This window comes from Perognathus longimembris, chromosome 18 (assembly GCF_023159225.1).
Source record: "Perognathus longimembris pacificus isolate PPM17 chromosome 18, ASM2315922v1, whole genome shotgun sequence".
Lineage (NCBI taxonomy): Eukaryota > Metazoa > Chordata > Mammalia > Rodentia > Heteromyidae > Perognathus > Perognathus longimembris.
Genome location: NC_063178.1, coordinates 25,994,644 through 26,242,467, shown reverse-complemented (window position 1 = coordinate 26,242,467; position 247,824 = coordinate 25,994,644). Strand labels below are relative to the sequence as shown.

At 42.4% G+C, this 247,824-nt stretch overlaps 1 protein-coding gene across 1 annotated transcript; it reads right to left on the bottom strand.

The window, feature by feature from the left end:
* Window positions 1-83,079: 83,079 nt before the first annotated feature.
* Pip4k2a (phosphatidylinositol-5-phosphate 4-kinase type 2 alpha) lies at window positions 83,080-236,774 on the bottom strand. Its single transcript, XM_048367985.1, has 11 exons — window positions 236,497-236,774; window positions 144,519-144,616; window positions 142,819-142,915; window positions 128,722-128,874; window positions 115,303-115,449; window positions 108,829-108,867; window positions 95,861-95,974; window positions 89,631-89,874; window positions 87,770-87,873; window positions 84,971-85,384; window positions 83,080-84,920 (listed from the first exon to the last, which is right to left on the bottom strand). Exons 1-10 carry the CDS (start codon window positions 236,635-236,637, stop codon window positions 85,304-85,306), a joined length of 1,218 nt encoding a protein of 405 aa, XP_048223942.1. The 5' UTR covers window positions 236,638-236,774; the 3' UTR covers window positions 83,080-84,920; window positions 84,971-85,303.
* Window positions 236,775-247,824: the final 11,050 nt, after the last annotated feature.

Genomic DNA, 247,824 nt, shown 5'->3' with positions numbered 1-247,824 from the left:
TTTAAAATTTTCATCATAAAACCTTTTTGTTTAAATCTCTAGTACCGGGGCTTAAAAGCCCTGACTGGCACTCTACCACTCGAGCCATGCCCCGGTTTTAGTTTTTTGCTGGTTATAAGAGTTGGATATAAGAGTTTCTCACATTTGTCTACCTAGGCTGGCTTTGAACTTTAATCCTAAATTTCAGCCTTCTAAGTAGCTAAGTGTGAGCCGTTAGTGCACTATAACCTTGGCCTCCTGCTTTCATTTAAAAATACTTCCTTGGGCCTATTTTGTTGCCTTGCAGAAATTTCTTTGACTGTTTACACAGGAAAATGATTTTTATTCTCAATTTTAAAGCTTCTCTTTCCTTCCTGCCTACTCAGTGTAAGCCTTTTTAGCGACCTAAGAAAATGCAAGAGTTTTTCTTCCTTCTTTATTAAGACTGGTAGATGACTGTTGTTCATGACAGACTCTAGTTTCTCTAAGTTAAAACTTATTCAGATATTGGAAGGGTAAATTTCCTAGTATATGTTTCTTGCTACTATACTTTTAAAGGTACTTTTCGCTTTGTATATCATTCCATACTTCCTAAATAGTACTAACCTAAGGAAGTAATATTTAACACTGTATAGTTGGGTATAATTTGGTCATTTATGTGATGACTATATCTGCTACAAATGTTTCTTTTCCTTTTTTATTTTATGGGGTTGAACACAGGCCTTTGTGCTTGCTAGGCTGGTGAGCTATTACTTGAACCATACCCCAGCCCTTTTGGCTTTAGATGATTTTCAAATAGAATCTCAAAGTTTTGTTCAGATTTGGGCATGTGGTACTCTTTTTTACACCTCCCGTGCATCTGGGATGACAGGCATATACCACCATGCCCAGCATTTTATTAATTGGGATTGGGAGTCTCACTAACTTTTTCGCTTGAGCTGGTCTCGAACCTTCATCCTCCCAGTTTTAACCTCCTGAGTCACTGAGATAAGTGTGAGCCACTGGGCCCAGTTACTGTAGAATGTTTCTTGATATGAAACACTTTAAGTGACAAGAAGCTTTCTTTTCTCTCTGAAAGGCCTATGTGAGATTCTTTTAAGGAAAAAAAATGGTTCAGAGAGCAAGATAGGGTCATTGGTGATATTCCGCTGATATTTTCACTCCTGGTTTGAATTTTGTCGACTCCATTTCTCTGTGCAAACAAAATGTTTTCCCCTGCACCTGACCCATACCATTTATTTAAACTCTTCTAAGGATCCCTGACTTATGTGAACAACTGCTATTAGGCTTCATTTCAAGGATAGAATTGGTTGCACCTTTTATAACAGATGCCATCAGTATACGTGTGGTGGGGAGAGGTGAAATGAACGCGTCTTTCAGAATGGGATGATGAAACCTGGGTCCAGTCACTATCCTGTTAAGTAGTTAGGGTGATAAAGCTTGCTTTTACACTCGTAAAATGCTAAGGAAGATGGCCTGCACTGCACGTGTGCCAGGGAACTCCGTTCTACACAAACCTGGTATGACTTACAGGAAATAGGATCAAGGACAACTTACGCATTCTGGACAGCAATTGTGTAGTAACTTCCAGGCCTCCCCCTCTTAGATGAGTGGAGTTTAGATGATTTGTGGTAAAGCAAAACTATTTTCTGCTTTCTAATACACATTTTCTCAGACATGGAGTAGAATGGCCCCAAGACTGAACACAAAGCGAGCATATATAATTTAGCCTGTAAACAACCTCACAGTTATAGGACGTTGAGCTGTCTTCCTAACCCTTTCAAAGGAAACCCTTTTCTTCAAAGAAAGAATGAAGCCAACCTGGGCAGAAAAGCCCGTGAGACTTTCTATCTCCAATAAACTGCTTAGAAAAGGCTGGAAGTGGCACTGTAGTTCAAGTGGTAGAGCACTAGCCTTGAGCAAAAAGAGGCTCAGGGATAGTGCCTAGGCCCTGAGTTCAAGCCCCAGCACTGGAAAGAAGAGAAGAGAAAAGAAAAAAGGTTTGCTTGTTTCTAAACATGATTTGAGGTCCTGTTTAATGCAAACCCTGACCTTCAATTCCTGGGTGAGGCCATTTCTACAATGTCAAGTTTAGAAACCTTGGAAGGATGGAGAATTTTTATTTTCAAATATACAACAAATGCTGAGGCCTATTTTGCCATTTAGGATATACTGATTTGTAGTTATTCTGCTTCAGATACTAAAAGGATCGAGTGGCATTCTTGTCCAAAACTACTGCATTTACCTGTGATCAAAAGTTTGTTTTTGTTTTTGCCCCTAGTGGAGCTTGAACTCAGGGTCTGGCCACAGCTCTACTTCTGGATTTTTGGTGGTTGACTGGAGTCCAGCGTCTCACAAACTGTCAGGGCTGGCTTTGAATTGCTATCTCAGATCTCCGTCTCAAGTAGTTAGGATTGTAGGTGTGAGTTACTGGTACTAAGCTCAAATATCTCAAAAAGGTCCAAAGGAATGCCATCATTTTCCCAGGTGTTTTTCTTTTCTTACTCAAAAGTCACTTTTTTCTTAGATGAGTAAAATGTGCCCTGTTCTCTTTTGTCATCAGTGTCACCCAGCATGACAGCAGAATGTAGTATATATGGTAAAAATAGTGCAGGCTGGCCTTAGGCAGGCTCTCGGATGCCTGGCTCAGGCTGGCGGATTTCTCTCCATGGTCAAGTCACTTCAAGTTCCTACACCTTAGTTCTCTGAAACATCATGGTGGAATGCAGAAGGAAGGAAGCTAGTGTTAAAAGAGACAGACCACTTCGGAATCCCCAAACTCCTATAGCCAGTGTCAGTTGCCTTGGCCAAGTTCCTAGTAGCACCCTACTTCCAAGGGTCCTAAAGATTCAACGGCAATGAGTGACACCCAGAAGCAGTGTCACCGTTAGTCCAGATGATACCTTTGAGTGATTCAAAAATGGTGCCCAGTCTTAAGACCCATTATTTTTATTTGGCAAATAATTGTTGTAATAGTCTTGTTTTGATAAAGGAAGACACTTTACTGCCATCTGCTGGAAAACTTCCTTTGTAGATATGCAAATCCACGATGCTTAACATGTACACCATGGTACTTAAGAGCTGGTGCCCTTGTGGAAGACATTCCACCCACGCTGGGCATACCACGCTGTGCACGTTACCTTCACTACCCTCCTCCTCACTTTGGTAAGTAGCAATTGGAGAAGAAGCTCAGGTTTTTATATAAAGAAATTCACTTCGAAAAATAGGAAAAAACAATCGCAACAGAAAACCATCATGGTTTTGTTATGGAGACTAGAAACATTTGTGCTCCTCTCTCCTCCTGCCTCCCGCGCAGAACGTTTCACAATCCAACCACAGTTTAAGTTAGCACAAGTAACTAGCCATCAAACTTGCATTTCTAAACACTAAATGCAAGACTAAGTTAGGAGACATATTTGATATATTGAAAACAAAGCATGTTTTGAAAAAAATACTTATCGTTCTCATCTTGATCTTAAAAATTAGACCAAAATCAATATAATAAGTCATTGTAAGATAGGTTTCTGGAAAGTCATGGTATTGCCATTCACCGTGACCTCAGAACCTGGCTTGGGGTATAACAGGTGACCCTGCATTCTAGCCAGGTAATCCGTTATTGAAGGGAGGAGGATGATTACAGTAAGCTTTTGCACACACAAAGAAAAATATTGGCTTATTATCACACCTAGCACTACAATCATGGAGAAGACTAGCTAACACAGAATAGGAGAGTTTATTGATGATGGGAATATTCACTCCCAGAATACAAGATTTACTAGCCTGACAGGGACCTAGGTGCAAGGATGGCTCCTGGAACCCTGGTGGAAGTGAGGTGGAAATGTTGCAGCTTCCATCGCAGATGTATCAGCCTGCCCAGAGAGAGGGGCATGCCGCTATATGCACACTATACAGAGATGGAAAGCCCACCAGCCAGCTGGGGTCTGGAGATTGCTTGAGAGGACCCACCATTATGGTAAGAGGGTAACCACGCTGAGGAGCTTAGTGGGCCTTCTCTTCCTTATGCAGGTTGACTGGAGGAAAGCAGAACTGGGCCTGTCATAAATGAGATGATAGGGTCCTGAAAATACAGAGTAACACTCAATTATCAGCAAGGAGAACATAATGATCACAATGAGGAACAGGTTATTGTGATATTCAGGGACCAAATCCACAGAAATCTCTGAAGGTAATATCTAATATAACAATGTTCCTAGAGGCAAGATAAAGGCAGTCTTCAATTTGATAACACAAGGTATAATGTATAACAATTTTACAATATAATAAGGAATCAAGGATGGATAATTTGGAGACGAGGGTAATTGCTCTAGTAGAAAACCATTCCACTGGACATGGTGGGTCAATCATAATCCCAGCCATTTAGGAGGGACAGACAGGAGGATCTTGAGTTCTAGGACAGACTAGGCAAAGTTAATGAGATCCTATTTTTTAAAAAAAAAAACCTAATAGGGCTAGAGGCATGGCTCAAGGGGTAGAGGATTTGCCTAAAAAATACAAGACTCTGCTCTCAAGTTCCAGTACTGCAAAAGGAAAACAGTCAATTACAACTCCAGTTTCCAGACCTGGATCCCACTGTCTGAAGGAGAGGGGGTTGTCTTAGGATGGAGCCTGAAACACCTCAGCAAATGTATTCAGTAGTTGCTTCCTCAGCACTTTGGATGCTTATTCCACCCTTTTGCCAGATGACAGAGCTCTGTCTCAGGTTTACATCTTGGTGCAAGGAGTCCTGCTGTATTGCTCAGCATACCGGATGGCAACAGAAGGGTATTCAGGGGAAAGGAGGCCAGGAAGAGTTACCGAGAATCTCTGTAGAAGAGTCTCAGCATCAATTCCTAAGATTCTGGGGCAAGACCCCTGCCACTGATAGTAATCAACTGTAAGAAGTTCTTGTATTTTACTGTTCCTTGATGGAAATGGAATATATGCTAATAGGCATATGGAATAACCGTGTAGCCAGAGATATCCATCACGAGCTGATCTGTCAAAGCCACCAAGTCAGAAAGTTAGGGAAGGTCTAGCAATAACCCATCAGAAAGTTCAAGTGGCAGCCACAGGACCAACTCCCAGCTTGGTACAGCATCTGTGTCCACAGGAACAAAGCACACAAGTAATCAGAACTAGTTTGTGGTATAGATCTGAAGGTTGTATTCCTAACTCAACAATGGCCATGGGAGTGAATCTTCTAGAGCCATTTGATGGAGGAGGGAAAAGACTACCATTTTTCCCCCCATAAACCACTTGACTTGGCAGGAGTCCAAGCCCAAAATGGATGCTGCTATAGTGTATGCCTCTTAGGGGGACATTTAAAGAAAGGGGTGAGAGTCAGGCTTGGTGGACTCATAATGAGAGACTGGGATGGTCACCATTTGAGGCTAGCCCAAGCAAAATTTCTCAAGACCCCATCTCAACTAATGAGCTTGGTGTGGTAGTGTATGCCTGTCTTGTTAGCTATGTGAAAACCATAAATAGGACTGCAAGCCAGAGTGGCATGGGAAAAAGGCAAGACCTTCTTGCAAAATGACAAAATGACAAAATGACAAAAGGGCTGGGGCACTCAAGTGTTAGGCCCTGAGTTCAAACCCACAAAAATAAATTAAAAAGAGGTGAAGAGAAATCTTCCAAATTGGCAAAGTTCCTCGCAATCTACCTGGTCATCTGCCTTCTGTGGAAAGAAGAATGACCCATGGGCAGTGATAAACAGGGTAGCACTTTTGTCAGGCTCTAGAAGGAAAAAGGTATACATACAATGTGAGAGAACTTTCTGTGTCACGTTAATCCCCTTGAAGCACCCACTACCAAAATAGTACAGAACACATCAAGGACTTAGCCACGAATGGCAGCTGGCCTCTCTCATGGGTTATGATAGTGCCGGCACAATGGGCATGTGTGCAGCCAGGGTAGCAGAGATGGTGGATACGTAAAAGCTCAACAGCAGCATGGACTGCCACCCACCAAGGATGACCCAGCTACCGGCTCCATCAAATGTCTAACCTGTCAGTAACATACACTAGAAATGACTCCTCCATAGAGGGCCATCCCTCAAAGAGCCCAGGCAATCGTTGGAAGTAAGTGCATTCCGGCAGACCAGGAATTCATCTTGCATGAGATTGCTGTATTCTGCAATATGGATTGGTCTTTCCTAACCACAAATCTTCAGCCAAGAACACTACCTTAAGGATGCTTGTCCATTGCCATGAGACCCCATAAAACACTGACTTGAACCAGAGCACACTGATCTTACCATTCATTCATTTACTCATCTGAGACTCCAGCTTGGTGGTACTCCACAGGTTGAAAAGCTACCCTAAGCCAGGGACAACTATATGGCAAATAGAATACACAAGTCTAGACAACATGGGCTGGGGATGGGCCCTGCTTACTGTTATTTCCAGTGGTACATTAGGAAAAAGCTGTGTTTCTGGGTCAAGAAGCCTTGGTTCCCAGGAAGTAATATCTCATCAGTAAACACTGTCCAGTGGGACACCGGGAAAGTACGATGATACAATGGTACTTTACACTGCAGCTTCCATTCAGCCATAGGTCTTCTCAGGCCAAGAGACCAGCAGGAAAGCAGTGACTATTACCAGCAGAGACACTGGTCAGTAGTAGTTGGTGGTGCTGTTACAGAAAGCAGTAGGGAGAGCCAGTCTCACATGATTCAATGAGGGTATCTCCTAATGCTTATGCTCAGTTTTAATAGTAAACAGACAGGAACAGAAGCCATGCCTGGAGTAGCCATGGTAACCAGAGACTATGAGCGTCTGAGTCACTCCATTAGGCAATTCTCCTAGACAAACATGGTGCTGGAGAAGAACCAGTTACTTCAGGCTGGTGATCCACTGCAGCTGCAACAACTAGTTCCTCCTCTAACTCGTTTCCTCAAGTAGTAAAACCAACGGAAATCCTGGAATTGCAGGGTACTGAGTCAACTTACTGTAAAGGTAGCAAGTTGGTCTGAACATCACAAGGGGGTGGTGAACTATAACAAATACTAGTGTTCCGCTCTCATCTCCCAGTAAGGCCCAAGGGCCAACTAATCTAGCTGCTATAAGTTTTGAGCCATGTATTTTCCTTTCCTTTCCCCCTTCCTTTTCTTTCTGTCTTTGAAACAGGAGTGTTTCCCAGCTTGGACTCAAACATCGAATCCTTCTGCCTTAGCCTCCTGAGTATATTATAACATGGGCCACTATGCCTAGCAAAATCATATTTTTATATCCTTACCACAGTCACGAATTGAGGTAAATCCTGAACTCGCAGCCAGACTAAGTCTTATTATTTGCTAAATCTTAACATGGACATCTTAATTTGAATAAAAAATAATTTAAAAATACTTGGTCCACATTGGAACCCAACCAGACCAAAACATCAAATGTCCTCAGATCTAAGCCCAAACCAAAGCCCCAGGTACTTTACACGTGGCCCTGAGCAGTCGCTAACTGGGAGCTCCTCTGCCTAACGTGCAAGCTTCGCTGTGGGATCCAATGTGTTTTCTCACCTGAGATAAGGGGAAAGGGCTAGAATTTTTTAAAAACCTTATACTCAGTTATCCGTTTGGTTCAGAAGAAAAAGACTATCAGTTACTTTTCAAAGCTGAATTCTACATCAGGTTCTTAATCATACCTTGCTTTACCTCATAAAAATAATTAACACTGGACTGTGCACCAGGGTGAAGTCATCTCAGTTCTGATACATCCTAAAAAATACATAGAGAAATATTAACCTCCCAAGTAAGGCAAAATCTTTAAGTTTCTTATATAAGAAAGGGCAGCTAAAAATCCAGTATTCATATGAAAAGTTATTCTTTGAAGCCCTTAGACTGCTGCTTATACAAAAAAAAAATACTGGTTTAAGTTCATATAGCACGAGGACAAGACATCATTCTCCATTCATCTACACAGCACAGTGTTAGCAGGGTGCTAGGTAGGCAGGCGGGAAGTGAAGAGTCCCAGGAACCAGGAACTTGTTAAGTGACTCTCAAGGGAACTGGGCAAGACATTTTTTTTGGGGGGGGGGCGGGGTACTCTGAGGATGCAACCCAGGGCCTCACACATGTTAGGCAAGTGCTCTACCACAAAGCCACATGCCCAGGCCCAGGCAACAAGCAGATTTGTAAAATGTAGTTTTCCCCAGCAAGAATAGGCTCTTTTCAAGCTCGACTGTTGGTGCAGGCTGCCACTTTGTCTGTTTACACTGGGCATTAGAGCTGGCTATCCATTCCACCACATCTACTGTGCTGAGGTTAGCAGTTCCTGAAGCAGTTCTTAGGATTTTTAAACGACAGCAAAAAGGACCAGTCTATAAGGAATGAATTACTGTCTAGGATGATTTTCAGAGTGCACGCAACAGCTCTAGCTTGGATACTTTGTGTGCATATTACCAATTATATTCCTCCATGAATTTTAGATATGCACAAGACAGTGGTAGGTGAGTGAGTCCTTGGTGGGAGGAGCTGTGTTGTTAATGGTGAAGCTTTGATGAGATCATTAAGTTTCATCCCGAGGGCTGGTTCTTAGCGTGGCTCTCCTGAGGAGCAGGGCTTGGGTGTTCATTTCCCTTGGAGTCTATGAGATGGTGGGGGCATCCTTCTGGTTAATTTACATAGAAACTTGGGCTCTCTTCCAGCTCATTTCTATTATTTGAAAATAGAAGACACACACAGTTTGGAGGCTTTGATTGGGCTCTGGAAGAATAGGAAGTGTGGGTAAAGGAGAGCTGAGTGCAGAGTTGGAACAAAGGCAAAGGTTGGGAAGGCATTTCACCCTTCTGCCTGAGTCAGCTAGTCACTAGAGGCTGCTCAGCTGAGCTGAAGACTACGGGAGCCTACTGAGCGAGGCTGGATTTTCAATATCCATTTCAGAAGCAATCGATGCTCTGCTTTCTTCTCTTCTCACTGAGGCAAATTCCCTAGTTTTTGTTCCAACCCTTAGCCAGCCACGATGTCAACAAACTACCAGTAAGATAGCTTCTGTGTCTTTTTATTTCCAAGATATTTCTGTTATTTATTGTTCCTAGGCAAGGAACACAAATGGCAACTTAATCCTTGCCACTTTCCTCCCCCCCCCCTATTTTATTCTATTGCAAAAAATTTAGAGATAATTCCTGCTCTGGTTCAAGCTATATACAAGAGTTTATTGAATGCTATTGGGAAGGAAAGCTTAAATTAGGAAAGGGAAGAAAAACCACAGCCAACCTATGTGGGAGGAGAAAAAGAAAAGAGGAAGAATTTGGATCATTTATTTGTGGCATGTCTTACTGACAGTTAAATACAGTGGTTTGTTCTGTTTTCTGCCACTGGAGGGTTATTTAATTAAATTCATGACCTAGGATGCTAACCAGCCCCACATCTAAAATAATTGCTTCTCTGTTGGTGAGATGTAAAGCCGGGATTGATTTTCCCCTGGCCCACTGCTCTTTCTAACTCATGAATGTCATCTCTACTCCCCTCCCCACGTAATTTGATCTCTGTATTTGATCCCTATTTAGTAGTACACTTCGCTAAACAGATGTCTAAGTAATTAAAATCCCACGTGGGTACACTAGTCACTGAGTTACATCTATTTAATAGTCAGCTTAGAAACTTTTTACCCTCTGCTTTTTTTTTTTAAATCCCCTAACCTAGTGTCACTGGCCTCTAGCAGGCTTTAAATATTATAGTTCAAACCTGCTTTGTTTTCCTCTGTCCACTGAGCCTCTCTTTTCAGTTTCGGACAGCTTTTTCCTCACAAGTTTCAGATCTTTCTCCTTCAGCTCACCTGGATTTTCTACCAGCATTCAAATTCTCACTGGATGAATCATCAGCCTGCATTTTATTCATGCCAGCACCAGCAATAAAAAAGAAAAAAATCTGAACAATGTTGTTATAAACCATGGATTACGAGTGCCTTTTATTTTCCCCCCCTGAAGCATAGCCAAAGTATTTTACTCTGAACAGTCTTCTGAATTTTTTTTTTGAACTATTTGAAATCAAATACTAGAAGCCTGTTTGGTTGCTACAGGTCACTGAAGGATTTTGATGGCAGAGAATTAGAAACAATGTGTTTGCAGCAGACAGAAAGTTAGTAAGGGTGTATTAAGTAGAATTTACTCCGCTGAGAAAAGATTAAGAGCCTCTATTTTATTAAGCCTATTTATGAATGTGTTCACAATAAAGAATATGCTTATATAACATTGTATAAAACTTGATACCGATTTGTAGTTGGTAAATAAATTTCCCATGCAGCTAATGTGTATTTATTTTAAACTCCAAAAAAAATTTAAATGCATAAGAATATACGTATCTACCTTTGTACAACTACTTAATAAGAAATGAAAAAAATCTGTCCTGATGCCTCTCAAATTAGTTAAACGAGTGACAATCTTAATAGTTAAAGGACTGTTTTCTACGTGTAAGGAGATTGAGTCTTCATGAGTTTTAATGAACAATTTTTAAAATATTCTCAGGTCTTGCATGTTTCTTGTGAAATACTTTGGAATAATAAAACTGATGTGATATATATATATATATACATATATATATCAACATAGCAATATATATATATGTTTATATATTAACCAAGGTCAGACTTTAGCTAGTACTGCTTCAATCCTATGTAAGCAAATTCTAAATGTTTTCTATAAACTTTATTACCATGATTGTATTTTAAAACTAGTGAAAGTCCTTTTGCTCAATGAAAAACTAACTCTGATGGCTTAGATGCAATTTCTAGCCTTGTTATTAAATAAAGGCCATGTTAAAAAAAGCAGACATATAAGTCGTACTTAGATGAACACTGACAAAAATAGGAGCTGACATTTTCCCAGAGATCCCCAAATAATGGGACTTCCCTGGGTGTGATTTCTTTCACTATTCTCTTTTTTTTTTTTGGCCAGTCCTGGGCCTTGGACTCAGGGCCTGAGCACTGTCCCTGGCTTCTTCCCGCTCAAGGCTAGCACTCTGCCACTTGAGCCACAGGGCCTGAGCACTGTCCCTGGCTTCTTCCCGCTCAAGGCTAGCACTCTGCCACTTGAGCCACAGCGCCACTTCTGGCCGTTTTCTGTATATGTGGTGCTGGGGAATCGAACCTAGGACCTCGTGTATCCGAGGCAGGCACTCTTGCCACTAGGCTATATCCCCAGCCCTCTTTCACTATTCTCTAACATCATTATGAATCCTAATGGCTCAAAAACTGGTGCAATTTTCACTCTTGCTGTGCTTGTGATAACTGCCCCTTGTCTGTTCCTCATCTCCCTTCCCCTCCATAAAGTTTGTGTTTGATCTGTCTTAAGTTCATAGAAATTATCTGACCCAAGCTTTTTAAACTTTGTTTTCCCTGTAGCCATTCCTTACCCATGCTCCATGGTTTCTCTCAGAGAATTTACATTTTTATTTATTTCAATAACCTACTTCTGGCTTCCTACTTCCTCAATGTAAATTGGAAAGGATATTTTCCTCCGAGGGTCACAGGAATTCTTGTGCTTGAAAAAGCTGTGTATATGACCACAGGCCTCTCAAATACAGCTTGTACCATTTTCCAATTCTGTGAATTTTAGCAAGAGACTTTTCTGGTACTTCAGTTCTAGAATGTGGAATATTAGAATAAAAAAAATATAAAAGTATCGAAATCTGATCACATGAGAACATGGCTTGCAGTAGTCCCAGTCCCTTGTAGGTGCCAACAGGATCATAGGGTTCAGACAGTTTCCCACTGAGGTCTGTGTACTTCCTCACAGACTTCCACCTCTGCATCTTGAGGCCTTTGGAACTCTGCTGGAAGCTAATCTGTAACCATGGAGTGTGGTCTGTGACAGGAATGGGGTGGTTGTGGAGATTCTCACCAAGCACACAGCTTTTGAGTGTCAGACTTGCCTCTCTGGGGCTGGGAATATCGCCTACTGGTAGAGTGCTTGCCTCATAGGCATGAAGCCCTGGGTTCGATTCCTCAGCACCACATAAACAGAAAAAGCTGGAAGTGGTGCTGTGGCTCAAGTGGTAGAGTGCTAGCCTTGAGCAAAAAAAGAAGCCAGGGACAGTGCTCAGGCCCTGAGTTCAATCCCCAGGACTGGCAAAACAAAACAAAACAAAAAAACCCAGCAACAAGAACAACAAAAAACAAACTAAAGAAATGCCTCTCTATCTAAACCATGTTCCTCTGGGTTGGCTTCTTTAGTGACTTTTTTTTTTCAGTTTGGTCCTTCTGTATTTACACACACACATATCCATCCTTCAAAAGCCTGGGAAAATGGGTCTACGAAGAGTATCCACTGCTGGAGGAGTCAATGGATTCTCTTCTAGAGGATATAGGGAGTACAAAGTATTTGGGATGCTTTTGAAAAGGAAACTGGTTTTTTTTTTATTATTTTGTCATTACCTCCTTCCTCTCAAAAAATCAAATACTATATTTCCTTTTAGTTCTTTTACATTTCTTTTTTTTTTTACATGCACCTCTTTAAGATGTATTTCAGTATGAAGTGGGTAATCTGATTTTATCTTTCTCCCAAATGATTGGCCCATGTTCTTAGTTCTGGTTCTTGATAATCCATGTCCTCCCATTAGTGATGCTTCATTTACTGGCATATTAAATTCAAGCTATCTGTTCTGAAATGTTAATCTATTTGTCAATCTTTTTCAGTAGTTCAGTATCATTTTAATTATTATGGCTTTATAATATGTATTGATATCTAGTTGAGTGAATCCCCTGTTTTTCTTCCTTTTCAGAAGTATTCTGGTTACTCTGTTTTAAGCTCTAGAAATTAAATTTTCAACTTCAAAATAATTAACTGGGATTTTACTTAAAACTGCACATAGACATTTTCTAGGAACATAACAGTATTTAACCTATTTAAATGTTTGTGCTTTCAAATCTCTCTCCTCATCCCTCTGTTCTTCTCTTTTTTTGTTAAGGCTTTTATTCAGTTCTTGCCAATATTAATTTGTTGTAAATAGGATTTAGAAAGAAATTATATTGGTGGATAACGAAAAAAATCTCTCAACTTTCAATGGATATTTTTATAATAGCTTTTCAATCAAGTCTCAAGGCAAAAAGTGTTGTCTGCAAATAAACATTTTTCCATTGACTTGCAATATGTACCCATTTTTTCCATTTTGTCTCATTACAGAATTATTTTGCATAATTTTCAATAACAGTGGTGGTAACATGCACCTTTATACTTGATTTTAATAAGAATTCCTCTACAATCCTATCATTAGGTACAGAGAGTTTAAAGTAGAATTAAAAACAAAGTGTTATTCAATTCTTTCATTTTATTCTTCCTAGTTCAATTTCCCCTATTCCTCACCATTAGACATAATGCAAACTTATAGTGTGGTCTTAAATGACTTTGGGGTATTTTTAAAAATTAGATCTGCTTTCAGAGGAGGAAGATTTGCTATCATTGATGTCACTTAAGAGAATGTGACTAAGACTCTTGTGGCAAATTTCTTAAGAATTCAAGAAACGAATGACAATACAACCACAGCAATCTATTGCCTATTCTGAAAAGGCCAAGACCTATTAGTAAATATAAAACCTCATTATCTGCTTTTCTAAATTTGGAAAGAACAACTAAGTATCAAAGGGAAGCTTTTGTGTTCATTTACTGGAATGTTCTGATACTGTATGTCTGCAATTGAAAGTATTCCTGAATGTCTTTCTATTTGTAAAAAAAATATATTTTTTAATTTGACTTCATGGGGCTGGGAATGTGGCTCAGTGGTGGAGTGCTTGCCTAGCATGCATGAAGCTCTGGGTTCGATCCCTCCCCACCATATAAACAGAAAAAGCTGGAAGTGGCGCTGTGGCTCAAGTGGTAGAATGCTAGCCTTGAGCAAAAAGAAGCCAGGGACAGTGCTCAGGCCCTGAGTGCAAGCCCCAGGACTGGCAAAAAAAAAAAAAAAAATCTGGCTTCACTTGAGCTTGCAGCTGATATGAGCCTCAGCTGAAAAAATGTTAAATGCAAACTTTAAAAATGATCTTGTTCTGTGAAACATTTTTCCTAACAATTTACTGTGATGTTGTAAAGTCAGAACATATTTGTAAGGACAGAACATATTTATAAAAAGTTTTAAGTGTTTTGATATGTGAAGATTACAAACAATAAATATAAGTATTTAATAAAAAATGTTGTGCCAATCAATAGGAAGGTAGATCTGCAGGTGTGACCTTTGCTAAGCTACGTAGCAGAAGTCATTAGATCCATGTGTCTGTAGATTATGTAACAGTTTTTAAGTGGTTAGGAAAGGGAGGATTTTGTGGTCAGCTAAGTGGAAATGTCTTATTTAATATATAGCCCTTGCCATCTCAAATTACTGTTGATCAAGTTACAGATGAACCAGGTGGGAGAGAAAGCCCAGTGCAAGGCCTGACAAACTTGCCATAATACAAAATAACCTGGACACAATGCCAGTGGCTCTTAGCACTAAAATCATAAAATTCTTAACAAATTTTCTAATGATTAAAATTACTTTTTTTTTTTTTGGAAAACATTGTGAACCAGAAGTCACTAACCAAAGACTTTATTCCCTTTCCCAAGGATTTTAGGATAGAGCATGGTTTTGTAAATAAACCAAAAGCTCCTTAGACTCCTAGACTAACAGTTTTATGATCATAATGGAGTGTTTTCCTTTGCATAAACATGCATCGCAACTTTTTCAAGCTTCCAAATATTTACAACACATAAATAAATGCCTATGCTCTAGGATTTTCCTGAGAGGAAACACCATAAGAAGACAGACAAAAGCCCCAACATTTATCTCTACCAAGTTCAAATAGGAGAATGCCTATATATATATATGTGCGTATGTGTGTATGCATATGTATGTTCATACTCAGCATTTGGCCTCAACTGTTTTGTGTTTTAAAGTACTACTTTAATAGAACAGTTAAGCCAGAACCAAAACAGCTTTTTAAGAAAGTGTAAGCCTTATCCCCAAAAGCTGGGAAAGAAAAGCTGAGCCTGAGGCCAAGTTTAAGAAGTGAAATGAAACTAGAAAGTGCAATCCAGCACAGTGAGAGCCATGGGAAATGTAAAGGAAAGCCAAAACAAAGTGATGCATTAGGATCTGAAAGCAACTTCACAAGAAATTACTGCTGATTGCTCACTCCCAAAAGACAGCTTCGGATGCAAACCCACCATGCAGAAGGTAGCAAAGGGAGAGCAGTTCATCCGCTGGTAGCTGCTTGTTTTCTGCTGCTTCTCATGAAGCTTGTCTTTGTGGTGCGCTAATTTCCCCCTCCTCCAGGTGCAACTCATTTCTATAAGCACTTGCCAGGGAAGCAATAGAATTCTAGAGGTGTTTCTCACCGAGACTGGTGCAGGTGGGAGCAGTCAGAAATCCCACCATCGGAACCTGCGTGTTAAGGAGATGGCGTTGAAGGCACAGCAGGGGAGGCCAGGCTAGAAGCACAAAGCAGGAGGTCCACAGGTGGGCGGGTGACCCCACTGGTCTGGCGCGGAATGTCCCCTCTGGACTTAAGCCATTTCTAAAGCTAGTGCTCATTGCACACGTTTAACACTCAGATCTTGTGGTTCCCCCCTCCAGCCAAATTGTACTTTCTCCTCCACTACCCCTACCTAGATCTCGAACTATTTTTTTTTTTGGGGGGGGGAGGAAATTATCTGGTTTATAATTTGGATATGATCAACTCTACCCGTCTGAAGACCGTGCAGTTGGACGAGTTTCTGGCAACGGTGAATCATGTTAACTAACCCAATTACATTCCCTACTAAGAAATGTGATTACTCATCTCGCAGCCCCTCAAAGTTCTCTTCCCGCTGCTTTCACCTTCCATTCCGTCCCCCTGCGATCGATCGCAGAGGCGGACTGTGGTCCGGCCCGCCTCGCCCCCTCGCAGCGCCCAGGGCTTGGCGGATCCACCCCGGGGGCCGCCGGCGTTAGCACTGGGTTGATGCTGGCTAGGTTCTGGAGGATTCTATGCCGTCAGGCCATTTTCCTTCTGTCTCCGGCTTGGCTGCCGCGCGCTTCCCGGTCCGGTGCCTGCGGGCACCTGCCGAGCAGCCGGAGGGGAAAGACAGGGCCTGGCTGCGCCGCGAGGCACGTTCGGAGCCGCAGCCCGACCCAGTTGGCTGCCTTCCCTGAGGCCGGCGGCTCCCGCTGAGCCGCCTCCCCAGCGACCACTCCAGGCACGGCACGCAGCCCAGCCCAGCCCGACCCGCAGGGCCAACTGGAACCAGGGCGGGCGCCTCGCCACGCTCTTATAAAGGCGTGCGAGACCGCACTACCCCGCGAGTCTCCCTCCGCGCCACCGCTCGCGTTTCCCTCCGCGTGCGGACGGGGCTACTTCCCGCCAAGCCTGGACGTCGTTGTCGTCGCAGGCGGCCGCTTCCCGCTTCTTCTGGGCTCGGGGCTCCGGGAGAGGGCGGGGCGCGCCGCGCCAGACGGGAACGGCCCCCCGAAGACCTGTGCGGAGCGTCCTCGCCCCTGGGTCGGTTGCAGACTTCATAGGCTGGGTGCGAGGGAAACAAAGCTGACGGCGCCGGGGGTCCGCCCTCCTCTTCCCTGTGCCGGGGCCCGCGCGGTGGTGGGCGCCCCGTGGGCCGCCGAGGCCGGCCTTGTCGCGGGGACCGAGCGGCTCCGCCGCGGCCTCTGCCTAGGCCGCTGGCCGCGGGCGCGCGCAGGAGCCCTGGCTCCAGGACACATCTTGGTCTTAGGGGTTTTTTGTTTGTTTGATGATTTGTTTTTGTCACTACGTTGTCATTGAAATTGGAGCCATAGGGTCGGCCATAGTTGACACCCATCTGCTGTATTGTAGTTCCAAGCTGCTTCAACCTTCCTCCTAACTACCCCCCATAGCCCAGCCCATTCTCTCGGGTCTAAACTGGGGGTGCAAGCCAGGCTCCTCCCCCCATGACCGGTCAAGAGGCCAGATGGGTTAGCCAACATGCTAGGTTCTCAATGCAGGTTGCAGGTCTAGAATCACTTGGGAGGTGGTTTTTTTTTTTTTTTTTTTTTGTTGTTTTTTTTTTAAAAGAAAATACCGGATTCCTGGCCAATTAAATTTATAGGTTTGAGTCCCAGTTAGAGCAGTTTTACAAAGCTTCTCAGAATTTAATAAATAGCTAATTTGAAAAGCAGTATACTAGACGGCTCAAGTAACCATTTAAGACAATGGTTCTCAAATTTTAGTATTTCAGAATCACCTGAGAGGCTTATTGAAAGACCACTGGTAGAGTCTACCTGGAGTTCCTGGTTTGAGCAGATTTAACGTGGTCTTAATAATATCTCTTAGCAAGTTCACAGGTAATGCCGATTCTCCTGGTTTATCAAATATATTTTAAGAACCAGTGTTACAGAACACTAATAAAAATACAGACATAAAAAAATGAAGAGAAAGGAGCTGGGAATATGGCCTACTGGTTAAAGTGCTCACCTCATATACATGAAGCCCTGGGTTTGATTCCTCAGCACCACATATATACAAAAAAGCTGGAAGTGGCACTGTGGCCTCAAGTGGCACAGTGCTAGCCTTAAGCAAAAAAAAAATTCAGGGACAGTGCTCAGGCCCTGAGTGTAAGCCCCAGGACTGGCAAAAAAAAAAAAAAGCCATTGGAAAGACTTACTATTTCAAAAGGAAGTAATAATGCTGCAAATCAGAAATTTATTGGTCTTCCTTACTTGATATGTATAGTGATTAATTTTTTATTTTATATAATTGTACACATTTATGTGGAACTATAATTGGATACATGTGTGGTGCTTGCGGATCAAATCAAGGTAATTAACATTTCTATCTCAAACTTGTTTCTTGCTAGGAACTTTTGTACTTTCCTAGTTATCTTGAAATATAAACTATTGTAGTCTATACTTAACCTACTAGGCTGTAGAACACAAGAAGTAATTCTTCCTTTCTATGTTTTGGGGCCTCTTTGCTCTCTTCATCCTTCCTTTCCTTTCTCCTTTCCAGTCTCTGGTTGTCACTAGCCCACTGTTTTCTATGAAATCAGTTTTTTAGTGAAATCAACTAGAAACAGAGTGCAAGTACTACCTATTCTCACCCATTCTAGAACATGCAGTATTTGCTCTCTCTCTCTGTCTAGCTTATTTCACCATGTGTGATGTCCTCTAGGGTACAATTTTGAGACCACCACAGTTCTTCAGTTGTTAGAAGTAGCTTCTAAAAGTCATAAACCCGATGGTAAGCTCCCATAATCCAAATGCATGTCTTTATGTAAACCCTAGCTTGCATTCTTCTGTGACAATGTTCCCTTCACCCCTAGCTTCTTGAACATAATTCTCACAGTAGCCCACAACAAAACAAAATGACAAGACATACATATGCGAGGGCTGCACGCATGCGCATGCATCTCTTGCTTCTCCCAACAAAACCATGAGGACAACTAGTGCCTCTGACTTCCAGATGATGGGAAAATGCATATTGCATGTGCAGGCCTGCAAAAGAGAACGTGACACTCGTGGAGGGCATGCAGATATCATTGCAGGGTAATGGGAGTGAAAAGCACTTTGTTTTTGTTTAACTTTCCCATCTGTTTATTCACTTTATGCTCTGTCACCCCAGGAAATATTTCTATTTTATATGGAGGAAGTCAGTGTCTGAAAGGTTTCAAGCTTGCCTAGAACCATAAATCCATTAAGTATAAAGTATGGATGCTAGGCTCCAGAGTCTATATTTTTAAGAACATGCTCTAATTCAAATGTTAGAACATTTGATCTGAAGAGAGGAGTGAAAGGATTCGATACTTAAAAAAAAAAGTGTTGCCAGCACTAGTGGCTCATGCCTGTAGTCCTACCTACTCAAGAGGAAGTTTTGAGGATTGAGGTTCAGAATAAGCCAGTGCAGACAAATCCTGTAGACTTTCCACTTAAGTAGCAAAGAGCTGGGAGTGGAGGCAATATTCAAGTGGTAGAGTACCAGTTGTGATTGGAAAAAGCCAATTGGAAAAAGCCAAATGAGAGTTCAAGGTCCTGAACTCAAACCCCACTACTGGCACATGAAACTTGTAATATAAAAGACACTCCACAATTTTCAAGCCAATGAAACAGTTATTTAGAAAGAACTAGATATATTTTATGACAGCTGAAGGAAGAATAATATGGAAAGAGAATAAAGAGAAGTAGAAAGTATTTCAGATAAGGGGCTGAGAATATGGCTTAGTGGTAAAGTGTTTGCCTTGCATATACGAAGCCCTGGGTTTGATTCCTCAGTACCACATAAACAGAAAAAGCCAGAAGTGGTGCTATGGCTCAAGTGGTAGAGTGCTAGCCTTGAGCAAAAAGAAGCCAGGGACAGTGCTCAGCCCCTGAGTCCAAGCCCCAGGACTGGCAAAAAAAGTATTTCAGGTAAAACATCTGAGTAGATAAATAGTTTTAAAGTCACAAGTTCTGTTGGGTGTTAAAGATGGAACAGATTGAGCAACTTGATCCTTCTTGTATTCTAGTTTGTTCTCCTCTCTCCATGGTCTTGAGTAATTCAGGAGTCCAATTCAAACATTCTTATGTGGCAACTTTGTTCATACCGAGCCAGAGAGCCAGAAAACCAGCCTGGATTCGAATATTGAAAAATAGATTCCAGCCGTGATGTGGAAGAATGGTACAGGCACATTGTATGAGGAATGTGATCAGGCCAAGTGAAGGAAGCCAGACACAGAGTACATTATATATGATTCTATTTACATGGAATAAAATGTAAATGGATCAGTGTGCACTTTTGCTAAAATGTTCATTTATAGTAATTCTAACATACCTTTATTTATTTATTTATTTATTTATTTATTTATTTATTTATTTATTTATTTATTTTTGCCAGTATGGGCCTTGGACTCAGGGCCTGAGCACTGTCCCTGGCTTCTGTTTGCTCAAGGCTAGCTCTCTGCCACTTGAGCCATAGCGCCACCTCTGGCCATTTTCTGTATATGTGGTGCTGGGGAATTGAACCCAGGGCTTCATGTATGCGAGGCAAGCACTCTTGCCACTAGGCCATATCCCCAGTCCAAATACCTTTATAAACAAGTAGGAATTAGGAGGAGGAAGGATTGTTGAGAGCATCTTCAGAAATGATCATACATAAAAACATAGATCTGAAGGGACCTAGAAGGTTCTATGGTTCATTTTACCGATAAGAAAAATGACTTTCAGTTTACTGTTGTAGCCAGTGACAAAATGAGGACTTCAAGGGCTTCTGCATGTTTAGTCAAGAATTATACTGATGAACTATATTTCCAGCCCCTAACCATTGAAACTCAGACCGACTGCAGTCTTCCTCTCACTTTTGTGTAGGATCAGGATGAAGGATGCCCGGCTGTGTGTCAGCCAGAACTCATTCGGATGTAAGCATGACTGGAAATCAGGGCTGGACTAGGTGAGCTGTCCCTCTATACTTTATAGAAGTCCCCAGGGCTCTCCACTGGTCATGATGCAGATTGCTCTGTATGTGCGTGTGATATGCTAGAGACTGAAGAGATTAAACCCAGGCCTGGTGCATACTAGGCAGGTGCTCTGACACTAAGCTCCATTCCAGCCTTGGGTCAGTATGGAGAGCAGAGATTTTGGTGCTCAGTTTCTTGTTCTGCAAAAAATTGTGGACTAGTTCCTGTAACTATTCTGAGCTGATATCTATAACAAGAGTGAATGGAGCAATGTTTATAAATAGAACATTATGGGGGAGGGGGAAATAAAAGAGCAGCTCTGTCAAATGGTGCTCTTTTTGAGTTTTTTAGGAGGTGGGAAATGGCAAGTGTTGCAATAGAACTATGGAAGCATTATTATTTATTCAGGTCTTACTAAATGAACATGTAAGAGTTATTGCTAGCTTTAGTAAAGTGTTCATCAAGTGGATAAAGTTGAAGTAATTAGATGTTGTATTGATGCCTACAATAATGTGCAAATGTTAGCATGTAGAGGATTAAAAAATAAATGAAATCTCTTTTTTGTAATGTAGTTTATTTGCTCAAGAAAAAAAGTTTTGATCAGAGTGTCTCATTCATCAGATTATTCAACTCCTTTTGATGCCAAAAACCATTTAAAAATACATCTAAGAGAGGTAGCAGAATGTCGTCAGCTGAAATGATTTGTTGCTGGTACATCGGAGACTAATACCCTGCTGAAGCAAGGTGGTTATTCACAGAACAATGAACTTGAACTGAGAAGGGAATTTGAAGTTTTTGCTACACAAAGTCACATTTGAAGATGAATGACTTAGAAGGGGAAGTTTTTCTTCAAGAAAATATCCCTCTTACAGATTTCTGAAGCGTAGACTTTTCTTCATTCTAGTTTTCAGTTGTGTAATTTCCCCATTCTTCTAATACCTGTACCTTAACACTTATTATGTAATAAGCATTTTATTAAATGAGGATTTGCATCTCAGCGTTGTGGCTTCAGTCTTACCACTAATGCTGAAGAGCCAGCAATTACATGAATGTGAAATGCAGTTGCAAAATAACTACCAGACTAACGTGGAACCAGGTGGAAAGTGATGCAGGAATGGAAATAACTCAAGCCAAAGACATCAGCTCTTATTTGGATTAGCTCAGCTGGTTAGGTCTTTGGTACTGAACTCAACTTACAGTTGAGTTAAAGGGGGGAAAGTAATACAGAATGTAAAAGAATCAGCTCACAAGAGCTCTCTCAGAGTTTAACGATTCTACAAATTTAGGCCAAAAGGTCCCAGTCAAACTTTTTGTAAAGGTACATTTCCACTTCCAGGGTTTCCATGTTCAGAAATATCTGGACTACCCAACATATATTTTTTTTCATAATACCATTTTATTCATAGTCCCAACAACCTTATGAGTAATTAATTGCACATGTTAGGCCTTATTCCACATTGAGATTCATGTACAGATTACTAGTGCCACTTTCGAGACTTGGGAGCCTGGTGTGACAGATTCGTGAGGAAGATTAGCCCTACAACCCTGCCTGTCCGTCTGCTTCCTACTTTCACCAACACTTCCATTCCTCTGTGGTCATTGCTTTCTTTTCTCACCCTTTCTCTACTGAGCAGATCATTTATTTTTAAATTTTCTTTATTATTATAAAGTACAGAGGGATTACTGTTACATAAACCAGGTAATGAGCATATTCCTTTTGTTCAGTGTCATCCCTTCCCTTACTCTCTACCAGTCTACCCTTCCCCCCCCCCCCAGTCGCTACCCATAAGTCCATCAACAATTTTGAGTCACTGAATTTTATTTTGTCTTTTCTTTTTTGTACTGGGGATCGAACCCAAGACATTGCACTTGCTAGGCAAGTGCTTTGCCACTGAGCTACATCCCAGCCCTACTCACTGTATTGGTAAGGAATAGATTCCTCTTTGGGTTATATGTTGGCCAGACACACAGCCCTGACACTGGACAGATAAAGTTGGCCAAAGCTTATTAGTCACATATACTTATAGCCAGGAGGGAAAGATAGACTAGACAAGACCAAATGGTGGTTGGACTTCAGAACGAATGAGCAAATGGGGGCCATGGAAGTCAGGCTTTGTAGAATGAAGGCGAAGTACCACCATGAAAGCAAGTGATTGGCTTGTTTGAATTCTAGTGGCTGGCAGGAAGCTAAAACCGGCCTCTGAGAGGTCAGTAGGAAAAAGCCTGGTCCATCTGAGGGATAATTGTTTAGTTAGGGGTCCATTTTTCTGGTGAAGCAGAAGGGAAAGAGAACCTTCTACCAAGGTCATTTGAGACCCTTCTTGTTTTTCCTAGGTGCCAGGCCATACATGATACTTTACCTTAATCTTAGGCCTTTTTCACAATTGCAAAGCCATGCCATTGTTTTTAGACCATCATCTATTACATCTTTTAATTGGGAGAGGAGAAAAGATAGAGTGAGGTAAAGAATGTCTTCAATATCTCTATACTTTCGATCAGCCCCCAAGCAAATGTCTACTTGCTTCATATACCTGCACAAGAACATTGAGGCTTGAGGAGTGGACTACATTTCCACCAAGAAGATTTCAAACCCTCTGTACATAACTTTGACAATAAGTAAGTAATTATTTTTTTTAAAGGGGCTGGGAATATGGCCTAGTGGTAAAATGCTTGCCTTGTATACATGAAGCCCTGGTTTCGATTCCTTAGCACCACATATATAGAAAAGGCCAGAAATGGTGCTGTGACTCAAGTGGCAGAGGACTAGCCTTGAGCCAAAAGAAGCCAGGGACAGTGCTCAGGCCCTGAGTTCAAGCCCCAGGCCTGGCAAAAAATAAAAATAAATAAATAAAAGACGTCAAAGAGGAGATCTCTGTTCCACATGGATATAGTACAAAGCAGTGGACCATGTGCTGTGAGAACAAAGTAGGCTTCACAGGAATGAAGGCTAGGGCTCTGAACTGGCGTTGAAGAATGAACAGGAGTCTGTCAGTCAGAGGAGAGGGATGGGAGCACTAGCTGAGAGGCCACCTGGGTGCATTTGGGGGTGTTAGCCCAAGAAGTCTGCCCCAAGAGGAGCTTGCTTCTCTCCCCCGCTTCCCTTGTGTACATGCTCAGGGGCATCTTCTCACATTTGCTCAATCAGTGTCCGCCTTTATTGTTGGGCTCTTGGAGCTGTGAATGAGGTGGGTGGGGGGAGAAGAGAGAAATTAGCACACATCCAGGAGAGCTGAAGAAAAATGAGTAAACTTTTACTGAACAATCTCATGCGAGGCTGCATCTGAATATGTATGTGTGTGTGAGTGCTGGTACCAGAACTTCAACTCCCGGCCTCATGTTCTTGCTAGGCTTTTCTTGCTTGTGGCTTGGCATGCTCCTATTTGAGACATGCCACAAGCCATACTTTTCCTGGTTAATTGGGGGTGGAATCTTGTGTCGTGTGTGTGTGTGTGTGTGTGTCCATGTGCACGCGCATGCACACACCTTAGAGGGCCTCAAACCTCAGTCCTCTAGATCTTAGCCTCCTAAATGGCTAGGATGACAGGCGTGAGCCACTGACACCAGATCTGAATATGTTTTAAATATGCCAAACATTGGCTGGTAATTTGGAACAAAGTCCAAATTGTGAGCAGGCCAGTGAAGACTGCCCAAACCTTTGCTATAGAGCCCCTCACCTCCTGTTGTCTTGACTGTTGCTCTGCGACCAATCTCCTCACACTCCTACGTTTGGCTGAGATAACCAGTGATGACCATTGCTAAAAGCCATGGACCTCTCGAGACCAAGGAGGCAGGAACTAAGCAGGGAGTTTTCCAGGAGTGGAAATAGAAGAGAAGGAATGGGAGATCATTTTATTTAGCTCAGTGGCATTATCATCAATATCTCCCTTAGATGGGAAGATTTTTCAGCCCTATTTATTTTCTTATAGGACTTTATTCCTTCTCGTGCTGATCCCTTTGGATGAAAATTACTTCTTCCTCTTTCTCTCTCCCTCTTCCCCTGTCTCACTTATTTATCAAAGCCTACTTCAAAAAATCACCTCCAAACTGAGGCCTCCCCGACTTCCACAGGTAAGCTAGTTTCCACCCCCTCTGGGGGCTTCTGAATCACCAAACACACTAGTTATAGTTGTATACATTTTCTCATGTCGTGTGCAGGTTTCTGATTCAATTTTTGTTTCCCCAGCAACCAATAGCAAATGACACATAGTAGGTACTTGGTAGAAGTTGAGTGAAGGAAAGGTGAAAGCCAAAAAAAAATACTTAAATGTGGATCAAGTTCTCAACTACTAATTTCCAGAAAATGAGACAGGATTGAAGCCTGTCTAAGCTGGCTTCGAACTGAGATTCTTGATCAGAACTCAGCCTCCTGAGTAGTTGGGATTACAGGCATTTGTGATTTATTTTTAATGATGTTTTTTCATTATGATAGAAATTTGACAAACTGTCAGTTGGTAATGGCATGCTTATTTTATAAGACACTAGTTATTGTATGTAAGAGATAAGTAGAGAAATGTTTAGAAGAGAAATTAATGTCTGACATTAGCTTCAATAGAACATGAAAGGGAGGATGTGGGAAAGAATATGAGTGGGATGGGTGGGCTCTGAGGCTCGTGGTGGCTGTAGCTCGGTGCTGACCACAGAATCACTATATAGGCTAAATGCCAGTGGTTCACGCCTGTAATCCCAGCTACTGAGAAAGCAAAGATCTGCAGATTGCAGTTTGAAGCCAGCCAAGGCAGGAAAGCTGTGAGACTCTTATTTCCAGTCAACCACCCAAAAGCCAGAAGTCTAGTTATGGCTCAAATAGTCAAGCACCAGCCTTGAACAAAAATGCTAAGAGACAGGACCTCAATACCAGCTCTTGTACTCTCTCAAACACACACATACACACACACAGCAATAAATAAAAAATATAAAATGTTTACATAGAGATATTTTTATTGTATTTTTAAAAAAAGAAGCTACAATATTTTTCTTGGTATAATAACTATTTTAATAAAATTAAAATGACTGTAAAAATCTACAAAAACACTAAATTGTACCTTTGAAGAGGTGAATTTTATGTTATGTAAATGATACCTTAATGCCAATTAGTGAAAACAGGAAGGTAATTATGTGTTTGAATTGTTTACTGGCATGGAAACAGAAATGTCCAACGTTGGCTTCAGAATCTGCATTTACTTTTTATTTTCTTTTGCCAGTCCCAGGGCTTGAACTCAGGGCTTGGGCATTGTTCTTGTTTCTTTTTGCTCAGGGCTAGCACTCTATCACTTGAGCCACAGTGCCACTTCTGGCTTTTTCTATATATTTGGTGCTGAGGAATCGAACCCAGGGCTTCATGTATTATGAGGCAAACACTCTACCACTAGGCCATATTCCCAGTCGATGAATCTGCATTCTTATCTGTCAAAAGTGGCATCAGTGGCTCACGCCTATAATCCTACCTACTTAGGAGGCTAAAATCTGAGGATCATGGTTCAAAGTCAGCCTGGGCAGAAAAGTCTGTGAGACTCATCTCTCCAATTAACCACCAAAGAAAGATGGAAGTGGAGTTGTGGCTCAAGTGATAAGTGCTTACCTTGAGCAAAAAGCTCAGAGACAGTGCCCAGGCCCTGAGTTCAAGGTTTGGGACCAGCACACACACACACACACACACACACACACACACAAAATTGATTGCCTGCCTCTCAATGTAAAAAATACTTTTATTATATGGGTATGTATGATTTTACTATATGTGCTAAAAATAGTTCTCAAATTCACATCTTAATTTTTTAATCAGTAAAGCCAATTCAGAGCACATTTGTTATCAAAGTAATATACTATATAACCTATCAGCTAAGAAACTGAAATGTTTTAATATTCTTTCAGCAGGCAGCTCTTAGGTGCAGAGCAAATTTAGAAAAAAAAGGTTTCTAGACATAATCACTAACAGTATGAGCAAAAAGTAATCTTGAAGTTTGCTTATTTGCACAAAGTCCAAAGTTCTAGGAGTTAAACAGTGAGTTTCCCAGGGTGCTTATCAGTGTGGTTAAACAAGACATGTCAATAACCTACCTGGGTAGCACTTATAGGGGGGAAAAGCCACAGCTTTGTTGAATTGTTTTGCACTATATTGATACTTAGAACTTTTATTATCTGTATGTTCCACTTAATATTACTTCTGATTTTTCAAAAGATAAATGTATTACAGGCCTAAGATTGTATGTATATGTGAAAATGTGTACTTTCTCTTTTAAAACTTCTACTCTTTTTCTTTACTATCTTTAGCTGTGCAAAGGAGTTGCCATTTTAACAAAGCAGTTTACAAATCTCAATCCATGTCAGCCTTTTCAACATTCTCACCCATCCCTCCCTTACTCACTTTTCTTAATTTTGTAAGATATACACTGGATTCTTATTTGCATTTTCCTTCACTTCTCTTCATTCATAAAATTTGTAGTTTTTTGTCAGACTTTCTCAACGGACTGTGAAAATAAGGACTCTTTATACTGTCTTTCTTCCTTCACCCAAGACAAGAGGTTTTTTGTTTGTTTGTTTGTTTTCGCTGTTGTTGTTATTTTGCTTTTGGCTTTTTTCAGTTTGTTTTTCTCCTTTGTCACTGTTTTTTATTTCTGTTCCTTTTGTCTTGTATGTACATTTCTCTGTTTGGGGAAGAGCGGGTAGCACAGAAATGGTGGGTCAAAGGGTGAATAAATGCAGCAGTGATACTCACTAGGCACTATATTGAAAATGATCTGTACAACTGGTCAGAAAGGAAAATTGGGTGGGAAAAACTGGGAAAACAAAGAGGGAAGAGGTGACAATATTGAAAAAGAAATTACTCATTACCTGACTTATGTAGCTGTAACCCCTCTGTACATCACCTTTACACTAACAATTTTTAAAAAAAGAAGGGATTATAGACTCGCTGAACCAGTCTATGGAACTGATGGTGGCCACTAGAGATGTGCATTAACAAACGAATATTATATTAACTACAAGTTGCATCTTTAAGCTAATTAAAATGCTCTCTCTCTCTCTCTCTCTCTCTCTCTCTCTCTCTCTCTCTCTCTCTCTCTCTGTCAGTCTTGGGGGTTTGAACTCAGCCTGGGTTCTGTCTTTGAGCTCTTCAGCTCAAAGCTAGCACTCTACCACTTGAGATATAGTGCCACTTTCAGTTTTCTAGTAGTTAATTGGAGATAAGAGTCTCATGGACTTTCCTACCCGGGCTGGCTTTGAACTGCAACCCTCAGATCTCAGCCTCCTGAGTAGCTAGGATTACAGGTATGAGCCACTAGCACCCAGCCTGTTTTTCATTTTTAACCATCTAAGATTTATGATTGGATTTGTCTATGTATGGTGCTTTATAACTGAGAAGCTGGGGTACATGGTAAAAAATAGACTTTATTAAATATCTACCTTGCCAGGTAATGTGTTAAGTGCTTTGCAGGATTTTTAACCTTCCCAATATACAGTCATTAAGAGTTGTACTATTTTCTTTTTATAGAGGAGGAAAGTAAGGCTCAGAGAAGATAAGAAACTTACCCAAAGGCATATACAGCTTGTACATGGTAGATTGGGCAGTCAAATGTTAGAATCCTTTGTTTATAGTCTTTAACCATTCTACTCTATCTTACTAATAATCTTCTCTTTGAGATTGTGGGCCCCTTAGGAGCAGTCTTAATCTCAATTGTTTAACACAAGTGGATGCATCATAAATATGATAGGTAATCTTATCAAAGCTTTCAACTGCCAGTACCATAGAGCTGCAGCTACCCTAGGCCAGGAATAGAAAGGTATGTGCGAACCTTTATCAGGCTCACCTTTGGGGCTGATCATATGCGATTATCCGGTAAGCTTTTCTTTTCTTTTTTTTTTTTTTTTTTTGGCCAGTATCAGGAGCTGGCACTCAAGGCCTCTTGTTTGCTTATAGCTGGCACTCTACCACTTGAGCTATAACCCCAGTCCAGCTTTTTTATTAGTTATTTTGGAGATGGACTCTCGTGGACTTCTTTTTAAAGCCTAGGCTGGCTGTAAACTGTGATTCTCTGTGTTTCAGACTTATAAGTAGCTAAGATTATAGATGTGAGCCATGGGCACCTGGATTCCAGTAATTATTTAAGAAAAAATATTTGAGAACACATCTGAAGGCTTCAACAACCTAAAGAAAAGTGGAGAAAGGAATGATAACAAAGATTACAGATAGAATTGAGGAAAAACTGATACTGAAACTTAGGAAATAAAGAAAAACAACCAGGAAGGTTGACGTGCTTTGAGTTTCCTGTGTGGTCACATAGAGAAAATAGAAAAAAAACAAAACAAACAAAAAACAATTCATAGGAGAAAATGCCTACAATATTGGTATCAAACCAAGATACCTGATGGTTCTAGAAAGCAGATAATTTTTCAGATATAAAATGCAACTAGACCACTCCCTGACCTTCTTTCTCAGCCTGAATATGGCTGCCTGCCTTCCTGTTGCTCTGGGATAGTTTTTTCCCTGGATAGCCTTATCCATAGTGATATCTGATAAGGCCCTATTTGACAAGTGAAACATTAAATAAAAGCAAATAATATTATCTTCCATTATTGCATGCTCAATGTGTATTTTGTACACATTGGAACCAAATGGAGAAACTGAGGCTTAGAGAAGTTGAGATTTTGTAGGATAAGCTCTACTTGTTGAATTCTAAAGCCCACGCATGTTCTTGAAGGGGTTATACTCGGTGAGACTGGCCAGTAGTATGAGGAAACATGAAAGTTGATTGGTACTTAATGACTCAGCAGCCATGTTCTAGATATATCTAGAGAAAACTGTAGGCAACTCTCAAGAGGTGAGGATTACTGGTTCAAGGACCTCTTTGGCAGAAAGTCAGCATTCACCAGTTAGAATAAAAAGACAACTCACTAAGCTGAATGTCAATTTTCAATAATGCAAACTTACTTGTGGGGAGGTACAAACTGGAGAGGTCAAATGATCAAGAATTCATTCTGCTATATCCAGCACCTGCTTCTTTGTGTCTGGACTGGGTAATATCTCCAGGCCTTGGTTGCTCCCAATGTATGTACCCATCTTGGCTGCCAGAGATGATTTTCCAAGCTGTTGAGGTCAGTGTAAAATTCCTTAGCGCAAAGACTGGGTTCCTGGCAAGATTCTAACATGGGACCTGTGAGATTTGATAATGAGCGTTCACAGCAGCTCTATTCATAATCTCAAACTGGAAAGAGTCAAAATGTCCATGTACTGTAGAATGGATAAGCAAAGAATGGCTAATTTCTATAGTGCGATACTACACCATAAGGATAAAAAGAAACAACAACTACATGTAACAGTAAGCACAAATCTCATGATGCTGGGCAAAAGAAACCAGACAAAAGAGGGGCTCAAACTGAATGCTTCTATTTTTATTAAGTTAAAATATTTATGTTAAAATATGAAAAATTTTAGAGGCAAACTCGTCTTCGATGTTAGCAACCAGGATTGTAGTGATGTTGGGGTTAGTTAGTGGACTGACCATGAGGAAATTTTACTTTTTGCCTTATTTTTTGTCTTTCGGTGTTGAGATCAAACTCAAGGCTTTTTGCTTGCTAAAGTGAGTCACACTTGAAAGCCATGTACTGTTTGATAAAGTTACTTATTATATGAGTGTTCACTTTGTGAAAATTTGGCAATCTATATGTGGATGATTGATCTACTTTTTGGTGTTTATGTTACTTCCATACAATTTACAAAGAAAGTACAATGGTCTTTTAAACTTCTCTATTTAAGAAAGTCTTTATACTGGGTGTACACATATACACACTTATTCATAGCACTAGGGAAGTTGAAACAGGAAGATTGTGACATTCAAGCCCAACTTGTCTACACAGTGAAAGCCTATCTCAAGAAAAAGTGGAAGAAGAGGAAGAAGATGAGGATGAGGGGGAGAGAGTGGAAGATAGGAAGGAGAAGGTAGCTTGAAGGGATGGTTCAACTAGAAGAGCACTAGCTGTGAGCAAAAAAGCCAAATGAGATTACAAGGCCCTGAGTTCAAGTCCCAGTCCCAGTCCAAAAATTAAACAAATAAAAGAAGACAAAAGAAAAGGCTTAAAACAAGTTAGCAGCACTGCTTTAGTAGCAGAGATGAGCTGAATTGTAAAGCATTGTAGCATTTATAATTTACAAGTATTACGATGCTTTATGTGTTATTAGAAATAGTTAACACCAAAATTTTCCTGTAAAATAGTAATTGTCTATTTAGAAAGAAACCCTCTTGATAGCATTTTTGTAAGAAGCATTTAATGAGAGGTTTGTACATTTCATTTAGTCTGAAACTGCTTCTGCAGTGTGTCTGCTTGCTTGGAACAACAACAAAAAAAAAGTGGCTTCCTGGCCACTTTGTTGAGGAACAGTAAGGAGACAGTTCTTGAGGGCCTGTCACCAGTCATCTGTAATCCTGCAATTTGCTAGTAAAATGTGAGTGTCTTAATTTGGACTGCTGTAATAAAATCAAACAGGCCGGGTGACTTAGTTTTCTTACTTCTGGGGGTTGGGAGATCTAAGATCCAAGCAGCAGGTAAGCCCACATAGCAGAAAGCAGAGAGAACTGTCTTGTGGCTCTTTTTATTTTTTAAATAATTTATTTATTAATTAAACAAAAAATTTTTGACAAGGTGTTGTGCAAAAGGGGTACAGTTACATAGTAGGGCAGTGTGTACATTTCTTGTGATATCTTACACCCTGTTTTTCTTTCCCTTCCCTAGGTCAGGTAGACATATATACAATACACAGTGTACCAAGAACATATACAGTAGCCACGTGGCCAAAGAAAATTCGCCTAGGGCTTTAAATGTGATGTCGACAGTAGACAATATGTTGACAGTAGTCTTATATGAACGTATGTACATAGCTTTTGAGCTATTGTGATCCACTGAGAGGTCAATTTTTGACCTTTATATGTTGAGTAGTTGTTTGGTTTTAGTTACATTATGTAGGGTCGCTGACCCAAACCTGTGGGAAATACCATTTGACAAGCAGTTTTTGGTTTCACAGACCTAGTCTCTACTGTCTCCCCCTCCCCCCTCCTTAACAGTCATATATCAAGGAGATCATGCCCCTTTGTTTTCTGTGTTCTAGGCTTGTCTCGCTCAACATTATTTGTTCGAGTTCTGACCATTTCCCTGCGAATAACAATATTTCACCATTTCTAATCGCTATGTAGTATTTCATTGTGTATAGGTCCCATATTTTTTGGATCCATTCATCTGTGGAGGGGCATCTGGGTTGTTTCCATATTTTGGCTATTGTGAATTGTGCAGCGATAAACATGGAAGTGCAAATGTCTTTTTGATATCTTGGGACCTGTTGTTTAGGATAGATGCCTAGGAGTGGTATGACTGGGTCGTAGGGTAGGTCTATGTTGAGCTTTTTGAGAAACCTCCATATTGTTCTCCAAAGTGGTTGTACTAATTTGCACTCCCACCAACAATGGAGAAGGGTTCTTCTTTCCCCGCACCCCCTCCAGCATTTGTTGTTGCCTGAGTTCAGGGTATAGACCATTCTAACTGGAGTGAGGTGGTACCTCAGGGTTGTTTTTATTTGCATTTCCTTTACTACCAGGGATGTTGAACATTTCTGCATATGTTTCTTTTCCATTTTTATCTCTTCTCTTGTGAAGTCTCTCTTTAGCTCTTTTGCCCATTTCCTAATTGGTTTACTGGGCTTGGAGGGGCTTAGTTTTTTGAGTTCTCTGTAGGTGACAGATATTAGGCCTTTGTCTGTTGCTGTGCTGGTGAAGATCCTTTCCCATATGGTTGGCTGTCTTTCTAGTTTGGTGGCTATGTCCTTAGCTGTGCAGAAACTTTTTATTTTGTAGTAGTCCCATTTGTTGAGTCTCTCCCCTAACTGTTATGCCCCTGGGTTGTGTCTCTTTTTAAAGACACTTAGGAATCTCATTAAAGAAGGCTCTCTATCTTCATGATCTAATTACCTTTCAAGCACTCTACCTGCTAAAACCTCTACATTGGGGATTAGAATTTTAGCATATGAAGTTTGAGGAAACACATTCAGTCCAAAACAATGAAAAGTAAAAGAAAAAATTCCTGACATCACAGTGAAACTACTGCACAAAATTTCTTGAAACCAGAAGTCATGGATCAAATGTTCCTTCCCACTCTGGGCGTAGGGAGGCATATGCGCACGAAGACATCCAGCCCATGGAAGGTATGCCAGGGTTGCTCAAAGACATCTGTGACTCTCGTGTCCGAGTGGAATCAGTAATGGCTTACATTCAAACTCAGTCAAGAGCTGGTGATTATAACCAGTATGGCAAGTGTTAATGGAACAATGGCCAAATGCTATGGTAAGTTAAAAACAAGATTATCACTCAAACTGTTCTCTAACAAGCTGAGTAATGAATCCCTTTAGTGATTATTTTTCTAGGTTTCTACTCTTATATCCACTCCTTAGATAATTCATTGAGTAGAAAAAATCATCTTAAATCTCAATGTCCTAAGACATTTCACAAAGGGTCTCTATTTAGTGCAGTGTTTCTAGATGTACCTATAGCATGTTGGTTTTTATTTTTGGTTTGTATAGCCACATGTGGTAATAATAGTAGTTGGGGTGATAGTCATAATAACATTTATACAAGGAATGCTTTGGGCATTTTCTATGTATTAAATCATTAAATCCTCTCAGCAACCCAGCAAGGCAAGTATTAAATTGCATTTTTTTTCCATCCTGTTTTGTAGAGGAAAGTGATTCACAGGTTGGGGAGTGGGTTTGTCTGAGGCTATGTAGCTAATAGGATTCTGAGTAGTGATTCTTTTTTTTTTTTTTTGGCCAGTCCTGGGGCTTGGACTCAGGGCCTGAGCACTGTCCCTGGCTTCTTTTTGCTCAAGGCTAGCACTCTGCCACTTGAGCCACAGCGCCACTTCTGGCCGTTTTCTGTATATGTGGTGCTGGGGAATCGAACCCAGGGCATCATGTATACGAGGCAGGCACTCTTGCCACTAGGCCATATCCCCAGCTCCCGAGTAGTGATTCTTGACTTTAATGACCTTGAATTTACCTGGAGGTGTGTGTGTGTGTGTGTGTGTGTGTGTGTGTGTGTGTGTGTGTGTGTGTGTACTGGGGCTTAACCTCGGGGTCTGGTGGCTATGTCTTAGTGCTTAAGGCTGGCACTCTACCACTTCCTCCATACCTCCACTTCCTGGAGTTTCTTAAGCCGTGATAGCTAAGAGTTACCCACAATGTTCCCATTCTCATTCTAAATTCAAATTTAATTAAGAGAGGATGCTTTGAATTTTCTTTAGACAATTCTTGTGAGCTACCCGGGCTGGGGCCAACGTCCTGGGGCTTGCTATCCTAGCTTCGCCACACAGTTCATGAGAAGCACTGAGCGTATTCTCTATGAGCTCGTGTCCACGTGATTTCTCCCTCACCAGGAACAAACTGGTTAAAGGAACAGTCAATGGAGGGAGAATTCTTAGGAATGAACTAACAACGGCTAGATGGACACTTAACCCTCATAGAGCTGTTAGCCAAATGACTCAGTTTCTCCCTCTGCAAGGCAAAGGGATTAAAAATGAATGCTCCTTGGGTTCCTTCCAGTGCTATGTGTCTATGAAATCAAATGTATTAAGCTGTTGGTTATCCACCTGTGGGCAATCCACAGGAGGTATTTAATCCAAGGATGAGTTTCCTTCAACCAGCCTTTCTTATCACTTGGTTTATGCTCAAGGAATACACATCAGTTTCATTTTTAGTCTAAGCAGAACCTAATGAGAGAGGAAGAAATGGTGTGTCTACACGCAAAAATCATTCAAAGATAAATGAACTGATTTGGAGGGGTTATCTGCTGTTTTGGATTACCCACATCACTGCCCCCTCCAATAGCGTTGATAATTGAAAGCGGCCTGTGCGCTGACTGCTGACAGCTGAAGAAGGCTCCATGTTGCCAAGGAACCTCTGGCCACCGGCCAAGTAACGACCTGATTAATTATCCCTCCCTTTGTGCCCGTCGCTCTCCATCATCTTCCCTCTGCAGAGTGGTGGCCGGCTTCGCAAGTGCAGATGGACAGTCAGGCCCCCGCACGAACAATCCCTATCTTCAAGCAGAAAATACACCAGAGAGATTTCATCTTGCCTCAAGTCTTCTGCCAGCTGCTCTACTTGTGCACTGTACTTAACAGAATCACAAGATCTAGAAAGATCTGTTTAGAAACAGTTCGCTTTCCCTGTGGAAGGTCTCAGCAAAATGTTCTTGTTTCTCCAATCTGATGCATACAGAGATTGCCCCAAACAGTATGCCAGCTGCCATGCCCCCCCCCCCCACTAAACATTACCCCTCGGTGGTTTTATACTAACTTAATGATTATACCCAGTGTTTTAGTTCAACACGGAACTTTAACAGTCTTGTATAAAATCAGTTTTTAAATAATTAGCTCTTACGAGGGAATTAAATAGTCACTATGCTGGCGGCACTAGACCCTTCTGACTGCAAAAGCGGAGGTCTTGATGGTCTGGGGTGTGCTCACCTGGACCGCACCACCTGAACAAATGGTCTCTAAGCAGGGGGGAAGTGACCACACAGACTCAAGGGGAGATTTGAACAGTAGTTGTCCCTGTCTACAGCTCAGTGAGCTCTGCACACACAATCTCTCAGTCCCCGAGCCGATGTCCTTGGTTTTATGTGCCTTCCATGAGCCAGCTCTGCGCACCATCTGCAGGGCTTCTCTGGGCTGGCTTTCCATCGAGGCCTCTGGAAACAGCCCCCAGGAAGAGGGCTGGTTTGCCTCTCCACCGCAATCTTCCTCTGCCTTAAGGGCTTATCTTCTAGCTAGTCCCACTCCTCAGGTGTCTGCTGCAGCGGAGACCCCACTTTGACTCACTGATGGTGATTATTTCCCCATGAAGTAGTCAGATGTGACCTAAGTTTCAAACACCGTCTTGTGAGGGTAGGGTGCTGTCCTAGAGGCAGCTGGAGGGAGCAAAATCCTCTCTTAAGAACTTGGCCTTTGAAGTGGATTTCCGACAGCAAGCTTGCTCAGAGCTTTTCATGAATACAGTTGTACATTGATTTGGGGGGCTTGTCCTAATGGCCTGGAAAAACACAGGTTTCCTGTGCAGAGTGGCTTTAGTGGAGTCAGTTTTAAACCCCTGACACTTCTGCCTGGACCACCCACCAGTGATAAATTACAGGCCTTCCTGAGTCAATAAGAAGAATTTGCATCTGTGTTTCTCGTAGTAGGATAGGTGGCCTAAGCTACGCTGTTTGGACATGGATTTGTGGCTAAAGCAAACCAACAGATTACTCCACCATCTAAATCACATAGCAACTTGATTTTACTATCTGTATGTGTCTATAAAGTTTATTACCTTGTCTATACACCTTCCCTCTAAAGAACAATTTATTTAGCCCTTAGAAAACACATTGATTTAAAAAAATAATAACATAGCTTTAAAATAGAACCTCAACCTAGTCTGTAATTGTTTCACTGGTCTCCACAGGCCACAGATTTACTGTGGCATAAAACACCAAATTGATATTCTCTTTATGTGCTTGCTAAATTACTTTATAACGTTATCTTTTGCCCTATGAATGCTTCTTGAAAAATATAGAGACCTATTAAAGATAATGATGCTGCATCTATCAAATCAAGGAAACCAACATTGGCCCAGGTGGCTAGTGTGACATCTCTGTGCATGTCTTGACACGGAGGGTGACTTGTAAATACAAGGAGTGGTTTTATGTATAATCTAAAGCTTCTCTGACTTATAATAATGAAAGCATTAAAAATGGAAATGCCTGATTACAAGGAATGGTTGCATGACTCACCATTTTGCAATTTAAAATCGCTCTAGTGAAGAACACTGATGTTTATGACACTGCTGAGGGAAAAGCAGGAGGTGACACGGGCATCAATTATATCAGGATTACAGGTTTAAAATGTCTGCATTGGACTAAGACACAGTCCTGAAGTTGCAATTCTTGGATGAACTCAGCTCCTCCTCTATTTTTTATCTGCTATGATTAGACAATCTCCTGTCTTGTGCATCCTGCCTCCTAAGTCTTCCAACATGCTCTTTCTCTAACCCAGACCCTCCTTCCCTTCTTCCTATCTCTGTGCATCTCCCACACCTTTTGGACAAGTGGCTTGCATTCTTCTCTCATTTCTCTCGTACTTTCATTGTTTCCATAGTCATCCAGGAGTATTTTTCTTGTATTTAATAAGATGCCGGCTCCCAAGGATCCTATGGTTATTCTATTATCTTTACAAAATGTACTTCATAAGCAAACAAAAGAGTTTCAGGTACCAAGAGAAGAAGGAACCTTGCAATCAGGACTTTATGGTTTAGCCATGAACTTGTGTTTGACAAATGCTAATTCCTGTTGCATGACAAATTAACATTTGTGACTTAGAGGAGTATGTGCTGGCTCCTGTATTAACATAGCTAACAATCTTGTGAGCAAAATAAATTGGGAGTGATGGAACTGCCTCCCTTGCCTGCATTTGGCTCATTCCCAATCTTGCCTAAGCTTTGCCCAGCTGTGGTACTCAGTGTTTGTCTCCCAACTGGCCCTTGCCTTATATTAAACACTGGTGGGAAGCGACAGATAGCACGTGCCTATCAGGAGAGCATATAATGAAAGTAAGAATGCAACACAATGCTTCCCTAATTAGAAACATATGAGAAAGGAGCCATGCCAGGGTCATGATGGGACTAAAGACTGTCTTCCAATATCATTTCTGACAGTACACAATTTACATTGAATGCATTTTAAAATACTCACCCACCCGTATTATTTTATATTCTGAAGGAGAGTGAAAAACTGAATCTTAATGTGGTTCATGAGCATAGTCAACAGAGCTTTATTCTTTCTCAAAATGCTTTGTGTAATCACAGCACTTTATCACTGAATTTGCCAGGTTTTGTGACACACGTCTATTAGATTCATAATTAAAATTCCATTGTCTACTTTGCTACCACAGCGTTTTCCCTGAGGCAGACACCTAAACAAAAATACTAGACACTTTCAAGGATGAGTGAGTTCCTCTTTTAGGAGCAAATCCTCCCTCACATGCTTTATTTATTAGCATGTTCAGTCCAGGGAAGAAAGCAGTATCCGAACAGGCACTAATTGAAGCCTATGAGCTAGAATCGGAAATAGTCACCACCTTGGACAAATGATGGGCAGACACTCCAGATGTTAGACCCATTCCTCCGTGCAGCTCATATGAGTGCATTCCAGAGCTTCCTCAGGTAATGTTGGAAGAGTAATCACAAAAATATAAAGATATAATAAAGTCAAAACAGTGCCCAGATGCTGAGTTCAAGCCCCAGGACTGGCACACATACACACAAAAATTCATATTGGTAAAATGGAATTGACTAGAACCAGAGACCTTTGTGCCACCTAGAGCTTTTTATTATTCCAAGTCTCCATTGTGGAAAAGGAAGTGTCATAATGAATTGGTTTCCCACTTTTTCTAGAAGCTCAGCGCATCTGACAAGTAACAGTCTCAAGATTTGACATGCTTCTTGCCTGATGCAAAGGTTCGTGGAGTTTTAGTTTACAAGCAATGCTTGCAGTAGGCCAGTCCTTAATGAGCATTTGACTTTTTGAAATACTTCAAACTATCTGGGAACTCCTTTTGCTGTCCTGAAGTCTGTTGACAAGCTGCAGCTTGCTCTGTTAGGCAGATAGAATGGAGGGAGGAAGAAAGCTGAAGCAGGCCCACATTATGGATGCTAGGGCCTACACAGCAGCTCGGGGCCTGGGTTTTCCGAGCTGTGCCATAAATAAAAGGGGTGGGAATCCCACATGGGGAACAGATCAAGCTTCAATGGGCCTGGAAGTTCTTCAAGAGGTAGGGAAAGAAACAGTTAATCAACTAGGCAGTACTAGAGACACAAAGGTTAAAACAAAATGTATACACACACACACACACACACACACACACACACATACACACATCCCAAGCAAAAACAAACCCATAGTGTTATTTATTTAAACATTAAACATGTTTACAGAGCCAGGTGGTGGTAGCTGATGCCTGTAATCCTAGCTATAAGGAAGCTGAGATCTGAGGATTGCAATTTGAAGTCAACTGAAGCAAGAAACTCTGTGAGACTCTTATCTCCAAGTAACTTCCCAAATCTGGAAAGTGGAGCTGTGGCTCAAGTGGCCAGCTTTGAATAAAAATGCTCAGGAACAGCACCCCAGGTCCAGAGTCCAAGCTTCAGTACTGGCATACATACACAAAAAAAGCTTAAAGTAATAAAACCTTAAGAAGAGGGTATAGGTGCTCACACCTATAATCCTAGCTACTTAGGAGGCTCAGCTCTGAGGAGGATCATCATTTGAAGCCAGCTGGGGCAGGAAAGTCCCTGGGCCTCTTATCTGCAATTAATCAGCAAAAGCTAGAAATAGAGGTGTGTCTCAAGTGGTAGAATGCCAGCCTTGAGTAAAAAAGCTAAGGGACAGTGGAGCCCAGGTCCTGTGTTCAAGCCTCTGGACTAGTAAGCAAGAGGGGTAGGCAGTATAATCAAGTGTAGCTTTCAGATCACTGACATGTGATTAAGAAAAGCAAAATCACATCAGAAGGGAAGTACTAAGCAGGTGTTACATGCTAGTTATTGTGTTAGGTGCTTTGTCTGATTTGGGCTTTTAATCAAAGTGTTACCTGCATAATCATATCCACTGCAGTACTAGTCACAGTAATCAGGTTATGGAATCAGCTCAGGTGCCCATCAACATGAATGGATAAAGAAAATGTGATACATAGACACCACGGAGTGTTACTCAGCCATAAAGAAGAAGGAAATTATGTCGTTTGCAGGAAAACTAGAGATTATCCTGTTAAGTGAAATAGACCAGGCTCAGAAAGCCCAATACCACATAATTTCTCTCATATGCAGAATCTAGAACTAGAAAAAAGAGAGGCTATGAACATAAAGGCGAGCTATTTGCAGAGGGTGGGAGGAAATCAGCAGAGGACATGAAGGGAGAGGCGAGGGCATAGGATGGAGGTACATTGCATATATGAAAAGGTCTTAACGAAACCCATATAAAATTTACAAGAAACTTAGAAAGGTTTAAGAGGGGTAAGAAAATGTGGTAGAGGGGGGAAATACAATCAAAGTACATATATGTATGCATGGAAATACCAGAAAGTACAATATTACAATTAACATATGCTTAAAAAAAAAGCCTAATGTGACCCACTTTCATTGTTCTCTTGCTTTATCCCCATGGACTCTTGGCTAACTCCCAGTAAAGCAGGGCCAACATCTGTAACTGTAACTGTCAACGTGTTCTGAGGGCTAAGATCAGGCCCTGTGACAGCATCACACAGGGGCCAATTCGTTTAGTCCTAGCAAAATCCCTGCTCCTGAGGGTTTCCACTTTATAGCTGTGAAATCTGAGGCTCAGTAACTGCCCACAGGTCATATAGCTAAAAAAAAGAAAAAAGAATCTCTGAGACTCAAATCTCAGGTATGTCTGGCTTTAGAACCTATGCTTTTAGTCATTACTGCCTGCCCTCTATTAAGTAATCAGGAGTAATCAGGACTTGGTGTCTTCTAGCTACTCAGAAGGCCGAGATGTGAGGATCCTGGTTCAAAATCAAGCCCGGGCAGGAAAGTTGTAAGACTCTTACATCCAATTAACCACCAAAAACCCAGAAGTGGAGCTGTGGCTCAAAGTGGTAGAGCACTAACCTGCACAAAAGAGCTCAGGGACAGCAACCCAGGCCCTGAGTTTGAGTCCCACAACTGACAAAAGAATAGGTGTAAAAACTAAATTGTTTTACTAAAATGCCCATGGAATGTGGAGACAGATACAGGCAAACTCAGGGGTCGTCGGGTAGAGGATATACCCTTAACCGTGGAATCCCGGCTGCTGGAGTTGATCAAGACAGGCCCCATAGCCTGATGCCAAACAAGATGTTGGGGCCCTTATAGTCTAGCACTAATGTCAGGAAAACATAAAAAACCAACAGCTCTGTACGGGGATTCAGTCAAAATGAACATTTCATGACTCCCATGTTAAAGACAACCTCTTTTTCAAAAATTAATCTCTTCAAATAGTTACATAAGGGATTTCAGTATGACCATCTATGTGTACAATGCATACTGGACACTGTTATCCCCCCAACCCCCTCCTCCACCTGCATCATTCTCCCTTCTAAAGACAATTGAGTAGAAAACTTCCAGGAACTATAGAATTTGATTGCTTGCCAGAGGGACATGAATGGGAAAAGGTACTTTAGTGTAGTCAGTGCTATTAGGGAATTGGGGGAATGATGGAACTCATATACTAGTATACATGTGGTAGGTGCTTACTCACCAGGACCAGAAACTTGAAAGTGAACTAATTGTTGAAAACATGATGGCACTGGGCATACTGATGGCTCATGCTGTATTCCTAGCTACTCAGGTGGCTGAGATATGAGAATCGGAGTTCAAAGACAGCCAGGGCAGGAAAGTCTATGAGTCTCTTATTTCCAATTAAGCACCAACATACATACATACATACATACATACATAAAATAAAGCTGGAAGTGGCGCTGTGGCTCAAGTGGTAGAGTGCTAGCCTTGAGCAAAAAAGCCCAGGGACAATACCCAGGCCCTAAGTTCAAGTGCTGGTGTTTACAAAACCACAACACAAAAACATAATAGAGAGATAATCCCCATGGGGCATATCTAGAAAGGATTTTCAATCTGGTTTGTGGCATTCCTAAAAAAAAAAAAAATAAGAGGGAAGGGTGGAAGGAAAGGAAGAAAGGAAGAAGCGATAACTGAGGTAGCTTTGTAATCTCTTGCTGTTCACATAAGTAAATCATCCATTCATTCTTCAAGGTATTTCCTCATATTTTATCTTGCTACATTCTCACCAAATCTCAAGGGAATCATTTCTTAATTAAGGAGAACATTCACACAGAAGTTAAACCAGCTAGCGGCCTGGGATCATGCAGCACTCGGGGCAGAGAATGAGTGGGAAATGAACCCTGCGGATGCTTGCTCTTTTTGTTGCTGCTCAAGTCACCATATGGAATGGTTTAGAGAAAGTCTCTCTGAAGGCAGAGGATGGACTTAATGATGCCCAGAGATTCCCTGCCACAGGATGGTTTTCTTGTGTTGCTAAAAAACGCATCGTGGGCCTCTAGGGAAGCAGAGTCCCACGTGCAGGAAGTGGGGCTCGGGCCCCATTCCTTGTCATTGATCAGTTGCACATGTTGGAAAAGGGCATAAAAGGGAAGAAACAGATGTTCACTCATGGTCTGTCTTCCTGATAACAGGAATTTGTTGCTTGGACACCAGCTGCCTACCTAGACTTGTGAGGGCCAGGAGAGAGACAGAGACAGAGACAGACAGACAGACAGACAGACAGATACACACACACACACACACACACAGAGCACCCTGAATGTACGTGGCTGACTAATCTCCTTAATCCCTTATCCTCCAGCTGGCTACTCAGGAAGCTGAGATGTGAGGATCTAGCAAAGCCTGCCCAAGTGGGAAAGTTCATGAGACCCTTATCTCCAATTAACCAACTACAAAAAAAGACAGAAGTCTAGCTGTAGTTCAAGAGGTAGACTGCTAGCCTTGGGTGAAAAAGCTAAGGGACAGTGCCCAGGCCCTGAGTTCAAGCCCTAGGCGCCTGTACTAGTCCATGCAAAGCAAAGCAAACTCTGGAGAAGACTATAGCTTGATTCCATAGCAGGATGGGGGGTGGGGGGAGGAGGGGTGAAGAGGCTCTTTTAGGGGGTCTTTGGGTGAATTTCCTCTCAGAGATGCAGATCAACTCCTGGATAAAATAACAACAGCAACAAAAAACAAAACAACAACAAAACAAAAAACCCTCTTACCATTTTGACTCAACAACCATTGAATGTGGTAAGTTGCCGTAGCAACGTGATTCTGCATCAAGTTGACAGAAATTGATTCTTGCCTGGCTTGAAAAGAAAATTGGACATTCAATCTCCATCAGAGAATTTACACAATGTAGCCGATAACAGCTATGCATTCTGACTATTATTATTATTATTTTAATCTTTCTACATGACTTGGAACATATAAACAGTAGAAGTGTATAAGGATACTTCCTTTTCCTGTGCACCAGTTTTCAACAATGACCAGTTTATTGCCTGTCTTCTTTTGTTTATGCACATCTGTCTTCTCTAACCCTCACTGATATCACTTGTTATTATGATTATTTTGCCACTGTTGTTGTTATTATGATTATTTTGGTGCTGGGGATTGAACCCAAGGGTTTTTAAAAAAACTGTTTCTTTTAATTTTTTATTCATGTTGTACTGAGGAATCAAACCCAGGACCTCATGTATGCTAGGCAAGCACTCTCTCCCACTATGCTACAGTCCAAGCTCTGAACTCAAGGTTTTGTACATACTAAGTACACACCTTCCTACTGAGCCATGTTACATTATTCTAAACAAATCTAGCATATCATATTATTTCACCCACAAATTCTTCAGTAGGAATGTCCAAAAGAAAAAGTAAGAAGAAAGATTTCAGAATACAGATTCTTCCTTTCCAGACAGATTATTTAAACTGCATGTACTTGGGCTGGGAATATGGCCTGGTGGCAAGAGTACTTGCCTCATATACACGAAGCCCGGGGTTCGATTCCCCAGCACCACATATATAGAAAACGGCCAGAAGTGGTGCTGTGGCTCAAGTGGCAGAGTGCTAGCCTTGAGCAAAGAGAAGCCAGGGACAGTGCTCAGGCTCTGAGTCCAAGGCCCAGGACTGGGGGGGAAAAAAAGAATGGTAAACTGCATGTACTCATTGTTTGGCTACACATCTCAGTGCTAATATTTTGGCTTAAAGAGTATGATAAGGAAGGCAAGCTCTACAGTTACTTAGATTATCTCACTCATCCTGACAACAACTCTAATATTAGCCCATATTCTAGATAAGGAAAAGTAGGTAACAAGGAAGCTAGTAGCTTGTCTGACGTCAAGTAGGCAAGAGTATGTTCATGGGAGCCGAGAGCTAACCTAGAGTGCACAGGTTCCTGGGCTGAAACCCCAGTATCACAAACACAAAAGCAAACAGGCAAACACATTGTTTGGATCCCTAATTAAATCTAACCTCACCCTCAAAGGGGCTGCTTCTTTCTCTTCCAATGGACATTCTGTGAAGTACTACCTGCTTTCCTATCCTTTGCCTTCTTGTGTCTGGTCTTCAGACTTGCCACTGTGTTTTACTGGGCAAAAACATACCTGTATAAGAAACATTAAAGCAGATGAAAGCCTTATCCTCAAAGCATCCCTCGGTGCTTATTTACTTCTTTTACATATATCCTATTAATCCAGAGAAGTATCCTTCACTGGAAATTTCTGGAAGGTCTGATCCCTGAGAGTGAGGTAGATGTCAGGTTGGATCATGTTGCTTAAAACATTTCATTTAATCACCCACCATGAATTGGCTGTGTGACAAGGTGAGCAGCTGCCTGTCACCATGCAAACTTTGCTGTGTTGTAGTGCAATTATCTGTTTCCTTCGAGGTCCTGGGAGACCAGGACACAATTCCCCATTTTCTGGTTTGCCTTTCCCTTTATTTATTTTTTCTGATTCTGAGCACAGTGACCAGGGCTTAGTAAATGTTCAGTAAATAGGTTTCCCTCCAACTTCCTTTTTTTTTCTTTCAGATCAAAAAATAAGGGTGCATGCAACAGTGACAGAATGGATAGAAGAAACTACACAATACAGGGAAAGTAGAGTATTTTATTTATTTATTTTTTTTGCCAGTCCTGGGCCTTGGACTTAGGGCCTGAGCACTGTCCCTGGCTTCTTTTTGCTCAAGGCTAGCACTCTACCACTTGAGCCACAGCACCACTTCTGGCCATTTTCTGTATATGTGGTGCTTGGGAATAGAACCCAGGGCTTCATGTATACGAGGCAAGCACTCTTTCCACTAGGCCATATTCCCAGCCCTGAAAGTAGAGATTTTTAAATGAAGTGAAAATGTGTCTGCTCACACAGGTATTCTGAGATGTGCAATTTTCCAAAGAACTTACAGACTTCGTTTGATTTTAAAGTTTATCTTGGAAAAATTAGAGCTTTATTAGTTGAAGTTTAATGTTTAATATTTGAATACTTCTCAGGTTGAATTGCCAGTATTTTTAATAATTTTAGGTTGGTAAGACGAATAAAAGGAAAGCAGTGTGGCGGTTCCTCAAAAGGCTAAACATGGAGTTCCCCTATGACCTAGCAACCCTGCTTTTGGGCATTTACCCAAAAGATTACAAGCAAGACCAAACTAAAGCTACCAGCACAACTACGTTCATCGCAGCACAGTTTACCATTGCTAAAATATGGAACCAACCCAGATGCCTCTCAGTAGATAAATGGATCAAGAAAATCTAGTACATATCCACAGTGGAATTCTGTACTTCCATCAGAAAGAATGACATTGCCCCATTCGTAAAGAAATGGAAAGACTTGGAAAAACATACTGAGTGAGCAGACCCAAAGAAGCATAGATTCTATGGTTTTCCGCACTGGTAACAATTAATACCCATCTAGGGTAGTCCTAGCAGATGATCATAATAGCTCAATAGCTAGTACATATGAACACATAAGATGATGCTAAGTGAAATGAACCCCAAGTTATAGAAATAAGTGGTTTATCATTGTTGTTATTTTCAATGTACCATGTGAAATTATGCCTTTTTCTTTTGTCTTTCTTCCCCATGTTTTTACCTCTGATGTCACTGTAACTGATTTTGGTACCCTGGATATTATATCTACATTTACTGGGACTAGGGAAGGGAAGGGGAACATCAAAATGGAGAGACAATGGGTAAAAAGGGAACCAATGCAACAGCAATACTTACAAAACAATATGATGTAAGCCAACTGTATGACGGAGGGGAAGCTGGGGAGGGGGGAATATGAGAGAAAAATGAGGGAGGAGGTAACAAGTATGATAAGAACTGTACTCACTGTCTTATTATGAAACTGTAACCCCTCTGTACATCACTTTGACAACAAATAAATTAATTTTTAAAAACCTAAGAAAAGGGATATGAATTTAAAAAGTAAGCTGGACACTGGTGGCTCATGCCTATAATGCTAGCTACACAAGAAACTGAGAGCTTAGGCTAGCCAGAAGGTCCTTGACATTCTTAGCTCCCATTTACCACCAAAATGCTGGAAGCAGAGCTGTGGCTCAAATGGTAGAGCACCAGCCTGGAGCACAAAAGCTAAAGGATAGTGTCTAGGCTTTGAGTTCAAGCCCATAACAGCACATATGCATGCTTGTGTACACACACACACACACACACACACACACACAGAGAGAAAACAAAATATATAAATTAAAATCAATATAAATGGAGTGTTCAAATATTCTTAAGCCATGCCAAAATACTTTCTTCACACTTGATAAAACAATAAATTCATATAAATTTGTATTTCTCAATCAAAAATAAAACAAAATTGTCCTATTTTCCCTAATGTATTTACCATATCATATGCTATTTTTTAAAAAATATAATCACTGGAAGTGGCGCTGTGGCTCAAGTGGTAGAGTGCAAGCCTTGAGCTGAAGAGAACAGGGACAGTGCCCAGGCACAGAGTTCAAACCCCACAACCAACCAAAAAAATGTATAATCACTATATGTGATAAATTAATAACAAAACTATGCTTACAGCTGAGCGCTGGTGGCTCATGCCTGTAATCCTAGGTACTCAGGAGGCTGAGATCTGAGGATCACGATTCAAAGCCAGCACAGGCAGGAAAGTCTGTAAGACTTTTATCTCCACTTAACCACCAGAAAGCCAGAAATGGAGCTGTTGCACAAAGTGGTAGAGCAGTAGAGCCTTGGCCTTGAGCAAAAGAGCTCAGGGACAGTAGCACCCAGTAGCCCTGACAGACACACAAAAGACCCACACAGACAAAACAAAACAAAGCTGTATCTTCACTTAGCAATTATTGTTTTTATTTTTAGTTTTTGTTTTGTCAATTGTGGGGCTTGAACTCAGGGCCTGCTCACTATCTGAGCTTCTTTGTGCTCCAGGCTAGAACTCTGCCACTTGAGCGGAGCACCACTTCTGGTTTTTGAGTGGTTAATTGGAGATAAGGGCCTCATGAGGACTTTTCTGCCAGGGCTGGCGTTGAACTGTGATCCTCAGATTTCAACCTGCTAAGTAGCTAGGATTACAAGCCTGAGCCACTGGTGCCCAGCTCAATTGCTGGTATTTAAACCAGCTTACCCATCTTTGTATATTTTACACAATAAATACCAAAAGTATCTTATATTATGCATGGCTAGATTATTTTGCAAATATAACCATGCAGTCTGTACAGTTCAAAATATGCTTACTGAGAAGTAAAAAGAATTTTAGGCAGGAAACATGTAAAAAATAAGATCTCTGGTTATTTGCTCTGCCATTTTTGAGTAATTAATAGAAGATAATAGCCAATACTGGGTATATTTTGGTTATCCATTACCTATTTCGGGCCATTATAACATGAAAGATTCTAAAATAAGGGTTTTGGATACTGAAAACTATATGCATTGAGTACCATTCATGATAAGGTATTTGCATTTCCCATTTGCGGTCTTCCTTACCCCTATTGAGAAACTGCTTCATTTAACTTGTCCAAAATGGTATCATTCCCATGAGTTGTTAAAGCCACAGTGTTAATATACCCAATGTGTCTATAATATAGACACAGGTCTATGCATTAGTTGAATATTCATTCAACAAATATTGAACACATATTTACTCTTTTGCTAAAAGAATTAGTCATAGGTGTTATTCCATGTTCACAAGTCCTTCACTTCCCCATCCACAACTAAAGTGAATCAGAGGAATGGCATTCATCCTGATGTTCTGTCTCCCCTCAAGGAAAACATCTTAAAACTGCTTGTGAAATTTTACAATAGTTAGACACTAAGCTAAATGAAGGAACCAACTATACTTCCATGCTTACCTTTTTTTAGGATTGAAATCAATGTTAAATTTCACTCTAAAGTGTCTTTCTGCTGGGTGAATACTATTTTACCCTTGGCCTTTATGACTGAAGTTAAGAGCTTGTTTTCACAGGAAATTATTCAGACCTAAAAGGATTAAATGATCACACAGGATACCCTAGAAAAACCCTATGGCAGGCTTTAATCATCCTTTAAAATCAGATAACTCCCAACTAACCACATTTTCCTTTTATGGATTTTCCTTGACTATGGAAATCTCTCTTGCAATAGGTTTGTTTCACACAAAATTCTTGGTCCTATTCTTTGGTTGGAATGTATATTGATTGTATCTTAAGCTTGTAATCACATACAACCGGTCTGTTCCCACTTTTTGTTGTCTTGGGGCTTGAACTCAGGGCACTGTCCCTAAGCTCATTTATTTGCTCAAGGCTTAGCACTCTACCACCTTGCACCACAGGGCCACTTCCAGCTTGCGGGGGTTAATTGGAGATAAGAACCTCAAGGACTTATGCCCAGACTGGCTTCTAATTGTGGTTTGCAAATCTCAGTCTCCTGAGCAGCTCAGATTGCAGGCCTGAGCCACAGGCACTGGGCTATTCCAGCTTTTCTTTGGGTACATTTCCCCATTTTCCTAAGCCACAGAGGTGATTTCCTAGTAGTTGGCACATAAATGTTCTGGTCACTCTCATTTGTGTTCTCATCCTTAGAGCCTTGTGTTCACCTGTCTGCCAAGTGGACGGCTTCAACACTTAATATTTAATATGCAGAAATTTCTACCTATTTCTGCATTATTATTATTATTATTTTTTTTTTGCCAGTCCTGGGGCTTGGATTCAGGGCCTGAGCACCATCCCTGGCTTCTTTTTGCTCAAGGCTAGCACTCTGCCACTTGAGCCACAGCACCACTTCTGGCCATTTTCTGTACATGTGGTGCTGGGGAATTGAACCCAGGGCCTCATGTATATGAGGCAGGCACTCTTGCCACTAGGCCATATCCCCAGCCCTATTTCTGCATTTTTGACAAAAATATTCTAAAATAGACATGTTTGAAACAGAGCACAGTTTTCTTCTCTTTCCTCTCTAAACATCCATGTGTGGGACACTGAGGCTAGGTATACACAGGTACATTAAACTGCTTCCTTCCCAACCCTGCTTTCTCTTCAGGATTTTCCCCTGCACCATTCATCCAGTTCTCCAACCAGGAATACTAGCAGTCTTTCACCCTTTCTTCTCTCTTATTTCTCTCATTCAGTTGGTGACCGAGATCTGCTCTTCTATACTCTGGAATGGAATTCCTTCCTTCCATCCACAGTGGACTTGTTCCTTTTCACCTGCATCGGTGCTATTCTTCCTCCACACCTACATTAGGCATGGTCTCCTGGAGACCCCAGTGTGGGGTAGATGCCCTTTGTGATGCAGGCATCTTGCCCATACACTTCTTGTACATTATCTTCCCCACTGTACTGCAAGCTTCATTAGGGTGGGAGGCTGTATTTTGTCTCTGAATGGTTAGCTCTGAACAGTATCTGATATGCGGTCATTACTCATTAATATCTACCAAGGAATTCAAAGATAGTTCAGCGTATTCTGTGCTGTGTGTTTTGGTCAAGGCCCGAATGAGATTCTCAGCTGAGGCCTTGAGTAGGCTTGCCTGCAGTCACACTCCCTTCTCACTTGTATCTCTTGCACCGATAAATGAGAACACAGGAAAGTCAACAGCACTTAGCATAATGCTATAGAATGTCGCAGGCCAGATATCAGAACTTGTTGAACCGACAGGTGAAATGGACTCAAATGTAGAGATTGTTTTTAGGTTCTCTGTCACTTTTCTGATTTACTAGAAAAACCTAGCATAAAATACACCATCTGCTATAATATTTAAGGCAATTAGTAAAACAGTAAGTTATTGTCCAAGTGCTTCCAAATCTGAGTGTTGGGTGAATATCTTTTATCCTCACAACTGCATTAAAATGTATAGTTTGTATCACCTCTCTTTTACAATTGAAGGTACCAGAGCCCAGAGGAATTACATGTTTAAGATCATGCACAAGTCAGTAGTGGTACTAGAGGTAGAACTGGCTGTTTGACTTCAGAGACTACATTTATCCTGACTGTGGAACAATCTGTGATATGACTATGACAAAAATCTGTGTCATGTTGAGCTCAGCTAGTGAGTGATGGTCACTGAAATATGACTCCTTAGCCTGAAGAGAAAAACCCAGGATCTTCTTTCTGACATCTTTTCTCATAGAACTAGCTAGGCAAATTCAGGCCAGAGTTAAATTATCACACACACTAGGGTGTTTATGACTTTTTACAACTGCAATTAAAGGTAGATGTCATTAAAAAATTACTCCTTCAATTTTTTTCTTAACTTCATCCAAATTCTGGAAGGTATTTAGTCATGTTACTTGGTTGTACAGGAACTAAAGTTTTTTTTTTCTTTAATGGATGGAAAATGTATTTAATGATAAACTGCACAGATTTTTGAGCTCTTGTCATATGCAAAGAATGAAAATCATTTGTTGCTACCTTTGTCTTCTGAAGTCTCTGTTGTTTTTTTAATTTGTGGGATGTAAAAGGTTAGTGTAATATAGGTCAAAATTGTGTTGGCATAAATACAGTCTGATGTTAAAAGAGATGGGCAAAAACTTACAAAGGGTAGAAACATCCTCAGATCTGACCAGCTTCAACTCAACATGGGCAGTCTGCACCCCACTGAGCAACTTTACCAGTTTCTTAAAAACAGTTCTGCATGAATGGTGGAAAAAATATCCAGCTTTACTTTTACCTTTTCTTTTTGATGCCCACTCTCCATACTTTCCAAACAGAAAAATGAGATCCATTGAATTTGCTGGTATGAAACGCCACAGAAAGAGGGAAATTAGATTCAATTAATGTACCACTTTATTGACCTGTTTAAAGTTCTGGGTCACTGTGTCAATGTTCCCATTGATGCTAAGACCTCTGTTTCCTTTTTTTTTTCTCTCTTATAATTAAACATCTCTTCTAAATTCATTAACATCACATAACATCTTTGGGGGTTATACCATGTGCCAATTTCTCAAGGATTTAAGGAACTATGGAACATGTTTTTACAATTAGGCAAACCAGTGATAAAATTACTGTGGTACTTCAAAATGATTCCCCTAAGAGCTGTGCGCAAATGGGTACATTAATTATTACTAATACTTTTATTAATACTTAATGACTATTTAAAGATTTAATTTAAAACTATGGGCACTTCTCTTACAATTTCCCAGTCATCCTAGTAAGATCTTTAGGCCAACTCATCCTCTAATTTGTTTTCGTAAGGGACAAGTCTGGATTGTCTTCTCTACAGAGGAGAAATGGTCCAGAAAATTAGAAAATGGTCCATAGCTTATATTGTGTTCAAAAGATGATCAAATGTATATTATCAACAACTCTAACATCCGGTTAACATCCTTTGGAATTGAGCAATTTTAAATATTAGAAGGTCATATGAAAATGTGTATCTATGTCAGAGGAGCTGTATAAACACAACTTAAGTATCTGTGACATGATGTTGATATCATAGTTGATACTGCTGTACAAAAGTGGATTCTATCAAATGTATGCAACTCTTACAACAATCATGAGATAGTTGTATTTCGTAATATATTATAATTTAACTAAGGTAAACCTGACTCTCAAGATTCTTTTTTTAAAAAGAGAGAAGTCAGAGAAACTGTCATAGCCTGCCTATTAACTGTTATATGATAAATGGGGTCTGAGAATAGAAAAAAGGAAAGTTAAGGTGAATATAATCCAAATGAAATATGAAGTATAGTCAGTATTAATGTGTTACATTAGCTCATTATTTGTAAAAAAAATGGACCATACAATTATAATGTACTTACTCATATTAATGACTTAATGACAGGTAAAACTGGAAGTAGGGACTTTGCAACGTGTCTGTACCTCTGAAACTCTTCTAAAAATTTCAATGCTACCTTTTAAAATAGAAATATGTACCATCAGTGCGATGGTGCTAGACCATTACCCAAGATGGCAAAAAGGTCTAGAAAATGAAAATTCCCGTGTACATTATTTCAAGCCCCGTGAAGGGACTATGTGGCTTTTTTCTTTTTGAATCTACTGAGCAGAATACCCGTCTATCACCGCATTGTCATTACTGTCATTACTGTCTCATAATATATTTTTAAATCTGAGTTTAAAAGGGTCGAGCAGGTGCGACCGGCGATGATCTGAGTAGGGACCGTTCCCGTTCAGTGCCAGCAGCCAGGTCGTTGTAAATCAGCCCAGGCCACCGTTCCCTCTGGCTCCTGAACTCCACCACCCCGACCTCCACCTTCCAGCTGCCCCCTGAGCTCCTCTCCGGGCGCGTGGACAGCGGGGCAGAGAGCACGCGCGCACGAAGCCACCCCCGTCTCTTTGTTAAATATGCCTTTATGTGAAATAACATCATCGCAGGGAAGCGGCGCGGGCCCGGCCGGCCCTCGGGGCTCGGGGAGTCTTCCTCATTGGCTGGGCTCGGTGCTCATCAGCTCTCGGCGCGGCTCGGAGGCGCGGGGCGACCCGGCGGAGCGGTGCGTGGCCACCTCGGGCCCGGGCGCGCGAGGCGCGGCCCCGGGGCCCACGGGAGGCGGCAGCGTCCTTCCTCGGTGGCGCGAGACGCCATCGGTCACGCTTCCCGGCGACCACGACAAATTCCTTCCGATGGGGAGGACGATTTACCGAAAACAACGACCCCCTCCCCTCTCCACCCCAGCTAACAGTTCTGGGAGAGAGGCTGGTGGAGAGGCTTCGAACCCACGTAGACCGAGATGAAGAAGAGGAAAACCAGCAGCAGGAAGAGGCTGGCGGCCGCGGCGGCCACAGCGAAGAGCTCCATGCGCAGCGCGGCCTCGGGCGACCCGCACACGAGCAGGGGCAGCGGCCAAGCGCCGCGTTGCCGTGGGAACGGCGCCGGCGCCCGCGCCCACCCCCGCCCCCCGGAGGAACCCCGCGATTATGACCGCGGAACCGATCGGCGCCGGGGCGCGGGGAGCCGGGGAGCCCCACCCCCCACCCCCCCACCCCGCCCACGCGCCCTCCCCGCCCCCACCCGGCTGCGCGGCCCGCGCACACCGCCCACCTGTTCCCTCGCTGTCCCCGGGGCCGATCGCGCGCGCCCCCGGGCCGGGGGGAGCCCGGCAGCCCAGAACCAGGGTGCGACGCCCCCTGAATCGGGTCCTTCACACGACTGGGGCACCAAGAGAGCCCCTCTCTCGGGGCCTGGGGCCTTCCCTAGGGGGACGATCCGGAGCCGGGTCAGGGTTTTTCTTGTTTTATTTCTTTCTCCCAGAGCTGCCCGGGCTGCGTTTAATCCCTGACACCCCCCCGCCCCCCCCCCAGCCCAGCCCGCCCTCCGAGGAGAGAGGCAAAGACGGGGATCCCACGCCCAATTCCTGAGTCGTCTCCGCGACGCGCGGTCCGTCTCGGGAGCCGGACAGGTTTCCTGACAGCATGGGGGGGGGGGGGTCGGATCCACCCGGCCACCGCCTCGGGGCTTCGGGGGCGCTCGCCACCCCGGGGGTCGGCCCGGCGCCCGGCCCCGCTTTCGGGGGGTCGCACGCACCGTCGTCCCCGCCGCTGGTCTCCACGCCTTGGCCGACCTCTACTCGAGTCATTAGGACCACACCGAGGGCGGGCACCCTCGTCTCCCTCCCGCCACGCCTCCTCCTCCCCAGTCATCGCGGAGCCCCTGGCCGAGGCCCCGGCCCCCAGCCTGGGCCTGAGGATCCGCCCGCGAACGCGCGCGCGCTCCGGGCTAGCGATGGGAACCGCACGCGCGGCTCCGGCTTAATCATCCACCCGGAATGCTAGCCCAAGAAACAAAACAAAACACAGAAACAACCCAGCCTCCCGTCGCCCGGGCTCCCCACGCCGGAGCCTTGAGCTTCGGTGTCAGGAGATCCCCGTCTCAAAATGGCCCTTTGTGCTCCGCGGCCCAACCTGGGCTCCACACGCTGCGCCTCCGCGCCGGCTGCCAGCGCCCCCGGCCCGGGGCCCGGGCTGCGGCTTCGCCTGGCTTGCTGCTCCGGCCCTCTGCCCCCCACCCCCCTTTTCCCTCCATCCCCGCTCCCACGGGGAGGGAACCCCACCTCTGTCACTCCACCCCACGGTCCCTATTCTACCCAAAGCAATAGTCTAAATAGACATGGCCCCGGGAGAGGGTAGAATTTGCCCAGGGTGTGCCCCAAAGTCACCCACAGTGGCCCGAGCGAGGCCTAGGGGTCACCGAAGGGCCTCCCCAGAAAGCTGCCCTAATGGCTCCCTGATAGCCGAGTGGATCGCTTGCACAGGCCCGGCCAGCTCTGTGTAATGGGGAGCCCCTGCCCAACCACCCAATTCGGCCTTTCCCTCCCGGATGGCTCCTCCCGGTGTCCCCTAAGTCCATCTAACGAGGGGCGCCCAGCTGCGAGGTGTAGGGGTGTCGTTGGAGACACAGCGTGCAGAGTTGGGGGGCGGGGGCGGAGGCCCCTGCTGCTGAGGTTCCAGCAGCCACTGTTCTCTCAGTGGACACAGTGCCAAAGCTGAAAGTGGGGTCTCCCTGCGATGCGGGGTCGCAGGGCGCTGGTGGTGCCCCGTTGCCCGGGGTTTTCCCCGTGGAGTGGCCCGGAGCTGTGTGTATGGGGGAGACCGCCAGCAAAGGCGTGGGGCTCAGGTTGTCCCCTGCAGGCTTGGGGCACCTTGGCTTAGTGTCTCCTAGCCTTGGGGGTTCTCCTCCTCAGGAGCTGTAAGAAGAAGCCTTAGGGGACCAGAGGTCTTAGGTTCCCCAGATGTTGGAGGGGGAGGGTCCAGGATGGTTCGGTGACAGCTGCACTGGCCAGGCAATGTCTCAGTCACAGAAGGCCGGCCTTCTGCCCCCACAGACCTTCACCTCAGGTTTCTAGGGGACCAGCAGAGGTGATAAGGAACCTGTTAATTATTCTTTGCCTTCTTATTTAGGCTCGGGGCCTCTTGTACCCACAGCTAGGTGCCCAAGGTAGAGATTATGATTATTAGCTTAAAAATCATAAATCAACCAGAAGTGGTGATAGCTTCCTCTAATTCGAGCAGAAGCAAGAGGGTAGTGAGTGCAAGGTCAGCCTGGGCTACACAGAGACCCCAGCGCTAAACCATCACACAAATAAAACATTTAAAACTGCCCATTTCCCTGTTACATACCCATTTACATCTCATCAAGGGAAGTTCAAAATTATGTCAAATAAAGATTTAGGTTAAAAAAGAACATATTAGTTCAATTAGCACTCTTTATATGTCTCTGTAAAATGCAGACCTATCACTCAGCTAAAAGAAATTATGTTCCAGTATTGAAAATTAAGAGATTCTCACTTGTGAGCAGACTTCCCAACTGAAAACAGGGTTCTGCCATTGGGTAATTGAGGTCTTAATCAATCCAAAAGATTTCAACCCCACTCAAAGACTATGTAAAGGCTTTTGGTTAAGACCTCGCTTCTGAAACTGCCTGAAGTATAAATAATAATTTTTGAAATGTTTTTACTTCATCATGAGCAGCCTACTATTTTCTGTTCTTGTTGCTTTTGGCTTATGTTTTTATTGTTTTAGTGGTGCTGGGGATAGATCTCATGGCCTCAATCTGTGTTTACACTCTATCAATCCACTACACTTTGCCGCCCCTGAGCTACTTACTCTTCAAATTGCTTTTCTCCATCTCCTTTTGCTAAAGTTTTATACCATTGTTTGCCTTGTTCTCAGAAAAGGTTTCTAAGAAGCAAGGAAGGAAGGAAAGAGGGAAGGAAAGAAGGGGAGGGAGGGAGGACATTCTACAACCAGAAATGTTTACCCATCCAGTGAAATAACAAAAAGAAATCCACCCCGGGATACTTGAAGATGGCAAAATAGACGGTAGTTTCTGGTGAAGGCTTCAGAAGCAAGGTCAGCAAAGTTAAATTGTCCATCGAGTGAACAGCAAATAGTGAACTGAGGCCCAAGCTGGGTGCACCAGAGAACAGCTCTGCTGTCCCATCTTAACCACCATGGCGGCAAGCTTCTAGCCCTCAGGTCACTGTGGTGGGAAGTAGAGCCCAGGATGAACTGTAGTCAGGTGTCCAGAAGAGGTGAGAGATGCCAGCTAGCATGAGCTGTAAGGCAGAGTGGCAGCAACACGCAGAACCCCGCACCCAACAGGTGTTCAATAATGTTAAAGGCCCCGAGCTACAGTAAAATAATAGCCTTCTTTAAAGGAACACTTAGTTTCAGCTGCCTGGTTTAGAATTAGGCCTACAGCTTGCACGGAGTAATTCCTGTTCTGTCTTCCTTTTCTGCTGCACGGGGTGGAGGCAGGGAGCAGTGGAGACTGGACAGCCACAAAGAAATTGTTCCTTAAAAGTACAAGATGACAGGCACACATCTGGTGGGACTGTTCTCAGAGTGCCTTAGAAACTGTCTCAACCAAGAGGATTATACATGGCTGAGGTGTTTAGAAATGGTTCTTTGCTAATAGTCTTGGGATCGCTCTCTTTCTCTCCCCCCACCCCTCTTTCCTTTTTTCCTCTTATACTTACTCGTGCATACACACTCATACATCTACCTATTTTAAATTACATATTACTATTGATAAAGATCAAAGTCACGTACCAACGTGTCTCTCTAAAAGCCTATATACAAACAGCTCTGAAAGCTGTTTATGAATTCTGAGAGCTCGGTCATAGCTCCGCCCTCCCAGAATGATGCAATTCCAGGGCAGAGCCCAGAACACTGCTGTGCTGCCACGGATTGGCTGAGTCTGGCCTGCAGGTGCCAAGGAGAACTGGAGCAGACAAGAGCTCTGCTGAGTGATCATCCCTCAGCCACTGGCTTTGCCGCAGGAATCACAACATAACAGCCCCAGTGCTGTAGGACCAGATCAGACCACCTCTTGCTTTGCAACCACTCCTTACCCACACTTAGACAATGCAGAAGCTGAAGCCCACCGAGATACAGTGATGGGATTTAGGCCCCATGCAGAGAAATGGGGTTTTGAGGATGTGAAGTGATGATTTTGCCTTGGTCATTGCATTTCATCTCTGGAAGTGTGTGCAACAGAGCCCTTGGCAACAGAAGGCCTCTGAGTCCCTAGCAAGACGCTGCGCAGTCCACGCAGCAGGTCAGACAGAGGAGGAATGGGGTCTTCAATATGGCAGAGGCTTCCAGCCGGACGATGTTTCATGAGCAAGCAGGAAGCTTCTGACTGGATTTTGTGTGCTTGTTTTTGGTGCTGGGGATTGAAGCCAGGGCCTTGCATGTGATAAGCATGTCACCCACCACCGAACTACTCCGTGGCCCTGAAGCCTCTCAACAGATTAGCAACCTAGTTCTTAGAATGACAAAGCCGTTCTCACCTCCACCTGTTAGCCCTGGATGGTGATATTACACGGACAAATGTAAAATTGCATCATGGGGTTCTGAATGCCTTTTTTTGGTTAAACTTTTTTGTCATTTTAAAAAAAGATGTTTACTAATGTTTGCAACTGTGGTTAAGAGACTTTGTTCATTTGTCTATTGGTGTCCATTTTTTTTTCTCCTGGATTTGAATGCTTTCTTTATTGCACATAGGTAACAATCCTTGTCTTTGCTACCTGATTGTATTCTAGTCTGTGGTTGGCCTAGTAATAATTTTGCAGAATCCATTAAAAAATAGTTGCAGCATTTAAATGATTAATCTTGTAGCACTCAGTGGTAATTTGAATATATAACACCAAATAGTCATCAGGGAGTAAACAATCTGTTCTAAGAAGTCAAATTTACATGTGATTGGAGCAGGGCACTTGTTCGTGTGTGTGTGTACATGTGTGTATGTGTGTGTGTGTGCCATATTCTACCATTGAAAAGTATTTCAATAGAACCATTCAACTAAAGCTTATATAATCTTTCTGTTTTTCTATTAAAATAATAACTTTATTTTAACAAGCAAGTATAAACATCTCTATTTTATTATACTTTTAGGTGTAAAAACATTTTAAAGCAAGGCATTGATCTAATATACCATACAGGTCACATTTGTTATCATTTCAGATTTATTCTTTATTCTTGTACTTCCCCAAATGAAAAATAAAAAAGATTCTATAATCCTGTACTTACACCTATATTGATTTTTTTAAATTGAGACAAGACCTCATTCATATAAACCAGGTTGACTTCTAACTCACGATCCTCTTATTTCAGCTTCCCAGCTGCTGGGATTACAGGCATACACTATCATACCTGGGCTTATTAAGAGTGTGTGTGTGTGTGTGTGTGTGTGTGTGTGTGTATGTGTGTTTTACTATGGATTAAATTTAAGACTTTGTACTTGTTAGGCAAGCATTCTACCCCTGAGTCAGGTCCCCAGTCCTTTTTTTTTCCTTTGCTCTTCAGATAGAATTCCCCTGTTTGTCTAATTTCTTCCTGTGGCTGGGTAGCTTGGATTATAGGCATGTATTACCATGCCCATGCCTCTTCTTTTCTTTCTTTCTTTCTTTTTTTTTTTTTGGTCTCTCATGGGGCTTGAACTCAGGCCTGGGCACTGAGCTGTCTTTCCCTGAGCTTCTCTTTTTCCCCTCAAGGCGAGCATTCTACCACTTTGAGACACAACTCCACTTCTGGTTTTCTGGTGATTAATTGGAGATAAAAGTCTCATGGACTTTCTTGCCCGGGCCGGCTTTGACTCACGATCCTCGGATCTCAGCCTCCTGAGTAGCTAGGATTACAGGCACGAGGCATCCAGTTGTCTGGACCCTTTTTGAATCTTGTAAAACATGTTCACAAATGGGGTTTAAAACTTTTTTTTTTTAATAGTTGCTATATACCCCAGGGTGGCCTCAAACTCACTTCAATGTCGTTTAGTGCTGAGATTACAGGTGTGTTCCATCATGCCTGGCAAGTATGTTTTTGTTTCAATCTACCTGTGAGTAGCCCCAGGCCCCGGAACACACTCATTAGTTGGGGAAAGTAGAGTGATTGCAAGAGTTTCATTTATGCAGTTTAAACCTTTCCTCCTACACACCTACTCTCTGCTTTGTAAACAGTGAAACCCAAATTCTTCTCATTTTTCCAGGACTTCTAATAGCAATGTCAGCAACTAGGTTGGGGTTGAGGGGAGGGGTGACACCTCAAAACTATGCCTTGTGCAGAGCCAGATAGGCCCTAACTTTTCCTTTCTAACTCAGGAAAATCTGTGTCTTTGGCCATCTTGAAAATTCTTCTGTTGCAAATATGAATGAGCTAAGTATAAGTGTAAAAAGAAGTCGGAAGCCGGGCATTGGTGGCTCACACCTGTAATCCTAGCTGCTCATGAAGCTGAGATCTGAGGATCGTAATTCTGACAGGAAAGTTTGTGAGACTCCTATCTCTATGAAAATTACCAAAAAAGGCTGAAAGTGGAGCTGTGATTCAAGTTGGTAGATCACTAGCCTTGATCAAAAAAGCCCAAGGATGGCACCTAGGCCCTGAGTTTAAGCCCCAGGACTCTCTCTCTACACACACACACACACACACACACACACACACACACACACACACACGGGAAATTAAACATTTACAGAGCAGCTAGGAAGGAGGCCTAGCAATGATGGCCTCCTTGTCTTATTGGCCACAGTTTGCTTCTGTCTTCCCACTCTTTCTGCCCCAGGAAGAAGACTGCAAACACAGGCCCCTCAACTCTTTTGGAGACTATCAACTTTCCCAAAGCTTTGCCACCCCAAATGGATTACATCCGCCTGAACATCTGAGGAACTTCCCGAGTTCCTGAGGACTTTAGAGGCAAAGTGCCAAAGCCGTAATGAAATGGAGCAGGTTATATTTTATTTCCAATGGAACCACAAAGTTGTTCAAAGTACAGTAGCCTTAGAAAACAGGATATCCTTGTACTATGGAGTTAATTGAATCCATGTGGTTCTGAGAATCTTGAGAATCATTTCTGAGGCAGGTTCACTGCCCATGTCTCTCTCTTTTTCTCTCTCAGAGATTATGATGTGTTGTGCTACAGAATCTGTTTATTCTCTGGCCCTTCTCTAATGCTGACATCTTTCCAGTTCTTTCCTGAAATGTGCCAACAAGCTGACATTATGTTCTGGGCTTAAAATTCCTCTTTTAAACCTCAACATTCATATATTAACCTAGCTTGCAAATCCCTTTTTTGGGGGGGGGGGGAAGAACAGTTAGGGAGCTGTGTTTTCTGCTTGGTGGTGGGTAGATCTCCCTTTCTAAGAAAGCAGATTTATTTCGGACAAAAGCATTGTTTCTATTTTTAAAACTTTTGAAGGGAGGGTATCACTGATTGTAAAGGCCCAGAAAAACCCTTCTTTAGGGATGGGAGGGGAAACAAGGACAATTCTCAGCTTTCAAGTTCGAATTCAGCAGCCATTGTTTGCTGTATTAAAAATAGTTCTTGTGCTTTCTTGATTCTAATTGAGGCTCTCACACTGATGTAAGTGCTCTGTCAGAAATTCGTTTTTCTTTTCTTTTTTTTTTTTTTTTTGTAAAACAGCAGAGCTATTTGCTCATCTTCTCTGAGGGCAAGTAGATAAGAGCTCTTTTTCTGTCACAGATTTCCCTCAAAATAATAAAGCTCAAGTGTCACTGGACTATAAAATGAATGCCATATTGATTTCATAGATGGTAGCTTTTAAATGAAGTGAAAAGACCTGGTTTAATTAATTCAGCCATTCATTCAGTAAACATTTATTACGTGCCTGTCTCGTGCCCCCACTGGAAGGAACATCTGCCTGTCACTCTGTGTTCACTAAATCAGAGGAATCAAACCATATGATAATCACTGCCACTTATGGGAGCGCATCCCCCATGCCAAGCGCTCTGGGAAGAAGTCTACACACATCGCCCTTCTCCATCAGCCCAACAGCTAGGATGTCACCTCCAGCTTAAGCCTGAGGAAGCCCAGCCAGCCGTGGCCCATCTCTCCAGTCACTGGTGACAATGGTACCAGGGCTGGTCGTAGCTGGCCTAACTCCAGATTTGGGCCTAGACTCCTATATATATATAGGTTCTTGAAAATTTCTGCTTTGATATAACAGAATTAAAAAAAACGATATTCAGAATGCATTCAAGGCTAGGACATTGGATCTTGGGAAATCATAAAAGGTGGGAGCTAACGTCACTGCATGGCATTTACTCTTGTCAGTTTCACTGTGACTGCTGATTTATTGTAAACCTTTTATTTATTCTGGATACCTTGTTTTTGACCCATTAATTTACAAACCATCTCTTTTTGTTTTTAAAGTTATACTCTTTGTTGTTGTTGTTGTTGTTCCAGGTCTCCAATCCCCAGTCCTTACTGGTCAATATTACCTCATGCTTGCCCAGGGCACCGTTATGTGGGGTCCTCCTCCTCCAGGCAGGCTCTGGTGACCACACAGGTCATGCTGTCCCCTTCCATGTGGCCCTCCCACCACTCCCTCCCACTGCCTGTTTCCCCTGTTTTTTTCCCAGATGATAAGGACACAGGCTCTTTGGCACACATCTTTTGCACTGTGTCCAGTGCCAAGCATAGGGTATATTTCTAATAAATCCTTTGCTAGCTATAGGAACACCACTTACTGTTTAGAGCAGCTGAAGAGGTGAAAATGGCCCAGCACTTTGGGATGTCTGTAGTTCTCTCAGAAGGCTCTACCAAAAGTCACTGTGGGTTTATCTCCCAGTGGGGCCAGCCTCAAAGAAACAAGGGCAATGGTTCTTAAGAACTAGATATGAGTTTTATATGGGAAATAAATGAGCAAACTCACTGACAAGTGCCACATGTCAAGGAAGCATGAATAGTCACAGCTTAACTTCCCTAACAAACCTGTCGTGGACAGTGCATGGCAGAGCCTGTCAGGGGAACCATGAGTCACGTTGGAAACACTGGTGCTCTCACAGAATCCAGGCCTAGGCCCATAAGAGAAATCACCATGAAATCTCAGAGTACCAGGTGTCATTTGACTGTACAAAAGTTTATTTTCAGCCAAGTGGCTTATGCCTGTAATCCTGGTGACTCAGGAAGGTGAGATCTGAGGATTGTGGTTCAAAGCCAGCCCTGGCAAGGAAGTTGATGAGACCCTTATCTCCAATTAACCACCAGAAAACCGGAAGTGGAGCTGTGGCTCAAAGTGGTAGTGCACTAGCCTTGAGCAGAAAAGCTCAGGGACAGCACCCAGGCCCTGAATTCAACCCCATGGCTGACAAAAAGAAAAGTTTATTTTTCATTTTGAGGGAGTATTGAAGCTCTATAGATTTCTACCTGTGAAAAAGGGCTTCCGTGGAAAGTTCTCATGGGAGGCAAATTGCACTTAAAATTGACTCCAATTACTTCATTTCATGTAATGTGGGTTTTGCTCATGGCAGATACTTATGAGTCAGGGCAGATTCAAGTCCTTTGTCATAAAAACTTCCTAAACTGGGTGTGGTGTCACATGCTTATAATTCCAGTGCTGAGCAAACAGACAGGGCCATGATGAGTTCCAGGCCTGACTGGACTACACACTGAGATTCTATCGCAAAAAGGCAAGCGGAACCAAACCAAACCACTGAACCAAAGCAAACGCCAAAATCCACCTACCAACCACCCAACCCAAACACAAAAACGAACTTTCTACATCTGGATCTAGTGACTAGGCATGCTGCTATTTGATAAAGGCAACGAGGAAGCAAGAATTCAATGCTAAGTATATGCAAAAAATATGCTTTGAGACTCAGAGAATGATCAGGATAGAGGAGAGCAGCACACTTGTGGAAAAAGAGGAATGGAATAAAGGGACTCACATGGCAAGACAGAGCAAGTATGCAGATAGATTCTCTCTTCTTATAAAGCTACTCATGCCTTGCTGGAGGTCCTGCCCATGACCAGGTGAAGGCTCCACTTTTAAATACCATTAAGACAAGCCTGAGGCTCATGCCTGTAAATCCTAAACTACACAGGAGGCTGAGATCTGAGGATTACAGTTAGAAGCCAGCTCAGGCACGAAAGCCCATGAAACTCTTCCTTCCAAGTAGCCACCAAAATGACAGAAGTGGAGGTACAGTTTAAGTTGCAGAGCCCTGGAGCAGACAAAGCTAAGGGACAGCACCCAGGTCCTGAGTCCAAGCCCTAAGACTGCCATAATGGACTAATTAACTAGCTAAATGAAAAGAGAAAATACAAAGACATGAATTTGGGAAGTAAGTTTCAGCACATAAACACTTGGGAGAAACATTCAAACTGATGAAGAAATTTAATGCAAATGAGTTCCTGGGGAAACAAATAGAAATATACCAACCTTCAAGTAGTATTGGGAATGCCAGGGCTAGGCTGGGGGTGTGGCATGGTGGTAGAACAAAGCTTTGGGTTTGAGTCCTAGCACAAATGAAAGGAAGGAAGGAAGGAAGGAAGGAAGGGAGGGAGGGAGGGAGGGAGGGAGGGAGGGAGGGAAGGAAAAGAGAAAGAAAAGAGAATAGAATGCTAGAGTTAATAAGACCTACAAAAGTCATTGACAGAGCTAATGACCATTTATAAGTCCAACCCCCAGAAGAATTGTGGCACATGCCTCTGCCTGTAATCCTAGCTACTCAGGAGGCTGAGATCTGAAGATCCCAGTTCGAAGGCAGCCTGTGCAGAAATATCAGTGAGACAATTACCTCCAATTAACTAACAAAAAGCTGAAAATGGAACTATGGCTAAAGGCGTAGAGTGCAAGTCTTGAGCAGGACAAGCTAAGGGAAAGTGTCCAAGCTCCGAGTTCAAGGTCCTGTACCAGCACACAACAAAAACAAAAAAAACCACCTGTGGCTTGTTGGTGGTGCCATGTTTGCAGTGTAGCTGGAGGAAGTGCCTGCCCGTTCTCTGCTTAGATTCTCACCAGCAGAGAGACCTCGGTCCACTGTCACTACCACAAACGCCTCCAACGTTTCATCCAGTAACACAATCATTATCCTGGAAAGTGAATTTGCCATATATGCATTTAGTTGATACATATCACCCATATATATGTATACTATACACCAGCTATATATACACATGTGTACATATACACAGATATGTACTCTACCACTGAGCTACATCTCTAGAGGCCTTGCTGCTGTTGATACTGAATATTTAGTTGAAATTACCCAGGAACACATGGGCAGGGGCAGTGTTGGTGTCTCCTCCCCGGGTGAGGGGAAGCCTGAGTTTCCGTCGAATCCTAGTACCAAGCTTGGAAAGCGCTTGTGAAGCCGCGTGGCCCATGCCCCAGTGGGTGTGTGCAGCCCGGGGCGCTGGTCTTTACTGGAGTCCAGGAGACCATGGAGCAGGCCCCGCAGGCCCAGGCCTTGCTTGCGTGTGTGCCACTGCTGTCCACTGGCTTTCGGAGCTGCTATCTGAGCAGACCAGGCCTCAGGCTTAGTCGTGTGTGTCTTTCTCTGGCAGTGAGTGGGGAGCTGGAATCTACAGGAGTGTGTCTCCAGGAGTGTCAGCCAGTGGATGTTCCAGGCTGGGAGATATCTTGGGCAGGGAGTAGAGGAACATTAGACACGCAGCCTCAATTTAAGGAGGCCCTGCATGCAAACCATTCCTCTGTCCTCCTGGAGGTCAGGTTGCCCCAGTCAGAGGCAAGGGCAGCTCTACTGTAACTGTCTCTATTGTTGCCCCTGCTATGTCTACCCAGCTGTTGCTATCACCCCATCTTTCTTTCCTCCGTCCCTCTCTATCTTTCTCCCGGTGCTGGAAATAGACCCAGGGCCTTTGTACCATTGAACCACTGAGCCACATCTCCATATCTTTTTTTCCTCCCCCTACAATTCAGGGGCTTGCTGGGAAGCTCAGATTGGACTTCAGCTCTCAATCCTTTTGCCTTCCCTCCTAAATGCTGGGATTACAGGCATGCACTACTATGCCTGGTGTGTCAGCTTATCTTTCTACAGCACAAGTCTCTTGTCACACGCTTGCTCTCACTGCTCTACGTGCCTCTGGGATGATGGACGTCCTTTTGGTAGGCACACATCCTTCCTTTTCCCAATCAGCTTTAATGGAGTCTAATTTAATGCAAAAATGCACTGAAATGCTATACGTAGTTCAATACATTTTGGCAAATGCAATCATCCATGTAGCTTCTATCCTCAGAAACAGGATATAGAATAATTTGCTCATGCCCCTTTATTTCTCCTCCTTCTCTTTGTTTCCAGAGTTGGCAGTTATTGATCTACTTTGTCTTCTTCTCCTGCTCTTCCTCCTCTTCCTTTTCTTTGAGAATTCCATAGCAATGTAAACATAGCATATATGGTCATGTTTCTTTACACTTATTACAGATTAAAAAATAGTTATCCATGATATGGCAATCAGAAATTTCTTCTCTTTCTGATTGCATAGTATTCCATTGTAGAGACATATCTCAATTAATTGTAGCCATTCTCCTGATGGTAGATGTTGGATTATGTCCTCTGAATTTGTTATTAAAAAAAAAGTTATTAGGAACATTCTTGTGTGGGCTTTTTTTTTTTTTTTTTTTTTGTACTTGCCTTTATTTTCCATGGATGTAATTGAGTGCCTGCGACCAGGTAATGTATAAGGAAAAGAGATTTTTTTTTTTTTTTTGGCCAGTCCTGGGCCTTGGACTCAGGGCCTGAGCACTGTCCCTGGCTTCTTCCCGCTCAAGGCTAGCACTCTGCCACTTGAGCCACAGCGCCGCTTCTGGCCGTTTTCTGTATATGTGGTGCTGGGGAATCGAACCTAGGGCCTCGTGTATCCGAGGCAGGCACTCTTGCCACTAGGCTATATCCCCAGCCCAGGAAAAGAGATTTAGTCCTTATGGTTTTGGAGGCTGGGGCCGAGGAGGGTCTTTGTGCTGTCAATCATGGCGGAGGGCATCCCAGGGAACGAGGGGAAGGCAAGGGGACCAGAGAGGGGATCATGACAACAAAGCCCCTCTTGTGGTAATATGCCCAGTCGGTGAGAGGGACATTAATCCCATTCATGAGGCCAGAGCTCTCATGAATGCATGAATCTGTGTGGAGGGCAGAAGGGTTGAGTTCCCCACCCATGCACTCTCTGAGGAACACGTTTAAACCAGAGCAGCAGCAGCAACAGCAGAAGGGACTGAATTTTGCCTCCTCAAAGAACAAGAACTAGAGGAAAGAAGATTTCGTTATGTTGAACAGCATAGCGAAAGTGCCAAAGTTGTTATTCTAAAATATTTCTATAAGCAGGGGGGAAAAGGGTAGGGAGCCGAACCAACTCAGAAGCCACCGGAGATGCTTTCTCTGATTAGTGTCAGTGTCCTGTGTGACCAGAGTTCCAGAAAGTTCTCAGACTCGTAGCAATTGACTGATATCTACCTGACCCCTAGAATGTTTCCTTGGGATGTTCAGCGACACCATAGATCTATAAATCTCTCTCTCTCTCTCTCTCTCTCTCTCTCTCTCTCTCTCTCTCTTCCTCCCTTCCACCACTCCTCAGGCTTGAACTCAGAGCCTAGACACTGTCCCTGATCTTTAGTGCTCAAGGCTAGTGCTCCATCACTTGAACCGCAGCTCCACTTCTGGCATTTTTGGTGATTATTGGAGATAAAAGTCTCATGAACTTTTCTGCCCAGGTTGGCTTTGAACTGTGATCCTCATATCTCAGCCTCCTGAATAGCCAGGACTACAGGTGTGAGCCACTGGCACCTGGTGATTTCTAGTGATATGTGTCTTTCAGATCACATGGTTTTCCTTCTGTCCTGGCCCATTCCCAATCCTGCAAAGCTCTGGCTCAAGTCTAGTTTTATACAATCACATTGCTTATCTATCAGCTAAGAGAAAAAGACTACAGTGATCTAGAATTCACCAGATATTAGGGAAGTTTCTAGATCTCTAGCCATGATAACGTTCAGTGTGCATCTTGCAATATTCTGGCTCTGCCCACTCTAAACCCCCTCTGTCTGTGAGGTTGCACTCAGTGACTCCTAGATTTCTGGGAAGAAGTGGTGTAAATGGCAACCATAAAGACAAGGCTGACTTATTGCTTTGACACAGCACACAGCTGCCATGACAGGACATGCAGGTGTGGGCTGGGCAGACCGGCATCTCTTCTGTCTTCTGTCCTGGACTCACAGCTGTGAGAACAACAGTTAACGCAGTGTAAGGTGAAACCATTCAAGTACACTTGCAAGGCGCCATAGTCGGTGAAGGGATCCAGAAGCGTATAGAGTATAGGAGCCTCATTTGGGTCTCCCAGGGGTCCCCCGCCAGGGGTCCCCGCCTCAGCCCCCGAGGACTGACTGCAGTCTTGTTTCTTTCTGAATGTCACTGCTTTGCTCTATGTTTTTCTCTCCTGGCTTCACTCCGAATGGAAAACAGCTGCTCGAGCTCTTTCTCGCGGGAAGGTGGTTATTGACTTCTGCCTGTTTTCATTTTCCCTCGGAACGTCTAGCCCTTCGTCACTTACTGGACATCTGAGGCACACGTCAGCATGAAAACTCATTACCGCCGCCGCCGCCCTGTCCTGCTGCCTCAGCGCCTTCTTTGAGACAGGAGGCCCCTGGGTTAGAGGTGATGAATAGATTTAAAGAGGGAGATGGGGGTGGGGAGGGGGGGGTGGGGGAGATAGAATGAAGAGAGAAGTGGAAGGGAGGAAGAAGGAAGGGAGGAAGGAGACAAGGACAGATGGGAGGAAGGAGAGAAGGAAAAAAGGAAGGGAAGAAGGAAAAAAGGAAGGAAGGGGAGGGGAGGGAGGGAAAGAGAAAGACTGGGAGGGAGGGAAAGAGAAAGACTGGTTTTTTGAACCACATGAAGAAGCTTCATGAATGGGAAAAATATTTCTTTATGAAAAATGGTAAGTTGCTGGTTAATGAATCACCCAACACAGGGAATGGTGACCATGGCTTTCTATCCATACGCAGAGGTGTTTCCTCTGCCCAGCATGGTAGAAGCAAGCCCGGGATGTTGAGACCTGGCTCTGAGGAGGGGGAACCGGCTGCGGCCTGAGGTGGGCTGACCAGGGAGTAAAATGATGACAGCTCCCTCGCCCTGGCAGGAGTAATCAGTGACAAATGTCAGGCCTGGCAGAGCGGCCTGGGGAAAATCTCAGAATGAGGAAATATGGCTCAATGTGTTCCTTAAGCTGGGCACTGATATTTATGCTTGCAGGCTTAGCTACTTAGGAGGCTGAGATCTAAGCACCACAGTTTGAAGCCACTCCGAGCTTTTATCTCCAATGGTAAAGTACCAGCCTTGAGCAAAAAGAGCCAAGCAAGAGCATGAGGTCCTGGGTTCAAGCCTCAGTAGCAGCATAAAAAAAAAGTATTTCCCCAAATTAATACAAAATTAATTTCAAATGACTTTGGAGTAACTACCCTTTACTCAAGTTTTGGACAGAAAGAATATTGAGTGTGAAAGGAGGAGGAGACAGGAGGGGTAAGGAGAGAGAGATCACAGGACGCAGACACCATAAAATAAAATAAACACAAAATAAAAATTACCTGGTGAAATGAGAGCAGGCTGATCTTTGAATGCCAGGAAAGGCCAATTTATACCAGGCCATTTAAGCTGTTAAAACCCACTGTCACTGGATAGTAAAGAAAGAGTTGTTTAAAATTTGGCAGTCTAATAAACTTTTTTTTAAAATCTCTTTGCAAGGTTGATTTTTAACATAAATCTTGAGCAAGCAAAACATGTAAAACACCACTCAGGGCTGTTACAGTTATGTTAAGGTTTCATTTTTCTCTCACCAGTCGGCTTTCAATCCCTCTCTCTTTCTCTCTCTCCTGGTATTCTACGTGCTTGCTAAAACCATAAAAAAAAAAAAAAAAAGGTGAGCAGGGAGAAAAGTTTCCAGTGTTAGCAGCCAATTCAGTTCTTTCTGAACGCAAGGGCGTGGAGGCTGGTAGGAAATAGATGTCAGAAGCGATGCCTAGTGAAGACAGCTTGAAGGGAAGACAAATGCCCGGGTGTCCCAAGGTTGTGGATGTTTCCATTCATTACAGTCACCACTGGAAAGAGGCAAGACTTTTGTGCACTTTTCCAATGACATCTATTTTCTTATCTGCCTGGAATTGTTTCCTGCCAGTAATGATACCTGCTAAAAAGCAAAACAAACAACTAACAAAGAAACAAAAAAACCAAGCCAGTAGCTCGCACCTGTAATCCTAGCTACTCAAGAGGCTGAGATCTGAGGATCAAGGTAACAAGCCAGCCAGAGCAGGAACATCTGTCAAAATACTACTCAGAAAAAGCCAGACATGGTGCTGTTGCTCAAGTGATAGAGCACTAGCCTTGAGCAAAAGAAGCTCCAGGACAGAGGCCAGGCCCAGAGTTCAAGCCCCAGGACCGGCAAACAAACAAACACATCCCACACCAACAATCAATGCATTTGTACTTTTATTCTCACATTTATGCCAACAGAAGTCATCCTGTCTCTCTTTCCCTTTTTAAAATTAGAACTGACAGGGCCACAGAGGGTAGAAATATCTGTAGTAAATAACAGCTTTGATTTTACACACACACACACACACACACACACACACCTTCCTGTGGCATTTGAAGTAACACAAATCTGTACTGCGTCGATAGTCATTTTTCTGTCCTGTGACACGGGCCATATATTCAGGACCATGGAGATAGATAAGAATTCTGATGTCCCCAGTGACCACACTGCCCAATGAAGCCTTTGTTTAGCTTGTGGCACTGTCTGCAGGACAATGGACTCCAAGTGATTTATGCAAATGTGTCCTTTTCCCATTACTGCAAGTGACCTTTATGACTAACCTGGAAGAGCAACACCCATTGCAGGTTAATGTGACTTGTTGGCCTAAGGAGAGGGAGTGTGTTCTCCTAGCAAGAGGTAAAAACTGGCACTAGACAGAGCAAGTCGAACCATCTAAGCAGCTAGGCAGAGGATTCTCAGGAGAAGCTGAAGAGATTGTTTACCTTGTGTGTCTCTCTGCCTGGAAATCAGGGCAGCCCCTTCTCCCAGGTATGTTATAATGAAGCCAGGTGCCGGTGGCTCATACCTGTAATCCTAGATACTCCAGAGGATGAGATCTGAGGATCAGAGTTCAAAGCCAGCATAGGAGGAGAGACTGTGAATCTCTTATCTCTAATTAACCAACAAAAAGCCAAAAGTGAAGTTCTGACTCAAGGGGTGGAGTGCTAGCCTTGAGTGAAAAAGCTGAGAGACAATAGACAATGCCTAGGCCCTGAGTTCAAGCCCAAGTATCAGCACAACACACACACACACACACACACACACACACACACACACACACAGAATTTACCACAGAAGAGATACTTAAAGCAACAGTACAACATATCAGATTTCCAGACATAACGCTGATTAGTGTAAGTCTCGCAGGGCACATTCAGAGACATGCTTATTAATAAAAATCATTATTGTGCAGGGTCAATAATTATTACTTATTGGCAAAACAATTCCATTGCAGCTTATGCAGAAAAGATGAGAACATTATCTTCCTGGAGACTTACCACTCAAACTGCTCACCCCAGCACCACGAAGTCAGGTGTGGTGAGTCTAATGACAATTCTCTTGCTCTGTCCAAAGCATCTGGTTATTTATTTTGACCCATGATACTACTCTGAATTTCCAAAATGCTTTACAGTAACTTGATCAGCTTTTCCAAGTCGATGTGCATTATAAAACCAGGAGGGACAGGCTAACTTAGAAGATGCTAAGGAAAGATAGCATGTAATGACAAGTTGCTCAGTCACTGGCAAAGAGAGCAGCCTCACACGGACATGCATCGTAAGGAGAGTGGGATTTTCAAGGGGGAGGGGGCAAGGGAAAAATAAGAAGTAATGATGTCATTTAAAGGGAGAAAGCACCAGCTGCGGTCACACAAAAGAGATTAGTTCAAAACAAAAATAAAAATGCCAGACAAGGTTTGCAGCTGTGTGAACATTGACAGAGGTTACACTTCATGTTTGTGAATAAAGACTTGTCTTAAAGCTCACCCCAAGTGTCCCCATCCAAAGAAGTGAAGAGCACATCTTGTTAAAATATTATTCTATGTGAAAGTGGCATTTGGCCGAGTTCACCAGCTAGGGTTAAAATGATTAAGTGTTCTAATTGTTCAGGAAGTAATCCTATTATTACAGATTTCATGCATCATGAATTCTTTTTCCTAATTTGAGGAATTATGAAATGAGATTTTTTGGGGGGGGAGGAAGTAAGTATCATTTTTAAAGAGTATTTGGTAGGTGTTATAACATTAAACAGGCCCGGGCAGGACAAGGTTTTAAGTAGCCATTGAGGCTCATGAAGGAGAGGTGAACACGTGAAACTGAAGTGACAGTCAAATGAGGTGATGTCTGCCTTTGGCTCTGAGCATGAAATCATTATCAAAACACATTTTAGAAGTAGAGCATAAAAGGAACGCTTTGTTTCATTAAGCCTTCAATATTTTTTTCCCTAGAACATTGTACATTGAGCAAATGTCTCAGCCCTAAGCATTTAACAGTAAATTTGTGTACTAATGAGAGGTGATTAGGAAGGGTGGGGAAGGAAAAGATACTCAGGTCCGGGAAGGGATTGGATGAGTAGAAAGAGGGGTTACAGGTAAGTCAGGGCTCCTAGTACCTACAGAGTCAAAGATTCTGTGATCACCAAGAAAGATCGCTCATTGCTTTACCTTGAAGGACACTCTTCAAAATGATTGCGGAATGAAGACTTCTGATTAAAATCGACTAATGTGCCCTAAAAGAACCAGTTAATTTTAAAAAAGCACTCAAAGGACTTAATAACATTCACACCACACGAATCAAGCCAACCATGATTTATGAGATTCTTTGATGAATCATAAAACCCTTTAGGACATGACAAGTTCTTAACATCATTTATCAGCATACAGAAGAAGCCTGTCAACCTTTCCTTTTCACACAACCTAGGTTCTTGATGAATAGGCATTCTTTTTATTTACATTTAAGTTCTAATTTTTTAGATTATGAAACATGCTTTCATCTAATCTCCACTTGAAGGGTTTTTTGGTTTTTTGGTCAGTTGTTGGTCTTGAACTCAGGGGCTGGGCGCTCTTCCAGAATTTTGTGCTTAAGGCTAGAGCTCAACCACTTTGAGCCACAGTGCCACTTCTCATTTTCCGGTGGTTGATTGGAGATAAGAGTCTCATAGACTTTTTTTTTTTTTTTTTTGGCCTGGGCTGGCTTTGAACCCTGATTCTCAGATCTCAGCCTTCCAAACTGTGAGGATTGCAGGGGTGAAGCACTGGCGCCCAGCTTCCACTTGAAGTTGGACAGAAGAAATCTTCAGTGGGGGGTGGGATGGGGTAGGGAGATATCAGCACTGACCTTGATGGATGGATGTGACCTTTTCTAAGTGGGAGTGTCCTCAGTGGCCTGCTGGGACTGTAGGAACTGGCATCCTGATTTAAGACACACACACACACACACACACACACACACACACACACACACACAACCAAAGTTCTGAAATCTCTGTTATTGTTTCTTTGTGATCTCAACCCTAATTATAATTCAAAGTATCAATTAACACTTCTTTGTTTCTTACATTTTGCTCTCTTTTATTTGGTTAGGAGGTCCCACTAGGAAGCCCAGCCTGGCCTCAAACTTCTGATCCTCCTGCTCCAGTCTCCCAAGTGGTGGGATTACCGATAGGTGTGCATTGGGTTCTGAAGCCTTTAAACTTCATTGCTCTTTCAAAAATACTTTAGAAAGTGTTTCTTTTTCAACTTAGCACTTTTACTTTAGTTAAACATCTAAGGAACACTTAATCACAACACCCAAGAAGCTGAGAATGGTTCCATTCCCTCCCTTCCACTCCTGGCTCTCTGTCTCCCTCCTCAAGACTAAGCCAGCAGTTGATATGTCTTGAGTTCCCAAATAAATATATCTTATTTTAATTAACTAGCTAGACAGGGTCTGCATATTTTTTATCTTTATAGAAAAATGAAGGTGAAGGTCATTTTAGACAGAAAAGTTTTCCAAGAAAATTTTGAACAAGGGTGGTTAGATGTTAGATCAAAGAGGCAATGTAAAGATGAGGAGAAATTTGACTAAGGTGTTATTGACAAACTTCTAAATCAAGTTCTCATCCCATCGAAGCTATGCATATGTTGGGTCGTGCAAAGGTGATTTTTAGCCACTGGAGGTGACAGTTTCTGGGTTGTCTACCTGGAAGGCTTGTGAGAGTCGAACATGAATTTAATCACCTCTCTCCTGTCCCCTCAGAGCCTTAGCCTTTTGAGGTTATTCCATTGGATTTAAGATATTATAATGTATCGGTGTGTTTGCTACAACTGTCTGGAAAGACATCTTAAATATGTAGGACACAATCTGAATGTGTTTGGTGACTCACTTTGGGTCCTGTCTTAACTACAATCCTATCACTGCCTTCATGCATTGATGTCAAGTTGACATAGTAAAGTGAGCATGGCTGATCTTGCTCTGGGCCTCCTAAGAGGTATAAGAAAGTGTGAAAGGGAAGATGAATAGGGAAATGGGTGCTTTCTGATCATGTGGCTCCTAAGGAGGAAGGAACAAAAACTAAGCAGAGCGATAGCACATTGGCATATCCATTCCAACTACACAGAATTTGTGTCCCCACTTTCCATGTCAGAAAATAGTATGAAAACACTCAGCGATTCTTTCTAACCACCAATGAGGTGAAAACCATAGTCCTGAACGTCCTGGGGACCATTAGGGCCTACTACGTGCTAAATCCTAAACTGAGTGTAGAATGTACATTGCCAGTCCTGGGGCTTGAACTCAGGGCCTGGGTGCTGTTCCTAGCTTTTCTCAAGGCTAGTGCTCTACCCCTTGAGCCACAGCGCCACTGGAGATAAGAGTTTCACCGACTTTCCTGCCTGGGCTGGCTTCCAACTGTGATCCTCAGATCTCAGCCTCCTGAGTAGCTAGGCTTACAGGCCTGAGCCATGGGCGCCTGGCCCTATCTTGCTTCTTTACTACCACTGTTCAGCTGCATTACCCTCCCCCCCCCCCCCCCCCCCATGTAGAAGCTGAAGCTGTGAGGCTGCAGAGTCACTGGACAGAGCTGGGATCCAGTGGCAGATGGAGATGAATTAAAGTCTGTCCTTGTATGGGATATGAGACTTTCCAGACAGGCACGCGCTAGGAAGACACGTAGCTAGCCCCAGGCCGCAGGCAGAAGGCAGGCACCGTGGAACTTCCCCGGCCATGCCCACCGCCCTGCAGCGGTGGCGGGCTTGCCTGTGCGCCTTTCACATGCTCGCTGGCCCTCCCGGGGTTCAACACATAACAGAAACCCAAGACAAGTTTGTTAAATGAGAGGTTATGATGTATATTCTATATAATCAAGTCCTGGAGGGCTGCCTTTTCTGTCTGTCTAGAGATCTCATTCCCTGGTGGTTTTTCCTGAGTGAGCCCTGGTTTTATGGGTGTCTAGGACTCCCCCGTCCCCCGCATCCAGCCTCCCAGGTCGCCAGCTCCTTCCTCTGCCTGGCGTTAAAGGCGCCGCCTGTAGGCACAAGGCTGTTTGTTGACATCTGATTCACACGTCTCGCTTGCTTTTGCCTCTGTGAGAATTACAGTTGAGGAATAATAAATAAATAAATAAAAAGTGAGAAATAAAAATGAGAAAGGAGAGGAGGGGAGAAAGCTTCAATATTCTATTTTTCACAAGTTGGAAGTGCCGAACGGACCGCCACTCTAAGAATAATGAGGCAGCGCGGACCTAGCCTGGCGTCGTGTGATTCAATCCAGCTAGGAGAATGGCCGCCCCATCAAGCAGTCATCACCTGCCTGTGACCAGGCTTATGAAACCTGCCAGGGGCTGCTGAGAAGGTAGAAGCGAGGATTTTAACTCATGACTTTATTGCCTCCTTTAGAAGTCCAAGGGCTTGAAAAGTCCTCCTGCCTTCTTCTCTCTGCTGCACCCATCAGAGTGCAGCTAGGCAGAGAGTAGCTAGGCAGTCAGTACTGGGAGAAAGGGAAGTGAATTTTTGTTCTTGGACTCTGTATGGATATGTGCACATGGCCCATGTCCTTCAAATGACCTTTGAATTGTCAGCACAGAGCCACTTTCTATTCCAGAGTGAAGCTCTGAGAGAATTTAGTCTGCAAACAATTTTGTCTATTCCCTCCTGAATTTTATTTTAAATTTAGCTCAAGCTGACCTGCAATTTCACATCATCTTGCCTCCGCTGGGAGTGCTGGAATTACACCTGTGCATCATGATGCTTTATTTTTTTCTTTCCCTCCTGTGGGAGTATGAACGCAGAGCCTTGATGAGCTTGCTCGCTTGGCTGGTGCTCTACCACTTCAGCCATGCCGCTAGATGAGATTTTTGTTGGTTAATTGTAGATAGTCTCACACACTTTTCTAACTGGGCTGGTTATGAATCTCAGTCCTCCAGATCTCAGCCTCCTGAGTAGATAGCGTTACAGATGTGAGCCCCTAGTGCCTAGCTAGCATCATGCCACTTTGATGTTGGCTGAGTGGGCAGTGCAGGCCATTTCCCAGCTACCCTGACCTTTGAACCTCACTCTGGCTTCTTTGTCAGTCATAGGGCTTTGACTCAGGGCATGGCCATTGTCCCTGGCCTCTTTTGCTCAAGGCTAGAGCTCTACCACTTTGAGTCACAGTGCCACTTCCAGTTTCCTGGTGGTTAATTGGAGTAAGAATCTCACAGACTTACCTGCCCATGCTGGCTTTGAATCATGATCCTCAGATCTCAGCCTCCTGAGTAGCTAGGATTACAGGTGTGAGCCACTAGTGCCCAGCCTCTGGGTTAATAAACAGTTAATAACAGTTAATAGTTAATAAACAGTTAATAAACAGTCACAATGAGAGGAATTGAGTGTGTTCTGGGTGATGACAAAAGGACACTCTGGAAGACACAATCTCAGTCCTCAACCTAAGTACTACCACTGTTAAAAACATATAGAATCCTGTCTGGTGCTTGTGGCTCATGCCTGTAATCCTAGCTACTCAGGAAGCTGAGATCTGAGAGTTGCAGTTCCAAGGCAAACCAAGCAGGAAAGTCTGTGAGATTCTTATCTCCAATCAGCCACCTAAAACGATGCAAAGTGGTAGCGCACTAGCCTTGAGCAGATAAGCTCAGGGATAGCTCCTAGACCTTGAGTTCAAGCCTTATGACTGACAATAAACAAAAAACACTGTCCTGACTTAAGTTCTCTTTGGATAGATAAGTACATGGAAAAGCTACAAAAGGAAGCCTACAGTATAGAAAGTCTCCTTCCCCTTTCCTTCCCTCCACACTCAATCCCACATCCCTTGCTCATGGCAATCGTGGCACCTGGTACCTTGTGCTTGCTGCATGTCACGGATGGAAACACAAATGGAACGGTCCTCCCTACACCATTTGATGCCATGTTTTTGTTGTTATTGTTGGTTCATTTGTCAGTTTGTCCTGGACAGGTCATTCCAACATCAGCATTTCAATATCGCCACTAAGGGTGGCATGGTATTCCCTTTGGGGGGACAAAACTCTCATCTACTAGTCCCTTTACTCCAGATACTGAAAGGAATTTTGCCAATACAAACGGTGCTTTCATGAATGTGCAGGTATAATTTCACCCATGTATGATTTTATACATGGGACAAAGTCCTATCAGAGGAATTGCTGGGCCAAAGAAAAGGGCCCACATCCCATCCTTTGCAGTAGAGGGTGTGGTATATGTCACCTGGTCTTGTCCAGTCACTAATCTTCTTTGCCTCTGCCTTATATCTGAGGCTTAGGAAGCTACTATGAAAGTGCTCTGCTGTTCTCAAACCTCTTAATCTAGGAGAGTTTGTCAAGACAGTTCTTTCTTAGTAGCCACCGCAGCCCACTTTGGCACACGATCCTTTGCATCTCCAGCTAGATGACATTACTTCCTTTTGACTATGCGACATCTGGAGAGATCCACCAGAGAGGCAGAAGTAGGGGGCGTATGTTAGTTTGTGAACATTTATGATTTGGAAGCTGATTAGGCCAATTCTGAATCCACAGGGCAGGCTCAACCCTACTTGTGCAGGGTGAAGCTTCTGCCCACAAGTGGGATTTCTTCTAGAAGCTTCAGTTTTGCTTGGAAGGCCTTTCAACTGATTGGATCAGACCTACCAGATTACTGATAGTAATCTCCCCTGGTTAAATGGATTAGAAGACAACTGCAACATACCTTCAGAGCAATACCTAGTATTTGGTAGGATAATTTCATCTGTGATCTGGAGAGGCCATTGGAATGAGGGGTAGAAGCTCACTGGTTTCTACCTAAGCTAGAAACAAGGAAAAGAAAATAGGAAGATCCAAATCAAGTGAAGTTCAGACTTAAGGTAGGTAGTTTGAATCTACGAGTGTTCGATGGGAGGGGGGTGTGGGAACGTGCAGCAGCGGGGATTGAAAGTAGAGATGGCGTGGTAGGATTATCCAAGAACATGGCGCCAAGAGGGCTGGCTGAAGACATGGTTGGGACTTACCTTCAACTGTGAGAAGGAAATAGTTAAAAGCACGAGGCTGTGATTTCAGTAGGAGAATGTGAAGGGCTTTGTAAAATATGAAGCCCAAGCCAGGCATTGGTGGCTCACACCTGTAATGCTAGCTACTCAGGAGGTTGAGATCTGAGGATCATGGTTTGAAGCCGTCCTGGGCAGGAAAGTCCATGAGACTCATTTCCAATTAACGCTCAGAAAACTGAAAGTGGTGCTGTGGCTCAAGTGGTGGAGGAGTGTCAGCTTTGAGCAAAAAAAGCTCAGGGACAGCTCCTAGGCCTGGAATTCAAGCCCCAGGGATGGCGCGCCTGTGCGTGCGCATGCGCACACACACGCGTAAAATGCGACGCACGATCTACATGTGTGAATACAAAAACCTTTAGTAAATTGTATGATATGGGGGATGGTCTTAAAAAAACCAACAATAACACCCTATTTGGGATAACCCAAAGATTAAAAGAAGCCAGGAGCATGTACACATCTTCTCTACATCCGTGACACACACACATAGCCTCTATCTGCATAGCAAGGGTGGAATTGAGTCTGCAGCAAATCCCAAATACCTTGCATCAGCTGAGGGTGGCCCATTGTGTCTAATCAATAAATCATTTGTCCAGGTACTTTGGTATGTGGTCAAAATAGCCAATGCTGTTGATGGCACTTTGTTCAATCAGAAACTAACTCCAAGTGATCAATGCTCATATTAAAAACGAGTGGCTTCACAGTTGAATGTCTGGTATTTGGTTGGAGCCATCTTCTTTTTGTTTGCCAGTCCTGGCCTTAAACTCAGGGCTTGAGCACTGTCCCTGGTTTCTTCTTGCTCAAGGCTAGCACTCTACTACTTGAATCACAGTGCTACTTCTGGCCATTTTCTGTATATGTGGTGCTGAGGAATGGAACCCAGGGCTTCAGGTATACAAGGCAAGAAATCTTGCCACTAGACCATATTCCCAGCCCTGGTGCCTTCTTCTTGACAGTGGAAAAATACTTCTCCATTCACTAACTTATTCTACTGAGTGTGTGGCTATGTATTTATTCATAGAAACTTAGAAAACTTGCTGATTTTTTACTAAAATCAACTCCACAATCTGGAATTAAAAAAAAAAATGGAATGGGAGAAGAATGGGTTCCGTGCTTGGAAAACTCTCTCCTATTGTTTGGTCAAACCCTAGTTTTGAGATGTAAAAGTACAGCCAAAGCAGGAAGAAGTTGCCTTCTGGAATTATTTTTGGGGGAACCAAAACAAAATGAAACAAAACCTCAGACCATCTGGGTCTGAAAGGCATGAATGGACTAGTTAGCCATTGACTCCCAAATTACTAGGAAGCTCCAGAGGGGAAATGCTAAGTAAACACAGTTCATAAAAATTCTTACATCTTTAGAATAATCATCTTAGTAAAATTAAGTCAAAATGGCATATATACAAGTTGCTACAAAAGCCTTAACCAGAACTCCATGAGGCCAGTTTTTCAAACTGTGCAAGGGTGTAATTCAGTGCTACAGCAGTTGCCTGGCAAGCATGCACAAGACCTCAGGACAAAAGAAAAAAGGGGGGGAAAAAAAGAAAAAGAAAAGCATGTATGGAGATATTAAAGTTTTTTTTTTAATGCAAAACAACGAGATGTCACATATGTTGAAGAGCTCAACCATCTGTTTTTGTAGGCCTTTTAACAAAGGAACTGAATGACAAATTTATTACCCCCTTCTAAAGGATTTCTGTGGATAGACAACTCTGCCCAGAACTGTTATGTTAATTTACAACAACCCTAGCAAAGTTCCTAAAACCCAATTCCAAAACTGAGGCATAACTTCCAGTAAAAAACAATCATGGAGTTGCAATGGATAGTTTTCGTGACAGAATGAGAGAGATCTTGTCTCCAGATAGAAGGCCCACGTTCCCTGTGGGTAATAGGTCTGTAAAGACAGATGTGACACTGCGGCGACAGAACAGGAATCTAGTGCCTGATGAGAACATCCTGGAACTTGACAGGAAGATGAGACAAACACTCAACATGAAGTTTTATTATCCATACTCTGAATATTCTGAAGACAGGGAATCTAATTAGAGTAGACATAGGCTGGAATTAATGTGAGGGATAGGAGTGGCAAAGAAAGGGGACCTGGCCTCGAAGCTTTCCAAACTTCAGGGGTTCTTTTTTTTTTTCCTAACCCCCCCCCCCCCGCGCCAACCTCCAAAATCTATCAGCCTGATTTAAAAACCAGAGGCCCTCAAAACTAGTGGTTCATCAAAGTCAATTGCATATTTATGACCTGAGTTTTAATATACATTACTCAATCCTAAAACATGCCAAACTTTTATTATAAAATTTTGCTGCCAAGTTTTGATATCATGTTCCTTTATAGCATATCACAGACGAGTAAAAATATGAAGGAGGTATAGGCAAAGCTGTTTCACAGAAACAACTTTGCAATATTAAAAGGAGCTGTACTTTAGAGGTCAACAAACTTTCCTATGAAGGAAAGGTAGTCAATGTTTTAGGCTTGGTAGGACATAAAAGTCTCTGTCACAACTACTAACCGCCCTTGTAGCCTGAAAGTAGCCATAGAAAACACTAAATGCTTTCTTTTTATTGGAACACAAGTAACACACGTGACTTTTTTCACAGACAAGAATGCAGTGGCCTGGATTTGGCTCTCAGGGAGGAAGGGACACACACACACACACACACACACACACACACACACACACACACACACAAAGAGAGAGAGCGAGTGCACCAGAGGGACAGAGACAGAGGGACAGAGAGACAGAGATTTAAAAAAATATTTAAGCCTTGTGCCAGTGGCTCATGCCTGTAATCTTAGCTACTCAGGAGATTCAAATCTGAGGATTGTGGTTCAAAGCCAGTTGGGCAGGACAGTCTGTGAGCCTCTTATCTCCAATTAACCACCAGAAAACTGGAAGTGGCGCTGTGGCTCAAAGTGGTAGAGTGCTAGTCTTGAGTGAAAAAGCTCAGGAACAGCACCCAGGCATTGAGTTCAAGCCCCACGACTGACAAAAACAATATTTAGAATTAGTTACCAGTGGGAAAGATTAACCATTGAAGACAATAGCTAGCCATTTGTGAGAAGCACTTAGGAAGTATATTTTAAGAATAAGATTTCCAAATTCCACATTCAGAGATTACCATTCACTAGGTTTATGAATATTTTTATTTTCCTCAGGGAGACTCCCCAATTAAACAACAAAACTGCTGGGATGTTAGAAAGAGACAGGTAAATGAGATACTAAGGATTAACTCTCATTAGGGTGATGGAGAGGTTCTGGAATCCCAGGGGAATCCTGGGTTCACTGGTCATGCATGCAATTTTTACTTTTGCAGGGATATCTGCTCAAACTGTCTGTTCAGTTACAGAACAGTAGAAACTTTGCTATTGATCCTTGTAGTCCAGGATCATTTTTTTCAACAGTTTGTAAAACCTTCCTCATTTTAGCTTTAAAAGTCTTGTCTTTCTTTGCTTCCTTGAATATAGCATGGGTATGCCACTCAGAAATCTGCTCATTTCTAAACGAAATAATTTGTAAATCTTTGAGAATCAGTCTTGGTGGTTATTTTGCTCCACAGTTTCCTTATCTATAACACCTCTTTCAGCAAAAAATCTGGGATTTTATAAAACACAACCTACTGCAGCTCATTCTGGGAAGCTATAATCTTTTGTCCCCTCTCTATGGAAAGTGTTCAAGAGTGAGAGGAAATTACCGACTATGGGTGTTTAACTGCCCTTTGGCAGGATTTTCACAAAACTACAAAAACAGAACCAGAATAAACTTCTGAAAGGCATTTCATTTAGATAAAAATGCACCTACTATACTCCTCAGGGTTTTCTTTTATGAAAGAAGTTTCAATGATCACCCTAGGTTTAGTCATGAACGCTAATTTTTCCAATATATGTCAATGGTCAGGCCCACTTTACTACCAGTGTCTCTTCAATATGTGGATAGTGTAAAGATACAAGTTCAGAAAAAAGAAAAGGGAACCAAAAGAAAGACTGGCCAGAGGCTGAACAAAGTTATTTAGGTATGTTAGCTTTCGATTCCCTAAGGCTGTTAAAATGGTTCAGACGTTTCAGTCTAAGGTCACTTGGTCCTGTTGCTTTAGGCTAGTACATCACGGTGTAAGCATAAGTTAGAGGATGGCTGCTCACTTCATGGTGGCCAGGAAGTAAAAGGAGTGACAGGAAAGGGCTACAATTCCAATATCTCTTCAACAGTATGTGCCCAATGACCTAACTTCCTCCAATTAGGACTTGCTTCCTAAAAGGTTCTATGACTTCCAATAGTAGCACAGACTGAAGACCTGAGCTGTCAGTCTTAGATGGGCATTCAAACCATAATTGCAGGTGATTCTTGAACAAAGGAATTTTCAAAAAGCATAGCAGAGTTTCTACTCTTCAGAGAAAACAAATTTTATGGTTTTAACCAAGTAATCTCCACATCATGTGCATGAGGCTGAATAAAATGCTAGTAAAGAAGACAGGAATAAACGAAGAGATAGGGGCCAATTATTTTGAGAGCTCAAAGGGTATACACATATAATCATCACTATGATCACTGGTTTCATGCTAACTAAACATTTCTAGAAAGGCTGTGTGTAGTGGTGCTGGTAGGTTCAAGAGCCCAATGATACAAAGTTTCAGAGTTTAATTCTATGGTTGACCTCTGTGCCTCTGCAAACACACTAGCCATATTAATACTTTATTACATATTGCTTCTCATCTCTTGCCACTCCTGTTTTAATTTTTCTTTTTCTTTTTTTTGCCAGTCCTGGGGCTTGAACTCAGGGCCTGAGGCACTGTCCCTGGCTTCTTCTTGTTCAAGGCTAGCACTCTACCACTTGAGCCACAGCTCCACTTCTGGCTTTTTCTATATATATGGTGCTGAGGAATTGAACTCAGAGCTTCATGTATGAGAGGCAAACACTTTACCACTAGGCCATATTTCCAGCCACTAATTTTAATTCTTGAGATGTCTTGTTATGTTGCCCATGATTGTCTTGAACTCCTAGATTCAGGGATCTTACAACCTCAGTCTCCCAAGTGCTGGGACTACAGGCAAGCACAATGGCACTCAGACACTTAAATTCTGAACCATCATTTCCCAAAGTGCTGCATTCAAAGGTTAATGCTTCATACCAATCTTTATTTTATTTTGGATTAAAATAAATTAATATTCCTGGGACAAAGTGAAATTTCAATCCTATAAATTATCCACAAAGAAAGCAGGATTAAAGCTTCCTGCTGACCACAGTCAGTTCTGCAATAATGAGCATCTATGTCCAGAAATCCCAAAAGCATGTAGAAGGAAACCATTGAACTTCTGGCAAAAATGGAACTAGGGCCGAACACCTCCATGCTTTACCAGATATACAGGTATTTTTTTTTTTAAAGATGTCAATCCAACATTAGCAAATTTTCGAGTGTGCACCATGGCTAGGAAATAGAAAGTAAACAATGCAGGTTACCTTGCCAAGGCCTAAATGATGTCTTTACAGTGGCTTTTAGATTTGCAGCTCTGGGTAACAACAAAGAGGAAAGGTGATCTGATGTCAGGCAGAAAGCTGTTAATGCCACAGATGCTGGTGACACATTATACCACAGTGGACAGAGGCCTGGAGGTGTTTGAGGGGTGTGTGTGTGTGTGTGTGTGTGTGTGTGTGTGTGTGTGTGTGTGTGTGTCTGTGTGTTGTGTGGCTCAGTAGAGCTGGGAACATTTTTGTGTTAGACTCAGGTTTCTTGTATACCAAATTGTATACTCCCAACTTGCAATGTGTATTGATTTAATTATTGCCTAATACACAAGGCATATTAGAGCACACATTTTCAATGAGGTGCCAGTGGCTCATGCCTATAATCCTAGTTACTCAGGAGGCTGAGATCTGAGGATCTTGGTTCAAGGACAGTCCAAGCAGCAAAGTCTGTGAGACTCTTATCTCCAATTAACCACCAGAAATTAGGTGGCTGTGGCTCAATGTGGTAGAAAATTAGCTTTGAGCAGGAAAGCTCAGGAAGAGCGCCCAGGCCAAGTTCAACCCCCATGACCTACAAAAAAGGAAAAAGTAATACAAAAGAATACACATTTTTCAGGACCAATACTACAGCAGGGTATCTGTGATGGTGAGATGCCTAAAAAACAACCATTTCTTCATCTCTGGGACTTGATGGAATCCCAGCAACTAAGTTTGATGACTACATGACTTTTTTCCCCGGTTACCTGGAGCCAACTGTGTCATAGAAGTTTCTGAAATTCATTGATAGTTCGTAGAGAGAGGACAAGGCTGTAGAAACTGAAACGAGGCCAGGTGACTTTTTTTTAATTAGCCTCGTCATGGATTGGCTAAAGATACTCTCCGTGATAGTGGCATTTTGTCTGTAGCAGAAAGAGATGCAATGGAGACAGAGGAGCAAAGAGTGAGAAGTCCTCAAAGTGCTTTATTTTGTAAAGCCTGGCTCTTGGCTGGAGTGTATTGTTAGCACTAGGAGATACAAGGCAAACTTCCTTATCCTGTCCAAACAGCTTCCCACCCGAAATGAAAACAGAGATGGTTACAGACAAAAATAATGCACTTTGTCAAGTTCTAAAAGCAAACACAGACTGGCCACGAAGCGAACAAGTTATTACTCCAATTCTGATGTGTACCTTATCTTTAATTCAGGGTTTCCCATTTGTATGTCTTGGATCAAAAGAACCACAGCAGAACTTCAAAAACAACAAAACAGATGGAGGCCAGAATTATTATTGGTGGTGATAGAGAATCAAATCGTAGCACGGATGAACTTAAAATGTATAAAATACAGAGTTGCATGAGTATGTTACAGGAGAGTTATCTTCCTGGGAGAATGAACTTCCAGTCGGTAGGGAGTGGTGAGCTTGCAAAGCTCCTGGCTTCAAAGGTGCCTGCAGACGCTGGACACAGTTGTGATCTGCAGAACCCAGACGCAAAGGTGACGGAAAAGGCAGCCTTACAGGAAGACTTGTTGAGTTGTAAGTCATTATGAAAGGGTGAATTCTCCCCCGTCCCCGTTCTGAAATTGCCTACAAAAACCTTCTTACATTTTAAACAAGGAGTTTTAAAGGCACAGCTTTAACACAGCGTCTAAGTTGAGTACCTACTCTAGGCAAGTCTAATAACTTTATAACTTGATGCCTTTTAGAAAAATGCAGGTAAGTTGGTAGATACATGATCAATGTGGGCCATGTTTAACTTGATTAAACACAATCAGCACAGTTTAGGGCAATGAACTTATATAACCAGAGCTGGGTTAAGTCTCTTAAAAAAATGAGGTTGATAAATGTTCACTTGGAAGAATGGAAGAATCCTTTCCATTCATTTCCTTCTTCTTCTTCTTCTCTCTCTCTCTCCTTTTATTTATCTTTTTCTTTTTTTTACTGTATAAGACCATCTATCATGTACTTTGAACAAAACATTCACTCATGAAACATGACTGCAGGACACATCTATAAATGTGACAATCATTTTCACCAACACTGTAAAATGACTTTACATGTAAACTTCAAAAATCACATGCTGTGTATTAAATTTTTAGATTCAAAAATATCCCTGTTTTCCTAATAATGTAAACAGTTAAACTGAGGGTTTCAGTTAAAGGGATCGTAATTGGTAACAAAATACCATCCTTTAAACAATGCAAACAGAAACCTTTTGCAACTCAGATTTGCATTCCGTGACAGGGGAAGTTGAGTGTTAATTCTGCTCACCTTCCTACAGGGAGATGTAGCTACTATTGCCCCAAACTATGCACCTTTCAGGCAAGCTTTGCTTTTATTTTGTAGCATGAATTCCTACAACATACCGGTGCAACAATGAAGAGTCTCCAGGCAAGAAAGAAAAGCAAGCAGTTTTCCTAGACATCTTTATAGAGGTGGAAATGTGGACAGAGTCCTGTGGCGGAGAGGAGCTTGGTTATCCTGGGGTACTGGGGTCCCAACACTCACATGCCATGAAGATGGCAGCATTCTTGCACCCAGGGGTGAGGGCCCCTCTGAAAAAATTATTAAGGAGTGTCTCTGTGTGTGTGTGTTGTGTAGAAGTACAACATTTGCAGTAAAGGGTTTCCTTTTGTTTGCTTTTTAATCCACATCATTATTATCCTCATCATTATTATTATGAATATTGTCTCCCATTATCAACTCAAAGATAAACTGATCCACAGTTTAGTGCATGAGGCCAACAGTTGTTCGTACATTTCCTTTCCCCTCCCCCCAGTATGCCCGTCCATCAATCCATCCATCTATCCATCCATCCATCCATCCATCCATCCATCCATCCATCCATCCCCACCCATCCACCCACAGCTGGAATCAGAGGGTTTTTCTTGTAACATTCTGATTCAAGCCGATTGGTTCTGATTATTTAAAAAATGTGCACAAGAGTGTGTGTGTGTGGACGCACGCGTGCACACCCTCACCAAGTTGAAGTAGCTAGAATGAGGCTGGGGAAAATATCAGGTAGCTGTTAAAGCGAATAGCCCCCACAAATCAGTCATCTTAGCCTGCAGATGTAAACAAAGGAGGTCTGCTTCCTGCAAGATGAGTGCTTCATTGAGTTTGGTTTTCTCTCGTCCTACACCAAAGCCACCTCGGTCCTTCCCGTGCTCATGTCCGTCCAAGGAGGTTACGTCAAGATGTGGCCAATAAAGTCCAAAAAGCGCTTTGAATACTGTTCTGGGTTCACGGTTGAGATCTCTGCACCAGCCTGGGCAATTTTAAAGGAAAAGGATATTGATATAATATTAATGGTTTTCACCAAATTACTACTTAGTATACCAACTGTAGTAAAAATAAAGATTTACTTTTTATTTAAATGGTGGGGATAGAACCTAGGGCCTTGAGCATGCTAGGCAAGTCATCTACCACCGAGCCAGAGCCCCAGACATAAAGCTAATAATATTCACACCTACAAAGCCTCTGCTCTTAAAAATACCCCAGCTATTTGACTGGGTCATCCAAGTTCTTATGGATCTCTAGCTGAACACCAGGCAAGACTGGCCACAGCCCCGCAGGCTCTCATCACCTATCTAGGGCAGTTCCAACTTATACAAAACCAAATTAGCCACATTTGGGACATTCCTACCACACAGTGGCATCTGTGTGGCTTTTATCCAGAGGCACAGGGACAATACATGTATGTGTCAAGAAGGCAGACTTTGAAAATGACAAAAACATAAGCATCTGGCAAAAAGGGGATCCTTTAGGACAACACCAATTGCCTTGCGTTTCAAGACTGCCTCGTTGAAGCCAGAGGGAAATGGTCCATGCTCAAAACCAGGACGATGGAGCCTGGGACCATGGCCGCAGGTTTTCCCTGACTGTATGCCCGTGAAACCCATGCTGCCGGCTGTGTCTCCTGCAGGGACAGGAAAGACTCGGGGAGCCTTTGTCCCCCCTCACAGAGACCTGCACAGACAAGGAAGCTGGGCCCTTGGCCCAAGTCCAGTGGGACACTGTCTATTGTTAGACACCCAGCACTGGCCAACACACACAAGGCCGAGCCTGGCCAGTTTCCTGAGCTGCCTGCAAAGGGCAAGAGCAGAGTTCAACTCAGTCACCAGAACTATTTTTAGACAGTCAAGTTCATGGGCAAACTTGTAATTTCCTGGCCTGGGCTGTTTGGGTTTTCACTGAGGAGGCAAGTCTTGAAAGTAGAACATGGCTCCCAACAGCAATAGTCCAGTAGTTGTCTGCTAAAAGGAACATTTGGTTTTTGTGCACTGGTCATGGTTTTAGGTTATGTAGGAAGTAAGTTATACAGCTAAACTGATAACTTACTAAGAAGAATGACAGGCCCACAGGCTACTTCAATTTCTTAAGATGCACACTATAGATCACTTCGAAAACATCTGCCCAGTGGTTGGTCCGGTTACCTCATCTATCCCCATGTAAACCCCACCGGACAAGGTGCCCAGACCGCTTACTTGGTGTTCCTTCCAGGTATACAGAGAGAAAGGGGAAACACAGGCTTTGCAGTGTAAGTGTGTTTCCAACCAGCGGCGTGCATTAGAGAATGGCCTGAGGGCCTCTGGAGCCCCGCCCTCAGCTTCTGAACTAGCTGGGACCTGGCTTAGCGCAGACTCAAGAGCTACTCAGAAGGCTCTGGCGGGAGGGGCACTGCCTCTCTCTGCACTGCAAGGGCCTGGGCTGGGTTCAGTTATGGCAGGAACACCACAGCTGGTGAGGATGTGACTGAAATATTTCTTTGGCCAATGGAATTTGGTTTTAAGCTGTTTCCATTTCTGGGATGACAGCTTGTAGTTGAGTGTTGATCCTGGTGTATTTGAATTGACTCTATGCCACAATGAGAGGCACTACTCCTGCCAGTGTGAACCAACAGCCGGGCTGACCTGTGTGGGTACTTACTCTATGACATTTTACTACCAGGAAGGTCAGAATGGGTTCCTACAATGCACGCATAAAATAGGCACGTCGCCCTGTGTGAAGTTCGGCCAGACAGTCCCACTCTAGGGTGCAGACATGAGCACGGTGCTGACCCAGGCTGGACCCCGGTCTCTATCACTGCCTAGTGATGGGGTCTGGCAAGTCACTCCTGATGGAGGCTGTCTTCCTCAGTTTCTCCAGTTGACAAAAGGGGACACACTGTGTGTTCCTCCGGCTTGTCATGGGGATGGGACAAGTTAATATGCCTACCATAGTGATTCTGAGCACGTAACACAGAAGTGAAGAACTAATATCATGAAATGCTGATTTACATACAAAAGATTTCTCTCTTAGGAAAAACTACAGTTCATTATGAGCAAAGAAGTAGAATTGTGAGAAGGCTGCGTCAGTGTGACACCTCCCAGCAACCAATTGTCTCAGCACTTTAATCTGTGTTTCTCAACAGAGGAATCTATAGAATATCCTAGAATACATGTGGCTATTATTATCCCCTGTGTGGAAGGCCCAGTGTAAGAGACTCACCAGGGGCCAGGAGAGGGGTAAGAGTGGGGATTAGGAGTGGGCTGAGCAGACTCCTACCCTCTGCAGAGAAAAGCACCAAGGGGAAGACTCGGAACAGCGTGGCAGAAAGGATCAGAGAGCAGGAAGGAGCCCGCAACCCCCAGGAATAGAGAGCCATACTTACGCCATGTTTAACAGTTTTTGCAGCATGGGCAGCTTTCTTTTTTGCATCATAATGAGTAAGAATATCGATAATGGCCATGAAGTACACCTCTTTCCTGGGGGAGTCTGTAAAGGGATGAGGGCATGATTATTTTTGGAAAAGCATGAGCTACCCAGGGAGGGAGGGCTGAGGTTGGGGTGAGGGGGAGTCAGCAGCGTCAGGAGTGACAGAGCTCAAAAAGCTCGACTCCGGCGCGGCCTGCTTGGCTCCTTGTACCCAGTTCTCCTCAGTTTAAAAAGTTAAAAACGGAACACAAACAAACAAAGGAACATCCTAACCTCAGGTTATTAACAGGGCAGGTCCAAATGGGAGCAAGTGTTTTCTTTATTTTGGGGGTCTGGGCCTGGGGCTTGAACTCAGGGCCTTGTGTGCTTGCTTGACTTTTTGACTCAAGGCCGACGCTCTACCACTGGAGGCAACTCTCTACTTCTGGCTTTTTGCTGCTTCACTGGAGATGAACAGTGTTTCCAAGTGGTCTCCTCAGGCTGCTTTTGAACCTAGATCCTCACTCAAGCTTCCTGAGTAGCTAGGATCACAGGTGTGAGCTACAAACACTGGGTGGGAACAAGTGTCTCTGTTTTTGTTTACCAACTCTTTAATGACAGCTTTAATGACAACATTGGTGTAAACAAAAATGCTGTTTTCAAAGTGCTCTATAAAACCAGCACAGCCATTTATACTATTGATCCTTTCCTACCATTAGAGGCACAGTTCAGAGACCTCTGTTGTCTTATTGCATAGGAAATTAGAACTAGAGAAAAGCTTATATCACCTTCATCCCCTACTTTCTACAGGTTCTCAAAAATTGATTATTTTTCAATTACGAATGGTAAGAACTGTATATCTGACTATATCTAATTTGCTAAGCGGCAAAAAGCAAAGTTGGGGAATAAAATAAAGGAAAACACAACTCAGGCCCACTTGGTTGGTGTGTCATTGGAGATTAAAAAAAAATGAACAGCATGTTTATTTTTCAGAAAAACAAGAGGCCATTTTTATTACATCACGAATGTTTTTCTTCATGGATACACAGCTAAGATAAAAGCAATATTTCTTTAGATGCTCAATCACTTTGACATACAGGATTAGGCTGGGTCCTACTCTAGAAAAGAGAGTCACAGACCCCTTTGGAGGATGGGGGGGGATCAGATTTTCACTCACACTCGACGTGTGCCTGCTCCAAAGAACAGCCCCTAAGGGTCACAGTGCATCGCACACAGGTGCAAGTGCGAAACCATCTGTGATACTACGGACTTAGAAAACAGCTAACGGCTGAGTGCCGGGGCTTACTCCCGTAAGCCTCGCGATTCTGGAGGCTGAAATCGGAGTGAGGAAATTGGTGTGAAGCCAGCCTGCATAGAAAAGTCTGTCAGACTCTTATCTCCAATTACAAAAAGTCAGAAGTGTAGCTCAAAGCACACTGTCAACCTTGAGCAAAAAATTCTAAGGGATAGCACCCAGGCCCTGAGTTCAAGCCCCAGTACATCTGGCGAGAAAAATGAAAATAAAAAAGAGAAAAAATAGTTTAAAGTAAGATTTAAAGCTATGTTATCTATAAATGTGGGTGTCTGATTACACACACACGTAGGTAAGTACTAGAAGCCTGTGTGATAGTCTCATCCCTTCACTTCGCATCAGAGAATTCAATAGCAGAGCTTTCCATTCCTTCTTCACACCTCAGGCCCCAAATCAATGCACTTGGACTCTGCACGACTGGCTCTGCAGAGCAGCATTCCTGTAACCGGGGTTCTGCTGACTGAGAGATCACAATGCAAAGATCAAACCACGGCACATGCAAAAGAGTTGCTATCACTAAGCTTACTCTCATGACATTTAATTCCGTAGACATCAATGCTTGGATCGAACTCGCCGGGAGCCAAGGGTGGTGAGCTGTTGAGCGTATTTCCAGGACTGTCTGGCGGGGTCCCGATGGGGTGTGTGCCGTCACTCTCTCCCTCCTCCTCGCCTTCATTCTCCTCACACTCCACCTCTTCTTGTTCCGCTCTCTCCACATCATGAATCCCCACCAGAAGACTGTAATCCATGAGCTTTAACTGGGCAAGAAACTGGGAGTTTGGAGGTCAGGGAGAGGCATCGTGTCAGTCATTTGTATCTTTACAACTATCAAGATTGAACAAACACGGACTCAAAGCCCAATGGCAATGGCGCACACCTATTATCCTAGCTATGCTGGAGGCTGAGATCTACAGATCTTGGTTCAAAGTCAGTTGGGGCAGAAAAGTCTAGAAGACTCTTACTCCAATAAACCACCAAAAAAATCTGGATGCGGAGCTGTGGCTCAAGTGGTAGAGGGTTAGCCTTGAGCAAAACAACTCAGGGTCAGTGCCTGGGCCCCGGTCAAGCCCCAGGCCTGGCACGCGCGTGCACACACACACACACACACACACACACACACACACACACACACAACGAACATAAACTCAGCCTACATGCATGGAGGAAGGCTACAGGGCGGGGTGCAAGGGTGTCATTGAGGTTCCCCCTCCTATCCTCTTCCAGGATGCTCCCAAAGTCCCAGGCAGTTTCTTCCACTAAAACCCAGCCTCACACTTCAGCTGGTTCTGAGCTCAGATTACTTGCCCTGAAATGCAAAGCTGGATGTGAAAGCTTGCACTTATCACCAAGGCTGGGTTATGTGGAAGAGCAGAGAGCATGCTCAGCATGAAGAAGCCCAGGAGGGAGAGGAGGGAAAGTTTCTCCCAACAATGAAGCCAGAGATTGGGAAATAGCAGGGACCTCCCAAGTAGCTCCAGCAGAGCCCCTGGTAGTTGGGAAAACACTTTGAAATTCAGGACACTCCCCTGGAAAGATTATTGGGCTGCCTGTCACAAACAAGCAAGCCAAATGTCTCAATCATTTGCTTCAGTGAGCCAGGAAGCCCCTCTGTTTTTATCTCACTTCCTTCTGAGGGAAGCAAGGAGGGGACAGAAGATGAAGGTACTTTGCCACCCGGGAGGAGCCACATACCAAACTTCCTGTCTCTCATTCTGTGCTGGTCCAGCCATAGCTGGAATATAAACCTCTGTGAGTCTGGCTACCCAGGCTTGCCAAGTTCTTTGATTTCTCAGATCATGGTCCCTCAGGAGTTGAATTGCTACACCTAGCATGTGCCTAGGTTTGATCCTTTCACCTAGGGTCTTTAGCTGTCTTCCTCCCTCCTGAAGGCCACTCCAGGCAGAGGGGCTGAGGCAGTGCTGGGTTACCAGGGGGCAAAAGCACTCCTCAGAACACTGGGGTGGGGAACAAAAGGGGAGAGTGGAGTCTTCACCAGGCTGGCTCAACTTTGCTGTGTGGCGAGGAAAAGTCCGGCTTTCCTCATCCCTGCTCTTGCTGGGCACTTGGAAGGTTCCTGGGAGATGGTAAAGAACTAGGGGCTCCCTGAGCTTCCCCTTCCGGACTCCTGGAGAGGGAAGGTGTTTTCAAGATGCAAATCTGGTTTAGCCCCATTTATCACAGTGTCCCCTCTCCTCTTCTCTCTGACTTTCGCATCTGCACACGAGGGCTTCCTTTGGGACTTCCTGCTCAGGGATGTTTCCCCCCAACACCTGGAGCTCAGCTCATGTTGTGGGGAGTCTGAATTAGTCCTCTTATCCACCACAGCCTCAAAGGAGCTCTGGTTGTTCTTGCTCCCTTTCTCCCTGGCAGGTGCTGGGCTCCCCAACAAGCAAGAAAATGAGTGCATGCAATTTCTGCTGCTTCTCTATCAATCCACTTCCCCCGCTAAATGACCCACATCGAATAAAAACAAAGAGCAAAACAACAACAAAAATCCTTTGCGGCAGCAAGAGGCAGTAACGATGTGAAGTACAATGAGACTGATCACAATGCAACTGGCTTGTCAGCAACGCACTTTCTACTCTTAGAGACCTTCACATGGCTAACCTCCAAATCTACTTTGCCCTTTGCATGCATTACTACATGCGAGTTCAACTTTGCCATGGCTGACTTTCAAATAACTGTTAAGCTGCCCATGACTGACCTTCAAAAACATGTTTGATCTTCACATGGCTGACCTCCAAAATACACTTTGAGTGTGCTTTAGGCATAAAAGTCAGGGATTTGCTTGTGACTAACTTGACAGGACAGGCAAGGCTGGTGACAGGGCTGGCTGTGTCCCTGGTCAGAGTTCTCATGTCAGGCTGTCCTGAGCAACTTTGCTGAGTCTCCAACCTGTGGTCAGACCTTGCTTTGGTTGCTCTTCCAGGAAAGGGGGAATAAAGGGAAGGTGAGTTCCAGTGATGAAGACCTTGAAGCCCTGGGTGACGTTAAGCATAGTGCTTCAGGGGAATTCGGTGCCATCTCACCGAATCGCAGGTTTTCAAATCTCTAAGACTGGGCAGAAATAGGAAAAGACCAAACATGGGGCCTGGGGCCAGTTTCTGGTGAATATCAGGAACTCAAGATAAATCCACTTTTTCAAAACTGTTTATCCCTTTAAAATTCTTGTCTATCTACCTAATATATACTTTTTTAGTACAGAAGAATTTAAAGTATGAAGACAAAAAATCTTTAGGTTCCCTAGTCTCCTTCATTTTTAATGTCTTCATAATTATGTGTGCCAGGCGGAGGATCTATCTCTTTTTCTTCTAGAATGTCTCATCGTACTGGATCCTTCAATAACAAATTCATTATTATGTCAAATGTGTTTTGTTTCCCCCTTTCGTTCTTTTTGGTGCAGGGCCTCAAGTGTGTTAACACACTCTCTACCTGAGCTACACGCCTAGCCTGTGTCACATCTGTGAGCCAGGCTCTTCCTTGCCATCTTTGTCACCAACTCTTTTGCCAAATGGTGTGGCCAACATGCAGTGAATGAACTATTTTCACAACCGATTTCAAGGATCTTAACTTGTTAACTTTCTTAACACACTTGTTCTACTGAACTGCTACCTCCCAACACATCTGGTTGTTAAACTAGAATTTCTGTCAGCCCTGTGTAGTGTTTGACCACTTATTTAAACTTATCACCTTCCCCTTTTGCAGCTTTCTTTCAAAGAGCAAAGTATCCATTACATTATCACAAACATCTTTACCTTGTATAATTTTATGCCAATTTTATGTTTTATGTCCCTGTGGTTGGGAGTGTGTCCTCAAGTCCTAGTCTTAATGTAGTATTGTCTTCCTCCTCCTCCTTCTTCTTCCTCCCTCTCTCTCTCTCTCTCTCAGAAAGGGTTTATATCTGTTTAGTTTTGTGCAAAGCTCTATAGACAATTCTTTTCTTGAGAAAAAAATCATTTATTGCGCTATAACAAACTCAAAATATTCTAGTAAGCCTTATGAAAAGAAAAACAAATGAAACAAAAAGCCAACAATAACATCTACAACCAAAACCCAAACAAACAAACAAAAAACCCATAGTGCAACTTTTGCAGTGAGGTCAGTCAGCTAAATTAGAAAGCATGGAGCTCATGGCAAAATGAAACTCGAAATTCTAGGCTCAGTGTCAGGATCAAATGTCAAGCTACTTCACCGCAATCACCTGCTTAAAAATTTAATGATGCTCCTGCAAGAATTTTAAAACTAAAGACATGGTTATCAGCCATTGAGAAAATTTTTTAATAAAAGAACACTTTATGCCCTGCCTGCCTTTCAACAAAACAGCCCAGTGTGAGAGCCATGTATGGGGATTAAACTATCCAATCCTTTAATCAACAACATTATTAGAGACAACAAAAGGCTTAAGAGGATCCTCGTGTAGTTCAAATGCCAGTCTGAACTGCTTGAATTACATTCTTTCTGGAGGCTACATGTGATTTGTGATACAAAGCCAAAAAGAAGAAAAGAGAAAAAAAAAATTGGGGTGGTGGTGGGGGGAAGTCATAGATAACCGGAAGGGCTATTTACTATAATTGCTAAACCAATATTATTTTTCAAGATCAGACATTTGCTGATTAATCAGTAAAAACTCAAAAGAGAATATTTCTCCTATGGCACAGTGTTTAATTATCAATTGTGATCAAATTTGACCCCAATGTAAATAGGAAATACTTAACTAATATGCATTTAAATAATCACCACTGACAACTGAGAAAAAAAAATGCTTATTAATAAGAGACCGTGGAGTAGACGTTACATGGTAAAAAGAAGCATTTGTATCTGGCTTTTGTTTTAAAACTAGAAATTTGTATTTTCCCCCAAAAGACCATACTAATGTTTTAATGTGAGCATATATGTGGGAAAGTTTGTTAAATGAACAATAATTGAAATAATCAGGGTGCTGGTGGCTCACTGTAATGCTAAGCTTCTCAGTGGGCTGAGAGCTGAGGATCATAGTTCAAAGCCAGTCTGGGAGGGAAAGTCCTTCAGACTCTTAATCTTCAATTAAACACTAAAAAGCTGGAAGTGGAGCTGTGACTCACGATGTAGAGTGCTAGTCTTGAGGGGAAAAAACAAAAAGCAGCTGAGAGACAGCGCCCAGGCCCTGCGTTCAAGCCACAGGGTAGGCACCAAAAACTTAAAAAAAAAAAAAAGAGTAAACTTGAATTTGGTCAGCCTGAGTGTTCTGCAATGAAAAGAGTGGGTAGACAATTAAAAAGTAAATTAAAACACGACTTCTCCCTTGGTGAAGAATCAAATGCATAGCATTCATTCTTTGGCTCTAGTCATTTTAATTGTTTTTGTCTAATGACATGGAAAAGAAAGCCTTTCCAGAGTTCCCTCTGAGTAGGATTTCAAAGTAAAAAGAAAAAGCACACACCTATAAACAAAAGTTACAGGCAAGAGAACCCTAGTTTAGTGACGGCCTGAATTAGCATTCTTTCTGTGTTGTATTTTAACTCAATAACATCCATTTCAGAGTTTATTTCTAAAAGGAGTAAGTAAGGAAGCCCAACAGAAAAGCTGTAGGGCCTTTACACTAAGCAAAGTGATAGAAGGAAGTGGATTAAAAAAAAAATCCCTAAACAAAACAGCATTTAAAGAGGAATCCTGTTCATGATAGACCAAGCCCTTCAGAATACTGGGTCTTATTTCCTAGTACCCTCTGTATGACTCTGTGGCACAGTGCTCCATGCTAAGTCCTGTGGCAGAGCAGGGCTGGCTGTCTGGCCGCAGGGCCCTGTTCATGATGGCTGGTGGGAATCTTCAACCATGAGCGGACTGGGGCTGTGCTCAGTAGCCCCGAGAGGTGCGCTGGAAGGAAGAATGCCAACACTTGGAGAGTTACTAAACATTCCGTGTGGACATGCTCTGTTCCTTGAAAGTCTCCAGCATGCCCAGCCCTGGTCCTCTCACACTGCATAGATGCTGTGGGCAGGTAGGGCACCCCAAAGCTGTCCCCACCCAGCAGATGACAGCAGGTCCTTCTGGTCTTTATCATCCTGAACTCTGGCATACTGCATTTTTATTATTAATTAATTAATTAATTAATTGTCAAAGTGATGTACAGAGGGGTTGCAGTTTCATATGTAAGGAAGTGAGTTCATTTCTTATCCGACTTGTTACCTCCTCCCTCATTTTTCGCCCACCTTCGCCCTTCCCCACTTCACTCCCCACCCCCAAGTTGTACAGTTGATTTATAGCATATAGTTTTCTAAGTACTGCTGTTGCACTGGTTAGCCTTTTACCCTTTGTCTATCCATTTTGATGTTCCCCTCCCTTCCCTAGTTCCAATAAACGTATATACAATACCCAGGGTACCGACAGCAGTTACAGTGACATCAGGGGTAAAACCATGGGGAATAAAGACAAAAGAAAATGGCACAATAGCTCAATAGCTATGTACATATAAACGCGTAAGATGAGGCTAAGTGAAGTGAAAGGGTTGCTATGAAATTGTTGTTTGCTAGTGAAATTGTTGTTGCTATGTCCAATGTACCATGTGAAATTGTGGCATACTACATTTTAAAACCAAATAGTATATTGTGATGTCTATCTGTATGTGAACTGGTGTGTGTGTGTGTGTGTGTGTGTGTGTGTGTGTGTGTGTGTAGTTTGTTGTACTGGCAGATTTAAATAGATGTCTTAAAAAGCTCATGAAAATGAACAGCACTGACTCCAATGCATGGACATGTCCTTGTCATTCATTTTTCTTACCTCAACATCCTTTTTCAGTTTTTCCAGAAACACCTTTTTGTTGCTGTCATCAATGTAAATCTTTTGGCCTTCATTAATGAAATCATTATCCTTTAAAGTTGGCAGTTCTTTGGCCTAAAACAAATGAAAAGAAAAAGGAGAAAGAAGCTTGAATAAAATCTAAACATGAACATACCCATTTTGGAAATGGAGGTTTGCCCTGTCCAACACAGAGGTTTCACCCACGGCAATAAGGTGTGAGACACCGCCAGGGGGCACCAGTGAGCTGCAGCTGCTGGATGCATGCCCACTGGGAATGGGGGTTAAATGTGCTTCCTGTTGTAAGGCTCCCTGTGACACATTTCAGGTATTTCCTAAGAGGGAACCCAACTTCACTCATACATGAAGTCCTCCAAGTACAGAAGTTGTATTCTTCGTACTTCACTGAGAACCTTCCATTTTCTTACTGGTTCAACCCAACTTTACCATTCCCTTCACTTCTGGGTGGGCCTGGCTGGGCTCTGGTTACAGATAGTATGTTCTCTCGTGGCAGAATCACACCTTCACTTTGAGTTGGGGGGAACTGCATCCAGAGGCTCCCCATCTGCCCTTCCAAACCCTTCCGCTCTCCACTCACTACAGAAGTTCTGTTCTTGTCTGGACAATGGCAAAGGACACACTTCTTGTAACACAGTGCTATTAAAATCATGTTTCATTCTACCCTTTGTAAATATACAAGGGGTTGAGCTAACAGGGAGGACCACACTCCTACCAAGTGATAACGAGCAACTTAATGGATTATGGAAAAAACACAAAATTAAGACCCAAGCATGTTGTGCTGCAGTAAATTGGCATCTAGTTTTGAAAGTGTTTATTATTCAGCTTCACTTTGGGCAACCTGCATTCTGGGAGAGCTAACAAAAACAAAACAATCAAGCCTCCATCCTCAACTCTTTCCAGCCAGCCATAGCTTATTTTGTTCCCTTGAAAGAAATGCAATGTAATACACTGCATTTCTTTGTGTAATATGATAATGAAGCCAGAATGGGTATTTTACTCTTAAGTATAAACCAGATGAGAGAAAAAATGGTCCAAGGAAACAATTCTTTCTGGTTCCACATTGCTCCCTGCTAAAGAAAACGATATTGAACCATCTTTTAGATGCTTGAACTGAACACGTTTCCCCCCTCTCACTTTTATAAAGCATACATATCTAGGTAAATATAGTCACATTGATCTATATATACATATAGATGTGTGTATCTATGCAGTTCTAAATTAGTACCTTTGGGCTAGTTGGTTTAACTTTGAAAAGAGAAATTTTTGCCTGTTTTGCAACTTTGAATTAGTAATTGTGAAAACAATGATACTTACAAAGCAGGCGTAGTAAGTCTCAGAAATTCACTCCAATAGGGAATGCTGAATTATTGTTATGTACAAGGGTGCCAACATAATAGCAAAATTTTCTGTTGTAAAGGACTTTGTAATCTGGTATGGGAGGAGACATGATAGCAAGTAGGTAGAAGAGACAGTATAGGATCAGGCCTGGTGGTACACACCTGGAATCCCATCTACTCAGGAGGCAGAGAAGGGAGAATCACAGTTGAGACTGGTGAGGTAAAGTTAGTGAGATACTATCTGAACAATAAAACTAAAAACACATGTGGCTGACGTAGTTAAGCACTTGCTTAGCATTTGTAAGGTCTCAAGTTCAATCCCCAGTATTTTCATCTCCTAAAAAAAAATAAATAAAAGAAAAAAGGAAGAGGGAAAAAGAAGTCAGCGTGAATTACAGAAGATATACAGAAAAAAAGATCAAGATTCTAGGGGGAGATGGATCTTTCAAAAAACATTTATTCTGACACAGAGTCATGAAGAAATAAAAGTGCCATTCATAAAAAAATGAGTGGACTGTCTGAATCCATCATTCATAATTTAAAAATAATGTAATAAATGAAAACCGTAAAAACCCAGAATGCCTTTCTTCAGGAGGCAGCCATTGAAGTTTCATGGATGTGTCACGCACATAGGACTTAGAACGTAACGGTCAGAGTTCTGAAGTAAATACAAGGCAAGGCGTTGAGGTGGAGCAAACTCAACCTGAGGGTGTAAGAAGATGGGCATTACCCCAAAGACGACATTAGGGGCACTTGAAAGTGAAGGGTTGCAGCCAGACCTACACCCCAAAACAGAGGAACCACAGACAGACTGGGAAGGTCCAGGCAGACATTTGGACGTGTCTGTGTAAGCGTGGAGTAAGCATTAGAGTTGCCTCAGGCCGAGTGTGGTGGGACCAGTCTTGTAATCTCAGTTACTCAGGAGGAGGAGATTGGGAGGACTGAAGTTTGAGGCCAGCCAGGCAAAAAGTTAGGCACTCCATCTCCATCAGGATGATTGGTCCTGCCTGTGAGCCAAGTTACATGGAAGGGATAACGAAGGGGATCACAATCGGAGGTTAGCACTAGGCATCAGCATGAGAGTCTATCTGAAAAAGAACCAAAGTAAACAACAAAAGGGCTGGCGGTGTGGCTCAAGGGGTAGAGTGCTTGTGTAGCAAGCAGAAGGCCCAGATTTAAACCCCAGTACCACCACCACCAAAGAACAAATGCAAACTCATTTGTACATGTAAAAAAAGATAGGAGAGAAACTTTTTGTTGTAGTTTCGGGTAAATTTAAGAAACGTGAAGATGGTGAAAACAGACCACCAACACATGAGAAGTGTTTGTAACACAGGTCACATTAATGAAGACGAAGGTCACCCTAGCAGAATCAGCTCATGTGACAGGAAAAGTCTAACCCGCCTCATAAAACTCTGAACACCTCGTACTGCGTTGTAAGCTGGCTTGCAAGTTTCATAGGCACCAGGGATGTATTTAGGTTGGATCAAGTTCAGCAAAGGGCAAACAGATTGGTTTAAAAGACTTAAGGGCTTATTGAAAGGCTCAAGAGGCGAAGATGGGTCCTTCACTAGGCAGCTGTGTGAGAACAGTCTGACAAACACCCACCTCCCAGTTTGTCCTAAGACTGGGCTTACAGCCGCACACACTGAAGCCATGAATCTCCAGTTCCAGCCCCAAATCTACCTCTTACTTGCCAGAGACCTGGGACCAGTTCCTAGACCTCTCTTAGCTGTTTTCTAATGTGAAGGAGTAGGGAAAACACCCACTATCACATGCAGTGGCTGTAATTCAAGTACCTGTAGTCTTAAGTACCTCATGGGAGTCATCTGCACCTGCTCATTCCCTTCACTCTTTGCAACAATGTGAACCATCACTCTTACCCACATTTCACAGCCCAGGGAAATGATGTGACCTAACTACAGCCCCACAGCTTGACAACTGAGGAGCTGGGATGGGCACCCAGCCAGCCAGACTCTTAGTCATCCCACCAAAGGGAGATGTGTGCTGAGAATTCAACCACCACAACTACCACCATCACCACTGCCAATCAGCACTTCCATAATCACCACCATCACCATCACTACCACCACCACAACACAGTTATAAGTACCACCATCATCTGGACACCATCACAATAATCACCACTACCACCATCACCACAAGCACCATCATTGCCATTATCATTACCATCGATGTAAGAATTCACCCAATTGTATGGATTCAAGACTGGTATGACATATTGAGAAACATGATTGAAAATGAAATACTTTCTTTAAGAACATTTTTTTTCTAAGAACTAGATGAGCAAGATTATGTGACATGACATAGATTCATACCCAGAAAAACCTTACTGCTTATAAGTTAATGGCTTTAAACTCCCAATGTAAAACTGCCCACAAAGACCAGGCATGGTGGCTCAAGCCTGTAATCCTAATTACAGGGGAGATAGAGCCTGAGGGATTGCAGTTTGAGGCCAACATGGCCACAAAAGTTCCAAGGAGCCTATCTCATGCAATGACTGGGTATAGTCACATACACCTGTCATCCCCAGCAATGCAAGGAAGCACAAGTAAGAGGGTCACGGCCAAAAGTTGGCCTGGGCAGAGAGTAAGACTCTACCATAAAATAACCCATGCACAGAGGCTGCAGGCATGGCTCGTGTGGTAGAGTGCCTGCCTAGCAAGTGAGAGTCCTGGGTTCAATTTCTAGCACTGCCAAAAAGGAATAAACAGCCCACAAAGGCGATGTCTACAGAGAAACACAAACTAATTGTGGGCAGTGACATCTGAATGAAGCAATGGCGTCCTACTCAAACAGGACATGTTAACTTCTTAGAGTAATAAAGTCTGTAAAATTTGGTATTTATTAAATACATGGAATCAAATTTATGTGTGTGTATATATATGTATATATATATGTATATATGGTCAAAGATAGAAATTTGCTAACATTTGTCTTACCTTAATTTTCTATGAATTAGTTTTTCTCAGTGAGTACATTATAATAGTGGATAATTTAGTGAATGTTATTTTGCTGACCTAAAGCAAAAATCTGTAACTGGAAGCTTAGAAAATATAACAGACACAGGGAGTCATGAACTCAGTCTTAGAGAGCAGAGAACACCCTAACTTCTAATTTGCTATGAGCTGCAAAGGAAAAATAGTTTTGCTATTGGTGTGTGTGTGTGTGTGTGTGTGTGTGTGTGTGTGTGTGTGTGTGTGTGTGTGCTGGTTCTGGGACCTAAATTCAGTTTTGATATTGGTGTGTGTGTGTGTGTGTGTGCTGGTACTGGGACCTAAATTCAGGGCCTAGGCACTGTGTCTTAGTTTTTGTGCTCAAAGCTGATGTTCTCCACTTTCAAATTTGGGATGGTTAATTGGAGATAAGAGTCTTAATGGAATTTCCTGCCTGAGCTGGCTTTGAACTCTGTGATCCTCAGAGCTCAGCCTCCTGAGTAGCTAGGATTACAGGCCTGAGCCACTGGGGCCTATTTATAAATATCTCTGACACGTTTTTGGCTTCATTTAAAGAAGCCAAACCTCCTTTAAAAATTATAAACTGGGGGCTGGGGATATGGCCTAGTGGCAAGAGAGCTTGCCTCGTATACATGAGGCCCTGGGTTCGATTCCCCAGCACCACATATACAGAAAACGGCCAGAAATGGCGCTGTGGCTCAAGTGGCAGAGTGCTAGCCTTGAGCAAAAAGGAAGCCAGGGACAGTGCTCAGGCCCTGAGTCCAAGGCCCAGGACTGGCCAAAAAAAAAAAAAAAATTATAAACTGTCTGTATGTAAGTATGCATTCTTCAGTGCAAGAAGCACGCAATATGTAACAATATTATTCCTGGTCAGAAAGGCATATGTGTAACTAAAAGAAAAACAGCTTGAAGAAACAGTACATGGATAATTCTTTAGCTGTATCAAAGCCTCTGCTTATGCAGTTACTGGTAATTCCCCATGGATCAATAAAAGTTATCCATGTTCCCCAAGGACAGATCTGGCCAGCAGTTTAAGATTTAAAAATATTCAGAGCAGTGACAAAGGTTAGTGCTCTCTTATTTAGAAATGACCACAGGTCTCCGTGGACAGCTCAGTAGACAAAGACCATGGATGGTGATATGCCAGAGAGAAGTTTCCAAATCGCATGGGAACAGAGAAGAGACTGCTTGTTTCTCAGAAAAACTGGAAGGAAAGAAGATAAAAAGCTAGAATTCACTCATTTCTGTTTAAGGTAAAAACTTATTATTTAGTACTTTCATACTTAGAAATTTCAAATTACTATACATTTTTTGCAATCTATACAAATAAACAATAAGCAAATGGCTTAGTGAAATGATTCGAATGTTATTTATTTTAAACAGGAGCGTGATCATATGCTTATTTCTTTGATTAGCTATAAAAATGGCCATCTGTGTGAAATTTAGAGTGCTAGGCTACTTTGCTAGTAAAGTCAGAAATTATACAGAAATTTGCTTTTGGTGAGATTTTAAAATTGAATGATCTTTTAGACCACAATTTAAAAAAAAATCATTTAAGAAATCTTAAATCTGTATCTACAGTCAGGAACATTTACTTTAAATACACAGAATTCAAACTAAAAATGGCACTGAATTTTACTATCACACTATACACCCAAAGGGACAGCTGGACTCTTCAAAATGACCATTAACTCCGGAAAAGCAAAGAGAAAAAAAAAATACTTCTTTTACCACACGGAGGGGCTCACATCGATGGAATTCAGAGCCAAGTTCTGCAAGGGAGCCTCACTGGGAAGATGAAATGAACCCGGTCACACTTGAGTGTTTAATGCAAACAGGATTTTGGCACCAGAAGGTTTCAATGCAAAGGATAATACATATCAGAGCACTCTGTGATTAAAGGACTTACATGGCAGAACGAAATGAATTTTTCTTCGATGTGCTCATTTGGCAACCCATTTTTTTAAAAAAAATAAATCTAATTGTGAGCCTTGATGTCCAGTATTCCTTTGATGGGCTGTTTCTGTGGCACAACAAGCTGAATGCACAACTTGAAAAATAAAGACTAATTATTGTCTTAGGGCAGAGACCGGCCAGGTCCCTATTTTGTTTTTCAACCCAAGTTTACCTAAATGAAAGGACTTTGTGAGACAGGCTAAAATTCCTCTCAGTATGCCTGCCAAAAAAACTTCATAAAAGTCATAGTCGATAAAATTGGAAATACATACTCTAGAAGTATTTCTGGGAGGGAGAGAATTTTAGGTAATCTTGATATATGTGTGCTATCGATTTTGGCGTAATAAGAGATGCTAGAGATTTATAATAGAATCAGTTCTGCTTTCCCAAAGCAGCTAAGCCACAAATTTGATACATGGAAAGGCAAATTAGTGACTGAGGATAAAGTTGACAAAGAAGTAGCAAGGATAACAGGTGTGTGTTGGCAAAAGAACACATAACATAAACACACAACATAAGCAAGATGACTGCCTTAAGTTCTTGGCTTGGGAAATGACCCCATTACCAACTTCCAACTTCCACAATAAAAACCATGAGAAATGTATATAGGCATCTAGGACCAGGCCAAGATTGGATTTGAAAGTTGCATTCTTTTAATTTCAAATCTGTCGCTCTACATTTAGATTGCAAGAAGAAAATATTCTACTGAATATACTACTGAAATAGTACTGTAATTAAGATCCACAGCACACTGGGTAATTTCTAAGTTTTCCATTTAGAGTTGTTAAGGATGCTGAGACCCAGCTGTTAGTTGTTTTCTCTAAAATTCCTTAGCTGATAGGTTAAAAAAATTACTTTTTTTCACTAATAGTCCTACCTTTATGAGTATAACTCTAAGTAGCCATGTCAAAAATGAAAGTTTGGCCTTCCTCCACAAGCTATGTGGTCATAGTTGAAACTGTCTGCCAGACCTACAAAATCGCACCTTCTAAACATGTTGTTTTTACAACCTTATCAGAAGATTATGCTGCCTGGATGTCTATAGTGATAATCTAAACAGCAAAAGCTGAAAATTCAAGAAGCTTGCTGAGCACTGTTGTTTCTAGTTTAATACTTGGAAAACAGGATTATTTTATAAGAATTATCTGCTTGCAGAAAGTTGGCTTACATTCAGGCCATATGCTAAGCTTTACATGCCTTCTCTAGAGCCTAACTTTTTTTTCTAGAATTGTATGAGCTCCTAGCTTTAAAAAAAGAAAAAGTTTCTACATGTCTAGTAGCCCTCCTCCTCGCCCCCGCCCCCTTCCATGTATGCTAGTGAAAGTCTGAGTTCATGCCAGTGAAATAAAAATTAAGGAGATTGAGAGTTTATGCGGCGCTCTAGGCAGCAAGTTGGAGAAGTTTCAGGACTTTAAGGCTCTCATCTGAGGGAGAATTTGGAAAATGATCACGAGAGTCATTTCATGAGATCCTCTCTTTTTCTCTTTTGCCAGGCTCACCAGCCTGAAAAAATATCAAGGGGATTAAAGCCAAAACAAAATTTAAAAAAACAACCAAAAACCTCCCACTTTTGGGCTGTGTCACTCAGTAGCAGAGTGCTCGTGTGCTTGTATTGCATGCATAAGACTGGGTTCGATCCCCAGTATCACCAAAAGCAGAAACAGCAACAAAAATATTCCTTCCCAGATTAGCCCAGTAGTTTAGACAGTGCGTTGTTTCCATTTGTTTAGACATCTGCTGATAGAATGGTTCAGAATGCTTTTCTATCAGTAGTAGCCCCGCCAATCCCCCACCCCATTCATAGAACAGATGCGATTTTAGTGATTGTCAAGTCCAGCACTTCTCTAAGTGAGGTCAGCTTCTGAAAAGAATTTCTGAAGGAATCCAGAAATTATTGGAAAAGATTTTCACTAACACTGAAGTGTAAGAATCAAGGAAGCAAAGAAATCCTTTAGCTTTACAAATGATCAAACTTCAACCCCTACAATTCTAATAATGGCATTCCCCTTCCTTCTCCGATTCTTTGACTCCAGTACCTTTGTCCCATAACAGCCCTTTCATAAAACATCTGTCTATGAAGCAGGAGTTACTGTTGCTCCCCTTAAGAACTAGGGCTGGAGTTGGGAATGTGGCTCAGTGATATAGCTCTTTCATGCCTAGCATGTGTGAAGTTCTGAGTCTCTTTCTCTCTCATTCATTTTGGTATTAGGGACTTGTACTCTGACTTCTTGCCCCAAGGCTGGTGCTTTCCCACTTGAGCCACATTTCCATTTCTGGCTCTTTGCTGGTTAATGGGAATAAGAATCTTGGGCAGTTTTCTGCTCAGAATGGCTTTAAACTGCACTTGTCAGATCCTAACCTCCAGAGTAGCTAGGATTACAGGCACGAGCCACCACTACCTGGGCTTAGAAGGCCCTTTCTAAGGAAGAGCTGGAGACATTTCAGAAAAACATGACTATGTTTTTCTTTTAACTGCAGTCCAAAGGACCACCTAGAGGTAGTAATTCATTAGAATTCATGACAATTTAAAGGCCATGAAATAAATGGAGAAAACTGCTTTAGGAAAGCTTTTTTTTTAAAAAAAAAATAAAGATAAAAGGTGGTATTAATGATGAGTTCTCTTGAACCTTCAGTAATCGGTAAAATGTCCCAGACAGGCCAGCCTCTTCATTGCCAGTACAATGCACAATGCCTAAGAATTTACAAGGCAGCTTTTCGTCGCCCATCGTCAAAGTGTCAACAGTGATGATTGCCAATAGAGTTACACAAATGCCAATTGCAGGGCAGCTGTTTTCTTTCATGGGTTCCAGAGAGAACTCATGGCTGTATTTCCTTATTGTGACCCTATGACCCCATTATACAGACTCTCCTTTACCCAATAAAATCAGACATGCGTTTGGAGAAGAACTGTGCAGAACAATGTACAAAATGCATATTTGTGTAAATCCCCAGGACACATACACACACACACACACACACACACACACACACACACACACACACACACACTCTCCCCCCCTCCCCCAGTCAGGTCAACTCCCCCAGAGATCAAGTGAGTGCAGTTATGTTTTCTTTTACTTGCCCCGATTCCCTGCTGAGTCGCTCGCTTGCTGGCAGCATGCTAAGACTGTCATTTGTAAAAAGCAGTCCGCTCAGCTATAATTACTAATTTGATGTCACACTGGAATTGCTTTGCAGCTGTGAAAAGATCGACCACCAGGGAGATTCGCATTTCTCGGTCTCATTTAGAGAAGCTGAAACTGCTGGAGCCGTGAATGGAAGATGCCCTTCCATTAAAAAGGAAAGAATTAAGGAATAAAACAAGTCATAGCAGCTGTCAGCATTTGACAATGGTTAAAAAAAAAAAGGGAAAGCACTCTTCTGTTCTTTAAATTTTTTTTTCAAGACGTCTGTACATGCATGTTCTGATACTTGTTGCCATGAAAGCGATTCCATGATTGTTGGGATATTATGCTAATGCAAATCACGCTAATTATGTGTCAAGAATGAAATCCGAGGGATGGGACCTGTCTGCACTGCTATCACTAAATATTTGAAATGACAGTTTCAAAACTAGTCATCAACAAGTTAAAAAGTATGCAGAATTAAATAATGACGCCAATGAAAGGAAATGAAAGCAGAGCAAGCGCTGGGGTGACTAATGAAGCCGTGTCTGGGGAGACCCTTTCTGAAATGTACCTTACACTGTGACTGCAATGGAAATAATTTTCTTGCGTATCACTGCCTTTCATTTCTAAAAGGCTAAAATGGAGGAGGACGGCTATTTTTAGTCTTCAAGCATTTCAAAGCTGCGGTCCAGGGATCCTTCTGATAGCATTTATAGCTTTCTTTGTGGACACAAAGAATGCTCAACTTTTTGGGAAGAGTCAAAACTGGTCATGAAAAAAAACACACCCAAAAGTTGGCAGGAAAAGAAAAGCAATGAAACATTGTAGCTTAAAATCCAATGTTTTTAAGAGCTCCACTTCATGAATTCATTGCATTTAATCTGTTAGTTTATAAGTGTTTATGACTCTTGCAAGAGAAGGCAGATGCTATATCCTCTCTCCACTGATAATCAGTTTTTATAACTTATATATTTCATACCTGATAGATATTTCCTCCCCCTTCACAGGGGCAGCTTTTCACTCTTCGAAGAGAAGACCTATCAAAATCTCCAGGTCCTCAGACCACAACCAAGCCCTGGGTCCTTCCTCAGCGTAGTATGATGACAATTTTCATGTTTTCATGGTGTAATACACAGGGGCAAAGACTGTGCATACAAAGTGTGCCAGAATATACCCTTGAAATGATGTAGAAAATGCTCAGACAGCTCAAATGGAGGAAATACAAATTGGTTGTTTTGCCAACATGGCATGAAGCTAAATAATTTAATTACTCAAGCCTCAGAATGTAGTGTTTCATCACCATATGTAACACACAACATTTCTGTCTGTGTGGTAAACTTTCCCTCATTTTCATGATTAATGGAATTAAGATGATTAAAAAATTGTTGTTTTTGTTTCTAAGATCATGATAGGGCCTAGAACTCAGGTCGGACTCAAATTCAAGATCTTCTGGACTCCACCTCCTGAGGGCTGGACTTGCAGCCATGTTCTACCACTCAAGTCCTAATATCAACTTCCCATATGTCCTTAGAAGAAAGCAGAAAGAGAGAGTGGGAAAGACAAGGAGGAGGGAGGGAGAAAGAACACCCAAGCATCTGGAAGGCAGTACAGCACAGTGGTTAGAAACAAGGCACCTGGAGCACCTGGCTTTGACCTTTAGCCTTGTCATTTCCTAACTCTGGGACTATAGACAAGTTACTGAATCCATCTGTGAAATAACTCCATCTATGCAAAGGAACTAACAACCGCCTTCATATCCTCTGATGGCTTTAAGTGCTAGGTGTCCACATTCACAGACAATTGAAAAGTCTCTGGCATATCATCTGTGCTTAACAAATGTCAGTTATTATTACCTAGCTTGATAGTTCTCAACACATTCACACTAACAATACATAAAGCCCAGGTTTTCTGCCTCTGCTACCAGCTCTGAGAGGCTCCTGGGAAAACTGTAGCTGAATTTCTGATGTGTCCCAGGGAAGGCAGTGCGATCAGATGTGGGCAAAAGCATCCTTGCAGACTTCAGAAGAGGGAGCCTCTGTACTCTTGTACATCCTTGTTTGACCATTCAGGCTCTGACAGTCATCACACCAATGTCCCAACTTTCAGTGGATAGTGGATTAAATCTGAAGAAATCCAAATCAACTGAGGAAAAGGATGCTACTGGCAACAGTCCCAGGGGGCTTGGAAACAAAGAAAACCCCAGCAATCTTGTGGTGTAGGGCCACCTCCCTAACCGGGTCTCTCTCTGGGATTGTGGGTAGGAGGTTCGAAGCACACATGGGGCCCTTTAAAGGTATTTTCTCCTGGGAAGAAAAGTTCACTCACAGTAGCCTGGAAACTGGCAGTCATGGTCACTGCTTCTCAGGGCCAATGCTGGCTTACACAAAGGCTTAAGTGTCAAAATATACATTCGCTAATACATGCTAATAAAACACAACTGCTTTGTTAAGTGTCAACTCCTTTGTAGGACTGCGTCAAAATGATACTAAAAGGAAAATAAAATGTATAGCCCAAAGCTGAAAGACAAAACCACACACACACACACACACACACACACACACACACACACACACTCACTCAAAGAAAGAGCCGTGGTTTCCTTCTTCCTCTTCCTTCTTTACCAACTCCCATGGGGCTTCTGTCCTTAGTGACCAGGTCCCCAGGGACTTCCCTGCTGTTAAATCCACAGGACGACCCTCAGTCCTCATTCTACTTGGCCTTGGGGAAGTGTGGGCTTCTGGAAAGTTCTTTTCCTCTGGTTTCTAGCATTGGCATGCATGAGGCTGGACAGACAGGGTTGCTCTTGTTCCTCAAAGTGTTTGCTACAATGCTTGGCAAAATGCTCACTCTCTGTAGATGTCCAGGAAATCTTGGAGCAGAGTCCAGACTGTGCTGCTCAGCTCCTATCTCTGACTGACCTGCGGCCTGGCGCTCGCGCCGGACCTGCCCTCCCACAGGGATGTTCTTCCGGTCTGGGTTACTGACCATGCTTCTCCTCTGCTGCACCTGCTCTCCCTGGGTCACGTCATGCACTGCTCTCCCTGCTGATCATTCCAGAAGGTCGTGGGTGGGATATCTGAATATATATATTTTTTCAGCCAGAACCCTTTCTCTGTTCAGCCACTGATGTCTCCAGGACTCCCCTGTCACCTCACTGGCGTGACGCCACACCTGCATCCCAAGCTACTCTTTCCACTGCTGCTTATGTGACCGAGTGCAAAGAACCCCTAGCCAACTGTCCACGAGACTTGTGTATCATCCAGAACCTTCCATATATACACTCTACACTCTAGCTCTAGGGACTTCCTGCGTCTTGACTCTGAGTTCTGTCCATTCTCCTCCTCAAGTCCCATTGTATCTATTCCCATTCTCCAGCTCTTGTCAGTCATCCAAGGCAGGAAACTGCAGGAGAGCACGCCTCGGCTTAGAACTGCACTTTTTCACTGGGGCCAGCGATGGGGCAAGGAAAAGACACCACACCGCGCTAGCCCACAGCCCGGACTTCTAGGAGGACATGCCAGGGAGCTTACCTTTTCTTTGTCACTAGCTTCTCTAGCCACTGTAGAGCCCTGAAACATAAGGAAATTGTCATTTTAAATAATGCACACACAAGTGACATGGTTCATCACGTCTGGCTGAGCAGACCACGCTTACCTGTCCTGTCTCTGTCCACTTCTTCCCAGCGGCTGGAAATCAGAACAACTGGCATCACTTGAGCAATAAGCTTACTAACTCTGAATCAAAATTATATCCGTTGCCAGAAATGGGGAAGCGGGTCATTCGCGAGCTGTGGGGATCTAATGTCCCTTCAGACTGTGTCTTCTCTGTACCCCTGTCGCTCTTTCCTCCCCATACGGAGGGGCAGTTTCTCCTCTGATACTGGAAGCAAGTCCCCTGTGAGTACTTTCTGACCCCCTTTACTTGGGAGACTCCTTCAAAGACACTCATGGAGTTGCACCTCTTTTGTGCTAGGCCCTATGCTGAGCACAGAGAAAACACAGCCCTTGATCTCAGCGGGGGGCGATCGACTGCAGAGCCTTTCAAACCCAACCTCAGCACTCTGGGTTGTGCAAGGCCCAGTCCACCTCCGATGCTGAAAGGGAGGCGGAGGATGTGCTGGTGTCAAGCAGAGAAAATGTCCTTTGTGGGGAAGATTTTATTTTACTTTTATCAAGTGATCTTTAAGAAGTTGTACAAAGGGGTTTCCATCCCACATGAGAATAATGCACCTCGACCAACGTCTCCATCGTTCTCCTTCATCTCTCCCAAGCCCACCCTTTCCCTCAAGTTACCTGGTTCAATTTTCACAGATGTACATTGAATATGATGACTGCATCTGCCTTACTTTTCCTCTCTCCAATTGTCGGTCTTCCCTCCCTTGATCTGCTCCCCCACCCCCTCACCCGGACAATGCATCGCCTGGTATTCATTTTGTTAATTGTTCAAAGGAGCTACATGATTGGAATCCTTCCCTGCATCTCCCATACCTTAGTTAATGTAGTTGTGCAAATATGCAAATTACCCCCTTTTTTTGGTCAGTTGTGGGGCTTGAACTCAGGGCCTGGGCACTGTCCCTAAGCTTTTCACTCAAGGCTAGCAATCTACTACTCTGAGCCACAGTTTTTTAGTGGTTTATTGTCTGGTTTTCTAGTGGTTTATTGGAGTTAAGGGTTCCACAGACTTTCCTGCCTGGGCTGCCTTTGGACCATGATTCCCAGATCTCTGTCTCTTGAGTAGCTAGGATTACAGGTGTGAGTCACTGGGGCCCAGCTCTGTATATCTTCATATATGTTCATAATTTAGAGTTAACTCTTTGTGGGAGATTTTAATTCAAAGGAAACACTGGGAAACAAATTAGTCCAGAAGAGTCTGGGATATGCTAATATAACAGCCACTGCTTATTGTTTCTTCTCCACAGCAAGGTCATACCCCCAGCAGATGCTTGGTGTTCACCTAAGGGTTTGGAGAAGGATCCCAGCCTCGTTCCTAGTCTCCCGGCTCCAGCAGAGGGAGGAAGCCTGCGCTACTCGGCAAACACACAACTGCCAGGGAATATTTAAATCAGCCAATAATTAAGGCACTTGGATTTGATTTGGGCAAAATGAAATGATTGGCTCCTAGTGTAGCCAATTGCAAAGAGCCATTTTTCACACCATCGTCAGTTTTCACTAAGCAGCTGTGGCATTGGTAAGGATGTGAGTGGCTAGACGTTGACAGATACCAACACATGAGGCTCAAGAGTCTTCTCACATTGGAGGAATGGACCAGTCCCACCCTTCTCCCCATACCTTGTGCCCAGGGGCATGGGGGGAATGTTGGGACCCTGGTGGTCCAGAGAACATGCTCAAGAGTTTCTGTGGACAAGCCAGAGGAGCCCAAAGCTCACTCACAAATGAAGATGATGTCACTTGTTTGTGAGGAAAAACCTGGGCAGCCACTCCATTGCAATGGGTCACTGTCCTGCCTTGTGGGATTCCTGGGTGTTGGCCATGAATACCTTTCTTTATGCAGTGATTTCTAACACTATCCCCAAAGTTAGGAAAAAAAGTGATGAGACACATTTGATATATTTGATCACTGTGCTGCTTGCTGTATATACTGTTCGGCTATTGGGTTTTGTGTGTTTTCCTTTCTTCAATAAAAGTCGTCCTATTACTGATTCTCAAGAGTGTTTCAAATCTATGTAAATGTAGATCACTTGCCTAGAGTAAAAAAAGAGACTTATCCAAGTTTACACTAATGTACAATAAAAAATTAAAATAAACATAGAAAAGTAAGATTGCTTAAAGCTAAAAGCTGGAGCCATGAAATGAGGCCAAATGTACACCTCAACGAAAACTTTGGCAAGAACATATTATTATGATTATTTAAATCTACAAGCTAAAGAGGGAGATGAAATTATAAAATGCAAGGCAAATTAAAACAGTAACATCCACTCTGCAAGCATAGCTTACATCTAGACGGTTGCTTTAGGGGGAGGGGGTGTTGTTGGTACTGGGGCTTAGAATCAGAGCCTCCTGCTCTGGCTTAGCTTTTCCACTCAAGGCTGGTGCTTTACCATTTGAGCCACACCTCCACTTACGGTTTTTGATGGTTAATTGCAGATAAAGTGTTTCTTGGATTTGTCTGCCTGGGCTGGCTTTGAACCATGCATGACCCTCAGATCTCAGCCTCCTGAATAGCTAGGAATTCAGGCATGGGCCACCAGCACCTGGCTAGACATATTTATGAGACACAGACTTAGGCATTCTCGAGGGATAAAAAAATCAGTGGAATAAAAACGCTTGCCTTTTAGCACAAGGGGTTTCCATGCTGCTCGATGGGCCCTGTATTGCTTTCACTGAACCCTTCCAACAAACCTACAAATGCAGGTAACATTATCCCTGTTTTAACAGATGGGGAAACTGAGACTCACACAGGTTTAGCAAGAAGCACGCAGCTAGTAAGTTCATAAAAGCAGAGGTCACTCTGGCTCTCAATTGTGGGGTGGTCAGAGAAGAGTGTGCCAAAGTACTTCATGGGGAGTGCTAAGAACCCCAGCAGAGGGCTCAGGAAAGAGCCCTGGAGTGGGGCAGGGATTTCCTCAGGGAAGATTCCAGAACAAGATGGCTGGATCTATGATCCAGAGGCAGGGAGGCAAGGCTGGGAGACCAGCCGGGATCATATCCTCCCATAGAGCAGCATTTCTCTGAGTATGATTCAGAATCCTGGGGCTCTTCCAGGGCTGGCCAAGCCTACGTTTATAATGAGACTTCCCTATTCGTTGTCATCTTACTGTGTTGCTATTCACAGTCATAGTGCAAAAATAATTATGGTAAAACTGCTGGAAGTTTAGCTCAAATGAAGCAGTATTTGTCGTTAAAACAATTACAAAAAATAAATTCCCTAACATTATTTAAGCATATGTTTGAGGAAACAATAGAATTAATTTCATTAAATTTTTATCTTGGAGCACACATCTTCAGTATTTTGTACAGAATGTATAAGTGGAACACCTCTGTTTTTATCATTTTTTTTCTTTTTCTTTTTTTTTTTTTTTGGCCAGTCCTGAAGCTTGGACTCAGGGCCTGAGCACTGTCCCTGGCTTCTTTTTGCTCAAGGCTAGCACTCTACCACTTGAGCCACAGCGCCACTTCTGGCCATTTTCTGTATATGTGGTGCTGGGGAATTGAACCCAGGGCCTCATGTATACGAGGCAAGCTCTCTTGCCACTAGGCCATATCCCCAGCCCTCATTTTTTTTCTTAAGAACTATTTCTGTGGGCTGGGAATATGGCCTAGTGGTAGAGTGCTTGCCTTGTATGCATGAAACCCTGGGTTCGATTCCTCAGCACCACATATAATAAAGGCCAGAAGTGGCGCTGTGGCTCAAGTGCACATGTATTCTAAGCTATGAGGAGGCTGAGATTGTTCCAGAAGGTCCCAAGTTCCAGGCTAGCCAGAGCATTAAAAAACCATAGGACTCCATCCCAGCAGAAAGAAGCTGGGCATGATGGCATGCACCTGTCAGTCTGAGCAAGACTTTATCTCAAAAAATAACCAGCATAAAAGGAAATGAGGTGTGGCTCAAGTGAGGCAGTGCCTGTCTAGTAATTATGCATAAGGTCCCGAGTTCAAACCTCAGTACTGCCAAAAAGAGAAAAACAACAACAACAAGCACAACAAACTTGTGATGGCTGCAGTTATGAGCGGAACTAGCCATCTTTTTCCTGGGCTAAATTTTTAAGTGGAAGAACAATGGCCAAATTATAGTTGTGCAGATTAGAGAAACTGACAAATACTTCTTCAGGAGTGAACAAAGCCATGTGCTTGAGTGTTGTGTGCTGTCATTTCACAAAAGAACTGATAGGATTTGTTACTAGTGAATGATAAAAAGCTTTTAAGTACAAGCAGAATTGGGAACTTGTCAGTTTCCCAATACATAAGAGACTTTTCTGATGAGATTGGTGGTGATACTAATGTGATGTTTTGATACTACATAATGCAATGTGCCAATATTTGGAAGAGTTACAAAGCTCAGGAAAGCAATACGTTTCTAATGAGAGGTGGAAGAGTACAAAAAAAATCACACAACAGGCCAGTGCTTTCAAGAGAACAAGGCTTTTAACAGATCAATAAAAACACTAAAATGTAGCCAGGTGCTGGTGGCTCACACCTGTAATCCTACCTACTCAGGAGGCTAGGATCCAAGGATCCCGGTTTGAAGCTAGCCTGGGCAGAAAAGACCACGGGACTCTTATCTCCAATTAATCACCAAAAAGCTGGAAGTAGAGCGGTGGCCAGAGTGGTAGAGTGCTAGCCTTGAGCAAAAGAGCTCAGGGACACCTCCCAGACTCTCAGTTCAAGCCCCAAGACTGACACAAAAAACCAACCAACCAAAACCCCCAGCCAAAACCTCTCATTAAAATACCGATGAATATTCCACGCTGTAACTGATGTTTGAGAAATTACTGTCACATTTAGTGTAGTCTCAAAGGGAGATATCTACAATAATCTAAAAAAAAAAACACCAAACAACTATTAAAACACCCTTCTCCCTTTCCAACCACCTCATTTGTGTGAAGTCAGATTTTCAATCAAATGATATCACTGCTGACGGCAGAATCAGAACTTCCACCATCTCATGTTCATTCAGGTATTACAGAGAGTTGCAAAAATATAAAATACTGTCACTGGTCTCAATAATTTTTTTTGCTTTTGACAAAGTTACTTTTATATAAAAATATGTTGACACATGATTTTATCATTATTTTAAATAAAATAATCTAATACTTGAATTATTTTCAAATATTATAAATATCCATAAATGTGAGGGAAAACTTTTTAGGGTGCTGTCTTTTCATTTCTCCTCCTTCCCTGCTTCTCTGCCTCCCTCCTTGCCTTTCTTTTTTGTTCAAGTCCTGGGGCTTGAACTCAGGGGTTCTAGGGGCTGTCCCTGAGCATTGTTGGCTAACTGGAGATAAGTCTCACAAACTTTCCTGTCTAGGCTGACTTCAAACTACAACACTCAGATCTCAGCCTCCTGAGTGGCTAGGATTATAGGTGTGAACCCCTGGAACCAGGTAAGATCCTATTTTATGAGTATGAAGGGATTTTGTGAATAAAAAAACTAGAGAATGATCTTCCATAGACCAGAGGTGCATCTAATTTTTTTCAGAGGTCACAGAGTATTTTAAATATATTAGTCTTTGTGCTCCATAGAAGTCTATAAGGTTACCATGCAACTTGGCCATTTAGTTCCAAAGCAGCACTGGATAATGTAGAAAGAACGACCTTTCGGTATTCCAACAGAACTTTAGGTCTTCAATGGATTTGGCACGGAGGCAGGTCACATTGTTTGCCACTCTCTGACTTGGGCATTCTGCTCTTGAGTCAGAGGTGCTGGAATTCAGCACCATCTTCTTGGAATGGAATTCAGTCCATCTTCTTTCAGAATTGCCAGTGTGCATTTTGTGCTCCAAGTCTTTGACAAGGATGGTCTCAGGGCCTAGGTACTTACTCCTCTGCTCTTCACCTCCTTCAAGTCACGTCAGCTCTCATGTCATCTTAGATAAACCTTCCTTGATATCCTATTTAAACTGTATTTTCCCCTTCCCTCACTTATTTCCATCTATAGGATATATCATTTCCCTGATTTCCTATAGCACTTACTTATTTGTCTATTTACTGTCTGTCTTCACCCACTGGAATGTCGTCAGCCCCCTGCCTGGTTACAGATTCAGTCTGTTTTGTTCATTATCACCAGCACCCACAACAATGACTGGTATAAAGCCAGTGTTGAATAAACAGACATGATAGCTCTGATATGTAAAGGTGTTCTGATAAAGCCAGAATGAATTGTTTAACCAGAAGAGTTGCACTGCTAGCTTCCTGGTAGTTTTAAGCTCTAGGATCTCTCTCCCCCCGCCCCCACCTTGAAGCATTCATTTTACGTGATCGATTACATCATTTATGTGGATGGGCAAGCTTGAGTCACTTTGTGAAAATTAATCAAGCTGATCTCACCTTTAAGTCGTATTTCCTATATACAGATAAGCGGTGGCTGAACACATTTCTTGTAACAATCACATAAATTTCAACTCCATCGACATTAAGCCGGTACATTCCCAAGAACTGGGGAAGAAGGGTGACTCCGTGACATTCCACGATATACTGCATAGGAGAGAAAGAAAAGAAACCATAAAAGGTGTTTGTTTACATGTAAAACAACCTCCCCCTCATTGGGTTTACTATATGCAGTAAGATTCCAGGCACCGGGACATTATTTACAGAAAATAACCATACTTGGACTGCTAACCCACTGGACCTGCATCCCCCACGGATAGATTAGAAAATTCAATTCTATCGCCAGAGCTATGTTATTTAACATTTCAAATGACTCCGTAAGTCAAAACTATGTTGGCTTCCATTCAGTTCATTGGACAAATCCCAGGGCTGACATCATTGGCAAAGACAGTTGCAAAAACACAACATGATCCCAAGTGTTCAATAACCATACCCCATAGTGCCACACGGGGGAGCTACTTCTCCTTGAAAATAGAAATTTATAAAGCAAGGGTCCCCAAACAGGGGTCTTTAAAATGGGAGAATAGAAGACTATAACCATACTGTGTCAAATCTCCAGAATAATGATTTCAATACTGTAACCATCTTACACACTGTATTTACAAGAAATGTTGAGAATAATATTTACCAAATGGCAATGGTTGTATTTTGGGTCATTTTTACCCTTAAAAAATTACATGGCTTGATTTTTTTCCCCTTTAAATCATGAACATTTAATAAAAATAATCACAATGTCCAATTAACCTTTTCGGTGATGTGACCATAATAATTAGGTAAGCCTGGCAATATTTAATTATTTTCATTAAAAAGCCTTTCGTTCCTTCTTTCTCTGTCTTGTTTGAGCCAAGAGCACTTTTTATTTCTTGGTTAATTAATTTATTTTTAGCATCAACTGGTGTGTGCAAAGGTATTTCATTTGAACCTGTCCATTCATGGAAACAATGCATCTTCATGGCCCCTTCCATCCTTCTCTCTCACTCTTTCCCAACCAGTATCATCAAGTTTCCTTAATCTATTTTGACATATGTGTGTAGGTTATTATGACCATATTCGCTTTCCTTCCCCAGATCCACTGCCTGTCCTTTCCAAGGACATACCCCAATACCCCATTCCAGACCCTTCTTAATGCTCTCCTTGTTACACTGCATGTCAATGGTCCAGAGACATTCCACCATGGTGCTTCACATCTGAAAATGCCATGTCTTAATTATTTTGATCTATATATGCATAGATGATCCTGTATGCTGCTTACATATATGTTTACATATTTTAGGTCTAATATCCACATTTGAGAGAGAACCTGAAACCTATGCCTGGCTTACTTTGCATAGTATGATGTTTTCCAAGCCCATCCCGGGATCTGGAAAGAAGAATGACTTAAGAATGTTATAGTTCTATTCTTTTCTATGGATGAATAGTACTTTTATTATACATGTATACACATATGTACCTATGCATACATCCCTCATTTTCTTGATCTACTCATTGGCTGTAGGACATCTTGGTTATTTTCACAGGTTAAAGCCTTTAGGCTTTTTTTTTTTTTTTGAATCATAACAGAAAAGATCAACAGGATCAGAGTTTGGTCACAGTTTTACACACATACATATATATGCATATATCCATATATATTTGTGTGTGTGTGTCCACGTGTGCTAGTACTTAGGCTTGAACTCAGGGCCTGGGCATTGTCCCTTAGCTTTTTCTCTCAAGGCTGATGCACATCCACTGGAGCCACAGCTCCACTTCTGTGATTGTTTGATTTTGCGGGCTCACTGGAGTCAAGAGTCTCACAGTCTTTCCTGCCCAAGCTGGTTTTGAATCATGATCTCCGATCTCAGCTTCCTGGGTAGGTAAGATGATCACCATGAGACACTGGTGCCTATCATTAACAATATTTGAGCTGTATTATTTTTATTTCCTCTGTTTTCTCAGCTTGTTAGGTAAAATCCGATGAATGGAACCTTTTCTAATTTTCAAAGTATAATAAACCGACTTGAGTTTTGCTAGCGCACAATAGCTGGCAAGTCCTGGGTTGAAGAGAAAATGTCTCTGCTGTGAGGTAAGGAATACAAAGTGAAAGTTTCTGTTTCCCATTCTGGAGGAAGGCGGCTGAGTGTGCCTTGGCCTTGGCCGCAGTGTGATGTCAGTGAGGTAGAAAGCAGTAAGCGTGTGAGCCATGACAATATATGCAAGTGTCCCGGCAGCTGCCCACCGCAAAGGTGGCTCTGATGATAAAGAACAGTAAGTCAAAATCTCTCATGCAATGTCGCGTCCCCAAACACCCTCCCTCCACCTGCACAGAAGAGCAATTCCATTCAAAACCCTGTTAAGAAACTGTAATGGTCCACCTGTCCGCTTCATGCTCCAGCCCACAGCCACATCCCGGGCCCGCTCTGAGTATGCATGTCTACGTGTGTGGAAAATATCCGAGGCCCACAGCCAAGGCCTCCACTCCAGGCACTGGCTGTTAAACTCCTCGGTGCGATATTTGACTCCAAGTATTCTCATTTAGGAGTTCTTGACTGCAGAAAACATCTGATCGTGAATTCTGCAGAGCCACACAGAGCCTGGCTCACCACGAACACTAACCGTGATTATGTTGACAAATGCATTCAAGTACTGCACAGGAAGTTACAGACAAGTGCTTTTCTCTCTTTCTTCCCTCTCCTCTCCCTTCCTTCCTCCCTTTTTCTTTTTCTTTGGGGGTGGGGGGGGGCAAGCTACCTTTAAGATTAGATAACTCACAAAAAATAATGACAAAATAAAAGCTGGGTGCCAATGGCTTCCATCTGTGATCCTAGCTACTCAGGAGGCTGAGATATGAAGATCAAGGGTTGAAGCCAGCTTGGGCTGGAAAATCTGTGAGACTTATATTTCCAATGAACCACCACAAAGCTGGATGTGGAGCTGTAGCTCAACGGGTAGAGTGCTAGCTTTGTGTGAAAAGGCTAAGGGAGAATGCCCAGGCCCTTTGTCAAGCTCTAGTACAGGCATAAAAAACAAAACAAAACCAAAAGCAAAATTGATCTCCATCATTCCATCAGCACATGTCCACACGCACTGAAGGTTTGCCTCATCTCTGGGGGCTCTTTATTGAATATTAAAAATACAGATTAAATCACTTTCAGATTCCTGAATGTATAAGTATTTATATTTACAATACCACAAATCACATCAAAGCATAATTATTAGACTTTTTTTAAAGTATTGCCAAGTCACAGCTAGTATCAAAGGTTTAGAAAGCACTTAGGAGTCGTGATTAACAGAAGAGGAAATTCTACCCACTGCCTGGACTTTTGGGGCACTGGGGAAAGGACACAGCATTCCTTTGTGGCAGAGGAACACTGCAGTAGGTTGGTGAATATCACGGTTAGGGACCATCGTATTTTATTAGCATAATGAGGTGCTTCTATATGCACATACAAATAAATGCATAGAGGAGAGTGGATTCTTCCTCCACTGACCCAGAAAATGCTCAACACCATTCTTAACACCAGCAAGACTGTTAATGTGTGGTGATTGTTTGAATTGGGTTGCTGGCGTGGCCCGGTCTAATCACGCTGCTGGGAACCCGTTGGTCTGGCTCTGCTCACCAGCTGTACTAGCTCGGGTGAGTTATACAGCTTTCGTGGTCTTCTGCATTTGGAAAAGTAGAGGAATAACAATACTGGATGCATAGAGTTTCTGTGATGGTTAAATTAGTTAATTATAATGTTCTTAGAGCCTGACCATAAAGAATATCCTAGAAGCATTAGGTTTAAGAAATGCTTACTAGGCATCCCATTACATGCCTAGCACTATGAACAAAGCCAACAAACCAACTTGGAGATCTCCCAACTTCTCTAAGTGGGTATAAACTTGCAAAACTGGTCAACCATTTTTAATTAATTAATTGTGTGTGTGTGTGTGCAGTACTGAGGCTTAAACTCAGAGCCTATGTGCAGTTCTTTACTTCTTTTGCTCAAGGCTGGTACTCTACCACCTGAGCCATAGTTCCACTTATAGCCTTTGCATCATTAACTGGAGAGAAAAGTCTCACAGACTTTCTGGCCTGAGCTGGCTTCCCACATGATCGTCAGATCTCAGTCACCTGAGGAGCTAGAATTACAGGTGTGAGCCACTGGCTACTGGCAACAGTGACTCTTTCAACTTTCAGATCTAATGTAGGGCAATTTGAAAGTGTCTGTTTCTTTCCTTCCTTGGGTCCTGCCTATTCTCACAGCTGAGGAGGAAGGATCTTTGGGTGTAAGGAATTCAGATGGGAGAAAGGCTTTCTACACAGCAAGAGAGATACTTGTTTTAAGACACCCCCATTCTGAAGAACATGAAGAGAGGAAGACAGAGCCTGCCGATGACTCAAACAGGAATAGGAGAATTAAGATGTGTGAGACTCAGGCAAAACAGATGGAGGGAAGAAAAGGGTGAGTGAGAGACATCTAGGAGCATGGGGCAGGCTGTCTGAATGGTGATGCTTTAAGTGCATGATGGGCAATTTCAGTTTCAAGGACATTCCATAAACTAATTTCCAAAACCAAACGATGCAGCATTTAGAAAGTGCTACGGTTTTGATATGGAAATGTCTTCTCCAGGCTCGTGAGTTGAAGGCCTGGCTCCCGGGTGGAGGAAACCCAACAGTTGACAAGTGATTAGATCACGAGGGTTCTAACTTCCTCAACGGTTTAATCTCTCGATAGACTCAAGCTGGTGACATTATTGGGAGGTGTTGAAAACTGGGAGGTGGAACCTGATTGGAGGAAATAGTCATGGGGGGATGACCTTGCAGGGTGTCTCCAGTCCTTTGTCTTCTCTCATCTTCTCTCTCTGCTTTCCAGCAGCCAAGAGGTGAGCAGCTCTGCCTCCCCTCCAGTCCGAAGCTGGAGCAATGGGACCAAGGGACCATAGAGTGAATCCTCTGATTAATTAATTAGAGGTGGGTGACTTTTCTGCTTATGATGTCCTTGAACCTCCAGATCTCAGCTTCCTGAAGAGCTAGGTACCTGGCTAATTTTTGCCTTTTAGAATGTGTGTGTGTGTGCCAGACCTGGGGCTTGAACTCAGCTTGGGCTGAGTTCAAGCTGTCCCTGAGCTTTCTGGCTTAAGGCTAGCACTTTTACTGCTGGAGCCACAGCTCCACTTCTGACTTTTTGGTGGTTCATTGGCAATAAGGGTCTCAAGGCCTTTCCTGCCCTGGCTGGCTTCCCACTGTGATCCCTCAGATCTCAGCCTCCTGAGTGAGCTAGGTTTACAGGTGTGAGCTACTGGCAGCTGGAAAGTTCCCCGCCCCCCCCCCCCCCCCACCATTAAAGCACAGTTCACTCTTGTTTGTTTTTCATAGCTGGGTACTTTAGGTCATTTTCCTGCATTATTCATCATAGAGTCACTTCTGTTTTTTTGGGTTTTTTTTCTGAGTGCTTTCTGAAACTTACATTTGCCGATAACATTTGCTCTGTACCTTGTGTTTCCAGCACTAATAGTTGTTACTGTTTTCTGTCTACTTTTTTTTAAAAAATCAACTCACAAATGATACCAAGGCATCATCAATGAAGACAATTTTTCTCTCTTCCTTTGTTTCTCGTTTTCTGGTATAACCACAGGCTTGTTAGAATCATGATGCACTGATAAGGTGACATCCTGGAAACAGACTTTGAAAAATACATAAAATACAACATCCACAGGCTCTCGGTTCCCTTTGCTCTGAAGGGGGCAGTCACCAAGAATAACAAGTATTATGAATCCCCCATTTGTTGTTCTTCTGTGCAAAATGAAATGCCATTAAGAGATTCACAGCTGACTGAAGGGTTAAGCAGTCAGGTTCTAAGTGAGGCTCAGCACAGATAAATATTTATATCTCCGCCTGGTAGTGTGAACCTGGGCCTGGCACTCACTCGGAAATTGCTGTGATTATCATGTTTCACTCATAGTTGGGTTTTTTTTTATAGGCTTGAAGTGACAATTTAATATAGCATCAAATTAATGCTTCCATGCAAAGTCTTGTTTTATTTAATGCTTTCAAGAGGTTAAATTTTCTTTAATCTGTATTGTGCTGTGGGGTATATTTTGAGATCACCTCAACAACAGAGAGACAGAGAGAGAAACAGTTTATCACTGAAGAACAGCAGCGAAAAGACATACAGTCCATTCCCCAGGCGCACCTGGTAACAGGTGCCACGAGTGTTGATTTCACAGGTACTTACGGTGACAAGTAGGTTGGGGCTTGTTCCAAATTTACCTTGCTTTTCTTTCACCAGATAATCATTTTTTCACTTCCTGCCTTTGTTACCTTTTGGGATACTGGTCTATAAGTGTCAGTTAATAAAAGCTATCCTTTAGTGTTCACTGCTTAAGGCTGGCCCTCTACCTTTTGAGCCACAGCTCCACTTCCAGCTCTTTTGTGGTTAATTGGAGATAAGAGTCTCAGAGACTTTCCTGTCTGGGCTGACTTTGAACCACAATTCACAGATCTTAGCCTCCTGGGTAGCTAGGATTACAGATGTGAGCCACCAGCATTCAGGTTTATAATTTACTTGGACCTAAAATAGTTTTGAAGTAAAAAAAAAGCAATAATAACAACTTGGGAATCAGTACATTTATGCAAACAAAATTGCTTTATTTAGTTTCAAAAAATCAGTGTTAAAAGGAACAAACATCCTTCTGTAGTGTTTACAGCAATTCCTACACTGAGATAATGCATAGTATGTGCAAATGCAAACATGGATGCTTTTAATTCCATTTGTTTCTCACTACAGTGAAGAGCTGCAAATATCACTGAAACCAAAATAACTTGGGCTGGGGGTACGTAGCTTGCCTAGCCACGTACAAGGTTCTAGGTTCAATCCTTAGCACCACACCAACACAAGGAAGGAAAAAAAAGAAACACCAACTCTCTAAACCTAACTTTGTGTAACTGTAACATTCATGAAGAGTCTACTCTAAGCACTGATAGCTCTTGCTAGATTCTGGCATTTACACTGCTATATTAAAGTAGCCGGTTAGTTCCAACTCTTGCTCTTATCCTGGGGGGCAAAACACCTAGGGAAATTACTTCTCTGGACACAAAAGCGTTTCCAAAGGAAAATACTATCTCAAGGATGGAGAACTGTCTTCAAGGGAGAATCTAGAAGAGCGATGCTTAGTTATCTGTGCCATAATTCCCCTAATTTAATAAGGAGACCAGCCTTAAAAATCTCTGGGCCAAATCAATCATACAATGTAGCAGCAAAAATGATTAAATATACCAGGTGTCAAACTGAAGGACAGTACTTTCTTTAAGGTAAATTTGGAACAAGCCCCCAACCTACTTGTCACCCTAAGTACCTGTGAAATCAGCACTCGGGGCACCTGTTACCAGGTGCACCTGGGGAATGGACTACATGTCTTTCCTCTGCTGTTCTTCAGTGATAAACTGTTTTGCTCTCTACCTTGCTGTGTCCTCAGATTCTTTTTTTGGCAACGACATCACAAACTCAGTACCCGAGGGCCCGATGGGGGCCTCCTTCTTTTTCTACGCTTCCTCCCTGGAGTCTCAACTGTTCCGTTAAGTTTATTAGAAAATTAGTCCCAGGAAGAATTTAGTCAAACAGCAAGTACCCTCTCCAGAGGTTAGACTCCTGGTAGTTTTAGCCCTCCAGAATATAGCTGTCACAGTGAATATATTTCATGAAAAGGAAAAAAATGACAAAAGGGGGGCTGGGGATATGGCCTAGTGGCAAGAGTGCTTGCCTCTTATACATGAGGCCCTGGGTTCAATTCCCCAGCACCACATATACAGAAAACGGCCAGAAGTGGCGCTGTGGCTCAAGTGGCAGAGTGCTAGCCTTGAGCAAAAAGAAGCCAGGGACAGTGCTCAGGCCCTGAGTCCAAGCCCCAGGACTGGCCAAAAAAAAAAAAAAAAAAGACAAAAGGGAGAAAGAGGGTTATGAGTTGACAGAGCTGTCAGAAAGCCTGTCTACAGAGGAGTGTCGTGGAAGACCACCTCCTCTGTGGATATGCAATTTTAATAAGGCTTATTACTTGTCCAGAGTTGGGCAACTGAGAGGCCCAGCTAATGGGAAGGTGAAGGTAACAACAAGTAACACAAGAATTGATGGTTGGCTGAGAGCCGGAGATAGAAACTTGTAAGACTAGACAGAAACCCCAACAGAAGTGTAGATCTACCTTAAGCAGAAGTAAAGACATACTAGTGACCCCCTAACCATGGGCCTCTGAGCATCTCAGATTAGAATGAGAGCTATCAGAAGGGTCTACGCACATGGAACCAACCACATGAAGACATAAAAGCTGAGCTCCTTCCCAGCCTTGTCTGCAAGTGGGGCAGGGCCAGGGTGCACCTCCCCCTCCCCCTCCCCGCCCAACTATGCTCACTGAATGTAAATTATATGGTAGTGTGGTTTCAAAAGCCTATTCTAGTGCTTAGGGGTTTTATTTAATCTAAAAGGTTTTAATAACTGAGATTCACCATCATTAATGCATCTTACTTAAAGAGCAATAAACTGGAGTCAGGAGACATAAACTAGCTTGTTGGGAGCTAGTCGCTTAAGCAATCTCCCAATTCACTTTCCTCTATGTGCATTTCACTTCATTCAATCATTTATTCAGGCATTTACTCTGTGTGTGTGTGTGTGTGTGTGTGTGTGTGTGTGTGTGTGTGTGTGTGTGTGCTAGAGCTTGAATTCAGAGTAGAGCGCTTGACTTGACTATGTTGCTCATGGATGACACCCTGCCACTTGCACCATGCCTCCACTTCCAGATTTTTGTTGGTTAATTGGAGATAGGGGATCTCTTGGATTTGTCTGCCTTGGCTGGTTTTGAACCAATATCTCCACATCTCAACCTCCTGAGTAGCTAGGGTTAAATGCATGAGCCACTGATGCTTGCTCTGGTGTTTATTCTTGACCAAATTCCAGAAAAATATTTAAGATAACCTTCAAGAATTAAATGTAAAATGAAATAAATGAACAATAAAATTTTAAAGATGAGAAAAGGGCACAAATTAGAATGTGAAATGAGCCTAAAACTTCCTAATTAATCTTAGCAGCATTTTGGGAAGGGGGGTCAGAGGCCAGGACTCAAATTTGGTATCTGATGCTTTTGCTCAATGGCAGGCAGCCTACCACCTGAGCCACACCCCCAACCTCCTTAGCAACATTTTATTAGCATACTTGCTATTTTGAGCTTCCTGGCAGCCGAAGTACTAAGGGCAACCTGAGTAAGTTGCATAACTATGCTGCCTTAATATTCAGTGAGAGAATTTATTGCTAAGGAAAAAAAATACAACTGGTTTGATACAATATTGGACAGGGTTTTCTTTAAGAAATTCACCACAGACAAGACTTGGGACACCCCAATCCCAAACTGTGGAGCATACAAGAACATTAAGTGGTTCACACCTGTAATCCTAGCTACTCAGGATCAGGAGGCTGAGATCTGGGGATTGCTACTCAAAAGCCAGTCTGGACAGGAGAGTCTATGAGATTCTTATATTCTCAATAACCAGCAAAAAGCTGGAGGCTAAGTGGTAGAGTGCCAACCTTGAGTGGCAAAGCTAAGAAAGAGTGCCTAGGATCTGAATTCAAGCTTCAGTACCAGTGCGCGCGCGTGCGCGCGCGCACACACACACACACACACACGGGTATGACACTGAATTCCAGAGAGGAAAGCTTGAAAATGGAAGAGGGAAAAGTGAGGTGTTAAGAGCTACAACCTGTGACTCCATTCACTAAGCTGCGCCCTCAGTGTCTTTCTTTCCACTTGCAGGCATTATCTGGGCACTTTAAGATTTCCTTTATAATAGACAATAGGGTAAGCATGGCAGAACGAATTTCAAAAGCGATAGCTGCTATAAAAAGATTTATTAGATTTCAGTGAACTTCAAGGCTGACTAATGCCTTTAGAAAAAAAATTAGAGGCAGTATCAAGTTTTTGGAAGCAGAATGCAGTACAAAGGTAATTTTTTAAAAATAGACTTCACTATAAGCAAAATGCAATTGACCGCTTTTGCAAAGACTGGAAGGATAGGAACTGCCAAGAAATAACCTACAATAGGAGATAGAGCATACAGCCTGCCCAAATGTAATGCTTTTAAACAATCATCTCAAAGCCTAGAAGTCTACCTAAGAGCTGCCTTCAAAGAAGACTTTCTGAGAGGCTGATCCGTCATGAATGGGAGGGCTTCAACAGAGACTCCTCTCTTAATGCAATCAGGGCTCACAGGACTTTTATTTTGAGTGCTCCCTGTAATAGCCAGTCTTCACCACTGTGGAGACGCTGGAGCTCCTGAGGTTACAAACAAACTATGACTTTGGACTCAATGTGAGTAGTGCCCTAAAATTCACTGTTGAAACCCTATATCACATTGGGGCGGTGGTAAGGTCATGAGGGAGGGGTCCTTTATTCTAGCAGGTGGCACCTCTCCTTTTCTCCTTTGTTCAGAGTGAGGACACAGAAGGAGGAGGGAGACACCCACACGCCTCACTGGAAACCAATTAACGTGACCTAGAACTTCCAGTGTCCAGAATGGTTAGAAGCAAATTTCTGCTGTTTAAGCCATCCAGTCTAGACTCTAAAAATAATAGTGTGTGTGTAGTGTACATGTACATGTGTTGTGTATATGTGAGTGTATTTCAAATGCCAATACTGAGGATAGCACTGACTCAATATCAGTACCATCAATATAATGGTTCCAAGACTGTAATTTCTCCAGATGATTTATTGCTGTTAGCTATTGTTACAGGGTAGACCTTGTTATTATTATTTATGTGTGTCCCCTCATCTGGGCACAGGGCTAGTACTCTCTCTTAGCTTTTTCGCTCCAGGCTGAAGGACTGATCCCCCCCCACACCCCCCCACCCTGTTGCCCCAGGCGCATACAGACACCAGGGAAAACCTCAGGTATAGGTGAACTTGCTTTGATATGCAGGCAAGGTAATTTGCCTAGGCCTCAGGCTCATACAGATGTTATAGGGAGGTCAGATCTGGCCATTGCCATCCTTAATTGTGGAGGGGCTCAGATTTACTCCAGCTCAGATAAGAGCAGAAGCCAACTCCAGCTTCACTAAGATCTCCCCCACCCTATCCAGGGAAGCTCCCCTTTATTATGATAAGTTATGTAAATTGACCACCTGAGGCCTGGGAGGTTCAAGAGAACCTGTGCCCTCCCAAGGGTAGGGGTATCCACCTGACCTCAAATCCATGTGCCCTCCAGAGTGGGCGTATTCATCTGAGGTCAAATCTATGGTCAATTCTAACGAGAATGATAGGTTGGTTCAAACAGATACTGTGAGACAGACTGTAACTCCATTGGCCACCTGTGTGTGGCCTGGCATGCTCTGTAAGTGCTGTAACCTCATTGGCCACCTGCGTGTGGCAGGCTTGACCATATGGTGTTTGTTTGCCTTTATAACCCGACCATGAGCGTGGCCCAGGGCGCGCGGTCCCAGCTCCCCGAGTCTGGGCTGTCAGTATACTTTTTACTTCCCCAATAAATCCATCTTTTTACTTGAGACTGTCTCTGAGTGGTGGACTCTTGGAGGCATGGGGGATCCCCCCACGCTAGGACCCCACTACATTGTGGTCCCCTCCCTTGAGGGGGGGTCCCCATTACAACAGACACCTGGGGAAAACCTCAGGTATGTGTGAACTTGCTTTGATATTCAGGCAGAGTAATTCGCCTAGGCCCAGCTGTAAACTGTGGGCCAAATGGAAAAGCCCCAACTTCCTAGACCTAGTGGCTCCTTCATTAACCTCAACCTCCCTGCTCAGACCCCAGATAAGCCTGGTCCCAAACTCACCCCCTTGCACAACCTCCAAAGCCAGGAGAAGGTCTGTGGCCCTCGCTGTTCCTTACTTTTGAGTCCAACCTATTCCTTTTCTATTCTTCTCCATTTTCCTAACAAAGGCTACCATCTGAGCCATAACTCCACTTCTGGCTTTTTGCTGGATAAATGGAGATAATATTCTCACAGACTTTCAGCCCAGGCTTTGAACTGTAAGGCTAGGACTGTAGGTGGAACCACCAGCACCTAGCTGTTGGACATTATTTTAATGGTAACAATGCCACCTCTACTACCACCACCATTACATAATGAGTACCTGGCGTGTATCAGACACTGTGCTAAGTACTTGACATATATTCTCTCATTTATTTTTAGGATGCCATAGTTAATATTCAGTATTATAGTCAGTTAACATAATATTCAGTTAATATGCCACTGTTAATATTCTCATTATATAATCAGGGGTGGGGAACTTCTTTATCATTTGGTACAAGACAGAACCGACACATATGCATCTCATGTGCTCCTCTTGACCATCTGCCTGTTCTGATAATTTTACATGGCTTAAGAACGAGGTGATACATTTCCATATGGTCCCTGGAAAGAAAAAAATGATTCCTACTCATAAAGAAACTAAAATTTAAAAGGCTAGACATCATATGCTTAGTGACAGGGTTGGGATTTGAACCCAGGACTGTCTGCTTTTGGACATTCTATTCTTATGGTTCTACAGCGAGTGAGGCCTCTTACAGATCAGGCTGGGACCTGTGAACTTGTGCTCAGCTTGAAGATCTATTATTCCACAAGAGGGAGAATGCTACTCTACAGGGCGAGTTCCTTGTATCCGCAGGAACTTACAAAGGCATCATCCTTGGGGATGCAAGGTGTTAGGTCCTCTCCCTGAGGGCTCCATGTAGATGCCCCCACCTCATTAAGTCTCCACCCAGTTACCTGGGTAACCTGCAGACCTGGAGGCAGTTACCTCTCCTCTCCCTGAGGTCACATCCTAATTCACCTGGCCACACCCCTTGCCCCTACCCTAGATATAAGGCAGGGCTGGGTGGGGGTCTCTCTCTCGCTCTCCCTTCTCTCCAGCCATGGATCATCTTGGCCACAGGCCAGCAGTTCAGTAATAAACTTTCTCTCTTGCCTGAATACCGCATGGTGTTCTCCTTTACCGGCTACCTACTTTAAAAACCTAACACAAGGGAGAAGTAGTAGACCCATCCCTTTCTGGGCCAGGTCAAGAAGGACCAGTGAGGGGATAAAGACGTAGGAGATCAACACCTGACTCGGGGCACAGGCAGAATCTTCTTACATGGAGTGATTTTACCATAGGTTAGGGCTTACACACAGAGGAGATTTCTATGAAGACTACTATGTAAGTAACTCATGACCTTGGAAGCATTGGCATTCTTAAATGCTAAGTGCCAGTAATCTGGCTGCAGTCATTTTTGGAGAGCAGGCCAGAGGAGATTTTGATGACAGATATGTTGTCAACATTTTTGAACTCTACATTTAGACCTTTGGGTCTGCAATTAGACATGACCGTTTCGAGACTCAAATATAGAGAAAGAAAGATTACCTGGTGATATTTCTTTAGGATGTTGTGCATTTCGGCCACATCCTCACTGGTAATGGTCTTGATGATGTATCTTTTGTCGTAGGACGTGTGAAACCGAGCACCACTGCGGGCCTGGGAGTCGTTGGGAAGGGGTGCACTTCTGGTCAAGGAATTCTTCCCAGAGGAAGGAGAGGGGAGTAGGGAAGAGAGGCTGGTTAGAGGTATGTCTTCTGATGCCCAGATAATTTGTTGTTATAAATGCGATTATTTGTGTTTGGCATATGTTGCTAAGTGGCTGACAGGGTCTTATGGTTTGTGTCCTAACTCAAATCATCAGGCTTTTTCAGATGAAATGAGAACAGCTTGTATGTAAGTGTATGCTTGTGAGTGCATGATTCTACTGTCCTTCAAGTAGGTGAGTATCCAGAATCAAAATCCCACTTTATTTACCTTACACTTCTCAGAGTGGGGGGAATGGCTCAAAGTTACTTGTTTATTTTATTTTGGTGATGTTGATGCTTGCCCTCAGGGCCTCACTGTGAGGCAAGTGCTCCACCACTTGAGCCACAGTTTAGTTTTTTTTCAGATAAGGGCTTCCTGCTTTTGCCAGGCAGGCCTTGGACCAGGAGCCTCTTATCTCTGCCTTCTGAGCAGCTGGGAGTACAGGTATATGCTGCCCAACCCTAGTCAACGGCTAACATTTTTCTTCTGAATAAAATTACGTTCAAGATACAAAAGGAAATAGAATAGCAACCAAAGAGTGCCTCAAATGGCGGGGGAGGTACCCAGTTTACACAGAGTAATTCTCATTCTGGTAAGAGCCTGCTCAGTGGTTACCGTGACTACCATCAGCAGCGGGATAGGTAAGAGATGGCGATGAGGGAGCTTTAGTCACTTGACAAAGGTCATGCAGCTAGTAAAGGAAGAGCTGAAATTCCAACTCAGGGTGCCTGGTTTAGAACCCTGGTTCTCAACTAAGTCAACTAGCAAACTACTTAACTAACTTACAGGTGCTGCCCTGGGCAAGAATATTCTACAACAGCTTCTCAGAAGATTCTGGCCTAGTCCATCTTCTACCTTTCTTCAGCAGGGAGAGAGGCTCTCCTGGATCAGCTCAAGTCTAGGGTCTGAATCACACTGTGGACACTTTAGTTAGAGATGTCCACTTTCTCTTTTGCCTCTTACTTACGAGTCATTAGGAAATTTCACCCACCTAGCCCAGCGTTTTTCCCCCTGGTCACTAGACTCATGGGAAGAGCAAACCTCGGGCAAATGAGGGAAGTCTGGCTTTATTGCTGTTCACTGTGCTTCTGAGTAATGACCTCACCACCTGCCCAGGATTCAAAGGCAAAGACGCTTCTCCCTTCAGCCTCTTCTATCCTCATAGGTATTCAAAGGCCCAGGTGGACTGAACATCTTCTAGTTCAGAAGACACCGAGGCCTTTGGAGAGGCAGTACCTCATGGATTTTCAATGAAAGGGTCCCTTTCTGCCTGGCACTTTTCAATCTTCTTATCCTTTCCTTCCTTTTAAAATGAAATCCAGCAGAAGAGAGTCATCCCACGCAGAGTTAACTTGCAGGGATGTAGAAGCTCTCGAAGCCCTGCACTTGAAGGGACGTGGTCCACAAGCCATCCTCGTTTCTCTGGTAGACCCAGCACTACTGCAGCAGAAAGACTCAGCCTGAGACAGTGCATAGCAGATCCAATGCAAGCAGGCACGGCCGGCCGCCATGTGGAGGGCCCAGACTGTCAATGAACTGAATCTGCTTTCCTTTGCTTATTAAAAAAAAAAATCCAATGTAACTCCCAATGACTTTAATTAGCAGGACTTGGCAGTGTTAAATTATTCCAAAGAAAACTGAAATTTAGTCGATTGAGAATGATGAAAAAGATTTTCAGGATGAAGATAGCTATAGTAGAAGAGCTCAAGTCTCATTTCTATCACTTTTTTGGCCAGTCCTGGGGCTTGGACTCAGGGCCTGAGCACTGTCCCTGGCTTCTTTTTGCTCAAGGCTAGCACTCTGCCACTTAAGGCACAGCGCCACTTCTGGCCGTTTTCTGTATATGTGGTGCTGGGGAATTGAACCCAGGGCCTCATGTATACAAGGCAAGCACTCTTGCCACTAGGCCATATCCCCAGCCCACTTCTATCACTTTTTTACTTACTTTTTTTTCTTTTCTTTTACACCACACCCTACTTAGAGGAAAATCAAAGCCCATGTCCCTTTGTGTGGATAAAGGCTAGCAAAAAGAAAAGGAAGGAGAAAGAGGAGAAGGAGGAAAAGGACAAAGAGAAGGAGGAGAGGGAGAAAGAAGGAAGAAGAAGAATTTAGTTTACTTTTTGTGCTAGACAAGTAGAAATCAAAAGAGTTAATGAAATTTTATATCAATTGTTTGTTCCCTGGGATGATTCTGGCAAAGTCCAGCTCATGATTTTATAGGTATTCCCCAAATTCCTGTGAGGAAGGAAAGCCAGATGCGCTTTCCCATTTGAAGGTACGAAACTGGTGAACAATGGAGTCAAACTATACATGTAAGGCTCCTGCCTAAAGTAAATAAAAAGAGCAACTTGCAAAAATCAGGACCAAACTTCAATTATGGAACATCAAAACCACAGGCTTTTTGCAGCCTTTGACCTAAGGTGAAGCCATATGGATGCTTTACACTCAGGGTAGTGCAATGTCAGGCACTGGTCTAGAATCGGGAACACGTTCTGCCACCCATTCCATCTGCCATTCATCAGCCTCACATGTCGTTGAGCCCCCATTTCTGGTCTCAAATGAAGAAGGGCTGAATTAAGAGTTCTACTTGAGACATTCTGTAATAGAAAGACACACTGACTCTAAGACATGGTTCATGGATCTGGAAGCCACTGGTCTGTACAGGCCTTCGAAGGTGACTCGCACCTATTTTCTAAGGAGAGTCTGCTCAGAAGACAACATGCCAACATCTCAGCAGCAGCAAAGGATGACTTAGGACTTCTGGGATGAGATTTAAGAAAAAGAGGACAAAAGTACAAGGAGCTCCATGAAAACGACACTTCGTGGTTTCCACATGCATTCGGGACAACTTGGAGATTATTCCAAACCACTGGATTTACAGAAGAAAACAGAGACGTAGAGAACGGAAAGGGGTTGCTCACCTGTCTTATGAATATATCTAGTTGGGACAATATCTGTGGTAGACACGCTCTTGAGTGTGACAGGCATTTCCATAAAATAGTTAATATAGATTTTTCCATAGTGACAAATTCCTTCGAATACCAATTTAGAGTGTGAGTCAGCTGGCACCAAAATCAAACTTGTCTGGATGTTTTCAATTTTGCCAAGGAAAATGTGCAATAAACACCACCAGAAACAGCTACAGTGCTAATGCAGCTGTGTGTGAAAGCTTTCTTGGCTCCTATTGAGACAGCCCATTGCTTGACTGTAACTGAAGGGACAGGGGAAAGGGATGTCTCTCTCTCCAGGCAAGAAGAGAGCAAGATGTGTGTTTGTGGATCAATCAAAGCTTGAGGCCAGGAAGGCTTTGAGTCTGAAAATTCACACAGTGTGAAGACAGGACTGAAGGACACTTCATGTTTTTTACAAGTCCTGTGCAGCAAACCACACGGACCCCTAAGGTTTCTTCATGTTTCCAAACACATGGCACATTCACCACATTTATATTAGTTACTCGTGTGGGTTGAAACTTGGAGGTTTGCAATATCCTCTATCACTGCCTCCCTCCTATCTTTTGAAGCCTGTTCTGTCTGCTGTCTTTCCAAAGTGTGCCAAAGTAATATTTTACATTTACAGCTGACTTCTAAGCTGCTTTTGCACAACTAAACTGGGAAGGAAATGGAAAAGAGGGATAAAAGAGGTCAAGATGAAGCTGGAAAGTGAGGACAAGATTTTTATGGAGAAAGAAGGCCAAATGAAGGCCTCACTTAGAAATAATCTTTTTGGCGGCTGGGGATATAGCCTAGTGGCAAGAGTGCCTGCCTCGGATACACGAGGCCCTAGGTTCGATTCCCCAGTACCACATATACAGAAAACGGCCAGAAGCGGCGCTGTGGCTCAAGTGGCGGAGTGCTAACTTTGAGCGGGAAGAAGCCAGGGACAGTGCTCAGGCCCTGAGTCCAAGGCCCAGGACTGGCCAAAAAAAAAAAAAAAAAAAAAGAAATAATCTTTTTGGGGGTTGGTTGTGGGTCTTGAACTCAGGGTCTGGGAGCTGTCCCTGAACTTTTTTGCTGAAAGCTAGCACTCTACCACTTGGAGACACAGCTCCATTCCCAGTTTTTGAGTGGTTAATTGGAGAAAAAAAGTCACACGAGGACTTCCTGCCCAGGCTGGCTTCGAACAGTGATCCTCAGATCTCAGACTCCTAAGTAGCTAGGATGACAGGCATGAGCCACTGGTACCAGTACCACCAATGTTAGAAACATTTTTTTCCTCTCATCTTAAATCACTTGACTTAAGAGATCAAGTCTGAGATTCAGTTCTGATACAACCAAGGCCTCAAAAGTCTAATTTTTTCAGGGTTGGTTTGGTCATCTTCAAGATAATTTCCATATCCAAAGTGAAATACTGACTTTCAGAAACCTATATCTTTATGTGCCTGTCTGTTTTTATGAAAAAGGTGCCAGACAAAACTAGCTCAACAAATTTACCCTTGGTTTGGGGAGACATAATACTATTTAAATCCAAGTGCCTTGCTACGGACAAAAGCTCACAGAGTTATATGTTCTGTAATAAGTCACATTACTTTGATTCAAAACTGGGACTACAAACCTGTCAGTTCAGGAGTGAAAAAGCCTTCAACAATAATAGTTGTTGTTGTTGTTGTTATTATTATTATTAAATAGAGAACTGCTGGCTCATGCCTGTAATCCTAGCTACTCAGGAGGCTAAGATCTGAGGAAAAGAGTTCAAAGCCAGCCTGGGTAGAAAAGTCCATGAGACTCTCATTTCGAACCAACCAGCAAAACCAGAAGTGGAGCTGTGGTTCAAGAGACAGAGAGCTGTAAGCAAAAAAGCCAAGGGACATTATCTTGAATTCATGCCTCAGGACTAGACTAAACCAGCATACAACATGCTCATGCTCATACACACACACACACACACACACACACACACACACACACACACACACACACAGAGAGAGAGAGAGAGAGAGAGAGAGAGTTCTGGTCTAGGTGAGATCCTAGTAAGAATATAAAACACTTCTGTCCATTTTTGCCTGATTATCTCGCAATGTGGTCAGCCTATTTTGCATAGTCAGATACATTTCTGATCTTATGGTATTGTATATCCTGTCTCTAACTTTCCACAGCTCTGTTTCAAGCTCTGGTACCATGTGGGTCGTCAACAGGAAATAAAGGAAGATAAATGACAGTTGAGGTTCCCTCTTTAGTGTTCATCTTCCATTTATAAGTAGAAATTTATTGTCTTTCCCCTTAAGAAAAGGATTAGTGGCGCTGCCCCCAGCCCCAATCGTCTGCCTTGAAGATGTTTATTTCCACAGCGGGAGTCCGGGATTAGTGGAGCCTCCAGAAGGGGAGAGGAAACATAAAGGTCAATTTAATTAGCTCCTATCTACCACCCGTCTTTTATACCCCTGTTACTTTCCCTCATACTTTGTCCTCCAAGTAAAACACTGAGCACTTAAACATTTGATTGTCTGGAATGAATCCCATACTTGCAAGCATTTTGTTTCTTTTAAATTTTTTTTCATTCTAGTTTGTACCTCTTGCTAAAATCACATATGACAAGTGTTCACTGTTTGTCAAAGCAAAGGCCATTTAGAATTAATATGCCCAGGCTCAAATGAGGAAAAGCTGACATGTTACCAGGAGAGCACAACCATACCAACAGTGTATATAAGAGCCTCAAACGCCAATACTTCTGAAGACAATAGACTCAGAGATCTGACAGCTTTATCTTCAGAGGGCTTTAGGGAACAGGGTGATTTTTCCTCCTCATTTTATAGGTGAGGACACTGAACTTCATCAGAGCCGGGAGAAGGGCTTCTAGCCAGCCATTCCATAGGCACAGAAAACACAAGATCAGGTCAGGCCTCCCAGGTCCCAGGAAGTGTTCTTTGCCCAACTCTAGCGATTGGTTTCACGGACTTGAAACTTGGAAACCAATCTCTGTCCTGCTGACAAGTCAGAATTACGATTACAAGCCTCAAATCACATGACCCAGGAGACAGAAGCGACTGTCCAGAGAAGACCTGCTTTCTGGGCTAGTATACAGCCTATCTGAGCGGGCACAGATGGTCCTCTGACCTGGTCAGGGAGTTAAAGACCAACGTGCTAACTTGAACATCACCATCAAGGATTTATTAAATGCATACTGCGTTCAAAGCCCACTGTTAAGCTCTTGGGAAATTTCAAAGAGAGTCTGCTCTACGATCCCTGGTGCAGAATGGCTTTCATTATAGAAGGAAGCAAGACACGGTGCAATTTAATGCTTATCAATAATGAAACAACTTACCAGAAAAGTAGGACATAGAAATGAAAGGTAACAAGCAAAAGAGAGAGAGAGAGAGAGAGAGAGAGAGAGAGAGAGAGAGAGAGAGAGAGAGAGAGAGAGAGAGAGAAAGAGAGCAGCAGAGCTGTAGGAACTCCACAAAGTGCCTTTTAAATGTGTTAGGCTCTTCTTTGACTGTGGAGATGAAAATACCAGAGATCTGTTCTCAAGGCTTACAAGAAAAATAAACAAAACAAAACATTAGTATTGAGCTTTCTAGAAACACCCAGTGGCAAGGATGGCTGACTAACAGCTTTTGGTTATGCGTTGTGAGATATAACCCCAAACAGGTTCAGGGCAGGAAATGCAGGCAGGCAGGCAACTTGGGCTCAAAGAGGGGACAGGTTGTGGTGGGGAATAGCAATTTTCTGAGCTTATGGAGAGGAGAAAAGGCACTAGAAAAATCTGCTGCTGTGAAGAGCTTCAAGTCTCACAAGAGGTGGAGGCATCTGAGAGCAAACTCCTTCCTGTCTTAGCCCAGGTGAGTCTCTGGGCAGGATAGATCCTTCTAGGACTCAGGGTGAAGTAGAAGCAGGTAGTCACAACTGTAATCATAGCTACTCAGAAGGCTGAGATCTGAGGATCATGGTTCAAAGCCATCCCAAACTTTGAGACTCTTATCTTCAATTATCTTCAACTAGTGGTGGCGCTGTGGCTCCAAGTGGTAGAGCATAGCCTTGAGCTAAAAGAGCTCAGGGATGGCGCCCAGGCCCAAGACTGGCAACAAATACAAACAACCAATGGTAAAGGTAAAGTGCTTAGGCAGTGTCAGGAGCAAATACACACAAGACAATGACACGATCCAGTGCTGACTGTTAGGAGCTGAGACCATAGTCCATTCCCCACCATCAAGTCTGTACCCATCCCTTCCAGAGCCAGGCTTCTGCTCCTGGTCCCATCCCGAGATCTCCCTAGGCTGCCCAGGTGGGCACGGGCATCTCACAATCACCTACAGGGCCAGAGCTCAAATGCATTTCCCCCTCCACCCAACTCCCCACACGATCAGATCCACTTCACTCTGACACCCAGGGGCTCAGGCCCAGCACCTCTTTGGAGCCTATCTTTTGCTCCAGTGGGTCTTCAGCCCCCAACGGGTCACTTATCTCCCTCAAACTCTTGTGAAGCTGCTCCCTGCTTTAGGGTGTCAGTGACAAGTGCCCTGGCTCAAGCTTCCTCTCGCTGGGGCATCTCATAGCGTCCTCATTTCCCTATCTCCCTTTTATATACTGTACGTATAAGTCTACTGTTATCTTCAGAAAACAGCCTTTCATGACATTGTTTCTCCCCTGCGTAAAATTCCAGGGCTGTTTACTGACCGCAAGAAGGACTTGAGGTCTTCAGCTTTTCTTTGTCCTCTGTTTGTCCCTGCCTATCAGTGTCCCTTCTTAATCTACACACCAGCCACCATGGTAGGAACTCTCAGGTCTCTTGTGTGCCCCAATAACTCAAGGGCTTAAGTGCTTGCTCTCTCTCCCCACACCCCCCCAAACCTCCTGTGCTAACTACTGGGAAATCTACATTTGAAAAACACTTCCAGCCAGGTGCCAATGGCTTATGCCAGCAGGAGGCTGAGTTCTAAAGATGTTGGTGTAAACCTAGCCTGGGCAGACAGATCCATGAAACGATTATCTCCAATTAACCAGCCAAAAGATGGAAATAAGACTTGTGGTTGAAGTGGTAGAGTGCTAGCTTTGAGCAAAGAAGCTAAGGAACAGCAGCAGTCTTGAGTACTAGCAAGGGACCAAGTGTCAGTTCTAGGACACAAAAAAAATTTTTTTTCATTTGATAGCTTTAATATTTCAGACATTGACAGAATTGTCTTTTCCCCAAACTTACTGTGCTCTGTAAGTCTTAAGACTTTAATAGTAGAAATTTGAAAGAGAAACATCAGAAGTTTAAAATGTTAGCCTTTAAAAGGAATCATTTTAAAATTAGACTTCTCTGTTGTTTCACATACAAAAAAGAAAGGGCATCAAATGTGAATAATGAGAGATTCTAATTCAGGAGACGCAGTAGGGGAAAAGTAAACCTGATATTATCCAACGCAATGAACACGAGGGTTTAGTTTCAAATTATGTAGCGTGTTTAGACTTAGCAGCATTGGCTTCATCTTGTGCAACTTTTTGGTTTCTGGTGAACAATTCTGTCTACAAGTTCAGAAGCAAACTAAAACCTCCACCTGATGCCTCAAGTCTGTTAAAAGAGGCCCTAAAATCCCACAAGAGAGGTGCACACTTCTTTTTAGCACTGTTCTTTTCTACTACATCCTCTAGCATGAGAAAATGTGTAGCACAGAGCTTGACATGCAAAAGGTGCAAATAAAGACACACTGAGTTGATAACCGAGTGAATTCATGCCTGAAAGGACCATGGCTTTAGGTGGCACTTGGATGTGTAAAACCAGAAGTTCAGAAGAAGCAGTGTTCATGAAGCCTGCTAAGGCAGCAAGCATTCATTTTAAAGGTGTCCGGAAGAGGGAGGGGCTGTGGAGTGAAGTGTCTCACTGGTCAAAACCAATCAAAGAGCATGCTCCCCTCCAAGAATATGACAAACCAATTATACCATTAAACAAAAACACTACTAACATATTGGAGGAAGTTCTAAGTCTTCTAAATCTGGACTCACTAGACGTGCATGCATACACACACACACACACACACACACACACACACACACACACACTCTCTCTCTCTCTCTCTCTCAGGCTTACAGATTTAGGTTAAATGCTATTGTGGTTTGGATAGGAAATGTTCCCAGATGGCAGTGCTACTGAGAGGCGAGTGGATCATGAGGGCTTTGCTCTAAACAGGTAGGTTAAATTCACTGAGTAATAATCTGAGGACATTATTGGGAGGTGACGGACACGAAAGTCACTGGAGACAGGCCTTTGAAGGGCATATTTTGTCCCTGGTCCCTTCCTCTCTCTTCTTCTCTGCTTCCTGGCTGCAGGAGGTGAGCCCCTTCATCCTACCATTTGCTCACTCCTATGGTCACGATGTTCTACTCCATCTCAGGCCCAAAGGCCAGCTAGCTATGGACCAAAACTTCTGAAGCCACTAAGTCAAAACAAACCTTAACTATGTTTGAATCTGTCTTGTAAAAGCCAGGAAAATAAGTTTCATTAAAAGAAAAAAAAAAAAAAAGACTTGCTGGGCAGTAGTGGCTCTCACACCTGTAATCCTAACTATGCAGGAGGCTGAGATCTGAGGATTATAGTTTGAAGCCAGCCTGCGTAGGAAAGTCCATGAGACTCTTATCTCTAATTAAGCACCCACCGAGAGAGAGAGAGAGAGAGAGAGAGAGAGAGAGAGAGAGAGAGAGAGAGAGAGAGAGAGAGAGAGAGAGAGAGAGAAAGTCCAGAAGTAGAGCTGTGGCTCAAGTGGTAGATCACTAACCTTAAGCAAAACAGCTTAGGGATAGTGCCCAGGCCCAGAGTTCCAGCCCCTAGATAATCTCTTTCTCTCTCTCACACACAGGACAAAACAGAAATAATAATAATAATAATAAAAGACAGGAAAGACACTAATGTTTACCGGGATAGAAGAAATATTTTTTAATTCCTTTTAAGAATCTGGGTGCTATGGCTCACGGATAGCTAGTAATCCTAGCTACTTGGGAAGCTGAGACTGGCAGGAATGTGGTTCCCAAATATCACAGGCAGAAAATTCTAAGAGATGAAGGGAAATTGGATGTGGTAGTTAATACCTGTCATTGCAGCAATGACAGAAGCCTAATGTTAGGTGGATTTCAGCCCAAATACCTACCTCAAAAAATAAAATAAGTAAAAAAAAAGTTAAAAAATTAGGCATGGGTCGGCTTAGCAAGTGTGAGGAGCAGGGTTCAGACTCTAGCAGTGCACAAGGAAGTTTAAATTAGAGCTCAATTAGATAGGCTAGTTACCTTGTTCTATTTTTACCAAATTGACTTCCACTCAGCAATACTGACATATTTCAGGTGTAGCAAAAGAAAAAGAAAGGCACAAGATAAACATACTTATCCATTTGACTAAGTAGAAAGGTCTGAAATTAAGAAAATAAACACAGAAGGGCAATGGCGGGTTGTCTTTGGCAGGCCAGTGTCTAAAGGTGATACGAGGCTAGGTTTACAGACTCCATTTTCCCAATAAAACTGGGAAAGAATAGTGCAGGCAGCTCAGGAAAAGATTCATCTTCTAAAAAAAAATTTTTTTTTGTTGTTGTTGCATACTAAACTCACACACATGGCTGAGCTCTACCCCTAGTCATCCTTTAAACACACCACTCTCAGGAGTAGTAGAGATGGCTCTTTTTTGTTTGTTATTTTGGTACCAATACTGGGGCTTGAACTCAGGCCCTGTGCACAGTCTCTTAAGATTTTTTTTTTTTTTTTTGGTTTAAGGCTGGTGCTCTATCACTTGAGCCACACCTCTACTTTTGGCTTTTTGGTGGTTCATCAGAGATCAGAGATCTCATGGACTTTCCTGCTTGGGTTGGCTTTGAACTTTGATTCTCAGATCTCAGCCTCCTGAATAGTTAGTATGACAGGCTTGAGGCTCAGGCAACCAGCAGAAATGGCTCAAAACTATTCAGAGCTGGGGCTGGGAATATGGCCTAGTGGCAAGAGTGCTCGCCTCGTATACATGAAGCCCTGGGTTTGATTCCCCAGCACCACATATATAGAAAATGGCCAGAAGTGGCGCTGTGGCTCAAGTGGCAGAGTGTTAGCCTTGAGCAAAAAGAAGACAGGGACAGTGCTGGGGCCCTGAGTCCAAGCCCCAGAACTGGCCAAAAAACAAAACAAAACAAAAAACAACAAAAAAAAACCCCAAACTATTCAGAGCTAATTTGCCAACTGATACGTATTGAGGGGATGCACCCTTCTGATCCTGCTAATCTACCTGTGCCTTCACCCCTGCACTGAATAGGGTCTCATGAGGGAGGGTTACCACAACCACCCTCCTTTATTCCAAATGAAGTAGCCAGCAAGGAGGCCTACACCTAAGACCTTGTTTTCATTGAAACTCTAGGACTCTGCTCCTGCTGACAAAAATTTTATTTTGTGGGTTATTATTATTAATCATTATTATTTCATGTCTGGGGATGGAACCCAGGGGGTCTTCTTTCACACATGCTAGGCAAAGATCTACTTACCGAGCCAGCCCTCTCAGGCTGTCGAAAAGTGTGTTTTTTTTTTTTTTTAAGCAAGCACAGAACCTGGGAAAGGAATGAAGGGCGAGGGAGAAAAGCAAAGCACGTCTTTGGTTTACAAAAGTGACTCTGAACACCCACTTTTTCTTTTTCTTTTAAATAGAAATATAGTTGCCAAAGAGAAAGCAGCAATTTAAAATGCCAAGAACACAGGCAAAGTGAGAAAAGGAGGGGTGTTCAGATGATTAATTACACTCACTCTGACACTCCATAGCACCACTCTCTAGGGCTCAGAGTCCAACAGACTTGCCAATTACTTACTCATGAATCACGCCTTCCCCCCTACCTTTGCTACCTTCAAAGTTGTGCTTAGCAATTTGCACTTCGATAGCAACTTAGATGGTTTTGTTTTTAGAGGGAAGATGGTGTTTAAGTCTTTCAACAACCAAATCTGTCATTTTAGGAAAGGATAAAAACCACTTTTGTCTGACACAGGGCAGAGTTCAAAATGTGATGGGATCATTGATGAACTCCTTAAACCGATGAGAAGAAATGTCAGGATTTCCTTTCAGTAAACAATCAGGGAGCCTTACAAGATACAATAACAGAGCCATACAGTCAGTTTCTGCCAGTCATTGCTGGCTCATGCCTATCATCCTAGCCACTCAGAAAGTGGTTTGAAACCAACCTGGGAAGAAAAGTTCCTGAGGCTCTTATTCCCATTTAGCCAGTAAGAAGCCAGAAGTGGAGGTGTGGCTCAACTGGTAGAGAGCCAGCAAGACAAATTTAAGCAAACAAGCCAAAAGAGAGCTCAAGGTCCTGAGTTTAAACCCCAGTACCAACACACACACACACACACACACACACACACACACACACACACACACACACACACCAGTTTCTGTGAAATGCCAATAAGCTATTCTATTAAAACTTAAAAAAAAATACAAACAAAACAAGAAGAAAACAAAAAGATGACGAGAGGAGGACCATACTTGTACTTTGTCCCAGAGCCAGGCAGAGATTTCCTAAAGACGTGAAAGTAATCTAGTATTTTCTTTTAAAATACCTATTTCATTTTCATATAGCTTGCTCAACATGGAGTAACAGCACTTAAAGGAATCATCCCTTTTACTTTATACAAATTGTTTCTATTATTCCAATTATCCTCTAAAAGTTACTTTTCCAGCAGTGAATGTTGAGCCCATAATTGTGATCTAAGTTCTTTCTTAACTAAGTCCCAGAATGAATGTTGGCCAATGAAGAATGGAGGGCCCACATCCTACATGGGTCATTTACTAGCTGTCTACCTTCCTGGGTGCATGCAGGCTCAGCTCAGAACGCAGGTCTCCATGGAGACCATGATTCTGGTCCACAGCAAGGATGACATGGCCTGGATAGCAAGGCCTGGTAATATCTCATGGAACGTTATAGAGTAAATACAAATACAGATCTTTAGGAAAGCGTATCAACCAAGGGTGCTTTGCCTTGGGACCTTTTTTTTTATTATTAATAAGAAAGTGTAAGCTCTGCCAATATTCAATTTGTAAAGTTAGCCAGGTACTATAGTACTGAATGCAAGATTAATTAGGACTGTCAATTTAGGGCCAATGAGAGAAATTGTTTGCTGGATTTGAAAAAGTTTAAATAAGTACCAAGATTTTTGCTAAGTGGGTATGGATACAGAAACTCAAGATTACCATGGTCAGACCCTTTCTTAGGAAAATGATCACGGATTGGCAGATATTTTAAACGCTAAAACACATTTCATGGTGAAAAGGTAGGTATGAGGAAAAGAGTGCTCTGTTTAGAGAGGACAATGCTCTTAGAATTGTGCCTAGGATTGGTGGCTCTTGGTGGTGACAACAAAGGCCATGGCCACTCCACAATCTAGCATTGTGGTACACAAGGGCCTTTGACAAAAACGCTGGGGCAAGCAACGAGGTTGCCAAGTTGGAAAGCAGCAAATCAGCAAGAAAATGATTTCTGAGATTCCAAAACAGCCTTTGCAAAAGTCAGAAAGGTGACTCCAAACACACATACACATACACCGGCACCACACACTCACTACCAGAAACCAGAGTGTTCAAGACACCCTCAAAGCTTGGCCTCCTTCCAGAGGAGCCCAGTTTCTTCCCCACAGACTAGAACACCGAAGTCGTGCTGCAGTCTCCACACTGGAGCCACGGCTTCACTTCCAGCTTTTTGGTGGTTAATTGGGAGTAAGACTTTCATAGGATTGGTCTGTCCAGGCTGGCTTTGAACCTTGATCCTCAGAGCTCAATCTCTTAAGTTGTTAGGATTACAGGCGTGAGTCACTGGTGTCTGGCTTTAGGGGAACTCTTGATTTCACAAAACCTTTGAAGACTTCGTACATGAAATGGACTTGTAATGACAGAAAATGTATTTTAAAGAGAAAAAGAAAAGGTACAGTGAAACCCATTTCCTATTTGAAGCAAGATACAAAAGTAACTCACCTGGAAATCTTGATCATCAATTCCAAATCTCTCCCGAAGATTCCGGAAAACCATCGGGCAATATTCCTTAAACTTGAAGTGGCTCGGCATGTTTTCTCTGAAATAGTCCCATTGGAATAAAGCTCAGGCAGAGGAAGAGCTCAGCAGACTCAACTTTGCCCCCATCGAGTCCTACCTGGAGTCACTGTGCATGGCAGGCCTTAATGACAAGCCAGTAAGATCCAGGAGGCAGAAGGGGACAGATCAATAATATAGTCTCCCTTATCACAGGCACATTAGAACTGGGCAGCCCTTTGTTCCTGACCATATACCCACTCCCCAGTAGCCATTCCCCAGTGAGGAGGTGGGAGGGGGAGGAGTCACGAAGGAAAACAGGAAAGAAAAGTAGAGGAGCTGCAGAAGGTTCAATACTGAGGAAAGGGCAGCAGAGCAAGCCCAGCAGTGAGCCTGTATTGGGTTGTGTGGTCCTTGTACAGAGGAGCTGAGAAAACAGGGTTGTGCCCTCGTGTCCCCAGTGACTGGTTTTATAGGAAGACCACATTCTACATGCACATTGAGAACATGCCTGGGGAAAATCAGCCTCCAAACAGTGTCCCATGGAGAAATGTCAAGGTAGACGGGGTATAGCTGAGAGGTAGAGCCCTTGCTTAGCATGTATGAGGAGGTCGTGGTTCATTCTCTGGCAGAGAGAGACAGAGTAAGAGAGCAGGGAGACAAAGAGAGACAGAGAGACAGAGGAACAGAGAGAGAGAGAGAGAGAAAGAAAGAAAGAAAGAAAGAAAGAAAGAAAGAAAGAAAGAAAGAAAGAAAGAAAGAAAGAAAGAAAGAAAGAATGGAAGACAGAAAGGAAGACAGAAAGAGAAACTGAGATAGAGACATAGAGGCATATGCACAGAGACCAAGGGACAGAAACAAGAGAAAGAGAATAAACATCACATTTGATATTTATATGGCGAGGACATCTTTGAGGCTCATCATCCCACTCACACAGAACTGGCCCCTCCTTTGAGTTCACACAGAACCACATATATAAATTATGCACATGTGCACAACCCTCTGTCATCATGACTCACACCTGGATTATAGTGATGTGTGTGTGTGTGTGTGTGTGTGTGTGTGTGTGTGTGTGTGAGTTTCTAACACCAGCCTGACTGTGAGCTCAAGAGCAGGCCATATTGTATATGTTACCATTATTTCCAGCGCTCTCAATGGGACTATCTAACATCTAACAGGTGTTTCACCATGACATCTAAAATGACATCCAGAGAACATTCTTCATGTCCAATATGGCATCCAATTATGTTTTAGAAAAATGTACCTTAATTCTTTATTTTTCTATGACATAGTCATTTTGGTTCATAATTTTTTTTTCAAAGTTCTCTGTTAAAAGAGCAGAGGTTCATAACTGCTCAAAAATCCAGGCAATGTACTGCTTCAAAAATTTAAATTGTAATGAGAACATCTCTGCTAATGCATAAGATATTCATAGAGAACAATATGCCATATGGCAAAAGGATATTATCCCAGAGGGCCTGCTGTTACTTCTCTTGAATATGACAGATGGTTATGTTTATCACAGGATTAACTTCATCAGCAAAACTTTACTCCCACCCATTGAAAAATTATGTGATTATAGAAATTCACACAGCTATACTCTCAGCAGCCACCAGAGTCCTCTGAAAGGCAGGACTTGGACTTACTTGTTAAAAAGGTGATTGTCCACCTTTATCTTTGAATAAGCTTTGAAGTCATCTGGCATCAACATGACAGGGATTTGAACATGGCTCAGTTCGTTGATCTGGAAAAATAGAAAATAAATAGCACCAGTTATTACCATTTGGTGGGAAGGGCTTGACTTGAATGTGTGCTTGCCAAGAAAACCTGTGGACACAGAACCTTCCTTGTCTGCTGATTCTCCTCCATCCCAACATCTAATCTAAGCCCTCTCTGTCTTTTTCCTCACTCCCTCTTCAGACTTTACCACTGTTTCCTAGCTATCATCTGGCCCCAACTGGCACTTCTGCTTGGTGGCCTCTGGGTGGCAGTGGCAAGAGAGGGATACTGGAGGCCAATCCTCAAGGTCACTTCAACCCAGAACATCTTTGATGATTACATCCCCAGGCAACATCTGTCTATGAAGAAAACAGAGTCAGGTGCAACGGCTCACACCTTTAATTCTAGCTTCTTGGGAAGACCAAGGTTTGAGCCCAGCCTAGGCAAAAATCTGTGAGACCCCCATTTCAACCAATAAAAGCTGGGCATGGTGGGACTTGTCTGTCATCCTAGCTATGGAGCGAGTATAAATAGGAGGATCGAGGTCTAGGCTGGCAGAACTAAATTTAAAAAATACTAGAGTGAGGCATGAATTTGCCAACAGAGGAAATCATGACTGAGGGAAGGAGAAGGGGGTGAAGAACAAAACCTGAACTAGGCATGGTACACCCCAACACTTAGGAGGTGGAGGAAGGAAGATACAGAGTTCAAGGCCAGCCTGAGCTGCATAGTAAGACCCTGTTCCAAAACAAAACAGAACAAAATCACACCTCCCAAAAGAAAAGGCAATGATGGTATTCCAGAGGACAAAAGGTGGACAGCAGGTATGGCTTCTGACATAGGAGTCTGAAAACCCGACCTTTCTCTGGGTTAGTTGTGTCTGCATTCTGGATCCCAAGCTATATTGCTTGCTTACTGCTAGTAATGAAAAGCACTTTAAAGGTTTATACCTCCAACAGAATGGAAGACATCATGAAAGGCGTCTGATTCCAAAAAAACAAATACAAACCCAGCAAAAATCAGTTCCCCTCCCCCCCCCCCCCAAATGAACACACTGCTGTGTACACAGAAAGTAAAGGAAGTCTACAGGATACTTTCCTTCCCTGCTGATTCTAATCCACAGGGATTAGATCACGCAAGGGTGATCGATCCTTAAGCAAGTCTGAAGACCAATGCCAATTTCAACATTTTCTTGGGCCAAAGTTGGAAGTAGAGGAGTGAGACATAAAGGGAACATGAAGAGCTTGGAAAAATGAGAGAGCAAGTTTGAAGAGAGAAACAGGATTGGTCTTTTCAGAAAGAGTCCACTTGCAGTTTAGAGACAGTTAAGGAGAACAGGAAACAAGGGCTAGGGTTCTTCAGAATTTAAGTATTTTGCTGCCCATGTATGATATAAAGATAAAGGAGCAAAGGCGTTCCAGGATTGTCCCTTGGAAAGGGAAAATTGGTACTAAAAACAATCCAAGAAACTTTAAATTTATTGGTTTGGCATTCTACCCAGCCCAATCATTCTGATGGCCCACCCCAAAATGATTTATTCATTATCAGTATTTGTTTGTTTTGTAGTGCCGAGGATAGACCCCAGGCATATACTAGTCAAGAGTTCTACCAGGAGTTTTTTTTCCTTGTTGTTGTTATTTGGTGTGTGTGCACACATATAAGTCATTCCTACGGCTTGAACTCAGGGCCTGAGTGCTGTCCCTGAGCTTTTCTTGCTGAAGACTAGTGTTCTACCACTTGAGCGGCAGCTCACTTCTGGCTTTTTTGGTGGCCAGTTGGAGATAAGCATCTCACTTTCCTGCCCAGGCTGGCTTTGAACTGTGATCCTCAGATTGCAGCCTCCTGAGTAGTTAGGATTACAGGTGTGAGCTGGTGCCTGGCTCTAGCAGTTTGTTTTTTTTTTTTAATCACTCTTTTTTTTTTTTAAAGACAAAGTATTTACTTTTTGATGGTCTTGGTAGACACTTAAATTGAGTGCACATATATATTTATGTAGGTTACATAATATTCATGAAAGGACACAAAAAGATTGGTATTCATCATTGATATTTTGAAGGAATGAACAACATACCTCTATGCCTTTGGAATAAGTATATGTTATAAAATCCAAATTGTTTTTAATTTATGGAGATAAGAATGGTTTCACAGTTTATTAAACTTTTATTAGGTTAGCTAAATAAGTGGAAATCACTAGTTATAGTATTCAGGGCACATTTATAGTTCTTTCAGGTTGCAAATATTTAATGAACTCTTACAAGGAAAGGGCAATACGACTTTACACTTGTAAAGCACTTAATGGTTGTCAAACTAAGACGTTTTAATCCTGTTTGTGCTGACAGTCATATTTATGACCATACTTTTGTACGTGTATTAGATATACTTCCATGCAGAGGAGCCACGAGCTGGCTCTCCCCGTGCCCTTGGAAGGGTACCCCTAAAACGCGGGTGTGGATCACAGCTACCTGCCAGCCTAGCTGCTGACAATACTGAGGTCCACTTGGGTCCAAATAAAGAAGCCTTGTGGTCAACATCAATAGAAACAAGGTTGAGGGGGGCGGGGGGGGGGCTGGTACAACATGTGGATGTGGTTGTATTATGATTCAAGATTGAAGGAAGGGATGGGGTGAGCCGGCATGGTGGAAGAAGGGGGCTGGGAAGCACCACCAGACCTCAGCTCATCTTGGCCCCAGCTCACTTTTACACTCAGCTCTAACCTCACTGCTATTAACTTGCTAATAACTTACTGGACAGGTGCCAAGCACGGCTTTTTTAACACTCTGCAGTGCCAGGTGATGGTGGCTCATGCCTAAAATCCTAGCTATGCAGGATGCTGAGAGCTGAGGGTCAAAGCTCGAAGCTAGCCCAAGCAGGGAAGTCCATGAGGCACTGATCTCCAATTAACCACCAAAGACCAGGAAGTAGGGGTATAGTTCAAGAGGTTGAGCTAGCTCTAGACTTGCGCGAAAACACTAAGGGAGCGTGCCTAGGCCTATAGTTCAAGCACCAGTACTGGTGCACTCATATGCATACAAGAAAACAAAACAAAACAAAAGAACAACAACAAAAAACACACACAACCCCATTCTAGAAAAAGTATTTTTCCTGGTAGCCGATAATATAGATACTACCATTCCTCATTTTTATGATATGGAAATCAAGAGTAGGTAAAATAGTAGCAACTAAATGGTACCTGGAACCTCTAAGCTTGTTTTCCTCAGTCAAGTTAACTAACACTTATCTCCGATTAAAAAATTCAATGAGTCTGAAAGGCTGAACCTAAGATTCCTTCAAACGCCTGCTTTCCCAGGTTATGGTTCCCAGCAAGTTTATAAAAAGACCTGAAATTTATGCCCTCATTTCTTTTTGTAGGCAGTGATTGATTAGCAGACACACATTTTAATGGAATATGCACTGTGGTCTACAGTTACATAAGTTCTAGTTTCAATTCTACAATGTAAACCTGGGAAGGCCTGTGTCATGACCAGTAAACATTCCTCAACATGTCTTGTCACTTTCATAAAGGGGAAATAAATATTCCTTAAAGCTATTTAGATCTGTATCCATCATAAAAATTATCCTTAAAAATGCAAAACCAAGTTCCAAAGCAATTATTTATTCGAAATTCTTCCTTTAGGAAAGTTACAATTAACACAAAGGAGAGCAAGGTTATGAGAGTGTTTCCTTTAAAAGTACTACACAGACCACAAGACACTCAAATTTATATTATGTACAAGTTATTTCCAACACTGTAAAACATAGATCTGTTTTTCTTGGGGGTTAGATCTGTTGATTGAAGTGAATATCACTCCTGTAGATGTCAGACTGAAGCAGGATTGTGGGTTCAAAGCCAGCCTGGGTTAAATATTGATACCTTGTCTCAAATAACTACATAAACCCTACAAACTTATAAAGCTGTTCAGGTCAACAAAAGAATATAGTCATAAAATTTGAGGCATTATTAAGGACAGTTAATTCACCTACACTGCAAGTTTTCAGAATAATACATAATTAGCAATTGATTTTCATTCAATCAAGAATGCATATGGCTGGGGATATGGCCTAGTGGCAAGAGTGCTTGCCTCGTGTACATGAGGCCCTGGGTTCGATTCCCCAGCACCACATATACAGAAAATGGCCAGAAGTGGCGCTGTGGCTCAAGTGGCAGAGTGCTAGCCTTGAGCAAGAAGAAGCCAGGGACAGTGCTCAGGCCCTGAGTTCAAGGCCCAGGACTGGCCCCCCCCAAAAAAAAAAAGAATGCATAGAAAAGCTCCCCACCCACTAAATGTTAGAAAATCCTCATTACCCCCCTCCCCCCCAAAAAAAAACCTCTTCACATATAGGAGAGACTGACATATTTAATCTGATTATAGTAAAGACAGTTCCCCACAAATTATGACAAGTTGTGAGCAGGGAGCACTCTCCGCAGCTGAGGGCTACACTGCTGTGTAGTGCAGAGCTGTTTCTGGGCAGTGAATCCACCTGAGATTGGGGCAAGAAGAGAGGTGGAAACGATGGAGTTAGAAGACTCTCCCAAGACACTCCTCCCATCTAAAACCCACATGGAAGCTGCATGTGATGGCACATGCTTGTAACCCCGGCTATGTGGCAAACAGAGATCAAGAGTCTGCAGTTTGAAGCCAGCCAGGCAAAAAGTTAGCAAAAGCCCGTCTCAACAAACAAGCTGGGTAGTTGTGTCAGGTGCATGAAAGGCATGCATAGAAGGAACATACTCCTGGCCAGTCTTGGCAAATATAAGAAGCCTTACAGGGAAAGCAACAAAGCAAAACGGTATAAGGGTGTAGATTGGCAGTAGAGCACTTGTCTAGGCCTGAGTTCAAATCCTAGTACCACTCAAAACTTACACATACACAAACGCCAAAATAGTGAAGTGGGCCTACTTTATCTCCCAAACAACATTCCTTCCTGCTGCTGATATATACAGCACATTTTAAAATATAATTAAATAATAAAAATAAAGTTGAGTCTTGCAAAGTGATAAGCAGAACAGAAGAAACATCAAGGATTCAAGATCAGCAAGGACCCAGTGGGAAAGAGGAACGTGACATTATTATATGTGATTTAAATATTAATAAAGCTCTTAGGGAGATAAAATCCACTGCTTCTGGCTTCTATAAAAGGAACCTAACTTCATGTAAAAACAAACATATTTTCAATGTACCATGTGAAATTATGCCACTTTCTTTTGTCTTTCTTCTCCATGGTTTTACCCCTGATGTCACTGTAACTGATTTTGTACCCTGGGCATCATATATATGTTTATTGGAAGTAGGGAAGGAAAGGGGAAAATCAAGATGGAAAGACAAAAGGTCAAAGGTGAAGCAATGCAACAGCAGTACTTATAAGACAATATGGTGTAAACCAACTGTACAACCCAGGGGGGAGGGGAGGGAGGGGAAAGGTGGGAGAAAAATGAGGGAGGAGGTAACAAGTTTGATAAGAAATGTACTCACTGCCTTACATATGAAACTGTAATCCCTCTGTACATCACTTTGACAATAAATAAGTAAATGAATTTAAAACAAAACAAAACTACACAAGCACAAAACAAAAAAACCAAACTACACACACATACAAAACCAATTCACCATTTCTGTTAAAATTCTCCTTTTCTCCTTCCAAAATTTCTCCATCATATTAGTACTTAAAAATATACTGTAGGTACTTTTCACTGGGCTCAGCCTATAAACAAAACAAACACAAACTCCTTTGTATCTTCGTGGATGGTAGAGTATACAAGGATTCTTTTCTCCACATCATTTACTTGAAGCATTTTCTGCCCTGGCATTGACTGACTTTCAGAAGTGACTACACAGAAAATTGGAATTAGGACTATTAGGAGGTTAGAGACAAGCATCTTCACTGATCCTGGCAATAAAAAACAGCCTGTGAGCCCAGGAGTTCATGACTATGGATAAAGTAGACAGCAAAGAGTAGGGGAAGGAGAAATGAAAGAGGAAAGGGAAAACTCCCAAACTGTCTCAGCTTTTTATTTTTTGCCAGTCCTGGGACTTGAACTCTGGCCTGGGTGCTGTCCCTAAGCTCCTTTGCACTCAAGGCTAGTTAGTTAGTGCTCTGCCACTTTGAGTCACAGGACTACTTCTGGCTTTTTCTGAGTAATTCACTGGCGATAAGTGTCTCATAGAGTTTTCTGCCTGGGCTGGCGACCACAATCCTCAGATCTCAGCCTCCTGAGTAGCTAGGATTACAGGGGTGAGCCACTGGTACCCAGCTTAAGTCTCAGCTTTTCCTACTAGAATTCTTTTTTTTTTTTTTTTTTTTTAGCCAGTCCTGGGGCTTGGACTCAGGGCCTGAGCACTGTCCCTGGCTTCTTCTTGCTCAAGGCTAGCACTCTGCCACTTGAGCCACAGCGCCCCTTCTGGCCATTTTCTGTATATGTGGTGCTGGGGAATCGAACCCAGGGCCTCATGTATATGAGGCAGGCACTCTTGCCACTAGGCCATATCCCCAGCCCCCTACTAGAATTCTTAGTAATAAGTTTTAGGGGCAGCGAATTGGCAACTTCTTTTCAACTGATTTTTACTGTTTGGTGCCTTTTTGAGGGGGGAGGGGGGAGAAAGAGAGAGGGGAGAGAGCACGCGCGAGAGAGCACGCGAGAGAGCACACCTGTGTTTGAACTCAGAGCCTAGGCACTGTCCCTTTTCTTTTTCTCTCAGCACTGACACTCTACCACTTAAGCAACAGCTCTATTTCTAACTTTTTGCTAGTTAATTGGAGATAAGAGTCTAATGGACTTTCTTGTTCCGGCTGGAAATCTCAATCCTCAGATCTCAGCCTCTGGATTAGTTAGGAACCCAGGCCTCAGCTACCAGCTCTCGTTTGGAATTTCTAACTCCATCTAAGGGGAGAAATCCCTCTAATAATTTAACCATCATTGGGAAATAACTTTTATAATCTTGAAATGAATATAGTTTGAATAACTAAAAGGATGCTAAAAACAAAATGAAGTCTGGGTATGACTCAGGCCTGTTGCCTTGCACTTGGGGTTGGTTGTGTGGCTTATTATAACTTACACTGCAAATTGAAGGGCAATTTGAAAGTTCTGAGGTTTCAGAGGGACAGGCAGAGCAAATTAGAGTCAATTACAGAGGTAGGAAAAAAACAGCCAGTTAAAAATGTTTGTGAAATGTATTTTTATTTTTCTTAGGGCAAGAGGTCAAGCTTCCACAGCGGTTGCATTAATATGTATTTTCTAAGACCATTTGGGTAAAGTGAATATCTTTGCATGTGCAGATAGAATAAAAGATATTTTAATTAAAATCGTCTTCTGAAATGTGAGCTGCCTTCCAATATCTAGGATATAAATGCTTTATTTTGACAAGGTGAATGAAACACAATTCTGATAGCAAAGCTGAGCAGAAATATGCAGGAAGGCAGCGAGGTCTCCCTTCCTAGTACCTGCAGACTCAAAAAGCTAAATATCAGGAGAGTTTTTTTTTTTCTGTTGAACAAGAGCCATTAAGTCAATATTCTGATAACAGATACTTGACTTAAATTAAAATGTCATCAGAAATATTTAAACTCTGGCTTAGAATCTCACTTTACTTTACAACACAGACACAAACTCTCCCACCAGCAAAACGAGGTGTCTGGAGATTACATCAGAAACTTGTGATGAACAGATGTGGGTGTGGCCGGCCGACAGGCCCAATAATAACTTCATCCAAAAGAATGGAGTCAGGCCAGGTGCTGTGGCTCACACCTGTAATCCTGGCTACTCGGGCGGCTAAAATCTGAGGACTGAAGTTGGGAGCCAGTCCAGTTAGTAAAGTCAGTTAGTAAAGACTCTTATCTCCAATTACCCACCCCAAAACTATTAGTGCAACTGTGGCTCAAGTGGTGAAGCACCAACCTTGAGCAAAAAAGCGAAGTGACGGCTCCCGGAACTCGAGTTCAAGTCTCAAATACTGACTGGGGGGGGGGGGGGGAGCATGCACACTCCCCCCAACACTGGAGTCAGGTTAAAATGTTAGCCCGCTTATACCACAGAACCTGACATGAAACTACCCAATCAAGACTCAAAACATACCATCTATTACTGAGGTGAGATTGGCTTTAAGAACAAAATCGGCTGGATGCTGGTGGCTCATGCTTATAATCAGACTGGAGCAACTGGGGAAGCTGAGATCTGAGGAGCGAGCTTCCAAACCAGCCTGGGCAAACAAATCCTTGAGACGCATTTCCAATTAACCAGCAAAAAGCCCGAAGTAGAGAGCTAATGACTCAAGTGGTAGAGTGCTAACCTTGAGGGAGAAAAAGCCAAGCAATGGGCTAGGAATGTGGCTTAGTGGTAGAGTGCTTGCCTAGCATACATGAGAGGCCCTTGGATTCCACTTCTTGGTATCACATAAACAATACAATTCTTCAAAGTGGGGAGGTGCTGGGAATATGGCCTAGTGGTAGAGTGCTCGCCTTGCATACATGAAGCCTTGGGTTCAATTCCTCAGCATCACATATAAAGAAAAAACCAGAAGTGGCGCTGTGGCTCAAGTAGTAGAGAGTAGTAGAGCAAAAAGAAGCCAAGCGCAGTGCTCAGACCCTGAGTTCAAGCCCCAGGACTGGCAAAATAAGTAAGTAAATAAATAAATAAGCCAAGGAAGATTGGGAGGCCTGGAGGTCAATCCATATACCCCCTCCCCCAAACCCAAGACAGAATTTGCCAGTGAAAACAAGTGCTTACATGGTGGCCCATATCCTGGATGTCCTGGGAGACCTATGACTAAGAGCTAGTCCTGTCAACTGCCCAGGACTCTGGCCCTCTGGACCTCACTTGATACTTTCAAAAATGTGTTTGAGAAGACATCTCAAATAATGTGCTTTTTGGCAAGGACAGTGATTTAAAACATGCTTGAATTAATTACCAATCCTTTCAGGCTTGAGAAAATGTGCATACAAGTTTGGATTTCTAGCTTCTTTTAACCTGGAGAGGGTGCTGCTCTGGCATTGGCGGGGCCCCGCTGCTGCTGCCCAGGGACTTCACGGATGCATACCTACGTGGGCAGCGCTCCCAACACCCTCCAGACTCCAGTCTGACTGGGCTCATTGCAGGGCTGCAGCCACCCCCGACTCTGGTACCTGGCGTGGAGAGGCAGTCCCACAAACATAAATGAGCACAACATGACATCTCACACAACGCCCCTAATTCCTTGAAGACACATGATCTCTTTAAAAGGCTCGTTTACATGGGCTTGGCTAGGAAGGGCCCAAAGGAAGAGAGAAGCCACAGCTCACATATTCTCATTAAGACATGCATGCCTTCTTTGAAATACATACAAAGACATGAGAGGTATGTTAGATAATATGCCTGCATCTGCCCACACCATGCAGAAGAAGAGCAAGCTTGCTTTGAGGTGGCTTCTGGGGGACACATCCAGAAAAGGCAAAGACAGGAGCCATGTAGAGAAGATGTCACTTAAATTCTTGTGCCTAGTGGATCTCCAGGCCAGCCTTTTCCCATCTTGCTTCCCAGCTAGAGAAGTCAAACCACCCCTGAAAGTTTGGTTTCTGCCACTTGTGACTAAAGACAACACTAAAATAAGTAGTGGGTGTCAAGTGACTGTAGGAATTCCATTCACTGAATGCTAGCAATGATACAGCCACGGAAGAAACCAATCTTGAAAGTTTTAAGTCGGACACCAGTAGTAGCTCAGGAGGCTAACTACTCAGGAGGCCGAGATCTGAGGATCGAGATTCAAAGCCAACATGAACAGGAAAGTCTGTGAGATTCTTATGTCCATGTAACCACAAATGGAGACTCCTATTTCCACAGGCAGAAGTAGAGCTGTGGCTCAAGTGGTAGAGTACCTTAAGTGAAAAAGCTAGAGGACAGCACCTACGCCCTGAGTCTGGGCTCCAGTGCAGGGATGCGCGTGTGCGCTTGCACACACACACACACACACACACACACACAGTTTCAAAGGGACATATGACATATTTTACTTTATAATGCTAAAAGAATTTACCACTTCCTGAATATATATCCTATAATGATGACAGAACCCCCTCTCTCCTACCTCCCTGGTATTGGGGGGAGTCCAATGGCTGAGCAGAAATGGGGTAGAATTTGGCATATGACACCAGTGTCACAGAGAGCTATGCCTGCTGAAAAAGTAAGCCATGAGAGATGGCCATGCATTTAGAAAACCAAATCCTTCACACACATCACTACTAACACCTGCCGGATGACGGAGATGAGGACGGACACACACAGTTCCGTGGTTTTTGTTTGTTTTTGAAGTTTCTCCATCCAACTCCATAGCTGAGACGTACATAAAGATTCCAGAAGGGAATCATGGAATTTTTCTATTTTGTTAGGTCTGGGCTTCTGTTTTTCTTCCCGTGTGTTCGTGGAAAGGCAGAAGGCCAGCCAGCCTCACTGCCCAAGCCCTGCTTCAAGAACAATACGAGGAAGGTTACCATTATGTGGTTTTGGTAGTTTCTGGGACTCCTGCTTTAGGTGATGAATTGCCGGTGTCTTTTTATCTCTTTCTCTTCCAGAAACTCTCCTAAATGACTCTGGAGGAAGTGTGGGGTGGGAAGGAGTAAACACCACAGTCTTTCCCCAAACCATGATGAGGGCAGAAAATAACAACAGAAAGTAACTTCCATCCTAGCTTCTTCCAGAGGCACTTGGGTGGTCATGGAGGGAGTCCGGGCAGGGGGCAGCAGGTGCACTGCCAGTTGCTAGTTAACTACCCTATCATTTCCCATAGGCACGATGGAGGTGGGGGGGGGAGGGGATTCCTTGAGACTCAGCCCCTGGAGGCTCAGGCTCCATTGGGCAGGCATAGAGTAGGCTGGGCGGAACACTGCAGAGCCCAGAAGTGCACAGGTTCTGAGCCTCAGCTTCTGCTCAGTGGTGCAGCAGCCACACCTGTGATTCCAGCCACTGCCTCAGGGATCCTGGGGGACTCAAGTCTGGAGAAAAACATCTGATGTGATGTAGAGATACAACAAAGCTCTAGGGGAAGGGTTTTCGAATAGGGTTGCATGCTTCCTTGGGAAAAGATAGTAGGATTTCCCTATTTTTGTTGTTTCAATAAGAATAACGTCTGTCATACTGATCACAGTGGGTCATCAGCAATGTAAGGTGTAAGGGAAACCTTGGGGGCATGGTAAGAATCTACATCTTGGTGGAGCAGACCTTTACCCATGTCCCGTGCTGTTCTCATCCAATGGAGTGCAAACGATGGGTTTCTGTGTGCCTAGTTAAGTGGACTCACAGATCATACCATCTGGTTTTCACTAAGCTAAAACAAACAAGTGCTTAGAAAGGATACCTGCAAAAAAAAAAATCCCACAGATTGAAGCATATACTAAAAACACAGGCAGCAGGTAATAAGGGCCTGCCGAGAGCTAGCACGCAGCGGAGTAGAGCCAAGCTCCTAGTGAAGTCGACCTACCAGTTCCAGGAGGGGAAAGTACTGCCGATTTCACTTGTTTACAAATACTGAAACAACAAGGAAAACTTATTAAAAATATAGGTACCTACCTAACCACTTTTCTTCATGATAAACCTTGCCTAAGAGTATGCAGTGTCAGGAGATTTCAGCAGAGAAAGGCCTGCAGCTATTAAAACACCATAGTCACTTAAAAACTAAGCTCTCTGGGCTTGAAGACAAACATCGAGAGTATTACTAAACTACCAGATTCAGTGCTTCATAAAACTTTTATTAATTTCATGATTAATGTAAAGAAGTTAAGCTGGGCATGGGTGTCTCACATTTGTAATCACTAACACTCAGGAGACTGAGATCTAAGGATCATGTTTCCTAGCCAGCCCCAAGCAGAAAAGTGTGAGACCCTTATCTCCGATTAACCCCTAAAAAGCCAGATGTGGAAGTGTGACTCAGAAGAAAAGAATTCTTACAAAATTCCCTAAATAACAAAAGACCAACATCTATACATTGCTGGTAAAATGCTTATTTTTTCTACCAAGGCAAAAAAATGACTAAGGATTTATGAAAACGTACATGGCATCAAATTCAAATGAATATCTTTGTCAGTGAATACTGACTGACAGATGCACACAAAACACTGGTTAGTATTTCTGGGCTCAAAAATAGGATAGTTTGAGAGGTTTGCTTTATAGCTATATCAAAGTAAACATGATTCTAGCTACTCTGGCATTTGATATATTATTTGCTACATTTTAAGCCTATCTGTAGTTGAGAGCACAGAAGAGAACAAGCCCCTTTAAAAGTTGTCTAACTTAAGACATGAGTCACGCATTTTTCCTTTAGAAATGGGTGAACTTTGCCAGGGGTCAGAGATAACTCTCAACAGTATGCTACCTAGCAGTAAAAAATATAAACATACCTTGATCTTCCTTTCAGGGTAAAGGTGAGACTCCCATGACCGAAGAAAGCAAACAAGAGAAACCAAATATATGGAAAGAGTATAGAAAAAAAAAAGCCCCCAAAGATTTGTGATCTTGTTGCCCAAAACAATTCCAATGGTGCCAATTATGTGAACTCTGAGAACTTAATAGAATGTTCTAATCAATTAAATATATGGGCAGGTTTTTGCTACATTTGTTAAGCAATTTTAAGCACTAAATTTAAAAATGCAAAATTTTCCCAGATACTTAATTTTTTTTATTATTATAAAGGTGATATACAGAGGGATTACCGTTATGTAAGACAGGCAAAGAGTACATTTCTGTTTGGACAATGTTACCCCTTGCCTTGCTCTCTCCCATTTTTCCCTCCCATCTCCACCCACAAGTTGCAGAGTTCATTTTCAGCATAGTGTCTAGTGAGTACCACTGCTGCATTTTGTTCACCCTTTGTCCCTCCATTTGTGTCCCCCTTACCCTCCAAAAGATAAATGGACAAAAGAAAAGAAAAATTACAACAAAGAAAACAACCTCTTGTTTCCATTTCCTGGAGTTCATTTCAATACATATTATTTTATATGATTGGAGGCACACCTCCACTTCCAGATTTTTGGTGATTACTTAGAAATAAGAGTCACAGACTTTCCTGCCATGGCTGGCCTTGAATTACAATCCTCAGATCTCGACCTCCTGAGAAGCTCAGATTACAGGTGTGAGCCACTGGTATCTGGCAATGTCACCATTTTAGACATGGCATAAGAACTTTCATATAGGCCTGAATTTCCCCTCATTGAACACATGAAAAAATGGAGAAACTCTGCAGAAAGGGAAAAATGACCTTTCTCGGGTCATGAGAAGAAAAGATAGAGTTAAAGCCAGGCACAGGTGGTACACACCTGTAATATGGCTACTCAGAAGGCTGAGATCAGGAGGATCAAAGTTTGAGTCCAGCCAAAGTAGAAAAATCTACCATCAAAAAGACAGAAGCAGGGGCTGAGGATATGAGCTAGTGGCAAGAGTGCTTGCCTCATATACATGAGGCCACGGGTTCAATTCCCCAGCACCACATATACAGAACATGGCCAGAAGTGGCGCTGTGGCTCAAGTGGCAGAGTGCTAGCCTTGAGCAAAAAGAAGCCAGGGACAGTGCTCAGGCCCTGAGTCCAAGGCCCAGGACTGGCCAATAAAAAAGACAGAAGCGGAGCTATGGCTCAAGTGGTAGAGTGCTAGCCATGGGCAAGCACGAACCAGCTCAAGACCCCAAGTTCAAGCTATAGTACCAACACACACAAAAGAATAAGGGGAGGGTTTGACTTCATTCTAATGAGCCCCAGGCTTGTACCACCCTCACATTCACAAGAGACTCTACAGTCTAACACAGATTTTCAAGTCCTTTCTACCTAAGTCCTGAGTGGGCAGATCACAATCACCTCATTGACTTGGTCGTTTCTATAGCACTTTACCAGGAAGTAGGGTTCCAGCTGAATTTGGTGGGCATGTTGGATAGTGCTTTCAAAGAGCTTGCAAAGATGTTGAAAGTTTGGAATAAAATTGATATCACAAGGCTGGAGTGTAGCTCAGTGGTAGAGCATATGCTTAGTATATAAGGCCTGGGATTCAATACCAGGACCAAACAAAAAACTATGTCAAAGCATTGTATGAGATCAACAGCACTCACTATCTATTATCTATCTATCTCTCTATCTATCTCTGTAGATCTAGATCTCTATAGATCTCTCTCTCTCTCTCTCTCTACACATACACATATGTATATATCTTAATCTTATGTTAAGTCCTCCTTTAACTCTAAAACATGTTTTTTCAAAAATTTCAGAATAATTTAGCTTTTGAGCTCAGAGTTTTCTGGTTGATATGCTGAATTTATCATGTTTTCCTGGTAAAATCCATTCTTTAGCCTAAAAGACTATTTCAAGCATCTGTAAAAGCATTAAAAAGGGAGGGGGGATGTAAGTAAGCCAAGAGGCAACTCAAGTTTTGCCTCAGAAAGGAGTAATTGTTTAGCAAACAATATTCTGAAGCTATTGTATTTGGAACAAGAGGATAGTGTTTTTAAGGCATACCGAATTACATTTCTTACATAATTTTCCTTTCTCACTGAAAACGATTCTGAAAGTTGAGGATAAGCCACCCTTTCAACAAGCAGTTATAAAATGGTTTTGTTTTTTCAGTTGAGGTTTCAGCACACCTACACTTACATAATAATCACACCTAACTGAAGAAAATCATGTTTGCATAGAGACACAAATTTATTTTACCGTGTTGTTTGTTCCTGGGTACTGTTCCTGGGGCTTGAATTCAGGGCTTGAGAGCTATCCCTGAACTTTTTTGATAGTTAAGAGATCAGAGTCGCACAGACTTTTGTGCCCTGGCTGGCTTCAAACTAGGATCCCCCGATCTCTACCTCCTGAATAGCTAGGCTTACAAGCACAAGCCACTGGTGCCCAGGTTTATCTTATATGTTGGTGCAAAGAATAGACAGATGTATGACTCAAGAACACCATCATTAGTTTACAAATTTTTTTTCTTAGATGAATGCCACAAAACAAAAATACTTCAAGTGCCTTAAAAATGACAAAAATAACAAGCAAAAACCCTGTCATAGTTTTACAATTCATCAATTTTCAAAAACATGTCACGACAATTAATATGTATCTCCTATCCACAAATTCTCCTATTCACAAACTGTCAAAAGAACAAAAATGCTGTTGTTTTCCCTCATTATTTTGGTAAAAAGAGCACTTGCCATGGCATAAGTTTTGCATAAATACTTCTCTCTCCACCTCCTCCCACACCATTCTATGCATTCTATCAACTATAAAAATAGATGAGCAAAACAAATCAGAGAATTTGATTATGGAGAATCCTCACTCTTAATTAGATTGAAGGACACTAATTTCTCATTCTCCATATGCTATATATGAATTCATCCAGAATGAATCCAATCAGTCCCCCTTGGTTGCAAACTTGGAAATTTCTGCAAGTTTGCACAGGAAATTGTACTCATGGCTCTTGTAGAGTAGCTGATGTTTTCTTTTGTAACCAGAGCCCAACCATCATTTCTTATCTTTTCAGAATCATTTTCATCAAGATAAAAGGTCAGATCATTTAACCCAGTTCACCTACTCTATTCAGCATTACAAATATATTCCTTGAACAATCCACCATTACCTTAAGTGGATTAGTAGATAAATGACACAGGTTTTAAATAGTCATATGTCTTCTTACTAAGTAGTCACCTGTCTCTTTTCCATCAATTCTAGGCAGTACAGAATGGGGCAGCTAAGAGATACCCAAAACGAACTAGCATTTGTTAAACCAAAATATAACAGGGAAAAAGTCATCCGGAAAGCCACTTGCCCTGGCTTTGTAAAAGTTTGCTGGGATACCTGACTATTCATTTTAGAATAACTTTTCTAACTCTAACATGGAGTCACCATATGTTCAAGAACTCACAATACACAGTCAGGAAACAAATTCTCTTTACATTGTTGTTTTTTTTCCCCCCTGGTGGTACTTAGGACTCAATGTAGGGCCTTGCACTTTGCTAAGTGGGTGCTCTACCACTTGACACATGCCTTCAATCCCTGATATATTGGTCATTTCTGAGGTAGTGTCACACTGTATGCCTAGCCTGGGGAGCTATCATCTGACTGTGCCCAGCCATGGATTGGGGGTCTCTGAAACACGTACGCCCAAACTGGCTTCAAACCACAATCATCCTGTATCTGCCTATGAGAACAAGGATGACAGGTTTGCACCAAGTTCAATTATGCTTTTCATCCCTGACATTTAATTATGCAAAGGCTTTGCTTGTGTGAATCTAAGAATTCCTATGATTCAGCGAGGCTCCAATGACTCCAGAGTAAAGATGATGTCAGGAGAATGTAAGAATAGAAGTGGTATTCATTGTAATAGCAGGATCAGACAAACATTCTTCATAATAAGAGAAAAGTTAGTCTATGGATATCTTCTCTACAAGATTATAAGTACCTTAAGGGTAGAGACGACATCTATTTATCTTTGTATACTACTACCCCTCCCAGGAACAAATCACAAAGAAAAGTTGGGAAAGAAAGTCTTAACTAGTTCCTCAACTTATAAGCTATAAAATGATTTTACTATTACAACTAGCAAATACCAATATTGAACTTCATACCAATATCTCAGAAAACCAAAAGTTGCTAAGTTCTGGTGGCTCAAGCCTGCAATGCTAGCTGGTCAGGAGGCTGCGATCTAGAAGATCAAGCTTCCAAGCTGGCCTGGGCAGAAAAGTCTTGGGACTCTATCCCCAATTACCAGCAAAAAGTTAGACTGAAGGCATAGCTCAAGTGGTACAGGGCCAGCCTAGCAAGCATGAAGCCCTGAGTTTAAACTCTAATGGAGGTGGAGAGGAAGAAAGAAAACCAAAACAGAAGCTACCATGCCAATGATTAAATCCTATTTACCAAGGAAACAAAATGTGGTCTGACTAAAATGCAAAGACTTACCAAAAGTAAAATTTATAAAACAAGTGAAGTGAAATATGCATCAACACGAATTCTACTAACAAGGTAATTATTAAGGAATTTTGTACATTTGCACAGTAATTTTTAAACATTCATTATTTAAATCATTTTCATAGTATTATAATCCTTTGCCATCATGTACAGGCCCAGAAAAGTGTTACACTGCAGGGAATACGTCACATTTAGAGTCAGGAACATTAGTGTGGTTCTTTCCTTCAGTGCCAGCCCCAAATCCGTCTTTCCTTTCAAGTTTGGGGTCAAGGCAAGGGAGTCAGCAATCATCAATCAATGGGCTCTACTCAGTGGCCCGAACACTCCACAGCATGGCTCTTTGCTCCTAGAGAGATGGCCCACCGTCCCCCAGCTCCGCTTCCTGTCCTGTTGGGAGAGGGTTCCCGAGGCTCGTGCTTGGAGTCATCAAGCTCTCATTCTCCTGTCTGTGGAGAGGGACCAGCCACCAGTGGACAACAGAGATAACACTGTGATGACACAAAATAATGAGAAGAGTTGTACCTAAGATAATGAAATGTCACATAATGTCTGCATTTCATTGTTTATTTGCTGCATCTTTAGAAAAGTGAATGTAACAAAAACCCAGGACATTTTTTAAAATTGTATGCTCTCTAACAATTCTGTGCTTTTTTATACAAGTACTGTTTTATGAGTCACATAAGATATTATAAAAATAGAAAAACAAAAACCACAAAATATGGTACACTACAGGAACTCTCCACACCAACCAACAGAAGACCATCAAGCAACTTCCTGTGGTTTTCCCTTACGGCCTGCTGATAGCCAATCGGACAAAGCAGACATTTTTTCGGGCTTGGATTACTAATGCTTGAGAACGCACTACTTTAATACACAAGCACATTTAAATTCACTACTTCCAAACAGACACTACTGAATTCTTGAAAATGAAAGAGACAACAGTTATTCATGACATGCTCCCTTTAATATTTAGTAAAAGGAGTATTAAATATATGGGCAAAATGCTTACCAACTTACATTCTTCAAAAACACAGATACATAAAGAGCACCCTAGAGCTCTGATTATTCTAAGGTGACTTGCAGACTTGCAGTACTATCTCTAACGGTGCCAGGTGCTACAATGGGATGATGTCTTTTATTTCAAGGAATGTGATCTAGCAACTAAGTTAATTAGGGAACAGCTGATGTGATTTTTTCCCCAACAAAACAAAATTTAACATCATATTCCAAAGACAAATAGTGACTTGTAAATAGCACATAAATAACACTTGGAGATAATTCAAAACACAAATAATAACATATTCTCACAGTAGAACTTCAAGTGTTTGGTTAACCACTTTCACTGAGGAGACAGAAAAGCTTTAGGAAATGAAATTTTCCAAATCTGTTGGTTTGTTATCTGTCTCCCTCCCTAGTTTTTTTTTTTTTTTTTGTTTTTGTTTTTTTGGCCAGTCCTGGGGCTTGGACTCAGGGCCTGAGCACTGTCCCTGGCTTCCTTTTGCTCAAGGCTAGCACTCTGCCACTTGAGCCACAGCGCCACTTCTGGCCATTTTCTGTGTATGTGGTGCTGGGGAATTGAACCCAGGGCCTCATGTATATGTGGCAAGCCATGAGGCAAGCACTCTTGCCACTAGGCCATATCCCCAGCCCCTCCCTCCCTAGTTTTATGCTTTCTGAACACTCCAGAGGGTGTCGATTTTATTAAGAAACAGCCAAAGACAATAGGGCCTTATGACAGCGTGTTCATTTCTAAGGGGGAGAAGGGTTCTTTCTAGAAGAAGGATTGAACAACAGGTATTTGACCCTCACTAGATGGTGGAGTATTAGGTATTCTCCCCCAAGGTCTGACTCCTCACTTGGCTGGACCGTTTGAATGATGCTCTGTTCGGTCAGCAGGCCGCATCTGATTACTGCATGCCCACAAGCAGTCATCATCACGAATGCCAGACTTTTTCCTCTACACAATTTCTAATTTTAACTTTGACTTACCCTGGCACTGATGAGCCAAGGAAGTTTCATTATGTGGTTTACATTCTCTCCTCTCACCCTAGGGCAAAGGAAGCCAAATGTGAATCTTGCCATGGTTATTACATGTTGGGATATAATAAACATGGCTTCAAATGCTCTACCTGGTAGCTAACAAGAACCTATTTAAGAAGCTTCTTTGGTATGAAGACACATCATTAATAAATGACATAAAATAGGACTGTATAGGTGGGAGAAGGCAAACAATTCAGTATTCATCTGTGAGGGCAGAAATAGGAAAATGGAGGGGCTGGTGGGGGCTGGGAAAGATGGGGAGAATGATGAAAGGCATGGCATTGACACATAAACTGACATGTTTTATCGAAACCTCCTTGTGCAATTGCTTAGAGATAAGAAAAAATAAATACATTAATTAAATAAATAAATGACTGGACAGAAAAAGATCCTTACCAACATGCCACGGAGATTTGGCAGTGAAAACTGCTTGTCCTTGTGGAAGTGAAGCCCCCATGTCAGCAGTTTCTGGAACTGTTCTGTTTGTTTGCTTTGTTAGCAACGATCCTACTGTTCTGTTTTAGCAATTAGCAAATATATGATTATCAGTACAAAACTAGAATGAGAAGAAGGGGGGAAAAAAGGCCTGAAAAGCACAGCAAAAACCTCATGCTCTATAAATCCTGGTTTCTGGAACCCTAACATCCCTGGAAAGCTCGGAATAGTTATGCAGATTTGAGGCATAGCTTGTCATCTATCATTAATGAGCATGTCTGGGTTCTGGGTCTTTTCACCTGCCATGCCATCCATCCTAATTAAGCAAGCAGACTTAAGCAGACTGGACACATCGATTCTCTGAGTCCTCTTTTAAGAATAAGTGCTATTGGTTAGCAATACGGAAATAGAGGCTGAAACAGAAGGTCAGGAACTAAAATGGTAGTTTCTTGCAGATCAAGAAAGTAGCACAGTAAGACAAAGGTGCACGAACACCCTAGATGTTCACTTTACTTTGGACTGAAGGTCAACAGAAAGTTCCTTTGTTTTAGCAGTTATCCCATATATATTGTGCTGATACTGGGACTTGAACTCAGGGCCTGGATGCTGTCCCTTTTCACTCAAGGTCCACTTCTGCCTTTTTGGTGATTAGACATAAAAATCTCATGAATTTTCCTTCAGGCTGGCTCCAAACCCCAATCTTCAGGTCTCAGCCTCCAAAGTAGCTAGGATTACAAGCATGAGCCACTGGTACTCAGCCTCCGAATATGTTTGTTTGTTGTTGTTTTTTTTTTTTTTTAAAAAAACAGGCTTAAAATAATAATGACAGAAATGAGTTGTAGTTGTTATAGGCTTAATTTATCATTTGGGCATGCCCCCTCCCCTTCTCCATACTCTGTCATGATTGAAGCCTTAACTAACTTCCATGTGACTATACTTGAGCTGGAACTTTTAGGAGGTACGTAAGGTTACATGAGGTCATGAAGGAGAGGCCCATATCCCACGGGATTGGTGTCCTTCCAATAGGAGACACAAGAAAACCTACCTTCCCGCCCCATCTTCACGTCTGTATAAGGACCAGCCCTGTGAAAGGCTCTGGAGTATACAGCCAGAAGATGTTTATCTGAAAGGGAGGAAGGAGGGGAAGGGGGCTTATACCAGGAACCTAACCCTGCTAGAACTGGGATACTGGGCTTTCTAGAACCCCGTGTGGCCAGAGAATAAATGTGTCGTTAAGCCACCCTGCCTACAGATCAAACTGTGCTGTCATCTTAGACGTGTCTTAATTGTTTTCTCAAATCTCTGCCTCCGTACGGTCCTGATTAGGTACAAGCAAGTGAGGGGCCTGGGAGGCCCCATGTTGATGAGCTAGGAGATGTCTTTGAAGGCCTGCCAGATGTGGTTTCTGGGGCATGCATGGTGTTTGCTGTTCACATGTCTGGGTTGCTGTGTGGACCAACTGACTCTACAACAGAGACTGTCATATGCAAGAGACTGTCTTCCTGTCACTGTCCTCTGTGTAGCCATCTGCTGCTTTGCAGTAGACACTTAGTGGATCTTGCTGACTTCTGTTGCAAACAGAATGTTAACCCACGCTCGTTTGAGTCACTGGGAGCAGTGGCTCTCCCTGGAGAAGTGCAGCTGCCAGTCCACAGAGCAGACATTGCTACTGCTACTGCTGAGCCCAGTGCACCACGAGCTATGACACATCTAGCCGCAAACAACAGTACCAAAGGGCTCAGCCAAATGCAGTACTAAGAAGCGAAATGGCAGAATGTTCTAGAATTCTATTTCTCTTCATACCACCAGCAAACCTGAAACTAACAGGCATCACACCTTTTGCTTTCCGGTGGAATAATGCTTTACTCTGGCATGGCCCCTTCCTTTCTTGCTTCTTGCTTACCTTTCAAGTTCATTTCCTTAGAGGCTGCAGACTTTGGGGGAGCCTTTTCATACTTGCTGACAATGCTATTGGAAGATTAGAGCTTATTATTACCCATTTTTTTAAGGTCTTTGCAGCAAAGTTACACCATGTTCGGCAAACTTCAATGCTAACTTGTTTGGCATTTACTTGCTTGTTTGTTATAATTAAATAGCATCTCTTAAAAGTCCAAATTTGGAAAGTCAATTAAGGGCTGATTATTCACATTATAAAAAGGAGATGACTTTAAAGAAGGGTTCACTGAAGTATTCCTTTCCAAAGTCCAATCAACTCTCTCTCTCCTTTTCTCTCTCTCTCTTTTTCAGAAGAACAGCATTTTAAGGAGACTTTGATTTCTAATCTATGGAGAAACCATCTAGAAGAGAGCATACCAAATATCACCTAAAGCAAAAATCATTTCTAAGTTTACGGATTACCTATGGACTTTTACTACACTAGAAAATGTCTTCCTTAACTGTCAACTATCATCCTTCTAAAAGCAACCTCAAAAAATAAATAAAAATAAATAAAAGCAACCTCAAAAACTTGGTGGTCTGTGGTCCCCACCTTTATAAGGAGATCTCCTTAGTGAGGGGAGACTGGGAAAAAAAGGTTGTAACGAAGTGCCAGAAACAGAAACAGATGAATATGTGAAGGCCAGAGAAGAGCATAGGAGATGGGGGGAGGTGGGGGGAGAGAGAGAGAGAGAGAGAGAGAGAGAGAGAGAGATACACATGTGTGCAGTACCGGGGCTTGAACTCAGGACCTTCGGCTCTTGATTAGCTTTTATGCTCAAGTCTGGTGCTCTGCCACTTGAGCCATACTTCCAGCTCTCATGCACAGGGCGTGTGTGTGTGTGTGTGTGTGTGTGTGTGTGTGTGTGTGTGTGTATCTTTTTTTTCTTTATTGTCAAATTGAAGTACAGAGGGGTTACAGTTTCATATGGAAGGCAGTGAGGGCATTGAAAGTACTCTGTTTGGAATTATACTGGTGGTGCCAGTCAAACATTACTCAAAAACCACAGGAGCATGTAACACAGAACCCCAATGTAAATAAAGAGCTCAGACTAGTAAGGGAAGGGGCTTCCCAGGTCGGGGAGGCTGAGTGTATATGTTAGGAAGGGGTATGTAAACACTCTCTGTTTCCCACTATTTCTTGGTGAATCTAAAACTTCTCTAAATAATGTAAGTCTAAAGCTGGGTGTCAGTGGCTCAGGTCTGTAATTCCAGCTACTCAGGAAGATGAAATCTGAATCAAGGTTCAAAGCCAGCCCACACAGGAAAGTTTGTGAGACTCTTATCTCCAAGTAACCACCAAACGGCCAGAAGTGGAGCTATGGTTCAAGTGCTAGAGTGCCAGCCTTAAGCAAAAATGCTAAGGGACATCACCTAGGCCCTGAGTTCAAGCCTCAGTACCGGCACACACACACACACACACACACACACACACACACACACACACACACACGATCCTCAAGAATAATAATGAGAAAGTATTGTTAAGTGTGTGAAGTACTGGAATAGTATTGAGAGAGAGTAGTTGTGTTCACTGAGTTTGTCTGAGAAGTGGATATTGGAAGGAGACAGAGAAGGAGGGAAAGGGCAGAAGAAAGGAGGGTTTCCACAGAAAATAACACCAAACTTGGAGAAACAGTTAAGGGCTTCGAGAAGCTGAATGGATGAGGTCTGAGTGCCAGGCTGGTTTCCAGGGAAGGTTTGGAGCCAGAGGATTGCATGAAGTTACAAGATGGGACCTCTAAGAACAACCCCACAGTGGCAATCAGAGAAGGATATAGACTGCAGGTAAGCATCACAGTACAGGCCTGAGCACCAGGCAGCCACACCCGGATGGCGGGCGGGGGACCAGAGAGGGAGGAGGAAGGGAAGGGAGGGGCTAAGACTGCCTAAGACATTCTGAACCTTGACACAACCACAGTGAGGCCTTTGCCTACTGTAGGAATTGCATAAAGTGTGTAGAGATATACAGGGAATGGAAAACACAGGGAGAGTAAGAAGGTGCATTATTTTAGAGAGTGGGTAGATTCGTGCTGAGATGTCTCATGTGAAGGTACAAATGTGATTCGGAACTTAAAGTATTTGAAAGCCACCTGCAAACCAATTTTAATGAAGCTTTAGGAAGCATATCGCTGTAGGAACTCATCAGGTCACAAAAGGGGTTCACACAAAAACAAGTGGCCAGACTTTCCTGCCACAGAACACTAGAAAGGAGAAGGATTCGCAAAGACAGAGAACTGGGAAGAACATTGTCTCTAGGAACAGGCATATCCATCCCTCTGTTGTTACAAATCATGTATTATGTATTCTCCCTGTTTCCCTTCAGGGGCATAGAGAAGTTAGACAAAAGCCACACTGTGGTCTAGAAGTCAGGACAGGGCACACAGAACTGCACTTGAAGCTGGAAGTACACACTTACAGACCTCTGGTTCCGGAAATAAATGTGTGGTTGACTGCATCTTCATAATCTCCAAGCATTACACCCTCCCCTAGTACCCTGATGCTCAGGTGTCTTTCTTGTGACGTTTGCTGTGGTCATTTGGACATCCTACAAGTGATCAAGCCCAAGCTTGGCAAGCGCTTGCATGGATCTATCACCTCATCCCTTCGCAAGGTTGCTTCGCCAACTGCCTGGGTGACAGACCACCAAATGCGTGAGTGGGGTCAAGCCGGGCCATGCGGCTCCAGGATTCCTCAGCTGACCACAGCCACTTGAGTGGGACCAGAGAAGAACTGTCACCCAGCAGAATGAAAGTTGGAAGCCACTAAGGTTTACAATCCTCCCTCCCAACCTCCATTCCCTTCTTCTCTTTATCTTTTCTTTCTTTTTTGGGTTGGAACTGAGGCTTGAACTCACTATCCCTTAGCCTTTTTTTTTTTTTTTTTTTTTTTTTTTTTGGCCAGTCCTGGGCCTTGGACTCAGGGCCTGAGCACTGTCCCTGGCTTCTTCCCGCTCAAGGCTAGCACTCTGCCACTTGAGCCACAGCGCCGCTTCTGGCCGTTTTCTGTATATGTGGTGCTGGGGAATCGAACCTAGGGCCTCGTGTATCCGAGGCAGGCACTCTTGCCACTAGGCTATATCCCCAGCCCCCCTTAGCCTTTTCACTCAAGGTTGGTGTTCTAGCAGCAGCTAGAGCTGTTGAGCAACAGCTCCACGTCTGGCTTTTCTTTTTTCGCTGGTTAATTGGCAAAAAGAATCTGAAAAACATTCCTGCCTACACTCACTTTGAACCATGATCCTCATATCTCAGCCTCCTGGGTAGCTATAATTACAGGGATGAACCACCAGCACCCTGCTTTCTTATGCAACGACCAATATCGGCAACAAAACATTGTATAGGTAAGGTATAAAGTATTTGTCTGTAGAAAGGCAAGAAAGAGTAAATGGTAAAAGAATTTCTCTGTTGGAAATGAATAGTTATTTCTGAAACCCAATGCAAGACTGAAAATGGTCCCATAATTTCAAACCTGGGTTGGTCCCTCTGGCTCTAAACAAATTTCCCAGTTGGGTCTTTTAAAATCATTATATCCTCACCTGTTAATTCCATCCAAAATGACTTAGAGATATGGATTCAAGATTTTAAGAGCAGAAAGAACCTAGAGATGACCAAAAGAAGAAATGAAAATCAAACCCCAGACTCATTCCTAAAGCATGTGATAAATTCCTCAGCACAGAGAGCTTTGGCGAGGGAAAGGGATGTGCACCATTTAGGCTGTATGAACTATACTCATAGATTGGCTGTTGTCAAGAAAGCCAGCCTCTCCCATTCTCTGGTGCACATGGAGCATTTATTTGGTCTTTTTGCAACGGGGCTCAATGGCTGGAAGGAACAGTATGGGGTATACTGGGTGACAGGTTATAGGAGCCGGAAGTCAGCCTCCTCACATTGAGGCAGCTCAGACACCAAGATCACATTGCCACAAAACGCCACAAACCATACTTTCCCAACATGTCAGCCTGATAGGCATCAATTTGTGGGATGTGCTTAACTTGGACATTAAAACGGACACTTCCTGATTTGCAGAATGAATCAGAATGGGTAATGTGAAAGCAAGGGTGAAGATGGTGCTGCAGTAGGCCTATAAATGAGTACCATCTCTGCCCTTAGGAGATCCTGCCTCTGCAATTTGATCAGCTTATCCCCTCCCCCCCCCCCACCCGCCCTTCCTGAGTCATCCCCCTCTGGGATCTCTGACTACAGTGGAATTTGCACTAATGATTCCCAGTGTGGTTCTAGGAGGGCTGTGTTTTTGGGTAATAATTTGCACTTTGAAGCAAGTTTCATCTTCCTGGTTGACTATACTTGTTTAGAATGAATGCATATAATTAAAACAAAAAGCATTTGGCTTTGATTAAAAAACATCCTATGTAATATAAAATTAGAGTTAGGGGACATTAAAAGCCCATCATATTAAACGAACTCCACTTGTCTCCATTACACTGTGCTTTTTCTTTGAATAGTATCTTCCTTATTAAAGTTATATCTACGTATAGTCGTATTCTCTGGTTACTTTGAGCTAAGCTTATTAGCTTTCTTAGTAAACTTGGTCTTCTCTCTCCATAAAATCAGTCTTCCTGTTTTCCTGTCTTCAATTACTCTTAAAGTATTCCTGATTTTTTCTTTATTTATTTGGTGCTTGTACCTGAGCACCGTCCCTTAGCTTTTTCACTCAAGAATGGCACTGTACCACACGAGCCACAGTTCTATTTCTGGCTTTTTGGTGATTCATTGAGGAAAAAAAGCCTCATGGAATTTCTTGCCCAGGCTAGCTTTGAACCGCCATCCTCAGATCTCAGCCTTCTGAGTAGCTAAGATTACAGGACTCCTACCCTTCCCCACTAATCATTTGATCAATGATCGTATTAAACATTTTTCAAAAGAAAACACTTCAAGTGGAAAATATCTCTTACTGTTCCCCTACTAAGCTGGGATCAATTCTTTAAAAGGGAGGAAAGAAAACACTTTTTAATTGCTAGTCTGTTAAAAGAAACCCCCCTCAATGCTTCACTGGCTTTTGTTTTTTAAGAAATATGTCCAACCTTGAAATTCATGGACGGTACCTCAGATTATTTTTTATAGTTAATTCTGAAAGACTAACATTTTACACTCATGTTAGACTCTTTCTAGTAACTAGCCACACTTTTTCATTCTTGCAGATCTCAGGCACTTGTTTAAAAACCTTTTTCAAAATATTATTTTTGTTCACACTACCCTGAGAAGTATGTTTGGCTAAGAAGGCCCCTGGGGTGTGGATGGAAGGCAGCTCGCTGGAGGCCACAGCCCAATGCACAAGCAAATACCTTCACTTTACTCCTGGCCAGATCACTGTGGTCAGAGGGTGGGAGGGGGGAAAAAAAAAGAATCTACAATACAGAGAATTCACCAAATAAAAACAGCAGAAAAAGGGGGCTGGGAGGGAAGGAAGGTGGGAGACAAATGAGGAAGGGGGTAACGAGTTTGACATGTTCTCATTACCTAATGTATGTAACTGTAACCCTTCTGTACATCACCTTGACAATAAAATACAGTTTTAAAAAATAGCAGAGAAAAGCTTGAAGTATACCATTAGGCAACAGAAGACAAATATAGACTAGAAGAAATCAAAGAAATGCAATGATACCAAAAGACATTCAGATGATAATCAGCCTTTATACGTAGATTTGTTAAAAACAAAGCAAGAAATGTACAGGGAATAACTAGCTGAGATTGCTGAAACCATATTTATTTAACTTATACTTTAGAGAAATCAAAGGCAGTTAAAAAGAATTATTTTAATTAATTGAAGGACATAAAAATGATTTTCTCCTAATTTTTCCATTGAAAAGTGCCTTACATATGAAACTGTAACCCCTCTGTACATAACTCTGACAATAAATAATTATTCAGAAAAAAGAGTTTTCTTTTGAAAAAAGAAATAAAAGCTACTTTTTTTTTTTTTTTTTTTTTTTTTTTGCCAGTCCTGGGGCTTGAATTCAGGTCCTGAGCACTGTCCCTGGCTTCTTTTTGCTCAAGGCTAGCACTCTGCCACTTGAGCCACAGTGCCACCTCTGGCTTTACTTTTTTTTTTTTTTTTAAGGTCTAAACTGATTAGGAAATGAACAGGGAAAAAAGTGAATAATATACCAATAATGCAAATTGGTAAAGAAACAAGAACACACACACACAGCATGAACAATTCACAGACTACCCAACTCTAAAATTTACTAAAAATTAGAGCCGTTTTTCACAATGCAAAATGTCTCTGTTTTCCCCAATTAAAACCCTCAAATAAACAGAGACAGCAGGCACAAAGGGAGTTAAGAGAAGTAAATCAGTGTTCTCTCCTAGGCGTCTATCCTAAACAGCAAAACCCAAGATATCAAAAGGACATTTGTACTTCCATGTTTATCGCGGCACAATTCACAATAGCCAAAAGTTGGAAACAACCCAGATGCCCCTCCACAGATGAATGGATCCAAAAAATATGGTACTTATACACAATGGAATACTACATAGCGATTAGGAATGGTGAAATATTGTTATTCGCAGGGAAATGGTCAGAACTCGAACAAATAATGTTGAGTGAGACAAGCCTAGAACACAGAAAACAAAGGGGCATGATCTCCCTGATATATGACTGTTAACAAAGGGAGATGGAGAGACAGTAGAGACCAAGTCTGTGAACACTGTATATGTGCTTGATACATTGTATATTGCATATGGGTCTACCTGACCTAGACAAGGGATGGAAAAACAGGTTGTAAGATATCACAAGAAATGTACACACTGCCCTACTATGTAACCGCACCCTCTTTGCACAACACCTTGTAAAAAAAAATTTATGTTCAATTAATAATAAAAAAATTAAAAAAAAATCAGTGTTCTATTGCCCAATGAGATGACCAGGATAAATAATAATGTATACTTCAAAATACCCGAGAGAGGATTTTAAATGTTCTGAGCACAAAAAATAAATATTTGGGATGATGAGTTATGCTAATTAGCCTATTTGATCATTCCACAATGTATATACATCTATTGTACTATGACACTATATCACATAAACATGTGTAATCATCAATTAGAAATAAAATCAAAACTTAAAGAAAACCCAAAAGACTACTTGTTATTACTAATAAAAAGTAGCCAGAGCTTAAAACATTATCAATTCTCCTCCAATTAGCATAAACAGATTTCTTAATGAACACCAACAAACTAAAACGTCATATTTAATTTATAGAAAGAGGAACAGGTAATGTATAATGTCTTCATCTGTACAAATTCACAGGCCCTGCTTCAGAACACATGAAGGAAATTACTTTTCTGAATTTCATTCAATATCCAGCCATATTTCAATTTTCAAACTTAATTACAACTGGCAGTTTTATTGAGAAGCATCAAATTTCAATCAAATGGGTATGTTGTGTTCTTTTCCGGTTTTGGGTTCTTTTTTTCTTGAAAAAGAACAAGGACAATGTCCCAAGGAAAGGATTAACAGAGCTTTGATTAGAATTGAAGGTCATGAGTTGAACAAGTATTTTAAATTGTTGTTTTTATTAAAACACAACCCTATATATGGGCCTCACTGTATTATAATAATTAATTAATTTGTATGTGTGTGCTAGACCTGGGTATTGAACTCAGGGCTTGGGCACTGTCCCTGTTCAATAATACTGCTCTATCTCTTGAGCCACAGCTCCACTTCAGGCTTTTTGGTGGTTAATTAGATATGAGTCTGTTCACAAACTATTCAAAGACTTTCTTGCCCAAACTGGCTTTGAACTGAGATCCTAAGATCTCAGCCTCCAGAGTAGCTAGGATTACAGGCATGAGTCACTAGAACCAGACTTGACTGGATTTGATTTTCAAATTAATTCTAGAATATTAACCAAAAATATTTGTTTGGCTTAACAGAGATTCGCAAATCATGGAAGAATTGAAAGAATGATGATGGCATTTTATCCTCCTTTGATATCTCCCTGGGTGGCACCAGGTATTTTAGTGCCCAGCAGTCCTTGGTGACAATCAAGTGCTCTTTCTACAGGCTTGCTGCAAAAGGAGACAACTCTGGCAGAGGGTTAGCTTGTTCACACATGACCTTGATAAGGCCTTGTTCATGGGAACAAGGCAATGAAAGGGTCAAAGGATTGGGAGAACTGGCTGTCAGGGCAGCAGAGGGAGCAGGAAAACAGTCTAGCTAAGACCCACTGCCCCACAAACAAGCTGAGGAGGGCATTATGCTGATGTGTACGGAGGCAGTGTGCCCAGTAACCTGTGTAGGCCTTGGGGATTGCCTGCCTTCTTCATGGAGTTCTGCTGAAAGAGACAATGATGGCCACATCCTAATAATATCCAAGCTTCTCACTAGATCCAATTTATTTACCTTTTCCTTGGCCTGGGAAAAGGGATTCTAGCCTCAGTGATTGACACTAAGTTCCTTAAACACAGCTTGGTTTTGTATTCCCTAATGCAAAGTAGAAATCAAGTACAGGAGCAGTGGCCATTAAATAAAAGAGAATGAGCTTTAATATTCCTTATAAACACATAGCAAGGATGTTGAGCTGAATAAGATCTAGGGGGTACTTTCCAAGCCAAAAAGTAATCAACAGTATTAAGAGCCCCAAGAAAGATTTGAAGAAAACAATCTTATTCTTCCTTTTCCATTTGGATATGAAAAAAAATTAATGCTATAAATACACAATCAAGCCTCATCAACAAGGTAAATGACAATATACATTTGTACAGCAGCATCAATTTATCAGACTCAATCTTTTTATTTTTTAATTAAGTTACTTATTCAGTACCAGACGGTGGTCTTGAACTTAGAGCCTGGGCACACTGTCTCTGAGCTCCTTTTGCTCAAGGCTAATCTGCCACTTTGAGCTACAGTTCCACTTCTAGTTTTCTGGTGGGTTTTTTTTTTTTTTTTGGTTTTGTTTTTTGGTTTTTGGGTTTTTTTTGCCAGTCCTGGGGGCTTGAACTCAGGTCCTGAGCACTGTCCCTGGCTTCTTTTTGCTCAAGGCGAGCACTCTGTCACTTGAGCCACAGCACCACTTCTGGCTTTTTCTATATATGTGGTGCTGGGGAATCGAACTCAGGGCTTCATGTATGCAAGGTGAGTGCTCTTGCCACTAAAAGCCATATTCCCAGCCCTCTGGTGGTTTTTTTTTTTGGAGATGAGAGTCTCATAGACTTTTCCTGCCCAGGTTGGCTTTGAACTGTGATCCCCAGATCTCAGCCACCTGAGTAGCTAGGATTGCAGGTGTGGGCCATCAGTGCTTAGCTCTTTTATGCCACATAAAATCACTTGTCACAGTTCTAGCATTCCCCTTTCTGTTTTGTCTCTAGTTATCTCGTCCTCATCTAATTAGTGGTGGTGGTTTTCAGTACACAGACTTTTCTTGCAAACAGCCTGGAGCTCTGGGAGATGGGCAGGGACAGGTGTGCATGGCACAAAATCAAGACCACTCTCACTCCTGCAGAGGACAATTGTTTGGACCGCACATGTTTACCAGAGAGGAAAAGCTATAGTACTGACAAGTGTTCCTAAGTGGTCAGGAGGTCTTCCTTACCCCTTTGTTCCAGGCAGTGGGGAGGGGTCATGGTGACCCCCACCCCCCCCCCAAGGCCGGTACAGGACAGGCTCTGTTCACACTCACCTGAAGGGCAGGGAAGCTGGAAATGATCCTAAGTTGTAACCACCCTTAGGTATCTACAAGATCATTTTTATTTTGTTTTATTTTTACTTCTTTGCTGGTCCTGAGATGTGAACTCTGGACCTGAGCGCTGCCCCGGAGCTCCTTTTGCTCAAGGCTAGCACTCTACCACTTGAGCCACAGCGCCACTTGGGCTAGATCCGTTTTAGATACCTTAAGTGATATTTTCTTGAGTCACTGCCTCCAAACGTTAAAGTGCAAACTTTTGTACAGAAAAGCATCAGTAGGAAAAATAAACCAGGATGCCAAGGTTGGCAAGCCTCACTGACCTGGGGGCTATTCCTCTCAGGAAAATAAATCGAATGTACTGTTAACACACACAACAAAGTTTTCTCAAATGAAGTTCCTGATCTGCCTTCTGAAAACAACTTTACTGTTCTCTGGTATAAGCAGGATAGAAAATATTAGGCTTCATAACTGTTACTATTGTTATTCTTACTATATAGGCTCTAAGAGGAGAGACAGATAGAAAGGAGACACTGAGAGACAAAGAAAGAGACAGAGAGCAGATTGAGGAGAAAGAGATTGAGAGACACACAGAGACAAAGAGACAGTGACAGAGAAATTGAGACAGAGTGCACATACCATTTCAAGGAGAATGAAATTTTGTCTTTCTTGATCATTTGTCATCTAAATGTGCTTTGTGTGTGTGCTTCCTGCTCAGTCTTACAGTAAACATGTCATGATTTTGTGAAAGCCTTGGGGTAGAGGTGGAAGCAGGGCACAGACAAGGAATTAGAAGGAACTTGAGGTGATAGGAGCTAGAGATAAATAACCTCTTCGGAGACAGGATGGTGGGGCCTGAGCCTCCCCTCTTACTTTGAGAGTCACATAGTCAAGACAGTCTGGAAGACAGTAACACAGAAGAAAAGCATGGTCAGCCAAGTGTGGTGTCTCGTGCCTGTAATCTTAGCTACTCAGGAGGCTGAGATCTGAGAAGTATGGTTCAAAGCCAGACTATGCAGGAAAGGCCATGGGGTTCTTATCTCCAATTAACCACCAAGAAGTCAGAAGTAGAGCTGTGGCTCAGTGGTAGAGTGCTGGTCTTGAGTTAAAAACAAAACAAAACAAAACAAGAAAAAAACAACAAAACACTCAGGGACAGGGTCCAGGCACTGAGTTCAAGACCCAAGACCAGCGGGGGGGGGGGGGGGGGGGGGGGAGGGGAGGGGGAGGAAGCATTGTTATAGCCACAGTCAACACCAGGAGAAGAGCAAGTGGCAGGTCTGATGGTTGGCCTGGACATTTTTTCCCGCTTTCCAAGTATGGAGGGAAATGTCACTCTGGATCTTGGGGAACAGGAAGGGCAGTGGTGACTTTCTGCATATCAGGTTCATTGGGAGAGCCCCTAAATTAAGCCATAGTGAATGACCAATGAGAAAGAACATGCTACTGACAAGGATGTACAAAGGGTGTCCTCTGAGTTTTTAACCTAACAAAATCTCCTGTGAGATTCTGCAGATTTCAGTGTTAGCCTTGGAAACAGTGGACAGAGAGAAACAAATCACACATGAAAAGAAATAGGATAGTCTGATAACGTATGTCAGAGAAACAAATAAAATTATTAAGGAGAACACTTCAGCTCTATGTTTACCACAATGGACGGCCCTTACATTTCCTCTATGCCTTCCTAGATATACGTATTCTTGAAGGCTGTTCAGATCTGTTTTCCTTCCTTTTCAAAGTCTTCTTGGAATATTCTAGCCGCCACTGATCTTCCTGTCTGGCTCTTCGGAAAACACACAGTTTGGTTTATTTCTACAGAATTTTCATTCTCCTTTTATGGAAAGGTTCTGAAACAACTGAAAAGGTAGGGGGAGAGTTAACACCAAGCCATCTGCATGTATAGTCACTTGAACTCAGGGCCTCGAGTTTGCTTGGCTTACTTGCTCAACTGGCACTCTACCACTTGAGGCATACCTCAGACCAGCCTTTTGCTGGTTAACTGGAGATGGAGACTATAGACTCCTCTGTGGGGACCGGCTTCAAATCATGACCCACCAGATTTCTCAGCTTCCTAAGTAGCTAGGATTACAGGCAGGAGACACCCGTGCTTGGCTAGTCATTTTGCTAAGACCCTGTCGGCTGACATTAAACAATCCCTTGGGTTATTAGCACATGAAGGAAGAGGAAAAAGGTGTGCAAAAAGGTCTCTTACACAAAATAGATTCCTTTCATTATTCTTCATGTCCAAGTTTCCATGAATGTCTTTGAAGGCATATAGCCACTTTCTCCAAAGGGACAATTTGCCTTTCCCAAATGATTTCCATCAGACTGAAAACTATTCATTAATATCCACTCTCTTGCTAGGATTTCACACATATCTCTGACAATATAGGAGACACACATACAGGACTATTTATTTATTTTTCCTATGCAGTTTCTCTCCAGGAAGAACAGAAAATAGATTAACCACAATCAAACATAAAAAGCTTCCCTTGCTTTTGTGGTTTGAAACAGGCACATTTCCTTCACATGCTTCAAGGGAACAAACATAATTGAATGTAACTATTTAAAACATAACTCCCGAGCTTAATGAACAAAAAGCAGCTCTGCCAGACCACAATGTCTTTGAGCGATCAATTTGGCCAATAAAGGCTGGAGACTACATGCATCCCTCACACACAGAAAGAAAGCAACTCCACCAGGCAGGGTTTCCCATCATCATATCATAGAGCAAAGACGTACTACTGTCTTCGAGGGACAGAGTCCATTTTATACACCAATATCTTACAAAATTTCAGGAGTGTATCATCCTCCTATTTCCTACCAAATGTCATTTTTATTGGTCAATAGGCTCTACCAAGAGAATCCACTAATTAAGATCCTGTAATACTTGCATTCCTAACTTCTTTTTTTTTTAGGTTAGCAATTTGTTATTGAATTCATCAGAATATAATTTCCCCAAATTATTTTGCCGTTGTACGATACATTTGTTTAATGGTCCTCTGGCAAGCCTTGCCAAATTTTAAATGTTTCTCCTGCATGCACTTAAAAGTTGTTGGGCAACTTATAAATAATTTAACATTTTCCACCATTCCTCTATCAGATGAGTCTGTAATGCTCTGAAGACTCTTTTTCCACTCAAAAAAAAAAAAAAAAAGTTCCTTAAATTGGGAACCAGTGGTTCATGCCTGTAATCCTACCTACTCAGGAGGCTGAGATCAGAGGACTGCAGTTCAAAACCAGCTCAGGCAGATTAGTTCATGAGACCCTTATCTTCAATTAACCAGCAGAAACATAAATTAAAAAGCCAGACATGGAGCCATGATTCAAGTGTTAGAATACCTGACTTGAATGAAAAAACTAAGAGACAGCACCTAGGCCTTGAGTTCAAGCCTCAGTACCCATGCACACATACACACAAACGTTTATTCTTTGAAGTTCACTTGTTTAAGTTATTAACTTGCTGCTGAATGACTCATCTTTCGCACGAAAAACAGAGCGGTTGGGGTCACTTGAATTTCAGAAGACACTGCATGCTGAATTGTCATTTCTTTCCTGTGGAAGTGTCGCAGTGCATCAGAGATAGCATTGTAAAGAAACATGCTCCTTGCCCTCCAGGAGTTAGTTATTCAAATGACCAGAGAGGCAACCTGCACACAGAGGAAGCAAGAGGTCTGAAGGTATATATGGGGCTAACCATGAACCCGAGCCTAGCAACCTATAGGGCAGGGAGCATCAAACCAAACCCTGCTACTATCCAAACTACAGTGGCTGGGATAGTTTAAAAACACCAAAATGACCACTGTCTGCTGTCACTCCTGAACACAAAAGGAAACTTCTGATAGAGATTAGGAAGCGTGTGTGTGTGTGTGTGTGTGTGTGTGTGTGTGTGTGGTGTGTGTGTGTGTGTGGTGTGTACTGGGGCTTGAATTCAGGGCCTGGGCACTGTCTCTTAGCTTTTGTACTCAAGGATGATGTTGTTCCACTTGAGCCTAACCTCCACTTCCAGCATTTTGTTTGTTTTTCTTCTGATTAATTGGAGAGAAGAGTTGCACAAACTTTCCTGCCTACACTGGCTTTTAACTTTGATTTTCAGAACTCAGCCCCCTGAGTAGCTAGGATGACAGGTGTGAGCCATCAAACACTCTTTAGAAACATCTTTCTGGTGACACCGATCTGTACTTAACGGCACACTCAACACCCTATGGCCTCTCACTCAGACCACTGCCACCTCTGTGTCCTTGTAAGAACCCTGGGGCCTACCACATGTTCTTACTGCCCGGCATTCTCGGGTCTGCCCTAAATCTGCTTTCCCTGTCAAAATCCAGCCCAATTCTCACCCCTCCACTCAAAGGCTTCTTTCTCAGTGGCTTTCCCAATATCCCACCTTCCTCCAGTTGTTGGCACTAGGCCCCCTCCTTTTTCACTCCTAGGCATGGTTTGTCTATCCTCTGCAACCTTGCACCACAGCGGCTGTTGTTACTCCCCTGAGGTGTCTGATGTCTGCTTTCCCTGGATGGCAGAGGCAGTGAGGTCAGAATGCCTGGGCATTCTGGGTCAGTGGTTGCTGCGATGGTGCCCACAGCAGGTGGGCTCTTGCTCAAAGCTACTCTTCCCAAACAAGTGGCAAGGACCACTGGTGACTCAGACAGAACACTACAACTCAGAGACTTGTGCTTGCTAGGCAAGTGCTCTACCACTTGATCTGTACCCCCAGTCCATTTTGCTTCAGTTCTTTTGCAGATAGGATCTTGTATTCGCCCCACCCCTGCTCCCACACTGGCCTCACATCACAATTCTCCTGCCTTATGCCTCCTACACAGCTGGGCTCCCAGGCCCAGGCATTGGAGGATGGATGAGGAGTTCCACACAAAGTCACAGGTTCTTGAGATCCACTCATGGAAAACATTTCAGAGTTCATTTCAGAAAACATTTCACAAGGACAGAAGCTTACAAAGTAAGGATTTAAAAAAAAGGTTTTAGCAAGGATTAGCGTTAAAGTAGGGGAAAATGGAGAAGAAAGAGAAACATTTCCTGTTCCCTGTGCAAGAAATGGGAGTTAAAGATTCAAAATGGCAGCTCCTATCCAGAACTGGTCTAATCAGCGGTCTAACCAGTGGTCTAACAACTCTTAGGTCTAGACAATGATTTCAGGACTTCCCTTTGCCAGAAATGCCTTTCATTCTTTGTCTCTACTGATCCATGAAGTGTACCAGATTTTTATCATTTTAAAGGAGAAGACAGATTTAGATGACCCCTCCTATATTTTAAAGGAGAAGGCAGATTTAGGTAGCTCCTTCAAAGTCTCCAAATGTTGTAATTTAACATCATTAAAATATAAGTTTGGCAGAAGGAGAGCTTGTCTTTGTTTATAGCTTACTTCCTGGTCACAACTTCTGAGTCTTGACCCTTTGAGCATCCATTTAAAAAATAACATAATTATTCGAGAGACACAGGGTAAAAAAAAAGAGAAATAACTACAAAAGCAATACTTGCAAAACTGTTTGGTGTAAGTGAACTGAACACCAGGGGGGAGGAGGGAAAGGGGGGGAGGGAGGGGGGCCTGAGGGACAAGGCAACAAACAGTACAAGAAATGTATCCAATGCCCAACGTATGATACTGTAACCTCTCTGTACGTCAGTTTGATAATAAAAATTTGAGAAAAAAAAATAACATAATTTCCCAGTCTCTTCATGTGTTTATCTTGCCTCTCCCACTTTTATGCTCAGCTTATTGGTCAATATGGGGATGCACTCTTCTTTTTTTTTTTAAACCAGGTTGGCCTTAAAGCAAGATGCAACCACTCTTTACCTTTAAATAGCTGAGATTACAGACAGGAACCACCATGCCTAAACTTAGATTCTACCTTCTATAACTGTGTAATGGAAATAATGCTCAATACTTATTCAATAACATAACCACTAATTAATACTCATGAGTTTATAAACTACACATAGGCCATTTCATATTCTCTCTCTCTCTCTCTTTTTTTTTTTTTTGCAGATTCAATCTGGGGATTGAACTCAAGGCCTTTTGCTTGATAGACAAGTGCTCTATCAGATGAGCTACTCACCTAGCCTTTTGCCTTTTAGTTTCTTTTACAGATAGGATTTAGCAACTGACTTTGTCCAGGCTGGCCTGGGATTATGATCTTCCTATCTCCATATTCTGAGTAGCTGAGATTACAGGTGTGTAAGCACACACTTAACGACCTACTTTAACAGCCATCTTTAAAAAAGAAAAAACACATGTCTTTAAGTAGTTATGCAAAGTGGTTCCTATCACAATGTCATCCCATCACTCATTCCCCCCCCTCCCCCCCGGCATCGTGCCCAAACCCATCCATCCCTCAAGTAGCAACTGTCTTTTTTTGTTGTTGTTGCCAGTCCTGGGGCTTGAGCTCAGGGCCTGAGCACTGTCCCTGGATTCTTTTATGCTCAAGGCGAGCACTCTACCACTTGAGCCACAGCATCACTTCTGGCTTTCTCTATATATGTGGTGCTGAGGAATTGAACACAGGGCTTCATGTATGCGAGGCAAGCACTTTACCACTAGGCCATGTTCCCAGCCCCAGCAATTGTCTTAAGAGGGAGCCCTGAGCTTTTATTTTGCTTCTGCAAAGCAAAGTCTACATGGGTTTCAGCAGGTTCTAGCCAATATAAAAAGTAACTGGAATTGCAAAGTTAAAAAAAAAATCATCAAGCATATTATGTCACTGAAGGTAATATTTGCTTTTATAATAGTCAAATGTGCACTACAACTGAACAGAGAAGAAGCCTTCTCTACCAGTAATAAATCCTTTGCTTAGGCTGTAGCTACAGGGAGCAGCCCAGAGGAAGTGGGAAATGACTTGCCCAATGAATACTATTAAAGAAGTTTCAATTGAAAATGCTGCTGCTTCTTCTACTTCAATACTGCTTTAAAATGTTTTTCAGAAAGGGCTATCTTTTTCTCCAGGGATGAATCACGCTGTAAATTAAGCTCTAGGCCACTCCAAGGACAAAACTCTGAGAAGATCACTTTTTAGAGCAGATAAGGAAGAATGTATAGAAAAGGAGGGAAAGTCCTCCCAGAGCCTCAGATATGGGGGATGTGGAAGATAAGGACGGAAAGGAGCAGAACAAGTTCCATCATGGAGCGAAGTCATTTCCTTTCCATTCTCCTATCCCTTCTTCTATCCAGTCACCCAGACCCAAGGCCCTGGGCCTCACTGATGAACACATTTCCTCTGAAACGTCTAAGTCCTTTCCTCTACATGGGGCAGTGAGCTCTTAGAAACAACGGGCACTCTACATGCCTTTTTTGTCTTCCTCTTCAAGGTTCAATTGAGCAATTACACCCTAGGAATGCTGCAGAGCAAGAAAAAGAAGAGGAAAGTTGTCCTTGTCCTGCAGCAGCAGAGAGCTTGGTAGGATAAGAATTATGCCAGGCTCGGGTGGCTTACCCTAGCTACTCAGAAGGCTGAGATCTCAGGATTATGACTCAAAGTCAGCCCAAGCAGGAAAGTCCTCTGAAGACTCTTATCTCCAACTAACTACCAGAAAACCGAAAGTGGTGCTGTGGTTCAAAGTGGTAGTGTTAGCCTTGAGCAAAAAATACTCAGGGACAGCACCCAAGTTCTGAGTTCAAGCTCCATGACCAACCAAAAAAAAAAAAGAAGAAAGAAAGAATTATGCCATGCTCAAGTGGCTCATGTCTGTAATCCTAGCTACTCAGGAGGCTGAGATCTGGGACTCACGTTCCAAGCCAGCCAGGGTAGGACAGTCCATGGACTCATTTCTGATTAACCAGCCAAAAAAAAATCAGAAGTAGAGCTCAAGTGGTAGAGTGCCAGACTGGAGCAGAAAAGGACTGAAGGACAGGGCCCAGTCCCTGAGTTCAATCCTCAGTATTAACCCCTCCTCCAACAAAAAAAAAAATCACTGTAAGGTAATCGTGTCACAGTGCTCTGAGATTATCACTTGACTTTTTGTTTTTGATACAGCCTTGTTTTGTTGCTCAGGTTAAAATTGGTACTGTTCTAGCTTCCTGAGTACTAGGAATATAGGTGTGTGCCACTGTGCTCAGATCATCTACACTCTGAAAGTTAGTAAACACTTTGGTAAAGATCTGTATTCTGAAAAACTGGCAACCTTCAGGTCAGTATTCACATCAAGAAGAAAGTTATCAGGCATTTCATAAGTAGTTTGTTTTGTTTTGTTTTGGGGAGTGTAGTGTCTCTGCTTGCGATATAAACTGCAGATATAATCATAAGGAGGAAGGAAAACCCCACAGTGAAGGGTCCTGAGAATGGTAATAGATTCTGCTGGGTACAGATGTCTAAGGCCATTAATATTTCCAATTTAATTGTGAAAACAGATGTTTAGTACATTTCTCAGGAAAAATTAATCTCATAATTACTTCCAGAATGCTATGAAAATGTTCCTGGAGGGTGAATGGTTTTATTTCCTCAGAGTTGGTGTGTTACTCAGCCTTACTGAACTTCTCCTAGGAGAAAAACCAGCACCTAAAAAAATAGAAAACATAGCTCTTGCTTTCCAAGAATTTACTGTGTAAGGAGAAAAATAAATTGTGCCAAAATAGATGCTGAGAGCCAACAAATGATCCAAATCAAGAAGTATTTTTTAAAAAACCTGGAAAACTAGAGAATCCTACTAGGAATGACATCTGTGAAAGACATTCCTAAATGCCTTCAAATTTCAAATGATGGCAGAAGGAACAGCAGTTACCCAGTCCCTTGTCTTTGAAGATAGATGAAGTGATACAGGATGACCGTGCATCTGATTCCAGGCGAACCATGTGTTCTTCCTGCTGGTTCTGGCCAGCATTGCCATCAGTGTGAGCTAACTCAGGCCTCATGGGCCAGCAAACTGGAGCTGGCATGGGCAGTTCAGGATTTGGGGATTCTGGTCCTCTCATCCTACTTGAAAACAAGGATGGTAATACCATCTGGTTATGTTGCAAGGTAGCAAACAAGGGAGATCTTGAGAGAATGCTTTTACAACTGTGAAAGGCAATGACCGCAAAACTCAAAGGAGAGAAAATCCACAAGGAAAATTGAGTATTGTTGGGGAGGGAAAAGCGGGATACACACAAACATACTGAAAGGAGGTGCCTGGCAGAAAGGAGTGGTGACTCCACACTGACTTGTTTTCCTTTTTTGGAGGGCAGAAGTGCTAGAGATGAACCCATTACCTGTTCACCGTAGGCAAGCATTCTGTCACTGAGCTCCATTCCTAGCCCAACCTCTGAAGACTTTCCAAGGCAGGCAAGTTCTTCCTCTTCCTGTATATGCAGACATGGAAAGAAGCTGGGTTGGAGTCCCTGGTTTATGGCAGACTTGTGCAATTGGTGTTTTATCTGTCCTTGCAGAAGTCATATTTCCAGTGTTGTCTGTTTCTCCTCCTCCCCTTCCTCCTCTTCTCCCTCCTTTTCTTCTTCCTCTTCCTCTACCTCCTCATGTGTATGTCAAGTAGGGCTTGAACTCGGGGCCTCCCAGTCTTGCTTGGCATTTTCCCTCAAGGCTGGTGCTGTACCACTTGAGCCACACCTCTACTTCCTCCACTGCTGATTTTACCACCTTACAGCTGTGCAGTCTTTGTTTCATTGTGAAAATACAGGCAATAGTAAGGAAGAGAGGCAACCACATCTCTTTGATGTATTTCCTTCTGGACTTTTGTAATTTAAGTAGTCTAGAGATGGCCAGGCTCAGATTGTAAGCAAATTCTGTAAGCCTTATTATCTCACTTAAAATTTTCTAAGAGATTTTCATTAGAGGGTGCTCAATAACTATTTACTGAAATGTAAACATGATAAAATGGATTAAAAATATCCCACCACATATCTGTACCAAAACTTGCTTGTTTATGTTATGTACTTTCATTGGACCACTGCCCAGTCTTCCAGAGCATCCTCCTTTACCAAAAAAATAAAGTCAAGAGTTATGTTTCTCTACTCCAGCCTTCAGGGCTGGGTCACTTACCTCATACTAGATGCAACACTATGGGGGGGATCCCACTGAGGGGTCACGAAGGGGCAGGGGAGACTTCAGCCCTCATTTAGGTGCCTCTCTTAACTCCTCTAGCACTTGGAAGGAAATGATACACGTACAGCTGTTTTGTTTTTCCTTTGGGATGAGTCCTGTCTCACGGTGAGGGACCCAGGCTGTGCTCGCTGCTCAGCATCCACTCGGCTGAGCTGTGGCTTCTTTCCCATGTTGTTACCTGGCGTATGGGTTCCTTCCTGATTCCTAGTCCAGCTTCAGAAGTGGAACTTTGGAGCTTGAACTGTGCCCAGGAAATCAGCACTTTTTGTTGGCCAGGAGTACGCTTCTAGAACAGACACAAAACCCAATCTGTGCCAGCAATCGTCAGGCCTGAAACGTTTATTCATACTGTTGGGGAAAGAGACACTGCTCTGCTGGGTTCAATGATGGCAGAGCAAAGGCTGGACTGTTAAGGCTCTCATGCCACACAATGCTGAGGGTAAACACAAATGGAAAAGTCAGCAGCAGGTAGAAGCAAACTGTGTGAGTCTCTAGCTGGAATAACCTCTGGATTTCTGAACACACAAGTGGTTAAACTCCCTTTCCGATGAAGCCACTTCATTTTTTACCACTTTCAAAACTGAAGTCCAAATGATTGGCTAATTTGATTTTAAACTCACCAAACCTGATTATCTCCTATCTGCCAAGGGTACCAAGAATAGTGTTTGGCATTTAATGTGCACCTCAGGTCCAGGGCCATGCATTACTCTGCTCTGAATCCCTCCAAATATCTAATACTGTGATGCATCAAACAGCTGTCTGTTACTTGCAGAGTCCAGGCTTTTAGCTGGAACAAAACACTCTCCTAAGCTTCAACTGAACCACAGCACTCTGGTGGAGAACATTTGGTTGGCAATGCAGCACTTCCTGCCCTTAGCAACAGGAAGCTTCTACCACCACACACCCTCAGAGAATAGCCAGGAACCATCCCAACTCACTGAGGGCAATGGAGAGCTTTTAGGAACAAAACATCCGTGCTCCCAAACTTCCAGGGACTCGTGCTTGTCTTTCACAGAACTTTGTAAACCTTTAACTTTGGAGGCTCTGTGAAAAATTCTAGATTTTTCTCTTAGGGATCCCTAAAATCATACTCTTTAATCTTCCCAATCTAAAATCCAGAGGTGGATGCTGGTGACACATGACTGTAATCCTAGCTATTCAGGAGGTTGAGAGATGAGGATTAAGGTTCAAAGCCAGCCTGGATAGGAAAGTCAGTGAGACTCTTATCTCCAACGAACTACCAAGAAGTCAGAAGTAGAGCTATGGTTCCAGTAGTAGAGCACAAGCCTTGAGTGGAAAAGTTAAGGGATAGCACCCAGGTCCTAAGTTCAAGCCTTAGTTTTGGTAGACAAATAACATAAAGCCAGGAAAGAGATCAACTGTTTCACACATAAAAGCATAAGTAAATCCTAATTTTGATTTTACCTTGGTAATCACCAGTGTCTTTAATCCTTAATATAAATATCATCTAAAAGAAAATGCCTAGTCAGGCATGTACCTGTGGTCTTAGTTACTGGGAGGCTGGGGTAGGATGAACACTTGAGTCAAGGAGTTTGAAGACCAATCTACCTGTGCAATATGGCAAAATCAGGTCCTAACCAAACAAGCAAACAAACAAGAGAGTCCCTTCTCAGACTAAAGAGAAAACAAACAAGAAAGAACGAGTGAAAGAAGGAAGGAAGGGAGGCAGGGAGAGAGGGAGGGAGGGAGGAAGGATGGGACATGTTCCACCAAAGAAAAATCAGGACCTGATGTCCTAACTTGAATTTGGGGAAATGTGTTCTCTTATGGCATTCAAGACTCTTGGAAAGGCAGCAGTAGAGCTGCCAAGCTCACTTGGAAAGCAAAAGCCCATCTTCCCAGGCAGGAGATGACAGACGAGATGGGAGGATTGTGACTAGCTCTATCAATCTTTTAAATGTACCCATTCATGCTGCATTTCAGACTAGGTAATAGTCTTTTGTATGGATAGATAAATTACTACTATTGCAGAAAGCATTTCTCAGTTCGATATAGAATGGAGCCTACCTATTTGGGGGAGGGGGTTTACAACTTTTATTAAGGCCAATAATACAGAAATGTGGTGCCAGAAGTACAGACAGGAAAGGAAACATGTAGTTTATTTCCCCTTAGCAATCAGCTCTGAATAAAATGCACAAGTACTTTTACTCATCCTACAGGAAAATTATTTCCTAAAAACTTCCTTTGTTGGTCTTCTCAGAATTACACATTTGAAGGTTCACTCTATTTTGAATATATGGCAGCAAAAAGTTCATGCTACAATAGAAGTCATTTGGGAAAAATATTACTAATCAGAAAATGTAACAGCTACCCAAAATCATCTAAAAGTGTTGAATGTGACAAAAACTGAGATAGAAGAGATAGTATTGAAACACGTTACAAAAACAGTATCATCTATAAAATTTGAACCTCATGTCTTAGTGAGGAATATACCATGGTATGTTAAACTCTTTGTATATAGGATTCTGAAAACTTTAAAAAAATGTTAGATTGATAAAAAAAAAATCCAAAGGAAAATAGATTTAAATTACCAAAAGGCCCAAATTACAAGGAGACAATGAGTTAAGAAATTAATGAAATTCAACATATATTCTTTTCTTAAAACTTCAGTAAATGATAAGCTGTTTAACCAAATTTCCTGGGATTATACAAATGCTGAGATTATTCCCACGGGAATAAGGGGACTCCCTTCCTTAGAACAAACTTAAGTAGTTATCCTAAACCCAGTAATACCCTAAGCATTTTATATAACATTATCCCATAAAGTTTGCAGAACAATCCATTAGATACGGATTTTCATCTCCATTTTAAAGAAGACTAAATTGGATTCAGCAAAGTTAAATAAGTTACCCAAGGTTAAAAAAGTCATACTTAATCCCAGGAATATTGGAGCTTTGCATGCACATTCTCTTAAAAAGTGCTCCACAGTATTCATAAGCAAGTATGTATGTTTCTCCACAAGCTTCCTGGATCTGCTCAATTCTGTGCAATGCCTACCAGTCTGAGTCTAGGAAACCTAGAGACTGACCTGGGCCCCATTGTCCAATTAAAGGGCAGAATGGATGAATCCTTTCTTCTTCTTGCTAGAACAGTTGGATTCCATGGAGGGAAAAAAAACCCAAAAACCTAGCTTCCTCCAGTTCCTGATGACTTTTCTCTTTACCTAAGCACATGCCACCCCTAATACTCATCTGTCCTTATTTAGCAACAAGATGATTCAACCACCCCGAGGACTGACTAGACAACAGACATATTTAACAGCCATGAAGAACGGATGTACTAGAGATCTCTTTTTAGAGGAAGTTCTGTGGGTGTTCTGACTGTAGTAGAGTTGAATATCTTTAGTTTAGCTTGAATTTTGCATCTTGTGAAGCTTTTCCTGCTAGCCTACACCCTTTGTTTCAATGGCTAAATTCTCAGTCACTTCTGGCTGAAAGACAGACATGGTGCCCTTATAAAGCCCATAATAACTGTTTCCTGGATGTCCTGCCTTGCTAGACATGAGTTTCCAGGAGCAAAAACACATCTCAGGCAGCACCAAATTCCTAGCATCTACCTCGTGCTGCAATGCTGGGTACACAGTCAGTGTTCCAAAAAGTGTTTGCTAGATCTTGATGTTTTCTTTCTTTCTTTCTTCCCTCCCTCCCTCCCTCCCTTCTTCCCTCTCTCCCTCCCTTCCTCCCTCTCTCCCTCTCTCCCTCTCCCTCCCTCCCTCCCTCCCTCCTTCCCTCCCTCCTACCCTCCCATCCTTCCTTGCTTCTTCCTCCCTCCCTCCCTCCCTCCCTGCCTCCCTGCCCCTTCTCAGCAGGCAAAGTATTAGAAGACAAAGATACTGGCAATCTAAGTATCTTACAACTTGCAGAATCTCCTTAAATACCAAGTAGTGGCCTAATCTATTTTGTGTTCCTGAAATGTAAGGTGATTACAAACTGATCCAACCTTGCTAATAATTCCCAAGAACCTTACTTTAATTTTAATTGTAGCATTTCATTGCATTTTTTCCTTAATTATGTGTATACTCACTACCTAGTGACATCAATACACTATAGCTTTGTAACTCAAGAAAAGAGATTTTCAAGAAAAAAAAAAAGATGTATGACACGCCGGTGGATGATGTCCTGAATTACACACTTACATGTGTGGGTATCTGTATGATACACTTGTCCAAGCTCACAGAATCTATGACACTGAGGGTGACCCTTAATGTACACTATAAACTCTTTCCTCTGATCAGTTTTGCTATGACCTTAAAATGCCAGGAACTGTAGACCTGCCAACGAATCTTGCTATGATCTTTTAACATCATGTTGTTTACAAAACAAATGGAACCTTTTCAGTTAATCTGCCTTGTTTATTGGTATTCTACTTAAACCACTTACTTACAGTTGCGAACCACAACATAACAGACCCCAATCGCCTACAAATGCCTAAAATCAATTACATGGGATTCTCCGATGGAGATACACATTTATCCTCTAAATCCATCTTGTTTTAAATGCAAGCATTGTTTTAGGTGAAACCTGTCCAAGTGTTTTTTTTGTCTATAGGACAACAAAACCAGGAAGTGGCCACCTGCTCTGAAATCAAGCCAGGGAACCAAAAGGAAGACTCAAACAAGAAGGCTTCAAAAGAGGAGGCCCATGTTAAAGTTTGAAGGAGAAAGAGGGGAGCAGACTGTGGAAGGTATGGTTCCTAATGATGGATGGAAAAGAGGAATGAGGAAGTAGAAGGGCTCTGTGTGTGTGTGTGTGTGTGAGAGAGAGAGAGAGAGAGAGAGAGAGACAGAGAGACAGAGAGACAGAGAGACAGAGAGACAGAGAGAGAGGCAGGCTCCAGAGCAGGCAATGGCAATCCTTCCTCTCTGGTCATGTGATGACTGTGGACAGCAGCCAGGCTGAAGCTACCATGCTTTGCTTGTTCTTCCCACCAGTGCTCCTCTGCAAGTAAAGATCCCTCTAGATCCCACTATCTCTCCACATTCAGCAGTTCTTTCTTCATACTAACAGTGTGTTAGAAGCATATATATATATATATATATATATATTTATTAGTTAAACTGTTACATAGTTTTGAGGACAATGGAATTAGTATTGCCTTATATTTCCCTGACTTATGACATGGTATATAGGGTGTACCCAACAAAACAGATTTCGAATGAATCATCAGTAAGTGGATACTTTATTGTCACTGTTTAGGAGCAGGGAGTTACAGGTACTGGATGTAGAGTCTAGGATGGAGAACCAGAGAGAAGAGGATAAGAATCAGAAAACAGGCCTGAATAAGAAAAGCAAGGATGGGCTGGGAATATGGCCTAGTGGCAAGAGTGCTTGCCTCAGATACATGAAACCCTGGGTTCGATTCCCCAGCACCACATATACAAAAAAATGGCCAGAAGTGGCGCTGTGGCTCAAGTGGCAGAGTGCTAGCCTTGAGCAAAAAGAAGCCAGGGACAGTGCTCAGGCCCTGAGTCCATGGCCCAGGACTGGCAAAAAAAAAAAAAAAAGAAAAAGAAAAGAAAAGCAAGGATGAACACTGAAAAATGACAACAGAGAAAGCCCTACGGAAAGGATACTATGAAAGTTAGTCAGACACCAAAATGGATTTGTGAGAACTGAAAATTCTTCCTTAGTAGGAACAGCAGTCTCGACAGCTTACTATACATCTAAGGAAATGTGCAAGAAATGTCAAGGGGAAAAAAAAACAAACCCAACACCACTGCTGTGTTGCAGGAGGCAGAAGAGGTTGGTTCACTATCTTCAATACCAGATCCACCATTCTTATCACAAGCTCCACTTTCCCACTACATTTTCAGGCTCCCAAATCTCAACCGCTGAATGGAGGCATTTTTACCTAACTTCTTTTCTTTTCCCCTTTGGCAAATATGAAGAGCCTCTGTAAGAGCAGGCTTTTCTTTCTGGGTAGGCTCAGCTTTTCAGGGAGATTGTACTGACTGCTGGAGGTGATTTTTGAAATGTTGAGCTGCAGTGAGGTTTCCCAAAAGCAACTTCAATTTGATATCTGTGTGTATATCAGAAGATTCAACTGAGGACATTTTGCACATGATTAAAGGTTCTTGCCTTCCTGGGTACAGCTCCATTCTTTAATATGCAGATATACTGAGCTAGCTTATTATAAACTCATTTGACAAGAGGTAAAGTCAAGTAATGTTTAGTGTCTTTAGCCAGATAAGCACTGGTAGAACTTCAAACGCACGGGCAGCAGCAGGAAATGGAGAAAATATACCTGAGAGCCAGGAGAAAGCCAGGTCATTCTAAGTCTGTCTGGGAGGAGTGCAGAACTCTGCATGGGGTAGGCACCATGCAGTCCCGTGCAGTCCCATGCAGCCCCATGCAACAATGTACCATCTAGGGGTATACTGGCTCGGGATGGGGGGAGTGAGGAGGCAGCTTATAAACTCCAAAACTCTGGAATTGTCCTGGAATTCGGATGCATGTTTTTTGGGATTCTACTCTTTCTACTGATCGTCTGATGACCATCTGAGCTTCATGTCAGCAGAAAATTGAGGATCCTGACAGTCTAACCAGACTTAAATCACTGTCTTTCCACGTAACTAGTTGAGGAATTTCAAAGCATATCTCTGAGATTGTCTGTAAAAGGTCTGTTTGTCTCAACTGTAACATAGGGACAGATGTTAAATTAGTAAATATAGAAGTGAATACCTGGAATATATAATTTCAATGATTTTGTGGGGATGGATTTGGTTTTTCTTAATGTATTGAATGACCAAAATGGATTTTTTCTAATTATAAAAGTAATACATGTTCACTGTAAAAAGTGAACAGATTACACATTATATTATAAACCAAGAAGTGTATTTGTATGCTGGTATCATGTTTCACTGAAGGTTTAATGCTAAAAACAATGTTAAGAATGTAAAAATGACTCACTCTACCATCTATAGAATCATTAGACATGTATGTGTATATATACAAATATATACACATATGTATTCATTTATACATATAAACATTTTTCTGTGCAATGTTCTAAAAGTATTTTTACAAAAATAGAATTTACACTTTTCTATTACTGTGTGAATTCCTAACTAAATTTCTGTATGAGAACACATTATATGATTTGTAATGACCTAGAACTCAATTGTATAACTATCTGTTTAATCATACACACATAAAACTTTTCTCTCCTTTCAGTCAGTAAAAAGAGAATTACATAGTAAAGAATCTACAAATAGGGGCTGGGGATATAGCCTAGTGGCAAGAGTGCCTGCCTCGGATACACGAGGCCCTAGGTTCGATTCCCCAGCACCACATATGCAGAAAACGGCCAGAAGCGGCGCTGTGGCTCAAGTGGCAGAGTGCTAGCCTTGAGCGGGAAGAAGCCAGGGACAGTGCTTAGGCCCTAAGTCCAAGGCCCAGGACTGGCAAAAAAAAAAAAAAAAAAAAGTCTACAAATACATTATTTCACATCCTGGGGTTTAAACTCATTGCCTAGACAATGTCCCTGAGCTTTTATGCTCAAGGCTAGCACTGTACCATTTGAGCCATAGCTCTATTTCTAGCTTTTTGATGGTTAATTGGAAACAAAAGTCTCACAGTCTTTCCTGCCCACTCTGGCTTTGAACCATGATCTTCAGATCTCAGCCTCCTCAGTAGCAAGGATTATAGGTGTAGACACCAGTACCTGGCTGCAAATACATTTGAAAAGAAAAAAGAAGTTCCTAGTTAGATAAGATTAGAAATATGTATGAACATATGTGTAAGTATGTATGAATGTATGTGTGAATATATGTAAGTACATGCATGTTTTTTGTGTGTACCTATATATGAAATACTTATCTAGTTTCTATTCAGATATTTTCAGCTAGGTGCAACTATTATTTTAATTTATATTGATTCCATTATAGTTTATTGGTTATATTTCTTTGCGTTTTTTCTATTCATGTTTTCTTACCCATTTTCTACAAAAATTATTTTTATTGTGATTACTTGCACAGTAGTATCTATTCTGCAAATTTTTCTCCATCTTTGTTATTTGTCTTCAGTATTGATTATTAGTTTTCACTTTTATGATTAAATTTGTAAGTCAAGATTTCTTCTCTATATTTTCAGTATTTTTTGGGCATATAAGTAAAAAGCTTCCCTGGTTTGGCTTTGTGCTGCTTCCCGCTGGTCTGTCAGAGGGAGTCTTGTGTCCTGGTGTCCTGGCTCTGGGTTTGAGTTTGGCTGTTGCACCTTGCTGCCCAATGGGTGAGTGTGACCTTCTCGGTTGTTGCTGAGGTGGTCACTCTCCCTGCACTTGGGGGCCGGTAGGTTCTGTGTCTTTCTCTGTGGGACAGTGTCCTGCCGCTGTGCTGTGCTGACCCTAGCGTGCCCCTGGTGGGGGTTTGCTGGTCACTGATTCAGCGTGGCGTGGAGGCTTTTCTCTTCTTTGGTTCTTTTTTCCACTCGGTATCTTGGTCAGAGGAGTTCACCTCTCAGGCAGTTCACCTTCCTGTGTGGACTGCTCCGGGGCTGCTATTGTTGAGGGGCGGCCCACCCACTTGTGCGGAATGCGCCAAACTGAGTGGGCACGGGCTGATGGAGAGCTCTGCCTTCCTGTGCAGGCACGCCTACCAGAGCAGGTGAAATATTGTTATTCGCAGGGAAATGGTCAGAACTTGAACAAATAATGTTGAGCGAGACAAGCCTAGAACACAGAAAACAAAGGGGCATGATCTCCCTGATCTATGACTGTTAAGAAGGGGAGACGGAGAGACAGTCGAGACCAGATCTGTGAAACCAAAAACTGCTTGTCAAATGGTATTTCCCACAGGATTGGGTCAGCGTCCCAACAGTATGTAACTAAAACCAAACAACTACTCAACATATAAAGGTCAAAAATTGACCTCTCAGTGGAATACAATAGCTCAAAAGCTATGTATGTATGCTCATATAAGACTACTGTTGACATATTGTCTAATATCGACATTACATTTAAAGCCCTAGGCGAATTTTCTTGGGCGTAGGCCACGTGGCTACTGTATATGTTCTTGGTACATTGTGTATTGTATATGTCTACCTGACCTAGGGAAGGGAAAGAAAAACAGGGTGTAAGATATCACAAGAAATGTACACACTGCCCTACTATGTAACTGTACCCTTTTTGCACAACACCTTGTCAAAAAATTTGGGTTTAATTAATAAATAAATTACAAAAAAAGACAAAAAAAGCTTTACAATTCTGAAGTATCTTATTTTTTGAAACTAACAAGTAATATTTTAGAGATTTAACACAAAAGAGACATTTACTTCATAAATTTGAAACAATTCCGAGCCACATATATTTCCCAGGTCTTAAAATAATAATCTGTAAACTCAGGACTGTATTTGTGTGTGGTTAGCATACTTTATTAAAACTTTCAGTTTACATCAGAATGCTACTATCGCAAACTTGAAAGTTAAACATAATTATGCCTTTGTCCTCTATGAAGTTTTATTTCCTCTCACATTCTATACATACAGGGTTTTGAGGAAACGTAAAATAAAGAAAAATGAGAGGAAAGAAAGCCTTTCTTATAATCCTAATACCTAAAATGGTCATCATTAATATTCTGATCACTCGTGTGTGTGTGAGTGTGCATGTAGTTACACCTCTATTTAATACATTCATTTATGAACAAACTTTAACATAAACAGCTGGCTCTAAGATATCTGTCTTTATCACTTACTTCACAGCCAATGCTGACAGCTTGGTTGGTACAAGTGATAAACACAACATAGAGAGTGGCTGTTTTTAAAATACGAAATTTAATAGCATACACTTCTCTGAGTCTTCCTTTTCCTACACTACAGTATACAACCCCCAACCCTTATTCCCCTACCCTGACAAACTTAATTATTCTAGTATATGAATGCACCATATTCATTTGTTCAATTCATGCCAGAAGGTTATTTACTTTGTATACAATTGTGTGTATCCTTCTGACTAACGAATGCTTCTATTACTCTGGGATACATGATTCGGAGTAGAATGGTGGGATCAAAGGCTGTATTTTAAAACACGATAGCTATTTGCAGTTGGATTTCCAGAAAGACTACCTAAATATACAGCCATCCTCTACAATATTTCAAAGAGGTTTCTAATAAATTTGATCAAGCAAACAGTCAAGTACCTTGAGGAAAAGAACAATGACCCACTAAACACATTTTAATTACTTTTCCTAGATTCCAGTGATCAGGTTCTGTGCTACTGTCATGAATTACTCTCCTTCTTCCTATTCACAATTTATGGATTTACTAATTTATATAGGAAAGTGAAGAAAAGAATACATCATACCAAAATTTCACCAAGAATTTAAAAATAAACATCCAAGAAATGTTGAAAGCCATAATAATGTCTTTGAAATAGAACTTCCTAATTCTCAGCCATGTTTTTCATATAAGCACTCTAAACACGAAGAAGGGGGAGTGTTGCTATGTATAAAAAAAAAGTCAGAAGTGAAACCGTGGTTCATCAAAGGCTCTTTTCCCTACTTAATAAAGAAAAGACAGCTTAAAAACAAAAATAAAAACAAAGCAGGAAGGCATTTATTTAGGAAGCCTGCTTTAGGAAATGATCAACCCAAAAAGATATGACCAAATACTTCAGGAGTAGCAGTGATCAGTCTGGAAATCCTACTCAAAGGGTAGCTGCAGACAGCCAAGGCACAGAGCCAGTTGGTAACATCTTACAGCTGGCTTGTCTTCAGCAGGCACAAACTAACTGAAGTCGTTCTCCAATTCTGCAAACACACATCGTTCTGAGCACCTACTTTGCCCTCAGTCCCCCATCCCCAAGAGAAACAAGAGCTCTTCAAATAGTCACTTGCACTTGATAAGCTCTAGCTCCTTTTTTCCATTATTGTTATACGGACCTCACTAAGGTATTATTCCTGTGGTATATCCCAGCATAGCTCAGAATCGCCAACATTTGAGTTTCCATATGAAACTCAATCCTTGCTCAGGGGCGGAGTACCTGCCCAGAAGGCACCAGGCTCTTGGTTCCATCCCCAGCACCTCGCGAATGCAGGGAAAGAACAGGCGAATCTATTCACTACTTGCTTTAGTAAATACTTCCTTTGAAGTAAATATTCGTGTTTCTAACGCACTGGCTGTAACTTTGTAACAATAATAATAGATTCACAGGCACAGAAATCATTCAAAAGGTTCAGAATAGTATCTTGCACAATCCTGCAAAGTACTTTAATTTACTGGGCAAATGTGGGCACTAATGGTTTTATGTGATGCTTAAAATAAGAGCAAGATCTTGATTTAGTAGAAAGGAAATGAAAATAACTACTTTCAATTACATTGCATTAGCTAGCCTTCAGTTAATTTCTCATGTGGGAAAAGAAAGAAGCCGGCAGGTTTTGGTGTGTGTATTCAAACACGTCACACTATTCTTGAAATATAACATAATTATTTCCAGAGAATACCAAACTATAATTATGGCAGCAGACACTGAAGATTCTACTTTAAGCCTGTGGGCCTTAAATGTATTGCTTTTATCCAAAGATAGAAGTGGGAAGATCACATCTATGAGGCGTTACTCATTCTTCAAGAAACTGAAGATCATTTATTAAAATCTGTGGTCAGAAAAACTCTTCAGTAACATCAAACAAATGAAATAATATTTCTGTCTCAATCCATGTGACACCCACTTTTTCACATCAAACCTAACCAAAATTGTAAAACTGGAAAAATCTTTTAGAAAGTGAATCCTTCACCTTTATTTCAACTAGAAAATTGGTCTTCCAAAGAGGTTTGTTCAGGGACTAGTATCTGTATTTAAAAAAAAAAAAATCAACAAAAGAAATGTTGAACAGCAGCTTAAAGCCCCTCCAAAAACTGCTCAGAAGCAGGTCATACTTTCAGAACTGATAATGATTTTTATCCATGGAAAATTCTGAGGTTTTCTGTGGACTTCTATGTAATATGTTAAAATTGGCCTTTAAAATCCCAACATCAAAAATTTTAAATATCCTAGAAAAGTTTCTAAATAGGTCTTTTTGTCCCAGACTCTCACCAACTAAGAAAAACTTTGGGTTGACTTCAAAGTAAAACTAAGACCTTTTGGGGCTAATTAGCAAAGAGTTATGCTGGATGAACTAGATACTTCTGGACTATTTCAACAGGGACAAAGTAACAGCACTTGGCCTTCTAAAAGGTAGCTCCAACACACAGCTGGGTTGTGTTTCAAAAGTGAGTACATTCATTATTTGGAACTCAAGATACATTTTCCTGAAATTTCAGGTTAGCTTAATTTCAAATAACTTTCCTGAAGTTATTTTTCTAAACTATTCCACAAAATCCTTTATGACTCATACGATAAAATACTATGTATGTGTGTAAATATGGAAAATATTAAGACATAATTTCCTTTACAATACATATTCTATCAGCAACATTGAACATTAAACAAAATACTAAAAGAAATCACATAAGAAACATTTACTACTCTTTTTTTTTTTTGCCAGTCCTGGAGCTTGGACTCAGGGCCTGAGCACTGTCCCTGGCTTCTTTTTTTTGCTCAAGGCAAACACTCTACCACTTGAGCCACAGCGCCACTTCTGACCATTTTCTAGATATGTGGTGCTGGGGAATCGAACCCAGAGCTTCATGTATACGAGGCAAGCACTCTTGCCACTAGGCCATATTCCTAGCCCACATTTACTACTCTTGAAGCCTAGTGACGGAAGAAAAAACATGGTTTGGGCTGACATTGTTAATCATGGAATAATTTAATAGTGTATGTTGAGGATACAAATTTATTAACTCAATATCTCTTTTAATGTTTCATTTTGAATAAGATACTTCTGGTTTTATTACTCCTCCTTTTGCTGTTAGTAGATAATTATATACCATAATTGTGCAAAGAATTAATTTAAATTTGTTGAAGAATGACCATATAAGCATGTCTATGAAGTTTCAAGAGCTCCAGAGACTAAGAACACTGTACCCGAAGTAGCACTTTACTTCAGAATTGGTGGTTCTGGAATTATTTGGTAGGAAAGTGTCTCAACTATTAACCAAATAGTTTTCAAGTATTGTTGGAGATGTAATTTGAGTCAAAAGGGAAATATGAGAGGCTGAAAGCCAAAAAAAAAAGGCAAGCCATGGATGTACCTGTAACTGGAAAGGGGTACAAGAAGCAAAAGGCGGGGCTGGGAATATGGCCTAGTGGCAAAAGCGCTTGCCTCCTACACATGAAGCTCTTGGTTCGATTCCCCAGCACCACATATATGGAAAGCGGCCAGAAGGGGCGCTGTGGCTCAGGTGGCAGAGTGCTAGCCTTGAGCGGGAAGAAGCCAGGGATAGTGCTCAGGCCCTGAGTCCAAGGCCCAGGACTGGCCAAAAGAAAATAGGCCTATGTCTGGTTAAAGCAAAGCCAAGCTCTAAAATGAAGAGTAGTTAGAAGCTTTGTTCTCGTTTACCTACTGGGCATGAAATGAAGATAGCAATGGTGACAGAGCAAAGACGCCAACATTCACAGAGAGAAAGTGGTTTTGCCAAGTACTGAGGCAGTGTAAGTTTGGAAGACCCAGCATGTCCATTTAATTTTTTTTTTAATCAAATAATCTATACTAGAAAGAAGTTTTAATGGTTGCCTGATTTCTAGTCTGCACATGCTTTTGTAAAGAAGTGCAATGAAAACTAATCATTGAAGTTGACATCCTGATTATCATTGCAAGGAGGAAGGCAGTCTCAACAACTAAAACGAGAGCACTCTAGCGCCATGTTATATTTATGTTTTGTCCTGTCTTGTTTTGGGCAGCACTGGGATTTTAACACAGGGCATGCTAAAGAAGTGCTCTACTACTGAGACATTTCTTTAGCCTTCAGTGTTATATTTGATGGCGTCTCAGTAAGTATCAAGATATAAAGTATCTAGTAGCAAAATATTATCCAAATAACAATGAGTTATTATCTTATTTAATGAAGCAGTAAGATTGCAAATTTCCAGGTGCCAGTGGCTCACACTTTAATCCTGGCTGCTCAGGAGGCTAAGAATTAAAGATGGAGGTTTGAAGCCAGTGTAGTCAGAAAAGTCTGTGAGACTTTATTTCCAATTAACTAGCAAAAATCCGGAAGTGAAGGTGTGGTTCAAAAAGTGTCAGCCTTGAGTGAAAAAAATGAGACGACAACACCCATACCCTGAGTTCAAGCCCTAGTATTGGGGAAAAATAACTTCAAAATAATTTTGATAACTAAAAATTGTACTTACCTATGCACTGTTGCACACTCCACCTGGCTGATGTAAGCGTAAGCGGCCTTACCTCCTCAGGGAGTCCTTGACAAAGCCCAGGAGCTCATTTGTCCCATTTCCCACTACACATTGTTTATCAGTATCTATTCCAGGAGCTAAATCACATAAATTCATAATGGCTAGAAAATGCTTTTCATCCATATTTTTGGTATTTTCCATAATGAGAACACACTGCATAGCTGAATTAGTAAAAATTAATTTTCATATTTCTTTAATGTTTTATGTCTAAAAAATTAGCCCACTGGACATCATAGGAATCTTTAAAAGAAAAAAATACTGTTTAAATTAAAATTGATAATTATAATTAATACTAAACCTCTTGATTATGTTTTTCCATTAAAAATTATGGCTAAGATCTGGGTGCCAGTGGCCCACACTCGCAATCCTAGTTACTCAGGAGACTGAGATCTGAAGATCGTGGTTCAAATCCAGCCTGGACAGGAAAGTCCATGGTATTCTTATTGCCAATTAAACAGCAAAAAGTTAGAAGTGGAGCTGTGGCTCAAGTGGTAAAGTGCTAGCCTTGAGCAAAACCACTCAGGGACAGTGCCCGGACCCTGAATTCAAATTTCAGGACCAGCATACGTGCATACACAGACACAGACACAGACACACACACAGACACACACACACACAGACACACACACACACACACACACAGAGCAGAAAATGAAAGAGGTCCATCCATTGATCGCAACTACAGTCAGTATTGCTGTGAGTATATGGTTCCTGAACGATACCAGTACTGTCCCATTGTCCCTTGGGACAGTCCTCAAGGGCTGTCACAAAATGCCTCTCCCCTTCCTGCACACCCTAAATCAGTGCTGGCAGTCATTTCTTAGTGTCGACTTGCAGAAAACACTCTCACACACTATTTTTATATATGGATACATTCACAAAGAGATAATGAAATAGAAATCTTAATCAAAGATAACACTAAAGACTACTAAAACTAATAAAACTACTGAATGCCCTTGGCAACAAACAATTATGGAAGGGAATATGAATGAATAAAACATAAAGAAAGGAGGAAGAAGAAAGACCTTCAGGATGGAAGAAGCACACCTATTAATTTTTAGTAAGAGTTGGTATTGGATAATTGTTCATCTGGTTGGTTATCCTTCTGGACAGGTTTACCTAAACCATCCCATTGAATCCTTATAACCACACTGTGGCTGTGTATCTGGACATGGGCCCTAACCATAGACAGACAACAGCAACAGTAAGATGGCTCAGGTCCTCCATGGACTATCTGGGTATATTACGGCTTGCTGGGTGTTACAGAACGAGCTTACGTGTGCTGGTGGATATAGGAGGGGATGCTGATGCAAATAAATCTAAAGGTCCAGGGCAGGACTTCTTGGACAAAGGCTACTGAAAAAACATAGTCTTGATTTTAATTGCCTGAATTAATTTCTGGATTTAGGTGGGGACACACACACACACACACACACACACACACACACACACACACACACACGCACTCTAGGACTTGCCTCTGAGAATAATTTTTTTCCAATTAAACGTAGAGAAGCTGTTATTCTCTCATGAAGTAGGACCACTAAAACATTTTGTTAAAATAGGTTTAACCTATGATCCAGCAACCCCACTCCTCCTCATTTACCCAAATGACCACAAACAAGGCCATACTAAAACTACCACCACAACCATGTTCAATGCAGTATTATTTACCATAGCGAAGATATGGAACCAACCCAGATGCCCCTCAGTAGATTAATGGATCAAGAAAATGTGGTATATATACACAGTGAAGTTCTATGCTTCCATCCGAAAGAACAACATTGCCCCTTTCGTAAGGAAATGGAAAAACTTGGAAAAAAATTATATTAAGTTAAATAAGCCAGACCCCTTGCATGTATCCCTCATTTGTAAGAACGTGAGTAAGTCTAGAATATTCTTAACAGGGAATCTCAATAACCTAATTGCGTTGTGCATAGGGCCATATATAATAAAGTGAATCAACATGAACTCCAATATATGGAAACAAGAGGTTCTTTGTCCTGTAAGTAGGGTTTTTTTTTCAGTTCTCTTAGTTTTCTGTACCTTATGTCTTGTATATAAGATTATTCAATATGTGCAAGGGAAAGTGAATCACAGAAACAGCAGGAGAAAGGATGAATCCATGCAACATTGACACTCACTTGACACTGTGCAGGAAATGCACCTTACAACTTGCGGGGAGGGGAATATGGAGAAGTGGGAGATAATGAAGGATGGGGTAACAATGATAAAAAAAAAAATGTACTCATTGCCTTACTTATGTAACTGTGTAATGTGAGAGTCAAATCTGGCCAACAAAAGAGGGCAGACGCTGACTCCATTCCCGCTATCTCCCCAGCGCCCCCTGCTCAGAGACCTAGGAAGATTCCCTGTCCCAGTAATCTGGTTTATCCCACAACCACTAAGATAGAAAGTCCCTGCCAACACAGGAAGTGAACACACCCCTAGACAAAGAGTAAGGCAGAGCTTACCTGCAAACCCGCTGGCCAGTCAAGTGTAAGCCCGAGAACTAACCAGCCAGTCAACTGTAAACCTGTGAGCCCTCCACCCAATCACAAAGCCATTGTCATGGTTATCCCTCCCCCTACCCTATTGTCAATAAAAACCCTGCTCAGCAAGAAGGCAGGGCTCACTACCACATGGCCACTGCCATGGACGGAGCTGAATTAAACTACTTGTCCTTGCATCGGATGTGCTCCTTGGTGGTTTCCGGGGGGGGGGGGGGGGAGGGAGGGCCGTCGGTCTGGCACATCAACTGTAACCCCTTCTCATCATCTTTTCAATAAAAATAAAAATTTTAAAAAGTTTTAGTTAGCATTGGGAGGAATAAATGATCAAATAATGATATGACAGTTGTTAATATGTGATCATTTCTCCCCACAGCAGCTGATATTTCCATGTAAGTCAAAATTATTGAAGAAATATGCAGCTTGTACTATTACCTCTACTCACTCCCTAACAACAAAAACCACATAAGGCATATCTCACCTTAAAGCAAAGGTTCCAAATAGGCTCTTTGTAATTCTTATTGTAATAAAGACCAATCAACAGTATGAGGCTATTGTTAAAAGATAAAAGAGCCTCATCACTTAACACATTTAATGCTGCTAGGTCATAAATAATGTACTAGACCAGCACTCTGGAACCAGAGCTCCCTTGCTACTCAGCAGCTGGGTGGGGGAGAGGGAGAGGAGATGGGGGAGGGGTGATGAGACTAAAACCCAGCTGGAATCCAACACACACACACTGCCCTGAGCAGTGAACTATTTAAGTCTCTACATCTAAACCCAGAGAACTTCCAAATGTATGAACACATTCTTTATCCATAGTGATTCAACAAGAAAGCAAAGCTTGCTTCCCTCTCTTATAGATGTAGGGTTGTTTTTGTTTTTTTACAAATGTCAATTTTTGAAAACACAAAGCAGGTGTGTGAAAGGGGCACCTGAGGACATGCGTGAGGTAGAGACGACCCAGCCAAGCCTGTGGAAGCTGTGCTCACCCAGGGGTGGACCGGGGAAGGGCCAGGGAAAGTGAAAAATCAGCACACACAAAACATACATAAGAGTTCAAACTTTAGTCACACAATCAGCCTTGATTTAGGAAGCCCTTCTCCCAAATGCTGCCAAACTTGGGATAATTTATGCTCAGCCCTCAACTTCTTACAAAGGTGGGATATTCATCAGATGCAGCAGGATGAAAGCTTTTGAGAAAAACAGTGAATTCCTTAGAAGCCTTTTGGTGTTGACACTGCTGGAACCCAGGACCCAACTGCAGCGTCCCATCTGGATACCATTTGCCTTGCTGGGGCTTTGTCTGTGGCCCATTGAAATGACTTGCTAATCCCATGATCCCTCAGAGTTACTCCCACCTCCGGCTCCGGGTCCACATTTCACTTCCTCCAGGCAGTCTTTCTACTGCTCCCCACCACAGATGGCTTCCATTCCTTCCCATAGACCACTAAAGGCCCATGCACATCTCCATCCACAATGCATCATGCATCGGCATCACTGGCTTTGCAACTAAACTTGATCCCTTACCTACAGGCACTGGAGTTCACTCATTCACTCATTTCCCCTCACTGGCCTGCATGCTTTTTTGGATCAATGCTTTATAATATTGTTTACTTTTAGTTCTTTAAAATAAAAGTTTGAAGACATGATGAACTAGGCTTCTGTAAATACTTCTTACAGGGAAGATTGGGGGGGGGGGGATAGATAAGTGGCCAGCAAAGGAGGTAAGGGGATGATGGAGAAGACTAAATGCAGGATAAGCTATGGTGAAGAGGGCAACTAGGCCAAGATATAAGTGAGAATAAAAGGAGAGAAGGGAGAAGAGAGGGGAAAAGGGGGAGAGAGAGGTAGAAGGACAAATGAACAAGGCCTAGGTGGTAGACAAGTTAAACTACTAAGAGAAATTATTAGTCAATGAATCTATATTTAGGAAAGGCAAGAATAAATTTAGGACTGTGACTGATCTTAACTATAGTTATTATATGGAACCAAGTTCATGATGCAGTACAACCTAACTAGCCTAATCCCTGGACAGGAATGGGCTTTAATGTGACCTTTAGGAGAAAAATTCATTTTTCTGGTCCTAGCTCTTGTGCAGGGGGTCTTGTTCCAGACCCAGAGCACATGGACTTCAGGTAGCATGTGATGACCAGCAAGAAATTATAAAAGGTGAGAAATTTATTCTACCACAGAATATAAACATGTACCAAATGAAATTCCCAAACAATCATAACTTCCTTGTCTGCTTCACGACCTCCTCACACCAAACCTTTCTGAGAAGAGGGGAACAATCCCACTGTTCATGGTAATATGCACTATTATGCAATAGGGACCCAGAAGGCCCTGTTCCCAACCCAGCCAATAACACGCTAGACCCTTAAGCAGGATGACTGACAGTCCTTATAATTTTATACCAGGGATAACAATAACAGAGCCTATTTTTACTCATACCAGTATTTAATCCTCTTTCCTTAGTAATTATTGGATGGCACTAATTTCTATGGGTTAATTATATATCCCCACAAACAGAATAGGTTATTCGTTAGTTTTGTTTTATTGAATTCATGGAGCCATCCCGGCAGAACAAAACAGCCGAATGGAAAGTTATCTCACTAACTGAGATAATTTCTCTTCAGAAATCTGCTGTACAGGAGCCTCTTCACCTCACTCTCTTGGTGGTACACGAGACCTTTGCCTTTCTGCTGTTGCTATTTGCTGTTTCTAATTTGGTGTCACGGGCGCATGGATGCTCAAAACCATGGAGACACAGATTTCCTCTATCCTTAATATATGAGGCACGGAGCAAGCAGTACGCAGTGTCTTGAATGTAGTGGGTACTTGGAAAGCACTAGCTAGTCTTCATATGCACCTCTGATAATCCTTTTCACTTTATGTCTTTCATTTATGTCAGTTGGTGGGTTTAGCCTTCAAAATCACACTTTCCATTTTATCACACACACTTCTATTCCTAAATGCCATGCCAGAGAGATCATAGAGAGAAAAAAGAGAGACTTGAGAAACTAAGAGAGTCTAGCTGCTCTCACTACTTCATTCCTTCAGCGTCAGGCACATACTCAGCAAGTGTTTATTTACTGTGCAAGTATTTTATGCCAATCATCACAATAGGTTTATTCTTGACTTCTGTTGGCAATAGATGGGGACATGTTTTCTGGAAATGGGGTTTAATAATTATGAGTTCATTATAGCATGAAAATATATTTAGACTATTGCCAACCAATTTTACTAAGAAATTTCCTACTATACTTTTCATGGGTAGCTAGAAGATATCTAAAGTAGACATGAAAGAGAAATTACTTAATTGCTTTAAAAGAATGTAGCTCAGAGCAGACACCAATGGCATATAATGTCTTTCTGGCCCTTCATTTTTTATAATAATTATTATTATTTATAAAAATGTTGATTTGGTACATTATTGGAAACATCTGTACTAATACAAGTACAGAGACAGTGGAGAGCAAATGAAGTTTTTCTTTTCTTTTTTTTTTTTTTTGGCCAGTCCTGGGCTGTGAACTCAGGGCCTGAGCACTGTCCCTGGCTTCTTTTTTGCTCAAGGCTAGCACTCTGCCACTTGAGCCACAGCGCCACTTCTGGCCATTTTCAGTATACATGGTGCTGGGGAATCGAACTCAGGGCCTCATGTATACGAGGCAAGCACTCTTGCCACTAGGCCATATTCCCAGCCCCCAAATGAAGTTTTTCTACAGCAGTTGCTGACACAATGAACTTGTACCTGAGGCCCTGGTTTTAATTCTTAGAACACTGTGGAGAAAAAAAGTAAGAAAGAAAGAAATGCCAGGCCAAATACCAGTGTCTGACGCCTATAATCCTAGCTACTCAGGAGGCTAAGATCTGAAGATCATGGTCCAGAGCCAGCCTGGGAAGGAAAGTCTGTTAGTCTCTTATCTCCAAATAACTACTAAAAAGCTAAACGTGGAATGGCGGTAGGGGAGTGGGAATGAAGGTGGGGAGAGGTTGGGAGGGAAGGAAAGGGAAGGGGGAGAGAAAGGAAGGGGGAGAGAAGGAAAGAGGGAGGGAAGGAAAGAAAGAAAGAAGAAAGGGAAAGTCAACAAATGAGCCATTAGAAGTAATGTCCAGGTTCAAGGCTAGACATCTGTTATGATCGAACTCTCTGCTATACAACGTAACTGACATGATTCATCCTACAGAATGTGCAGAGGAAACAGGAATAATGTCATTGGTATCAAAGTCTTGCTAGCCAATGGCTGTTTTTCCATACCATTGTTTGGTCACTTCCTGACTAGAAGAAGGAAACTAAATTACATTTGGTAAAAATAAGTATTGTACATTACATTTGAAACATTTGGGGATGCTAATGAGTGTTTCCAACCATCATTCCTAGGGAAATGGCAAAATTATTGCCACCTTGTGGCCTCTATTCCATTTCCAGGCTTTTTGCAGTCCATCTCCTTGTCTTTTCATCTTGTGCTAAGGTTCCAAGTAAGGCATTTTTTTCCCCAAATGTTTTAGTTGAAAGCACAGGCTCAAAAACTCTGCTTTTATTAAAAGCATGGGCTCAAAATCTATAGACAACCTGTTGTAGTTGTGCATGCTTGTAGGCCTGACACTCAGGAGGCTGAGGCTGGAGGATCACTTGAAACCAAAGAGTTCAAGGCCAGTGTGAGCCACTTAATGAGATCTTCTTTCAAAAACAACATGTACTTTCTTTTCCAGAGATTTATTTTGCTTTATCTGACTTTATGCCAAGTAGCAGTGAGAAAAGTCACAATTGCATGTAAGTTAATATGCATTTCTTTCTTTGAAGAATTAGCATCAACAGAACTTGACAGTTGTGATTCATTTACCCAATAGCAATGCAGTTCCCCTAAGACTTCACAGGCCAGTCCTCCACAAGAATCTTTCATTCAACCTTCAAACTGATTGCCTGTCAGCTTTCTTCCTCACTAGTTAAACAACATGGCATCTGAGGCACACATTGACAGAAGAAGAGAGATGGCCTATGGTCACAGGTGAATCATCTCGGCATGTTTGTCAGCTCTCTTTGTTCCCCATATAGAGGGACAAGAGCAGGAGACCAAGCAGAGGAATGTTTGACCTCTGGGATGAGGTAAGAGTGACATTTCTTTGACAGTTGCCCACAGCCCAGCTGTTCATAGACCCTTTTTACTAAAGAGTCACAGAGCATCTCAGTCAGTCAGCCACTAAGGCCCTGAAGTAGCCATCTGGCTAAAATCTAAGTAACAATTTGCAGGTTTATTTCAAAGGTTAAGTGTGCTCTAATGAACATCGATGATAGGCTATAAAGAAATCTAAAAATACCCAAACACTCACCTGAGTAACAGTGAAACTCTCATTCAGAAACGAACAAACAAACAAATAATAGACAGAGAGAGAGAGAGAGAGAGAGAGAGATTCAGTTTGAATTGTTGGGACTTGTTTATTTGGCAGTACCGGGGATTGAACCCGGGCTCTTGCATTTGCTGTAACCCACCTTAGGTAAAATTTTCAGGTTTTTCAGTTGGAACAGTCTCCTAACTGTTCCACTCAAGTGTCAATGAAACTTTCATGAAACTTTCCTCACACTTCAACTACAACCTTTTGACCCGTTTTGTCACTGCTTATTTTCTCTGACAGAGGACAACGAAAGCCCTCACAAGTATGCACACTTCCCTCTACTGACTAGAAAATGTCAACAACCTGAGATGAGATTTTTTTTTTCTGATCAAGTTATTTCTAATAAATTGTGAGTACCTCTATTATTAAAAGTATCCTTAAAAAACAAATCTTAACACACCTTTAATAAGGGGGTGGAGGTGCTAACAACAACTTACACTTCCCAATTTGGCTAACAGCAAACACCACTGGAGGTGGAGATGCAGAAGCTAGGAAGGAGTTGAGGTAAGCAGAGCAAGTACTTCAAGACCGGGGAATTCTCCAGCCATGAACTTGGCTCTTGGAGTCTGCAGTGTGAGGGACAAGTATAAGCTGCCATGAGCTACGGTTCACATGGCACATTAACCCTTGGCAGGAACACTTGGTATTTTCACCAGGCATCTGAAGGCACACAGATGGTCCAATAATCCTTACACATGCATCACTGGTGTCTGAAAATTCTAGCATCACTCACAACTGAGAAAGCATACATCCGATCGCCTACCTACCGCATGACCTACAGTCTTTTTTGCATGACACTTATCTTTGGATCTTCTTGTTTTTTGTCTGGTAATGATGATTATCTCTGATACCAAAAAACAAAACAAAACAAAAAAAAGAGCTACTTATACATTACAGTCCAGGATACAGACAATGGAAGGGAGCTTATTCTGAAACAAGTCAATCAATGTATTTAAGTCTCTATCAATGTATGCCGAGTCTCTAACAAGGAAAGCTAAGAAATGACAGGCCTCACTTGCTGACTTCAAGTTATGCCAGTACCTCAAAAAATCAAGGCTTTTAAGGTCTTGATACTATTTTTTTTTAACATTTTACTTTAGTTCATCCCATAAATCTTGATGCCAAAGATAAAAAGAACATATAAGGGATAAAAAGAATTCCCGAGTCTGCTTCCCATGGTGTAAGGTCCAAGTCTGGGAACACAATGGGACAGGTGCAGGGACCCTGAGCTCACTGGGTACAATACGGATTCCACCCTTGCTGTGTTGACTCAGCCAAATCACTAACTCACTGGGAGCCATTTTCTCACCTGTCAGGTACAAATAGTAACTCACCTCCCCTTTACCCTCTGAGTGGTGTAAAGTCCGGATGAGAAAGTGAAACCATCTTGTAAATCATTAAAGCAAACTTCTCTTCTTTGCTCAGTCCCTCTCTCCCTCAAGCACTAACAGCTCCCAGCTCAGTTCTGCAAGGGTTTGATGAAGACGTCTGTTTACCCTAGACTTTGTTTTGTTTTCTGAATCACAGTTTCACCTTTCAAGACTGAAGGATCACTGTTTTATTTTACAGGGTGGGGAAAGCTCCCAGGGCCATGGGAATGCAGGGTAGGCTAGAACTCTTCCACAGAGCCACCTCCCTGACCCTTCTCAAAGATCCCTTCTGCCTGCAATTTCTTCGAATGACTAATTTCTACTCATGGTTTCATAGTTTGGTGTTCTTCTTTCTGATTGTTCCTGTCTACCTTTCCCAGTGCTCTTGTACCTTTCCTACCGAACAAACACACACACACACACACACACACACACACACACACACACACACACACGTTTAAGATCCTGAAAGATTTGTATACCTTGAACTTCCTTGCTGTCATGGCTCGACATAAGCAGTACATCAACCAAATATCCATTCGAGTCTGCCTGAATGACTCCCATCGAACAAGAAGTTTGGAGTCTGACATTTTGTCTCCATAATATATAATGCCTTACTTCACATTTTCTGTGCACATCTAGCACATTTAACTTCAATTTCATAGTTTCAGTCGGAGGCCAATCATCTTTCAGTCTATTTCCCATATTGGTTTTCTGTTTCACTAGATATAAATACTTAATATCAAAACATAAATTTAAGCAATCTCAAAGTTATCATCGACTGGGTCTTTTTATTCAACCCCAGTTTCAATATCTGTAGTACAAATGGTATAGTTAATCAAAGGACGTACCCTCTGCCTAAATCCCCAGTCTTATACCCAGTCTCTCTCCTTTGCCAAGTGAAATTTTTTAAATGTTTAAGCTAACCTGCCCACCTCCCCCAAAACTCCTATCTAGTATATTTCAACCATTATTTTTTTATTTTTGTACTTGTTCCATTGCTTGCAATTCCCACTCCAACCCCTCACACGGGTGCATGTACACATACCTAACTTAGACAATCATTTCAACTAATTTGCTTTGTTAAGAATATTTCAAACTACGAGAGCTGGAGAAATGACTCCATACCTAGAAAGTAAAGGGCCTTGAGTATAAACTGTAGCACTGCCAAACAGAAAGAGGGAAAAAAGGCATATTATATATATATATATATATATATATATATATGTAAAGCATGATATGTGTCTGTCTATCAAAGATCTGAAACTCCTTCCTAATCTACTGTTTCAGCTCAAGCCCATCGTTATTAAAGGAAAGCATGGTTTATAGGATACCAAGACTCCTTAGGCATCTTGCCTGTAAGCAGAGTCACCCACTAACTACTGTGCGAATGTCTCAAGCATAGGGTAAAGGGATTGTCTGCAAAGTACTCCTGAGGTTTTCGAAAACTTCTGGGAAAATGCCATTCCCTCCCTGCTACTGGTGTGCGCTGGTGTGTGCTCGCATGCCAGTCCCTCACGGCTGCTGGTGTGCGCTGGTGTGTGCTCGCATGCCAGTCCCTCACGGCTGCTGGTGTGTGCTCGCATGCCAGTCCCTCACGGCTGCTGGTGTGTGCTCGCATGCCAGTCCCTCACGGCTGCTGGTGTGTGCTGGCAGCACTGGCCATGCCACAGTGTGTACAGCTGTCATGCTCCGGCAGGCCACGCACAGTTGCCTGACCTCTACATTATTGGCAATCTCGGCAAGTGTTCAGCCTAGCAGTAAAACTACGGGTCAGCAAGGATTATGTTTGCCCTTGTAGAACAGATGCAATTTTTTTAAAGGCATCATTAGCAGGGGTAGTCATTTTATTTCAACTTTTACACCGCTGTCATGAGTGTTTTTTTTCCTCAAGAATTCTGATGCGTACATTAGCAGACTTTGATTCTGAAAGTGGTTCTGCTTTCAGAGTGTTTAAAGTTGTGGATAGAAATGACAGCATATAATTAATACTATAAGAGATGATATGTGTGTAATTTTTAAGAGGAGTTTAACAAGGTACAGCTGTATAATCTTCAAGTTTTTAATATTTTTACCTAGTGAAATCTTCAAATCTTCATTTGTTGAGCCAATAGTTTCATTAATTAGTTATTATTATCATCGTGTGTGTATACAGGCATGTGTGTGCCAGTATTGGGGCTTGAACTCAGGGCTTGGGCACCAGCCCTTAGCCTTTTCATTCAAAGCTAACACTCCACCACTTGAGTCACAGCTTCACTTCTTGCTTTTTTTTTAAGTGATTAACTGAGGTAAAAGAGTCTCATGGATTTTCCTGCCTGGGCTGGCTTCAAACTGTGATCCTCAGATCTTAGTCTCTTGAGTAGCTGGGATTGCAGATGTGAGCTACTGGTGCCAAGTTCAACTAATGTTTCTGACATCTAGAACTGGGTCAAGTACTTCCGGCAGAATAGGCAGGCAGGTTAGGACACAGAATGAAAGATTCTTATTTGTCTGAATCACAGGATCAATGGTATTATGTTTCAGAAGAAGTTCAATAATGTAAAAGAAAAATTTTCCTTGTGAAATTTTGATCATGACAGACTCAAAACCCCAGGATTTTTTAAAAAATTAAATTAGTCTTAAATTAATTTAATTAAGTTAAATTAATGCTATGATCTACTCAGTGCTAACGTCCCTCATTAATAACAGTATATGAGGGACCATGGCAGAAATAAAGGGCATTAATGTCAAACCCAGTCACACACAATGGTGGCCACGCAATTCCCAGCTAGTTCCTGGGTTGGTGGTATAGGTTAAGCATCTCGAATCTGAAAATCCCAAATTCAGAATGCTTTAAAATCTGAACTTTTTTCAGCACCAACATGATATCACAATTCAAACATTCCACACTTAACCTCATATAACAGGTCATGGTCACACATTCAAAATACCATATAAAATGATTTTCAGGCTGTAATATGAATCTGAAGCATATGTGAATTTCATGCATAGACTTGGGTTCCATCTGCATATGCCATATACCTGCAAATATTCCAAAACTCTGAAAAAAGAAATCCAATTTCTAGTACTTCTAGCCCCAAGTATTTCAAGTAAGGGATATTCAGCATGTAGTTTAATACCAATAATATAGTTCTCTAATCACTTACTTTTATATAGGAAAGTAAGTAGATTCAATACCTTCATAATCCTTTTCCTTTCACCTGATATTAAGTTCGTTCATTGTGTGTGTGTGTGTGTGTGTGTGTGTGTGTGTGTGCACATGCACACGCGTGCCTTTACTGGGATTTGAACTCAGGGTGTTGTACTCTTGCTTAGTTTGTTGTTGTTGCTCAAGGCTTGTGCCATGCCTCTACTTCTGGCTTTTTACAAGTTAGTGGGAAATAAGAATCACTTGAGTTTGTTTGCTTGGGCTGGCTTCAAACAACGAGCTGCAGATCTCAGCCTCCCGAGTAGTTAGGATTACAGGTGTGAGCCACTCGTGCCTAGCCTGATACTCATTCTATTTTTTAAAAATAATTACTTATTGTCAAAGTGATGTACAGAGGGGTTACAGTTTCATACGTAAGACAGTGGGTACATTTCTTGTACAATGTGATACCTCCTCCCTGATTTCCCCCCTCCCCCTCCCCTTTCTCTCTCCCCCCATGAGTTGTGTTCAGTTGGTTTACACCAAATGGTTTTTATAAGTATTGCCTTTTGGGGTCGTTTGTCTTTTTATACTTTGTCTCTCGATTTTGATATTCCCGTTCCCTTCCATACTTCTGATACCAGTATGATACTCATTCTTGAGGAGGACAAGGATAGAACTATAGCTAGAGCATCAAGAATGCTGCACAAACCCAATTCTGCCCATGAGATTCACTCTGCTGTGAATGCTTATCCAACTCATCTGCTACTGCGGAAAACAACTTGGGAATATGCGGACTCAGCACATACTTGGATAATTTCGGGAACAGGAAACTCATTATTCCCAAAGGCTGTTTGTTGACTATGACACAACTTGAACTCTTGTAAAGTTGTTCTTATCTATTGAAGGAAATCAAATCTCCAAAGTCTTTCCACCAATCGCATCTTGATTAAACTCCACCAAGAAGTTGAGGGGTGGACTTCAAGTTCCTGGATTGCTTTCAAAGCTCCAAAAAATGGCTTCAGCATTTTTTTTTTTTAAGGAGTGGGGCTATTTTCTAGTCTAGGTAATTCTAGATTGAAGAGGTAATTGAAGGAAGCAAGCACTCGTTCATGCTTTTATCTGTGAACATAGTAGAGTACGATGAAAAATAGGTTAGTAATTTCAACCCCTTTGGAGTTTACATGTCTTAAAAACACAGAATGATTGATTGATGCTCAGGATTCTCTGGCGAGAGGGACTCCACCCAACAGCCAAAGAAGGGGCACATCTCCTCTCTACCCTGCAGCACTTAGCCTAGCACACATACTCAGGACCCGCGTACACCAAGATGGGTGAAGTCATCTTTGTTTTACTACATAAGGTCTTAGAGACTACAAACAAAATGTGACGTTCTGATACACTAAAGATGTGGCATTCTATGGGACACGAGAACTCATTGGCAATTGAAGTAAGGCAGTACAAGTCAGATTTTTTAAAGAGAAGAAGAAAAATCTACTTGCGATTCATAAAAACCAAAGAAACTTCAGAAGCTATTCCTACGACTGTGACATTTGCCATAGCCATGGATAGACTGAGAGGCCACTGTCCTGTGCAAAATAAACCAGACACAGGGGACAAGTACTACATGGTCTCACACGCAGAATCTTAAGACAATAAACCAGTGAGGACTGAGTGTAGCTCAGTGAAACAGGGTGAGCCTAGTGCGTGCAAGGTCCCTGGGTTTATTCCCACCAGAAAGCAAGACATGAAATGGGACTAAAGGGGAGGAGAGAAGCAAAAAGGAAAGGCAAAGGGAGGGAAGAGGGGAGGGAAGAGGAGGAAAGAGTGTTGGGTGGGAAGGAGACGGAGAGATTCAGCTAAGATATGTGGCATGAACAAGTCTAGAAGAGCTATTATATACATTTTATTTGGTTTCATGATGCTTAGCATTTTTAGTCAATGTTAACTGCTCTTTTTACACACACACACACACACAAAACTATCTAGGAAGATACTTTAAAGCACAATGTGGCCTTGACTGAGCATTCAATAATATGTATTTCCATTAAACAAGGAAAATAATAAGTGATTCAATACAACACAAGAGAGGGGTATGAACTGGGTGGGCACTTTTCCCTCTCCTCTACCCTAGCATGTGCTCCATGCTAGAGAAATGGTGAGGAGCTTTGATCTTTAGCATGCATTAACCCACAGAGGTCCACCCCCCACTCAACACACACACACACACACACACACACACACACACACACACACACACACACACACACCATGAAAGGAGGAAGAGAAAGAATGCCAGAAGGAGGAAGAAGTAGTGGTAGCATCCCCAACACTACAAACAAGAACGATTGATAAGGCTGTAAGAAACACCAAGCTTCAAACACTTCTGCCATGTGCACTGGTTCCTAGGAAATAGCTGTCATATGACCCATGACTCCACTTTGCTCTGGTAATTTGGGGATACTGGCTGGCTTTGGATGACCAGAGCTGTTTTCCTGCCCATTTCCTGTCAGGGCAGACTGTGCCCTCCTCTGCTGTCATGGCCATCCTACCTTCTGAGCACCTATCTGCAATACCTCCCAGGATCATATAGAGCCTGGAGGCCATAGGCTTTCACTTTTCACATCTGTATGTCAGAGCCCCAGATTCACTGATTTATTGATTGTGCTGGTCCTGGGGCCTGAACTCAGGGCCTGAGGGTTGTTCCTGAGCTTCTTTTGCTCAAGGCTAGTGCTCTACCACTTGAGCCACACCTTCACTTCCAGTATTTTGGTACTTAATTGAAGATGAGTCTCACAAGCTTTCCTGCCTGAGCTGGCTTCAAACTGCAATCCCTCAGGACCGCAGCCTCCGGTAGCTAGGATTACAGGGGTAAGCCACTGGCACGCATCGCCAAGCTTTATTCTTATTTCTCACTCCTTCTCTCAAGATCATTTGTTTCTCAGCCTTAGTACATTTCCTTGCATATAATCAACTTTATAAAGGAAAATATTATTAGTATTATTATTTTTTAACTTATTTGAATATGAATATGCTTCAGTATTCCATTTTATTTTATTTTTTTCTGCCAGTCCTGGGGCTTGAACTCAGGGCCTGAGCACTGTCCCTGGCTTCTTTTTGCTCAAGGCTAGCAATCTGCCACTTGAGCCACAGTGCCACTTCTGGCGTTTTCTATATATGTGGTGCTGAGGAATTGAACCCAGGGCTTCATGTATACAAGGCAAGCACTCTTGCCACTAGGCCATATTCCCAGCCCTATTAGTATTACTATTAATCCTCAAGTTCTTATAAAAATATTGGTCCTGGATTTTTCAACAATTTCCCTGATTATTCATCATAAGAGTCCTTATGCTATCATTTATGTCAAACAGAAAAAGTTACATCCTTAAATCATCTTTTTTTTAAATGTTTGTCCTGATTCCCAAATGACAAGATGGTTCTTCCATTATTAGAATCCAAATTAAATATAGGTATCATTTTATGCTGATGACTCTCAAGAAACATACTCCGCAACTCAACTCCCACTTCTCAACAGTAAACTGGTAACTATAAACTCCTTCCTTCCTTCCTTCCTTCCTTCCTTCCTTCCTTCCTTCCTTCCTTCCTTCCTTCCTTCCTTCCTTCCTTCCTTCTTTCCCTCCCTCCCTCCCTTCCTTCCTTTCCTGGCGGAGTCATGCAAATGTTCTACCTCTTGCACCCTCTCAAAGCCCTTTTTGCTTCTAGTTTTCATGCATGGTCTCCTTTTGCCTCAGCTTGCTTAGACCATGATCTTCCTATTTCTGCCTCCTATGTGGCTGAGATTATAGGGGTGCTTGACCATTCCTGACCCAAGAACATATTTTTAAATAGATATTAATTACTAATGAGTTGTTAAAAGCATCTTTGAACTACAGTTCAAACTCACAATTTCTTCCTAGTGGCAGTCTAGATCACACATTAGGAATTCGTTAGTGTCTCAGACAATGGAAAATAGTTCAGAATCCACATCAGATATTTCAGGAGCAGAACCAGGTACTCTATGCTTCTTTTTTTTTTTTTTTTTTTTTTTGGCCAGTCCTGGGACCTGGACTCAGGGCCTGAGCACTGTCCCTGGCTTCTTTTTGCTCAAGGTGCTTAACACTGCCACTTGAGCCACAGTGCCCCTTCTGGCCATTTTCTGTATATGTGGTGCTGGGGAATTGAACCCAGGGCCTCATGTATACGAGGCAAGCACTCTTGCCACTAGGCCATATCCCCAGCCCTCTATGCTTCTTAATAACCACCACAAAAAGCTGTACATAGATTCATCTATCACAAGGGTAGATGTATGCTCTTTCTTCTCCCACACATTATCTTCTGCTGGGTTTTGTGTTAACTGTTCTCTCAGAAATATCCACGCAGGACCTGAGGCCATCCTCTAGAGAGATGGAAAAGACCCACAAGCCAGACTCTTATAAGACACAGTCTTCAGGGCTGACATAGCAAAGGACCCACAGTATATACAGAGATCACCTTTCGGTCAACAAGTCAGAAGACATGCCTTTTACCGCTGAAGAATTACCTCAATTTGTCACTAAGCCAGACTAGGAAACTTGTTCTTGAAGTAATCGTTTATTAAAGCTTGATTTTTGTAGAAAGACACACTGGACACCTGGTCTGTGTCACTGATACCCAGGGTAATGTTTTGTCCTTGGGTTTCACTGAACTCAATAATAAATGGTTCTGCAACAGCCATAACATAGTCTTCTTTTCTTCCATTGGATTCATTAATTCTGTTGCTCAACCCCCCTCAAAGCTGGGGGATGAAAATGAATCAGCAGATCACAGCTAGGTCACAGAAGCTAGGAAACTGAAATCCACATGTCTATTTTTCTGTTAGACCTACATTTCCAGTTCAAATGTCTGGTTCCTTCATAAAAACTATGCAAAGGGTATGGTAAGGGTATGGTATTTTCCCCTCTATCTTTAGAATCTGATATTTTTTACTGTGTACTTATTTTGGTCACCCCACCCCTTTAAACTTAGGTGCTTATTATTGAAAGTATTGAAGGCTTTTGGAGACTGGACACATTATAAGGATTCTACGTTCATCACTAAGAAGAGTAATTCTACACGGCATCTTGATCCACTTAGAAAGCTACTTCTCAGGAAATGAGAATCTATGAGTATGTTTCATGTCACTGTCAGAGCTAGACGAAGCGTGTACCTCTGGGAAGCCAAAAGAGAACTCCGTAGATGATTTCAAGGCCATATGTCTGGGATGCAAAGGAACAGAGCCCAGAGATTTGAGAAGGAAATTAAGTCTCCAGGAAGTCAGATATCAACAGAGCTTCTGGTCAGCTACAGACATTCCACAGATGAACTTATCCACACAATGAATCAGACACGCAGTAAGGGAACATAATTCTAGTCTTAGATCAACTTCCCAGTGCTGTTTATTTCTTTCTCGGCTTTCTCTTGCGTAAAACCAGTGGGTTACAAGAGGAAATCACAAGTATCAGCTGCTTACATCATTTTATGACTTTTGAAATTAAATCCAAGAAATGAAGAGAACCTGGTGAAAAGAGAGGTAAATCTGGTTCTCTGAAAATCTCTAAAGAGGTGTTTGGGGGGGGGGGGATAAGTAAGACAGACTACAAGATCCAAGAAGAAATATCAGAACATCAAGAACATCTGTTTATAGCTAAGGGTTCCTTAAAGGTAAGATGTGTACTTTCTATCAATATAGGCAAGACCCACTTAGCTTATGTTTGATGACATTGAGCTACCTACCTCATGACCATCAGTAGGCCTCTTTGCCTGCTCTTTAAAACTTTTACATATGAGATGAGGAGGGAGCACAAGAATATTTTGTCCCATACATATTTTGTTTTAGTTCCCTTAAAGCAAAACATGTAGAAATCATTTGAAAAATTAACACATTTTTTTCTATGTAAGCACTGTGGGTTCCAAATTTCTTGAACTACTTTATAATCAAAGGTCGTTGCTGTTAATAAACTTACCTGGCAGATTTTCAATGAGCTTATTACTTAATCAAGTGCAAAAAAGTAACTGCTCCATGGACAGAAATTTATATACTATGGCAAAAACATTTGATGTGCTTATATGTAAAACTGACATTTTTCTAACCAATTTTTAAACTTTTCAATGAATGTCAAAAGTGTTTTCACCTATCTCTGACCTTGTTAATATAAACTGCTATACATTTTGTGAGAACTTAATGATATCAAGAACAAGAGATATGTGGCAAGTTTCAGCCAAAATTTGTGCACAAGTAACTGGGGGATGATTTGAAAATCAGATTCATGAGTTACTAAGAATTGTCCAGGACAGGCTTCACACACTTGGATCGGTGTATGTTTGTGAAGCAATTTTTATTAGAAACTATAACTTTGTATGTGTGTGGGGGAAGGGGTGCGTGCACACGCACACACACCAGTTCTGGGGCTTGAACTCAGGGCCTGGGTGCTATCCCTGAGCTTTTTGACTCAAGGCTGGCATGCTACCACTTGAGCCATGCCTCCACTTCTGGCTTTTTTGGTAGTCGATTGGAGCCTCACCAACTTTCCTGTCCAGGCTAGCTTTGAACCACAGTCCTCAGATCTCAGCCTCCTGAGTAGCTAGGATGATAGGCAAGAGTCCTCCATGCCCAGTTTAGGACTAGAAATGTAGCACAGTGGTACAGCACTTACCAATCAGGCTAGGAGGCTCAGCAGTCAATCCCCAGAAATACAAATAGCCACGTAGATGGAATGTAAGACCAAACCACAAGATTGCTTTATTGCAAAATATTCACCAATATTTTTTTAAAAAAAAACCAATGATACAAATTTATGCACAATGCCTCTACATGGGGCAAAACAAAAAATAACCAACTCATTACATTTTAATGACCACAATAAAAAATTTTAACCAGAGGAAAGTTTTTAGTGGTTGATACTTATCTCTAGTGCTTTTAAAGACATCTGTGAGCAATAAAACAAAATCAAGCAATAGTATATACAAAAACTTGAAAATAAAAATTCACAAAGTCAGCAAAAGTTCACATTTTCTTTCACTGATGAAATAAACAATAAAAAGTTAGGTAAATTTATTTACCTTTTATCATTATACCAGTTTATCTTTGTTTCTCCCAAACTCACAAAAATTGAGAACTTTCAGAAAAATCATTTGTTACTTAATTGCGTCTCCCAATACAATCACTGTATCTTTTGATTTTGGAGGAAGCAGTACCAGGGCTTGAACTCAGGCCCTTGACTTCTCATTCAGGGTCTTTTGCTCCTGGCTGGCACACTACCATTTGACCTATGACTTTTAGTCAAAAAGTTCTAAGAGATGACTACCTGAAAAACGGGAATAGATTCTTGATAGCAAGTACATATATGTATTTTACAAACTGAAATGAAATTTCTATTTTAAAAAGATTTCTTTCGCACTACCCTAATCATATTACTTTCTCTAATTAGAAGTGCTACATAGTCAACAATTTTTTTTTTCTTGGTGTTGGTCCTGGAAATTGTATTCAGGGCTTGGGAACTGTCCCTGGCCTATTTTTGCTCAAGACTAGCGTTCTACTACTTCAGCCACACCTCCATTTCTGTCTTTTTTGGTAGTTAATTGGAGATAAGAATCTCATGAACTTTACTGCCCAGACTGGCTGTGAACAGTGATCTTCAAATCTCAGTCTCTTAACCAGCTAGGATTACAGGCATGAGCCATCGGTGATGGCAGCAATTTTGGGGGAAAAAATCAACTTATATAATATTTTAGTAGTTAACTAACAGTGATCTATAATTCCTTCTCCTAGCGAGACATGTGGTATTTTAAACACACAATGGCTATGTTCACTCAAAATATCAATCACTTCTTAAGAGAACACTGACATCCATTAATATGTATAACAACAGGGCATTTCAGTATATAAATATTGTTATTCTTTATAAGATTTTAGTATTATTTGTTTTGGTTTCTGAAGGAAAAATAGGTTATAAGAACTTCTCAATAATTCTCAGTAGTTTTCTACCTTACCTTATCACGTATGACTACTGCACAGGTCCTCAGAATTGTTTTTTCTTCTTATAAACAGCCAAATTAAAGTGAGTTTCTAAGTGATCTTTCAATTTGGAGGTTCAGAAATGGGAATACATTTATTTTAAATTAGTGTTTTGATCATTCTAGTTATAGGGAAAACGATTCTACTCAAAACACTGCTCTAGACTGAAGATCCTTGGAATTCTTGCAGATATTCTTCACATAAGGAAATACAGTTTCTTATTTGTATTTTCTCAAAATAGAAAGGACATTAAAGATTTGGACTAATAATTTTTAAAGATTTTACTTTGAAACTAATGAAAAATTATCCATAGCTCCTTCATATTGAAAAGTTACTTATGCTCCCAAGGTTATGAAGAATGGTATGTTTTTGTGACACTATAATATTTTAAATAATAAGAAATAATTTTCCTATTTGGTAATCATCCAAGTTAAATATTTATTATCATCCTAATTTTCCACTTCACTCAAGGTGCAGTTTTACTAGAAATGATTATCCAAGGGCTAATTTTAAAGCCTTCATTAGCTAAAGTAGGCAGTAATTTAGGATTCCCGCAACTGGCATATATAGTAACCAGTGTCACAATGAAGCATGTCTCTCAGACAATGGAACTAACCATTGCTCTGTGTGGCTTGGGTTCCTTTCTTTCTAGAAAAGCTCTGTTTTTCTGTTTCTCCCATTTTTTTTCTCTTTCCAATGTTCTCAGGAGGGTCATCTTAAGATAAAAAGAAATGGTTACTAACTTCTTTCTATATCATAATATCATATCATATATTCCCTTGTCCTTTCTGTCCTGTTCTATCTGCACGTAACTGGCAGGCCGCTGATACCTAGAACAGTGTATGTTTAGTCTTTCTGCTTTTACCTAAGCACCCAAACAACCAACATGTGTGTGATGTTTCAGAGAATCTGAATGAAGCATCCTCTGTGCCAAGTGGCCTATTTGAAGTGGAACTCCCCCACATTTCCACCCACATATGTACCACTTGTAGAACTGGCAAAAACCCCACGAAAGCGTTTTGTCATTACTTTGACAAAATACCTACGAGAGTCAACTTAGAAGCAGGAAGTGTTGCTGGGCACCTGTGGATCATGCCTGTATCTTAGCTACTCAGGAGGCTGAGATCTGAGGGTCATGATTTGAAGCTAGCCAGGACTTAGAGCTGTGGCTCAAAGTGACAGGGCACTAGCCTTGAGCAAAGAGAGCTCAGGGACAGTATCCAAGCCCAGAGTTCAAGCCCCCGAACCAGCATAAAAAAAGAAAGGAGGAAGAGGAGGAGGAAGAAGTGCTTCCAGTCCATGGGTACTTGGCCTTCTTATTCTGGGGTTTGGTGGCATCCCACAGCAGGAGCTGCTGGTAAAGGAGGACTCACTGGTAAAGGAGATATTAGAAACTTGACCGAATAACTGGGTCTCACTGTCTTCTAGGCTAAGCCCCCATTCTCCATAACCTAACTTCCTTTTACCAGGCTTCACCACCTCCCACTAGCACCACAGAGGGGGGACCAAGACCTTGACACACATTGAGGGACATTAGAAAGCTCAAACTACAGCAGAAAGTGTATGTAAAGAAGGGGGTATCAATTTCAATCCACTCCAATAATCGCTGTTTAAATTAGAAATATTCAAGCAGAAGATGGGTGAAAAAGTGATCACCACATGACTGGGGCTGCAACGGGTGCAATCTTTTCTGAAAAGAATTTGGCAGTGTATACCAAAAGTCTTAAAATATTCATACACTCTGACCAACTAATTCTCCAAGAGAGGAATCTGTTCTTGGGAAATCATCCAAAACAAGAAAAAGTTTTACACTGGGAGATGTTGACATCAACATTATTTATGGTAGCAAAAAGTAGGGCTGGATGTTTGGACTATTAAAACTTCATTAGAGTACTAGGCACTCACTGAAAGTTAAAAATTGCCATGGTGACTGGTGCTGGAGGCTCACATTTGTAATCTTAGCTACTAAGGAGGTGGCAATTGTGAGAGCGGCAGTTTGAGGACAGCTGAAGCATAAATGCAAGACTGCATCCCAATCAATGAACCACCAGAAAACTGGAAGTGGGGCTGTGATTTAAATGGTAGCGAACCTAGGCCCTGAGTTCAAGCCCTAATATTGACACACACACACACACACGAAAAAATCCATAATAAAACATCTTCAGTGCAGATTTTTAATCTCTGAGAATTACAAGGATGCTAAAATTGCAAGGAAAAAATGTCACTTAAGTTTTCTGTTGTCCTTCTACTTTGGCTCAAGATGTCAACAACAATAACAAAACTGACTCACAGGTTTCTCATAATTGTTGCTGAACAGGCTTTTCTCTGCCAAAGCATGTGAACTTCTCGCCTGGCTGGAAGCGGGATCTAATTTATAAATGTGTTGTGTTCCAGACTTGCACTTGGAGGTTGGCAGGAAATGTACTTCTTTCTGCAGAAGTGTAATCCAGGTCTGAGGGGTGCAGCAAAGCTGGAGGGCTTGGTTCTAGAAGAGCGGAGCCAATGGAAAGAAAAGTTTCTTCTCATGATCCTGAGCACAGAAGAAGCAAGCCAGGGTGAAATCTAGAGAATGCAGCTGTTGATGAGCACAGTTTAATTCTGGAACGTGAGCCAAGCCACACCTGAGAATCAAGACGTGAACCCACCTTGAGAACAGGAGAACATAGGAGCCGTGTGGTCAGTTAGGAGTACAACACTACAGAAATCCAAAGGGCCCCATACATAAACCAATTCAGGGACAGTGGAGCAGCTCAGTAGCAGAGCACTTGCTAGCATATGTAGGGCACTCGGGTCAACACCCAGCATTGAAAAATTAAAAAATAATAAATAAATTTTGTTTTTTTTCTAGCAGTGTCTTCAAACTTTTTCTTAGGAGATGGACTACTCATCAACAAGACTGTACCTGCCTATCCCTGAACAAACACCAACAACGGCTGTGTTTGATGGGGAGGATTCCATCCTCGAAATGTGAGTGTTCAAAATAAGCTTTAAGCATAAAATTTGTTTTATCCTCATAGATATATGGAGTCTTAAAAAAACTTTAAGTTTTCAGTTAAAAAACTAAGTTTTAAATGAAAAACTTAAAGTTTTAGGCAAACTATTAAAATCTGACAAGTCGATAGCCCAAAAGCTTCAAAATAATTCTTAAAATGCTAAAAATATACATATGAATTTCCAAAATCAATTTCTAGTAACTATAAAGTAGGCTATAAAAATACAGAGGTTAACCGAAATTGGAAGGAATGTGAAGAATAATTGAGAGGCCAAGCACCAGTGACTCATGCCTGTAATCCTAGCTACTCAGAAGGCTGAGATCTGAGGATAGTGATTCAAAGCCATCCTGGATAGGCTAGACTGTAAGACTTTTATCTCCAATTAACTGCAAAAGTCAGAAGTGGAGCTGTGGCTCAAGTGGTACAGCATTAGCCTTGGGAAACAAAGAAAAGAAAAGGCTTAGGAACAGCACTCATCTCCTGAGTTCAAGCCCCAGGACTGGGACAACCCCCCCCCCCCAACACACACAGAATAACTGAGCTTCTGAGCTTCTCAGAAGGGACAAAATGTCCAAAGACTAGCAAGAACCTTGGAATTAGCACAGGCTCCTGATGAAGGGGACCAACATGGATGAAGGAGCAAGGTCTGATTTTCAGCCTGGTTAGCTGCCTTGAGCTCTTAGCATACCTTGCATCCAGCTGATGTTACTTGAAGGTGCGAAACAATGATGTGCTCAGAGAAAACTGTGTGTCGACTGATTCCTGCACCACATGATCTGCTTACCCATCTTGTATAAACTCCTATCAAATAGGGAGACTACAGAAACAGGTAAAATAACAGAGAAGGACTGCACACAAGGGCTGACTGAGTACCTTCTAAAGCAGAGTCAAATCTGCACGGGAACTTTATAAATCCACTACCCTTTCTTCTTTCCAGCTGAAATAAACACTTCCTGTGAGAGTTCTCAAAAAGCCCCACACTGGGGCATCTAAATGAGAAAAATGGGATGCACAACCTGAGAGAAACAAGATACCACAAAGCAGAGCGGCTCTGGGCACACTGAGCACCTCTGCGCATGTCCCCGGTGGACCTCCTCCGTGCAGTCTCTGCCTGGAGAGTGCAGCCGCTTGCCATGGAGAGTGCGTGGCACTTGTGATGGCGGCTTCCTCGTGTCCCCATGGCCCATGCCTTTGTGTAGGCAAGGGGAATGCTATGGAGGTCATTCTTGGGTTGACTTGCATAAAACCTCTCTCAAAGTCCAGGTTGCAAAAAAATAATAATAATAAAAGACAAGGTAAGGCCCAAACTGCATGGAGCAAGTCAAGACCAACACTGTGGTGCAAACCTGCCACCCAGGAATATTCTAGATTGCCTAGAAAGGTGCCCCAGTCTTTGTACAGTTCCCTTAGTGGCCCCTCTGCATTCTGCCACTGTTTGAGGCAGCTGAATCTTCTCAGCTCTGCTCCAGAGGCAAAGCTTGCTCTGTAAACAGAGCTTTCTTTCTGGCATGAAATGGTGGCTACCCCTCCACCTCTTATCACCCACTTGCAGCCAGTTTTCTCCCACTCTAATGCGCTGCACAACCAGCTCAGCAAGATGCTCCAAATGTTGTGCTCAATCATAACAAAAATAACCTTACACATTGATGAAATTTTAATGTGGTATGCTCACAGTGTACTGCCAGTTGTTGTGGAACTTACCATTCTAGGTGGGGGCGAGAAAAGAACAACTCAGTCTCAGAGAGTGGTGTCAGAGAAAAATGAAAAAGAGTATTTGATAGTGGAGGATCAGGAGGTCAGAGAGGCCCTTTGAGAAGGCAGCCCATAAGAGACCTGAGAGAACATTCTAGACCCAGAGAAAGTAACAGAAGCTCTGGGCTCTTCTTTGGCCTTGTGCTGCTTAAAGACCAGAAAAAGAGAGAGTAGTGTGGCCATTCCAGCATGGCAGGAAAGCAGAGGCAATGAAAAGAGCCTCAGCGAGGCGGAGAAGGATAGGGCCGGCCCAGCCAGATCTTAAGTCATAGACAGACTCCAAATTTTACCCTCAATGCATCGGGAGGCTTTTGAAGGCCAAAGTGAAGACACAAGAGGTTCCCTGTGCCTTTGCTATAGTGAATTCGGATTGAAAGAGGGCAAGGATGACCACAGAGCAGTGCATCAGTATTGTACCATGATGGTCAAGAGAAGAAGACAGCAGTATGCAGATGAAGTCTTAGACACAGCTGTGAGCAGGGAGTGGTAAGGAACAGAATATAAGGCCATTGGTGGTTGGCTTGAGCGTTGGGTAGACAGAGGATGATAGTCCTTTTATGAAGAGGAGGACATCACAGGCTGAGGACTTGAGACACAGGAGGTGGGGTAAAATAGGGAAAGGATATCCAGAGTCTCCCTTGGGCCATCTGAGATACCTATGAAGGATTCACGCTGAGTATCTGGTAAGAATCTGAAAACAAAGCCCAAACGGCAGTCATAACTGAATATGTAAATTTCTCAGTCATCAGCACAAATGTGATCAAAAGCCTTGACACTAAATGAGATGAGACAGCTCAAATATATGCTGCTGCTCAAGAAGCTTTGACAACTGGGGTGCTGGTGGCTGGTGCTGTAACTGTAGCTACTCAGGAGGTTGAGCTCTGAGGATCGTGGATCAAAGCCAGCCCAGGGAGGGAAGTCTGTGAGACTAAATTCGTACCAAAGGAAAAAGAAAAAGAGGAGGAAGAGGAGGAGGAGGAAGAAGTCATTGACAAAGTCCTGGTGCAGTCCCAACATTTAGAGTTTGAATAAAGATATGACCAGAGATGGAGGAGGAAAACAAAACAACAAAAAACAAAGCTTCCAAACAAGGAGCCCCTAGGCATCCTGGGGGGTGCTGGGAAGAGCAGTCTCTTGGGTGTGCTGGGGGTGACAGGGAGGTGGGAGTTAGTTCAGAGGAGGGCAGGTGAAGAGGAGGGGCTGCAGCAGCCTTAGCCAGAGCTCTCCAACTCTGGCTGTGACAGACAGAGAAAGCGAGTGGATTACCGTGCCAGGTGTGCGGTTATCTATGAACCCAGCCCACAGTTTTCCAGACGGGCAATCCCAAAGCTGTGGGCTCTGCCCAATGGGAGGTGCTAAATGACAAGTGCGCACTCCCTATGAGAACCAGAAACGGAGGCCTATTAATTCAAATCCAAGTCCCCACCTGTGGCAGCATCTACCAAAGTTGACAAATGGGGTAGCCCTCTCCACATGTTTAGAGGCTCAGGCATTCAGCCATCTAAACATTGACGAATTACAGAGTGGGAGGAAAGAGCTGGATGCCGCCTTTCTCACTGAGAACAGTAGCTGGGGGAGCGAAGATGAAGGGACAAGACACAAGGTGGGTGTAGGTGGGACAAGGGAAGAGAGGAGACATGATTTTAGAGCATATAAAAAACTAAGCCCAGTACAGATTTCAGGGTAGAATGTCATTTAAGGTGTACCATACGTTATAAAGTGATCCTCGTCAAAATGGTTGGTTTTTCTCTAAGCAAACATCAACTCCTCCGTCCTTCAGACCTGGTCCAAAGAAAGCTACAGTCTCAATCATCCACAAACATGCCCCACTGTTAACCTCTGTGGTTTTTCCGTCCTGGTTAGAAAACATACTATGCTCAGTACTCAGTGTCTCAATTTTTTTAAAGACAACAGCAAGGGTAAATCCAAGCTGCTCGGGACAAAGGGACCAATTTCTTGCTACAGCTCAGAACACTGGGGCTTGAAAGCCTAGATGACAAATTGGCCTGTTGATTCAAATGCCCACTCTGACACAGGCCAGTAGGAAGGCCCAAGCCTCGGCATCCTCACACTTCCTGGGTGATAGAGGGCAAGGGTCAGTCAGTAACCCTGTGAGTGACAAGGCCCTAGGCCAGACTCCTCGGTTCATTCTGCTGGCTTTTGTCAGTCATTGATCTATTGGCCCCATATGGTTTCTCCATCTTCTGCAGCTCAGAGATTCAACTTCATCTCCAAGGTCAATGTTATGGTCTCTCAGGTGTTCTCCAAGTCTCCCAAGCAGAAGTGGTCCTGATCCAGCCTTGTTACCACCTTGGTCTCCATTTCCTATCACTTTACCCCCTCTCTCATTCTGCTGCAGCCGCACAGGCTTCCTTGCAGTTTCCTGAACAGATCAAGCAAGTGCCAGGCTCAGGGCCTTTACTCCAGCTGTTTCCACCGACTGAAATGCTCTTCCTCTAGAAAGCTTCATGTCTCAGCTCTTCACTTTCTTCATGACTTTGCACAAGATCTTCTTAATGAAGCTTCCAACATGTCCAGTTGGTAGATAATACTTAATTACCCTCCATCAGCAATCTTGGTTACTCTATCTAGCTACTTGTGCAAATATCCATCATATGTGTTTCATCTACAGTATGAGCAACCGGAGAGCTGGATCTACAGTATATTAAATTTGCAGCAAATTTAAGGTAAAATACACGTCAATATCTGATATAACTTGCTTTTTAAATATGAATTTGATTTTGGCACCTCAAACAACCTATTAATGGGAGGGGGTATTGATTCAAGAAAGAACATAATAAAACAGATACAGAAAACAAATAAGGACAAAAGGATAGTTCTAAAATGACAAGTCACAAAACTCAAAAGGGATATAAAAATGCCAAGCACAATGCTAGCTTTATACTAAAAAACCAAGACAAAATAACAACTTGACATACAGTCGAATTATCTGCTATGTCCTAAAAAGAAAGACAAAGCCAAGTATGCTGGTGGCACACCTGTAATCCCAGTACTCGGGAGGCTGCGGCAGAACAATCACGCGTTCAAAGAGAGCCTTAATACAGAAGCAGGATCCCATATCGACAATAACAATAGCAACAATGAAACCCAAAACAAAGCCAAAAGACAGTTAACATTTATCAAGTACACACTCAGCGCATTATCTATTTAGGGATTTTACAAGTATAGCAAGTGTAATCAGCCTCCAAAATACTTACCATGGTTCCACTTAAAACTTTCAACTTCAGAATTTACAAGAGCTTGCTTGTATAATCATTGTTTTTCACTTTCAGTACAGTATTTGTAATGAGAGTCAAATATTTATTACAAAGTACACTTTGTCACAGATGGTTTTGCCCAAATGTAGGCTAATGCCAAGTGTTCTAAAACATATTTAAGGTAAGTTGGACTAAGCTTATGTGTAGGCTATGTGTATTAGATGAACTTAGGGTATTTTTCAGTTATGGTGGGTTTGTCCGAACATAACCCTATTGTAAAGTAAGGCACATTTGTCCTGATTCATTTAATCCACATAATAAATCTCTGTAGTTGGTACTATTTTTATAGCCTTTTATAAGTAAGTAGCCAAAAAGCTAAACAACTTGCTCAGGTCATACGGGTCAGTCATTAAACACTGGCTCGGGTGCAGCCCAAGTCTTACAAACTACCAAAGTGAAAAACCGCGATGACCTGCTTACAACCTAAAGGCCTACCTTTACATAGGGGTGCAGGTGACTGTTTCTTTTTATGTCTAATACTGATTGTCAACTTGATTAGGCTGAGTCATCCTAGAGGCTGTTGAGGAAGGCCCTGAGCTAATCAATGGTTTACTCTATTGGTGGATTCAAATTCTGAACAGACTATCAGGGAGGTGGTAGAAGTGTAGAAGGTGAGTCTGCGTGGCAGAAGTGGTCACCTTGCCCTTAAGGGCACACATGGTCTTGGCCCCTTCCTATTCCTCCTCTCTTCTTCCTGACCACCATGGGATGAACGGCCTTTGCTGGGTGCTCCACCACCATGGCATTCTATTTATTTTGCCTTAAGAGCAAAGCAATAGATCCAGTCAACCTTAGACTGAAACCCCAGAAACCCCAGGTCCAAATAAACCTTCCCTCCTTTCAAACTCTTTCTCTAAGGTATTTGTCCCAGCAACGAAACAAAAATCTAAGGGAAACTCTCAACACTTTCCATGAGGAGAGTACACATTTGGTCCCTGCCTACATGTTTTGAACATGGCAGTGATTTACATTCTGTAAAGGGAAAATTATGTTTTGGGGTTTTTCCCACTATAATCCATTCCTCCAATAAATTAGGCAAAGAATAGAATAGAAAAGCCCTGAAATAAATACAAAGGCACAGGCAGGATGGTTCAGTGGGTAAGGCATGATTTTTGACTATGCAACATTGTAAGTTCAGCCATTTTATACCTCCCACTGCCCGCATTTTATTCTTATATGGGGTCTAAACTAGGTTCTCCAACTGCCCCCACCAGTGGTCCAGGGATACAATTCAAGGCACCTATGAACTTGTGGGATATATCCTCTATATATTTTTTATTTTTTTTTATTATAAAACTGATGTACAGAGAGGTTACAGTTTCATATGTTAGGCATTGGATACATTTCTTGTACTGTTTGTTACCTTGTCCCTCATACCCTCTATATTTTTTGTTCATTAGTTTAAGAGCATTATTCTGAAAAGAGATCGCTAGGCTTCATCTGACCTCCATAAGGCTCTCTGGTACAAGTAAAGGAAAAGAAATATGGATAAAAGTAGATAGAGCCTGTAACTGCGAAGTCTTAATAATAGTCTAGGAAAGAGGAAAATAAACCTCGTTAGAATACATTGAGAGGAAAAAAGATAAAGAAGAGATGGAATCAAGAAAAATATTTAGATATTCCTAAATTAAGTGGCTTCTTTCACCTTCTTCTCAAACTTTGTACAAAGAGAACCTGCTCCTACTTCACTCGTTCACTTCTTAAATCTTTTAACTTTTATGCACACGCCTGAATTGAATGCTCTCAAAACAACAACAACAACAACAACAACACAACACAACCCTGCACTTATCAATTCGAATTCTCCCATCTAATTCTCCAGCCTCCTTGCTCAGCTTCCTCTAGTTTCCTGTTTCTTCTTCCTCTGCCTTTCCTCAAACCACCCCCCCCCAACCACACCTCCCTCAGTGACCTGCATCACAAACTCCATTCTCAGTTCTCTGTCCCAACTCCACCTGGTTCCTGGGCTCCAAGCCCACCTTTCCACCTTCCCGAAGTGCAAGGCCACTCAATATAGTCCCCCCACCCTGCACCTGCGAGTCAACATTTCTGAAATCAAAATAAGAATATTAGTCCTTTGCAACATACAATTCCTTCTCTGAACTTTTCGAACCATAATATGAAGTCGCCACGCATCACCCAAGGACTCCTAACATAAAGTCAAGGGACAGATTCTGGACATTTCTCCTCTTAAAGCTGTCCTTGCTGTTGGCCTGCCTCTCAGTGCAGCCCATGACTAGTGGCTCATCATTGTCCAAGAGCAAGGTGAAATTCAGTCTTGGGCCTCATCGGTATCAGAACTGCTGAATCAGGTTTGCAAGTTAATAGTCCACTAGTACCCATGTGGTATTAACTCATGCCTGGAACCCTGGCATCTGTAACTCTAGCTACTCCAGAGGCTGAGATCTGACATCACAGTTTGAAGTCGGCGTGGGCAGGAGAGTCTGTGAAATTCATCTCCAATTAGCCACCAAGAAAGCCAGAAGTGGATCTGTGCAGAGCCCCAGGACTGGAACACACACACACAGACACACACATACACAGACACAGACACAGACACACACACACACACACACAAAGTCTCCTAGTGATCTATGTACACATTAAATGTGAACAAGCATTTGCTTAATGCTTATTAATAGGCTCCTGGCTAACTTCATTTGAACTTTAACATATTTAAGCATCATTTACTGAACCGTTATTAGGTGCCAATTACAGGACTAGGCTTTAAATACACCATCTCATTTAACCCTCAAAATAACTACGGGAAGCAAGCATCGTTATCTCCATTTTAAAAATAAATTGAGACTCTAGTGCCTAAATCACCTGCTCAAAGAACCCATAAATATTGAAGGCAGCATTTGAACCTAATCTGTCTGACCACAAACCATCTTGATTGTACCAATCCTGTCTATTTCAAATTTGGTTTTTCAGGTACATGCTGGCAGAATTATTTACTCTGGCCGAATGCATTTTCCATCAACTTAACATAGATTTTGCCAGTTTATTACAATTTTTATAAACAATCTTCCTTTTTTATGAACAATCTTTCTAAAGGCATAATAGCAGATCATTCTGTCTTGAAGGGCTGGCTTCTGAATAATGAAGTTCACACTTAGATGTCTGATAAATGGAAAAGAAAATATATTCTGTTCTCAGGGTATAATCCCACATTTTAGGGGGCTTTGTTATTAAGGAAGTATCTAATAATAAACTTTCCGAATGTTTGCTTGGAATGCTTCCTTACTCTAAAAAGTAAAAGAATAAAGGAGACTTGATCATAACTAGTTCAAGTCAAGATTTTCATTTACTATCTAGCTACTTATTTCAATTACCTCATTATGACATTCAGCTAATATCACTTCATATCATTCACACCATTTTTAATTTTCACATTGATTTCCTTCTTGTATCTTCTTTCAGGGACCAAATATTTCAGGGCTCAGGTATAATGAATCAAAAAGGATTCCATTTCCCCAATTCAATATTTAGCTATTTCAAATGGCCATCCTTGCTGAGAATATAATACAACACAAGCTAGAGATGCTGTGCCCACAAAAATACCCACTGGTCAGTCCACACAAAACAAGACACACTGTTGTCAGGCTTGTCCCTCACAGATCTCCACAGGCACGGCCCACAGGCACTATAAAAGAGGAACATCTGCTGGGCACTGGTGGCTCACACCTGTAACCCTAGCTACTCAGGAGGCTAAGATCTGAAGATGGCAGTTCGAAGCCAGCCTGGGCAGAAAAGTCCCCTTGAAAGTCTTATCTACAATTAACCACTCAAAAACAAGAAGTGGTACTGTGGCTCAAAGTGATGGAGTACTAGCCAAAGAGCTCAGAGACAGCCCCCAGGCTCTGAGTTCAAGCTCCCTGTCCCTGTCCCCAGCTCCACCAGGCAAGACCTGTCATGTTATCCTCATTTAGTTCAGAGGGAGCCTTCAAGTGATCAAAGTCAGACCAGTCATAATCCTTCCATGGCATATTTTTATAACTGAATCAAAGACACAAAGACCTTACAGAGGAACAGAAATGTGAAGCTCAGAAACCATAAATTCCCTGCCCCATGCAGAAAACCAGTCAGCTACAAGGAAAATAAAGTAAAAATGAACAAGGAGTCCCCATGGTTTGGTTACCCATCTTCTCTTCCCTTCTGGTAGACCCTTACGTCCCTCTAATAGACACATTTTTTTCCTGGCTGAAGCCTGTTTGAGTTTTATAGCTTGAAACTAAGAAAGTGTAGCATTAATCACTTGGTTACTTCTAAATATTATCTGCTTTCTTGTTTGTTTGCTTGTTTATGCCAATCTTGAGGCTTGAACTCAGTGCTTGGGAACTATCTCTGAGCTTTTGTGCTCATGGCTAGTGTTCTGCCATTCGAGCCACAGCTCCACTTCTAGTTTTTTTTGGTAATTAATTGGAGCTAAGAGTCTCATGGACTTTCTTGCCTAGGCTAGTTTTGAATCTTGAGTCTCAGATCTCAGCCCCCTGAGCAGCTAAGATTACTGGCATGAAACTACCAGCACTTGGCTTAAATACTATTTGTTTTAAACAAGATTTATGCCCTTTATAATTTCTATTTACAGAAAACAAAATGTCTTCCTTTGGACATTTAAACAGAGTTTTAAATGCTAATTTCTAACCAGCTCACACTTTACAGTGTACAAGGATCTAATAGAATAACTATTTAAAACAAGTCCTGGCTCTTATCATTCAACATGCTCCCTACACTATCAAGATATCATTTTAAGAAGCTAGCTGCCTGATCATTTTTAGTTTAATTCCAAACATAACAAGATAAAACTGCCTTCTTAAGTCATCTCCTCCTTTATGTGTTCAATTATATTCCCTGCTTAAAATACTTAAAATAAAAATTGGCGCAGATCCATTCACTGATGGGTATTTTAAGTTGAAAAGCAGTAAGATATCAAATCAACCACACAAAGGCAGGCTTATTCACCACTTTGAACATTGCCGGAATCCAGACTTTCATTACCACTAACAATGGACTTGAACATTTTCACCTTAATTGCAAGTTTTTACATCTCAATCAAATATACTTTGACTTAATAGACTGCAATGCAGTTCAGCTACAACCAATCTGGCAAACTCTAGATTTCCTTCTCTTCTTGTCAAGGCTTTGAAATTTCCCTGAATGTTGCAGTACTTGGGTGGTTATAATAGCAATGAAACATGTATTACACCCCATTGCTTATTTTATGGCTCTTAATATGATGCCAGCATCCAGTAATTGAATCCTGAAGTTAACAAACAAACAAACTTGGAAATCATCCAGCCCAACAACCTCACTTCACACATACACACATGGGTGCGAAAACAGGTTTCACATGCCAAAGTGAGTAGCTAGAACTAAAGAAAGAATTAGAACACAGATCCGATGAGCTTGTTAACCATACCATGGAAAAGAAGCCCATGTGCTCACAAGTAGTGATTATTTTTAAGTGTTCTATGGAAAATCTGAAGGAATCTTAAAAAGCACAAAGATTGCTATATTCATGATGAGTCTTTCCCCATTAATCCTGATGACAATAATAGGGGACAGGCTGACTTGAATTATCTTCTCTGCTCTGCTCCCCCCAGTGTCCCCATTCATATGCTTACTCATTCTTAATTCTGCAGACATATTTATTTTCACAGTATACCATAAACTGTGGCGCACAGAAGGTCACAATAGAACATCTGCTTGTTACCAGATGTTTCCTCCTAAAATAAAATCAAACAGAAATACATGGTATCCACATGCTTGGATTTCATCTTCATGCTTCATACTCTACTTCCCCCACAATAACAACAACAACAACAATAATAGGTTTAAAAATTATACATTTTGAATTCTGTGAAATAGAACTTTCTTGGTCAACCCAGAGCCTGAAAATGAAGATACCTGGACAAAAGTATAAGAGCAGTTTAGCCATCTTTCTTTCTCACAGTCACTGGCACTGCGTGTGCCCCATAAGTCTTGAGTGGTTTCAAATATTTTTTTTTACAAAGAAACTCAAAAACTGATGTAGTAGCCCAGAACAGTGACTCATGACCATAATCCAACATAATCAGGAGTCTGAGATCCAAAGGATCTCAGTTCAAAGCCAGCAGGTCGAAATAAAGACAATCTGATTAACCAGCAGAAAACAGGACTGGAAACTCAAGTGGCAGAGAACAGCCATGAGCAAGAAAGCAAAGCCCTGAATTGAAGCCATAGTACTGGACAAAGAAAAGGGGGGGGGGAGTAGCATCTCAGATATAAAGTAGCAAAATAGAATGCTACACTAAAGCATGCTCAACGATAAGACTTTTCCAAAGTAAAATGGAACTCACCTAATTTCCTGAGAGGTGGTTTCCCCCACCCCCACCCCCAGCAACATGTTATTGACATAACTTTCTTAAACTCTAAGACACAAACACTACTGGCCAAAAGGAGGTAAAGGATCTACGAATATGGACTACACAGGTAGTGTAGTCCGTGCTTTTATAAGGTGTTTTTCTAGGAACAAGAGACTTGCAACTAGCAACATAAACAACACAAGTGCACAACAAAATGAGATATTTCATAAGAAAAATTCATTTCATTTTCTGTAATAAAACTTGGGGGGGGGCGTAGAGTACAATCACTTGAGCTAGTTTAACTCTGTACATTCCTAATAACTAAACAAGATGTCAGGAAGGGAAAACGAACTTCGGACATTAAACTGACAGAAAACAATCATGTCTCAACTTTCATTTTAAAGTCACTCCTATGCAAACCCAATCAGCCCTGCTATCGATCATTCCACCCTTTTCCCGGCTCAAGGAAATATTTCTTTTAAGACAGGTTGAGCCATTTTAAACAATGTTGACAGTTGGGGGTGCGGGTGGCAACATGGGTTTCAAACATTTTCCCAAGTGTAGAAAATGATACACGGGCACCCCCAGAAATCAGAAGAAAGGAAAACAGGCTTACAGTCTTTCTCAGATGTGAAGCCACTGCAGTGGGTAAGGTCAACCTTCAACCAAGCTCACTGAAACTTTCCTGGCTCAGCCAACAGCTCCGATCAGGTTTCCCCATCCTATCTAAAGGAGATGAACGCGGCGGGAGGAGTTTGCTGTGCGGACAGGAGGCCACTTCAGCCCCCCACACCGCAGTCCGCATAGTCCGCAGCGCCGCATCCTCCGTCACCCCTGGCGGTGCGTGAAGCTAACCTTTCCAAAGCATCCTCCCCTGCCCTGGCCTTTCAAACAACCCCCAGAGCGGATGCGACCCACTCCGGACCCCCTTCCCACCACCGGGGCTCCCTCCAGCCGTCCCCTCCCCAGCCGCAGTCGGGGACTTCGGCCCGGCTCCCCGAGGGAGAGGGAGGAGGTGTGGGGAGGAAGAGTCCTCGCCAAGCGCTCTGGAGCTGCACCGCAGCAGGGCGATGCGGGAGAGGCGCAGAGATCAACACCGATGCCACATTTACATTGGCTTCTCCGGGCCCTAACCCCCTCCTAGTGTCCAATAATATTGTCTTTAAAGGAAGGAAGACGGGCGGGGGGCGGGGAGGAGTGACGGGGACGACCAGAAGCGCTGAAGCCGCGGGCTCTCCGGTAGCCTTACCTGTGTTCTCGTGGAGGAGGATCGGGTCGCTCCCAACCTGGGACAGGTACCCCTGCTCTGGAGCTGAGGACTCGGGGACGTCCATCTCCCCCCTGGAGAAGCGACGCGATCGCCCAGAGGCGACCCCCCAGCAGCCCCTCGCTAGGGCTGACAGCTGAGGAGGGCGCCGCGCCCCACACAAACTTCCCACTTCCCCGGGCGGGCGGCGGGCACCGCGTTCGGTGGGGGGCGGCACGGGCCCCGATCGCAGTGCCCAGATGCAAAGGGAGCCAGCCCCTCACCGGCACCCAGCTCTCCGTTTCCAAAGGTGTGCAAGTGGCTCCGGGTGGTCCGGAGGGGTGGGGGGCGCACATCGTAGGGCTAAGGGTACCGAGGCCAGCGGGCAACCCCGGAGGGCCCGGGACCCGCCGAGCCGGCCCGAAGGGCTCCCCGCGCCGCAACAGCTGCAGCCAGAGGAGGGGAGCAAAGAGGACGAAGAGGAAGGAGAGGAAGATGAAGAGGGGGTGGAGGAAGAGGAGGAGGAAGGGGACCGCGCGCCGCAGTCGAGCCCTTACCGAGTGGTTGACCCCCCACATCAGGACGCTGAGCAGCGGGTCGCTGGCCCGAAACAGCTTCACTTTCTGCGCTACGAAGTGTTTCTTCTTGGTCTTGGTCTTGCTCGCTAGGACAGACCCCAGGCTCCCGGGGGTCGCCATGGCCGCCGCCTCCGTGCCCTCCACCGCCGCGCTCCCGAGGCCCGGGACCCGCCCTCCCTACACACCGGCCGGGGGAAGCAGCCGCATCCCCTCCCCGGCGGCAGCCCGGGCGCACGGTGCCCTGCCCCGCTCCGCCCGCCGCCGCCCGCGCGCGCTCGGCCCCGCTGCGCTCGCTCCGCCCGCTCCGCCCGCTCCGCCCGGCTGGGGCTGGACGCCGCGCTCGGCTCGCGCTGGGCTCGCGCCCCGCCCGGCTCTCCCTGTTTCAGCCCCGCGGCTCCGCGCTCAGCCCGCGGCTGGACCAGGCGCGCCGCCAGCGGCTTCCGCGTTGGGGCGCCGGCGTCATGACGCAGGGGGGCGGGCGGGAAGCAGCGGCGGCGCCACCGGGCGGGGCGCGGGACCGTTAGGCTGAGCCCTCGGGCTCGGGTCCCCGCGTCTCCCCGCCCCGGCGGCTCCGGGTGCGCAGCCCAGCGCGGAGCGGCCTTTCCCGGCCCGGCTTGGGGGACCACGGGGTGGGCGCGCCGTACCGGGGGCGCGATCGCTCCTTCCCCGAGCATCCCTTTCCCCTGGCTTGGGAAAAGGATGGAGAGGCGGGAGATGTCGACAGAGAGAAGCCCCCAGATGCATGGGAAACGGCCGAGGGAACCCCACTTACAAATGCCAGGAGCCAGACCCGGGCTTTCCTATCACTGAGGACAAAAAGACCTTGGCGCATGGTCATCTGACAACCAAAGTGTCTCTGAAACGAACTTCTTGGCTCTCCTGGGCCTTCAGCTACCAGGCCTTTTGGATGCTGCTTTACACCTTCCCCTGCCGGCCTTCATCCCGGAAGGAGGGGTCCCTGCCACACACACACCCTGGGCTGTCATCCCCAGATCACCCCTGGATTCCTCATTGAGAACCCTTGAGTTTGTCCAGGTGAATCATACCACAACCTCTACCTTCTTCGAATCCATCCCTGTGTCCATGCTGTCACTTCCCCGTCCCCACACACCCTGTGACACGGAAACCTAGCAATGTGCAACGAGAGTTAGCCTTGTGCATTCTGAGAATTCCTGGCCCATCACCGAAAGTGAACATTCCAAACATCTCTAAAACCTGCTTGGTTCTATCAGGAAGACAAAGGACGACAGGCTATTGGCTCGTATGGAGGGAAGCATTCCATCATATCGTGACCTCCGTTTACTCTTCTTCCCCTTTGTTCTTTGAACACAAGGCTTGTCCCAACATCTTTGTGCTCTTCCCAGCTTGCTTCATGCTATGGAAGAAATTTTTTAAAAGTCAGCCCCTGGTGGCTCATGCCTGTAATCCGAAGTACTTAGAAGGCTGAGATCTGAGGAGTCTGTGAAACTCTTATTTCAGTTAACCACCAGAAAACCAGAAGTGGTACTGTGGCTCGAATTGGTAGAGCACTAGCCTTGAGCAAAAGGACTCAGGAACAGTGCCCAGACCACATGACCCATAAGAAGAAGGCCTAAATTTTTAATGAAAAAACATGGGCATGACCTAGAGCTGTCCTGTTTAGGTGATCAAATCATTTAGCTTGATTTTCAAGTTCTTTGGGTTCGTAGTTATAATATCTTAATTTGTAGTCCATGAAAAGTACTTTAGAAATGACTCTAGACTTGTTAAAATCCAAGTCAACAGTAAAGCCCACATGCAATAGCCAAATGTTAGTAGCCCGTCTCTGTAATCCTACCTACTCAGGAGGCTGAGATCATGGAGGTTCAACGTCAGAGCCCAGCCAGGAAAGAAAAGTTTTCAAGTCTGCATCTAAATTTAACCAGCAAAAAGCTGGACTGGCAGTATGTCTCAAGTGGCATAGTGCCAGTCATAAGCAAGCAACTTGAAAGAAAGCAACAGACAGTGGGTTCAAGCCCTAATATCAGGAACAGGGTCGGGGGAGGAGAGAAAATGAGAATGTAGAGTACTTACAGCTAACCCATAAATTCTTCCCTAACCTCAGAGAAGTGCCTGGCTTGTCTCCATCATTGTCCATAGTCCCCTTTTAATAAAAGCATCAGCATCGTTTGCATCTCACTTATATTACATATGGCATTCCTATCGCTGTTAAACCATAAGTCTGTTTATTTAACCAATTTTCATTGATCCAGACTCGAAAGCTCAACATTACCATTGATTCATCATTATTTCACATAAACCCTTACCCTTTCCTGCCCTTTGCCCAAATATCTCTTCCCTCATGCTTTCCTGACCATCCTAAATGAAATTAATCCATCCACTTCAGTGCTTCTTTAGCACTTTACTTGCTCCCTAATAGCTCTATAACACTTAATTGTATATTAATAATGCAAGACAATGAGCTTGCTGCAAATGTTGAAAAAGAACCACCTAAATTCTGTGATGACAAAATGTAGAGGAAATGGATACCTGTGGGCATTGTCAGGTCTCACCTCGGAGAGAAGCAAACTGAAGATGGAAACAGAGGCCAACTCATCCTCATGAGAAGCAGATGGGCACCGAAGTGAAGAGGAAAATCTAATTGGTATCTGTAGATGCTCAGGAGGAGACTCTTAGCTTTTAAAAGACTTTTTAGAGCATGTCTGTGTGTGTGTGTGTGTGTGTGTGTGTGTGTGTGTGTATGTGTGCTCGTGCACATGTGTGCTGATCTAGGGGCTTGAATTCAGGGCCAGAACACTGTCCTTGAACTTTGTTACTCAAAGTTAGCACTCTACCACTTGAGCAACAGCTCCACTTCTAGATTCTTTGGTGCTTAATTGGAGATAGTCTCTTTTCTGCCTGGACTAGCTTTGAACCACAGTCCTCAGACCTCAGCCTCTTGAGTAGCTAGAATTTCAGGTGTGAGCCACTGGCTCCCAGATTAAAAGACATATTCTTAGGAAATAACTTGTTATGAGTGATGTTTAACATAGTAGTACAAAAAATGATTTTGTGAGTAACCTTTTCATGGTATATTTGAACTCTGTAGAAGATGCATGTAATGTAGTACTTTCCAAATCCAAGAAATCACCTCAGAAAGTACTTTAGACAATTAAGTTGTAGAGAAATATGAGGGATTTCCTGATTTGGGAGACAAGAAAGTGTGTGTGTGTGTGTGTGTGTGTGTGTGTGTGTGTGTAGATCAACACAGAGCTTCATAAAAGCTAAGGGCAAGGTTCAGGCTATACCCTCTTTTTTTGAGCCACTGCATTCTTTGAGCGTTCTTTGAGCAAACTTTCAATGAGTGAATGAAAAGGTACTTTTCTTCTCCCTCAATATACTTTACAAGTAAAATTTTCATAATCAAGAAATGTTTCTGAAAAGTTCCATTGACAAATATATAATTGGGGGCTGGGGATATAGCCTAGTGGCAAGAGTGCCTGCCTCGGATACACGAGGCCCTAGGTTCGATTCCCCAGCACCACATATACAGAAAACGGCCAGAAGCGGCGCTGTGGCTCAAGTGGCAGAGTGCTAGCCTTGAGCGGGAAGAAGCCAGGGACAGTGCTCAGGCCCTGAGTCCAAGGCCCAGGACTGGCCAAAAAAAAAAAAAAAATATATATATATATATATAATTGAGCCATTTGAGTTAGACATAATATCTAAAATGTGGCTGTACATACTACACGAATTCAGCAATGATTACTGCTACTTACTAGTACGAGTACTACTGGAAAATTAACAAGTACTAATTCCATCATTATTTTCCTCTAGAAATGGCATCATCATAAAACTATGGGTGTGTCCTGCTTGTTTGGGGGGGCTTAGCACCTAGTTCAAGTTGTGTACAGTGTCAGTGATTAGGGGAGCCAAAGTGTCAGCATTCACCAAAGTTGTTGAAGAGATCCATGACTAGCAAAGGAAAAGCAAGGTGGTAGAACTTTTATGTTATAACTTATGTTATAACTTTTAAGTTATGTTCAAGAGAAAGCTGTTCCTTCTGTCTTTGCCTTCCAAACAGCCACCCTCCTTTCCACTGGAACTGTGAAGCTGTTCACCCACAGTCTCAATGACACCACAGCTGTTAGCAATATGCCGAGTTTACTAGAAGAAAAAAGGAAGTGTAAGCCAGGTACCAGTGGCTCACACGTGTCTACTCAGGTGTGAATGTCCAAGCTACTCAGGAGGCTGAGGAACAAGGTTCAAAGTCAGTCTGGGCAGGAAAATTCATGAAACTCTTATCTCCAATGAAGCAGCAAAATGTTGCATAGTGAAGTTGTGGCCCAAGAGGTAGAGCTCTAGAAAGCCTAAAAGCCAAGCGAAGGTGTAAGGCCCTGAGTTCAAACCTCAGTGCCAACACGTAGTAAATAAATGTCCCAGCAACACAACCACAACAAATTATACCCTGAGTGACATTGACTGAAGTATATGAAATAGGATAGATGCTTGAATTTAAAAAATATATTAATTACTATTTCCATCAACAAATACTTTTTCCATGGACTAATTCCAACTAGGTTTCTTTATTGGAAGCAGAAATTAGCAGCTTCCCTGAGCGAGTTGTTAGTGTTTGGAAGGTTTTGTGTGTTCCATTGCTTTGTGTAGAAATCAGAGCAAGAAGTGGGATGAGTTCATTCAAGTCTGACAGCGACATCCAGAATCTTGCCATTCACAATTTTATCCTTATTTTTTGAGGCCCATCATTACATTACATATACTGTCTAACTTAGCCAAAAGGAAATGCGTGAGATCCAAATGCAATAAGTGGCCTTCAACGCTGCAATTGTGACCCCTGAGTCACTGTTGAGGAGGCTCTGACATGAGCAGCAGAGCGGCTCTCTCCGAGTCCCCAGGGTCTTGCTGCGCTGTGCAATCCCCTCCCGGGCTTGCTGGGGTTTGGCATCAGCTGGTTGGGGTTTTCCACTCCAATTTAAAAATTGATGGGGATTCTTCTGGCTTCTATAACAGGCGGGTACTTCCTGGACAGAAGCAGCAGTTCCAGGAATCTACCGGCTTAGTTTGCACCAAATTGATTGGCCTGAGGTGAAAAGATTGGACATAGAGAAAACAGCAGTCAAGAGGCGCTGATGTGTGGGCGGATCATTTCCTCCATGAATAGTAGAAAACTTTAGCTCTCCTTCTGGAACACAGATAGCTGTGTGGAGGACAGGAGTCAATCTCGAGGGCATTGTTGTTGTTGTTTTAATCATGTATACCTTTATAAATGAAAACAGAACTTTCCAACTTTAGACAGTTAGGTGAACCACAGTAGACCAATGTGGAAGACTACAATGCACCGACGAAAATAATAGTGAACATGGCTCAAAAGCAGAGGGGGGGAGGGGGAGGGGGAGGGGAGGGGGAGAGAGAGAGGAAACAAAAAGTGTTTGATAAAAAATGTGGAGGTATAATCATTAATCATTACTATTAATAATCCATATTAATCTGAGTGAAAAATAAGGCATTAGATGTGTCTGGCATGGTTTTGATGTCCATGTAGACATGTATATGTAAAAACACTGAAAGAAAATAAGTAACAATGTTTACAGCACTAGATCAGGAGTGCAGTTTGGATTATGGATTTTTTTCCATGTATTTCTACATTTTCCAAATTTCATAACATGCATGTGTCATTTCTTATGATAATTTCTTATTGTATCCATCTTCCCTCACTAAATGAAGTCATATAATAATGCCACTGAACTCTAAACCCGCTTTCTGTGGCACACCCTTCCCAGTGTTTTCTTTGCTACTTATTACAGTTATTGTACAGTTGAGGCAATGCTGAATGTAATCTGTAGTGAACAGGTCATTTTCCTCTATGTGGGAGGAAGGAGAATCTTTGCTGTGCTTTCAGACAGTCCTTAAAAATGAAGGCCATGAATTCAAAGCAAGTAGAGAATCAGCATTGTTTCACTTCTCAAGGAAGTGGTACCTAGAAAGAGTTCGAAATAGAAATAAAATGTTTGACTCCAAAAGATATTTACAAAGATAATCAACACTTGACTATCTACAAAACATACTATTGTTAAATTTATTAAATTTAGGTTACGATGTCTAAGATATTACCCATATCAGAAATTTGTGAGTAAGCTTTTCTTACTGTACATGGGTGCATATGATTGATAAAAGAAATTAAAAATAGTCAATCAAAAATTAAATGTTAACTATAACTACAAATTCTATGGGAAAAATAGTGAAAACATTATTTTGGAGAATTTGAATTCAAGGCCTGGCTTTGCTAGGCAGAAAATGATCCTTGCTAATGTATTTTAAGGCAAACATGTTGTATTCAAATATGTTTGAACTAATGAAGGAGTAGAGCTTCCAAAAATTAAATTACCAAGCACTTATGGTAGGTGTTTTTTTTTAATGCCCTGAAAAGAAGGATGTGCTTCCCAAATTTCAAGTGTTGAAGACTTAACCCCCAAAGTTACATGTCAATGGCACTTGAGATATGAGATATCGGACCTTTCGGGAGCCTCTGCTCTCATTTGCTGTTCATCAATCTGTTCATGGAATAAAGAGTTATCATGGAGAGTCTTTGTAATGAAAGTAGCCTTTCAGCAAGGCACTGGTGGCTCATGCTGGTAATTTTAGCTACTCAGGAGACTGAGATCTGAAAATCGTGGTTCAAGGCTAGCCCAGTCAGAAAAGTCCCTGAGACTCTTATCTCTAGTTAACCACCAAGAGTCTGGAAATGAAGCTATGGGTCAAATGGTAGAGCACTCGCCTTGAGCAAAAAACTCTTGGTTGGGAACAGTGCCCAAGCTCTGACTTCAAGCCCAAGGACCAGCATAAAACATAAAAATAAAAAAAGGAAGTAGATTTTCTGTGGAGACTCTTGCTCTGTGTCTCATGTGAAGCCTTCAACCATGTTTGAATTTAACTTATTCTTCATTAGATGCTGAGCAAATGTTGGCACTGTGCTCCCGAGCTTCCCACCGTGAGCCAAATAGACTTCTTTTCTTCATAAGTGATCTGGGTTATTTTGTTACTGTACCAAGAAACAGACTAAGGCAGGAGGTGCTATTTTCTGTTGGCCAATAATGTCCATACAAATTTCTATCACCTTCATACCAGAATCCAGCAGAGACTGATAAGACCAGAGAACCAGATTCTAGTCTGAGCCTTTCATCCTGACAATGGGAAAAGTGCATGTTGTCCAGGAAGCAGGAAGCAAGGAGATCCTAGCTTCGTGGAAACTGCCAAGGAACCCACTGGGAAATGAATAACAGCATGCCTATCAATTTACCCAAGTTCATCATGACTGCGCCGGAGGTTAAGTCTGGATACTGTTAAGCTGGTTGGTACTTTCCTCTCCTAAAATACACTTATCTTTCAGCAAAATGCATTCATGCCCTTCATATGTAATGGTTGTATCACAAATACATATTCATACAATCATAGAGCTAAATTGTGATAAAGATTCTGGAGGTAGTGGAATAAAAATAGGCAATATGTTCAAAATAAACTGCCCAAGGAAGACTTCTGTAAAGATTGATAGAAAAGGACTCAGAGTCCAACCACCATGAGTTCTCCTGCCAGGATGTGCTTGTTGGCCAAGGCAGGCAAGGGTCAGGCCATTGACAGCGTGGCCAGGAATTTGGATTTTATTCCAAGTGCAACAGGAGCTCTTGGGAAGCTGAAGATTTATTTATAAAATGATCTTAGTGGCTCCTGTGCAGACAATAGGTTGAAGAGGCCGAAAAGTCAAAGTAGGGAGACAAAGTAAGAAAACATGAAATCTGGGAATGCCTTGGCACAAAAGAGAAGGAAAATTTGTCTATAGGGTTTGGTCATTTGTGTGTGTGTGCGCGCACATGCGTGTGTGTGTGCTCGCTTCAGTACTAGGGCTTGAACTTGGGGCCTGAGCATTGTTCCTTAGCTTTTCCCTACAAGGCAGGCAACTATAACACTGAGCCACAGCTCCATTTCTGGCTTTTCAGTGGTTATATGAACATAAAAGCCACATAGACTTTCCTGCCCAGAATAGCCTTGAACTGCCATTCTCAGATCTCAGCCTTCTGAGTAACTAGGCATGAGCCACCAGCACTGGTTCAGCAATGATTTAATACAGTTAGGGGAAGCAAAAGTACAAACTTCTTAGTCCTTCTTTAGGCTTCTAGCCTGCTTGATAGCAAGGGCCAGCCTGATATTTAAGTTTACTGCTCATGATGAGAAGTCACCTAAAGTAAAATTTCACCTAAAGTCTGCTCTAATGGAGATATTGTAAATTCTGAAATACATTGCACCTCCAACACTGATGCTACAGTAAAGAAAATCTGGAGAAAGAATTGATGTGCATATTTGGAATGTATCCAAAGAAAGGTACCTTGAGATCAAACAAGGAAAATGATCTCGGTCAACTTTCTGCTCCTAAGATAGACAAAGCTGGTCCACATGGTCTGGCTGCCTTTGAGGGAAGGAAGATAGGAGCAACAGCGTGGAGACTCAGCAAAGGACCAAGGCCTTTGTTTTGCAGTAGTACCAATGGTCTGAGTTGGTTAGCCTCATGCTAACCATCAACTCAGGAGGAAGAACTGAAGTAGGCAAGAGGAAGTAGGGGTGCCAGAGAGATTCTGACTGCTACCCAGGCTGTTTCCACTTCCCCCTATTGCTCTCAGTTCCTGAAATGCATTGTTGCAGCCCCCTGCAGAAACAGAAGCAGAAGCTCTCCCTAGAACCTTCTGCTGGAGACTGCACTGTAATGGGACTCAAGCTGATCAGTGCTCCTCACGCCCGTGTTTCCAAAGCTGGAGATCTTACGAGATTTGTCTTTGATGAAAGAATAAAATTCTGCGGGAACTTCCCCCAACATCTAGTAAAATGATCTCAAAATTCTCATTGTCTTGGATTTGGGTATCCAATGTGAAATGCTGGGTACTTTATTTATTTATTTGTTTATTTATATTTTTGGTTGTGGGGGCTTGAAGTCAGAGTCTGGGCACTGTTGCTAAGCTTTTATGCACAAGGCTAGCACTCTAGCACTTTGAGTCACAGCTCCACTTCTAGTTTTTAGGTGGTTAATTAGAGATAAAAGTCTCATGGACTTTCCTGTCTGGACTGGCTTTGAACCACAATCCTCAGATCTCAGCCTCCTGAGTGTCTAGGATTACAGGCATGAGCCATCAGTGTCTGGTTATTTATTTATTTATTCATTTATTTATTTAGTGGGGCTTGAAGTCAGGGGCCAGGCACTCTCTTTTAGCTTTTTTTGCTCAAGGTTGGCCCTCTACCACTTGAGCCACACCACTAGTTCAGACTTTGGGTGGTTAATTAGAGATAAGTGCTTCATGAACTTTCTTACCTGGGCTGGCTTCAAACCATGATCCTCAGATCTCAGCCTTCTCAGTAGCTGGGATTATGGGCATGAGCCACCCGTGCTGAGCAGTAATGCTGGCTACTCTAACTTAATAATCTGATGTCCTTTCTATCAGCCTTTCCCTTGTCACTTTCTCAAATCTTAAAAAAAAAATCTCAGAAGTGGAGCTGGACTTCACAGGTTTTATAGACTTAAAACAATACTCTTACCTTTTAATTCGCTACCATTTTTTTTTAGTATCAGCGTATGTTCAAGTGCTATACTAAAAGGAAGCTATAGATGAAATCATTGTTACATAAAAATCTAGGTCTGAATTTTAAAGATATGGGACTGTTGATTATTCATAATATTCATGTCCTTGGTGCTTTCATCTCAAATACAGTGCAGTTCTTCCCTGGAGAGTTGCTAGATGTCAAAACTAGCTTTCAATGGGAGAGTCTAGTTGTTTCTTTTTCTTTATTCACGGAGGCCTTTTTCTGTTTTAGCTTTCAAAATCGGATTTTAAGTAGGTCATCAGTTTTGGTATTTAAAACTTAGTAAAGTGGAACTCAGGAACCTAGCTGAAGACAGACATAGGTTTATTCTTAGTTTTTTACACCATTCCTTCAGCACAGATATATAGCAATCCTAGAAGATTCTGAACACAATGATGAAAAAGACATATTCCTTGCTTTTGAAGGGCTCATTGTTGGATGGAATGATAATTTCATGAGCAGCCATTTTAGTGCTATATGGTGTTAAAACCATCTCAGAGTGTGTACACATGGAGAGAGGAAGGCTCACTTTCTCATCCGTCTAGAGGGGAGGCCAGGCAAAGTGGAGCAATCAGAACCAAAGAAGGAGATCTGGAAATGACTGTGCTTGAGGGGGAAAAAAAAGGTTTATGCAGCATAACAGCATCTGTTTATTTCATTGTATTTACACAAAATTAAACACATGCCTCTGAAAAGTGCAAATGGTACAGAAGTACATGAACTAATAAGGGAAAGTTCTTCCCCTTCTCCTCCACCCCTACTTCCCACGCTCTTGCCTCTTCCCTTTCCCCTCCACTCCCCTCCCTGCCATCGGCTTAGACTCTGGGTAGGTCTTCAAGGTCATTTCTATGTACATATATGTATGGGAATGAATATGCATTTGCTTTTTGCATCCATGGGAATATACTGTACATACTGTTCTGCGAGGAATACTTCCTTTCTACTTAACACTGTGCCTTGGAGACCTTTCCACAGTGGAGTAACAAGGACTAATCTCATTATCACAAATGTCATGGGTATAAAACATGTATACGAGGTGAGCACTCTTGCCACTAGGCCATATCCCCAGCCCCAAAACATGTCATTTCCTTCATCCACCCCATACTTCATTAAATGTTTACTTAGCTCAGCCACCAGATGAATACAAGACTTGACTGTGGTTCTTCAATACTAAACACAATCTCTGTGTTTTCCTCAGCCTCCATTGAGGGAGTACTCGGGGAAACTTGACCCTTTCATTCTGTTAGGAATGACAGAAGATGTAGCTATTAGCTTTAGTATGTTGACCACTGATGGATTGTTGGCCTGTCTATCTTTGAGGTCTACTGAGATGACCTTTGTCACAACATGGTCTCCTCTCCTCAGGACTAATACTAAAAACTTCTCAGCCCAACTCTCATTCTCAAAGGCTTCCTTCACCCTCAGCCATCTTGTCTTCCAAAGAGGACCATGCGTTTAACAATAAGGAGGAGAGAAGAAAGAAGTTTAGATAACATGACAGGAAAAGCTTCCCTGAGAAGGAGAGATCAGAATAATGGTTTAAAGGAGGAAGCAAGGTGGCCATACAAGTCCCTATGAAAAGAGAATTCCAGGCTGCCTGTAAGAAGAAAGCTTTAAAAGACAGACAGAGAATGAAAAGCTATGGATGCAGGCTTCCAAATATTATTCTACTACATCAGTATCTATCTATAGGATGACATTACCTCTTAA

Excerpts from the sequence above, each read along its gene's own strand:
- Pip4k2a (XM_048367985.1), bottom strand. The coding sequence starts at position 236,637 with ATGGCGACCCCCGGGAGCCTGGGGTCTGTCCTAGCGAGCAAGACCAAG. Across the intron at positions 108,868-115,302 it reads ATAGGAAATACGACTTAAAG|GGCTCTACAGTGGCTAGAGA; the intron begins GTGAGATCAGCT and ends CTTATGTTTCAG. Across the intron at positions 95,975-108,828 it reads AAGCTAGTGACAAAGAAAAG|GCCAAAGAACTGCCAACTTT; the intron begins GTAAGCTCCCTG and ends CATTTGTTTTAG.